This window comes from Neoarius graeffei, chromosome 4 (genome assembly GCF_027579695.1).
Source record: "Neoarius graeffei isolate fNeoGra1 chromosome 4, fNeoGra1.pri, whole genome shotgun sequence".
NCBI classification, from domain to species: Eukaryota; Metazoa; Chordata; class Actinopteri; order Siluriformes; family Ariidae; genus Neoarius; species Neoarius graeffei.
In genome coordinates this window covers 48,055,325-48,343,682 of record NC_083572.1, presented here as the reverse complement: position 1 = coordinate 48,343,682, position 288,358 = coordinate 48,055,325, and the positions used below count along the sequence as shown (strand labels likewise).

At 43.4% G+C, this 288,358-nt stretch overlaps 2 protein-coding genes and 1 long non-coding RNA gene across 6 annotated transcripts; 2 read left to right on the top strand and 1 right to left on the bottom strand.

Moving 5' to 3' along the window:
• The first annotated feature begins 11,714 nt into the window (after positions 1 to 11,714).
• On the top strand, positions 11,715 to 39,695 carry rbm5 (RNA binding motif protein 5). 3 transcript variants are annotated; one of them, XM_060919297.1, is made up of 25 exons: positions 11,715 to 11,837; positions 20,663 to 20,702; positions 20,798 to 20,987; positions 25,360 to 25,515; positions 25,619 to 25,688; positions 26,327 to 26,400; positions 27,109 to 27,192; positions 27,299 to 27,359; positions 27,607 to 27,672; positions 31,180 to 31,340; positions 31,477 to 31,574; positions 31,657 to 31,744; positions 31,839 to 31,907; positions 31,992 to 32,061; positions 33,666 to 33,766; positions 33,849 to 33,972; positions 34,079 to 34,170; positions 34,271 to 34,432; positions 34,554 to 34,694; positions 34,798 to 34,866; positions 34,957 to 35,130; positions 35,222 to 35,296; positions 36,961 to 37,061; positions 39,044 to 39,173; positions 39,308 to 39,695. In XM_060919297.1, exons 2-25 carry the CDS (start codon positions 20,686 to 20,688, stop codon positions 39,431 to 39,433), a joined length of 2,499 nt encoding a protein of 832 aa, XP_060775280.1. In that variant the 5' UTR covers positions 11,715 to 11,837; positions 20,663 to 20,685; the 3' UTR covers positions 39,434 to 39,695. The 3 variants fall into 3 exon arrangements, with proteins under 3 accessions (XP_060775280.1, XP_060775278.1, XP_060775279.1); XM_060919295.1 differs by having other exon boundaries at positions 34,795 to 34,866; XM_060919296.1 differs by having other exon boundaries at positions 11,741 to 11,804; positions 34,795 to 34,866.
• Positions 39,696 to 106,866: 67,171 nt separating this feature from the next.
• slc38a3b (solute carrier family 38 member 3b) lies at positions 106,867 to 252,248 on the top strand. 2 transcript variants are annotated; one of them, XM_060919293.1, is made up of 17 exons: positions 106,867 to 107,013; positions 162,172 to 162,332; positions 163,969 to 163,986; positions 164,141 to 164,222; positions 164,414 to 164,529; positions 174,063 to 174,136; positions 174,245 to 174,337; positions 192,077 to 192,158; positions 229,955 to 230,037; positions 236,769 to 236,827; positions 237,501 to 237,668; positions 237,788 to 237,867; positions 243,123 to 243,223; positions 246,019 to 246,143; positions 246,335 to 246,479; positions 251,378 to 251,481; positions 251,730 to 252,248. In XM_060919293.1, exons 2-17 carry the CDS (start codon positions 162,229 to 162,231, stop codon positions 251,832 to 251,834), a joined length of 1,539 nt encoding a protein of 512 aa, XP_060775276.1. In that variant the 5' UTR covers positions 106,867 to 107,013; positions 162,172 to 162,228; the 3' UTR covers positions 251,835 to 252,248. The 2 variants fall into 2 exon arrangements, with proteins under 2 accessions (XP_060775276.1, XP_060775277.1); XM_060919294.1 differs by lacking the exon at positions 163,969 to 163,986.
• Positions 252,249 to 264,796: 12,548 nt separating this feature from the next.
• On the bottom strand, positions 264,797 to 265,418 carry LOC132884384 (uncharacterized). Its single transcript, XR_009654451.1, has 2 exons — positions 265,138 to 265,418; positions 264,797 to 265,023 (listed from the first exon to the last, which is right to left on the bottom strand). It is a non-coding gene; the product is annotated as an uncharacterized LOC132884384 (long non-coding RNA).
• Positions 265,419 to 288,358: the final 22,940 nt, after the last annotated feature.

Here is a 288,358-nt window from a genome sequence, read left to right as displayed (position 1 = left end):
GACCCTGTAGAACAGGATAAAGCGGCTACAGATAATGAGATGAGAGATGAGATAATGTGACTCTCTTCATGCAATAATTTATAATGTGCAATACTTTATAATGTGACTCTCTCTGTGCAATAATTTATAATGTGCAATACCTCACTCCATAATGTGAAACACAACACATACACCTCAGGACTGTGCACCTTACCTTACACCCTCTTTTTTTTTTCTTTCTACACACTGTTTGCACTGTTATTGGAGTTGCTTTTAATCTCATTGTACATGTGTATAGTGACAATAAAGGCATTCTATTCTATTCTAATTTTGAAGATTAAGTGTGCTCCTTGTTATACTTCTTCTTTAAGGTTTTATGGCGGTTGGCAAACCAACTTAAAGGTGCATTAATTCCTGCCACCGACTGGGCTGGAGTGTGGAAAAGGAGATATAAGGCAGGAAAAAATAATAAATAATAATTTTAAAAAACCCTTACATTCTTTTAGCTAATTCTGAATCTTTCAGAAATTTAATAACATAATAATATTAAGTCTTGGCCCCATTTCTCTTCACACTTTACACTGTGGACTTTACATACAATACAACTACCTGCCATCTACAGAAGTTCTCTGATGACTCTGGTATTGTGGGCTATATCTTAGATGGCGATGATGGCGAGTACAGAGAACTGACAAGGAACTTTGTGGACTGGTGCCAATGGAGCTCCCTTCAGATCAATACAAGTAAAACTAAGGAACTGGTGGTGGATTTCTGCAGGACGAGGTTCTCTTCACCTACCCCAGTGAACATTCAGGGAAAGGACATTGAGATCGTTAGGAGCTACAAGTACCTGGGTGTTCATCTGAACAATTAACTGGACTGGACTGATCACACACACGTCCTGTACAAGAAAGGCCAGAGCAGACTCCACCTGCTGAGGAGGCTCAGGGCCTTTGGAGTTCAGGGTCCACTTCTGAACTCTTTTTATGATTCTGTGGTGGCATCAGCCATATTCTATGGAGTTGTCTGTTGGGGAAGCAGTATCACAACAGCAGAGAGGGAAAAACTTAACAAGCTGATTAGGAAGGCAGGATCTGTCCTGGGCTGTGCACTAGACTCAGTGGACGTAGTAGGGGAGAGGAGGATGTTGGCCAAGTTGTCATCCTTAATGGCGAACACCTCCCATCCACTGCAGGAGACAGTAGTAGCGGTGTGTAAAGGAGAGATACAGCAGCTCCTTCCGCCCTACTGCTGTGAGACTGTACAACCGGCACCTCACCAAGCACAGCACCAGACGCTCCTCACAATAATGAACATACTGTCCAGATCACTTCTACATCCATAGAAACCCCTCTGCTGACTATCAGCATCAGTACTTTACAGCGAACTGCTAGCTACACATGGTTAAAATGGCTCTTGCGCAATATACCGACTTACTTGTGCAATAATACCTGTGCAATGCTTACACGTGCAATTCCACCTTTGTAATACACTTATGTTAACTGTTTATCTGCAAACCTGTTAATTTATGCAAATTTGTTCATTTTTTATCTCTAAATTTGTAGTTTATTTCTACTTCACTATATATTTTGCTGCTGTAACAATGTTAAATTTCCCCTTTTGGGATAATAAAAGGCTATCTTATCTTATACATCTGACTTGATGCTCTCCCTAATAAACCTCCTTGTTATACCTGGAAATAGAGTGTTAAAGTAAAGTAGTGTCCGAAAGTGGGGTGTTTTTTTTTTTCCATTTTACCAATGAGCTCACTATATAGACCTCTATATAGAATTCCCTAGATAGGGAGTAGTGAATGAGTGAGTGATTTCAGACACCTCCAAGATTCTGATTCTGATTCTGAAATTCGTCAACTTCCTGAATTGTGGGAGGTAAAAGAGAGCAACTGGACTTGCTTGAAGATTCTTGAAGACGTTTCACCTCTCATCCAAAAGACTTCTTCAGTTCTGTCTGACTAATAGGAGTATCAGGTATTTATCCTCTCATGGATGAAAAGCAATCCTAAGGTGTCGTTGAGTCATCCTGCTGGTGTGGGTCACTGGGGGCTGGGTGTGAACGGCCTAGAGAGTCGTTGTGGTGATCAATGGGTTGTTGATTCTCTCTGTCCTCCTATGAGTCACTCAGTGCGTTTACATGCACATCCAAATCGAGCTACTGTCGGTAATCGAGCTGAGTCCCAGCAGGGGTGCCAGAGAAATCCAATCCTACATGCACACAAGGAAATCGAGCTATTGTGTGAGGTACATTGTGCACCTGAGCCACAGGTGGCGCTACACGCCCCATCATGTTGGTACACTTCCGGTTGTCATCATGAAGAAGAGGAGTGATTTCCACTTTACATTCACACCACATGTCATTGCCACCTGTTGGCTACAAACTGTCCTGCGCAGACCACTGTTTTGTAAGACAACTTATTTTGCACAATTGTATATTTTTCTAAAGTCATTTTTTGCTTACAATTTAACTTATGTCTTAATAAACACACAAAAAGTTCAATTGTTTTTGTTTTTTGTTTCCTTGTTCCTCCTGACCTCTTCTGCTGCTCGCTACTACTACTGTTGTCATGGCGACCGAGGCTGTTGTGTTTCCCGCTTGTGGTCTCGTCACTCGTCACTTCCGGAAGGGAAGTAAGTAGCTCGACTACGTAGCTCGATAGGGTTTACATGCACTAAGTAGCTCGGCTACAATCGCATAATCTAGGTCGCATAGCTAGATTATGAGAAATCCAGTTCGTTTCGATTTCAGCCGAGCTAAGGTGTATCCATGGCATTTAGAACTTCGATTTCAGTCGAGCTACGGCAGAAATTCGATTTTCTCTATGTGCATGTAAACACACTGACTGAAAACAGCTGGGTTTTGGTGTGCATTCAGTTGTCTGGGAAGTGTGCCAAGGACTGCATTGTAGGTGGCTGATAAATGGTGTCTTAGACCACCACCTTTGTTCAGTGATTGCCGTTCCAGGTTGACAAAAATGGCTTCTTTAACTCCTCGCTCATACCAACGATCCTCTCTGGCTAAAATGCGTACGTTGCAATCCTGAAATGAGTGTCCTTTGTTGTTAAGATGAAGATAGACAGCAGAGTCCTGGCCTGAGGTACTGGCTCTCCTGTGTTGAGCCATGCGCCTGTGAAGCGGTTGTTTTGTTTCTCCAATATACACTTATGTGCAAAATAATAGCAGTGTGTTTAAAACAACTGAGAAAAAGCTCAATCCTCATAATAGCATTTATTTCCATATACACAAAGGCACTGGGAGCACTGCACATTCAATTCCAAATGAAAACATGAACAAAATATCAATTTTAAACTGAAACTGAAGAAAAAAGAATAATAGGCTGTTCAAAAAAAATAGCAGTGTCTGCATTTTCATTTACAAACTTGAATATTTACAGTATAAACTGAAATTTGTTTACAGATTTAGCTTTTCTGATAATCACTGAACTAATATTTAGTTGTATAACCTTCATTTCTGATAACTGCTTTACATCTGTGTGGCATGGCGTCAACTAACGTCTGACACCTGCAAAGAGATATTCCAGCCCAAGGTGACTGGACTACATTCCACAGTTCTTCTGCATTCTTGGGTTTTGCATCAAAAACAGCATTTTTGATGTCACTCCACAAATTCTCAATCGGATTGAGGTCTGGAGATTGGGCTGGCCACTTCATAACATCAATCTTGTTGGTCTGGAACCAGGATGTTGCCCGCTTGCTGGTGTGTTTGGGGTTGTTGTCCTGCTGAAACACCCATTTCAAGGGCATTTCTTCTTCAGTATGTTCACACATGCTCTTTATTTTCTGCTTTTCAGCTTCACACGCTCACACTCTCCCAGTCGCTCGCACGCACGCATGCAGACAGACAGATGTGTTCTGGTCGGGAGAGCGACCTTCTCTCTGCTCTCTCCCTCCTTTTCTATCCTCTGTCACTGCAACACAGACACACAACCTTAATTAGGCACAGGTGCATCGACTTTGCCACTCACCTTCCCTGGCCCCACCCTCCATTCACAAACTGACGCTAGGCCATGCCCCCGCTGCCACATACCCCCACCGCCTGACTCAGGCCGGGGACCCATCCGGCTTGCAGCAGACTCCCCCCCTCCCCCCGATGGGACAGGAAGTCTGCCACTACCATCTGCACCCCCGGCCTGTGGACTATCTCAAATTTAAATGGCTGGAGGTCTAGAGACCAACGGGTGATCTGCACACTGGAGGGGCGCGTGGTCTGAACAGAAGGTGAAAGGGTGCCCCAGCAGGTAGTATTGGAGGGTGAGGACCACCCACTTGATGGCCAAGCACTTTTTCTCGATGGTCAAGTCAAGTTTATTTGTATAGCACTTTTAACAATAAACATTGTTGCAAAGCAGCTTTACAGAATTTGAACGACTTAAAATATGAGCTAATTTTATCCCTAATCTATCCCCAATGAGCACGCCTGTGGCAGTGGTGGCAAGGAAAAACTCCTTCAGACAACATGAGGAAGAAACCTCGAGAGGAACCAGACTCAAAAGGGAACCCATCCTCATTTGGGCAACAACAGACACCATGACTATAACATTAACAGTCCTAACATAAAGTCAGCTTCGTTGATGCTATAAACCCCCCACCGACGGAAACCTGAGCGCAAAACCGTTCACGACAACCGCAGTCCCCAACCACAAAAGCACCACTGCAAGAGTCCAGAGCGTCCTCCAGGCGCGACCCCCAACTGTCCACATGGGGCCGCCCTCCACAGGAGCGATGCGATGAGACTCCAACCAGACACAGGGCACCAGGATGGATCAGGCAGGTCCGAGGAGCAGAAGAGGTCAGCATCTCAATCCCAGTAACTCATGCCCCTTTTCCACCAAAGCAGTTCCAGGGCTGGTTCGGGGCCAGTGCTTAGTTTGGAACCGGGTTTTCTGTTTCCACTGACAAAGAACTGGCTCTGGGGCCAGAAAAAACGGTTCCAGGCTAGCACCAACTCTTTGCTGGGCCAGAGGAAAGAACCGCTTACGTCAGCGGGGGGGAGCGGAGTTGTTAAGACTGACAACAATAGCAAGACCGCGAAAGGTCACCATTTTTAAGCGACGAGAAGCAGCAGCTGTACAAACGCGAAGTCATCCATTATTATTGTTGTTGCTGCTGCTGCTTCTCCGTGTTGTTGTTGCTTCGATGTTCGCGCCAAGGTTTATGCAAACGCAGCGATGTAACTGACGTATACAGCGACGTAATGACGTGGCTCCCCTTAGCACCCTGAGCTATGGAAAAGCAAACTGGTTCTCAGCTGGCTCGCAAGTTGAACGAGTTGTGAACCAGCACCAGCACTGGCCCCGAACCAGCCCTGGAACTGATTTGGTGGAAAAGGGGTACCAGAGGGACAGATTTGGGGGGGGAGAGGGAGAGAGAAAAAAAAACCTCTGGAGGTCTCGTGGGCCTAAAGCAATGAAACATCAAGGAAGAAGAGTGCCCACCTGATGACCCCAATGAAGTTTTACTGCTCTCCCACTCAAGACAGCAGGCAAGAAGCAGTGCTGATTATTCAAGTGATTGTACCATCAAGTCCTACAAGCTCTACTGAGAATCTTATGGCGTATTCACACCTACGTTGTTTGGTCTGGACCAAACAAACCAAATTTCCCTTGGTCCGGACCTTTTGGGTTGGTCTGAATACAAACCACCGAACTCTGGTCCGGACCAAACAAGCGGACCGAGACCGAGCTGCAAGGTCGGACTCGGTCCGGACCAAAGGAACCCTGGTGCGGATCTTTTGGAGGTGTGAAAGCAGACCGGACCTAATCCAACAGTTTTGCTTTTTTGTACCTCGGGAGCATCCGTTGTTTGTCGAGCATTATGGGAAACAGAGTCTTGACACTCCACCGCAAAGTGCAAACACTGTTTCGGTTGTCAAGGGAACCTTACAACAGTCGTTCAGTCATTCAGACCAGTGGTAGGCTAGACTACAGAGTACAAAAAATGAGTAGGGGGCAAACGTGGGCCGAGGAAGAAACGCGTACCCTTGTGGATATATGGGCAGATGTCCACATATCTGAGCTTTTGGAGAGAACACACAAAAATGCTGACGTGTTTGCTGTATTCAGTGAGAAAATGAAGGAGAAGGGGTTCACGCGCTCCCCAGAACAATGTCGGCTAAAAGTGAAGAAACTCCGTCAGACCTACATTAAAATCAGGGACATTCTTTCAAAAAGTGGCGGTACTAGCGACGCAAAAAAGAAATTCATCTATTGCGTGAAGAGCCAGAACTGTCACAACATGATGTGCACTCATCAGCGCTATCTTCCGTAGCCGCCTTGCCCTTTGTCGTCGTCGTTGATAAATGACTTGTACAACAGCATAGTAATCGCACAATTGTGAAAACAGTAAAAACTGGAAAAAACATATAGCTTTGATGACATTAAAAAGAATAACAGCATGGAAAGCCTCCATGACTACTTTTGAACTTAACGCTTTGTGCACGTGTCGTCTCTGACCAATAGCTGAACGACCTCAGGGCGCGTGGCTTTGCTGACAGATTTTGGTCCGCTTACTAAAATGTACAGTGTGAAAGCGAACCGCACCAAAATGAAAAAAACAAAACAAACATTTGGTTCGGACCAAAGCAAGTGAACTATCGAAGTATCCTAGTCTGGTTAACACCAGACCATATCACAAGTGAAATATGGTCTGGAATCCGCCTATTGAATTTCTCATAGGGGAGGTGTGGTGTACGATTGTCAACGGCCGTTTATTGGACGTTGCGAATGTCTCTCATTTGGCGTATATGTAGCCCATGGCCAATCATGGCAGTTGTACCCGGTGACGTAGTTAGAGTGACGAAGAAGACGAAGAGGCAACTCTTGATAGCATTTTCCTGCTCTGGACCAAGCTGTGCCGCAGAAATCCTGAGATCGCCTGCCTCCTTTACCTGGTCTTCCACCAAGGCAGTCAGTGGCGAGACTACCGCAACGACCGGGGTTTGGCTAAACCCCATCTGCTTAGCCACTAAGGGGGCTAGTTGGTAAATGAGACTTTTACCAAACCCTGTCGGGAGCAAGGCAAAGGCATCTGTCTTCGTGTCAACGAAAGACTGTAACGCCAAACGGTGTTCTTTTTTTAAAACAAACTTTCGCTCTAAACTATTCAGAACAGTGTCTAAAGCTTGATCGAAAGTTTGGTTCGTATTGCTCGCCACCATGTTAAATGTGATCCGTAAACAGTCCCAAATAAACTACAAGCTTCCGTTTGTCGAGTAGTACGCGTCACCGTCTTTCCACCCCTCCCCACTCTCTGATTGGCTCCCTAACTCAGGCGAGCCTTTAGACCATAGTTTCCATGCTGTCTTTTCAGATCGGAACGATTGTGCAAAGCAGCATGGGATTTCCCAGGCTAGAACTATCCTGGTCTGAATACACCCTTAGACCAGAGATTCTCAAACTGTGGTACGCGTACCACTAGTGGTACGTGGGCTCCATTCTAGTGGTACGCCAAAGAATCACTTAATTAAATATAAATTTAAAAAAAAAAGTGAAATACTATCCATAATATCCGAATGGATGAAAATATCTTATCAACCAATGACAAGAAAATGAAAGGAAATACAAATTAAGTTAATAATTTAAAGTTTGCAAGTGCTTCTGGGTAGCCATACGTAGCGTACGTACGCATTCCCGCCGGTTCCGCTGACAGATGGTTATCCGCCATTGGTAGACTAGGCTGTGATGGGAAAAGGTGGAAAAGGCTTTGCTAATTATGACGAGTACGACAAAATTACTGTCGTGGCTTAAATCCGCGAATGGGAGCGTGGATCAGGAGAGAGGGAGAACTGAAGAGGACGTGTGTGAGCCGAGCACGGATGCTAACAACAGTGGCAAAACCAGCCCCAGAACTGCTAGCAAACGGCAGAAACCAGTGAGGAGGAAGTATGACGAAAAATACATAAAACTGGGATTCATTTGGAGCGGGACAGAGGAGCTGCCCAGGCCGCAGTGTGTTGTATGCGGCGACGTTCTGAGCAATGAGTCCATGAAACCGTCGCATCTCAAACGGCATCTTACAACCAAACACACAGCACTAAAGGACAAACCAATGGATTTTTTTTACGAAAACGTGATGAACTGAAGCAGTCCAAGTCCACCATTCTGTCCTATGGTACACCCGTAGCCAAAGCACAGGAAGCTTCATATTGTGCCAGCCTCCTGATCGCCAGAGCCGGTAAGCCCCACACAATCAGGGAACTGCTGTGTTTGCCATTAGCCAAAGAGATGACACGTATCATGTGTGGAGAGAAAGCTGCCAGAGAGTTAAACTTGGTGCCGCTTTCAAATGACACCGTGTCAAGGAGAATAAACGACATGGCTGAAGATGTTAAAAAGACACTGATTGAGCGCATTAAGAACAGTAGATATTTTGCCATACAGCTTGATTTATTTTAGTACAATGTTTATTTCACTTTTATGTGCAATTAATTTTATTTGATTCATTATTTAAGGACAGTGTTTCATTTTCCTATATTTAAACACAGTGTTACTGTTCAAAGTACTGTGTGTAATGTTACAGTGGCCAACAATATTAAATATACTTGTTAAATAAAACCTCCACCTTGTTTTTAATGAATACTTAGACCTACTATGCTACTGTATTTTAATGTTGGTCATTATGGTGGTACTTGGAGAGCCAAGTATTTTCTGAGGTGGTACTTGGTGAAAAAAGTTTGAGAACCACTGTAGTCCGGGAGCCATGGGGTCGGACCCGGAATTTTTGGTTAAAGTTTTTTTTTTTGCTTTATCTTATAGATTTGAGGTAGCTCTTCAAGATTTAAGAGGGTGCCCGGTGATATCCCTTGGGCAATTTAATATATTAACCCTTTAATGCCCTATATGCCCAAATAATGGAAGAAAATACAAAAAAAAATATCAGTGTAAATACTGATATTAAATGCACAAAGAACTATATACAGCATGCACACACACACACTAATGACCAATAACTATGTAAAAGAACTATATACAGCATGCATACACTCACACCAATGATCCACTATGTAAACGAACTATATACAGCATGTATACACTCACACCAGTGATCCACTATGTAAAAGAACTACAGCATGCAATAGAACTATATACAGCATGCATACACTCACACCAGTGATCCACTATGTAAAAGAACTACTGTATATACAGCATGAAATAGAAATATATACAGCATGCATATACATTCACACCAGTGATCCACTATGTAAAAGAACTATATACAGCATGCAATATAACTATATACAGCATGCATATACACTCACACCAGTGATCCACTATGTAAAACTACAGTATGCAATATATCAAGCATGCAAAATGGCATTTACAGCATGCGCACACACACACAAGAATAGCAAAAGATACTGATTTTCAATTAACCAAATTGGCTGTACAGTATTCACGCTTTACTGTCATTCAAATTAGTCAAATGTGTAATTGACCCTTTCATAAATTTGCAAAATTAACAATTTTGATACAAGAACTACAGTACATAAAGCATGTACGTGCATGCATGCATGCACACGCACACACATACACATGCACACACACTAATGAGCAATAATTATGTAAAATAATTACATACAGTATGCAAACACACACACAAAACACAAAAACTATTTAAGGAAAGAACTAAGAGTTCAGATGAAAAAAAAAAACCCTCTAAACCCTTTGCCATTGCTTAGTGTCTGTAAAAATATGCTTATGTACTGGATGCCAGCTAGTACAGAGGAGAATGTTAAGTAAACCTTACTCCCCAACGTTTTAAAAGTCGTGCTAGTCAGTGGAAGAGCAGTGTGGTTTGGAGTGGGGGTGAATCGGGGACAATGCCCTGAATTTTACTAGGGAACCAGGAACATTACTATTTCAACAGTCAATATCGTAAAAATAAGCAATCTATTAGCTTAATTTATTAGCTTAAGGAAACCTTACTGCCCAACGTTTTAAAAGTCGTGCTAGTCAGTGGACTGGCTAGTGCACATGACTCAGTCCACAAGCAGTGTGGTTTGGAGTGGGGGTGAGGGTAAGGTTAACAGACTTTTGAGATGATAATCGGGGACAATGCCCTGAATTTTACTAGGGAACCAGGGACATTACTATTTCAACAGTCAATATCGTTAAAATAAGCAATCTATTAGCTTAATGTATTAGCTTAAAAAAATCAGTGACTAGCATTTACTAGGTGAGAGTTGGGTGTGCTAGCCAGTGTTGTGAAACTATGGGTCTAGTTCACTGGTGAGCAGTGAGTACATGTCACTGCTCTTTCATGATTACAGTCAAATAGTTTCTCTGCTTAGCTTATGCGTGCTGTGATCTTTTGGGGGCAGTGTGATTGACAGAGTTAGCAAGATAGCTACACAAGTTGGCTTGAATTAGCTAATTGTGTCCCTCATATGCCCCTGCAGAAGTAAACACAAGGATGACAATGGAGTGTATGCCTAATAATTTAAGGCTCGCATTAACAACCGAAGTAATAGAGTAATAAAGGGCTTTTTGGTATAAGCCCCGCCCCCAACCATGGCTGGAACCCCACCCCCAGGCCTTAAACTCATCCTATTATGTTAACAAACACAAAAATAAGTATGATATATAGACTTTGGTGAACATAAAGTGAAGAATGTCAAAATGTCAGAATTTAGGCTATGACTGCAGCACATCCAACAATAAAGGGCCAATATCCGGAATTGCCCAAGGGATATCACTGGGCACCCTCTCTTATCTTAATGAGTAGACCTTGGACAACAACAAACAGCAAAAAAAAAAACTTTAACCGACGAAGCCAGGTTCAGCCAAATTTAGGCCTTTGGCTCCCAGACTACTGCCTTAGGGCCCTGTCACACTATAGCGTTTTGTTCGACGTTTGGTTGCGTTTTTAAAAATTTGAGAAACGCCGGGGAACGTCGACGTTCTTCAAATTAAGTTTCTAGGTCAACGATGTTGTAACGTTCTTGTAACGCTTGGGTAACGCTCAGCCAACGTTCCCTCAGTGTCAGGCGACGTTTGTGGTCCAAAATAGCAGCAAAACCTAGCGTTCTCATAGCGTCCACAGCGCTTTGATAGCGTTATCATAGCATTTGGGTAGCGTCTGCCTTGCGTCCAGGTAATGTTCTGGACGTTACACAGACGCTGGAAAAATTCAGAACGCTGACAGACGTTAGAAAGATGTTGAAAGAGCGTTACATGAGCGTTAAGAACGCTCGGCGAACGCTGATGAACGCTGAAAAACGTTGGCGACACGCTGGACAGACGTTCGATGGACGTTACACAGGCGTTAGGCAAGCGTTACCCAAGCGCTAGGCACGCGCTGGACACTCGACCCTGATGGGCCGGCGTCCGCCTAGCGTCCAGGGAACGTCCTGACTTTCGAGTAACGTTCGAGTAACGCCCGCAAACTTTCGTGTAACGTTCCTCTAACGTGTAAGTAGCGTTTTGATAGAACGTCCTGAATTTTTGTGCATACCCAAAACTATTTTTCACCCTCAGCGTTCGCCGACGTCCCTCGACGTTCCCCAACGTTTGCCGACGCTCGTCTAACTTTCTTGTAACTTTTTTCTAACGTTCTCGACGTTCCTCTGCGTTTCGCAACACGTTACTCGAACGCTGGTGAGAACGTCGTAGTGTGACAGGGCCCTTAGACAACTTCCTTAAGATTTATCAACTACATTACCCATAATGCGTCTCTGAATACGTAATTCGCCGAGCATTCTGGGAAAGAGAAAGCTGCAGTAGACCATTTTAGGTGCTGATGTGGTGGACGGAAGGAAGGAAGACGCGATTAATTTCTCGAGCGCACTTTTAGGTTCGAATTAACCTTTAGCTTACACTGTAGCTGGTAAGTTAATGTTGTCTGGTACACGCTTTTGTGCATTTTAAGGGTGCTTTTGCAACATTTCCGTGTCTCCGGACCGCTTCGTCGTGAGGCTCCATTTTGGTGACACAGTATAGAGCGGAGTTTAGCCGCCATGCTACATACAGAGCTCGCGCTGCTAGCTAGCTAACCTAGCAACCGTTTACACTCACAGTGGGACATATATTTTATTATTTTATATATAAAATTAATGATAAACAGCAAACAAAATCGTGAGTTTGTTAGTACTGAGAACCGCGACTTGCTCAGCTATTTGTGCTATTTTCATTTCAGTCAATACAACCTCCACAGCCACTGGGCGGTGAGGGAGCGCTTTTTAAAAACACCGTCCACAGCGGTTATTATGTAAATGGGTTGTTTTACAATCGGCGTACGCAAGCTAAAAATCACATTTAACACTTATTATCTTCAATATCAAAAGGCTTGACTAAATAAACTTGGTTGTTTATTGTAGCCCTGTGATAACTCTATTTACCATGCAAAAAAAAAAAAATAGGTAATAACGTTATTTTTGGTGAATGTATGGCAATATGTCATTTTTAGCAAAATTACTCGTGTCATTGAGAAAAAGTGCTTTTTTGACCACAGGTAGCTCCAAAAGGGATGCACTTACATCATTCTTTATACCATAAAACAAATATTTGGTTCCATATCATTGGAAACATAGTTAAGTTTTAATGTTGAATGCCAGTAAGTTTTCAGACTATTTTGATCAAATTAGTATGTAATTGTGTCAAAAAAAAAAGTCCTCTCCGAGACAGCTAATTTTTCAATATAAAATAACATATCTAAAATGATTTTCATCCTAAAATGTGGTCAAGATATTGGGACATAAATATTATAGGGTGTTCACACGGCACATATTTGCATCGATGCTGCACCGATGTATTTTGTTGCGATATATCTTACACCGGTGTAAATTTTGCGCAGCGTTCACACGTCACAACCCTGCTTACTAGAGAGAAGCGTGTTAGCACCGGTGCAGCCCCACTTGCGGTCACACGGCAGTTTCTGCGACCGTGTTATAGTAGCAAAAACTTTATTACTATCATTTCCTTTGATAGTAATAAAGTTTTGATATTTCCTTTTATTACTATCATTTCCTATCATCATTATCATTTCCGATAGTAATAATGCGGAAATGAAATATGCGCATGCGTGAAAATGTACTTCTTTTTCCCGGTTGTCATGGCATCACCAAGCGCTGGGAAAACAACGTGGATGAAGACACCAGTGTTGCCAGATATTGCTGACGTTTTCCATCCCAAAATATGTTCAAATCCGTCAAAATGCACTTAAAACTGCCAAATCTGGCAACACTGGAAGACACGCAGTTCTGTTGTTGTTGATATTCGCCATTTTGGAAGCGCAAAATACCAGGATGCAAGTTATGCAATGCCCGTATGTAATCAACTCTCCTCACGCGTAGCGAGTCTACCCCTGTAGCGTTCAGACGTCCCATTTTATATCGGTGCTGCCCCGCAAACTAGCATTTACTCCGGAGTAAATTTCTTAAACCACCTCCCGAGCAGGGTTAGATTTGCACCGGTTTAAGCAGCTTTCAGGGGCTACACCGGTATAACTTTGTACCGTGTGAACGCTCTACCGGGGCAGCCCCGGTGCTACACCGGAGTAAAAGTTGCCGTGTGAACACCCCTTTAGAGACAACTAAAGGCCAATTTATGCTGACAACCCAGTCCTCGCAGACAGTGTCTGCGTAGCCCCCCCCCTTCGCAGACGCTCTGCGCGCACTTCACAAAAATTGTGACCACTGCAGAAGCCTCGCAGACAAGAGGGCTCTGATTGGTCCACACTACATCCGCTGTACACGCACTTCCGCTTCCCTACTTTGCCGGTTTGGTTTGTTTTCACGACCGCCATTTTTAAAAACACGAGCGAAGATGGAGCAGCACAAAGAGCGGTTGATCGAGGAAGTACGGACATCTATACGACTCCAGTTCTAGTCATTATAAGTAACCGGAGGATAAACACTCCACTAACCACACCCACCAACTACTCCTAGCGACTTCGCGCCCCCTTGCGTTGTGGCAGTGAATAACATCGCGCATGCCTATTACTCCCCGCTCAACGATAAATTACAACTGTCTGCGAAAAGCTATCTGCGAAAGCCTTGTCGCAAGAGCATGCAGAGGCAAAGCTTACAGCCTATAGAGGGCTGCCGCGTGACGTCACTGTACCGCGTGATTTTGTTAGGGTGCCATATTGGACGACCAAGTACATACATACTCACAATACAAAACAAACTACGAGCGAGAGTGAAGTGATATTACAGCTGTGGTGAAGTGACACGATGAGTGAAGTGACACGATGGCTGATAATTCTGGTTATGTGAGTACATTACCAGCTGCAGAAAGGGCACGGTATGTGGAGAAACTGGCTGTGATAGATGGGTTTGACCCATATGATAAGACTCGGGGCAAGGGAGAATGGAAACACAAGGATCTTTGAATTATTTGGACATGGGGAAAACTATATTTAAAATCCAAAGAGGGATGGAGGGAGGAAAATTAAAACAAAAGAAAGAAATGAAATGTATAACAAATGTGATAAAATTAAGGATGTTTTTATTCAGTAAACATTTAAAAAAATGTTCAACACTCTAGCCTAGTGACTTACCAGTAACAAAATGGTCTGAACATATTCTGTACTGTTGTAGACTTGAAGTATTCAGATCCACTCTGCATAAAGCAGCTAAATCCTCTCTCTGTCTCCCGGCAGAAAGCTCCTTGGTTTGCTCCCCTTGTGTCTCAATCACAGCTGGTATTCTGAAGAAAGACTTCTTTTCACCTTTCCCATCAGCTTTGTTAGAACCCTAACACCGCACAAAAGTTTACCACTGTAGGTTTTTGATGAACCAAGTGCCTCGTGGGTTCACATACCGTGCGCTGCTGTTATTTTCCCCCTAATCACAAGTTTGTTGGTCTTCCAATATGGCGCAGGGTTTGTTTACTTCCAGTTTCGGGTGATGTCAGTGCAAGGGGTCTATATTTAAAAGCACTATAGAAGTAGTGGATTCTGAATTGTCAACAAAAAAAAGTCCTCTCCGAGAATCACTTCATTTGTTTCTCCCAGCCCTGCTTAAAGCTACACTTAATCTTCTTTATCTTATAGCAGATTACACAAAACTACCATACACATATGTCAAATTACCTGAAATCTGTTCTTTAACTTGTCCTTCACTTAAAAACTGGTACAAGAACCAGTTTGAATCAATTTGAATTTTGGACCCCTGTGACACAAACTTTGTACCCTGATTGTAAAACAACCCATATTTAAAAAAAAAAAACCCAAAGTTGACTTTCAGCCCTAAAACACCATTCATTACATACAGGCCACTAAATAGCCGGAATCAGAAATATACCCAGCTGCCTTTTTCTCTGTACAGTGGTGCTTGAAAGTTTGTGAACCCTTTTAGAATGTTCTATATTTCTGCATAAATATGACCTAAAACATCATAAGATTTTCACACAAGTCTTAAAAGGAGATAAACAGACCCCAGTTATACTTTGTCATCCCATTGATTGAAAACACCTGACTTTGATTTCACCTTCAAATTAACTGCTAATCCAGCCCTCTCAATATATTTCTGAGAAAGGGGCAAGTAAGAGAGAGTAGTAGGCAGAGGTTAAGCGTAAGCTGAGCGGAGGCTACGTTAGCCACTGCCGCAATGTATAAAAAAAGAGGGGGTTCCGGGGGTCCTCCCCCGGAAAATTTTGAAAATGTAGATGTTAAATGGTGAATTCTGAGTGATCCTGAATGCAAAATTTGGATACAAAAATTATATTCATGATCTGAAGATCATTGTGTGTTAATATGTACAAATATAATGTTTAAAAATAAAAAAGACTGACACAAGAATACAATCAGTTATTCATTAGAACTTAGAAAAAGTGGCAAATACTGTACATTTGTATTTCAAACTATTATAAACAAGTCAATTGTATTGAAATGTTCTAACAGAACTTTAGTAAATATCATATTCACAGTCACACAGCTTATAGCATTCATAAAAATATGAACTTGAAAATTGACTTTAATATATCGGCCTTCGGCTAGTATTTGCGGTCACCGGAAAATTAAAAACTTAAAACTAACAAGGATTCATTTCTAAACATTTTCCAACATGATAAAAGGCATCTTTATACATATACAAGCAGACATTAGATCTACCTGATACAGGCTATAAATCATTATAAACTGCATTAAGAAGCCAAAACAACATGCTAAGATGCTTAGGGACCTCATAAACAATAAAAACATTCACAAAATTATCAAGTTTTATTTATTTTGAAGAGTGACAAAAGACGATCACATTAATCCCGGTTGTAACAGGTTTCCGAAACTGGATTTGATATCATCATATGCTTGTTCCGGGGGCCGCATACAAATAAATGACACTTAATGATGGCCCACGACAAAGCATACATAATTAGGCCTGCTTACCACAGTTAATAGCTAGCAGTTCACCACTAACTTGAGTTAATCATTGTCCAAGCATGTAATGTTAGGCCTAACAAAATGACCGACATACATCATTTTAATACAGCAAAGAACGTTTTTAACCCTGATACGCACACACAATGGACTATATATGTGTGGAATGGCTAACTATCCATATGCTATATTAATTTGCAAAAACGTGCAGGGCCAGATACTATAGGCCCTACAGCAAAGCGCTGCATGTAACCTAGATCTGTTATCGCTCCAATATTTCTCCCAGAAGCTGGAGAAAATAAAAAAGAAATAGTCACTTTCCAAGCATGGTTTGTTACATGTTTACAGCAAACACTGGAGGACCTGTCGGTCTTATTACCTTATGTTTTCGACCTTTTTGCAGCAAAAAAAAGTCACTGGTGTTTGCCTGGCGCTTCCCCGATATTTTTCGGCTTTTTGTAAGCCTAACATAGTGTTGAACAGCCCCGGGTGAACACCACAGTTACACATAACGTACGTGCACGCATAGTGCAATATATCTGTCAAGTCTAGGCTGTCCGCATACCCAAACAGAATTCTTAGGCCTACTGTCTAAAACAACCGATTTTTGAGTAAATAAAAGAATGTCTTATAAAAATAGATGGGGGAAATTTTATTTTTATGAAGTATAAATTATGAAGTAAAAACTTATGAATTTCAATTCCACTGTGAGTAGCCGGCAGTGGAGCGTTTGTAGGCGGCAAAATCGCCGGTTGCCTGCAGTTATTGAGAGGACTGCTAATCCTAGAGGTTAACATATTTTTGCCACTCTCAGATCTGTAATATTGGATCATTTTTTCCCTCAATAAATAAATGACCATCAGGTGTGACTGGGCACCCTGTTTTATTTAAAGAGCAGGCATCTATCGAAGTCTGATCTTCACAACACATGTTTGTGGAAGTGTCATATGACATGACCAAAGGAGATTTCTGAGGACCTCAGAAAAAGCGTTGATGCTCATCAGGCTGGAAAAGGTTACAAAACCATCTCTAAAGAGTTTGGACTCCACCAATCCACAGTCAGACAGATTGTGTACAAATGGAGGAAATTCAAGACCATTGTTACCCTCCCCAGGAGTGGTCGACCAACAAAGATCACTCCAAGAGCAAGGCCTGTAATAGTCTGCGAGGTCACAAAGGACCCCAGGGTAACTTCTAAGCAACTGAAGGCCTCTCTCACATTGGCTGATGTTAATGTTCATGAGTCCACCATCAGGAGAACACTGAACAACAATGGTGTGCATGGCAGGGTTGCAAGGAGAAAGCCACTGCTCTCCAAAAAGAACATTGCTGCTCGTCTGCAGTTTGCTAAAGATCACGTGGACAAGCCAAAAGGTTATTGGAAAAATGTTTTGTGGATGGATGAGACCAAAGTAGAACTTTTTGGTTTAAATGAGAAGCGTTATGTTTGGAGAAAGGAAAACACTGCATTCCAGCATAAGAACCTTATCCCATCTGTGAAACATGGTGGTGGGAGTATCATGGTTTGGGCCTGTTTTGCTGCATCTGGGCCAGGATGGCTTGCCATCATTGATGGAACAATGAATTCTGAATTTTACCAGTGAATTCTAAAGGAAAATATCAGGACATCTGTCCATGAACTGAATCTCAAGAGAAGGTGGGTCATGCAGCAAGACAACGACCCTAAGCACACAAGTCGTTCTACCAAAGAATGGTTAAAGAAGAATAAAGTTAATGTTTTGGAATGGCCAAGTCAAAGTCCTGACCTTAATCCAATCAAAATGTTGTGGAAGGACCTGAAGTGAGCAGTTCATGTGAGGAAACCCACCAACATCCCAGAGTTGAAACTGTTCTGTACGGAGGAATGGGCTAAAATTCCTCCAAGCCGGTGTGCAGGACTGATCAGCAGTTACCAGAAATGTTTAGTTGCAGTTATTGCTGCACGAGGGGGTCACACCAGATACTGAAAGCAAAGGTTCACATACTTTTGCCACTCACAGATATGTAATATTGGATCATTTTCCTCAATAAATAAATGACCAAGTATAATATTTTTGTCTCATTTGTTTAACTGGGTTCTCTTTATCTACTTTTAGGACTTGTGTGAAAATCTGATGATGTTTTAGGTCATATTTATACAGAAATATAGAAAATTCTAAAGGGCTTGCAAACTTTCAACTACCACTGTATGCTGACATTAATGTACCTTTTAAGCAGATAAGCGCTGAGAGCTTTAGAAACAGTCACTGTTTATAACTGTGCTTGTCTTCGCAGCCTAAATACCAGTGATGGCAATGTAAATATTACTTGTAAATTTTGTCGAATGTCTTTGGTGGCACATTAAAACCTTGTGATTAGAGTTATGACCACCAAATCTGCCACTTTTGGGCTTTTTAACCTTCATCTGCTCAGCTCTGTTAAATTTGCTCTCGACTATTGCATCTCCTCAGTGAGCTGACTGTATTACTGATTTAAAGATCTGGACATCTGTAGCATGTTTCTTTGCTTGACTGATTCTTATTAGAGCTCAGGGATGTGATGTGTCCATGGCATATCCTCAAACTAGTGAACATAAACACCCAAGTGTTGGAAGTTTATTAGAGACCGTGTGCACTTGCCATGATGCTCTCAGATTTTGTTGTGTCCGCCATCTTTGTGGGATAGCATCCATGGCGACCGAGGAGAGTACATTGGCAAACTGTATTTTTTTGCAAATGTACCATGATTTGGGTAATAGTGAACAGGTCAGATACAGGGAAAAGATGAAAGAATGTTCAGAGGTGGATCTGTACAGTAATGAAGATGATGTACGGATGTGGCCGAGTGCGAATTACACAGACATCGTGAATTACCTGGCGTTAACTACGAGCTTCGTCACTGGGAAGCAGATGAAAGCATACAAAAGTTTAGCGCAAGTTTACTGTAAGGTTCCTGATGTGGGTAAATGTTACACAAACCAAAAAAACCCAACCTAATTATTGATGTTTTCTAAGGCAACAATTTACCGAGCTCAACTACCTACGTTTTAAGGCCAATTTATGCTGACAACCCAGTCCTCGCAGATGGCGTCTGCGTAAACCCCCCCCCCCCCCCCCCCCCCCCTTCGCAGACACTGCGCGCACCTCCCAAAAATTGTGACCACCGCAGAAGCCTCGCAGACAAGAGGGCTCTGATTGGTCCACTCTGCATCCGCTGTACACGCACTTCCGCTTCCCTACTTTCCTGGTTTGGTTTGTTTTCACTACTGCCATTTTTAAAAACACGAGCGAAGATGACTCCAGTTCTAGTCATTGTAAGTAACCGGAGGATAAACACTCCACTAACCACACCCACCAACTACTCCTAGCGACTTCGCGCCCCCTTGCGTTGTGGCGGTGAATAACATCGCGCACGCCTATTACTCCCCGCTCAACGATAAATTACAACTGTCTGCCAAAAGCTATCTGCGAAAGCCTTGTCACAAGAGCATGCAGAGGCCCTTACTGGGGCTTTGTGCGATGCATTTGTAACTGCAATATAAATCGGATTAGCGCTTACATGTACCATATATCACTTACAGTATGTCGCATCTTTATTTTGTCTATGGTTCACATAAATGGTAGAAATATAAACTTGCCCTTTACGAAATGATCTGCACGTACTCGTACATACTGTATTTGTAGCTGGTCTCTTTTATGTCCGATCTGTTGAGATTTGCAAGTCCCTGTCTCTGTCGTCTACGGGTTAGAGCTTCCATTTGGGGTCTTTCTCGCATTTTAACGGCGGGTAAACAAACCAATCTGACTCCAGCCTTAGCAGAATAGTTTGAGCCGATAACTGCGCAAGTTTGCAGCATTTCGTATTAAGGTACTTGTTGCTATGCGTGTGATATTCCACAAAGATGGTAGACACGGCTAAATCAGAGAGGGTCATGGGAGATGTGACGTCATGTGCAAACAATCTATAGTGGGATGCTACTGTTAAAGCTGCCACAGCGGTACACATGACGGCCGATGTTATTTTGATCTTTAAAACAAACAAAAAAAAAACTACGAGGTGTAAAAACTAGGGAAAATAAAGTTTCAGAGGTAAAGCATGTGAGCAGTGTTCCCTACACTATGTTGGCATTTTCAGCCTTTCAGTTGGTATTATGGGAAATACATTAATAGTACACACATTTAGAAGCTTCTTAATATAAACTGTGGTATGTGGAAGGAGGGTCTTTTAAGAAAAGTATACAGTATTTGAGTATTGCATGTCACAAACTACCCTTCTGCTAGTTTTGACAGCTTGAGTGCGAACTTGTCCTAATGTTTTGCTCACTTTTTTTTTTTTTTTTCCCCTGCTCTCTGCAGGCCTCTCATTTCGTGTCACAGGGATGGGTGCAGATAAACGGTAAGTGAGTCTTCATATCAGTTGCCATGAACTCTCTGCATAAAAACATAACTCGTAATTTTTGTTAATACTGCTGCGATACGATGGTTATTTAGGGTTAGCCGCACAGAGCGTAGTGGCAGGTACGGTTCAGAGCAGTCCCGTGATGATGACAGGCGAGACCGGAGAGATCGTGACGATCGTGGCTACGACTCTCACCGCTGGAGCGATGATCGGCGGAGTGACCGCTACGATGGAGACAGAGGGGATCGTAGTGATCGCTACTGGAGCCGAGACAGTCCTGAGGTTTGTGCCAAGTTGTGCTTGTTTTATGAGGCTTGAGTTAGGAATATCCGACGCTCGCTGGCCGTGCTGTGAAAACTGTGCGTGCAGAAGCTCCTCCAAGTTTCCAAATCTCATTGCTTAATTCTTTAATATTTTCCGTTGTGAATACTGTCATTAAAAAGCGCATAATTTCTGCTTTCTAAAGAAATGTATCTTAAGATCTGTTCAGTACTTTGGGAGTAACAGCAGGTTGAAGTTTGTACAATCGAGTACACACTCTGCCCGCATGACATCGGGAAACTGGCGGTGCTTTTTGAGTCACGAGAAAGCGGTCAGGCTCGCTCTCTCTTCTGATTGGTTTCTGACCAGATTACTCATGAATATCAGTCAGATAACTTTTATAGGGATGTTCTCCCGCTCTCACTGTTTCTGATGAAGTATTCAGTAAAATTTTCCATCAGCTGGTTTTGATGTTCTGATTCACAGGAGACTTTGAAGTGAGTTTTCATAGCTGTTCAAATCAAACTGATTCATGTAAATAAATGACTATTGTAGAATATAGCTGTAGTTGTTTTGGTGAAAAATATTGAGATCTTAGTGGTCAGAATGAGATTTTAAAAAACCAGAAGTCAGAAATGTGAGTGTCAATTTCAGTTCAGTTAATTGGAATTGTTTATTGGATGTGGCTCTCAGTTTTTTCAAGGTTTGCCTTAAAAGCTGTGAATATTATCATTTATATTCTTTAATATAAACACTAGTGGACCCTGCTTTTGAGAAAGGCCTGCAGAGCACAAAGAGGGTATTAGAAATAATCTTTTTATTTTGAGTGTACTGATTAAACGTTTTTACCTAATTAGCTTAAATACTAATTAATTGATTTGGTTTTTACTAATTTTTCGAACTTTGTATTCGGTATACAACCATCTATGTGCCTGCCAATTTCCATGTAAATATCTTGAAAAATAAAGTTAAGAAAAAAACATTTTTTCTCATTCGTTAAAGGTGGGGTATGAGATTTTTTTTTCAGGAGTGTTTTTTACCATATTGCTTGAAAAGCTCCTCACACCCATGTTGCAAGCAGTACAATAGAAGGTTTGACCCAAAAAACGAAGTATTTTAATCCAGTCTACAGTGTAAAATAAAGGAAAAACGCCATCCAATCCTATCGAGGTACCACCTCAAAATGATTGGATACTGACACGTCAATCAGACTGAAGCCCGTGAGCAGCCCGGCCCTTCTGTGTGTCTGTGTGAGAGAGAGAGCGAGCAGCCCCTCCCCAACCCGCGTGCTGAGCAGGGAGAGACAGAAATGCATAGAAAAAGGTCCCTCCAAACAACGGGGATTTACACGAAAACGGAAGGAGATATTCACAAAATTCTTTCGCAGTGAGCGCCACAAGGCTCCCCTGAACACACTGATGTAATTCTTTTGTCTGTAGTGTAAAAAATGAGGTCACTAGAGCGAGTTAAAAACGAGTGACTTTTCTGCCAAGTTTATACAGGGAGTGCAGAATTATTAGGCAAGTTGTATTTTTGAGGATTAGTTTTATTATTGAAAAACAACTATGTTCTTGATGAACCCAAAAGACTCATAAATATCAAAGCTGAGTATTTTTGGAAGTTGGAGTAGGGCTTTCTTAGTTTTAGCTATCTTAGGAGGATATCTGTGTGTGCAGGTGACTATAACTGTGCATAATTATTAGGCAACTTAACAAAAAACAAACATATACCCATTTCACTCATTTATTTTCACCAGGGAAACCAATATAACAACTCAACATTCACTAATATACATTGCTGGCATTCAAAAAAAAAAAAAACAAATCAGTGACTAATATAGCCGCCTTTCTTTACAAGGACACTCAAAAGCCTGCCATCCATGGATTCGGTCAGTGTTTTGATCTGTTTGCGATCAACATTGCGTGCAGCAGCAACCACAGCCTCCCAGACACTGTTCAGAGATGTGTACTGTTTCCCCTCCTTGTAGATCTCACATTTGATGAGGGACCACAGGTTTTCTATGGGGTTCAGATCAGGTGAACAAGGAGGCCACGTCATTAATCTTTCTTCCTTTAGACCCTTTCTGGCCAGCCATGCTGTGGAGTACTTGGATGCGTGTGATGGAGCATTGTCCTGCATGAAAATCATGTTTTTCTTGAAGGATGCTGACTTCTTCCTGTACCACTGCTTGAAGAAGGTGTCTTCCAAAAACTGACAATAGGACTGGGAGTTGAGCTTGATGCCATCCTCAACCCGAAAAGGTCCCACAAGCTCATCTTTGATGATACCAGCCCATACCAGTAGCCCACCTCCACCTTGCTGGCGTCTGAGTCGGACTGGAGCTCTCTGCCCTTTGCTGATCCAGCCACGAGCCCATCCATCTGGCCCATCAAGACTCACTCTCATTTCATCTGTCCATAAACCTTAGAAAAATCAGTCTTGTGATACTTCTTGGCCCAGTCTTGACATTTCATCTTGTGTGTCTTGTTCAGTGGTGGTCGTTTTTCAGCCTTTGTTACCTTGGCCGTGTCCCTGAGTATTGCACACCTTGTGCTTTTTGACACTCCAGTGATGTTGCAGCTCTGAAATATGGCAAAACTGGTGGCGAGTGACATCTTGGCAGCTTCACGCTTGACTTTCCTCAGTTCACGGGCAGTTAGTTTGCGCCTTTTTTTTTTTCAACGCGCTTCTTGTGACCCTGTTGACTATTTTGAATGAAGCGCTTGATTGTTCGATGGTCACGCTTCAAAAGCTGGGCAATTTTAAGAGTGCTCCATCCCTTTGCAATATATGTCACTATTTTTGACTTTTCTGAGTCCGTCAAATCCCTCTTCTGACCCATTTTGCCAAAGGAAAGGAAGTTGCCTAATAATTTTGCACACCTGATATAGGGTGTTGATGTCATTAGACCACACCCCTTTTCATTACAGAGATGCACATCACCTGGTATGCTTAATTGGTAGGAGGCTTTCAAGCCTATGCAGCTTGGAGTAGGCCAACATGCATAGAGAGGGTAATGTGGTCAACATACTCATTTGCCTAATAATTCTGCACTCCCTGTAATGGCAGTCTATGGGGTTGTGCGCCTGTCCTCTCCTCACTTTCAGGCTTCTCATTCAAAAACTGCAAGTCCTATCGTGTAGGTAGACACATTGTGTGAATCAGGACAAGTGTGGCTACAACTTTTGAGAAAATTATGTGTGTGGAGTGAAAATTGGGGCTGAAAACACAGTTTAAATGAGAAATTTTGAGCTATTTTTCCAAGCTCTCTACACTCTAACTTAACGAGACGCGGGGGGTGGGAGCATGGCGAGGGCGGGCTTGTTTCTTTTCAAAATATGGCTTGCGGGAACCGTTATTCCAAAATCTCCTACCGCACCTTTAATGAGGCCCATTTTGGACCATGTGATCCTCATACAGAATATTAGGGCAGTTTTCTAAAAATTAAGCCGCTTTTTCATATCTCAAGAATGGATAAACATTTTAATTCTGTAGAAAGTATGTTCTGCATTCAGTTCTGAATTCAGTGAGAGCAGTTTCAAATTCAATCCAAATTGCTTGAATTTTCACCTGCTATGCCTACTTGTATGTGTGATATAAAATTTCAGCTCGCATTTAAATGTCTTTTAATATAGCTTTAAAGTGCGTATTCTGGACCATTTTTGTTTTTTTTTATATGAAAGTATGTCCCTTTACACACTCATCCAGAAGGGTAATTTTGCACAAGGCCGTCTGTTTACAGCAGAAAAAAATAAAATAAAACGCGTCTGGAAAAATCCCAAGGGAGTCTGGAGCCAGATTCGTGACGTCACCTGCGGAAGCGCCAGCAGGCTGCGAGAGCTTTGCGCAGTTTCAGTGCACAGCCTGTGTAGACCAAGCGCTCCCATTTCTCTCTCATTGTCCTATCTTTTGGAAAACGCTGAGTGCTAATCCCATCAAGATTGGTGTTGCTACACCCTCCTATGATGCATCTGTTAACCATTTTAATAATTACGCGATAACATTGAAGAAATTTGCAGAAAACCACCAGGTCGTTTTCTCATAAACAAACCAGCGCTGATGTAGGATTCAGAAGGAGGCGTCCCGCATGTGACGTCACGAAAATCAATATTTGCCGGGAAATCCAAACGCCAAGTTTTTTCAGAGGCGGACCAATTCGCCTCAAATGGCTTGATTTCAACTGAATTTTTCTGGTGTTGTGCAAGGTAAAAAAAATTGCACAAAATGTGACAGATATTTGACCAAAGTTTAATATAAAATAGGAAAATTACATTGATCTTGCTCCTGAATTTACCCATGATATGCACTTTGAAACAGTTATTTGAAATTTAGTTTGGGAGGGTTTGTATGTAGAATGATTTTATATTCCTTTTATTCGTATCTATACTTGTAGCGAAGTAGGAAGCGGCGTAGCAGCGGCTGTTCTGATGATGGCCACCACTCGGACGGTGATTACTCTGAGCATGACTACAGGGGAGACCCAACCGATGAAAAGGAAAGCAAGACTATCATGCTTCGTGGTCTTCCTGTCAACATCACAGAGACAGATGTAAATACTGAAATCTGAAAAATGTTTAACTGTGGCTATTTGTATTGTATTTAACCATGCGTTTATTGTATTTAACTGTGGGTGTTCTGTCCCCCCCACTCAGATTCGAGCAGCCATAGACCAGTTGGAGGGGCCGCAGCCAATGGATGTGCGGTTGATGAAAAAGAGAACAGGTGAGGCTGGTGTACCATGGATTTTTCCTCTGCCAAACCTGTGACCGCTGGGCCAATCTGCTTCTACTCAAATGTCTTTTGCCATAGCAATTTTTTTTTTTTTTTTTTTTAATCTGAGCATTCTCAGAGCTCTGTTTCACAGTAATTCAAATTATTCAGACATACCTTTAGCCTGGTATAAAGAAGCACTGAGGTAAGTTGACAGTGTGTGTTGTGCTGTTCCCTCAAAATTTGCATAGTCCAAGTCGGGTGTCATAGCATGTTTAAGCTGAGTTCATCTGATGAGGTAAACGGTAATATTTTATTTGGAATAAAGCCACACGTAAGACTATCTTTAAGTTGTGTGCATCGAATGATGAGGTTAATGCAACTGTGTGTTAGTCAGTGTTCAGTTGTACACATTTGTTGCAGTCAGTTCCAGAGTGTAACTTGACTGTCTAGTGCAATGTGATTTTCGGATTATCTTGCTATGGCAAAAGTTTTTTTTTTTTTTTTTTTTTTCTGGCACACTCCCATCCATTTGACCTCTCTGGGTCGCTGGGGGGTCATGAAGCAGTTTGTGACAGAGTGTGAATGTTATACGACTGAACCATTAAGACTAACACGCCTCCCGTCTGTATATCTGAATGCCTCTCTAGGTATAAGCCGAGGTTTCGCCTTCGTGGAGTTTTATCACTTGCAAGATGCTACCCGATGGATGGAGACCAATCAGGTTGCTTCCTAATCACAAAGTCTAGCTTTTATCCTGGGGAATGATTCTATGAGTTGAAAAAAAAAAAAAAAGTGCTACCCCAGAAAACAAAATGGACACTGGACCATTCCCCCTCCTTTTTCGAAGGCATGGTGTGACTTAAAGAGGGGCATTATATGGACTTTTTAAGCGAGGTGACAAATGGCTTTGATATGCTTATAGCCATGCAGTAATACAGCAACTCAAGACATAATATATTTTAGATATGTTAATTTCTAAGTGCATTCACTGTGTGTGTAAATATATACTTGGAACATTGCTAATCTTAAAGATAAACAGACAAAAAGGAAATTTCTTTCTTTTTCTGATTATAGAAGGCACTTTATTTTACCAACCTTTGTTTTGAAGGAAGTGTTTTACCATATGACTAGTGATTGAGGAGAAAGTCTTAAGTTTCCTTATGATGAAAGATTTTGAGTATTTACAATGCGTTGTGTGGAGTCTGTACGTCGTCCCAAGGTTCTCTACCTTTTACACTGTGCTCCGGCCCCATCCGGACACTCGGGTCCCAAACAGCATGAACACAAGCACCCACTGTTACACTCGTACACTGAGTCTTCCTGGGCGATCCTCCCTTAAACCCTTGTGGCTGCTTTAGTGCTTGTTCATGGGCTGACATCAGGAACGATTTGAAGATGTACTAACCTCTGTTTTGTATTCCTTTTGCAGAAATTGCTGACCATACAGGGCAAGACTGTTGCTATGCACTACAGTAACACACGGCACAAGTTTGAAGATTGGCTCTGCAACTCGGTAAGTTTTAAAGTGTGTTCGGCAAACCCCTGTAGTCTACTTACCACCTCTTGCGCTACAGCAGAGGTAAAAAAAAATTTTAAATGCTGTGACTGGTTGCTTACAGTGCGGCCTGTACAATTTTCGGAGGAGGCTCAAGTGTTTCAGGTGTGGTGCTGCTAAATCAGGTAAGTAGCTTCTTCACGTAGGAAGCTGTGGCCTGTGCCACTTTTGGATCCTGTGTTCACCAGGAGCAGGGACCAAAGTTTCTATGGATATCCAGATATAGTTCAGTTTATCAGATATATATATTTTTGGAATTAATGTAGACCCTTTAGGTTGTGATTAATGAGTAATGTGGAACTTTTTTGGGTAAGGGATTTCTTCTTGTGCTTCAAGAAGCTGATGAGATGCCATTTTGTGTGTTCTCGACAGACTCCGAAAGCAGCGTAACTGCTGGAACCACAGAAACCCAACCCAGCGGCGATTACTATGGAGACAGTAAGGATTCTTATTTTTATGATGGATGAGTCCGTATATCAGGGCTGTGAAAGATCCGCGGAATTCCGCGAATTTGGCCGCCAAAAATATCATTTTAGTAAATCATCTAATTTTGCAATAAAAATGGGGGGGGGGGGTAGGTTTCTTTTGCGACAATGACAGACCGGTTTACGGCATTTGCGCCATGCTTACAAACCACGGCACAAATCTTGTGCTCTTTAAACACGCTTTCGATATCAACGGGTTTGAAAAGGAGAATTTCGCGGTACGTCTGTGTCACGGAGGGACATCGTTCAGAGGGAGGACGGTGAGACCGACGATGTCAAAAACATTTGCCAAGGAAAACAGCATCAAAAATCCATGGAATTGGCGATGGTTGGAGTTTAAAGTCGGCAGTGAATGAGCACATACGGAAGATAAAAGAACCGGGAAAAGCTTACTGCATCTTGTGCCATCAGGATGTGAAGTACGGTTCTGGTGGAAGAACGTGTTTGGTTGACTGTTAAAGGAAAAAAAACATGCGTAATTGGTGAAATTGAAGCTGTTGAACTATAGATTACCAGGTAGACCATCTTGTAAACTAGACCCACCCGCCTAGCGGCCAAAAATATTTTTGCCTAGCGAGTGGGTCTAGCCTCGCACCATATAAACAAAACACCCCGGGCATCAAATCGTGCCCGCCAATCACAACGCAAGGTTTTTGTTTGGATTCTTTGGGCGGGCTTTTGCAGGAGTGACGACAAAGCTGCGCGACGCTGGAGAAAGCACAACAGGAAAGATGGCTACGGCTAGTGAACAGCGCGCGTTTGACTCCGCTTTGGAATCAGTTTTAGAAGAATTAGACTTGGAGTTTTTGTTGAAACATGAGCAGGAAGAGGCTCTCCGCTCATTCCTTTTCAAGAAGGACGTTTCCGCTGTTTTGCCGACCGGCTATGGCAAAAGTCTGATGTACCAGCTGGCTCCGCTCATAGCCAAAAGGATGGGGCTAGTTTGTGCAGTACGAAGAATTAATAAACAGCTTTGAAACATTACTTTTTGATTGTTTCTTATTTTCCCGTTATTTTAAATTTAAGGGAAATTATTTCACCAAACACCACTAAATAAAAACTCTCAAAAACAGTTTAAGCAAACCCTTGAAAAACAGTTGAAAAAAATAAGTGTATGTTAAGTATGTGGTACAGACTCCAAACTTGTGGTCATTATCTCCAAACTTCTTAATATCTAGAACCAGTGCTCGAAACTAACGGTGTCCCGATGTCCCGGGGACCATAAAAAATGTCATCGGGACACAAAATTATCATATCTGGGACAATCCCGGGACAATGGAAAAAAAACAGATCTAGAAAAAAGTTCTACATTAATATTATTTACAAAGCCGTAACACATACGTAGACATTCACCTAATTTGTCAATTTTAATTTTAAAACGTTAACAGCGAAAAATACATAGTAGCTACACTTTCGATGCACCTGCATCCGTAGGCTACAGAGCAGCGCATTCTGTTCTAGAATCTTCGGCCGGAGTCCGCATTATATGGACTTGGAATGGAATTGCTACCGCACACGCTGCGCCGACTCTTGCCAGAACAAAAATGCTGAAGTGGTTGAAGCGGACCGACCGCGGGGAAGAAACTGAAAGCCCAGACATAACGTCTCCGGGACCTTCAGGATCCAAAGTGTCATCGCCTGGTCTGCAGGCAACGCTATATAACGTGTCTAACACTGTTAGACACGTTATAAAATACAACAGGAATGATGTGGATGATATTGACGGAAGATACCGTTCAACAGAATAAGTGAGTTTTCTTGGTGTCTTTCTAGTTCAGAAAGTTTAGTCAGTCAGCAGCACAACTAGGCTCGGACCTGGCACTATGTTGATGTTGCTAACATTTGCACCCACGCTTCGGCAGCGAAAGTTCATAAAATGGATAACGGAAAGTTCATAAAAATGGATAACGGAAAGTTCATAAAAATGGATAACGGAAAGTTCATAAAAATGGATAAAGGAAAGTTCATAAAAATGGATAACGGAAAGTTCATAAAAATGGATAACAGTAATGGATAACGGAAAGTTCATAAAAATGGATAACGGTAATGGATAACGGAAAGTTCATAAAAATGGATAACGGTAATGGTGAAAATTATAAGTTGGCCTTATAAGTACCAACAGATATTCAAGGTATAAGTAGATGAAATGAACATAAAAGGGGTCTTATTTTCAACTAAAGTGTACTGCAGATGTAGGGAGTTGAAACATTTTCTGAATGAGCTAGTTGGCCCCTTTAAATAAACGGGTATCTATTCATACAGTGAGATCGCCAAAGTTTAATAAACTGAAAATGCAATAACTGTAATTTTGAAGTAGATGATGTATAGGACATGTGTCGCTTGTGTCTTGTGACTTATTGTAAAAATGATATAAGGGGTTCAAAATCGCATAGTTACAAATATAATAGTAACTTCATATGATGGGCGGCACGGTGGTGTAGTGGTTAGCACTGTCGCCTCACAGCAAGAAGGTCCTGGGTTCGAGCCCCGGGGCCGGCGAGGGCCTTTCTGTGTGGAGTTTGCATGTTCTCCCCGTGTCCGCGTGGGTTTCCCCCACAGTCCAAAGACATGCAGGTTAGGTTAACTGGTGACTCTAAATTGACCGTAGGTGTGAATGTGAGTGTGAATGGTTGTCTGTGTCTATGTGTCAGCCCTGTGATGACCTGGCGACTTGTCCAGGGTGTACCCCGCCTTTCGCCCGTGGTCAGCTGGGATGGGCTCCGGCTTGCCTGCGACCCTGTAGGGCAGGATAAAGCGGCTAGAGATAATGAGATGAGATGAGACTTCATATGATAATATTAACCACTGGTTATTTCAGAGAGGAAAAAAATGGGGACACTATTGCTTCCATTCGGGACAATACAACACAGAATTCGGGACCACTGGGGGACACAAAGAAAAAAAGTTAATTTCGAGCCCTGTCTAGAACCTGTTTATTAATTAATGCGCATTTTGAAAAATTATTTATTTCAAGGCCTCCCCCACTGCTTTCTGTCGCTCTGACTACGTCACAGTCACTGTTGCGCTGATTGGTCAGAGCGTTGGCCTATACGCACAGAGACAGTTTGAAAGACAGCGGGTTGTTCCTCCCACATCCTTCAGAAATGTCTACGGATCGAGGCCAGACTAAATATTCACATTTAGTCTGGCTTGCCAGGCTACTTGTTCACATTTATATATTCAGTTTATTATAATAATAATAAACAGTTCAAATTAAATGGCATGGTTGAGAAAATGTTTGCTTTCAGGAGATGCTTCAAATCTATCAATATACACAATCTGTTCAGCTTCTGGGGCCCTGCGGGCTCCTGGGGGACTGCTCCCCCCAGACCCCCTGCTAAAATTGTTTCCTCGGATTTTGTCATTTCTATTTCACAGCCCTGATATATATTGGAACACTGTATGTAAATACATAGACGTGTACAAGTCGTCAGGCAGCCAATTTGTTAATCTGTTACAGCAATCATCCTGAGGAACATTGCGCCGCTCTCTACTGTCGAGGGCATTATGGCAGCCCTGGCACCGTATGCTAATCTGTCACCCAGCAACATCCGCCTTATCAAAGACAAGCAGACCGGACAGAATAGAGGCTTTGCCTTTGTCCAGCTGTCTTCCCCGCTGGTATGTGGTCATTCCATCACCACACAGAGTTTCACTTAAAGGAAACTTTCTGGAGTCATATGTTTGCTTTGTGTAGAGGATTGCATTTATGTTGATTTTGTCTCATCCATGCATTAACATCTGTTTCTTTTCGTAGGAGGCGTCACAACTGCTCACCATCCTGCAGGGCCTGCAGCCTCCACTCAAACTGGATGGGAAGACCATCGGAGTTGACTATGCCAAGAGTGCTCGGAAGTATGTGCTTCAAACAGCCAATGTTTATTGTTGATTGAATGCCGATTGATTTTGTTTAAAAAGTGTTTCCTGCTCTCTCTAGGGACTTGCTATTGCCCGATGGGAACCGCATCAGTGCTTTCTCTGTAGCCAGCACAGCTATTGCTGCTGCCCAGTGGTCCTCTAGCCAGGTTAATGCAACTTTTAAACTCGTCTCACCTGTAACGTTGTGTTTTCCAACTGCTGCTTCACCATGAACCTGTTCTGCCCCACTTTATCTAACAGCCACAGCAAAGTGTGGAACCAGCATCAGAGTACACCTACCTGCAGGAAGGCTATGTCCCCTATTCACAGGTTAGATTACACTTCAGTTTATAATTATGATTTTCATTACTAAAGATTATTAGACAACTTTTGTTTGTTTTTGCCCTGGTATAGGAATATCAGGCCCAATATCAACAGCAGGCAGGAGCAACAGACCCATCTCAGGCTAATGGCATACTTGGAGGTCAGACATTTTATATTTTACTATGGCCTGGAAATAGTATTTAAATGGGGGAGAAGTAGATTTAAACATTCCTAATAATAATTTTTTTTATATATATATATATATATATATATATATATATATACACACACACACACAAGTGCTGTCAAAAATGTCGCGTTATCGCGTTAACTTGACTCAATTTTAACGGCGATAATTTTTTTTATTGTGAGATTAACGCTCTGTGACATGATGTAGGTTTTTCATAAGCTTTTGAAACTGCCAGGAACTTGGAACAGAGACTTTGCTTAGAAAAACGATAGCAGCTAGACTGTAATGCCACGCCCCGCACAGCCAGAGTCCTCTGCCCTCCCCCCAAAGAACCAGCGCGGGCAGGGCGCGCTAGCCCCGCGCCTCAGGATGAAGAGCCCCGGTGCTCAGCTTAGGTTTCGTTTTCCCATAGGCGGCTCCAGCCCGACTTTGCAGTGGCTGTGACAAGACGTGTTATGCTCTGCAATAAAAAAAAAAAAAACATTTGTACAAAGCAAGCCCATTCACTTTTTTATGCTGATAAGAGAATTACAATGGTTTTTCATGTGACACAAATGTGCGATTAAATTGTGATTAATCGCGAGTTAACTATGACAGTCGCGACATTAATCGTGATTAAATATTTTAATCGCTTGACAGCACTAATATATATATGACAGAGCGGGCTGCAAAGCTAGGTATACAGTAATGAAAAACAAAACATTATTTTATTGATTATACTAACATATCAAACATATGAATCCCTCAAATGTTCAAATTGTTTGCCCCCGGCATTCACACACTCCACTAGTCGAGTGTGGACACCCATATACACTCTGGCACAAAGGTCTTTATCAGCATCAATTTCCTGGCAAGCCTCCTGTATGAACTGAATCATGGCATCAACAGAACGTGGCTTGCATGCGAAAACCCTGTCCTTTAATGAATTCTAGTATTAAATGAAACCTAACACCACTATTATAATACTGGAATATTTTATATATCATCTCTAGCTGCTTTATCCTGTTCTACAGGGTCGCAGGCAAGCTGGAGCCTATCCCAGCTGACTACAGGCGAAAGGCGGGGTACACCCTGGACAAGTCGCCAGGTCATCACAGGGCTGACACATAGACACAGACAACCATTCACACTCACATTCACACCTACGGTCAATTTAGAGTCACCAGTTAACCTAACCTGCATGTCTTTGGACTGTGGAGGAAACCGGAGCACCCGGAGGAAACCCACGCGGACACGGGGAGAACATGCAAACTCCACACAGAAAGGCCCTCGCCGGCCACGGGGCTCGAACCCGGACCTTCTTGCTGTGAGGCGACAGCGCTAACCACTACACCACTGTGCAAATAAAAAAAATAAAAAAAAGTGCGTCTAGGCTAAATAAATAAAAATAGGGTGAACTATGTGAACACTGTAAGGTCAGGCTAGGGAATCTAGAAACGAGTACTGCTGATCCAAAATTCTTTGAATACATGTTTGGTGTAGCTATTCGAGGATTTTAGGGAGCTGTTCCAGCATTAAACCTGACACTGTGTGTGTGTGTGTGTGTGTGTGTGTGTGTGTGTGTGTGTGTGTAGCCGCTCCAGGAATTAAAGTTCTGTCTACAGCTGGAGCAGTGGTCATCTCTCAGGGTGCTCAGGTTTATCAGCCCCATATCATCAGCCAGCCAGCCACGCAGGTAAGACTGCCCCACCTTCCCATGGCTTCTTTTTCCATGCACTGTATCCCTGATGTTGACAGCGGGTGTGTACTTGTACAAGACTTTGCAGACGGTGCAGTCCGCAACCATCTCAGCCCCAGCAACCTCTGCAGTAGCCATATCTGCCACAACTACAGCAACTCCCGCAGCTACCTCTACAACTCCCAATTCGGATGCTAAAACTTGTAAGGCTAAATAAATGCACACTAAAGCCAGTATGAAGGCTGTACAGATTTGTCATTTTGTAAAACACAATGTGGCTTTTCCCCTACTCATTCACTCTTTTTCCAGCTGCTCCTGATATTTCCACCTACCAGTTTGATGAGTCGTCTGGCTACTACTATGACCCGCAAACAGGTCTCTATTATGATCCCAGCACACATGTAGGTTGCCTTGCATACTTTTATTTTAAAATAACCTTTTTGCAATAGAGAGACTCGGAATATTTGCAGTGGATTTAATGAAGGAACTGTTGTTTTGCAGTACTACTATAACTCGTACACACAACAGTACCTATACTGGGACAGTGAGAAGCAGGCATACGTCCCTGCAACTGATTACAGCAGCGCTGCTTCTGGCTCCTCCACCCCTGCTAAAGAGGGCAAGGAGAAGAAGGAGAAGCCCAAAAGCAAAACTGCTCAACAGGTTGCTTTCATGTTCTTTTTTTTTTTTTTCGCTCCAGAATGGAAGGTATATTTGATGAGCAAGTTGTCATGGGGTGTTTGTATGCATAGCTAAGCCTGCAATGTAACTCTTTGTATGTTAGATTGCAAAGGATATGGAGCGTTGGGCTAAGAGTCTGAACAAGCAGAAGGAGAACTTCAAGAGCAGCTTCCAGCCTATCAGCCAGGAAGAGAGGAAAGAGGCAGCAGCAGCAGATGCTGGCTTCACACTGTTCGAGAAGAAGGTATCCCTTTCAATCATAAACCCCATCAGGAGATTCGCAGGTGGGTTTAACCATGTGCATGAAAACTAAAACGATGTGTGGGTTTTTCTTTTTTGTGTAGCAGGCTAGTGGTCTGGAGAGGCTTGTATCGGAGGCAGTGAAGACTGCAGAAGAGGAATGTTCATCCTCAAAGGCTAGTTGTTTTTGCATCTGTGTATGCACAAAATGTGTTTAAATTCCATCTGTCTTTCAGTTTTGTAACTCCGTGTGTTTAATTTTGTAGGTGGGACTTGTGGCAGCCTATAGTGGAGACAGTGAGCCGGAAGATGCACCAGAAGGTGAGGAAAAGGAGGACAAATTGACAGACTGGAAAAAATTGGCCTGTCTGCTGTGTAGGAGACAGTTCCCTAGTAAGGAAGCCCTGATCCGTCATCAACAGCTCTCAGACCTGCACAAGGTACTTGGTCACTTTGGTTTTGGCATGGAGTGCTAAAGCAAGAAATGCACAAGCAGTCTTATGGTGATGGCTTTTATTCTTTCCCCCTTAGCAAAATCTGGAGGTTCACAGAAGATCCAAGTTGAGTGAAGCAGAGCTGGAGGAGTTGGAGAGGAAAGAGACGGAGGTTTTTGAGCTTCATTGTGTATATATACGCATGGATTAGGGTGCATCAGTTGCCCCCTAAAAATGAAAAGTTCCTCCGATCATGATGCATTTTTGTTATGTTCCTTTTGGTAAGAAAACACACTGGGTGAAATATTTTGACAAAATTCAAAAGTTTAATGGTGGCACCAGGAGCTCAAAGTTATGGAAAAAGCTGCTATTTTATGACAAAATTTCGATCACTTTTCATGAAACATTATGGCACCTTATAGAGTATACCAAATATCTTAGATACACATTTTTAGTCCATATTCTAAATATATTATCAACCACAGTTTGAGTTTCAGCTGTTCATTGAATCATTGTTCAACTACTTTTAAACAATACAAATGTATTATGAATCACATTAATGCTTCTCAATCCCTTGCAAAGGTTCTTAAAGGGATAGTTCGGGATTTTTGACATGAATCTGTATGGCATCCCCATCAATAGTGTCGTGCAAACACACTGACTTACCCCTGACAGCATCCTGTGAGTCCAGTTCTTGTCCAGTTTTGGTCCAGACGAAAGTAGTCTGGCAAGTTTGTTGGGGTCACGAAAGTAAAACGTTTTTCGTCTCAAAACAGTATGTGTTCAAAAGAGTGATATATTTGCATCACAAAACCGTTGCCAAATAAAAAGTCAGACCTCGAAATCGCTTGGCACTATTTTCTCTCCCTTCTTATCACTGCGCGCTGCCGCCAGGTGACAGCCACGGCTGTTTCATTCATTGTTTACTGCTAGCAAAGTTAGCGACAACATGTCTGACTACGACAGCGACGTTGAAAACATTGACTTCATCTCACAGCCAAAGGGATATCTTTATGAACCCGAATATACAGCTGAAGAAATTCGCCAGATGGAGTTAGAACGGGCAGAGAGAGAAAGGGTGGACAGAGAAGTGGAAGAAGGTGAAGCTGGAGCCGCAGCTTGTTAGCGCCGCTGATCTGAACTCCTAATCACTGCCAAACAATGGGAAAGGTGTTGATTCCTGCGCAGATGTCAACATGACAGCACGCAGTGATACCGAGGTAGACAAAATATAGCGCCAAATAATTGCGAGGTCTGACTTTTTATTTGGCAATGGTTTTGTGATGCAAATATATCACTCTTTTGAACACATACTGTTTTGAGAAGAAAAACGTTTTACTTTCGTGACCCCAACAAACTTGCCGGACTACTTTCGTCTGGACCAAAACTGGACAAGAACTGGACTCTCAGGATGCTGTCGGGGGTAAGTCAGTGTATTTGTACAACACTGTTGACGGGGATGCCATACAGATTCATGTCAAAAATCCCAAACTATTGCTTTAACATGATCTCTGGGTCACAAGAAATCAATAAATGGAGTCCAACATTGTGATTCAAACCTTACGCGAAAACATAAAATAAGCGTTTTTTGGCAAAAAATGAACCTCATGGTGCCACCATTAGACTTTTGAATATGGTCAAAAAATTTTACAGGATGTCTTTATTGGTGAAAAGGAACACCCAAACAAACATGCATCAGATTTTACGAAAGTGAGGGCACTGATGCACCCTAGCATGGATCACTGTTCCTTCTCTCTGGAGTGGAGATTTTTCTGTAATAAACACAAGTTTCCTTTTTAACGTTCAATATGAATGAATATTGCTTCCTGTATGCAGATGAAGTACAGAGACAGGGCAGCTGAGAGGCGAGAGAAGTATGGCATTCCTGAGCCTCCAGCACCAAAGAAGAGGAAGTTCACGCAGCCTGCACCAGTAGTGTAAGTTAATATCGCTGGTCACAATTACTGGAGATCGCTGGATTACACTTTCCTTTGTATCCCCCGCCCAAACGAAGTTTCCATCCGTCTGTTTATCCGTCCAGTCACGTTTTCGTTTCCGGGCCACATCTTTAAAACTACTGAAGATATCTTCATGAAATTTTGTATGCATATCAAGCAACATGTAAACTGGTGCCTTTTTGTGATTTTTGGATTTTTGAAAAGTATTTTTTCAAGTTTTTACATAATAGATTTTGACTTGGTTTCTTAGAGCAGTGTTTTTTGTTTCTTGAGCATGTATCCAAAACTATTCATGATACGGATTTGAAACTTGGTATGCATGTTAACAAGGTGATGTAGATGTGCCTTTTCATCCTGAGAAATTTAAGTTTATCATGTTTCCATGGAAACGCTTTCAGACTTAGTCTCTCGGGTTAGTCTTGGGGTAGGTTTTGTTTCCGGAGCAAAACTTGAAAACTGAGTGGTATGGTCTTGAAAGTTGGTACATGTGTTGGTTAAGTAATGTATATGTGCCTTTTGATACTAAGAAATGAGATTTTAATTTTTAGCTCACCTGGACCAAAGGTCCTGTGGGCTTATGCCATGGGCAGTGTAAAGAGGTAGGGCTGGTTTCCTGCATCAGAACTTGAAAAATGTGACACGTAATATCTTGAAACTTGGTATATAGCGCGGGGGATATAGATGAGACTAGGGCTGTGCGATATGGGAAAAAATTAATATCTTGATATATTTAAATCTCCTCTAAAGGACCCCATGAAATCTAACTTTTATTCTTTACTGTTTTCACTACAATCCCTGCAGATTAAATAACATTCTTGGTTAACTTTACAGGTGGTTTTCAGCAACACATTTTAAATTTTCATGTTCGTGATTAATCGCGATTGAATTGAAATAAGACTATTTTTATTCAACAAAGATGTGGCACAAACTGCAAAAACAATCTTGAAAATTGCAACAGAGGGGCAACACAATACAGAGCTGCTCAGAGCTCAAACCAATAAAGTGCAAGCTCAACACTGAGAAAGACATTTAGCCTAAATAAGAAAAGTGCTCTTTCATTAAATTATTTTTAAAAAATAGATCTCCAAGCTATTAACCTGACTACTGAGAACCACTGGAACATTCACAATAGAGAGAGAGATTGAGGGAGAGAAGAGAGAGATCTGCAAAACATTATTTTTCTCTTTGCACACTTTTGAACTGAATGTTTTCTGGCTCTGCCTCTCAGATGTGTATAATTCCGGCTGCTGCCTTTCGTGATGACAGGTTTTTTTTTTTTGCACACTTTACAAATTGGCATTTGCTGTTCCACGTCCTCCTCGTGATATCCAAAAAAATGCCAGATGACTGACCCCTTACTAGTTCTTTTAGGAACCAATTCGTCTGCTTCCATTTTAAATTTGTCGCTGAAATTGCCAGAGCTTACACGGTAGCCTATGCAACACCAGCGATTGCACGAACTGAGTCAGCGCTGTAAACCGGAACCAGGAAATCTTCCCGCCGGCAGTGTTGCCAGATACTGCTGACGTTTTCCAGCCCAAAATATGTTCAAAACCCGCCAAAACTCACTTAAAACCGCCCAATCTGGCAACACAACTAGAAAATCTTCTCGGAAGTTCCTTTCAGCACCGAGATGTCGCCCGGGATTGGTTGGCGAGTGCGTGACGTTATTGTTTTCTTTACCCTTAGGCAGCCTCTCACGTTACTGCCTGAGAGACAGAGAGAAAACCACCGGAAAATGTTTTAAACACAGCAAACACGAAACGAACGCGAGTCGGAAGATGACCATAAAATACTCGATAGTTACGATATAATAATTTTATGTATCGCACACAGAATTTTCGGCGATATATTGAGTATATTTGATATATCGCACAGCCCTAGATGAGACTGTCTTCTTGTTAATTATAGATGTCGGTGTAAAGCATAATTTTAGAAATAAACCCACCTTCTCTCAACAGGAATTATGAGCAGCCCACAAAGGATGGACTGAACAGTGACAACATTGGCAATAAGATGTTGCAGGCTATGGGCTGGAAGGAGGGAAAAGGCCTTGGCAAAAATCAGCAAGGCATCACAGCACCTATTGAGGTCAGCCAGCATGTTCTTATCTTTCTTCTGCTCGGAGTTTTATTTTATTTTCTCAGACTTGTTTGAGAGATTTGTAGCTTGGAAAAGCTTTACTTCAAATTCACATGATTGATTTAATCCCCCCCAAACTGCAGGCCCAGATGAGAACGAAGGGCGCAGGGTTGGGTACCAAAGGCAGTAATTACACCCTCTCAGCCTCGGATACCTACAAGGATGCCGTGAGGAAAGCCATGTTTGCACGCTTCACAGAAATTGAATAAGCTGTTGTACTATAATATCCTTGCATTAGTTTCGTTGCATTGTCTGCATTGCGATGGAATGGTCTTTGTGTTGGTGGGGGAGCTGTGGTGATGACAGACAAGCGTGTGTATATATGTATAGTGTATCTTGAGAGAATGTGAATAATTATTTTTTTTTTCCCCCTCCCCTGGAGGGGATGTTGTACTTAATTAAACTGAAGACTGTAAAGTTTGTACACTGTTCTTGGATTTGTACATAGAAGATTAAATCTGTTCAATTATGTTTGATATTGTTTTATTTAATCAATAGTCATTATTCTTTAAAACTTTTTTGTACTTTGTGTCATTTTGCCTAAAAAAAAAAAAATTTGAGATTGCTTTGGCCAAATTACAATGTGTCCAATTTGTGTAGCATAAATAATCTTATGTCCTTTAGAGTTGGTGTCCTTAATCGTTGGTAAAGCTCTGAATAGTAAATAAAAGCTGCACTAGTAGCAAATTTGCAACTAATGTAAAAGCTCTTACTGGGCTCTCGTGCTGTCCACAGTTATTGGCACACCTTGTAAAGCTTTGAAAAAATCCACTTTTTGGTGAAGTAGCTTCATCTCGCACTGAAAAAATTAAACATCCATGCTTGAATTGACATTTCATGCAGAGAAAAGTACATCCTTCAACAAAAACACGTACCACTATTATTGGCACCACTGGAAATTATAGTGAACGTGATGTAACAAATATGTTTCCCATAACTTCCTGATTAAGTGGGGTAAAAATATAAGGTGAAACAGAGGGCTGACTGCTTTAGTCATGCATCAACATGGGGGGGGGGGGGGGGAATAAGAACACAAACCACATGAAGTACACTATATTGCCAAAAGTATTCGCTCACCTGCCTTGACTCACATATGAGCTTAAGTGACATCCCATTCCTAATCCATAGGGTTCAATATGACGTCGGTCCACCCTTTGCAGCTAGAACAGCTTCAGCTCTTCTGGGAAGGCTGTCCACAAGGTTTAGGAGTGTGTTTATGGGAATTTTTGACCATTCTTCCAGAAGCGCATTTGTGAGGTCAGACACTGATGTTGGACGAGAAGGCCTGGCTCTCAGTCTTCGCTCTAATTCATCCCAAAGGTGTTCTATCGGGTTGAGGTCAGGACTCTGTGCAGGCCAGTCAAGTTCATCCACACCAGACTCTGTCATCCATGTCTTTATGGACCTTGCTTTGTGCACTGGTGCACAGTCATGTTGGAAGAGGAAGGGGCCAGCCCCAAACTGTAAAAACAGTCTGCATGCCGAGGTGCTTGATTTTATACACCTGTGGCCATGGAAGTGATTGGAGCACCTGATTCCGATAATTTGGATGGGTGAGCAAATACTTTTGGCAATATAGTGTATGTCGATCATAAGTCAGGGAGTGGCTATTTAAAAAATGGATACTTGGCTGAAAATGCTCATTTCTACTGTGGAAGGGCAATTTAAAAAAAAAAAGTGGGCACCAACTGGAGCTGTTAAACTTAACTGGAAGAGGACCCAAATTTTTTTTACCCCCACATACAGTGAGGAGGAGGGTAAGGCCCAAAAAAAAATACTGGGTTCCGGAGTCTCCAAAACCACCATCAGGCTCCACTTCCATGTCAACAGATAAGCCTTTTATATCAGTTAAACACAAATCTAAGCGCCTGGAGTTTGCGAAATGTTACTAAGACTGGAACTGTATTCTCTGGCCTGATGAAACAAAAATGGAGCTTTTTGCCAATAAACACTCAAGGTGGGGGCAGCACGGTGGTGTTGTGGTTAGCGTTGTCGCCTCCTAGCAAGAAGGTCCGGGTTCGAGCCCCGTGGCCGACGAGGGCCTTTCTGTGCGGAGTTTGCATGTTGTCCACGTGGGTTTCCTTTCCTCCGGGTGCTCCGGTTTCCCCCACAGTCCAAAGACATGCAGGTTAGGTTAACTGGTGACTAAATTGACCGTAGGTGTGAATGGTTGTCTGTGTCTATGTGTCAGCCCTGTGATGACCTGGCGACTTGTCCAGGGTGTACCCCGCCTTTCGCCCGTAGTCAGCTGGGATAGGCTCCAGCTTGCCTGCGACCCTGTAGAACAGGATAAAGTGGCTAGAGATAATGAGATGAGATGAGACACTCAAGGTGGGTTTGGTGTAAAAAGGATGGTTGTAATGAAAAGAACCAGATCCCAACTGTGAATATGGTGGAAGTTCTGTGATGTTTTGGGGCTGTTTTTCCTCCAAAGGCCCTGGAAACTTTGTTAGTGTATGTGGTATCACGGACTCCATGAAATACCAGGACATTTTAATTCAAAATCTGGCTGTCTCTGCTACGAAACTAGAACTGGGTCGTCACTGGATCTTCCTGCAGGACAATGATCCAAAGCATTTGTCCAAATCAACACAAGAATGTTGAGCTGGCCACAGAATCAAGCTTCAGCCATGAACATCTCAGTCCCCTGACCTGAACCCCAGTGAAAACCTGTGGGGTGAGCTCAAGAGGAGAGAGCACCAGAGAGGGCCTCGGACCCTGGATGATGTGGAGAGATTGTGTAAAGCGGAATGGTGTCAGATTCTTATAAAATGTTCAAGGAAAGACTCAGTGGAGCATCCCAATCTTTTCCAGCAGAGACCTATGGCTTTGTTCTTGCAAGCAATTTCTACATTCTGCGACAAATTGTTCAAGTCAGGGTTCTGCTTTGAATGCTGCTAAAGAATACACCTACAAATAACAATGATGTTACCTCGAGCCCTCCATACTAGATACATCATCTTTGACTGTTGATATTTTGTCCATGAAAATCACAAATATGAGTGAAAACAAAGCTATTACAACCCCGATTCCAAAAAAGTTGGGACAAAGTACAAATTGTAAATAAAAACGGAATGCAATGATGTGGAAGTTTCAAAATTCCATATTTTATTCAGAATAGAACATAGATGACATATCAAATGTTTAAACTGAAAAAAATGTATCATTTAAAGAGAAAAATTAGGTGATTTTAAATTTCATGACAACACATCTCAAAAAAGTTGGGACAAGGCCATGTTTACCACTGTGAGACATCCCCTTTTCTCTTTACAACAGTCTGTAAACGTCTGGGGACTGAGGAGACAAGTTGCTCGTTTAGGGATAGGAATGTTAACCCATTCTTGTCTAATGTAGGATTCTAGTTGCTCAACTGTCTGAGGTCTTTTTTGTCGTATCTTCCGTTTTATGATGCGCCAAATATTTTCTATGGGTGAAAGATCTGGACTGCAGGCTGGCCAGTTCAGTACCCGGACCCTTCTTCTACGCAGCCATGATGCTGTAATTGATGCAGTATCAAATCAAGTCAAATCAAGTTTATTTGTATAGTGCTTTTAACAATAAACATTGTCGCAAAGCAGCTTTACAGAATTTGAACGATTTAAAACATGAGCTAATTTTATCCCTAATCTATCCCCAATGAGCGAGCCTGTGGCGACGGTGGCAAGGAAAAACTCCCTCAGACAACATGAGGAAGAAACCTCGAGAGGAACCAGACTCAAAAGGGAACCCATCCTCATTTGGGCAACAACAGACAGCCTGACTATAATATTAACAGTTTTAACAGGTATAACCCTCAACTGTCCTCATGGGGCCGTCCTTCACAGGAGCGGTGCGATAAAACTCCGACCAGACACAGGGCACCAGGATGGATCAAGCAGGTCTGAGGGGCAGAAGAGGCCAGCATCTCAATCCCAGGATCAACATGTAACTCAGAGGGACAGATTGGGGGGGGGGGAGAGAAAGAAAACACGTTGTTAGGTATGCCCTAAAAATGACAAGTATTAAATCTGTGTGGTAGGCTCGCAGAGATGAGAGTCTTTACATCAGGCATAACACACAACAATGGCATGTTAATATGGTAAAATACATCATGACCTGCTCTGGCTGGATGCTTGATGGGAGCACACTCCTCAGCAATGATGAGATGCAGATGGGACCCTTAGGGCTGGCCAAGACAATTCAGTTACATTTCACCAGGTCTGGGACATGTGACAGAATGTCTGACGGCCGATTCCCTGCAGGCTACGATAGCCAGTCGAGGTCTCCACCCTCTCCACCAAAAGATTTTCTGTTGACTCCATGTAACTCAGAGGGACAGATTTGGGGTGGGGGGGAGGGAAAGAAAACACAGGTGGTTAGGTATGCCCAATGTCACCTGAATAAGTAGGTATATAGTATGTGGTTTGGCATTGTCATGTTGGAAAATGCAAGGTCTTCCCTGAAAGAGATGTCGTCTGGATGGGAGCATATGTTGCTCTAGAACCTGGATATACCTTTCAGCATAGATGGTGTCTTTCCAGATGTGTAAGCTGCCCATGCCACACGCACTAATGCAGCCCCATACCATCAGAGATGCAGGCTTCTGAACTGAGCGCTGACAACAACTTGGGTCGTCCTTCTCCTCTTTAGTCCGAATGACATGGCGTCTCTGATTTCCATAAAGAACTTCAAATTTTGATTCGTCTGACCACAGAACAGTTTTCCACTTTGCCACAGTCCATTTTAAATGAGCCTTGGCCCAGAGAAGACGTCTGCGCTTCTGGATCATGTTTAGATACGGCTGCTGCTTTGAACTATAGAGTTTTAGCTGGCAACGGCGGATGGCACGGTGAATTGTGTTCACAGATAATGTTCTCTGGAAATATTCCTGAGCCCATTTTGTGATTTCCAATACAGAAGCATGCCTGTATGTGATGCAGTGCCATCTAAGGGCCCGAAGATCACGGGCACCCAGTATGGTTTTCCGGCCTTGACCCTTACGCACAGAGATTCTTCCAGATTCTCTGGATCTTTTGATGATATTATGCACTGTAGATGATGATATGTTCAAACTCTTTGCAATTTTACACTGTCGAACTCCTTTCTGATATTGCTCCACTATTTGTCGGCGCAGAATTAGGGGGATCGGTGATCCTCTTCCCATCTTTACTTCTGAGAGCCGCTGCCACTCCAAGATGCTCTTTTTATACCCAGTCATGTTAATGACCTATTGCCAGTTGACCTAATGAGTTGCAATTTGGTCCTCCAGCTGTTCGTTTTTTGTACCTTTAACTTTTCCAGCCTCTTATTGCCCCTGTCCCAACTTTTTTGAGAGGTGTTGCTGTCATGAAATTTCAAATGAGCCAATATTTGGCATGAAATTTCAAAATGTCTCACTTTCGACATTTGATATGTTGTCTATGTTCTATTGTGAATACAATATCAGTTTTTGAGATTTGTAAATTATTGCATTCTGTTTTTATTTACAATTTGTACTTTGTCCCAACTTTTTTGGAATCGGGGTTATACATGCTAAACCATTATTTTAATATTAAATGTATATTTTAAGAACGTTATCTTCTTTATTGGCTCTTTTTGTTTCTTAATATGGCAACTTTTCAAAGTTCGTGAAGAAACAGGTGATTGACACCCCACTCCTGGAAAAACGTAACAGTATTACTCTGTGATGGTCTGGGCCCTTTAGATTTGTATAGGATTCCCTTATCTACACTTCCTGTGTCTACAAACAAAATAAGGTGAAAGCTTTTTTTTCCCTTCCTCTTCCCCATATCTTATTCTTATTCTTTTTAGTGTGCTTGCTCAAGCACACTATTGTTCTTAAGTTTACTTATTCTGCCTTATTCCGACATGTTTTTTGGATCCACTACTCCTCCTAGGGCGTTCGAGATAGAGACACCGTTCCAACTCTGAGACGTCTGGCCCGAAGTGGTGTAGTGTACTTGTATACAGCTTTTGGATCAACGTGCCCGTTCTCTTGTTCTTGTCGTTTTTCTTTTGTTTTTTTCCCATAAAGAATGAATAGGGCTCATGAATCGAATCATCCTACTCGGACACGCTCCAGCAGATGCACCAAACCTCATGTGATACTTCAGGCCAACTCCCCCGACACATACATGCAATCGGTTCTGACCTGCACTCATATTTTTCCTTTCTTTTTGCTCATCCCTTTTTCCTCCATAGGCTTGCATTGATTTTTGGCCCCATTGAAAATGAATGGTGTTTCAGGAGAAAAACTTTCACTCTCCATCAGTTTTTTTAACCAAGTGACCAAACTTCAAGAAACTTCACTTGATGCCTCAGGCCAAGTCCCCGCACAGATCCATCCCCTCATCTGAGACCTGCACTCGTCTTTTCCTTGGTTTTCACGCATCTCTTTTTACCTCCATAGGCTTCCATTGATTTTTGGCCCCATTCAAATGAATGGAGTTTTGCTCAGTAACACTTCACCACACAAACTCCACCAAACTTCATACGGCACCTCAGGCCAAATCACCCATCACACACACGATATCGGTTCTGACCCGCACTCGTCTTTGTCTTGCCTTTCATCTGTCCATTTTTTCTCCATTTTGCCGCTAATCAATGGAAGCTTGACTGAGTCATTCCTCCCTTCCCCATGGGTGATGATGCATTTGGCAAGGATCTGCTCATCTGAGACTTTGACAGCAAATCAACTTCAACTCAATGGCCACTTTATTAGGAATACTTACATGCACACACAATAGCAATTAGCATATAAGCATTCACGTGTTACCATGCTAGCTGTTAGCATGTTACCCATTACGATATCATGCCTGCTGTTAGCTCGCGAGTTTTTAGCATGTTCACCATTAGCATGTTATCATGAGAGCTGTTAACATGTTAGGATTAGCATGGTAGCATGCAGAGTTCTCATGTTTGCTGTTAGCGAGTTTGCCTGAGCATGTTAGCATGCTAACTGTTAGCATGTTAGCTGTTAGCATGTCACCCTCAGCATGTTAGCATGCTAAAAGTTAACATACTAGCCATTAGCATGTTAGCCTGTTAGCTGTTAGCATGATAGCTGTCAGCATATTAGCCTTAAAGTGTTAGAATTTTAACAAATATCATGTTAATCATTAGCATGTTAGAATGCTAGCTGTTAGCATGTTATCTATTAACATGTTAGCATTAACATGTTAACATGCTAGCTTTTAGCATGTTAGTATGCTGTTAGCATGTTAGTATGCTAACTGTTAACATGCTAGTTGTTAGCATGTTGACATGCTAGCTTTTAGCATGCTAGCATGATAGCTGTTCTGATACAGCTCAGCAAGCACACTTTGCATTTTCTCTGCGGAAATGCCGTCTAGTTTATATTTATATATGTAAATACCTAATTTAATTTAATTTATCTAGAAGTTTTTCTCTATTTATATTCTCTGTTTATCCTGTAATGATGCTAATGGAATTTTAATTTCCCTGAGGGAACCCACCAAAAGCGATCAACAAAGTTCTATCTAATCTAATCTACTTTTAATATCATCCATCCATCCATTATCTGTAGCCACTTATCTTGTTCTACAGGGTTGCAGGCAAGCTGGAGCCTATCCCAGCTGACTATGTGCGAGAGGCGGGGTACACCCTGGACAAGTCGCCAGGTCATCACAGGGCTGACACATAGAAACAAACAACCATTCACATCTACAGTCAGTTTAGAGCCACCAATTAACCTGGGCTTTGTTCTTGCAAGCAATTTCTACATTCTGCGACAAATTGTTCAAGTCAGGGTTCTGCTTTGAACGCTGCTAAAGAACACACCTACAAATAACAATGATGTTACCTCAAGCCGTCCATACTAGACACTGCACGTCTTTGGACTGTGGGGGAAACCGGAGGACCCAGAGGAAACCCACGCAGACATGGGGAGAACATGCAAACTCCACACAGAAAGGCCCTCGCCAGCCGCTGGGCTCAAACCCAGGACCTTCTTGCTGTGAGGCGACAGTGCTAACCACTACACCACTGTGCCGCCCTTTTTATAGCATGACTCTTATAAAACAGAAAGGACTGTGACTGCAGTGAGATAATGTCTTACATCACCACCAGAGGGCAGCAGCATTTTGAAGTATTGTTAATACAAAAGGATTCATCAGCACAGTGTGATTTTTCCATACAAACATTTACAGTTCAGTATTTTGTATGTTTAGCATATGGCATGTAGAAATATAGGTGACTAGTTCTCAACTTGTCAGTTTTCACACCTCAAAGACTGCTTTACAAATTAAACTTTACATTGAAAACATATATGAATATGTGAATAGAACTTATCACACATACAGAAAGTAACCAGTCATTTTACAGCATTAAGGCAAATAAACTACTTTTGTGATAGATTATATTCTTTTACAGTATGCATTGTGAGTGAACAAGAACATAACTGCAATGAGTTGTGCGTCACCATCACTTGTTGGCTCATCGGCTGGTACCGTCAGGGAGATCATGTTTGAAATCTGCTGGAAGCTTGCCTTTGAAGTTGTGCAGTGAGCAAAATCGATCACGCTTGATGCCCTGTTAATGAGGGCTATCACTGGGCCACAAGTGCACTTTTCCACCAGAGTCACTGCTGTTGGTTTTGGCTCCGAGTTCCCTTGAGCAATTCACTCTGACCGCTGGTTGAACAAAGATGTCTGTTGGATTATATTTGCTTTTCATATGTGTGTTTGAAGTTTGGGGCATTACAATGGTCCTCATTTATCAACATTTTAGAGTAAATGTTTGTATAAGCCACATTTTAGCCATATTTACAAATGTTTCAGAAATGCAGATTTTTTTCATACTTGCATATATATATATATATATATATATATATATATATATATATATATATACACACTCACCGGCCACTTTATTAGGTACACCATGCTAGTAATGGGTTGGACCCCCTTTTGCCTTCAGAACTGCCTCAATTCTTCGTGGCATAGATTCAACAAGGTGCTGGAAGCATTCCTCAGAGAGTTTGGTCCATATTGACATGATGGCATCACACAGTTGGCGCAGATTTGTCGGCTGCACATCCATGATGCGAATCTCCCGTTCCACCACATCCCAAAGATGCTCTATTGGATTGAGATCTGGTGACTGTGGAGGCCATTTGAGTACAGTGAACTCATTGTCATGTTCAAGAAACCAGTCTGAGATGATTCCAGCTTTATGACATGGCGCATTATCCTGCTGAAAGTAGCCATCAGAAGTTGGGTACATTGTGGTCATAAAGGGATGGACATGGTCAGCAACAATACTCAGGTAGGTTGTGGCGTTGCAACGATGCTCAATTGGTACCAAGGGGCCCAAAGAGTGCCAAGAAAATATTCCCCACACCATTACACCACCACCACCAGCCTGAACCGTTGATACAAGGCAGGATGGATCCATGCTTTCATGTTGTTGACGCCAAATTCTGACCCTACCATTCGAATGTCGCAGCAGAAATCGAGACTCATCAGACCAGGCAACGTTTTTCCAATCTTCTATTGTCCAATTTCGATGAGCTTGTGCAAATTGTAGCCTCAGTTTCCTGTTCTTAGCTGAAAGGAGTGGCACCCGGCGTGGTCTTCTGCTGCTGTAGCCCATCTGCCTCAAAGTTCGACGTACTGTGCGTTCAGAGATGCTCTTCTGCCTACCTTGGTTGTAACGGGTGGTTATTTGAGTCACTGTTGCCTTTCTATCAGCTCGAACCAGTCTGGCCATTCTCCTCTGACCTCTGGCATCAACAAGGCATTTCTGCCCACAGAACTGCCGCTCACTGGATATTTTTTCTTTTTCGGACCATTCTCTGTAAACCCTAGAGATGGTTGTGCGTGAAAATCCCAGTAGATCAGCAGTTTCTGAAATACTCAGACCAGCCCTTCTGGCACCAACAACCATGCCACGTTCAAAGTCACTCAAATCACCTTTCTTCCCCATACTGATGCTCGGTTTGAACTGCAGGAGATTGTCTTGACCATGTCTACATGCCTAAATGCACTGAGTTGCCGCCATGTGATTGGCTGATTAGAAATTAAGTGTTAACGAGCAGTTGGACAGGTGTACCTAATAAAGTGGCCGGTGAGTATATATATATATATATATATATATATATATATATATATATATATATATATATTTTTTTTTTTTTTTTTTTTAATTGTGTACAATTGTGAACAATAGCAAGGTAGAATACAATTCCACTTGGCCAATCATCTGGTTCACTGTTAGACTGGTACCAAAATTCAAAAAAGTGCTTATTTAAGGAGTTAAAGGCATTTTTGAGACAAAGTCGGCAAACAGTCTTATTTTGTCAATTTGGGTGTGCCGAATTCAAATCTGCAATATGCCGAGCTCTATCTGACCTCTGTTGACCTCTAGAGGTCATTGAACTTTGGGCCTGTAAACGTCTCAGCTGAACCCAGTTTCTCAGCTTTCTAAGGAATGAAATGTACTAAAATGATTCATGAAGTTAGCAAATGGCCTTGTTTGTTAAATGTTTGGGTGTTGAATTCATTTTTCATTTGTAAAACGACATATGGGGCGGCACGGTGGTGTAGTGGTTAGCGCTGTCGCCTCACAGCAAGAAGGTCCTGGGTTCGAGCCCCGGGGCCGGCGAGGGCCTTTCTGTGTGGAGTTTGCATGTTCTCCCCGTGTCCGCGTGGGTTTCCTCCGGGTGCTCCGGTTTCCCCCACAGTCCAAAGACATGCAGGTTAGGTTAACTGGTGACTCTAAATTGACCGTAGGTGTGAATGTGAGTGTGAATGGTTGTCTGTGTCTATGTGTCAGCCCTGTGATGACCTGGCGACTTGTCCAGGGTGTACCCCGCCTTTCGCCTGTAGTCAGCTGGGATAGGCTCCAGCTTGCCTGCGACCCTGTAGAAGGATAAAGCGGCTAGAGATAATGAGATGAGATGAGAAAACGACATATGACCTCTGATAACCTCAAGGTCATTAAACTTGGCCTATAGGCCTATGCATTTAACGGCATTTTTAAACTGACTTTACTCCCCCAAAAAGAATATGAACAGACAAAAAACAAATAGAAAGGAACAAATACAACATTAAATGCCAGTCCATGTACATGTGACTTACTTTTCACAATGAGAATGCCTAGGCGATCACCTTACATAACATTGCATTATATTTAGCGGTTATTGTTTATACAAAGCTACTGAAAAAAGGACAGATTCAGCAGCATACAAAATGTGGGGGCATACAGGGTATACAGGTTAATCAGGGTTAGTATATATGAGTTTTTTTCTTTGTTGTTTGTTTTTTGTTTTGTTTTGTTTTAAACGGGGTAAAGTCTTTACAAAAAACAAACAAGGGAAAAAAACTCTCATATATACTAACCCTGATTAACCTGTATACCCTGTATGCCGGGCGGCACGGTGGTGTAGTGGTTAGCGCTGTCGCCTCACAGCAAGAAGGCCCGGGTTCGAGCCCCGTGGCCGGCAAGGGCCTTTCTGTGCGGAGTTTGCATGTTCTCCCCGTGTCCGCGTGGGTTTCCTCCGGGTGCTCCGGTTTCCCCCACAGTCCAAAGACATGCAGGTTAGGTTAACTGGTGACTCTAAATTGACCATAGGTGTGAATGTGAGTGTGAATGGTTGTCTGTGTCTATGTGTCAGCCCTGTGATGACCTGGCGACTTGTCCAGGGTGTACCCCGCCTTTCGCCCGTAGTCAGCTGGGATAGGCTCCAGCTTGCCTGCGACCCTGTAGAAGGATAAAGCGGCTAGAGATAATGAGATGAGATGAGATGAGATGATACCCTGTATGCCCCCACATTTTGTATGCTGCTGAATCTGTCCTTTTTTCAGTAGCTTTGTATAAACAATAACCGCTAAATGTAATGCAATGTTATGTAAGGTGATCACCTAGGCATTCTCATTGTGAAAAGTAAGTCACATGTACATGGACTGGCATTTAATGTTGTATTTGTTCCTTTCTATTTGTTTTTTGTCTGTTCATATTCTTTTTGGGGGAGTAAAGTCAGTTTAAAAATGCCGTTAAATGCATAGGCCTATAGGCCAAGTTTAATGACCTTGAAGTTATCAGAGGTCATATGTCGTTTTACAAATGAAAAATGAATTCAGCACCCAAACATTTAACAAACAAGGCCATTTGCTAACTTCATGAATCATTTTAGTACATTTCATTCCTTAGAAAGCTGAGAAACTGGGTTCAGCTGAGACGTTTACAGGCCCAAAGTTCAATGACCTCTAGAGGTCAACAGAGGTCAGATAGAGCTCGGCATATTGCAGATTTGAATTCGGCACACCCAAATTGACAAAATAAGACTGTTTGCCGACTTTGTCTCAAAAATGCTTTTGGGTGTCACAATTCTGGATTTTGGTACCAGTCTATGTAGCTCTTCTGGTAGTGGAAGGAGTGGTCAGAAGATGTCTGTGGACCCTGCATTTAAAGGCCTGGGGGCCAGTGTCTACAGGTCGAGCTACATGTTCTGGAAGGCTATTCCATACCTGGACAGCAGTGTGGAGGAAGGTTCTGTCCAGGGTGTGAGTATTAGAGGCTGGGAGGTCCAGGGCATGATCTGGCATAGCTGTGCGTAGGTGGGTGGTTTGCCATCTAGGGTATGGCGGGGGGAGCATATCCCGGAGATCTGTAGGGCAGTGGTGGGTGTGCATTTTGAACAGGACTGTAGCAGCAGCAACCTGTCTCCTGTGGCCAAGGCTGGGGATGGAGAGTTTTGTGCTGGCAGTGTCCTGGTCCACTCCTATAATCTTTAGGGCCTTCTTCTGGATGTTGTTGAGTAGGCCAAGATATGTTGGTGAGGCACTCATCCAGCTGAGTGAGGTGTATTCCATGACGCTGCGTACCTGTAGCTTGTAGACAGTTGCTCGGCTCTCCTTGGTGAGTTTACTGGCCACTCTCCTCAGCGCTGCCAGTTTCTGACCTGCCCGTATGGAGATTTTGGTCAGATGTTTTGACCAGGACAGCTTCTTGTCTATTGTGACTTCTGTATGTTGATGAATGCCAATTGCCCATAAATTACCAGGCATATGCACAGTACAGCTGATTTGCCTTTAGTGATGCCCACAAATCTCCAGAAAAGGTCAAGCTTATACAGCTGAAATGCAAAAATAGACCTTCTCAGAGGTTGAAGTGAAAGCTATTTTGACTCACATCTATGCCAGTAAAAGAAAACCAAATTATAGGAAATGTGAATTAGATATAATTAAGTGAAGTAAAATGTAAATTGATTGACATGAAAACATATATGTCCCAATCCCAGTCAAATTTCACATGGATTATAAAATACTACTATCGACCTACAAAGCACAGAATGGTTTTGTGCCACAGTACCTGGGTAAACTTCTGGTCTTTTATGATCTGCCATGCCTACTTCAATAAAAGGGTGCAAACTACAGTATTTGTTGGTACCTCGAATAGTGAAGGCTATAGCAGGGAGCAGAGCTTTCTGTTACAAAGCCCCACAGTTATGGAACAGTCTTCCAGTTAGTGTTTGGGACTCAGACACAGTCTCAGTGTTTAAGTCTAGGCTGAAAATATATTTGTGTAGTCAAGACTTTTGTTAATAGCTTTTTACGAGTTAAAGGAGCAGATACATATGAAGGGTTCATGGACACAGAATGTTTGGGTGAACTGGGATGTATGGATGCTGTCATCCCCCCGTTCTCACGCATTCACTCAGGTTTGTTGATGGTGGACTGGCTGGGTGCTTTATGTCCCAGAGTGCCCTCATGTCTGTGTTACCTGCTCCTTTACCTATATAGGAAACAGGCAGCAATTTGTACAAATATTTGATTATAAATCAACATTCAAGGTTATTACTTGTGGAGTCCTAAAGGGGTTAGTATTACATTTGAATTTTGGACATAAATTACATAAGTATGGTATCAAAGATACTGAAACTTGTTTTATTGGCAGATGAAACAATTTTTTGGGGTGGGGTGGGGTTGAATTTGCAGCAACATTTGGACGTAGTCATGTCTGAAAGGAGTAAATTAAATCAGTGTTTTGATTAAAACAATGTATCATTACATTTGAAAAAAACAAGCTTATGCTATTTGGGAAACATAAAATAAACATTTATATGCAAGTGATGATAGACAGGGCGGCACGGTGGTGTAGTGGTTAGCGCTGTCGCCTCACAGCAAGAAGGTCCGGGTTCGAGCCCCGTGGCCGGCGAGGGCCTTTCTGTGCGGAGTTTGCATGTTCTCCCCGTGTCCGCGTGGGTTTCCTCCGGGTGCTCCGGTTTCCCCCACAGTCCAAAGACATGCAGGTTAGGTTAACTGGTGACTAAATTGACCGTAGGTGTGAATGAGTGTGAATGGTTGTCTGTGTCTATGTGTCAGCCCTGTGATGACCTGGCGACTTGTCCAGGGTGTAGCCCGCCTTTCGCCCGTAGTCAGCTGGGATAGGCTCCAGCTTGCCTGCGACCCTGTAGAACAGGATAAAGCGGCTAGAGATAATGAGATGAGATGAGATGAGATGAGATGAGATTTCTGTGGGCAATATTAGACCAGAGACTCTGCTGGAAACCACATATAACATGTGTGAGCAAAGTTGGCAAGGAGTCTTGCAGTTTTGGTTAAAACACAGGCACATTTTGAATCATAAAGCATTGAACACTCTGTATTGTTCACTTGCATTACTGTATTTAAATTTTTGTGTGGAAGTGTGGGGTAACACTTGCAAAAGCACCTTAAAACCATTAAGCGTACTCCAAGAAGAGCTATAAGAATAGTAAACGATGTAGGATTTCGTAAACACACTAACGTGGATTTTAAAGATAACATGCTTTGAAATTCATGAATCTGGTGGAATTTAACACTGCACAAATAATGTACAAAGCAAGAAATAATTTAAATATTGCTTTCCTGGACATATTCAAAAATGGGGTGACTTTGTGGAATGGTCTTGATATATCAAGCAGAGTAAAAATATTAAACAGTTTAAGAAGATGTACAAAATACTGTATATAATCAAAATTTATATCATTCGAAGCCGATCAGTCAGGATTTACATTTGTTGGTGTTCTTATACATAAATTTAAACACACTCAGAAGCACAAGTAGGATATGAACTTCTTTTCAAATATTATGGGATTTTCATGAATACACAAATTTCTTGTGTAAATGCTCTGGTGAATCATTTAGGAAAAAAACTGTTTGTTTTCCACCTTGATAAATGAAGCCCAATGTTACTAAATGTAGAAGGTAGTAGAAGTGTACTGTCAACCTTTATTGTGCAATATATTTAATATATATTTAACATATGTAGCATAGCTAGTCTATTTTATTCAAGGTTTTTTTATTATTATTATTTAAAGTATCTAATTGTAAAATTTGATATTTTGTTTACTGGACTATGTGCAACAGTTACAGTGGATATAAAAAGTGTACACACCCTGTTAAAATGATGTGTTTTTCTGATGTAAAAAAAAAAAAAAGAGACCACGATAAATAATTTTAAAACTTTTCCTACCTTTAATGTGACCTATAACCTGTACTATTCAATTGAAAAACAAACAAATCAGTTAGGGGGAAAACATAAAAAATAAAAAACATACAATAGGCTGGTTGCATAAGTGTACACACCCTTAAACTAGTACTTTGTTGAAGCACCTTTTGATTTAATTACAGCATTCAGTCTGTTTGGGTTCACATCTGCCATCAATTAAAATGACTCTGATTAACCCCAAATAAAGTTCAGACATTTACTCAGTTGCATCCTCCAGCAAAAGCCAGGGTTCGCAGAGAGCTAACAAAGCATCAAAGGGATCTCATTGTTGAAAGGTATCAGTCAGGAGAAGGGTACAAAAACATTTTCACGGCATTAAATATACCATGGAGCACAGTGAAGACAGTCATCAAGAAGTGGAGAAAATATGGGACAACAGTGACATTACTGAAAACCGGACGTCCCTCCAAAACTGATGAAAAGACGAAAACTGGTCAGGGAGGCTGCCGAGAGGCCGACAGCAACACTGAAGGAGCTGCAGGAATTTCTGGCAAGTACTGGTTGTGTACTACATGTGACAACAATCTCCTGTATTCTCCATATGTCTGGACTATGAAGCAGGGTTGCAAGATGGAAGCCTTTTCTTACAAAGAAAAACATCCAGGCCCGGCTAAATTTTGCTAAAAAAAATACATCAACTCTCCCAAAAGCATGTGGGAAAATGTGTTATGGTCTGATGAAACCAAGGTTGAACTTTTTGGACACAATTCCAAAAGGTATGTTTGGTGCAAAAACAACACTGCACATCACCAAAAGAACACCATACCCACGGTGAAGCATGGTGGTGGCAGCATCATGTTTTGGGGTTGCTTTTCTTCAGCTGGAACAGGGGCTTTAGTCAAGGTGGAGGGAATTATGAACAGTTCTAAATACCAGTAAATTTTGGCCCAAAACCTTCAGGTGTCTGCTAGAAAGCTGAAGATGAAGAAGAATTTCATCTTTCAGCATGACAATGACCCCAAGCATACATTGAAATCAACAAAAGAATGGTTTCATCAGAAGAAAATGAAAGTTTTGGAATGGCCCAGCCAGAGCCCAGACCTAAATCCAATTGAAAATCTGTGGGGTGACCTGAAGAGGGCTGTGCACAAGAGATGCCCTCGCAATCTGACAGATTTGGAGCGCTTTTGCAAGGAAGAGTGGGCAAATATCGCCAAGTCTAGATGTGGCAGGCTGATAGACTCCGACCCAAAAAGACTGAATGCTGTAATTAAATCAAAAGGTGCTTCAACAAAGTATTAGTTTAAGAGTGTGCACACTTATGCAACCAGCTTATTGTATGTTTTTAAATTTCTTTTCCCCCCCAACAGAGTTGTCTCATCTCTCATTATCTGTAGCCGCTTTATCCTGTTCTACAGGGTCGCAGGCAAGCTGGTGTCTATCCCAGCTGACTACGGGCGAAAGGCGGGGTACACCCTGGATAAGTTGCCAGGTCATCACAGGGCTGATACATAGACACAGACAACCATTCACACTCACATTCACACCTACGGTCAATTTAGAGTCACCAGTTAACCTAACCTGCATGTCTTTGGACTGTGGGGGAAACCGGAGCACCCGGAGGAAACCCACCCGGACACGGGGAGAACATGCAAACTCTGCACAGAAAGGCCCTCGCCGGCCACGGGGCTCGAACCCGGACCTTCTTGCTGTGAGGTGACAGCGCTAACCACTACACCACCGTGCCGCCCCCAACAGAGTTGTTTGTTTTTCAATTGAATTGTACAGGTTATAGTTCACATTAAAGGTGGGAAAAGTTTTTAAATTATTTATTGTGGTCTCATTTTTTTTACATCAGAAAAACCTATTATTTTAACAGGGTGTGTACACTTTTTATATCCACTGTATATGCAGCAGTTATATTGACATAAGCCAGTGGAATGAAATTTCATTCAAATGTGCATTCTGAATGTACAAGTGAATGACAATCAATCAATCAATCAATCTGTCTATCTATCTATCTATGGACAAATCCCATCTGACATCATTTCTCCAGCACTGAAGACAGATCAGTATTTGTGCACCTTGCCTCTGGATAATGTACCACACAGCATGCTATGGCTTTTCCTGTTCCCTTCTCTGATCTTCATACATTTGTCTGTTGGCATTCACTGTGATTGATAAAATCAGACCATGCTTTTACATTCCCACCACAGAGATCATTTGTTCCTGTAACTACTGCATGTTAAGATTACATGGTACTTTGAGTGGCAAGGTTGTTTAGGGCTAACAATGTATAATAAAGTTTAATAATAAAATAAAACCAATGATAATCCACCAGAAATCTCATCTCATTATCTCTAGCCGCTTTATCCTTCTACAGGGTCACAGGCAAGCTGGAGCCTATCCCAGCTGACTACGGGCGAAAGGCAGGGTACACCCTGGACAAGTCGCCAGGTCATCACAGGGCTGACACATAGACACAGACAACCATTCACACTCACATTCACACCTACGGTCAATTTAGAGTCACCAGTTAACCTAACCTGCATGTCTTTGGACTGTGGGGGAAACCGGAGCACCCGGAGGAAACCCACGCGGACAACATGCAAACTCCACACAGAAAGGCCCTCGCCGGCCCCGGGGCTCGAACCCAGGACCTTCTTGCTGTGAGGCGACAGCGCTAACCACTACACCACCGTGCCACCCTCCACCAGAAATGTTCTATAATATGATTACATTAGGAGCTCTGGCACACCTAAACCATTCATATTACAATAAAGCTGTTAGCATTCTTTATATTAACTCATGTATCAACATTCTTAACCATCTAAACAACTCTTATCTGTGTATCGGTTAATGCAGTGCAGGAGGCACAACAAAATAATGTAATTCTTGTCTTTTGTATTAAACCTTTTTACATCTTATCAATTACTGCATGGTGATTGTACAAGTCTATTGAGGTATTTCACCTGACGTCACAGGGTCACGTGACGCCCCGGTGTCCGCCATTTTGAACGTCAATCTACATACTAACGCTGCAGACAGAGAGGGAGAACCGGCTTGAAAAAAAAAACGTGTTACAGACACCTAGAATAGATTAATTTGTCAGTAAGCACTCTATAAATAACCATGGTGTTTGCTTGTTGTGCTGTGGGCTGCCACAACAGACAGGGACAGCGTGCAGGACGCTCCTTTTACCGGTTTCTAGTGATGGGAATTTCGGCTCTTTTTCGGGAGCCGGCTCTTTTGGCTCTTCTTACTATAAGGAGCCGGCTCTTTCGGCTCCCAAACGGCTCCTGAGATTTTATTTTTGATTTAATTGCTGCAATTAACTAGTTAATTAATTACATTATTTATATTTTATCAATAGGATGTTTTCCATTTTATTTTTTATTTTTTGTAGCCATTGTAAAGCTTTGTAAAGTATAGCAGTGTAACAATGTTCTAGCTATAGAAATAAAACTTACCAATTAATAAATTATTTTCTCACAAACATAATGCAAAACTGTGTTATATTACCAATATAAAATACACAGCTGATTTTCCCCTCCTCAGGTGCCTCACAGACTCCTCTCCCCTGCGCTCCACAGCTTTAAGCATTACACCAATTTTCGTATTTTCGCAGCTGTGAATGACATCAACCCCCCCAACCAAAAAAAGTAGGCGTAGACCATGCTACTTTTTTTCCTTTGAATGGTAATAGACAACACAAAGACGCAATCGGACAGCAACTGTTTTTGTGAAAGTCTCTCTCTCTGAGGCACCTAAGGACAAAAAAATAATTCGGCTCCCCAACTCGGCTCCCACCGAAGAGCCGGCTCCCGTCGTTCACTTCAAAGAGCCGGCTCTTTGAACCGGATCGTTCGCGACCGACACATCACTACCAGTTTCCTACTGACCCAGACAAGAGGGATTACAGCTGTGGAGAGACAGGATTGGGAGCCAACAGAGTACTCCAGACTTTGCAGTGATCATTTCATTTCAGGTTAGTTTATCAGTTAACGCAATTTTGATAAAATATATAGCAAAAAGTAAATGGGTCAGTGTTTGTTAACCCATCTGAGCAGTGAAACAAGGCAGTGTTAATTTGTCTAGGGTTGCATGTAGCAGACATCAGACATAAAACGCAATAACAGAGGCTAGAAAGAAACGGGACACAGAAATAAACAGGGAAATTAAGTAAAAAGAAAGAAAGAAAGAAAGAAAGAAAGAAAGAAAGAAAGAAAGAAAGAAAGAAAGAGGAAAAGAAAAAAGAAAAAAAAAGAGCGCGGATCTCCAAACACATGAGAAGCCTATCTTACGCACATATCACGCGGACTCCACACCTCCACACACGCATCGCGTCTGAAGTCATAACTCATCAGGGGAAATCGTGTCCGCATTGGCATGTTCAAAAAACAACCTCGCGTCAACAATGATACCACACACAAGAAAAAAAAAAAACAGTCAGGCTACTCAACAACCAACCTGGCAGCAGCAGTCGTTGTCATGTAAACACAACACTTCGGATATGCAAATGCTTCCCATTACGCACGATTGCTATGTCAATAAACATCATTTTGCCAATATTTTAGAGACCCCCCAACATTTCCCAAATCATGTTTTCAAAGGATCTCATGTCTGTTTCAGGGGATCTCGGATCCCCCGAGTAACAAGACAGTGTTGTGGACATAGCCTACCTTGTACCATTTCAAACTGCTGGGGTCATCCTTCATCAAACTGTTGACTTCTGTCGACAACCTTGGCTCCATACCAAGGCTGGGTACAGTGTTTGTGATAAAAGACAGATCCAATTTAACACGAATCACAGCTTACTTTCTTGTTAAAATGTGCAAAGGTCTCCACCATCTCATACCGCCTTGCACTGAAGGACTTAAGCGTGCCGTCCAAAATGGCTGCATCACGTGACTTGGTCACGTGGGTGAAATACCTCAATAGTACCTGAGTTTATTCGTAGTACATATTTATATGTGTATGGGAAGTTTTTAGACCTTTTTAAGTTTTCTGTATTTTGGTATCTTATCATCTTAAAATGGATTCATGTATTTTTTCCCTGTCAACTGACACACAATATTCCACAATGACAAAGCAAAAACAGTTTTTTGGAATAAAAGACTGAAATTCTCATTTACATAAGTATTTAGACCCTTCAATTAGTATTTGATTAAAGCACCTTTGGCAGCAATGACAGCCTCAAGTCTTCTTTGGAATGATCCTAAGCTTGGCAGACCATTCTTTTGGAAGTTTTTCCTGCTCTTTTTCTGAGAATCATTCAAACTCAGACAGGTTGGATGGGGATCATTGGTATACAGACATTTTTTAGGTCTTCCCAGAGATGCTCTGTTGGGTTCAGGTCCTGAATCTGTCTGGACTACTCCAAGAATTTCAGTTTTCCTGAAGCCACTTCTGTGTTTTCTTGGTGGTTTGTTAATGTAAATCTTTGCCCCAGCCTGAGATCTTTGGCACTTTGGAAGAGGTTTTCACCCAGGATTGTTCTGTGTTTTTCTGCATCTATGAGCATGATGCTACCACCATCATGTTTGACTGTAGGGATGGTATTAATGAGGTGATGAACAGTGTATCACTTCCTCCATACATGGCACTGGAAATTGTGGCCAAATTCAAGCTTCATTTCATCAGAAGAGAGGATCTTGCTTCTCATGGTCTGATTGTCATTCAGGTGCCTTTTGGCAAACTCCAAGTAGACTTTAATGTGCCTTTTAGTGAGGAATGGCTTCTGTCTGACCACTCTACCATAAAGGCTTGATTACTGCAGTGCTACACTAATGGTTGTCCTTCTGTAAGATTCTAGCATTTCCACAGAGGCTCTCACTGATAGTGGATATTGGGTTCTAGGTTACTTGTCTGACCAAGCCCTGATTATCCAGTTTAGCTGAGCAGCCCGATCTAGAAATACTGTTGGTGGTTCCAAACTTCTTCTATTTGACAATGATAGAGGCTACCATGCTTTTGGGCACATCCAATGTTGCAGAAATTTTCATGTATCCTTCCTCAGATGTGTGTCTTGACACAATCCTGTCTTTCAGGTCTATGGAGAATCAGTCGACAGACTCTCAAGCTCATGACTTGGTTTTCATCCTGACATACACCATTAACTGTGAGACCTTATATAGACAGTTGTGTGCCTTTCCTAATTATGACCAATCAATTCAATTAGGCACAAGTGAACTCCTTTGAGGTGAGCTTTATTGAGGTGAGTGGACAAAGGTGGGGTTTACATTAGACAGTATCAGCGGATCATCAGATTAACGTTTTTAAAACGATTAGCGTGCACACAGCAATGCCAATACACGATTCGCGTGCACACAGCAACGCCAATACACGGATACGCTCGGCTCCGCAGGCATCCTGCGCTCCAAATCACTCCGCCCAGAACAGCGAGTGCCCTCTGGAGGGTGCGCACTCCGGCCCTGCGCAGCTCACAGAGCGCGAGAGTGAAGCGCACGAGCAGTGATTCGGGACTGAGCCGCTGTGTGTGTGATCCCAGTGCATATCGGGCATGCGCGTCACTTACCACTTGCAAGTGGAAGGATGGCAAGCCTAAAGACAATCATAACTACACAATGGGCAGTATTTGCATCAGTATTTGCAGTATTTTCATACTTTTATACTCTTTAATGAAAGGTGATACAAGGTGGAAGTCCGCGCCATTTTTCAGCAGTCGCGTCACATGACCAATGCCAGCGAATCAGGAAGGTGGATGTCACAGTGACGTTGTCCAATGACGACGCCAGCTAGAGCTCAGCACAGCGTATCCGCGTATCCGCGTATTCTCAATGTTTACACAGCACCGGACCAGACACGATCTGGATTGAATACGTGGACCCTGGCGGATTCCCGTTTCCTGGCGTTTCCAGGCGTTTTAATATAAACGGACAGTGCATCCGCGAAGAAAACGAGACAGATATGGTCTAATGTAAACTTGGTCAAAGGGTCATAACAAAGGGTCTGAATACTTATGCATGTTAAAAAAGATATTTAGTGTTTTATTTTTTAGTAAATTTACAAAACATTCCAAAAACCTGTTTTTGCTTTTTCATTGTGTAGTACTATGTGTAGATTGATGAGAAATAAATTAGTTGAATTGATTTTAAGATGAGTCTGAAGTTTTCCACATTTTGGTAGACTTACTGCTAGTAATGCACTGCCTGGTCAAAAAAAAAGTCATGATTTGGATTAAGTAATAGAATAATTAAGATCCTTTAATTGGATAATCACTGCAGTGATTAATATGTTTCAACTGGCAACACTTCTTTTAACCCTAACTGGTGCAGTGAGTAGCTTCTCATTTCTTTAACAGCCATGCTGGAAGACGTATCACATGCTTGTGAAAAAGATGTTACTGTGTTTCAGAAGGGTCACATTATTTGCCTGCACCAAGCAAAGAAATCAACTAAGGAAATTGCTGAAATTACTGGAATTGGGTTAAGAACTGTCCAATGTCTTATTAAAACCTGGAAGGATAGTGATGAACCATCAACTTTGTGGAAGAAGTGTGGTCAGGAAAAAAAACCTTGACTGACCATGATCAGAGATCACCTAATGGCTGTGGACTAAACAGCTTGGGACTGGCCATAAGAAAACCATTTGTTAGTGAGACTAATCAGGTGAAAAGGCTTCAGTTTGCTAGAGAGCATGAAGATTGGACTCTGGAGCAATGGGAAAAGGTCATGTAGTCTGATGAGTTCAGATTTACCCTATTCCTGAGTGATGGGTGTGTCAGGGTAAGAAGGGAAGCACATGAAGCGATGCATTGATCATGCAAAGTGGCCACTGTACAAGCCTCTGGAGGCGGCGTTATGATCTGTGGTTGCTTCAGGTGGTCAGGTTGAGGCTTAGCAATGTTATGTGGCAATAAAATGAAGTCAAAGCAAGCAAGCACAACTTTATTCATTACACACTTGTGAAATTTCCTCTCTGCATTTAACCCATCTGAAGCTGTGAACACACACATGCACACACGTGAGCAATGAGCACACACACACACACACCCAGAGCAGTGGGCAACCATGCAAACAGTGCCCGGGGAGCAGTTGGGAGTTAGGTGCCTCGCTTAAGGGCACCTCAGCCCAAGGCCATCCCATATTAACCTAACCGCATGTCTTTGGACTGTGGGGGAAATCCACGCAGACAAGGGGAGAACATGCAAACTCCACACAAAAAGGCCCCCACCGGCTGCTGGGCTCGAACCCAGAACCTTCTTGCTGTGAGGCGACCGTGCTAACCACTACACCACCGTGCCACCCACAAGTCAGCTGATGACCTGAATGTACTGAATGACCAGGTTATCATATCAATGGAATTTGTTTCTTCCTTGATGGCATGTGCATAAAATTAAAGCTCAAATTGTGAAAGAGTGGTTCAGGGGAAACATGAGGAATCATTTTCACACATGAATTGGCCACCACAGATTCCTGACCTTAACACCATTCAAAGTCTATTGGATGTGCTGGAGAAAACTTTACAGAGTGGATTAACTCTCCTGTCATCAAGACAAGATCTCAGTGAAAAATTAATACAACTCTGGATGGAAATAATCGTTGTGACTTTGCATAAGGTTCTTGAAGCAATGCCACAATGAATGCATGCCGTAATTCAACGAAATGATGGTTCAGTGAATGCAACCTTTTGGGGGCCTAGGCAGCAGGGCCGCGTTAACCCTTGCCGAGGCCCTGGGCAGACACACCCCCGAGGCCCTGGGCAGACACACCCCTGAGGCCCCACCCCCGCCTGTTGTCAACTGCGCTCAGCAAATTCACCACCTCAGACATGCCTGTCTAACTAGACACAGAAACTTAAATAATGACAGTGGCACAATTAGAAATACTATTGAACGATAAAACTTTATATCCATCAACACCTATTTAATCGAGAAAAAGCAATGGTGAAATAGGCAATTGCATGGTGAAAAAATCCATCAGACATCACGGTTAACAAGTCTGGTTAACTAAAGTTTAGCTTCAAGAAGCCTTTGAATGAGTGAGTCAATGGACAACATGTCAAGAACATAACCTAGGCCTACAACAGTTTCTTTAGTATTCAGAACAAGAACATTAATTTGGTATATAACCGTTCGTTTTCATTTTGGAATCCAGGCGACTTTTAACTTGTGAAAACAAAGAGCGATAACAAAGAAAGAAAAATATCTTGCTTCTCAGAAATAAATCTCAAAATGTTAGGCTATGTGAAACATTTCATCCTTTCACACACGTAATGTCCCAAACAGCAGTGGCACACAGCTTTGCGCATTCAGTTTGACAGCCATGGGTCAACTTACAAGGGCACTTTCCTACTTTTCTGGAAAGCGAAGTCATTAATTAAATCATTGAACTCAAGCTGGCGTAGCGTGTGAAGACATGGTAGACAGTGATCATATTGACAATGACGGGTGATTTATGCGACAGGACAAGGTGGGCTTTCTTACGGGTGGCGAAATGCATCAAAAATGTTATCAATATGATCAAAACTTCTGAAAATATCGTTTCATATTTTCCGATCTCGCTACCTCTGAGGCCTCCTAGTGGCCGAGGCCCTGGGCAGCTGCCCATGAAGCCCATTAGGATAACGCGTCCTTGCTAGGCAGTGTCTCATCTCATCTCATTATCTCTAGCCGCTTTATCCTTCTACAGGGTCGCAGGCAAGCTGGAGCCTATCCCAGCTGACTATGGGCGAAAGGCGGGGTACACCCTGGACAAGTCGCCAGGTCATCACAGGGCTGACACATAGACACAGACAACCATTCACACTCACCATTCACACCTACGGTCAATTTAGAGTCACCAGTTAACCTAACCTGCATGTCTTTGGACTGTGGGGGAAACCGGAGCACCCGGAGGAAACCCACGAGGACACGGGGAGAACATGCAAACTCCACACAGAAAGGCCCTCGCCGGCCACGGGGCTCGAACCCGGACCTTCTTGCTGTGAGGTGACAGCGCTAACCACTACACCACCGTGCCGCCCTGCTAAGCAGTGTATATTCACCCATTTCAGAATATGAATAAATAGTCTTCTTTGACGTGTGTGTGTGTATGTGTGTGTGTGTGTGTGTGTGTGTGTGTGTGTGTGTGTGTGTGTGTGTGTGTGTGAGCGAGCGAGCGAGCGAGAGAGAGAGAACTAAATTTTAGTGTAACTGGTATTGTAGAGCTTGATGATCAGTCTTTTATGTACATTTCTAAAAGAAAAAGTTGTGTAATTTGTTTACATTTGTTTTACATTCTCTCTCTCTCTCTCTCTTAGAATATCTTCCCACCCTCTGGATACTTTACAAAGTCAATCTGTCAATAAATTGAAGTGGTATCACACAGGATGTGCAACAAGTCTTGTTTTTCAGTGATGTCGTGTGCTTTTTGGAAAATGTTTAAAATGAACATTGCTCTATGGACCACTGTGGTCAAGGTCTGTATAGTGTGCATTCCACAGACAGAGTTTATGAAATATGAATTGGGTGTCTTTTCAAGAAGTGAAAGCTGTTAGAGTGATGGCAATATGTGGAGATTATATTGCTGCACTTATTATTGCTGTATTCTGTAATGTATTCAAGCATGATCAAAATATTTTATACCGCAGTATCATTGAATTTATATCATATATATCATTTATATCATGTACTGTGTATCATTCTATCATAATAACTAATTCACAGGGACTTGTATGTATGACAGATACTCCATATAAGACTCATAATAAGTGGATTAAAAGAATGTGCTATTACTTGACAAAATGTGTATTTGCTGTATAAGTAGACATTTATTTCACATTTATGGAAAGCGTCTCAAATGTCAATGCTTTGTAACAGTCAGAAAGTTTTTCACAACAGGAAAATCTTCAGCACAAATTACTTTATGCTTTTGCGGTTTCTAAATAAACATGACAAACCACATTTTTCTTCAGTCAGGAGAGAGGAAAAAGAGAGGCGGATGAGGGAATGACTGTTTATAGCTGCCATTATGCAGGTGGTAGCAGGAACTAATTTGTTGTAAAACATTAGATGTAACTATAAATGGATAAATTCATTCACAAATTACTAATTAAATTTGCTGGCAAATTGCAGTCATAAAAGAGGAATAAAATGCAGCAGGATGTGCTGCGATAAGAAAATAATCCACTCTGCTACACATCAGGCCTTATCACACCACGATGTTGTGGATTATTTTCCTATAACAGCAGATCCCTAAAGTTTTTATTCCTTACTTTAAAATTAGACTGATTTGCTTGTGCTTTGCACTATATTTTGTTAACTTTCAACTTTCACTTTTCTTAATTGTAGTGTCTCTTTGCCAACACAGTTGTTTGCTTAAAACTTGCCAGTAAACTGCTTTCAAAGTCCACTCTTACATTATCATAATTCATTGCTGTCATCAAACGAGCTGCCTTTTTTTGTGATGACAGGCCTTCCTTAAAACAAATAGTGGAAAGTGATAGCAGATTAAAAAGAAGAAACTGAATGTCCCCAAGTTTAGACAAGGAAACACCTTTACATTTTAATGAAATAAGAGGATGATGCTTCTGAGATTGAATCCTCCAATTTGCCATTTCTTCTTTATGACATCATTAGCGCTCAGAAACTTCACGAGGCTTGATGCTCTCTTGATGTAATGCAAAGGATTCATGAAGAGCCTTTCTTTATCTCCACACAATTAGGTACTAACCTTACAAAAAGAGCTAACATAACTAACATTGCCAGAACAACACTCAGGTGGCTCAGCATTTGTCACACACAATGCTGGAAAGTTGCCAAACAATGCTAATAGAGGGCTTTAATTTCTTCTGCTGTGTAAAATTACTAGTCTTGCTGTTATTCACTGTTGCAATTAATTAATTAATTAATTCGTAAACTAATCACTTATTGCACAGTTTCATCTGGCAAAGTATCACTTTTGATTGTGAAGTCATGGTTCTGTTTTAGATGATTTGATAATGAACAGAAAAATATGTTATTACATCATGATTTTATTGGATAACGTAAATAGGTTGTGTTGGACTAATGGGTTATAGTATACCATGGGCGTAGCCATGGGTGTGCTAGGGTGTGCCAGTGCCGCCCAAAGACGCAGTTGGCACACCCACTCATCACCTGGCAACCGATAGTAAGCAAGCACCGGGGCACGATACAAGCTAGACAGTGCTGCGATGAAACAGAGTTCTCTCAAACATTATTTTAAAAAGCCTCGACTTGAGGGCCAGCAAGACTCAAGTTTGAGAACTGAGGAAGACGTTTTACCCTCAACAAGCCGGCCCACGACACCACCAAGTGAGCCTACCATAGCAGCTAGCGCTACAGATGACCCCAATATACAAGTAGCTAGCGCGGGGATCCCTGATCTCTCTGCCGTGGACGAGCCTGCATGCCAGCCCAAGCTGCAAGCTTTCCCACCCAACCACTGAAGCTGTCAGTGGAAAGAGGAGGAGTTTTTCTTCTAAATGGTATGCCCGATACAGCTGGTTGGAGTACAGTTGTAAATTGGACGTGGTGTTTTGTCAGTCATGTCGTCACTTCAGCACAGACGTCAGGGAGGACAGATTCATAAAAACAGGAATGAGAGACTGGGGGCATCTAGGTCAGAGTTGTGTTAAGCACGAATCAAGTAAAGCTCATGCTTCTGCAGTGGCCCGACACAAAGGTTACATTGAGATAAAACAAGCTGGAAACAGTGACATCATACATCAAGTGACAAAGGACAAACACAAGCGTTTAATAGACTCTATTGAAAGAAACCGGGCACACGTGAAAGTTATCATTGATATTTTGCTGTTTTGCGCGAAACAAGGCATTGCACTGCGTGGTCACAAGGAGGACGCAGAAAGCCTGAACGAGCTGTTCGAACTGATTTGTAATTATGACCCTGAAATTAAAAAGCGCTTTGATGAGCTTCCAAATAACGCTAAAATGATGAGCCCAGACATTCAGAACGATCTCCTTGAAACTGCAGCATCACTACTCCTTCGAAAAATCAAAGCTGAGCTGCATGCAGAGACAGACACGTATTATGCCATTTTAGCTGATGAATATAAGGACCTGTCAAAAAAAGAGCTCATTGCTGTCTGCTTAAGGTATGTGCATAAGGGTAACCTGAGAGAGAGAGCTGTCGGATTTCTTGCGACAGATGACATGACATCATCTGGCATCACCAAAAAGATTTTGGAAGTACTTGAACCACAGCTGGATCCTGAATTGTGTGTGGGTTTCAGTTTTGACGGAGCAGCAGTTATGTCCGGTGAGAAATCAGGGGTGCAGGTGCAGCTCAAAAAAACTTTTCCTCATGCAGTGTATGTACACTGCCACTCCCACCGCCTGAACTTGGTGCTTTCGACAGCCTCAAAAGTGTCCCCTACTGTGGCCACTTTTTTTGATGTTGTGAATTCACTCCATCATTTCATGACCGGAGCCAACAGACATGCACGATTTTTACAAATCCAACAAGAACTTCACCCAGGCGCACCGAGTCTGGAGCTTGCGCATGCCACAGACATAAGGTGGAGTTCAAAATCAGAGTCTGTGGGCCGTGTTTTGAAGTTGTATGATGTGATATTGGAGACACTGAGTGAGTTTGCGGAGGGGTCAGGGCAGACTAAAATAGACGCCGAGTCTCTCCTGCAACAACTACAGACAAAAAGATTCATATTTCTTCTCGTTGCATTTTCTAAGTTGTTCAGTGTAGAGCCCTGCACTCCTGCAGGAGTCCCGCGGGACCCGCGGGACCCGACGCAAAGCAGTGCGGCGCGGGACAAATTTTGAAAGCTCATTGCGGGCGCGGGCGGGAGCGGGAGTGCACAATGCGGGCACAGGCGGGAGCGGTGATAAGCTGCAGTCCCACTAACTAAAAACGTGTTTAAAATAAAATGTATAAATTATTAATTTATGTCTATCATATATAATTTGTGCTGGATATTTTATTTGGCATTAATAAAAACATTTTAAGATGCCTAAATTTGCAGAGAGAGTCAGATTGCCATTGATCACCCTAACGGGCAATCCTTTGATCACTCTAATGACTCGTCGTTCACACCCAGCCTCCAGTGACCCACACTAACATGATGCCTCGATGACACCTTAGATGAGCTGGTCATCAGAATTCTGATTCTGATCCAGGAGAGGATAAATATCTCTCGTACGTTTCCGATTCCTTTCCTCTTCCGTGTTTGAGATCTCCGATCATGGCAGAAGAGCAGAGCTCCTCTACTGAAGCTCACAGTGCTTCAAAAGTAAGTGCTGCTTTAAAAAGAGGTACATTTACTGTTAAAAAGTCAAGAGTCCTGAAATCGGACATTTGGAAATCATTCTCACTCGTGTACGACGTGGAGGGAAATCAGCTGCCCTTTGCTTGCTGTGATAAGTGCCAAAAGGTTCTGACATACTAGGATATTCTAGTTAGAAATGCTTTACAAATATAAACTGGGTTAGCCTAATGTTTTGTATGGCTGAACAATAAATATACCAAATTTCCACTCGGAATTACGTGCTTGCCTATCTTTTTTTATTGTTTATTATTATTATTATTATTATTATTATTATTATTATTATTATAGACACTGACGAAGGCAACAGCCGAAACGTTTGTCTCCTTCTGCTGCTAAAAACAACTGAAAAGAAATGTAACTAAAAGAATAAGTTCAAGAGTGCGATCCATCTCTCCTTTCACACTAATTATTCATAGGAGACGCACCACGGGAGAGCGCATACTTAAATGATTAGCCTACTTAAATAATTATTATTATTAGGTCTACATGTTGCCATTTCAACATTCCGAATTCAGAAACAAGGTAAATAATAACAAATGTGAACGTGAGCTGTAGATATTTATGCTCAAATCCACTCAAAGTAGGGGGCGGGGCACCATCACGCTGTGTCAAGACAAGAACTTTCGTGAGAAATAACGCGAATGTCTGCATCATGCGGGATTTGCGGGCGGGAGCGGGACAAAATATGGCAGGCGCGGGCGGGAGCGGGACTGAAAATCATAATTCTTTGCGGGAGCGGGCGGGAGCGGGACTGCACAATGCACAGTTGGGATCTTGTTCTTTTCATTACAACCATCCTTCTTTTTACACCAAACCCACCTTGAGTGTCTCATCTCATCTCATTATCTCTAGCCACTTTATCCTGTTCTACAGGGTCGCAGGCAAGCTGGAGCCTATCCCAGCTGACTACGGGCGAAAGGCGGGGTACACCCTGGACAAGTCGCCAGGTCATCACAGGGCTGACACATAGACACAGACAACCATTCACACTCACATTCACACCTACGGTCAATTTAGAGTCACCAGTTAACCTAACCTGCATGTCTTTGGACTGTGGGGGAAACCGGAGCACCCAGAGGAAACCCACGCAGACACGGGGAGAACATGCAAACTCCGCACAGAAAGGCCCTCGCTGGCCACAGGGCTCGAATCCGGACCTTCTTGCTGTGAGGCGACAGCGCTAACCACTACACCATCGTGCCGCCCTATGGATGATATTATGACCGAAAATGATATTCAGAACTGGGATGTAGCAGGCCAGGTGCACGGAACAGAAAGCTGCCTGCCAGGTTTGCCGACTCGCATGTGACCTCCACAGTGGGCAGGTGCGCGCCCATCAGGAATGATTCGGACCTGCAGTCCTTGTGGAATGTGATCCTTGACAGACAGCTGATGGAACTTAACAACCATTTCCAAAGTGACTCGTATGGAATAATCAAGGCTGCTGCCTCCCTTATGTCTGCGCCAGACGCATGTTACCAGCTCGACGCATTGCGCGAGGCAAGCAGACATTATGGAATTGAGTTGGAGGCATTCGAGCTGAACGTGTTTGGGCAATAGAGTGCTCCGAGATGATGCTAAAAATAGTAGCACTGCGGTCTGCGAGGCCATCTTGGAAGTCACTCGTTCCAGAGCGCTCATAGAGTACACATCAGCTATTTACAGTCACCGATTCATTTCCGCGTTAGAGGGCTTAGAAGCTTGGATTTTTTAAGAATATGGAGCACTACTGTGATAGTTTAGATAAGCAGGCATGGGAGCGTTATGCTGAGAAGTTACGTTTCATTGGGAATGTAGATCCATGCACTGTTAGTGAGAAGGAATGGAAAGCTGACCCCAGCTTGTTGCCACATGTGACACACATCGATCTTGTGAACTATCTAGTGTTTCACCCAAGTCCATTTTGTGAATTAAAGCATGTGTACATAAACATTACTAGGCCTAGATCTTAAATGCCATTTAATGCAACAATGCACTGCAGTAGACATAAGCTACCTAATGTGGCAAATATATCCATTAATCATTGCTGAAAGTACATAGAAAAGATAATAGTTTGTATCACATTTATTTTAGTAACTATGAAATTCAAGACAATATTAACCTACCTGTCACAAAGTGATCAGAACAAATCCGGATACAGTCAAGTTGTTCTAAATTTGATCGGTTAATGGCAGCCAGCCACTGTCGTCTCCTCCGTTCGCTTTTCTCCTGTGCTGCAATTCCCTGGTTAGTCACGACTTTAGGGAGTCTGTAGAAGCTTTTGCCACCCTTTTCCCCCCGGCTACTACAGCCAACAATGACACACATATTCGACATTGTCACCCCTTTTTGCTTGGCTGAACAACAATGCACTGACACAGCCTGACCCAGGCAACCTTTGACTTCCAATATGGCCGCCGCTGGGTTCGTGCTGACCTCGAAGCACTCTATTGCTTGAAAGGAAAACGGACGGAGGACATAAATTCTCGTCCCTTATTGAAGTGTTGGATTCATGTTGTAAAGATGTGTTTCCGTCAATTAACAGTTTACTGCGTGTATTGGTAACACTGCCAGTCACAAGTTGCTCTGTTGAGCGACTATTTTCGGTTGTTAACAGAGTAAAGTCAAAGATCCGAAGCACGATGCTCACAGACAGACTTAATAGCATCTCACTGCTCATGTTCGAAAAAGAGCTCGCCAAGAAATTAGACTGTGATGACATAATAAATGCATTCAAGGACAAGCCACGTCGCCTTGCCCTATAAATTCAGTTGCGCAGCGCAGGTGTAGCAGCAGTGTTATGTTCTTCACTCATCTGCTAAGGCCAATTTGTTCAGATGCTATATTCAGGTGTTATACTTATGTTCATCTCAGTGTCTGTGTGTTGTTTTGCGGTGGTTGCATGTTGTTTGAGAGAGATACATGCTGAATGTATGTAGAGGTGTATACATTTCATAATAAATTTGGCACACCCAGTATTTGCTGTTGCACACTCAATGTTTTATTTCTGGCTACGCCACTACACTGTAAACCCGAATAAGTTGAGTTTACTTAAAAAAATTGAGGAAAGTGGTTGCCTTAAAAAAAATAAGTAATTATTAATGATTGAATTGAGTACCTTAAACTTACAATCTTCTGGTAAGTTTAAGGTACTCAATTCAATCATTAATAATTACTTATTTTTTTTAAGGCAACCACTTTCCTCAATTTTTTTAAGTAAACTCAACTTATTCAGGTTTACAGTGCACAGAGCTCCTTTAATTAGATGTTAGGCACATTAATGTTTTAGGATTTCAGACTAGATTCATAATCTGTTATTCACAAAGAAGACCTAAGCTATTTACTTTATTTTTAAGAATATTATTTGTTAAAAAAAAGTAGCAGCACAAAAACATTAGAAATAGCAATAAAGGGTTAATAATAAAGTAATAAAGTTGTGGGTGTATGTCTCATTTTCTATAACAGATAGCTTCAACCACACAATTTGATTAGGTGAAATGCATTGCTGTTATCTTAGATTATCTAACAATCTGTATCTTTCCACTGACCACAATAACAGCAACAGTTTAGTGCAAGCTGTTTGAATAGTTAACAAATGTTAAATAAATAAATAAATAAATAAATAAAGGATGGATGGATGAATGGATGGATGGATCACAGATACATCTTGTGGGCCATACAGTGGTGCTTGAAAGTTTGTGAACCCTTTAGAATTTTCTATATTTCTGCATAAATATGACCTAAAACATCATCAGATTTTCACACAAGTCCTAAAAATAGATAAAGAGAACCCAGTTAAACAAATGAGACAAAAATATTATACTTGGTCATTTATTTATTGAGGAAAATGATCCAATATTGCATATCTGTGAGTGGCAAAAGTATGTGAACCTTTGCTTTCAGTATCTGGTGTGACCCCCTTGTGCAGCAATAACTGCAACTAAACGTTTGCGGTAACTGTTGATCAGTCCTGCACACAGGCTTGGAGGAATTTTAGCCCGTTTCTCCGTACAGAACAGCTTCAACTCTGGGATGTTGGTGTGTTTCCTCACATGAACTGCTCGCTTCAGGTCCTTCCACAACATTTTGATTGGATTAAGGCCAGGACTTTGACTTGGCCATTCCAAAACATTAACTTCATTCTTCTTTAACCATTCTTTGGTAGAATGACTTGTGTGCTTAGGGTCGTTGTCTTGCTGCATGACCCACCTTCTCTTGAGATTCAGTTCATGGACAGATGTCCCGACATATTCCTTTAGAATTCGCTGGTATAATTCAGAATTCATTGTTCCATCAATGATGGCAAGCTGTCCTGGCCCAGATGCAGCAAAACAGGCCCAAACCATGATACTACCACCACCATGTTTCACAGATGGGATAAGGTTCTTATGCTGAAATGCAGTGTTTTCCTTTCTCCAAACATAACGCTTCTTATTTAAACCAAAAAGTTCTATTTTGGTCTCATCCGTCCACAAAACATTTTTCCAATAGCCTTCTGGCTTGTCCATGTGATCTTTAACAAAATGCAGACGAGCAGCAATGTTCTTTTTGGAGAGCAGTGGCATTCTCCTTGCAACCCTGCCATGCCATTGTTGTTCAGTGTTCTCCTGATGGTGGATTCCATCAAGAAATCTCCAAAGAAATCTCCTTTGTTCATGCCATGATACACTTCCACAAACATGTGTTGTGAAGATCAGACTTTGATAGATCCCTGTTCTTTAAATAAAACAGGGTGCCCACTCACACCTGATTGTCATCCCATTGATTGAAAACACCTGACTCTAATTTCACCTTCAAATTAACTGCTCATCCTAGAGGTTCACATACTTTTGCCACTCACAGATATGTAATATTGGATCATTTTCCTCAATAAATAAATGACCAAGTATAATTTTGTCTCATTTGTTTAACTGGGTTCTCTTTATCTACTTTTAGGACTTGTGTGAAAATCTGATGATGTTTTAGGTCATATTTATGCAGAAATATAGAAAATTCTAAAGGGTTCACAAACTTTCAAGTACCACTGTAACTGAACTGAAATTTTAAAAAAGAGCTTGTATGCATAAGGGTCAGAATAGAGCAATAAACTCAAGGGTATAAGCTCAGATAAGCCAAGTGATAAAATGTGCTCATGATATATAATCCTTCATTAGCAAGCTGTAATCTTGTCTCTTTCCAAAAGAAGAAAATTGGACAAACAGTCTTCCAAGAAAAACAACTGTCATTTTCACAGGAAAAATACGCACCAACTTTTTCCTACTAAGTGGAAAGCTGATGTGTAACTGGTCCAAATGTCACAGAAATACCCAAAAGAATATAATATTCAATGCCATGATCAGACTCATTGTGCTGAAAAATACAGTGATTCACAAGGACAAAGGAGAATGGATAAAACAGAAGAAACAGTAATGAGTTGTGTTGTCGTCAAGACCACCTAAACTGAGACCAAGTCAAGACCATGACCAAAGTGTATCAAGACCAAGACAAGCCCAAGACTTTGAGGGGTTGAGATCAAGTCAAGACCAAGACCAAGGCAGGGCGAGACTGAGTCAAGACCAGGACCAGACCATTGTGTGTGAAGGGGGGTGGGGAGGATGACAGTCATTAACAGGAAGAAAAATTTCAAATTAGCAATGAGTCATGTTATTGATTGCATTGGAAGCAGGAAACTTTACATCCAGAGTAACAATGTTAACAAATAAATCAAACAATGCATAGGCAATTTTGTGAAATCCCCGCAGTTGTGGTCTTGAAATAAAATCCCAAGTTCTCTATATCTGAGACCAAGACAAGACCGAGTCAAAATGTGGTCGATTTCAAGATGAGACCCTGACCATCAAAAAGTGGTCTTGAGATTAGTCTCGAATCCAAGACCAGTCTCAAGTACTACAATCCTAGTAACCAGTTTTTAATCATAGCTGGTACATTAGTGATGCATCTGATTGCTGAAGTAGCAAAAGCGTCAAAACCAAACTGATGGTAAATATGTGAAGTTGTACATACAGCTCTGGAAAAAATTAAGAGACCGCTTCAATTTTTTCTTAAATCAGCATCTCTATGGATGGCAACCATTTCATTCCAGTGTCTGTGCTGGAATTCCAACACAAGCTCACCTCATTTTACTTAATGAGGTACTGATTAAGTAATCACCTGAACCAAATGTTATTTAACAAGGAAAAGTATAAAAACCACTGCTGTGGTCATCACTATACTCTTGCAATAGGACCAATTTGGATGGCAAAAACAGTGCTAGTAGTACTTTAAATTTAACTGAAATACAAAATTATCGATTCATCATGCTAAAAGAGTTAAAAAAAGAAAAGGTTTGAGTGAGAAAAAGAAGGGTTCAATTCTGGCTTTACTGGCAGAGGTACACAGTGAGCGTCAGGTTGCTTCCATCCTCAAAATGTCAAAAACAGCCAGCCATAAGAACAAGGTCAAGCAGCAGACATTGTGGACAACAAAGTTACAGACTGAAAAGGGTGAAAACGACTTCCCACTGACTGGGATGATCATCAACTCCTTTGTTGATGTCACTCAACAGCCGTAGGATGACATCAAATGATCTACAAAAATAATGGCAACTGGCAGCTGGAGTTAAGTGCACAGCAAGGACGGTTCAAAACAGGCTCCACCGGGCGGGATTGAAGTCATGCAAAGCTAGAAAAAAGCCCTTCATCAATGAGAAGCAAAGAAGAACCAGGCTGAGGTTTGCCAAAGACCATAAGGATTGGACTGTAGAGAACTGGATTAAGGTCGTCTTCTCTGATGACTCCAATTTTCAGCTTTTCCCATCACCTGGTCACCTAATGGTTAGACAAAGATCTGGAGAGGCCTACAAGCCAGAGTGTCTTGCACCCATTGTGAAATTTGGTGGAGTATCAGTGATCTGGGGGTGCTTCAGCAAGACTGGAATGAGGCAGATTTTTGTTTGTGAAGGACCCATGAATCAAGCCATGTACAAGGCAATGCTCCATGCCACACAGCCAGGTTAATCAAGGTGTGGATGGAGGACCACAAGATCAAGACAGGAGCATAGCTAGGATTTTTCAAAGGGGGGGGGGGGGGGGGGGTCACACACTGACTGGCAGCTTGAGTACATACCCGCAGGTTTGTAAATGAAAAAATACATTGAATACATTTGAGAAAATAACGCGGTCTTTGCATCATTCTTTCATCTCATGTTGCGAGCTGTTGAGATGTCGGACAATGATTAGGCCAAATTAGCTTTATCCGGCAGTGTATGGATAGCAGCTTGAAATCTTACCCTAGTCAACTGATGCAGATCTCTCTATTCTTGTTGTCTTGTTGTTCCATATAACCATGGCTCGTGTCAAAAGCAAATGTTTGACATGCATGTTAAGTTTGGACAACCCTACTGCCCACTCCACTTGTTTAGCATAGTCTTAGTTCCTCAAACATGTTTTCTAAGGAAGTTCATTCTTGTAAAGAATGGCGATCTAAATTTGGCGTCATGCAAATCTCGAACAGTGACAACCGCAGAGAGTTCAAAATAGCCAAAGCTGATACAATATCAACATTGGCACAGCTGTCTATCTTGTAAATATGAAGACTTGAGTAGCTTAATGCAGTAGCAATCAGCTGTTCTGAATCAAACTGTCTACACATTCGTAAACTAAGTGTTTCCAGATCTTGTAAATAACTATGGTTGCTCAGAATGTTTGTAGCAATTACATCATTTACGTTATGGCAATACTCTAAATACAACTCTTTCAAATGCACTAAATGTATTACAAAAGAAATGTCTTCTGAGAAAGTTTGTTGACAAATCCTAAAATAACAAGGTTTGAGCAATTTCCCAATATTTGTGTAAGACTGAATTTACTAAACTGAAAGGTGAAATGTTGTTCAAAATTCCCGTTAAAATAAAGATGGTGAAAATGAGTACAATGCCTCTCAAAAATGCTCTTAAAACCATGGATGGTGTAGAAAGGAGGACGTCCTGTATCATCTAACGTGAAACGTTTCCATAACATGGCTGTGTGAGATAGCTGCAGCAGCCTTTTACAGGTACTCAACAAGCTATGGAACACTGCTGAGAGCGGTAGGTGCTTCATAATCTTTAAGATTATTTCATCTGACAAATCAAGAAAACCTACATCGACCAAAAAGAATGGTTGAGCTTACTGACCGTACTAATGTTTCAGGCTAATTCTATCAAACCAAACAGTGACCATAGCATAAGCAAACCAAGCTCACTCACTGGCAACTGCCGCTTGGGCCGGTGTTTCTTGGTCTGCCGAAGGCGATGATGCATCTTGTTTTGAGTCTGTTTTATCTTAAAACTTGACTTAGTACTAGAATAGAACTATGAAAAATATGTAACAAAAAATAATTACCATTGCTAGTTTTAGGTAGGGCGGCACGGTGGTGTAGTGGTTAGCGCTGTCGCCTCACAGCAAGAAGGTCCGGGTTCGAGCCCCGTGGCCGGCGAGGGCCTTTCTGTGTGGAGTTTGCATGTTGTCTGCATGGGTTTCCTCCGGGTGCTCCGGTTTCCCCCACAGTCCAAAGACATACAGGTTAGGTTAACTGGTGACTCTAAATTGACCGTAGGTGTGAATGTGAATGTGAATGGTTGTCTGTGTCTATGTGTCAGCCCTGTGATGACCTGGTGACTTGTCCAGGGTGTACCCTGCCTTTCGCCCGTAGTCAGCTGGGATAGGCTCCAGCTTGCCTGCGACCCTGTAGAAGGATAAAGCGGCTAGAGATAATGAGATGAGATATATATATATATATATATGTGTGTGTGTGTGTGTGTCTCAGTCCACCAGATTTTCATACCAGATGCTCAGATTATGGATTTTGAGTTATACCTTTATACCTGCTGTATTGCACTACCAAGCCTCTATATGCAGGAAATACAAACCAAAGTGAAATTGGGCCAAGGAAAGTTACTGTAAATCTGACATAAAATCATGTGTGCACAACCCAAAATGGTCCATTTCCCAGGCAGAAAACCTTCAAAATGTTCATGATGTAAATGATGTTTCAGCTAGGTCGAAAGTGTGTTTTTAGACCAGAATGACACTAGTTTTACTATGGATTTGCAAAACAGCTATTGGTAATTTAATTTAATACCTAACTGATTGCTTGGCACCATGCCAATTTCATTTTTGGCAATGTGCCAATTATGTCAGAATATTAGTTGCCAATACTCTGTTTCTAGCATGGGACCAAATTAAACCTGTACAAAATGTTACCAACAAAACTAGAACTGTTGTTGATCCAAGAGAGTCAGTCATAAAATGTGTTTTTATTCTTTCTAGCCTCTGAACATGCAGTGTTGAAGACATGGAGACCAGGACCCAGAATCAGTCAGTACATGTACAAAGAATGGACGCTGTTGAGTGTTGACTCATTTCTGGGTCTGGACAGGAACTACATGGTAGTCATTTAAAATGAGTCCCTGTCTCAAGTCCTCTTGAACCAGCCTCAGTCCAACACAGTTGATGGAGACTTTTGGTCCTACACATGCAAATTCTACGGGTCTTGCGACAAATCAAGAATGCATACACTATGTACGGGACCCGTATTCCTTTTGTATGCCTGAATCAAGTCAGCAGCACAGCTAGTAGGGGCTTTTTGCGATGACAGTAAGACTCATGAGTGACGCACGGTCATTGTATGAGTGACGTGCCTCAGAAATACTACACAAGCATTCCACACTTGCTATTTGTGTGGTGCGTAAGACCGAAGTACATCTCACTTTCTACCCCTATGTGTGGTGTGCACGCAGTGCACGCGACCTTCACGCGACACGAGGGGGAAGACTCTGGGTATATATATTGGGGAGGAACCAAGGAACTGATCGTGTAGCATGTAGCATTGTAGAAAGGAAGAAGACCACCTCATTTGCTGTTTTTATTTGAGTATATGTTTAATTTACCATGCAAACGTCAAATAATTAAACATGAGTATAAGGGAATAATGCATTTTATTACATTGTATCAAAAATCCCAACTAAATAGCCCAACAGTTTGGGCACTGAAACACACTTTGACTCCGAGCTGCTGTCCTGCTCCTACTGCTGAGTGGTGGGACGGGGTGTCAGGATGTCCTTATCCTTATCGCTGAGCATGGCACAATGGCCTGACAGCGATGATGGGATTGCAATGTCCCCGCTTCTGGGCGTTGTTAGCTGAAACATACATGAAAATTAGCATATATAATATTAATTACATAAGCATATAGATACTGAAATGAATGTTTAAAGCATGTGTATTTACCTGTGAAAATCCCTCTGGCGGGGTGCTGTGCCTTCTGCCGGCTTGAAGGCATACTTCTCTCTGTCTGTGCAGGGCTCGCTGGTGCTGCTACCATCATCGTCAAATTCTTCCTCCTCCTCCTCCTCTGCTGTTTCAGGCTGGGTTACTTCACTTTTGCTCGCTTCTTCTTGGGTCCCATTTTCTAAACTTTAAACTGAACATTTTTCCCACAAAATATCCAATGTTCTTCAGTCGAAAGACAGATGCAGAATGCTGCAGACACACTGGTTTTATACCCACTCCTGGCTTGCATCACACACAAGTTATGAGTGATTGTAATGTGCTAATCACATGCATCACACATGCTTCACAAGTGTGGCCCGTACTCGTAGCTCAGGAAACTGGTAAAATGCAAGTCTCACACACTCCACACTCACTGAACACACACTGATCACATGCGTCAGATACACTCAAAAAAATAAAACATTGGATTTACTTAACCGAGTTATGGCAACCGGTCCCACGAAACTGTGTTAATTTAGATGTATTGAATACAGTTATGTTGAGTTATTCAACACATAACTGTATTCAATACATCTAAATTAACACAGTTTCGTGGGACCGGTTGCCATAACTCGGTTAAGTAAATCCAATGTTTTATTTTTTTGAGTGTATACGCTTTCCACGGGCTAATGGTGTAATTTTTCCCATGCCTCGAGGAAGTCAGATGTGCAACCTGTACTTGACAAGTACTTTGCCCGTACTCCTCCCCCAAACTTTCCCCTGGGTTCACCGTGACCCTGCGGCACAGCTGCGAGCTACCAAACCGTGCGACCCGTGTGTGTCCAAAACACTTACGGCGGGTTGTGAGTGAGGCTATATATTGATAAATTCCAATCACTCATAAATTACCCAGCATGTTCATGGCATAGCTGATTTACATTTGGTGATACCCACAGAACTCCATAAAAGGCACTGCTCAGAGAACTGAAAATAAAAAAATATTTCTAATTAGTAAAAGAATGCCTCCTCAACACAGCATAAATTAGTGTTCCAATCTCTGACATCCGTTTGTCTCTGGAGACAGTGGTGTAGCACGTTAGGTGCTGTAGCATTTCCTAGAGTGGCTGAAGAGGCCTACTCTAGAATGACAATCTCTCACACAGTGGCTGTAGATTAATGATGATGGATCTCTTGAAGATATTGCCTTTGCTTTTGTCTTAGCTCTTTTCGCTGAGAGCTGTCATTTCTGTCTCATTCGGTCTTCTGCATACCGTTTCCAACTGCAGCCCTCCAAGCTTCACGCGAGTCTGCTGTGTTTTCCCAATTGCTTGGATTATTGCCTGCCAGCTTTAAGTCTCTCTTACACACATCTTTACAAAGGACATGCGACCTTCCAACTGGACGTGACCCTTCACACAGTTCGCCATACAGCATATCCTTTGGAATGTGCCCTGAGTCCATGTGACGCATGTGGCCTAGTCACCTTGGGTTCCAGCACATTGAAGGACCTCTGTGTTAGTTGGTCTGTCCTGACACAGAATGTTGTGGGTATGCCTAAGGCAGTGGAGGTGGAAACTGTTAAGTCTTTTTTCCTGCCTCGCATACATTGTCCAGGACTCCAGTGCTGAGTACACAGGCTTGGTACACATGCAGTTTAGTATTTGCAGTCAGCTGAATATTTGACCACACTCTCTTGTTTAGTCTTGCTATAAACCCTGTGGCTTTAGCAATTCTTGTGTTGACTTTGGTGTCCAGGAAGCCAGAGCTACATATATTTGACACCAGACAGGTGAAGTTGTCCATTACCTCAATATGACTGTCATCAGTGGTAATGACAAGACGAGAGTCAGCATCCTAGGCCAGGATGTTGGTCTTCTTGACGCTTATTGTCAGCCCAAACTACTTGCAGGCGTGGGAGAAGCAATCTGCTAGTTGTTGGAGCCCAGCCTCAGTGTGTGACAGTACAGCATCATCACCAAACAGCAGCTCATGAACGAGAACCTCCTTGACTTTTGTTTTGGCACACAGACTGGTGATGTTGAAGAGCTTTCCATTGGCTCTAGTACAAAGGTAGATGCCCTTGTCACAATCTGCAAATGCATAATGGAGAAGCATGGAAAAAATATCAGAAGAAAGTTGGCACCAGGATGCAGCCTTGCTTTACTCCACTGCTCACTGGAAAAGGATCTGAAGTGGCACCATTGAAGTGGACTGTGCTGTGCATGTCATCATGGAAGGAAATAATCATGTTGTACAGTTTCGGGGGACAATCAATCTTCTTATGGAGAATGAAGAGCTCACTTCTACTGACTAAGTCAAATGCCTTTGTAAGATCAATGAAGGTGATGTACAGGGGTTTCTGCTGCTCTCTGCACTTGTTCTGTAGCTGGCGTAGTGAGAAGATCATTTCCACAGTAGATCTGCCTCTTCTGAATCCACACTGTGGCTCTGGATAGATACATGCAGCCAGAACCTGCAAGCAAACCAACAAGACCCGAGCGAAGACATTTTAAATGATAACAAGGAGTGATATGCCATGGAAGTTGTTGCCATTGCTACAATCATTCCAAGAATGTCAAGTCATTAATATCAAATGGCTAAATTTGACAAAAGTTTGTTAAATGTCATGCGTGCAGGTGAAATTTTTTTTTTTACTTACCAATGTAATCTGGGGGTGGCACAGTGGTGTAGTGGTTAGCGCTGTCGCCTCACAGCAAGAAGGTCCTGGGTTCGAGCCCCGGGGCCGGCGAGGGCCTTTCTGTGTGGAGTTTGCATGTTCTCCCTGTGTCCGCATGGGTTTCCTCTGGGTGCTCCGGTTTCCCCCACAGTCCAAAGACATGCAGGTTAGGTTAACTGGTGACTCTAAATTGACCATAGGTGTGAATGTGAGTGTGAATGGTTGTCTGTGTCTATGTGTCAGCCCTGTGATGACCTGGCGACTTGTCCAGGGTGTACCCCGCCTTTTGCCCATAGTCAGCTGGGATAGGCTCCAGCTTGCCTGCGACCCTGTAGAAGGACTCTTTCTTTGATGCATTATTTGCCATATGCATCCAGTCTCCTTTTGCTTAGGTGTTAAATGACACTAAGGAAAAATGACCTGCACTCTCATTACTCTCCCTCGAAGAATCGCCCCCTTAACATGGTGGAAGGGTTTGTGTGTCCCAGTGATCCTGGGAGCTGTGTTGTCAGGGGCATTAGCCCCTGGTAGGGTCTCCCAAGGTAAACTGGTTTCAGGGGAGGGGCCAGACTAAGAACGATTCATAAACCCTGATGAAATGGCAAAAAAGGAGCTGCAGCATCTCACCCGGGAGCAGGAAATCAGGGCCTCCTCCTAGAGCCAGACCTGGGAGGGGAGCTCACTGGTGAGCGTCTGGTGGCCTGGCTGGGCACAGCCTAAAGAAATTACATGGAGCCGCTGCCATGTGGGCTCACCACCTGCAAGGACAGGCACCGGGGTCAGGTGCATTGTGAGCCAGGTGGTAGGCAAAGGCAGGAGCCTGGGTGTGCTGATCCTCAGCAGTGCAGACTAGTTCTTGGTACATGGAACATCAACTTTCTGGCAGGGAAGGAACTGGAGCTGGTGCGGGAGGTGAAGCGGTACCAACTAGATATAGTTGGGCTCGCCTCCACGCATAGCACCGGTTCTGGAACCAAACTCCTGAAGAGGGGTTGGACTCTCTACTTTTCTGGAGTTGCCCAGGGTGAGAGGCACCGGGTGCGTGTGATACTCACGAGCCCCTGGCTGAGTGCCACTGTGTTGGAGTTCTCCCCAGAGAACAAGAAGGTCGCCTCTATGCGACTGCTAGTCACTGAGAGGAAAACTTTGACTGTTGTTTGTGCTTATGCACCAAACAGCAGTGCAGTGTATTCGGCCTGCTTGGAGTCACTGGGTGGTGTCCTGGAAGAGGTGTTGCCTGGGGACTCCATAGTTCTCCTGGGGGACTTCAACGCTCACATGGGCAATGATGGAGAAACCTGGAGGGGGGTGATTGGGAGGAACAGCCTGCCTGTTTTGTTGGACTTCTCTGCTCATCTTGGATTGGCCATAACAAGCACCATGTTTGAGCATAAGGTGGTTCATAAGTGCACCTGGTACCAGAACACCTTAGGCTAAAGATCGATGATCGACTTTGTGGTCATATCATCAGATCTGCAGCTGTATGTCTTGGACACTCAGGTGAAGAGAGGATCAGAGCTGTCAACTGATCACCACCTGGTGGTGAGTTACATCAGATGGCGGGGGAGGCTGCCGGACAGATCTGGCAAACCCAAGTGTGTAGTGTGGGTGAACTGGGAACATCTGGCAGAGTCCTCTGTTCAAGAGGTCTTCAATTCCCACCTCTGGAAGAGTTTTTTGTGCATCCTGGGGGAGATTGGGAACATGGAATCTGAATGGACCATGTTCAAAGCCTCCATTGTAGAGGCAGCTGGTAGGAGTTGTGGCCAAAAGGTCATTGGTGCCTGTCCTGGTGGTAACCTAAGAACCTGCTAGTGGACACTGGTGGTGAAGGAAGCCATCAAGCTGAAGAAAGAGGCCTTTCAGGCTTGGTTGGCTCAGGGGTCCCTTGAGGCAGTAAGCAGGTACCGGGAGGCCAGAAGGACTGCAGCTTCAGCAGTTGTTGAACCAAAAACCCGGGTGTGGGAGGAGTTTGGGGAGGCCATGGAGAAGGACTTTCAGTTGGCCTCAAGCAAGTTCTGGCAAATCATTTGGTGACTCAGGAAGGGGAAGCAGGGCTTGCCTCAGGAAGGAGCACTTTGAGGAACTCCTGAACCCATCCTACATGTCCTCCATGGAGGAGGTGGAGTCTAAGGACTTGGGGGAAGCTTCACCCATATCTCTGGCAGAGGTCACTGAGGTAGTCAAGAAGATCCTTGGTGGCAAGGCACCCAGGATGGATGAGATTCTGAAATCTGAAAGCTCTGGACATTGTTGGGCTGTCTTGGCTGACACAGCTCTTCAATGTTGCGTGGAGGTCGGGTACAGTGCCTGTGGAGTGGCAAACTGGGGTGGCTGTTCCTCTTTTTAAAAAGGGGGATCAGAGAGTGTGCTCCAATTACAGGGGTATCACACTACTCAGCCTCCCTGGGAAAGTTTATTCCAGGGTGCTGGAAAGGAGGCTCCAACAGATTGTCAAACCTCAGATTCAGAAGGAGCAATGCGGATTCCATCCTGGCTGCGCAACGGTGGACCAGTTCGTTACCCTGGCAGGGTTATTGGGGGATTCATGGGAGTATGACCAGCCAGTCTACATGTGTTTTGTAGATTTGGAAAAGGCTTATGACCGTGTCCCCCGGGGGCTCTTGTGGGGGGCACTGCAGGACTATGGGGTATCGTGATCATTGCTACGAGCCATCCGGTCCTTGTACAACCAAAATGTGAGCTGTGTCCATATTCTCGGCACAAAGTCAAACACATTTTCAGTGGGCGCTGGACTTCGCCAAGGCTGTCCCTTGTTGCCAATCCTGTTTGTGAGATTCATGGATGGGATCTCAAGGCACAGCCGGGGAGATGATGTGGTTCTGTTGCCTTCATCAGAGCATGACCTTCAGCATGCACTGGGATGGCTTGGAGCTGAGAGTGAAGCGGCTGGGATGAGAGTCAGCACCTCCAAGTCTGAGGCCATAGTTCTCTGCCGGAAAATGGTGGAGTGCTCCCTTTGGGTTGGGAGTGAGTTGCTGCCCCAAGTGAAGGAGTTCAAGTATCTCAGGGTCTTGTGCACAAGTGATGGTAAAATGGAGTGGGAGATAGACAGGCAGATTGGGACAGCATCAGCAGTAATGCAGGCATTGTACCAGACCGTCGTGGTGAAGAGGGAGCAAAGCTTTTGATTTACCAGTCAATCAACGTTCCAGCCCTCACCTATGGTCATGAGCTTGGGTAGTGACTGAAAGGATGAGATTGTGGATACAGTGCCTTGAAAAAGTATTCATACCCCTTGAACTTTTTCACATTTTTCCACCTTACAACCACAAACTTAAAAGTTTTTTATTGAGATTTTATGTATAGACCAACACAGAGTAGCACATAATTGTGAAGTGAAATGAAAATGATAAATGGTCTTCAAAATTTTAAACAAATAAAAATCTGAAAAATATGGTGTGCATTAGTATTCAGCTCCCTGTACTCTGATACCTCTAAATACAATCCTGTGCAATCAATTGCCTTCAGAAGTCATCTAATTAGTTAATAGAGTCCTAGTGTGTGTAATTTACTCTCAGCATAAATACACTTGTTCTGTGAAGGCCTCAGTGGTTTGTTAGAGAACACTGAAGAACAAACAGCATCATGAAGACCAAAGAACTCACCAGACAGGTCAGGGATAAAGTTCTGGAGAAGTTTAAAGCAGGGTTAGGTTATAAAAAAATATCCCAAGCTCTGAACATCTCAAGAAGCACTGTTCAATCCATCATTCAAAAATGGAAAAAGTATGGCACAACTGCAAACCTACCAAGACATGGCTGTCCACCTAAACTGACGGAGCAAGCAAGGAGAGCACTGGTCAGAGAAGCAGCCAAGAGGCCCATGATCACTCTGGAGGAGCTGCAGAAATCCACAGCTCAGGTGGGAGAATCTGTGCACAGGACAACTATAAGTCGTACACTCCGCAAATCTGGCCTTTGTTTGAAGAAAGCCATTGTTGAAAGACAGGCACAAGAAGTCCCGTTTGCTAGAAGTCATGTAGGGGACACAGCAAACATGTGGAAGAAGGTGCTTTGGTCAGATGAGACCAAAGTTGAACTTTTTGGCCTAAATGCAAAGCGCTATGTGTGGTGGAAAACTAACACTGCTCATCACCCTGCACACACCATCCCCACTGTGAAACATGGTGGTGGCAGCATCATGCTATGGGGATGCTTTTCTTCAGCAGGGACAGGGAAGCTGGTCAGAGTTGATGGGAAGCTGGATGGAGCTAAATACAGGGCAATCCTGGAAGAAAACCTGTTGGAGGCTGCAAAAGACTTGAGACTGGGAAGGAGATTCACCTTCCAGCAAGACAATGACCCTAAACATACAGCCAGAGCTACAGTGGAATGGTTTAGATCAAAGAATATTCATGTGTTAGAATGGCCCAGTCAAAGTCCAGACCTAAATCCCATTGAGCATCTGTGGCAAGACTTGAAAATTGCTGTTCACAGACACTCTCCATCCAATCTGGCTGAGCTTGAGCTATTTTGCAAAGAAGAATGGGCAAAAATTTCAGTGTCTAGATGTGCAAAGCTGGTAGAGACATACCACAAAAGACTTGCAGCTGTAATTGCAGCAAAAGGTGGCTCTACAAAGTATTGACGCAGGGGAGCTGAATACTAATGCACATCACATTTTTCAGATTTTTATTTGCTTAAAATTTTGAAGACCATTTATCATTTTCGTTTCACTTCACAATTATGTGCTACTCTGTGTTGGTCTATCACATAAAATCTCAATAAAAAACTTTTAAGTGTTAGGACTTGGACTGTTTTGGCCTCTAGAGGCCGCTGTTATTTCCTTTTCGTGTCATATTTATTTTGGCCTCTAGAGGCCGCCACTGTTCCTGTGTTTTGTGTTTTTTTTTGTTAATTGCCTGTTAGTCCTAATTATCTTCACCTGTGTCCTTAATTAGTTTGTGTATTTATACCCCTGAGTTCAGTCCTCTTGTCACGGAGTCTTTGTGCTGTTATGTTTATCTCCAGTTTCCTTTGTACTGTGTTTTGTGGATCTTCTGAGCTTTTGCATTTTTGCCTTTTTCTTTTTGAATTATACTCTTTGTTTTTGTTTTTTTTGTTTTGCCCTGGATTGTATATAGTGTACATAGTATAAATAAACCTTTTGTTACTTTTTCTACTTCCGCCTCACGCCTCTGCATTTGAGTCATTCCCCTGGTGGCCTAGTGGGGGTTTGCTGGATCATCACACCAACGAACCAGGCTCGAATCCCAGCAAAACCCTAACAGAAAGACTACGTCATGACCGACTCAGCAGAGGCTGCTTCAACTGTCTACCCGGCCAACCTTCAGGGAATTATGGCAGCTTTGACACGCTTCGGAGCGACCATGGACGCTCATGGACGTACGCTCACCAGCCAACGTGAGGCCCTTGCTCGCCACGAGGAACTGCTTCAGCAAATTGGGAAAACCCTGGCACAGCTGACATCTCTGCCTGCATCTCCTGCTCCTGATCCAGTTCCTGCTCCTGATCCAGCTCCCACTCCTGCTCCAGTGCCTCCTGCCATGCTGCCTTCTTCACCTCGCGAACCCAGCCTTCCTGCACCACAGAGGTATGACGGCAAGCACAGTGAGTGCCGGGAGTTCCTTACCCAGTGTCAACTCACCTTTGAGCTTCAGCCTACCACCTACACTACGGATCGCCGCAAGATTGCCTTTGTGATCACCTTATTAGCTGGTAAGGCGCGAGCCTGGGCTACTGCTATCTGGCAAAGACAGGGACCTGAGTGCTTTGATTTCCAGCTGTTTTCTGAAGAGATGCTTCGGGTCTTCGATCAGGCAGACATCAGTACCGACGCAGCCCGAAAGCTCATGTCCATCCGGCAAGGAGGAAGCGTCGCAGATTACGCCATCTCGTTCCGAACACTCGCAGCAGTAAGTGGATGGAACGAGACTGCCCTGGTGTCAGCCTTCCACCATGGTCTGTCTGACCCCATCAAGGACGGTCTGGCCTCTATTGGATGCCCAAGTGACCTCGAAACCCTCATCTCACATGCTATTCGTCTGGACAACAGGATGAGAGAACGCCACCAAGCCTTGAGCCCCCCCAGCCTCCCTACCTCTACCTGGAGACCGTCTACCTCCTTCAGTGACTGTCCAGAACCCATGCAAGTGGGTCGTACTCGCCTCTCCGCATCTGAGAGGGAGCGCAGAAGGAGGGACAAGTGCTGCAGCTACTGTGGCAAGCCTGGTCACTTCCGAGCATCATGTCCCGAACTCTTGGGAAAAGGACCGCCCCGTCCAGCCGAGGGAGGGTTGTGACGGGGCCTACCCTCTCTCCCGGACTCCCTGGCCAAGGAATCTACATCCCGGTCTCCATCTCCTGGGGTGAGTCTGTCCACTCTTGTCAAGCTTTGATAGACTCAGGGGCGGCTGGGAACTTTATGGATATTCACTTCTCCCAAAGCATCAATATACCTACTGCACCTCTTGAAGTCCCTCTGTCTGTGTCTGCCCTCGATGGCCAAGCGTTAGGTGATGGTAGAGTCACTCAAGTTACTTCTCCAGTCTTCCTCCAGTCTCAAGGTCACAAGGAAGAAATATCCCTGCACCTGATTCCTTCACCTGAGTTCCCAGTTATTCTAGGCCTTCCTTGGCTTACTCGCCACAACCCTCGCATAGACTGGGTAACAAGCCAGGTTGTGGAATGGGGCCTTGCATGCCATGCCTCTTGTCTGCTCTCTAGCTCTCCTGTGTCTCCTGCCGAGCCCCCTGATCTCACCGAGTTATCTCAAGTTCCCACAGAGTACTGGGATCTCAAGGAGGTATTCAGCAAGAGCAGGGCCGCCATTCTTCCTCCGCACCGGGCCTACGACTGTGCCATCGACTTGCTCCCTGGGACTACCCCTCCTCGTGGCAGACTGTTTTCCCTCTCTCAGCCAGAACGCAAGGCCATGGAGGAATACCTCAAAGACGCCCTGGTCTCTGGGTTCATTCGACCCTCCACCTCACCTGCTGGTGCCGGCTTCTTCTTTGTCGGCAAGAAGGATGGGGGGCTTCGACCATGTATTGACTACAGGGGCCTGAACAAGATCACTGTGCGCAACCGATATCCCCTTCCGCTGATGTCCACTGCTTTCGATCTGCTCCAAGGCGCCACCGTCTTCACCAAGTTGGACCTACGGAACGCATACCACCTCATCCGTATCCGACAGGGAGACGAGTGGAAGACTGCCTTTAACACCCCGTCTGGGCACTACGAATACCAGGTGATGCCCTTCGGACTCACCAACGCACCAGCTGTTTTTCAGGCCCTAATCAACGACGTCTTAAGGGACATGATTAACCTGTACGTCTTTGTCTACCTCGATGACATCCTTATCTTTTCCAAGACCGTGCAGGAGCACCGCCACCATGTCCGCCAGGTTCTCCAGAGGCTGCTGCAGAACAATCTGTTCGCCAAGGCCCAGAAATGCGAATTTCATGTTCCCGAGGTCTCCTTTCTGGGATTTATTGTACGGACAGGCCAACTCCAAATGGACCCTGCCAAGACCCTGGCCGTCCGGGACTGGCCTACTCCCAAGTCCGTTAAGGAGGTTCAGCGGTTCTTAGGATTCGCTAACTTCTACCGCAAGTTCATCAGGAACTTCAGTTCTGTGGCAGCACCCATGTCAGACCTCACCAAAGGGACAGGTGGATCTTATGGCTGGTCTCCTCAGGCAGAAAAGGCGTTCAAAGACCTCAAGGCCCGCTTCTGCACGGCACCCATTCTGGTCCTCCCGGACACCTCCCAACCATTCATCGTGGAGGTGGACGCCTCGGACAGTGGTGTCGGCGCGGTACTCTCTCAACATTCGGAAGGAAAGCTGCACCCCTGCGCTTACTTCTCCCACCGCCTGAGTCCTGCGGAGTCCCGGTACGATGTGGGGGATCGAGAACTGCTAGCGGTCAAACTGGCCCTTGAGGAGTGGAGGCACTGGCTGGAGGGAGCGCAACATCCATTCCTGGTTTGGACTGACCACAAGAACCTGGAGTACCTCCAGCAAGCCAAGAGACTGAACCCTCGACAGGCTAGGTGGGCCCTGTTTTTCAGTCGGTTTGACTTCACCCTCTCGTACCGTCCCGGTTCCAAGAACACCAAACCTGACGCACTGTCCAGGCTGTTCTCTGCCACTAACAGGGAGAATGAAGTCGGGCCTATTATCCCGGTGTCTCGGATTGTGGCCCCTGTCTGCTGGGGTATTGAGGAGGCTGTTCGACGAGCCCAACGCCAGGACCCCGGTCCTGGGACGGGGCCACCGGGCCTCTTGTACGTCCCACATCAAGCCCGGGCCAAGGTTCTCCAGTGGGGTCACTCTTCCCCTCTCACCGCCCACCCGGGAGCTCGGAGGACCCTGGACTTCCTGAAAAGACGCTTCTGGTGGCCTAACATGGAGCAGGAAGTAAGGTCATTTGTCCTGTCCTGTGAGGTTTGCACCAGAACCAAGAACCCACGACAGCGTCCCCAGGGTCTCCTGCATCCTCTGACCATTCCCCGGCGTCCCTGGTCCCACGTGGCAGTCCACTTCATCACGGGTCTCCCTGAGTCACAAGGTAACATGGTCATTTTGGTCATTGTTGACAGATTCTCCAAGGCCTGCCGCTTCATACCTCTGTGCAAACTCCCCTCTGCTCTTGAAACAGTGAAACTTATATTTAATCATGTCTTCCAAGTCTTTGGTCTTCCACAGGACATCGTCTCAGACCGAGGGCCCCAGTTCTCCTCCCGAGTGTGGCACGGGTTCTGCAAGGTCATCGGAGCCACTGCCAGCCTCTCCTCTGGGTTTCACCCACAGTCCAATGGTCAGACGGAGAGGCTCAACCAGGACCTGGAAACCACCCTGCGTGGCCTGGCTATGGATAACCCGACATCGTGGAGCACCTGGCTGCCATGGGCAGAGTACGCCCACAACACCCTGCAGTCATCGGCCACCAAGCTGTCGCCATTCCAGTGCCAATTCGGGTTCCAGCCACCTCTGTTCCCGGACCAGGAGGAGGACGCGGGGGTGCCCTCGGTCAACCAATATGTGAGACGGTGTCACAAGACCTGGAGCAAGGTCAGGAAGACCCTCATACAGACCTCCAGAACCAACCAGACTCAGGCCAACCGCCACAGAAGACCTGCACACACTTTCCGCCCTGGGCAGCGGGTTTGGCTGTCCACTAAGGACCTTCCGCTGCGGGTGGAGAACCGCAAGCTTGCTCCTCGCTACATTGGCCCCTTCAAGGTGGTGCGCAGGGTGAACCCTGTCTCCTACCGGCTCCAGTTGCCCCGGACTCTGAGGATCAACCCCACTTTCCATGTTTCCCTGTTGCGGCCTGTACTGACGTCTACGTATGCCCCTGCCCCTAGGAACCCCCCACCCCCCCGCATCTTCCAGGGGCAGACTGTGTTCACTGTGCATCGCCTGCTTGACTCCCGCCGGGTCCGCAGCGGGTTGCAATATCTGGTGGACTGGGAGGGCTATGGTCCTGAGGAGCGCTGCTGGGTTCCTGCTCGGGATGTCCTGGATAAAGAACTGTGTCGGGACTTCCATTCGGCCCATCCGGATCACCCTGGGAACGTCAGGAGACGCTCCTAGAGGGGGGGGTCCTGTTAGGACTTGGACTGTTTTGGCCTCTAGAGGCCGCTGTTATTTCCTTTTCGTGTCATATTTATTTTGGCCTCTAGAGGCCGCCACTGTTCCTGTGTTTTGTGTTTTTTTTTGTTAATTGCCTGTTAGTCCTAATTATCTTCACCTGTGTCCTTAATTAGTTTGTGTATTTATACCCCTGAGTTCAGTCCTCTTGTCACGGAGTCTTTGTGCTGTTATGTTTATCTCCAGTTTCCTTTGTACTGTGTTTTGTGGATCTTCTGAGCTTTTGCATTTTTGCCTTTTTCTTTTTGAATTATACTCTTTGTTTTTGTTTTTTTTGTTTTGCCCTGGATTGTATATAGTATAAATAAACCTTTTGTTACTTTTTCTACTTCCGCCTCACGCCTCTGCATGTGAGTCATTCCCCTGGTGGCCTAGTGGGGGTTTGCTGGATCATCACACCAACGAACCAGGTTAGAATCCCAGCAAAACCCTAACATTAAGTTTGTGGTTGTAAGGTGGAAAAATGTGAAAAAGTTCAAGGGGTATGAATACTTTTTCAAGGCACTGTACAAGTGGCTGAAATGAGCTTTCTCCATAGGGTGGCTGGGCTCACCCTTAGAGATAGGGTGAGGAGCTCAGACATCTGAAGGGATCTCAGAGTAGAGCCACTGCTCCTTCATGTCGAAAGGAGTCAGCTGAGGTGGTTGAGGCATCTGATTAGAATGCCTCCTTGCCGCCTTCCTTTGGAGGTTTTCTGGGCACATCCAACTAGGAGGAGACCTCAGGGTAGACCCAAAACATGCTGGAGAGATTATATATCTCATCTGGCTTGGGAGCACCTTGTGATCCCCCAGGAGGAACTGGAAAGCATTGCTGATGACAGGGATGCCTGGAATACCCTGCTTAGCCTGCTGCCACCGCAACCCAACTTCAGATAAGCGGAAGAAAATAGATGGATAGACTCTCATTACTGAATTAAGGTGCCACATGCATTACTATGGATTGCTGATAATCAGTTTTTGAAAATAAAAGAGCCAACTAAATCAGGTATCAGCCTGAGATTTTCTTTCATCTTCCATTGCCTTAGGTGTTTAAATAGCCAACATTTCAACTGCCTTAACATTTAGATCTACAATACAGTACACACTTCCATCTATCTATTTCCATCAGGGTCACAGGAGCCAATCTAAGATGACTTCAGCCAAGAGACAAGGCTCACCCAGGGCAGGTCACCAATCTATCACAGAGACAAACAACCATTCACACTCACAGGCGATTTAGAGTAGCCACCTGACCTAATCCACATGTCTTGGACTGTGGATTAGGTAACCCACACAGGGGCTTCACCCACACATGAGGAGAGCATCCAAACTCCATACAGAAAGGCATCAGTCAACCTTGAGGTTCAAACCCAGAACCTTCTTGCTGTAAGGTGACAGAGCTAACCACTATACCACATGCAAGACTTGTAGTATTAAAATCCTATACTTGAAGCCTCTGTCTTTATTTCAGATATCAATTCAATTCAGTTTTATTTTATGTCTTCAGGTCTTCAAATTATGCCATTATTTAACTGGAGTACAGCTGTTTGAAATTCACTCAATCATGAATCTGGCTATTTTTATTGTAATAGACCTGGCTAGTCTCAGTTTCCTAAAACATAGATGGCACTAAAGGTCAGATAATGGGCCTCTCACTGGAACTCAAATTGTGATGGTTAACTCCATCACACCATCAATTATGTTGAGAGTTAATAGGATGCACAAGGCCTTCTGTCCAACTCAAGATATTCAGTTCTTTGTTGTATCTACTAGGCTTGGATTTAAAAAAAAAAAATCTAATTAAGTCACTTTACCTTTCATTTTCAACAAAAATCGGACCTCTGTGAGGATTCCCTACTGCTAAATCATGTGTGCCTGTGAGAAATCTCATCTCATTATCTTTAGCCGCTTTATCCTGTTCTGCAGGGTTGCAGGCAAGCTGGAGCCTATCCCAGCCGACTACGGGCGAAAGGCGGGGTACACCCTGGACAAGTCGCCAGGTCATCACAGGGCTGACACATAGACACAGACAACCATTCACACTCACATTCACACCTACGGTCAATTTAGAGTCACCAGTTAACCTAACCTGCATGTCTTTGGACTGTGGGGGAAACCGGAGCACCCGGAGGAAACCCATGCAGACAACATGCAAACTCCACACAGAAAGGCCCTCGCCGGCCACGGGGCTCAAACCCAGACCTTCTTGCTGTGAGGTGACAGCGCTAACCACTACACCACCGTGCCACCCCCTGTGAGAAATGTCTTAAAAAATAATAACAAGAGTCTTCTACTTGTTTTGCTATGCATTTTTAATTCTTCATTTCCTTGAATTGTTAAAATTATAATTAGAACAAGGCACTCAACATATAATAAACATTTGAATTTGCTGAAGCTACAGTCTGAATGAGTAATGGTCTGAGTATGAACTTAATTCAGCAGTCTGCATATGTAAGAGACTAATAATTACTATCCTGTAACAGTCTCACCTATTTCATGACTTACAGTACACATCATTTGACTTACAGTACATATCATTATATATATATATATATATATATATATATATATATGAGAGAGAGAGAGAGAGAGAGAGAGAGAGAGAGAGAGAGAGCCCTGAGCAAAAATTAAGAATTAAGAGGCCACTTCATTTTTTTCTTAAATCAGCATCTCTATATATGGCAGCCATTTCATTCCAGTGTCTGTGCTGGCTGGAATCCCAACACAAGCACATCTCATTTTACTTAATGAGGTTCTGATTAGGTGATCACCTGAACCAAATCTTATTTAATGAAGACAAGTATAAAAACCACTGCTGTGGTCTGAAGATGCAAGTGCAATAAATGCAAGTTAAAACCATATATAAACAATATCCAGAAACACTGCCACCTTTTCTGAGCACGAGCTCCTTTATGATGACTGAGGCGAAATGGAAAATTGTCCCGAGGTCTGACATATCAAAAGTAAAAATTATTTTTAGAAATCATGGACACCACGTCCTCCAGGCTAAAGAGGAAAGGGACCATCCGGCTTGTTATCAGTACACAGTTCAAAAGCCAGCATCTGTGATTGTATGAGGGTGCATTAGTGCACATGACACGGGGAGCTTGTACATCTGGGAAGGCATCATTAATGCTGAATGATATATACACATTTCAGAGCAATATGCTGCCATCCAGACAAAATCTTTTTCAGGGAAGGCCTTCCTTCTTTCAGCAAGATAATGCCAAACCGCCTTCTACACATATTGAAACTGCATGACTCCATAGTAAAAGAGTTCTGGTGCTAAACTGGCCTGCTTGTAATCCAGACCTGTTTCCCATTTAAAACATTTGGCGCATTATGAAGTGCAAAATACGACAAAGGAGACCCCGAACTGTTGAGCAACTGAAATTGTATATCAGGCAAGAATGGGACAACTTTTCTCTTTCAAAACTACAGCAATTGTTCTCCTCAGTTCCAAAATATTTACAGTGTTGTTAAAAGTAAAGGTGATGCAACAGAGTGGTAAACATGCCCCGTTCCAACTTTTTTGAATGTGTTGCTGACATCAAATTCAAAATGAGCATATATTTTTCAAAAAAACAATAAAATTTCAGTATTTAATATGCTATCTTTGTACTATTTTCAATGAAATATAGGGCTTCCATGATTTGCAAATTATCACATATTAACATAAAAAGCAATGTGGAATGCACCATGCATATGCCTGAATGAAATATCTGTATTTTTATTCCTCCACCACCGTAAGGTGCAGGAGGCATTATGTTTTTGGGTTGTCCGTCTGTCCCTGCGTCCGTGCGTGCGTGCGTCCGTGCGTGCGTCCGTGCGTCTGTCCCGAAACCTTGTGAACGCAATATCTCAAAGGCTAATGAAAGGAATTTCACCAAACTTTCACCATTTGTGCGCTTTGGGACAAACATGAACTGATTAGATTTTCAGATCAAAATGTCTAAGGTCAAGGTCACTGTGAGGTCATATGTCTGTCCGAAAACCTTGTGAACGCAATATCTCCAAGGCAGATGAAAGGAATTTCACCAAACTTTCACCATTTGTGCGCTTGGGGACAAACATGAACTGATTAGATTTTCAGATCAAAATGTCTAAGGTCAAGGTCACTGTGAGGTCAAATGTCTGTCCGAAAACCTTGTGAGCGCAATATCTCCAAGGCAGATGAAAGGAATTTCACCAAACATTCACCATTTGTGCATTTGGGACAAACATCAACTGATTAGATTTTGAGATCAAAAGGTCTAAGGTCAAGGTCACTGTGAGGTCAAATGTCTGTCCGAGAACCTTGTGAGCGCAATATCTCCAAGGCAGATGAAAGGAATTTCACCAAACATTCACCATTTGTGCATTTGGGGACAAACATCGACTGATTAGATTTTGAGATCAAAAGGTCTAAGGTCAAGGTCACTGTGAGGTCAAATGTCTGTCCGAAAACCTTGTGAGCGCAATATCTCCAAGGCAGATGAAAGGAATTTCACCAAACATTCACCATTTGTGCATTTGGGGACAAACATCGACTGATTATATTTTGAGATCAAAAGGTCTAAGGTCAAGGTCACTGTGAGGTCAAATGTCTGTCCGAGAACCTTGTGAACACAATATCTCCAAGGCAAATCAAAGGAATTTCACCAAACTTTCACCCTTTGTGAATTTGGGGACAAAGATAAAATGATTAGATTTTCAGATCAAAAGGTCTAAGGTCAAGGTCACTGTGAGGTCAAATGTCTGTCCGAAAACCTTGTGACCACAATATCTCCAAGGCTAATACAAGTAATTTCACCAGGTCAAGATTACTGTGAGGCCAAATGTCCATCCCCAAATCACAACTTAATAAGGCGTGTAGTCTACTGGGCAGAGGCATCCCCATCGACGCCGTTGGCGTCGAGTTCTATCTAGTTTATACAGGTTCATGTGTAGTGGGTAACCCATGTCTTCTCGCTCTCCAGCACAAGTAGAATGAAGACAGCTGCACTGAGGAGAGCAAAACCTGAAGTAACAGTTACACACACACACGCACACAAACACACACACTGCACTTGTGCTAGGCTGATATACTCTATACTATATCTATTTAAAACAGGTAGAATGCAGAGAGAATGCTTTGAGTCTTGGCTAAGTACCTCTTGTACTAAACACATGTACAAATACATGCTGGGGATGCTGGGAGACATTTTTTTTAAATACCTGATTATGTACTCACCACTTGTTAATAACTGTTGGTTGTTTTGTATAGTAGCTCATGGTAGAAACCTGACCAAACACATTCTTAAAACCTCTCTGTGCAAAAAACATGTTATGGGATACACTGTGCCTCAGCATTAAATTAACATAAATTAATAAAATCAACACATGACACTAGTGGCTTGGCAGTGCACTGACAAACACAGTTCTGTTGTTGGGTAATGGAGGTAGTACCTAAACAGTGAGCTGTTTTTTGGCCAGACTTGAGTGCAGTGAGTGCTAAATGATTACAGGCTATTAAGACAAATGTAACATGGGATAGTTTTTTTTGTTTTTTGAAGCAACATAAATAATTGTCTGGTGCAGGGTGTTGTATAGTATGTTTTACACAGTTAATTATACATTTAGGAGGAACTGGGGTAAGAATAAAATATTATCCATCCATCCATTATCTGTAGCCGCTTATCCTGTCCAACAGGGTTGCAGGCAAGCTGGAGCCCATCCCCTGGACAAGTCACCAGATCATCGCAGGGCTAACACACAGAGACAAACAACCATTCACGCTCACACCTACGGTCAACTTAGAGCCACCACTTAGCCTAACCTGCATGTCTTTGGAGTGTGGGGGAAACTGGAGCACCCGGAGGAAACCCACACATGCCCCTTTTCCACCAAAGCAGTTCCAGGGCTGGTTCGGGGCCAGTGCTTAGTTTGGAACCGGGTTTTCTGTTTCCACTGACAAAGAACTGGCTCTGGGGCCAGAAAAACCGGTTCTAGGCTAACACCAGCTCTTTGCTGGGCCAAAGGAAAGAACCACTTACGTCAGCGGGGGGTGGGGGTGGGGTGGAGTTGTTAAGACCAACAACAATAGCAAGACTGCGAAAGGTCGCCATTTTTAAGCGACGAGATATTCAGTGTAAGTAAGAGTCAAAATGTTATTAGGTTATTACCTGTCTCCTAGAACGTAATCGCCGTCCACTCAAAACCTGTTGATCAACACAAACATATTGGATCTGCCGTTTTCTGATCCCAATGAAGCACTGTAAAGCCAGAAGCAGCAGCTGTATAAATGCAAAGTCATCCATTATTGTTGTTGTTGCTGCTTCTTCTTCTCCGTGTTGTTGTTGCTTCGATGTTCGTGCCAAGGTTTATGCAAACGCAGCGACGTAACTGATGTATACAGTGACGTAATGACGTGGCTCCCCTCAGCACCCCGAGCTATGGAAAAGCAAACTGGTTCTCAGCTGGCTCGCAAGTTGAACGAGTTGTGAACCAGCACCAGCCCCGAACCAGCCCTGGAACTGATTTGGTGGAAAAGGGGTAACAGACATGGGGAGAACATGCAAACTCCACACAGAAAGGCCCTCACGGAAAGGCCACTGAGCTCGAACCCAAGACCTTCTTGCTGTGAGGCGACAATGCTAACCAGTACACCACTGTGCCGCCCTATTAAAATCAGAGCATTCATGATACAGTATTTGTAAAAATGAGTATGGGTACATAGATTAAATAATCTGTATAATATAGCCAAGTCTTTTAATACTAAAAACAAAGAGACAAATGTGTGAGTCATGGAATTCTTCGTTTAAGGGTTTTCCCATTCCTCTTCTTCTTCTTCTTCTTCTTCTTCTTCCAGCTGTTCCCGTAAGGGGTCGCCACAGCAGATAATGCCCTTTCATCTCCTCATGTCCTCCATATCTTCTTCTGTCACACCAACTGTCCTCATGTCCTCCTTCACCACATCCATAAATCTTATCGTGGCAGTGGGGGCATGGCCGAGCGTTGGCGGTGAATGGCGAGGAGTCAGGTTGAACCAATAGGTAACATGTGACAAGGTGCGCCTGTGGCCAAGTGGCGATTTGTGAATGGAGGCCAGGGAAGGTGAGTGGCAAAGTCAGTACACCTGTTGTCAATTAATGTGGTGTGTATGTGTTTTTGCAGTGACAATGGAGGATAGAGAGGAGGGAGAGAACAAAGAAAGGGGATCTCTCCCGACCAGAGCACGTGTGTGTGTACGTGCATGCGTGAGAGAGAGAGAGAAGTAAGCTGAAAAGCAAGCATGATATTAACAAAATAAAGTCTCTGTTAACATCAGTCCCTGTCTGCTGTGCTTCAGTATTCCACCCACATCGAGAACATACTACACCTGTGTCTCTGTGTCTTTCAGACAGTCAGGAACGAGAGAGAGAGAGAGAGAGAGAGAGAGAGAGAGAGAGCTGTGACACCCCGTTGCGCGTGTGTGTAGTGTGTCCATGCAAACTCCACACAGAAAGGCCCTCACGGAAAGGCCACTGAGCTCGAAACCAAGACCTTCTTGCTGTGAGGCGACAGTGCTAACCAGTACACCACTGTGCCGCCCTATTAAAATCAGAGCATTCATGATACAGTATTTGTAAAAATGAGTATGGGTACATAGATTAAATAATCTGTATAATATAGCCAAGTCTTTTAATACTAAAAACAAAGAGACAAATGTGTGAGTCATGGAATTCTCACAAATGTGTGAGTCATGGAATTCACATGTGTGTCCATGTTTGCATGGACACACATGTGTAGTGTGTCCATGCAAACTCCACACAGAAAGGCCCTCACGGAAAGGCCACTGAGCTCGAACCCAAGACCTTCTTGCTGTGAGGCGACAGTGCTAACCAGTACACCACTGTGCCGCCCTATTAAAATCAGAGCATTCATGATACAGTATTTGTAAAATAAAGTCTCTGTTAACATCAGTCCCTGTCTGCTGTGCTTCAGTATTCCACCCACATCGAGAACATACTACACCTGTGTCTCTGTGTCTTTCAGACAGTCAGGAACGAGAGAGAGAGAGAGGGAGAGAGAGTACAGGTCCTTTTCTCCATCCTTACTGGCTAACCTTTCATATAGTTCATCATATGCATTTTCCTTCACCTTTGCCAGTGCTCTCTTTGCTTTCTCTCACATCTCTGTGTATTCTTGTCTGCTCTCTTGATCTCTCCTTTTTTCCCCAAGTGGAAGTGTAGTGCAGTTAAAGTCACTGAAAAGTGTGGTGAAAAATAAATAAAATAAACACACCTGTTCTAAAGCCTGCTCCCAGTTCCTCTGTTTCCCAAAAGTCAGTGTGTTGTTACACTTATCTTTGGTTTTCCTCTTTTCCTTCTACAACTACCTGGCAACTCCGTCTCCATCATTCTTTTCCCAATATGCCCTGGATCTCTCCTCTGTACATGTCCAAATCATCTCAATCTCACCTCTCTCACTTTGTCTCCAAGCCATCTTACATGTGCTGTTCTTCTAATATACTAACTTCTCATCCGGTCCAACTTTGTCACTCCTAATGAAAAACTCAACATCTTCAACTTCCAGTTCAGCCTCCTGTCTTTTTGTCAGTGCTACTGTCTCCAAACCATACAACGTTTCTTTTACTACTGTCTTATACACTTCTCAGCCAACCTTCTTTATCTTTCATTTTCTTCCTTCAGCCACCTTCTCAACACACACTCTTCACTTGTCAGCACATTTCCATCTGCATCCTTTATCAACTTAACCTGCTACACATCCTTCCCAGCTTGATCTAGTTGTCTTGCTAATTGGTACAGGTCCTTTTCTCCATCCTTACTGGCTAACCTTTCATATAGTTCATCATATGCATTTTCCTTCACCTTTGCCAATGCTCTCTTTGCTTTCTCTCACATCTCTGTGTATTCTTGTCTGCTCTCTTGATCTCTCCTTTTTTCCCAGTTTTGCTTTGCCAACTTCTTCCTCCTTATACTCTCCTGGACTTCCTCATTCCACCACTAAGTCTCCTTGTCTTCCTTTCTTTGTCCTGATGTCACTCTCAGTACCTTCCTAGCTGTCTCTCTCACCAATTCTGCCATAGTTGTCCAATCATCTAATACCGCTTTATCCAATTTCTGTCTCACCACATTCCTAAATTCTGACTTACAATCTTCCTCCTTCAACTTCCACCATCTAATTTTTGATTTAGCTTTCTCTTTCTTCCTCTTCTTTCACTCTAAGGTCATCCTCCCAACCATCATCCGAAGCTGCTGCACTCTCCCCTGCTATTACTTTGCAGTCTCCAATCTCAGGGCATAGGTATATACCACATTTAACAATAGATATTGTCACAAAGCAGCTTTACAGAGCTCAGTATGTAGATTTCAATCTTTAAGAAATAAATGAGAGGTGAGAGTGGCAAGGAAAAACACACTGAGATGGAAAACCACCACCATTAACAAACAAACCCTTGAGAGAAACCAGACTCAAAATGAAACCCATCATCTTTTAGGTGACTCTAAGAGGATTACCGTAGGATTATAAATGATGTGTGTTCAAATGCTGCCGTAATTTTTTCCAGGACTGTGGATCCAGGAAAGGAATGGAGGTTAAAGAAATCTAGCCCAGTCCCAAATTTCAAAGTGTTTTTTGAGTTGTTTAAGCCAATAGCAGGCTACATGTTATAGGATTTAATGAGTACACTCCTTGTGGTATTATCAAGAGTAATGTACATATTTTATATCTTTAGTATTTATCTTGGACATGGTGTACTGTTAAAATACTTTAAGGATATTTAAATAATATTGACTGGCACTGAGTGGTATATCAGATATATTCCATTCAGCTATCATGATATTGAACGAGTCGAAGATGAGTTCACTTTCATGCTAGTTGAATGGAATATATCTGATATACCATGAAAAAAGCCATTATTATTATTATTATTATTATTATAATACATTCCTTTTGGGGGCGGCACGATGGTGTAGTGGTTAGCGCTGTCGCCTCACAGCAAGAAGGCCCGGGTTCGAGCCCCGTGGCCGGCGAGGGCCTTTCTGTGCGGAGTTTGCATGTTCTCCCTGTGTCCGCGTGGGTTTCCTCCGGGTGCTCCGGTTTCCCCCACAGTCCAAAGACATGCGGGTTAGGTTAACTGGTGACTCTAAATTGACCGTAGGTGTGAATGTGAGTGTGAATGGTTGTCTGTGTCTATGTGTCAGCCCTGTGATGACCTGGCGACTTGTCCAGGGTGTACCCTGCCTTTCGTCCGTAGTCAGCTGGAATAGGCTCCAGCTTGCCTGCGACCCTGTAGAACAGGATAAAGCGGCTAGAGATAATGAGATGAGATATTTAAATAATATTGACTGGCACTGAGTGGTATATCAGATATATTCCATTCAGCTATCATGATATTGAACGAGTCGAAGATGAGTTCACTTCATGCTAGTTGAATGGAATATATCTGATATACCATGAAAAAAAGCCATTATTATTATTATTATTATACATTCCTTTCGGGGGCAGCATGATGGTGTAGTGGTTAGCGCTGTCGCCTCACAGCAAGAAGGTCCGGGTTCAAGCCCCGTGGCCGGCAAGGGCCTTTCTGTGCGGAGTTTGCATGCTCTCCCCATGTCCGTGTTTCCTCCGGGTGCTCCGGTTTCCCCCACAGTCCAAAGACATGCAGGTTAGGTTAACTGGTGACTCTAAATTGAGCGTAGGTGTGAATGTGAGTGTGAATGGTTGTCTGTGTCTATGTGTCAGCCCTGTGATGACCTGGCGACTTGTCCAGGGTGTACCCCGCCTTTCGCCCGTAGTCAGCTGGGATAGGCTCCAGCTTGCCTGCGACCCTGTAGAACAGGATAAAGCGGCTAGAGATAATGAGATGAGATGAGATGAGATTCCTTTCAGGGGCAGCATGGTGGTGTAGTGGTCAGCACTGTCGCCTCACAGCAAGAAGGTCCTGGGTTTGAGCCTAGCGGCTGACGAGGGCCTTTCTGTGTGGAGTTTGCATGTTCTCCCCATGTCTGTGTGGGTTTCCTCCAGGTGCTCTGGTTTCCCCCACAGTCCAAAGACATGCAGGTTAGGCTAATTGGTGGCTCTAAATTGACCGTAGGTGTGAATGTGAGTGTGAATGGTCGTTTGTCTCTATGTGTCAGCCCTGTGATGACCTGGCGACTTGTCCAGGGTGTACCCCGCCTCTTGCCCATAGTCAGCTGGGATAGGCTCCAGCTTGCCTGCGACCCTGTATAGGATAAGCAGCTACAGATAATGGATGGATGCATTCCTTTCGGGTATTCAACGCGTCTTTCTCTTTCAAAATTCTCTCAACTTCCGTATTTAACGAAGCAAACCTGGCAGCCATGTTTGTTTACAAATTGTCACAGTCGCTCGCTAGCATGGAAGTTTTACGTGTAATACGTATCACATCAGCGCCGATGTGTGACGTGACGTTGTCTTGACAACCATGCAATATCGTAAACCATATTCAATGCACATTCTCCATTGGGTAGAGTGATGAAATACACATAGGAAAAGCGATATGCTAACAATATTGCATGCTATCAAACCAAATGAATGAATCTGCTAGAAGGGAATAGAATGCATGTTTTTATTCAATCAAAAAAGTGTCCTGTGTGTATAATAACTAACAGTTATTCCATGAAATCGAGTCATACATGAGCTGATAGCCACGCTGGCTATAAGCCATTTACGACTAGATTGAGTGAAATAATTGTTTTATTCTATCCATATTCACTGGATTTTGAGAAACAGAGCATTTTTATTTTTATTTTTTGCAAATTCAATAAATAAAAACTTTATACAAAACGTCCGACAAAATAATTTCTGCTTAGAATGCAAACAAACCAGTGACATGACAATAGCAATTTGTGAAAAATGCTATAAAAATCATTCTTGAAAAAATAAAAAAGGATACGTTCTTACCATCAAATACTTTCATTCCATATTTTGTTGCTTTTTTGTATTTTTGGGGTTTTTATTTTTGAGCAGAGTTTTTATTTCATCCTCAGTTGGTTCAGCAAAACATTCTGCCATTTTGTTTTTCTCTACTCCTGGTATATGAGCTGATAGCATAGAAGTAGAGTAGCCAATCAGAGTGTGTGATTGCTCATATCCAGTGATGTGGATAGAATAATAAAGGATATCGAAGAGTCAGGGGTTCAAGCCCCAGAACAGAATAGAATGCCTTTATTGTCACTGCACAATGAAATTTAGTTCATCACTGGAGAGCATTGCCACTGTGTACATGCACACCGCCACTCTTGGACACTTCCGCCCAAGGCCATCCTATGTTAATCTAACTGCGTGTCTTTGGGGGAAACCAGAGCACCCAGAGGAAACCCACACAGACAACATGCAAACTCCACACAGAAAGGCCCCCATCCAACCCAGAACCTTCTTGCTGTGAGGCAACAGTGCCACCCACAGTGCTGACAATATTGGGCCCTTGGGCAAGGCCCTTAAACCTATTGGTGGACTCTACATAAAAGTGGAAAAAAGATGTCAGAAAAAGATCTGGACTTTTAAGGACCTAAAAATGAATTTAAACGCTAATCAAAGGTACACCACATGTACATTACCAAATGTAAAACAAACGAAAACAAGCACTACTGAGCTTAGTACCTTTGTTTCTGAGAGTGTACACAAGAAACTCATGGATCAAGTGATACATCATATTAAACTAAGCAGTATGTTAGATAAGTATACCATTGTTTGTACTAGCCTACTCTTTAGTACAGTAGCACGCTTTGTGACCTGCCTGTCAACGCACATAGTGGTGCTTGAAAGTTTGTGAACCCTTTATAATTTTCTATATTTCTGCATAAATATAACTGAAAACATAATCAGATTTTCACACAAGTCCTAAAAGTAGATAAAGAGAACCCAGTTAAACAAATGAGACAAAAATATTATACTTGATCGTTTATTTATTGAGGAAAATGATCCAATATTACATATCTGTGAGTGGCAAAAGTATGTGAACCTCTAGGATTCGCAGTTAATTTGAAGGTGAAATTAGAGTCAGGTAATTTCACTCAATGGGATGACAATCAGGCATGAGTGGGCACCCTGTTTTATTTAAAGAACAGGGATCTATCAAAGTCTGATCTTCACAACACATGTTTGTGGAAGTGTATCATGGCACCAACAAGGGACATTTCTGAGGACCTCAGAAAAAGCGTTGTTGATGCTCATCAGGCTGGAAAAGGTTACAAAACCATCTCTAAAGAGTTTGGACTCCACCAATCCACAGTCAGACAGATTGTCTACAAATGGAGGAAATTCAAGACCATTGTTACCCTCCCCAGGAGTGGTCGACCAACAAAGATCATTCCAAGAGCAAGGCGTGTAATAGTCGGTGCACAGCAAATTCAGAAGTGTTAAATTTTGGGTGTTAGTGAAATTTGAGCAAAAGTAGAGTTAATTTTACTTTGATAGAGTTAAATCCATTATATTTGACTTCAGTTGATAAGTAGTTGGTGTCAAAATTGGGTGTAAAAACAAAGCGTCACTAAATCAAACCTGTCAGTGTAATTGTATAAATATTAACTCTGCACTTCTAACTCTCAATTCCGATCCTGGGTTTTACACTTGAAGTGTTCATGTCACCCTGCCCACTGCATAGACACACATCGATTGGCTGAAGCCAGAAGATCTATGCGCGCTTGGAAGGTGGAGAATTACTCTGTCAAACATTACATTTAGATCCATTTTCAAATGTTTCAACTGCAAGATGGGTCAGAAATTATGCCACTGAGTATCAGATTGATTTGTTTGTATGCACTGGAACATCCAATGACCTACCTGTATTCAACAAAATCTGTAACATAATATTACATGAACAGCATGCTTTAATAATAGCCTCTACTGTTGATACACTTTATTTTGATGAACACTTTCATGCATACTGTATACAGGAACAAAGTAATGAACATGCTTTGATTTTTGTTGACCAGTTGACTTACTGTACTTTAAACCATTTCAGAAGCAATATTCTAATGAGAGTAAAAGGACATATATTGTTCCATATTGTTACATTTTTTAATGTGAATTCATTTTTTTGGGGTGCAAATGTTTAAAATAAATGTTTAATTGTAAAACACAAAATATGCCCACCTTTATTTCAGCAAACTTTAATTTGAAAATCATTTCGAGGAAGAGCTGTATTTACACCTTTTAAGTGTTATGGGGCTAACACTTTTATAGTCAACAAATGATCCTCTGAGAGAGTTAATGTCTAACACTACATATCAGTGTTGAGAAAAACTAACACTGGATGTTGTTAATAAGTGTTAACTTTTAACTCCAAAAAGAGTGAAAAATGACACCAAATTAGTGTTAAGGTACCAACACTGCAAAAAGAGTTAAATTAACACTCATGGGGTGGACCCATATAGACACTTTAAAAGTGTTGAAATTAAATCTGACAGTGTTAATTTGGGTATGCGGATTTTACTGTGTGAAGTCACAAAGGACCCCAGGGTAACTTCTAAGCAACTGAAGGTCTCTCTCACATTGGCAAATGTTAATGTTCATGAGTCCACCATCAGGAAAACACTGAACAACAATGGTGTGCATGGCAGGGTTTCAAGGAGAAAGCCACTGCTCTCCAAAAAGAACATTGCTGCTCGTCTGCAGTTTGCTAAAGATCACGTGGACAAGACAGAAGGCTATTGGAAAAATGTTTTGTGGACAGACGAGACCAAAATAGAACTTTTTGGTTTAAATGAGAAGCGTTATGTTTGGAGAAAGGAAAACACTGCATTCCAGCACAAGAACCTTATTCCATCTGTGAAACGTGGTGGTGGTAGTATCATGGTTTGGGCCTGTTTTGCTGTATCTGGGCCAGGACGGCTTGCCATCATTGATGGAACAATGAATTCTGAATTATACCAGCGAATTCTAAAGGAAAATGTCAGGACATCTGTCCATGAACTGATGAACAAGAGAAGGTGGGTCATGCAGCAAGACAACGACCCTAAGCACACAAGTTGTTCTACCAAAGAATGGTTAATGTTTTGGAATGGCCAAGTCAAAGTCCTGACCTTAATCCAATCGAAATGTTGTGGAAGGACCTGAAGCGAGCAGTTCATGTGAGGAAACCCACCAACATCCCAGAGTTGAAGCTGTTCTGTACGGATGAATTTTAGCCCCAATACAGCTTCAACTCTGAGATGTTGGTGGGTTCGTAATATTGGATCATTTTCTTCAGTAAATAAATGACCAAGTATAATATTTGTTTAACTGGGTTCTCTTTATCTACTTGTAGAACTTGTGTGAAAACCTGATCATGTTTTTGGTCATTTATGCAGAAACATAGAAAATTCTAAAGGGTTCACAAACTTTCAAGCACCACTGTAAGTGATCCTGATTGGATGGTTTAAGAAGGGCGGGACCTACATGGCCCCGCCTATATTTCTAACTTAAGAGCGACTCTGAAATGAATTAATTTCCAAAACGGCGTCTGTGTGACACAAGAAGAAGGAGTTCTGAGTCCATCCCTGTGCAAAGACAAAACCACATTTTATGTAAATAAATAATAATAATCATTAAAAAAAAAACTCGTTAACGGAGGAAATAAGTGGAAGTCAGTGCTGTATTTGTGTTTTCATCGACTGGTGAGTTATTTTATCGTTTTAAAAAGTTTGTTGCTTGCGAGGAATAAAATGAAAACAGCAGTGTTATTCGGGATATTTTGTAATATTGAATACATGTTGTTTCTGCAGGAATGAGTGTTTGAGTAGAGGAACAGGCTGTACAGAGAGAGAGAGAGAGAGAGAGGGAGAGAGAGAGAGAGGATTCCTGCTGGTGTGTCATGTCTATGTGTTTAACGGTTAAATCGGTGTCTCACGGTATCCATAACAAAATATCGACCCACACGTTATTCAGTCGCTGAACTCAATTTAAGGCAATACAAACTGCTTGTCCGACTATTATTGAGTGAATATTCAGTCCACAGAGGACTGTGCGCATCTCCTGGTATTTGTATTGTCTCTAGAGTGCTTAAACACAAGGATTTGTTTTTAAATAAGAATTGAAATGCTCGGCAGAATGACCGCATGTTGTTTATTATGAACATGTTTAAAGGTCTGTGACCTTTTATTCGAGGTTTCCACGCGGTGAGTTTGCGCATGCGCCTCAATTCATTCTGGAACGGGATCCTCCGCGTGCAGACGCTCAGGAAGCCAACCGGCACTTCCGCTTCAGGAGCCATGTACAGCTCCAGGAGGAGAAATCAGGATTACATTTTCTTGATGAATGAGAGATGATAGAAACGAGCACGTCTGCTCTTTCGGTTAACTGGAAACCAATAAAGTGGATTAAGTTTTTAACGTGAAAGAAAAGTTTCCTGACATTTCCAGTCCGAAATGTTAATAAAAACACAGTATCTTCCTTCATGTTGACACTCTATGGAGCACTTGCATGTGACGTCACAGCCGAGCCAGATTGTGACAGACGCCATCTTGTCGGTCAAACGCCATATTTCCGCCTTCTACTTCTACCTTTTCTTCTGGAAAACCCTACTATATACAATTCTACTACAACGGCTGCGGCTACAAGCTCTCCCTACCTGTGCACATTTTTTATGTGTGTATTTTTGCGTGTTGTTCGTCTGTACCGGATAGACCCCGAAGCCGTTTGTTTTCAGGATAATGGCTGGCTGATGAAATTATTGGCTGGCTAGCTGACTCAGCCAAAACCTTAATGGCTGCTGCAGCCACCAAAATGTTTATGGCTACAAATGGCTGATACTGGACGTCACTGTGTGGCATATATCCGGGCGAACGGATCAAACAAATGGGGGGAATAAATAGCAAATTACCACAGGTCCCCTGGTCTCTTACTTCATTGTAAATATAAATCTAGCAAGATTGTAGTTCAATGCTAATAATAAGCTAATCTGGATTGTTCGAGGAAGGCATCTAGCTATCTACTCTCACTAGCAATGACCAGTGAAGGACTGGCAGCTATCTTACTATGATGAAAGTAGAGTGGTGGAGTACTTTTTTTTTAATCAATCTTGAAGTATGTGAAACAAACAAAAAAATACCTTTACACTTTCCCTCAGCAGCGGCAAAGAATGCAGCCATCTCGTCAATATCGGAGTCGATTGATGCTCTGGGTGGGTTCCCGGGTTCCCCAGTGTATCGTGGTAACGGTGTGAGGGGCGGGAAGCCAGACAGGTAGTCACAACGGCAAGCTTGTGGTGGCTCTCTGTGCTGTGATATCAGTTCTAAATCTCTACAGTGTATGCCTATACGTCTCTATTGTGTTACTACTAGTGTGTACAGTTGATCATGTTTGTGTCACTTTTCTTGTAGCTCATGATGTGGATAAACCCATTATTTGATGTACACAATTCTTAGTGGCTCAGCCAAATTTTATTAGATAGCGGCTCAAATTGGCTTACAAAATTATTGGCTGGAGGCAGCTCAAATTCTAAATGGTGGTTTTAGCGGCGCCTGGCAGCGGCTTCGGGGTCTAGTACCGGACTTCAATATCCACTACAACCGTATGGACTTACTGGACATTGGTTTCCATCAGAAAATGACGGTTTGTAGCGATTTCCATCGCATGCACAACATTCCGGACAAGAAAAAAAAAAAAAAACATTCCGGACGAGATAGCGAGACCAGCGGGGTCCCTGTGGATTGTTATCGGAAGCAAAGCGAAGGAGGCGGCGCCGGGAGCGGAAGCAAAAGCGAGGCTGCAGAGCCGGCCTGTTGACTAAGCTCAGAAAACAGCTACTCAAACCTCCACTGCTAAAGGCCAATTTATGCTGACAACCCAGTCCTCACAGACGGTGTCGCAGATAGTGTCTGCGTAGCCCCCCCACCTTCGCAGACACTCTGCGCGCACCTCTCAAAAATTGTGACCACCGGAGAAGCCTCGCAGACAGCGTCGCAGACAAGAGAGCTCTGATTGGTCCACTCTACATCTGCTGTACACGCACTTCCGCTTCCCTACTTTCCCGGTTTGGTTTGTTTTCACGACCGGCATTTTTAAAAACACGAGCGAAGATGGAGCAGCATGAAGAGCGGTTGATTGAGGAAGTACGTACATCTATACGACTCCAGTTCTAGTCATGATAAAAAAAAAAAGTTCTAGTCATTATAAGTAACCGGAGGATAAACACTCCACTAACCACACCCACAAACTACTCCTAGCGACTTCGCGCCCCCTTGCGTTGTGCCGGTGAATAACATCGCGCACGCCTATTATCCCCGCTCAACAATAAATTACAACTGTCTGCAAAAAGCTATCTGCGAAAGCCTTGTCGCAAGAGCATGCAGAGGCCTTAAGCCTCTACCTCTCCAACGCCAGATCCGTGGTAAACAAAACGGACGATTTGGAATTACAGCTGGAATTACCTTATTCTATTCTATTCTATAATCGGCTGGTCAGTGCAGTACTAGTAATACTTAAGTGACTTACCCATCCAGTGAGGATTATTTTCTTGTTTACAAGATGCCACATCTGAGTCGCTGACAAATCCTGAATTTCTGTAAAGATAACTGTGCAGAGATTTATAAGCACGCAGTGCTTCACCACTGAACAGCGAGGGAAAGTTGATGAGGTAATTATACATGTCTGGGTATTCCGCTGGCAGTTCAACATCCACTGACACGGTCGTGAAAACTCCGTCCGGAAAGCCATAAGGGTCACTAATCTGTAGATCGTTTATTTTAGACATATATCTAGTTATCTGTTCATTAGAAAAATGAGCCGTGTAGTCCGTCGGTTGAAATTGATCCATTCTGTACACGAGTGCAGCAGTATTCAGCTGTGTTGTTGCCAGACAAGATGGCGTCTGTGTACTTTCCGGTCACGTGACTGCAAGGTCTCTATAGCTCCAGTTCTCCTGACATTGAAAGTTTGTGACCCCTTTAGAATTTTCTATATTTCTGCATAAATGACCTAAAACGTGTCAGATTTTCACACAAGTCCGAAAAGTAGATATCTCTAGCCGCGTTATCCTGTTCTACAGAGTCATAGGAGCCTATCCCAGCTGACTACGGGCGAAAGGCGGGGTACACCCTGGACAAGTCACCAGGTCATCACAGGGCTGACACTAGGGTGACCATTTCCATAACACCAAAAAGGAGGACATTATTTGGACGGGGGGTCTGGGGGCCCTCCCCCAGAAAACTTTGTATTTCTTAGATGCAATTTCCTGCATTCTAATCAATTTTAGGGTGAATAATGGCAAATCCCATCTGATTCATAGCCCTCAAATTTTTATGTAAACCACAGTGGCAAGATTGAGAATGGATTATTTTTATGCAAGTCACTCAAGTTTGGTGAAATCAACATCGCAATTTTGTAGGGTTAAAGATTATGATTGTGGGGAAAAAAGAGTAAGGTCAAAGCATTCATAGTATTTATTATAATTGATGTATTAGCTCTTAATTGGCTAGAACACACAGTATTTATATTTATTAAAAACATTGTGGAGGGCGGCACGGTGGTGTAGTGGTTAGCGCTGTCGCCTCACAGCAAGAAGGTCTGGGTTCGAGCCCAGCGGCCGGCGAGGGCCTTTCTGTGCGGAGTTTGCATGTTCTCCCCGTGTCCGCATGGGTTTCCTCCGGGTGCTCCGGTTTCCCCCACAGTCCAAAGACATGCAGGTTAGGTTAACTGGTGACTCTAAATTGACCGTAGGTGTGAATGTGAGTGTGAATGGTTGTCTGTGTCTATGTGTCAGCCCTGTGATGACCTGGCGACTTGTCCAGGGTGTACCCCACCTCTCGCCCGTAGTCAGCTGGGATAGGCTCCAGCTTGCCTGCGACCCTGTAGAAGGATAAAGCGGCTAGAGATAATGAGATGAGATGAAAAACATTGTGGAGTTAACAAACCACTGAAATTAAACTTAAGGTGCTGAGTACCAAAAAGCACAACATTTGTAGATTCTCAAAGAACAAATAGGCAACATAACCAGCAACATTATAAAATGTTTTAAAGCATTCATAGTATTTATTATAATTCATGTATTAGCTCTTAATTGGCTAGAACACCATATTTGTATTTATTAAAAACATTGTGGAGTAACAAACCACTGAAATTAAACTTAAGGTAGATATAGTAGATGTGCATTTGCACTGTCATCCATATCCTAACAAGTTAAGTTGTGAGCAGCTGGTCTACCGGACAGACTCATGTTTCCAAGTCTCAGCCAGGGCCAGGGGGGCAGGGCACTAGCCACTCGCCAGGAAGATCATTAAAGGATAGAGCGCAACGCGTTCTAGAATGCAATGCCTCGCGGTGCGGAGTTCGCATTGCATGCCAAAAAACATTGAGCCATAGACTCTTTATTGTAGATTACTAGTGTGCAGCACAGATCTGCAGTTTCCCTACAAAACGTTATTCTAGAACTCTGCTCTTCCAGTCTGGCAAGTCGATATTATATAATTCCGCTCATCGTCTCTAAAAGGAGGACAAATGCGCGTCCGGCTTGATGCTGCGCCGGACGCCGGACAAGACATTGAAAAGACGGACGGTCCGGCCTAAAGCCGGACGTCTGGCCACCCTAGCTGACACATAGACAACCATTCACACTCAGTCAATTTAGAGTCGCCAGTTAACCTAACCTGCATGTCTTTGGACTGTGGTGAAAACCGGAGCACCCAGAGGAAAGGCCCTCGCCGGCCACAGAGCTCGAACCCGGACCTTCTTGCTGTGAGGCAACAGCGCTAACCACTACACCACCATGCCACCCCATGTTTATACATCTAATCTCATTATCTCTAGCCACTTTATCCTGTTCTACAGGGTCGCAGGCAAGCTGGAGCCTATCCCAGCTGACTACGGGCGAAAGGCAGGGTACACCCAGGTCAGCACAGGGCTGACACATAGACACAGACAACCATTCACACCTACGGTCAATTTAGAGTCACCAGTTAACCTAACCGCATATCTTTGGACTGTGGGGGGAAACCGGAACAAACCCACGCGGACAACATGCAAACTCCGCACAGAAAGACCCTCACCGGCCACGGAGCTCAAACCCGGACCTTCTTGCTGTGAGGCGACAGCGCTAACCACTACACCACTGTGCCGCGTGTTTATACATATTAAACATAATATTATCCTTTTTGTATACAAAAAGGGCCAGAGCCGTCTTTATTTTCTGAGACGCCTGAGGTCCTTCAACATCTGCCGAACAATGCTGCGTATGTTCTATGAGTCTGTGGTGGCCAGCGCCATCCTGTATGCTGTCGTCTGCTGGGGCAGCAGCTTGAGGGTGAAGGACACTAACAGACTCAATAAGATCATCAGGAAGGCTGGCCATGTTGTAGGCGTGGAACTGGACTCTCTGACAGTGGTGTTGGAGAAGAGGACACTGTCCAAAATAAAAACAATCTTAGACTGTCCTTCCCACCCTCTACATGAGGAGCTGATCAGTCACAGGAGCACATTCAGTAAACGGCTGATTCTTCCACACTGCACAACTGAGAGACGCAGGAAATCATTCCTACCTGTTGCTGTCAAGCTGTACAATGCCACTGTATAACTGTGGTACGCTGTCTCACCATGTATCCTTAACTCAGGTGCAATATATGTATATAGGAATCATTGTATATAAAATCACTTCATTTTGCTTTTACTTAAGTTATTGAACTTATTTAAATTTATTTTATTTTTATTTATTTATTTTTTAAAGACTATTTTATCTTCTATTTTTAGACATGTTTACTACTTCTTTCATTCAGGAGCTTGGTTGCAAATTTGAATTTCCCTCCGGGGATTAATAAAGTAATTCCAATTCTGATTCTGATACTTGGCCATTTATTTATTGAGGAAAATTATCAAATATTACATATCTGTGAGTAGCAAAAGTATATGAACCTTTGCTTTCAGTATCTGGTGTGATCCGCTTGTGCAGCAATAACTGCAACTAAACGTTTCCGGTAACTGTTGATCAGTCCTGCACACTGGCTTGGAGGAATTTTAGCCCATTCCTCCATACAGAACAGCTTCAACTCTGGGATGTTGGTGGGTTTCCTCACATGAACTGCTCACTTCAGGTCCTTCCACAACATTTCGATTGGATTAAGGTCAGGACTTTGACCTGGCCATTCCAAAACATTAACCATTCTTTGGTAGAACGACTTGTGTGCTTAGGGTCGTTGTCTTGCTGCATGACCCACCTTCTCTTGAGATTCAGTTCATGGACAGATGTCCTGACATTTTCCTTTAGAATTCGCTGGTATAATTCAGAATTTATTGTTTCATCAATGATGGCAAGCCGTTCTGGCCCAGATGCAGCAAAACAGGCCCAAACCGTGATACTACCACCACCATGTTTCACAGATGGGATAAGGTTCTTATGCTGGAATGCAGTGTTTTCCTTTCTCCAAACATAACGCTTCTCATTTAAACCAAAAAGTTCTATTTTGGTCTCATCTGTCCACAAAACATTTTTCCAATAGCCTTTTGGCTTGTCCACGTGATCTTTAGCAAACTGCAGACGAGCAGCAATGTTCTTTTTGGAGAGCAGTGGCTTCCTCCTTGCAACCCTGCCATGCACACCATTGTTGTTCGGTGTTCTCCTGATGGTGGACTCATGAACGTTGTGAGAGAGAGTTAATGTGAGAGAGGCCTTCAGTTGCTTAGAAGTTACCCTGGGGTCCTTTGTGACCTCGCTGACTATTACACGCCTTGCTCTTGGAGTGATCTTTGTTGGTTGACCACTCCTGGGGAGGGTAACAATGGTCTTGAATTTCCTCCATTTGTACACAATCTGTCTGACTGTGGATCGGTGGAGTCCAAACTCTGTCGAGATGGTTTTGTGACCTTTTCCAGCCTGATGAGCATCAACAACGCTTTTTCTGAGGTCCTCAGAAATCTCCTTTGTTCGTACCATGATACACTTCCACAGACAAAATCAGACTTTTGTGAAGATCAGACTTTGATAGATCCCTGTTCTTTAAATAAAACAGGGTGCCTACTCACACCTGATTGTCATCCCATTGATTGAAAACACCTGACTCTAATTTCACCTTCAAATTAACTGCTAATCCTAGAGGCTGCACGGTGGTGTAGTGGTTAGCACTGTAAAGGCCAATTTATGCTGACAACGCAGTCCTCGCAGATGGCGTCGCAGATGGCGTCTGCGTAGCCCCCCCCCACCTTCGCAGACGCTCTGCGCGCACCTCCCAAAAATTGTGACCACCGCAGAAGCCTCGCAGACAAGAGGGCTCTGATTGGTCCACTCTACATCCGCTATACACGCACTTCTGCTTCCCTACTTTCCCGGTTTGTTTTGTTTTCACTACCGCCATTTTTAAAAACATGAACGAAGATGGAGCAGCACGAAGAGCGGTTGATCGAGGAAGTGAGGAAGTACGTACATCTATACGACTCCAGTTCTAGTCATTATAAGTAACCGGAGGATAAACACTCCACTAACCACACCCACCAACTACTAGCGATTTCGCGACTTCGCACCCCCTTGCATTGTGGTGGTGAATAACATCGCACACGCCTATTACTCCCCGCTCAACGATAAATTACAACTGTCTGCGAAAAGCTGTCTGCGAAAGCCTTGTCGCAAGAGCATGCAGAGGCCCTTACCTCACAGCAAGAAGGTTCCAGGTTCGAACCTCACGGCCGACAGGGGCTTTTCTGTGTGGAGTTTGCATGGTCTGCGTGGGTTTCTTCCGGATGTTCCAGTTTCCCCCACAGTTCAAAGACATGCAGATTCAGTACAATGGGGCCACTGTAATTGGCGCAAGCTGTAGTGGTTTCCCAGCCATAATGTATGTACATATATAGATCTTGCTATGGCAAAGCTAATAAATCAGGTTTGCATACTTTTGCCACTCACAGATATGTAGTATTGGATCATTTTCCTCAGTAAATAAATGACCAAGTATGATATTTTCGTCTCATTTGTTTAACTGGGTTCTCTTTATCTACTTTTAGGACTTGTGTGAAAATCTGATGATGTTTTAGGTCATATTTATGCAGAAATATAGAAAATTCTAAAGGGTTCACAAACTTTCCAGCACCACTGTACACGCTGCTGAGTAATGTTTTGGTTTGCTACTTTTAGTCTAGTAAGGATTGAGATGTGACAAGTTTAATTGACTGTGTGAAAGAGATTTAAAGAGAAACTACACTCTTCTCTTCTTCTTCCTTGTCCAGCAGTGTTGCCAAGTTGGGGTCCATGTAGACTCTATTGATCCACATGTCATATTAAAGTTAGGCTGCCTTTCAGATTGTTCAAGCGTAGGTCATAAAAATAATGTTCCCTGACACCCAATTATTTTTGTTTAGCTACTGAATTTGAATAACAGATTTCCAGTTTTATTAGTTTTTTTAATAGGACAATTAATGAATTTAGGGCCACATGGCCTTAAATTCTCTGCTATTTTTTCCTGCTTCACCATGACCCAATTCAAGATACTACATCATGCATCTCGTGGTGGGCTTTCCTAGTTTGTGCAAGGTATTGTGGGATACAAATTTGAAACAGGTGAGACAAATGGAGGACATGAGTGTGCGAATGAAATGTGAAAGGCCGACTACAGTAACGGAAAGCGAGAAGGAAAGATGTTATTTTGCGAAGGAAAGGAAACGCAGGACCAAACCATAGGTCGCGTTAACCGACAATTGTCCATCATTGACGGATTTTTTTAGCTATGACGGAAAAATCTGAAGGCTGTCGGTCATTTTGACGGATGTTTACCGTTACCATTACCAATAACAATAATAGCCTAATAATAACAATAATAAAACATAATGAAACACACAATTGAAATGATTGGCAAGTTGTGGCAGAGTTTTCTTACATACAGTATACATTAGAGGTCTGCGCGGGTCGGATTTTTCAGTCCCGCTCCCGCCCGTGCCCGCATTGTGCAGTCCCACTCCCGCCCGCGCGCAAAGAATTACGATTTTCAGTCCCGCTCCCGCCCGCGCCCATAAAAAAATTATGATTTTCAGTCCTGCTCCCGCCCGCAAATCCCGCATGATGCAGACGTTCGCGTTATTTCTCAGGAAAGTTCTTGTCTTGACACAGCGTGATGGTGCCCCGCCCCCTACTTTGAGTGGATTTGAGCATAAATATCTACAGCTCACGTTTGTTATTGTTTAACTTGTTTCTGAATTCAGCATGTAGTATCTCTAATAATGATAATTACTGCTGTTAAACGATTAAAATATTTAATTGCAAATCACACATTTTTAACACATGAGAAACCATTGCAATTCCTTGATCAGCATAAAAAAAGTGAATGGGCTTGCTTTGTACCAGTGTGTTTTTTTTTTTTTTTTTTAAATTTTTTTTTTTATTATTACAAAGCAGAGCTAGTAAAAGAAGTAAATTGATTTACTGCTTGCGTTAGTCTACAACTTTAATCAGAGAGACATGTTACACAGTGATGGTAGGCTTGACTCAATGCTATCCCAGAAATCCTTCCTGTAATATGCAAATTTGGCCTCCTCTGATTGGACAGCCAAATTTGCATATTACAGGAAGGATTTCTGGGATAGCATTGAGTCAAGCCTACCGTCACTGTGTAACCTGTCTCTCTGATTAAAGTTGTAGACTAACGCAACAAGTAAATCAACTTACTTATGGTTTTCTTGCTAGCTGGGTGTGAACTGCGAGTCATTAAAGTGATCAAGGGCAAGTTTAAGATGCTATTTCTCACTCAATCTGGCAATCTGACTTTCTCTGCAAATTTAGGCATCTTAAAATGTTTTTATTAATGCCAAATAAAATATCCAGCACAAATTATATATGATAGACATAAGAATTAATAATTTATAAATTTTATTTCAAGCACGTTTTTAGTTAGCGGGACTGCAGCTTATCACCGCTCCCACCCGCGCCGCATATGTGCACTCCCGCCCGCGCGTGCATATGTGCACTTCCGGTCCCGCCCGCGCCCGCAATGAGCTTTCAAAATTTGTCCCGTGCCGCACTGCTTTGCGGCGGGTCCCGCGGGACTCCCGCGGGAGTGCAGGGCTCTAGTATACATAGTCTTCACTGCTGTCACTTTCAATCTGAGCCGACGTTGCGGCAGTCTTGATGTTCAGTGCATAGGCTACTCACATTGTAGCCACTGCGCAAAGCTGTTCCCCCCTATCGCGCTCCTGACCACGCTCTGACTTTTCTAACCACTAGCACAGTGAGATGTATTAATGTTTCCCTTCTCTGCAGAAGACACGTCATTTTTGCTATTAAAAAAAAGAGATGCATTGGGTTGTTTGTGTCATTTCCCTGCCTGTACGTCTTAATGCAATAGCGCTCATTTAGGCTACTTGTTTTCTTGTTTTTAAAATGAAACAAATGCCGATTTATTGTATTCTTCCCCAGCAAGCTTAGGAAGCTTAGGACCATCACTGCTCAAATATCTGCTAAACTATCATTTTAATGAGAGCACGGGTAGACAAACTAACATTTAAACATAACTTCGTTTTATTTAAGACCTTCCGTGTCAGGTTCCAGGCTCCGCTGAGCCGAGCCGAGCCGACCCCCACTATGACAAATTTAAGTAGCCTACGGAAGAATCTGAAGGCCGTGCGTGATTTTGACAGATGATGATCAATTTAAGTAGCCGGTAGTTCATGGAAGAGGCATGGACTGGACGCGTTGGAACGCGTCTGTGACCCGGGTTACCGCGGGGTGCAGCTGCACCACTGGTGCAGAAAGACCGCATGCTGCAGGATTTCCTCCCTATGAAGAGAGTACTAGCAGGGTCGGGAAATCCAACTTTCAGAGGCTCTTGCCGGCTTCTGATCACTTCCCTGGGAGAAATGTTTCCCAACTTCAGAACTTTGGCTGAAGTGGCGCTGGTTATTCCAGTCTCCAGTGTCGCAGCAGAGCGCGGGTTCAGCCTTCAGAATAAAATTAAAACATCAATGAGAAGTCGTCTGTCCGAGGCAAAGACGCAAAATTTAATGACAATTACCTCGGCAGCAATCTCCATTGACGACTTTGATTATGCACAAGCGAGCTCCCAATTTAAATCCATGCGGGCCAGAAGGAAGGTTTGAGCTCACGCAAACAGGTCAAATTAGATTGTCACTTAAATCGTTGTAGTGGACTGTTCATATTTTAACTGCAATTGTCTTGCTACGTTGTAAAATAACATTGTTCATATGCCTGTTAAGGCACAACAGCCGCAATGTTTTTAGCGGAGGGAAAATGGGTTCACAAGTGACCGAATGTCAGAATCTCTGTTCATCTTTTTGCATCATAAATACATAAATAAATGATTAAATAATACAAGCTTGTTCTGTGAATTAATTTTTAAATGAAAATGAGTCCATGAAAACACAAGTTATTAAATATATAGCATTTATAGCCTATATACATTGTCATTTAAAAGTTAAAATAAAATGACAGATAATAATGGACAATGACGGAATTTTTACGACCCTGTCCGTCAAAATGACGGACAATGAAAAAGTCTAACACAACCACTGGACCAAACTAATAAATATTGGCGGTCAGTGAGCACCTCGGTGTGATCAGCTGATCATTTAGTGACAGAATGATGTAACTGTCAGTGCACGGTCAAGGTAAACCTGTAGATGGCAATCATGCAATACTGTGGATGCCAGCTGCCGTAAAACCCAAAAGAAGCAGCAGGTAAACTTGCACATGTGCACGTGGACTTCCTCTGTCTGCTTGACTGCACAAAATGAGTGATTTCATGCACATTATTTGCTAGGGAATCCCCTCAAATTAAATAACTTCCCAGCCACAGAATGGCCTGTTGTGTGTGTGTGTGTGTGTGTGTGTGTGTGTGTGTGTGTGTGTGTGTGTGTGTGTGTTTTTTGAGATATTACATAAATAAACATATCACAATGACCAAATTTCAGAGGGAACTAAATTTCACCAAATTTATGAAATCAAAAGGCTGTCTATCTTTAATTGAAGCATGGTTTTACACTAGATGCCCTTCCTACCACAACCCTCCCATTTCTGGTCTTGGGAAACAACCCTTCACACTTACGGGCAATTTAGAGTCACCAGTTAACCTAACTGCATGTCTTTGGACTGTGGGGGAAACTGGAGCACCCAGAGGAAACCCACGCAGACACGGGGCAAACATACAAACTCTGCACAGAAAGGCCCCTGTCAGCCACTGGGCTCAAACTCAGAACCTTCTTGCTGTGAGGCAACAGTGCTAACCACTACACCACCATGCTGCCCTGAAACACCACCCTAAAACATATTTTATATGTTTATATTGGCATATGAGTGATGTACATAACGTTTCTGGTGCTAATTTATGACTTTGTTCCTGCCAGAGGTGAGCTGTCATGTCACAGGGGGCACAGTGCAGTTAAAATAGTATGTAGTAAGAGACAGAGATGACTTCAGACATAAGGCATATTGATCAGGTTTCACTCTTAACTCCTAAAAACAAAGGAGTAAGTGAGTCTTTTCTCAGTTACTATTTTTAAGCAATATTCAGTCAGTGCGTTTACATGCACATAGAGAAAATCGAATTTCTGCCGTTGCTCGACTGAAATCGAAGTTCAAAATGCCATGTATACACCTTAATTCGGCTGAAATTGAACCGAACTTGATTTCTCGGAATCGAGCTACACGACCTAGATTATGCGATTTCTGCCGAGCTACTTAGTGCATGTATACCCTATCGAGCTACGTATTCGAGCTACTTACTTCAGCACTGCCCCTTCCGGAAGTGACAAGACCACAAGCGGGAAACACAACAGCCTCGGTCGGCATGACAACGGCATGAATCGTTTTCTTTTTGTGGCATTGTTTGCACTGTTAAAATTTAGCTCACTTACTGTATCACCAAATACATCTGTACAGTTGTTGCATAGCTGTGAATTGTGTACATAAACAAGTCACTGTATTTGTGTGTGTGTGTGTGTGTGTGTGTGTGTGTATAGATGTCCAACATCTGAAGAATGCCAATAAAAACAAAACAATTTAACTTTTTGTGTGTTTATTAAGACAAGTTAAATTGTAAGCAAAAAATGGACTTTAGAAAAATATACAATTGTGCAAAATAAGTTGTCTTACAAAACAGTGGTCTGCGCAGGACAGTTTGTAGCCATACAGTCTGTTAGAGCAAGCCTAACAGCTTGAACACGGAACTGCCAATGTTGCCAGATTGGGGGGTTTTAAGTGCTTTTTGGCGGATTTGAACATGTTTTGGGCTGGAATACGTCAGCAGTATCTGGCAACAGTATAGCTCTTCTTCATGACGACAACCGGAAGTGTACCAACACGATGGGGCGTGTAGCGCCACGTGTGGCTCGGGTGCACAATGCACCTTGCACAATAGCCCGATTTCACTTGTGCATGTAGGATTGGATTTCTCTGGCACCCCTGCTGGGACCCTTTGCTCGATTACCAACAGTAGCTCGATTTGGATGTGCATGTAAACGTACTGACTGTGATCTCAATGAGCAATGGAACACAGTCATGTTCCATTGCTCAACAAAGTTTCTGAACCTGACTATCATGCAAATGTGAGTCGTCCCCCAGACTGTTGACACACAGTTGTAAGCACAGGATTAGCTAGAATGTCTTTGTATGCAGCAGAATTAAAGTGCATATCACGGGTAAATTCAGGAGCAAGATCAATGTAATTCTATTTTATATTAAACTTTGGTCAAATATCTGTCACATTTTGCATTTTGTGCAATTTTTTTACCTTGCGCAATACCAGAAAAATTCAGTTGAAATTAAGCCATTTGAGGCGAAATTAAGCCATTTTCGTGACGTCACGTGCGGGACGCCTCCTTCTGAATCCTACGTCAGTGCTGGTTTGTTTATGAGAAAACGACCTGGTGGTTTTCTGCAAATTTCTTCAACGTTATCACATAATTATTAAAATGGTTAACAGATGTATTGTAGGAGGGTGTAGCAGCTATCTTGATGGGATTAGTACTCATCGTTTCCCAAAAGACCGGACAATGAGAGAGAAATGGGAGCACTTCAAAGCCGAAGACCAAAGCAGAGCCGAGAAAAAGACCAAGAAAATCGGCGATTCACAAGTTGACTGTTGCCAGGGTAAGAAATAAGAGAAACTATACTCTAAATTAGGTGTTCCTGTGTTTGTGTGGTACAACATGAAAGCGCTGGGCAATAATACACTTACTTCACATGTATCAAGGGATATGCGTGTCAGGGCTTGAGATCTTGGGACCTGTCAAACACATTAAATGTATATGCAACCCTGCTTAGCCGATTCCATGCGTGCAGCTTATGAAATCTTTCTCCTACAGTAGCCAGTACTCTTCTAAATGAAGAAATACATAAATACATAATAGCGATTAGAAAAAATATGATTTATGTAGCAGTAGATAGATGAGCATTGATACATGAATCCATGGGTTTAGAAGCTCAGGCGACAATTCCATATTTCAATGCAAAATCGCTAGCTGCTAAACTTGGTCTACACAGGCTGTGCACTGAATCCATGCAGGGTCTCTCAGCCTGCTGGCACTTCCGCAGGTGACGTCACGAATCTGGCTCCAGACTCCCTTGGGATTTTTCCAGACATGTTTTGTTATTTTATTTTTTTCTGCTGTAGACAGATGGCCTTGTGCAAAATTACCCTTCCGGATGAGTGCGTAAAGGGACATACTTTCATATAAAAAGACACAAAATTGGTCCAGGATATGCACTTTAAGATTTTCCTTCACTGCGATGCTGTTTAATCATGTCACAATAACTTACAAAGACATAGATTACTAAGGTTGATGTGGAAGAACTTGGGTGGCCCAAGTCCTGACCTCTACCCCATTGCTGACTGCGTGCCAGGCCTTCTCACTTGACATCAGTGCCTGATCTCACTAATGTTCTTGTTGCTGAATGAGCAAAAATCCACACAGCCACGCTCCAAAATCAAGTGGAAAGCCTTCCCAGAAGAGGCCACAAGCAAATGCAGGAACAAATTACATGTGAATGTCCATGGTTTTGGAATGGACGTACAGTACTGTGCAAAAGTCTGAGGCAACCTATTTTTTTTTCATACAACCCTGATTCCAAAAAAGTTGGGACAAAGTACACATTGTAAATAAAAACGGAGTGCAATAATTTACAAATCTCAAAAACTGATATTGTATTCACAATAGAACATAGACAACATATCAAATGTCGAAAGTGAGACATTTTGAAATTTCATGCCAAATATTGGCTCATTTGAAATTTCATGACAGCAACACATCTCAAAAAAGTTGGGACGGGGCAATAAGAGGCTGGAAAAGTTAAAGGTACGAAAAAGGAACAGCTGGAGGACCAAATTGCAACTCATAAGGTCAATTGGCAATAGGTCATTAACATGACTGGGTATAAAAAGAGCATCTTGGAGTGGCAGCGGCTCTCAGAAGTAAAGATGGGAAGAGGATCACCAATCCCCCTAATTCTGCACCAACAAATAGTGGAGCAATATCAGAAAGGAGTTCGACAGTGTAAAATTGCAAAGAGTTTGAACATATCATCTACAGTGCATAATATCATCAAAAGATTCAGAGAATCTGGAAGAATCTCTGTGCGTAAGGGTCAAGGCCGGAAAACCATACTGGGTGCCCGTGATCTTCGGGCCCTTAGACGGCACTGCATCACATACAGGCATGCTTCTATAATGGAAATCACAAAATGGGCTCAGGAATATTTCCAGAGAACATTATCTGTGAACACAATTCACCGTGCCATCCGCCGTTGCCAGCTAAAACTCTATAGTTCAAAGAAGAAGCCGTATGTAAACATGATCCAGAAGCGCAGACGTCTTCTCTGGGCCAAGGCTCATTTAAAATGGACTGTGGCAAAGTGGAAAACTGTTCTGTGGTCAGACGAATCAAAATTTGAAGTTCTTTATGGAAATCAGGGACGCCGTGTCATTCGGACTAAAGAGGAGAAGGACGACCCAAGTTGTTATCAGTGCTCAGTTCAGAAGCCTGCATCTCTGACGGTATGGGGTTGCATTAGTGCGTCTGGCATGGGCAGCTTACACATCTGGAAAGACGCCATCAATGCTGAAAGGTATATCCAGATTCTAGAGCAACATATGCTCCCATCCAGACGACGTCTCTTTCAGGGAAGACCTTGCATTTTCCAACATGACAATGCCAAACCACATACTGCATCAATTACAGCATCATGGCTGTGTAGAAGAAGGGTCCGGGTACTGAACTGGCCAGCCTGCAGTCCAGATCTTTCACCCATAGAAAACATTTGGCGCATCATAAAACGGAAGATACGACAAAAAAGACCTAAGAGAGTTGAGCAACTGGAATCCTACATTAGACAAGAATGGGTTAACATTCCTATTCCTAAACTTGAGCAACTTGTCTCCTCAGTCCCCAGACGTTTACAGACTGTTGTAAAGAGAAAAGGGGATGTCTCACAGTGGTAAACATGGCCTTGTCCCAACTTTTTTGAGATGTGTTGTTGTCATGAAATTTAAAATCGCCTAATTTTTCTCTTTAAATGATACATTTTCTCAGTTTAAACATTTGATATGTCATCTATGTTCTATTCTGAATAAAATATGGAATTTTGAAACTTCCACATCATTACATTCCATTTTTATTTACAATTTGTACTTTGTCCCAACTTTTTTGGAATCGGGGTTGTACAAACTGTTATCGATTTCTATTTGATGACTTCTACGTTATCAAGTCGGTACAAAAACATTTTAGAGTCCAAACATTCATTTTCCAGCACAAAATTAAATGTTGCAAAAAAATGTTTGTATCTGAGCAGCATATTCCATAAGAGAGCACTTTTCAGATGAAAAAAGAAAACATAATGAAGGCTGCTGGGTTTTGTTGCAAAATTAAGAAGTGAGTGTGACAGTCAAAGTGTCCAGAAGAACTGAGGCTGGTTCTGTAAGATGCTCAGTAAAACCTCCAGCTCATTTCCTTATAAAACTGCACTTATTGTACCTGAGACTATTTTTTTTTTTTTAAAGCAAAGGGTCGTCTTACACCAAATATTGACTGTTTCATTTATTATGGGTTACTGCTCTTCATATTATTTTTTTTAATGTTGAATCATTTCATTTCATCATTTTTAAGCCATTTGTGGTCGACAGCATTTCTTGACATGCGCTTAAGACTTTTACACACTTCTGTATGTTGGTGTGATGGTCAAGTTTGGACATACTTTTGGCAGTATTGTGCATGAAGCAGTTACAAAAACTGAGCTACAAAAATGTAGACGAGTGCTGAGTTACAAAAACATATTCAAGATGACTAGTGCAATGCTGCTGATTGAGGATGGTGGTATTAAGATGGAAACTGAAGCCTTGGAACCCTTTGTAGGTATATCAGAGGCTCGTTGGCTGTGCTGTGAAAACTGTGCATGCAGATGCTCATCTGAGTTTCCAAATCTGTCATTACTTAACTCTTGAATAATTTCTATATTGAATACTATAATTAAAAAGGGCGGCACGGTGGTGTAGTGGTTAGCGCTGTCGCCTCACAGCAAGAAGGTCCTGGGTTCGAGCCCCGGGGCTGGCGAGGGCCTTTCTGTGTGGAGTTTGCATGTTCTCCCCGTGTCCGCGTGGGTTTCCTCCGGGTGCTCCGGTTTCCCCCACAGTCCAAAGACATGCAGGTTAGGTTAACTGGTGACTCTAAATTGACCGTAGGTGTGAATGTGAGTGTGAATGGTTGCCTGTGTCTATGTGTCAGCCCTGTGATGACCTGGCGACTTGTCCAGGGTGTACCCCGCCTTTCGCCCGTAGTCAGCTGGGATAGGCTCCAGCTTGCCTGCGACCCTGTAGAAGGATAAAGCGGCTAGAGATAATGAGATGAGATGAGATAATTAAAAAGCTTATCTCTGCTTTCCAAAGAAATTTCTCTCATTAAGATCTGTTCAGTACTTTGGGAGTAACAGCAGGTTGAAGTTGGTACAACAGAGTAAAAACTCTGCTCATGTGACGTTGGGAAACTGCCGGTGCTTTTTGAGTCACGGGAAAGCGGTCAGGCTTTCTCTCTCTCTCTCTCTCTCTTTTCTGATCGGTTTCTTACTGGATTACTCATGAATATCAATCAGATAACTTTTATAGGGATCTTCTCTAGTTCTCACTGTTTCTGATGAATTATTCAGCAAAATTTTCCATCAGCTAGTTTTGATGTTATGATTCATGGGAGACTTTGAAGTGAGTTTTCATAGCTTTACCTACTTATTTTTACAAATCAAACTGATTCATGTAAATTAATGACTATTTTAGAATATAACTGCAGTTGTTTTGATGAAAAATAATGAGCTCTTAGTGGTCGGAATGAGATTAAAAAAAAACGAAAGTCAGAAACATGAGTGTCAATTTCAGTTCAGTTAATTGGAATTGTTTATTGGATGTGGCTCAGTTTTTTCGAGGTTCACCTTGAAAGCTGTGAATATTAATCGAAATAATTTATATTCTTTAATATAAACACTATTAAGGCCCTACTTTGGAGAAATACAAAGGCCTACAGAGCGCAAAGAGGGTATTAGAAATAATCTTTTATTACTTTTTTTATTTTGATAGAGAATGGTAGATGTGAATGACATTCAATGCTTATTTGTGCATATTTTATAATTAACATCTTCTTTGTGATGTATAATTGAGAATTAAGATCAGCTTTATATTGCACAAATAAAGACATTTGGTGAAACTTTGAAGAGAGTGTACTGATTAAATGTATTTTTGGCATAATTAGCATAATTAATACTAATTAAAAAATAATTTGCATAATTGGTTTTTACTAATTTTTCAAACTTTGTATTCAGTATACAACCATCTATGTACCTGCCAATTTCCGTGTCGATATTCTGAAAAATAAAAAAAGTTATGAAGAAAAAAACATTTGATCTCATTCATTAATGAGGCCCATTTTTGACCATGTTATCCTCATACAGAATATTGGGGCAGATTTCTAAAAATGAAGCCGTTTTTTCAGTTTTTGATTGGTAATATCTCAAGAGCGGATCAACATTTTAATTCTGTAAAAAGTATGTTGTTTAGCATTCAATTCTGAATTCAGTGACAGCAATTTCAAGCAGAGGGAAATCTAGGCTGCTCTGCTTAGGCTGCTACCCCCGTGACCCGGATCCAGATAAGCGGTAGAAGATGGATGGATGGATGGATGGATGGATGAATGAATGGACAGACAGTTTCAAGCAATTTGGATTAAATTTGAATTTTCACCTGATATGCCTACCACTTTTTTTTTTTTTTGAGCAGAGTGAACAGATAAGGAGCTGAGAGAGCTGGACAGAGTAAAGGATTAAAGCACTGCTAGATCAGTCTCTTGAGATAGAATTGAACTCCCACTGGCGTCACTGTTAGTTGGCAGGCGAACAACATTGTTGATAATATGCTGTTGAAAAGCAGAAGTGGACCAAATTGTTGTTTAAACCAAAAAAGTCAACTCAGAATTTAAAGAATTTTATCGTAAAATAAATATTTTGCACAACTAAGGATTACATTGATGATAAACAATTATATTCAGGGTGCTTATTATTATTTTTTCTTGAAATTTAGTTGACTTCAGGCCTGCCATGTATATTGACTGGACCCAGGCCAGTTTGGTTTTATGAATATATTTTGACGAATAGGCTACTCCACTAATCAGTGGATCCCATAGACCCCCCCACCCAGCTTGGGCCAAGGACACCTTTACCCAGTTTTATCCTCCTGACAGCAGGGCTGTTGGACATTAAGATTTGTAATGAAATTATACACTGTCAGAAATTGGGGTACAGTAGGAGTCCATTTCTGTCCCCCAAGGTATAATCTACACGAATGTACCTCCTAGGGCTCATTATTGGACCTCAGGGTAACTATGTGTACCTTTTTCGGGCCAAAAAGGTACATTTATGTTCCCAAGTAGTATATAAAGGGTATAAATAAATACTTTAGAGGGTACTGCCCCAGTGATGAACCGTTGTACCCCTAAAGGCACAATGATGTACTTTATGTTCTGAGAATGTAGCAGATGACCTATGTATGTCAGTCTGAGACCTTTTCTGTTGACTGTGACCTATATAAAGAGACAGGCCACTGCTTGGATACTGTTCAAGACATTGGACACCATGTGGTTTATCTCCACACAGGAACTGGAATTACTTTAATAAATAACAAAGCCAAAAGTCTAAAAGTTGAAGAATTAGTGAAGACAGTGTATCTTCACTAATTCTTCAACTTTTCTAATTTGGCGCATAATAGTGTATGCACCAAGCTGGTACTATGAATAAATAAATGAATAGATAAATATTTATAGTTGATGCATGAGTGCTATGCTGATGGTGGCACTGCAACTGTGTTTGACAAAAAGGATGTTGCTTTCCTGAGGGTCAATGTTCAGAGTGTGTCAACAAACAAGAACTACTTCTGATAGGTAAGGGCAGTGGCCATATCTGGTTTTATGTGAACCAGTCTGTGACAGTGTGGTTGTGCAAACATCACTAAAGCATATACATGTATGTACTATGATCCCAACCCCTTGTTTGCTTGCTTCAGAGTGATGACATGAACCAGGGTTGATGTTATTCTTTAATATTTCTGTTATTTGTACTGCATATTGCTTGATTTTTGGGAACACTGGGGTGAGATCTTAATGTATACAGTACATTAAGATGCACAACATGCCAAAACACATTCTGTTTTATAGGACTAATCTTAGTCATGTTTCTTCTGGAGAAAGAGTCAATATTGTCTTACCTTGTTTATGGGAGGCCAAACCCTGGGTTATATTTTTTAACGCTGTTAGGTTTTGATCTGTCTGTACCAAAAGGAGGTTGAATTGACAAAGTATGATCTAGGAATGCAGACCTCTGACACCTAATGGCTTGGTCCCACAACACCAATAACTATACCTATAACTATGACTATACCTGTGCCTGAATTTAGTTCCAGTCTGGAGCAGTCACACCACAGCTATAATAATCACAACTATAATCTCGGTTGGTCCTGCCACACAGGTAAATAAATGCATGCAATTTAGGAATAGTCATGGAAGTTTTTTTCCAAGTAATATCACATTATTCTGGGTCATACTGTACAGCTCGGACTTCAGAACAACCCATGCACATACTCTGGTGGTTGACAAAATACAGATAGGTCATGGACTACAGAAATATATAAAAAAAGGATACAAAATACAGAGTGGTTATGGATTTTAATACGGATGCATCACAGATGCTAATAATTTACAGATTGGTCATGGACGTTTCAGCACATTACAGATTGGTTATGGATTTCATACGGATGATGCATCATGGATAAAAAATGAAGACATCTAAAACAATTAAATGTTTTGACTGCCAAAGTTCATAATTAAAATATCTTACCTTCATTTATATGTTTGCTTTATTAATTTACGATTGATATTTCATGGAAAATCACATATCCGTGAGTTAAAGATCTGTGCTTTGGATTATATTTTTTATTTTCTGTGAATCCGAATTCCGTGACTTCAGGATGCAACAAGGCTGTACAAAGATGCCCGGGAAAAATAGCACGTGCTCAGACAATGTCCCATGTAAACAATTACCTGATTGGTCAGGTGTTTTATCAGATCAGGTCCAGGCCTGGAAAAATCGCTGCAGAAGCAATCTCACTGATACCAATAAACCCAGGCCTTGTTAAAACTGACTAGTTAAAACCAGTGACTAGTTGCTCCAGATCGACCTGAGAGGCAGAATCTCCTGGATGTCCGTGAGGCAGAATTTCTTAGGTGTCAGAGGTCTACATTCCTAGATCATACTTTGTCAGTTCAATCTCCTTCGGTACAGACAGATCAAAACCTAACAAATGCTCATTAAATAGTTTTGCCTGACATTTGCCTGATATGTTGCTCATTTTGTTGATAACAAAAACATAGTACAAGTCTGTTGCCAGTGAGGATTGTCCTCTGGAAGGAAAAAAAAGGCTAAGTTACTGTAGTTTCCAGAACCAGACCCAATGTGGACATCCTGAGGTAGGGATCGACCGATATGTTTTTTTTCAGGGCCGATACCGATTATTATGGAATTGGGATGCCGATAACCGATATGTGCAACCGATAAATGTAAACATTATAATTCACATGAAATTAAACATAGCACACACTGACACAGACCTTCATATCCATGAAATGTATGTTTAATTGTAAAATTGAACATGAAATTTTGTGCAGGGAGATGCCAGCAGCATTTGTACAATAAAGTCAAACATTAGTTAGAATAAAATGAGAAATAAAGCACCATATCACACCTGGCTTGTTTAAATGTTCAAATAGCGCTTTATAAAGTTACCTAACATATACAAGTGCAATGCGCTTTTTGAGCATGTGTCACGTCATGAAGTTTACTCATCACCATAACAAATAGCCAGTAGGCTTGCGCTAGCCTACAGAACACAAATGATGCGTTTTATTTCGTCTTCCCTTGACCACCTCTCTGTATGGCTGTCATTCTACTGTTCGAGTAGAACTACTGACACATTCACAACGTTTCCAGACGGGGATTTAAAAATGACTTCAGCCTACGTTATGCTGGGGACTGCTTACTATGGACAACATTACATGTAGTTTCAGCGAGACTAGTTGGTTGTAGGCTAATTCAAGTGCTTCCTTCCGTAAGCTAAGTTTGCCTGGCTACACAGATGCAAATGGACAATTTTAACGAGTAGTAGATGAAGAATGTAAACATATAATGATGTGCTTTTGCAACTTGTGTGTTTGTGACTTATTGCGGCAAAAGCAGCGTGTCCTTACCTTGAAGTGGGATCTGCTTCTGCCCGAGTGCCCATACGGCCGCCTTGAAACAGTTCACAGCGTTTAGCTACGCATGTTGATTGGCTGTATCCCTTGTGCCGCTTCTGCCCGAGTGCCCGTACGGCCACCTTGAAACAATTCACAGCGTTTAGCTACACGTGTCGATTGGCTATATCTCTTGTGCCAAACAAATCAGATGTTGTGGTGGTCGGGACCGTGTTCTTGAACTCAGAGAGGCGAGTGCAGGAAAGGACGTGCAGTGACAGTCGCGTTAGGAACGAAATGGCTGCAAAAAGGCATGTTATCGGCATATCGGTGGAAATTATGGCCGATACCGATAACCCTAAAAATGCAGAATATCGGCCCGATATATCAGCCAGGCCGATTATCGGTCGACCCCTATCCTGAGGTTGTGTTGGTAGGGTGTCACCCGTTCTTTGGTACTAAAGGATAAATCAATATACAGTGGAACACTGTTATAACACGGTAGTTGGGAACCAAAGAATCTGACCATGTTATGAGTGAATCCGTGTTATAACGGTATGGAAAATCTGCCATGGCTCGAGTAGAAAACATTCGTTGAGCTTTATTTTTGAGATAAACCAGTTCCCTGAAGATATCCGACAAAGAAACTGCAAGGACTACAATCATTTTTACCATGCCAATAATTCATTTTTCTTTTAATCGTTGACTGTCAATGTAACAAATAATATGTAATAAAATATTTTGCTGCCTGTTACATCCGCGTGAGCTCGCGCTTGGCGCACTTCGAACTCTCACTCACACGCTTCCGCACTCTAAGCAGCGTGCACCTCAAAGACTGATAACATGCACCTGTCCTGGATTAGAGCAATGGATGCTTATGTATGTTATTTAAATAAATATTATTTAAATGTATATGCATATATTAAAATACATTATTTACAAAACTTGTTTTTTTTCTATCGCGACATCCTATGTTTGCATTGCAAGATATTAAAAATACAAGTTTTGGCCTGCTCTAAACAATTGTAAGCATCATTCTATACAGCACAGTAGCACGGCCGAGTCAATTATAAGTCATTATAAAATTACAGTAGCAGTGAGAAGAGTATGGACAATCATGGAATAATTAACTGCATGTAATAACAAGTAAACGAGAAGTGTTCAAAGAATAGAACAATGATTATCGCGCAACAAGCACAGTTCAGGCATAGCGCATAATGCAGCACATTTTAGTCCTTGGTTTTACTGAAAAAGTCTGCAACATTCGTTTGTTGAAATCTCGTGCGAGCCTGTAGTCGGGCGAAATGAAGCATTTTTCGTAGATGCGTGTCATTTGCCGCAGAAGTACTGTTGCGTTCAAACCGTCTTAACGCGTTTTCAAGTAACACTTCTTCCGAGTCTGAGATTGTTGAGTTCTCGAATGCAACTGCATAAAGATAAATTTAAATTTTGAGAGCCATGAGCTGACCGTGTCACAACGGTTTTCATGTAATAGCGATCCATATTATAACGGCACTCCACTGTATTGAAACCATGATGGAACCCATTGTTTATAATGTACGGTATTATATAAAAATAATTCTTATAAAATTGCAAGATACATGTAAATGAAGTGGATAACAACAGGACTGCATAGGTTTGATAAAGGGATTCAGAAGTGCCTATGATTAGTTATGGCCATCAGGACTACCTGGGTGTACGTAATTGCAATGTCCCAGCATGAAACAGCATTATAATTAGCTCTGTAGTACTGGAGTGATAATGCTCAATATTTACACAGCAGGTGTGGTCCTATTGCAATCTTTCAGACTAGTGGTCATCAAGCCTCCATAGATAGCTCTGTGTATCGATTAAGTTCAACAACGTGTAACTACTCAATACCCAAGGAGTAGTGAATAATTACATATTTAATATTTATTATGGGCGGCACGGTGGTGTAGTGGTTAGCGCTGTCGCCTCACAGCAAGAAGGTCCGGGTTTGAGCCCCGTGGCCGGCGAGGGCCTTTCTGTGTGGAGTTTGCATGTTCTCCCAGTGTCCGCGTGGGTTTCCTCCGGGTGCTCCGGTTTCCCCCACAGCCCAAAGACATGCAGGTTAGGTTAACTGGTGGCTCTAAATTGACCGTAGGTGTGAATGTGAGTGTGAATGGTTGTCTGTGTCTATGTGTCAGCCCTGTGATGACCTGGTGACTTGTCCAGGGTGTACCCCGCCTTTCGCCCGTAGTCAGCTGGGATAGGCTCCAGCTTGCCTGCGACCCTGTAGAAGGATAAAGCGGCTAGAGATAATGAGATGAGATATTTATTATGGATGTAGTAATAGCATATATTCAACGACATAGTAATATCAATAACATGTAAGGTAAAATACCAACAATTACATGTGTAAGAACTAATCAGGGGCACTGAAAAGAACTGCAGGATAAATTAGCCTAGCGGTAAAGGTGACAAATGAATGACATGTTGAGCAATTAAAATAATTGTGAACTCTGACTTTTATGGCAGTTCTCTGAAACACTGAGAGACAAATAGATTCGTAAAGGTCCTCCTATTGTGCTTTTCTAACGACAGTCTTATCTGAAACCTGTTCTGTGCTTTTCCACTGCAATACCAGAATTGCTTTAGATCCAGCACTAAAATTATACTGATATGGGACCAGCAGTGAGTAATGGATTGTTTTACAAATACGTTTTCTCTGGTTCCAAGAATGTGTGCCAGCTCCTATGCTTGCATGAAACCTCATCTGTGGAAAATGAGAATCTACAATATTGTTTATTAATATAAATACGCAGGTGATTATAGAAAATCATGCACGCTGATTGGTCAAGAAATTCCGCTTATTTCTTGATAATCACCTTGAGCGACATAGCAAAATGGTGGCCAACCACTTCGTCACTGTAAGTGAGAAAATAATTACAAGGTCAACAAGATGGTACTGCAGATGGCAGCCTCGGCACTGCGCTCTCTAGCATTTTGTTTGTTTCTGTTTATTCTCTGTATGTCCGGCAATTCAAACCCAATCACTTACACCAGAGAAGAACTGCTTAACATCAGGCAGTACACTCCAGATAACTTTTCACCTAATTTCACAAACACTGGAAGTTTTCTTAAGGAAATTTTAGTTGGAGGAGCGGCGCTCTATGGGACATGGAGGAGATGCAGAAGGGGTAAATGGGCCAGTGCGCTTGTGAAACTCTGCATGCAGGGTTTTAGAACTCCGCTTTCATCAATCCACCTGGTGAAGCTTTGCTCCCTGCCCAACAAAATGGATGAGCTGTTTCTTCTGAACAGAATGAACAAGGACTTTGTACGTCCTGCTGCCCTCTGTTTCATTGACACCTGACTTGGTGATTCAGTCCCCGACAGTGGCCAATTGCTCACGGGTTTTGACTTATGCCAAGGGGATTGCATAGCAGAGCTATCGAGGACAAAGAGAGGCAGCAGAATTTGCTTCTACATACAGTTAGGTCCATAAATATTTGGACAGAGACAACATTTTTCTAATTTTGGTTCTGTACATTACCACAATGGATTTTGAACAAAACAATTCAGATGCAGTTGAAGTTCAGACTTTCAGCTTTAATTCAGTGGGTTGAACAAAATGATTGCATAAAAATGTGAGGATCTAAAGCATTTTTTAAACACAATCCCTTCATTTCAGGGGCTCAAAAGTAATTGGACAAATTAAATAATTGTAAATAAAATGTTCATTTCTAATACTTGGCTGAAAACCCTTTGTTGGCAATGACTGCCTGAAGCCTTGAACTCATGGACATCACCAGATGCTGTGTTTCCTCCTTTTTAATGCTCTGCCAGGCCTTTACTGCAGCAGTTTTCAGTTGCTGTTTGTTTGTGGGCCTTTCTGTCTGAAGTGTAGTCTTTAACAAGTGAAATTCATGCTCAATTGGGTTGAGATCAGGTGACTGACTTGGCCATTCAAGAATATTCCACTTCTTTGCTTTAATAAACTCCTGGGTTGCTTTGACTTTATGTTTTGGGTCATTGTCCATCTGTATTATGAAACGCCGACCAATCAGTTTGGCTGCATTTGGCTGGATTTGAGCACACAGTATGTCTCTGAATACCTCAGAATTCATCCGGCTGCTTTTGTCCTGCGTCACATAATCAATAAACACTAGTGACCCAGTGCCACTGGCAGCCATGCATGCCCAAGCCATCACACTGCCTCCGCCGTGTTTTACAGATGATGTGGTATGCTTTGGATCATGAGCTGTACCACACCTTCGCCATACTCTTTTCTTTCCATCATTCTGGTAGAGGTTGATCTTGGTTTCATCTGTCCAAAGAATGTTCTTCCAGAACTGTGCTGGCTTTTTTAGATGTTTTTTAGCAAAGTCCAATCTAGCCTTTTTATTCTTGAGGCTTATGAGTGGCTCGCACCGTGCAGTGATCCCTCTGTATTTACTTTCATGCAGTCTTCTCTTTATGGTAGATTTGGATATTGATACGCCTACCTCCTGGAGAGTGTTGTTCACTTGGTTGGCTGTTGTGAAGGGGTTTCTCTTCACCATGGAAATCATTCTGCGATCCTCCACCACTGTTGTCTTCTGTGGGTGTCCAGGTCTTTTTGCATTGATGAGTTCACCAGTGCTTTCTTTCTTTCTCAGGATGTACCAAACTGTAGATTTTGCCACTCCTAATATTGTAGCAATTTCTCGGATGGGTTTTTTCTGTTTTCGCAGCTTGAGGATGGCTTGTTTCACCTGCATGGAGAGCTCCTTTGACTGCATGTTTTCTTCACAGCAAAATCTTCCAAATGCAAGCACCACACCTCAAATCAACTCCAGGCCTTTTATCTGCTTAATTGAGAATGACATAACGAAGGAATTGCCCACACCTGTCCATGAAATAGCCTTTGAGTCAATTGTCCAATTACTTTTGGTCCCTTTAAAAACAGGGTGGCACATGTTAAGAATGCTTGAAAACTTGAATATGTTTCAGTAAACAGGTAAAAAAACAAAATTTGTGTCAGTGTCCAAATATATATGGACCTAACTGTAAATGATGGTTGGTGTACAGATGTCACAGTGCTTAGTAAATACTGCAGCCTGAATTTGGAGTTATTGTTCCTTAATTGCAAGCCATTTTATTCATTATCCTTCATCCTGGTTGGTGTTTACATCCCACCCCAGGCTAGTGCAGATGATGAGCAAACTCTGGCTAATCAGCTAGCCAGCTGGGAACAAAAACACACAGATGCACTTTTCATATTTCCTGGGGACTTTAACAGGCCAAAGTTAAACCTGGATCTACCAAAATATATACAGCATATTAATTGTCCCACCAGAGATAATAACATCCTGAATCACTGCTACACGACTCTAAAGAATGCATATCGCTCTTCCCCAGGCAGCTTTGGGGCTCTCTGATTGCTGCTTAGTCCATCTCATCCCAACCTACAGGCAGAAATTAAACTCTGCAAAACCTGTGGTGAAAACTGTGAAGAAATGGATCAGTGAGGCAAAACACAAACCGCAAGACTGTTTTGACTGTACTGATTGGAGTGTCTATGAAGATTCTCAGTCATCCAGGTCATAGTAAACTGTGGGTGGTAAAAGAGAGCAACTGGACTTGCTTGAAGATTCTTGAAGACGTTTCACCTCTCATCCGAAAGGCTTCTTCAGTTCTGTCTGACTAATAGGGAGTATCAGGTATTTATCCTCTCATGGATGAAAAGCAATCCTAAGGCCCTGTTTACATTATTTCGAATCAGCGGATCATCAGATTAACGTTTTTAAAACGATTCGCGTACACACACAAAATTTCTGTGCCCGCAACAAAACCGTTCCCCGTGCACACAGCAACGCCAATACACGGATACGCTAATCACATGACTAATTAGACGGCACGTCACATGATCCCAGTGCATATCGGGCATGCGCAAGTCACTCACCACTTGCAAGCACATAAAGTGCGTGAGAGATTGAGTGAGCGAGTGAGAGAGAGAGAGAGTGAGCAAGAGAGTGTGAGAGAGAGAGAGAAAGAGAGAGCAAGCGAGCGAGAGAGTGTGAGAGAGCATAAGAATCAAAATTTGAAGTTCTTTATGGAAATCAGGGACGCCGTGTCATTGGGACTAAAGAGGAGAAGGTTTTTCAGCAGTCGCGTCACATGACCAACGTGGCATGACCAACGCCAGCGAATCAGGAAGGTGGATGTCACAGTGACGTTGTCCAATGACAACGTCAGCTAGAGCTCAGCACTGCGTATCCTCATTCCTCAATGTTTACACAGCACCGGATCAGATACGTACTGGGTTGAATACGTGGGCCCTGGCGGATTCAAACTGTTCCGCCTGTGGAGTCGTTTCCTGGCGTTTTAATGTGCACGGACAGTGCATCCGCAACGACAACGATACGGATACAGTCTAATGTAAACACCACCTAAGGTGTTGTTGAGTCATCCTGTTGGTGTGGGTCACTGGGGGCTGGGTGTGAACGGCCTAGAGAGTTGTTGGGGTGATCAATAGGTTGTTGGTTCTCTCTGTCCTCCTGTGAGTCACTGAAACAGCTGGGGTTTGGTGTGCATTCAGTTGTCTGGGAAGTGTGCCAAGGACTGCATTATAGGTGGCTGATAAATGGTGTCTTAGCTCTTTAAACCTCTTTTTTTCCACCTTTTTACTTTTCTGCTGTTCTTATGAAGACATAGTGTGTTTTTCTTCATATCCTATGGATATTTTTAACTTTAACACGCAACCAGGAGCCAGTTTTCTCACTTATTCGAGAGAGGAGCTGCTGGCCCTGAAAACAGTGGGACGAGCCGGGATACAACACCCCAATCCCGGCTGAGCTGAGGAGGAAACCCAGGGGCTGCAAAGCTGGGGCTAAGCTAAAGGCTAAGCTAGTGGCGCTACAAACCATCCATTCCCTCCATAATCATGGGGAATTTGAACTCGCTGCCGAATAAGGTCGATGAGCTATCTGCACTGAACAACCAGCTGATTTACCGGGAGAGCAGCTTATTTATTTTTACGGAGACATGGCTAACACACCTTGTACCAGATGCTAACGTGGACTGCTAGCTGCTAGCATCACCATCTGTGTTTACATCCCTCCGAGGGCAAATGCAGCCACTGCATGTGAGGGGATTCACTCTGTCACAGCAAGGCTACTTAGATACTTTGGCTGCTTTTTACCAGGCTGTGGATGGTATCTTTTTAATTTCCCTGAGGGAACCCTCCCAAAGGGATCAATAAAGTTCTATCTAATCTAATCTAATCTAATCTAATCTAATCTAATCTAATCTAATCTAAGTAAGTGTATTATCACCCAGCGCTTTCGTGTTGTTTACTTTTGTGTGTGTCAATAAATAACATTATCTGTGTACCACACAAACACAGGAACACCTAATTTAGAGTATAGTCTCTCTTATTTCTTACCCTGGCAACAGTCAACTTGTGAATCGCTGATTTTGTTGGTCCTTGGCTCTGTTGGTCATCGGCTGCTTCTGGGTGCCTTGCACGAAGCGCTCCCATTTCTCTTTCATTGTCCGGTCTTTTGGAAAATGATGAGTACTAATCCCATCATGACTGGTGTTGTTACACCCTCCTACAATACATCTGTTAACCATTTTAATAATTACGTGATAACATTGAAGAAATTTGCAGAAAACCACCAGGTCGTTTCCTCATAAACAAACCAGTGCTGACGTAGGATTCGGAGGGAGGCGCCCCGCACGTGACGTCACGAAAATCAACGTTTGCCAGGAAATCCAAATGCCAAGTTTTTTTCAGAGGAGGACCAATTTGCCTCAAATGGTTTGATTTCAACTGAATATTTCTGGTATTGCGCAAGGTAAAAAAATTGCACAAAATGCAAAATGTGACAGATATTTGACCAAAGTTTAATATAAAATAGGAGAATTACATTGATCTTGCTCCTGAATTTACCTGTGATATGCACTTTAAGGACTCCTTACATCTTGGTGGCAACCTTTTCCAACTCCTCCTTTCCAGCAGGCGCTATAGAGCACTGCAAACTAGAACCACCAGATATAAGAGCAGCTTCTTTTCCCATGCCATCAGCATCACCAGTCTGCTGCATCCTGGCAGGTCAGGGTGCAGCAGACTCACCAGAACCTCGGTAAACTTGGGTCCGCTTTTGCAGGTCAAAGTGACCACAGCTGTCTGCAGATGCTGTGCAGTACTGCCACCACCAAAGCACCGGTACAGTCTTCACCAAAGCCCCGTTGGTCACCATGAAACACTGCTGACCAACGGGGCTTTGGTGAAGACAGTACCAGTGCTTTTGGGGTGGCAGTACTGCACAGCATCTGCAGACAGCTGTGGTCACTTTGACCTGCAAAAGCGGACCCAAGTTTACAGAGGTTCTGGTGAGTCTGCTGCACCCTGACCTGCCAGGATGCATGTTATGGTCCCCATACCTGCTTCCACAGTAAGGCCATGGGAAGAGAGTGTGGGTCAGGACATGCACAAGCCTGTCTCACATTAATCTAGTCTTTCGTGCTGGTACATGGACGTGGACTGACCAACTAAAACTGATTAACTGGTGTGATATAAGTCCTGTGGCGATGGGGGAGGGGTGACGGGGGTAAGTGGGGACACTGGAAGCCTCCAGCCCCAAAACCACACACATGGCGGTCTGAATGTGATGGCCATTTTTTGCTGCACGGGCAACAGCAAAGTTCATATCCTACCTGGATGTCAGAGCAGCCCTATTTAGGGATGGCACTGCTGTCTGCACTTGGAGAAGGAGATAGAAAAGGTTCTCTAAACAAAGGTTGCCCATTATGACCTACCTGCTAGCCACGGCAGGATGGTCATCCATTCTGTGGTAGAAATAGAAAGATTAAGTTTAGATGGAAAAATCTTGTTTTTGGCTCCTGGAACATCAGGACATTGCCAGATAATGGTCAGACCTTGGCACGCAGGACAGCTATTATCACACATGAATTAGCAAGAAATAAAATTGATATTGCTGCCCTAAGTGAAATTCACTTTACTGGAGAATCCCACTTGGTAGAGGCTGGTTCTGGCTACACACTCTACTGAAGTGGTAGGCCTGACGGTGAAAAGCATGAAGCTGGAGTCAGATTTGCTATTAAGATGTCTCTCACAGACCATCTTGAGGAACTACCCACTGGCTTGAGTGATAAACTGATGAAGCTCTCCCTAACATTATCAAACAGCCAGTGTGCCACCATCATCAGTGCTTATGCTCCAACTCTGACTCATTCAGACGAGGCCAAAGAGAAGTTCTACAAAGACCAAGTCAGAGTCATCCAGTTAACTCCAAAGAAGGACAAACTTATTGTACTTGGTGATTTCAATGCGAGAGTTAGGTGCAACTATGCAGTTTGACCCAAAGTGATAGGCCACCATGGTGTAGGAAACGAGAATTCAAACGGCACTCTTCTACTAACAGTGTGCTCAGCAAATGAACTGGTGATCATGAACACCATTTTGCAGCAGGCCAATAACTGGAAGACTACTTTGATGCATTCGAGATCAAAGCACTGGCATTTGTTGGACTGTGTCATCATATGGTAGTGTGACTGGCATGACATGGCCCACACCAAGGCCATCAGAAGTTCTATCCAGTGGTCAGACCACAGACTGGTTAGAAGCAAGATGAAGCTCCAGCTGAAGAATCGCATACATTGGATACAAGCAGTCATTCATAAGAAGGTGGATGTTGGCAAACTGAAAGATCCTATCATACAAACAACCCTAGTAGACCATATGGACAACATGCTCCTTATTGATTCACCTGCCCCTATAAATGAAGAATCTGCATGGACATCTTTCCACAACTTGGTGTACAACGCTGCGGTTGATGTACTGGGATATGCAAAATGGAAGCACAGAGACTGGTTTGATGAGAATGACCCACAGATTAAACCTTTGTTGTACGACCTTCACTCAGCACACTCAGCTTGGCTTAAGAACAAAAACAGCTCCCCTATGAAAGATAAATATACGAGGCTCAGGAGAGAGGCACAATGCAAAGTCAGATGAAAAAATTTATGGTGGGAAGCTCAAGCTGCAGAGATGCAGCAGGCAGCTGATGCTCACCATGCAAATAAATTCTACAGCAGACTTAAAGCTATCTATGGTCCACAGTCTCACGGATTTACACCACTGCATAGTGCAGATAATGCCAAACTGATTACCTAGCCTGATGGAATATTTAACCAGCTCGCCAAGCATTTTGACAGTGTCCCCAATCGTCCTTCCACCATTTCTGATGAAACTATTGATGCCCTACCTCAGTACCATACACACCATGAACTAGACATTCTACCATCACGAACAGAAACAACTAAAGTTATCTCATGGGAATGTCTATGGGAAAGTCCCCTGGGAATGATGGCATTGCCCCTGAGGTCTTCCGGTATGGAGGAGAAAAGCTGAAACAACTTCTAACATGCACATTCCAAATCATATGGGATGAGGGACAAGTCCCACAGGACTTCAAAGATCCCATAATAGTGCCGCTGTACAAATGGAAAGGCAACCGTGCTCAGTGTGACTATTATAGAGGAATATCCTTGTTGTCAATTGCCGGGAAGATACTGTCATGCATTACCCTGAACAGGCTGATGTCCAGTATCGCCAAGGACATAATCCCTGAAAGCCAGTGTGGTTTTCGACCAGGGAGAGGTACTGTGGACATGATAGTTTCTGTACGGCAACTACAGGAAAAATGCCGAGAACAGAACATGGATCTGTTCATGGCTTTTGTTGACCTAACAAAGGCATTCGACTCAGTCAGCAGAGATGGCCTATAGAAAATTCTATGCAAGACCGGTTGTCCAGCAAAGATTATCAGCATCATATGCTCTTTTCATGAGGGAATGAAGGCTTGAGTATGAGGAAACTCTGGAATATCAGAACCATTTCCAGTCACTAACGGCACAAAACAGGGTTGTGTTATGGCTTCACTGTTATTTGCCATCGTCTTTTCATTGATGCTGTACAACACATTCCACAACTGTATTCAGGGTGTCTTCATCCGCTTCCGGACGGGTAACCTGTTCAGTCTTCAGGGTCTAAAGGCTGTCACACGGGTGTCTGAACTCCTTGTGCGAGAACTACTCTTAGCTGACAATTGTGTGCTCATTGCCCACACAGAAGCCAACATCCAGAGTATCACAGACAGATTTGCAACTGCCGCCAGATGCTTCAGCTTAACTATTAGTCTAAAAAAGACAGAAGTCATGCTGCAGCCAAGACCTGGCACGACCTACACCCCACCTACTGTGACCATTGAGGGGACAGCTCTGAAAGTGGTTGATAAATTTTGCTACTTCATTGGCATATTGTCACAGAATGCAACGACTGATGACAAGATCTCCGCTAGATTGGGTAAGGCGAGCGCTGCCTTCAGCAAACTGACAGTGACACATGGAAGACACGCGAATCACAAAACTTCTCCTTTTTGGTGACTTGAAGGAGGGCCATTGAAACAGAGGCAGACAAAGGAAAAACTATAAAGACGTTTTAGAAGCAAGTTTGAAATCTTGTACCATAAACCCAGACACATGGGAGGCTTCAGCTGGAAACAGAACTATTCTGTGTGCTAAGGGACTACCTGCCTTCGAGGAAAACCACATCCAACAGAACAAGGATAAACATCCATGCCAAAAGAATTTCATCCAGTCACAACCTACTGGAGCCATAGTGGCACAATGGAAATGCGGTAACTGTCGGGCGTCTTTGTCTGTCTCGCATTGTTCTGGTCGGCCACCGAAAAACACATAAGTAGCCAGTGACTCTTCCAATGGTGAGATCTGCCTTCAGACACAGCTCAATCCACCACCATATAACAGTTATACTAGTTATTGTAGATTGCATATTTATTATATTGTGTAATGTCTATATTGTCCATAGTGTACATTACATATACATATATACATTTTTCTTATATTACATATACATAACTTACATATATTCACACTTTTTTTTCCCGTCTTCTGTATCACTAGAGAGACACCAACTGTGGGCACCCCAGTCCATAGGGAATATTTCTAAGATAGAAAGTGTATAGATAAAATAAAGTGAATTTATTAAATCAAAGGTTCCACTTTGTACTACTTGTAACAGCTCTGCCTTAGACTTGCTAATTCTTCTACACCGTACTAAACTTTTTCAGACTAGCTATTTTAATCGACTGCCTAAGCTCTGGAATAATCTTCCTGTTTCTTTATACTCTTGTAGGTCTGTTAAGCAATTTAAATCTCAGCTAACTGCTCATTATACCAATGCTCTTAACAGTGTCTTTGATATTAATACCTTTAACATCATGGAAATCCACGGCATGGTGGTGTAGTGGTTAGTACTGTCGCCTCACAGCAAGAAGGTCCTGGGTTCGCGGCCGGCAAGGGCCTTTTTTTGTGGAGTTTGCATGTTCTGCGTGGGTTTCCTCCGGGTGCTCCGGTTTCCCCCACAGTCTAAAGGCATGCAGGTTAGGCTAATTGGTGGCTCTAAATTGATCGTAAATGTGAGTGTGAATGGTTGTCTGTGTCTATGTGTTAGCCCTGCAATGACCTGGCGACTTGTCCAGGGTGTACCCCGCCTCTCGCCCATAGTCAGCTGGGATAGGCTCCAGCTTGCCTGCGACCCTGTAGGACAGGATAAGCGGCTACAGATGATGGATGGATGGATGGATGGGGGGGGACTGTATTCTTTTAGCCATTTCTATTTCTTTTAAATACTTGATAAAGTGATATACTGTATCTGACTTGATGCACTCCGCCATTTTGTTTTTCTCTACTCACGGTATTTTAGCGGATAGCCTAGTAGTAGAGTAGCCAATCAATGTGCGATTGCTCATATCCAGTGAATGTGGTTAGAATATAAGTTATATTAATTTAATTATTTTATGTTGTGTTTTCTATATAGAGCTCACTTTAATTGAGGCCCAGTTCTATTGTGTGACCGCCACCATAATTTTCTTTTCTTTTCTATTTATTACAGGGTTGGGTTTTTTTTGTTTTTTGTATTTAGATTTTGGTGAAAGTTTAATAAACAAACTGCTGGAGCCAAATTCCTTGTGTGTGTCAACATACTTGGCCAATAAACATGATTCCGATTATTTTATTATGAAAGAAAATGCTGTTCCTAAAAGCACTAAAGATGCTATGAAGTTTGATTTAAAACTATTCAAAGGTAACGTGGCATTGTGATTTGTTTTCTCGATTTCAAAACAAAGTATTTTTTATGAGTCAGCATAGATAAGTGACACAAGTCTGTGCTGTGCTGTTATTACATTTGCATGCCACTTTTGAAGTTTGAAATAAACGATTTTTTATGCGATTTAAAAAAAATCCCCTGGGTATTTGTAGAAGTACAAATTTGTCACATGCACACTCAAGCACAGTGAAATTCGTCCTCTGCATTTAACCCATCTGAAGCAGTGAACACACGCATGCACACAAAAGTGAGCAATGAGCGTGCGCACACACACACACATATATATCCAGAGCAGTGGGCAGCTATGTTACAGCACCTGGGGAGTAGTTGGGGGTTAGGTGCCTTGCTCAAGTTCAGCCTGAGGTTGCTCTATGTTAACCTAACCGCATGTCTTTGGACTGTGGGGGAAACTGGAGCACCCAGAGGAAACCCACACAGACACGGGGAGAACATGCAAACTCCACACAGAAAGGCCCTCGCCGGCCACTGGGCTCGAACCCAGAACCTTGTTGTCAGGCAAGTACACCACCATGCTGCCCAATTGTACTAAAACAATTATCCTCCTCAGGCTCAGTGAATATCAATGCACAATAATAATCTTGACTTCATCTTGGCTATTATTCACCGAGATTCACTTTGCCTTTAGCAAGTAATTGTTAATTGGGAACAAATACAAGGTCCTGATGCATGACTTTTCTTACCAGAGCAAGAATGAACACACAGCCCAGGGAGCCTGAATGCTCTAACCAAACTTACAGCCATGTTGTTTACTTCTAGAGGAAAATAAGCAGGTGGCGGTCTTTTATTTACGGTTATTATATGGCACAAGCTACTTCCGGTAAAACTGTGCGCTCTGATTGGTTGCTTGGCAGGCAGAATTTTTCCGTAATGCCTGTGGGCAATTACTGACTTTCTTTCCAAGGCACCAGCTTTCAATGTTGCAAAAAACAATCAGAAACAAAATGACAAAAAAAATTAATTGGAAATCAAAACGGAATAAAACATTGCCAAAAGACAAACAAGAGTCACAGGGTTATTCAAGAAACGAGCAACGAAGAGCATTCAGAAACCACTAACCGCTAACAGAAATTCAGTTTCAAAACCCCTAGCCATTTATTCTGCATGTGTGACTCAACTACATTACAAATATGATATGACTGAAAGCAGCATCATGCCTCATTATAATGACCGTCTATTTTAATCTTAGAAATAAAAAAAGCCATATAATAAACTCCTTATTAACCTCACTTGCTCGGTCTTTACGGGAAAATATCAGACCTCAGTCTTTTTGTCCTGTCGTACTATCAAGAACTCGGTCTGATATTTTCCCGTAAAGACCGAGCAAGTGAGGTTAATAAGTGGTTATTATTTTTGCTGGTCTGCATGTGTGGAATATGTGCACACCATGCCTGCCCTAATAGACAAGGATTTCGATGGATGAAAGTCTAGCAACATATCAGAACCTGGATTTGTCAAAAAACAAACAAAAATGGAGCTAAATTGGTAGACTGAGTGACAGAATGATGGCAAGTTAGGACAACTTCACTTTTAAAGTGCATATCACAGGTAAATTCAGGAGCAAGATCAATGTAATTCTCCTATTTTATATTAAACTTTGGTCAAATATCTGTAATATTCTGCATTCTCTGCAATTTGTTTTTACCTTGCATAAGACCAGACAAATTCAGTTGAAATCAAGCCATTTGAGGCGAATTGGTCCGCCTCTGAAAAAACTTGGCGTTTGGATTTCCCAGCAAACATTGATTTTCGTGACGTCACGTGCGGGACACCTCCTTCTGAATCCTACGTCAGCGCTGGTTTGTTTATGAGAAAACGACCTGGTGGTTTTCTGCAAATGTCTTCAACGTTATCACGTAATTATTAAAATGGTTAACAGATGTATCGTAGGAGGGTGTAGCAACACCAATCTTGATGGGATTAGTACTCATCGTTTTCCAAAAGACCGGACAATGAGAGAGAAATGGGAGTGCTTGGTCTACACAGGCTGTGCACTGAAACTGCGCAAGCTTTCGCAGCCTGCTCGCGCTTCCGCAGATAACGTCACCAATCTGGCTCCAGACTCCCTTGGGATTTTTCCAGACGCGTTTTGTTATTTTATTTTTTTCTGCTGTAGACAGATGGCTTGTGCAAAATTACCCTTCTGGATGAGTGTGTAAAGGGACATACTTTCATATAAAAAAAAAAAAAAACGAAATTGGTCCCAAATATGCCTCAGGCCTCAGGTCCCTGTCTCATTCTATTGACAAAACCATGAGCAACCTTTTGGCACATGTTGATATCAAATGTACTTGTTGACAGAAATTTTCTAGAACTGGGTTATCTCAGACACTTTCTGAACTACAGATTATACACTTCTTTCACAATGAAATGTGCATTGTGATTTGCCAGTTAGGTATCTAAGAGAAATCACAATTAGATTTTTTTGGTTGGTGTTCTTTATAGAATGTATATAGTATTATTTATAGTCTTGATAAATTCTTCAAAAGATGAAGGGGTGACCATTCGAGGTGATGTGGTGTTTCAGAAATGTAAATAATGTGTTAAAAAATATATATTTTTTTATTTCATGCTCCAGCTTGCCTGCGACCCTGTAGAACAGGATAAAGCGGCTAGAGATAATGAGATGAGATGAGATGAGTTTAAGAATGTCAATGAAGTAATTTTCTTTTGCCTTACCATTTTACTGAAACTGGACCAAAGAAAATGTTTTGAGAGAGTCTAGTCTGGTGAATGTTTTGGAACCTCATGGGTTATTTAAGTACCAGCATGCAAACATGATTTCAAAACGGTCTTGTTAGAGTGGTACTTTATGAGGTGGTTTTGGCTCGAGTCTCTTATTCTAGGCACAGTCTCTTTTAAACTGATGAGGTACATGTTCTGGTATGAGAACCCTTTACTTCAAGCACACTATACAGACCTGCCTGTGACTCTGTTTGTTTGGGTGTGCTTCAAACATTAATTTTATCCATAAGTAGCACTGACGTGTTCTGTACAAACTATGGCTGGAATCTGAACAATGAAAAATGACTCCAGTTTGAAAAAGTACAAATAATTAAAAAATACAACATTTAAGGGGAAAAGTACTTCCAAGGCCGACAGTATTGTTTTGATAACTGGAAAATAATCATTGGCCCTTGAGTAAAGGAGCAATAACCAGTTTTACAACCATTTGTATTATTACTCCCAGTTTAACACATCTTCCTGTCAGAAAACAAGCAAGCTGATCTGGGATATTTTGTCATAACTTGGTAATGTAGATATCTTGGTTATTGATAGCATTTAGAAAAAAAAAAGCTTTAGAGTAAACCATTGTAGGACTTTGAGCGGGTGGGTGGAGCACAGAAGTACGGCAGGCCAGAACTGAGTTTCAAAAAGCTCTTTATTTTCAGCTTTTCAGCTTTTTCAATCTCCCAGTCACACAGACACGCGCACACACATCAGTCGTCTGGTTGGGGAGAGAGCTCCCTTCCTCTGCTCTCTCTCTCGTTATATAGGGCGCGGTCACTGGGGAAGACACACAAACACAGGTTAACTGACATCAGGTGTAGTGATTCTGCCACTTACCTTCCCTGACTCCGCCCTCCGGTCACAGACCAACGCTTGACCATGCCTCCGCTGCCACATACCCCCACCGCCCGACTCAGGCTGGGCAGCCGACTCCCCCCCCCCTTTGACGGGAGAGGAAGTCCACCACGACCAGCTGCGCCCCCGGCCTGTGGATCACCTTGAAGTTAAAGGGCTGGAGTGCCAGATACCAATGGGTGATTTGCGCGTTGGCATCCTTCGTGCGGTGGAGCCACTGGAGGGGCGTGTGGTCCGAACAGAGGGTGAAAGGGCATCCCAGCAGGTAGTAGCGTAGGGCGAGGACCGCCCACTTGATGGTGAGGCACTCCTTCTCTATCGTGCTGTAGCAGCCCTCACGCACCAACAGCTTTCTGCTGATGTAAAGCATGGGGCGATCCTCCCCCTCCACCTCCTGGGACAGAACAGCCCCCAGCCCTCTGTCCGATGCGTCCGTCTGCAACATAAAGGGGAGAGAAAAGTCAGGGGAGTGTAACAGTGGCCCCGACACAGTGCAGCCTTCACCTCAGAGAAAGCCCGCTGGCATTGCTCCATCCACTGGACTGGATCTGGTGCCCCCTTTTTAGTGAGATCAGTCAGCGGGTTGGTGACGTCTGAATAATTAGGTATAAACCTACGATAGTAGCCAGCCAGCCCCAGGAACTGTCTCACCCCCTTTTTGGTCTTGGGCCTCGGGCAGGCCGCAGTCGCTGCTGTCTTATTAATTTGGGGACGCACCTATCCATTGCCCAAGTGGAAGCCCAGATACCGTACTTCCACCCGCCCAATCGCACACTTCTTTGGGTTGGCTGTGAGACCCGCTCGCCTCAGCGACCTAAGGACAGCCCTCAGGTGTTGCAGATGCCGCGGCCAGTCATTACTATAGATTATAATGTCATCTAAGTATGCGGCCGCATAGGTGGCGTGGGGGCAGAGAACCCTGTCCATAAGCTGCTGGAACGTGGCGGGTGCCCCAAACAGCCCAAAAGGAAGTGTGACAAATTGGTGTAAGCCAAACGGTGTGGAAAAGGCCGTTTTTTCTCGGGATAGTGGAGTCAAGGGAATCTGCCAATAACCCTTTGTCAAATCCAGTGTCGAATAAAAGCAAGCCGTGCCTAGTCGATCCAGCAACTCGTCAATACGAGGCATTGGGTATGCATCGAATTTAGACATCATGTTGACTTTTCTATAGTCCACACAGAACCGGACCGACCCGTCGGCCTTGGGAACCAAGACCACCGGGCTGCTCCAATCACTGTGGGACTCCTTGACGATGCCCATGTCAAGCATGGCCTCAAGTTCTTCCCGAACCACCTTTTTCTTGTGTTCGGGTAGCCTGTAAGAGCGGCTGCGCACTATCACCCCCGGGGGCATCTCAATGTGGTGCTCTTTGAGGCGGGTGCGGCCGGGCAGGGGCGAGAACACGTCCGAAAATTCTGTCTGCAACTGGGCAACCTCCGTGAGTTGGGTCGGGGAGAGATGGTCTCCACAGGGAACCAGAGAGGTAAGCGATGTCAGTGTTCCCTTTTGAACCTCCGGCCTCAGCTCCTTCTCTGGAACCAACGACACCAACACCACGGGGTTCCAGAGTTTGAGCAGATTGAGGTGGTAAATCTGTAGCACCCCACACCTGTCTGTTCACCTCACCTCATAGTCAATGTCCCCGACTCGCCGTGTGACCTCAAAGGGTCCTTGCCACTTGGCAATCAATTTGGAGCTCGACATGGACAAGAGTACAAGTACTTTATCTCCCCGTGCGAACTCCCTAAGGCGTGTGCCCCTATTTTTACAGGCGGATTTGCCGTTCTTGGGCCAGCCGCAAATTCTCCTGGGTTAGGTGTGTGAGTGTGTGGAGTTTTGCACTCAGGTCGATAACATATTGAATTTCATTTTTGCTCGGTGAAGGTCCCTCCTTCCAATTTTCCTGCAGTACATCTAGGATGCCGCACGGCTTACGCCCATATAATAATTCGAACGGGGAGAACCCTGTGGAGGTTTGTGGGACCTCTCGCACTGCGAATAACAGGGGTTAGAGCCATTTATCCCAATTGCGTGCGTCCTCGCGTACAAACTTTTTAATTATATTCTTGAGGGTGTGATTGAACCGTTCGACTAAACCGTCCGTTTGTGGGTGATAAACGGTGGTGTGGATCGGCTTAATTCCCAGTAACCCATACAGTTCGCACAGTGTGCGTGACATAAACGAAGTGCCTTGATCAGACAGAATCTCTTTGGGGATTCCGACTCAGGAGATGACGTGGAAGAGTGCTTCCGCAATACTACGTGCTGAGATATTGTGAAGAGGCACTGCTTCCGAGTATCGCGTTGCACAGTCCACCAGAACTAAAATAAAGCGATACGCTCGTGTTGACCGATCTAATGGCCCGACGAGATCCATCCCAATTCTTTCGAACAGGGTCTCGATTAATGGTAGAGGGCGCAAAGGCGCTTTTGGGATGGCCGCTGGATTTACTAACTGGCATTCGCGGCATGCCGTACACCACCTACGGACATCGCCGCGAATCCCTGGCCACTAGAACCGGGCCATTATTCGGGCTAGTGTCTTATCCTGCCCCAAGTGTCCAGCCATGGGATTAAAGTGAGCCACCTGGAATATCAATTCCCGGTGGCTCTTTGGGATCAAAAGTTGTGTGATCGGCTCCTTAGTCTGAGTGTCCTGCGTCACTCGGTATAATCTATCTTTCATAATGGAGAAATAGGGGAAGGATGGGGTGGCGTTTGGCTGGAGCATTTGACCATCAATTACTCTCACTTGGTCAAATGCATGCCGCAGAGTCTCATCTCACGACTGCTCTGACAGGAAATCCATGAGGGATTCCCCAAGAGAGGGAGGAGAAGCCTGCTGCTCCTCACTCTGATGCGGAGATGATGTAGACGGCTCTGTGACAGCTGCTCCCGCCAATGCTACACTGGGACCTCCCCCTGCTGAACTACGGCAGGACCCATTCTTCACTAAATGAGTCATTAACTCCCGAAATCCCGGCCAATCAGTCCCCAAAATTATCGAGTGGGTAAGGCGAGGATTAACCACTGCCTTTACACTAAATTTTCCCCTCGAAATAGAATGTGGATGACACTAAAGGGTAGTTGTGAACATCCCCGTGCACACACAACACCTTCACCATTTGTGCTCCCCCCAATGCCTCGTCTTGCACCAGGCTTTGGTGGATTGAGGTCTGATTACAGCCGGAGTCCACCAAAGCCTGATACGTATCCCCTCGGACACTCACCAGTATGCGATACGCTCTGGGCCGATCGAGGGCGGTCCCTGGCATGTCAGGGATCCGGGCCACCGCGCCCACCTCCATTGCTGAGCACTGATGATGGAGGTGCCCCGGCTCCCCGCAGCACCAGCAAACTGGTCCGGGCTCTCTCTCTGCTCTGGGGCTCACTCATCGGGGTGGGGAGACAGACATGGAGGCGGGAAACAGGAGGGCACTGCGTTTCAAAAAGCTCTTTATTTTCAGCTTTTTCAGTCTCCCAGTCACACAGACACGCGCACACACACATCAGTCATCTGGTTGGGGAGAGAGCTCCCTTCCTCTGCTCTCTCTCTCGTTATATAGGGTGCGGTCACTGGGGAAGACACACAAACACAGGTTAACTGACATCAGGTGTAGTGATTCTGCCACTTACCTTCCCTGACTCCGCCCTCCGGTCACAGACCGACGCTTGGCCACGCCCCCACTGCCACACCCATGTTATTTTATCTTAGTTAGCAGAAGTACGTTACATGTATGGATGCAGTGTAGAATAGTTTTCATGTTCAGTTGAATGGTTTGCTCAAACATGCAACATGTTCATGCAGCTGTCTATGGCTTAGCTGTCTAACAAACAGCTCGAGCAGTCTAAAAATTGCAACGGCATATTAGGGCCATTGTAGATTTTATATATATATATATATATATATATATATATATATATATATATATATATATATATCTGTGTGTCTGAGGGAGGGGGTAATATTTCGAAAAAACAACAGCTGCAGAATTTCTGAGATTAAAGTTAGAAATTTATGAGAAAAAAATCGGATATTCTTTGAGATCGTAAAATCATAAATTTGCGAGAAAAAAAACTCAGAAATTCTGAGATTAGAAATCACAAATATCTAAGATAAAAATTGGAAAAGTTGTGTGGCTCAAGACTTGTATAAAGCCGAGACTTATAGGAAATGCAGTCTTTCCTTATGGATCATGATATATATAAAATGTGTGTGTGTGTGTACACAGTGGTGCTTGAAAGTTTATGAACAGTTTAGAATTTTTTATATTTCTGCATAAATATGATCTAAAACATCATCAGATTTTCACACAAGTCCTAAAAGTAGATAAAGAGAACCCAGTTAAACAAATGAGACAAAAATATTATACTTGGTCATTTATTTATTGAGGAAAATGATCCAATATTACATCTCTGTGAATGGCAAAAGTATGTGAACCTTTGCTTTCAGTATCTGGTGTGACCCCCTTGTGCAGCAATAACTGCAACTATTCATTTCTGGTAACTGTTGATCAGTCCTGCACACCAGCTTGGAGGAATTTTAGCCCATTCCTCCGTACAGAACAGCTTCAACTCTGGGATGTTGGTGGGTTTCCTCACATGAACTGCTCGCTTCAGATCCTTCCACAACATTTCAATTGGATTAAAGTCAGGACTTTCATTTGGCCATTCCAAAACATTAACTTTATTCTTCTTTAACCATTCTTTGGTAGAACGACTTGTGTGCTTAGGGTCGTTGTCTTGCTGCATGACCCACCTTCTCTTGAGATTCAGTTCATGGACAGATGTCCTGACATTTTCCTTTAGAATTCGCTGGTATAATTCAGAATTTATTGTTCCATCAATGATTGCAAGCTGTCCTGGCCCAGATGCAGCAAAACAGGCCCAAACCATGATTCTACCACTACCATATCTCACAGATGGGATAAGGTTCTTATGCTGGAATGCATTGTTTTCTTTTCTCCAAACATAACGCTTCTCATTTAAACCAAAACGTTCTATTTTGGTCTCATCCATCCACAAAACATTTTTCCAATAGCCTTCTGGCTTGTCCACGTGATCTTTAGCAAACTGCAGACGAGCAGCAATGTTCTTTTTGGAGAGCAGTGGCTTTCTCCTTGCAACCCTGCCATGCACACCATTGTTGTTCAGTGTTCTCCTGATGGTGGACTCATGAACATTGTGAGAGAGAGTTAATGTGTTAATGTGAGAGAGGCCTTCAGTTGCTTAGAAGTTACCCTGGGGTCCTTTGTGGCCTCGCCGACTATTGCACGCCTTGCTCTTGGAGTGATCTTTGTTGGTTGACCACTCCTGGGGAGGGTAACAATGGTCTTGAATTTCCTCCATTTGTACACAATCTGTCTGACTGTGGATTGGTGGAGTCCAAACTCTTTAGAGATGGTTTTGTAACCTTTTCCAGCCTGATGAGCATCAACAACGCTTTTTCTGAGGTCCTCAAAATGTCCTTTGTTCGTGCCATGATGCACTTCCATAAACATGTGTTGTGAAGATCAGACTTTGATAGATCCCTGTTCTTTAAATAAAACAGGGCGCCCACTCACACCTGATTGTCATCCCATTGATTGAAAACACCTGACTCTAATTTCACCTTCAAATTAACTGCTAATCCTAGAGGTTCACATACTTTTGCCACTCACAGATATGTAATACTGGATCATTTTCCTCAATAAATAAATGACCAAGTATAATATTTTTGTCTCATTTGTTTAACTGGGTTCTCTTTATCTACTTTTAGGACTTGCGTGAAAATCTGATGATGTTTTAGGTCATATTTATGCAGAAATATAGAAAATTCTAAAGGGTTCACAAACTTTCAAGGACCACTGTGTGTGTGTGTGTGTGTGTGTGTGTGTGTATATATATATATATATATATATAGCATTTCCCAGAATATATTGCAGTGGGGAAGCCAGGGTTATTGCTTAATTGTTGCGCTTCCTGGATGCAATGGGAGATGAATGTATAAAGTGCACAGCTTTGTTTATCTGAGTCCTTTTTTGTCTTGGCTGTTTTTGTATAATTATTGTGTAAGAGCAGTTTCCTGTTACTTTCAGTGCGTGGATGGTTCTCATCTGCCCAAATCTCTGTTACTTTGAAACGGCTGATCTGAGAGTTATAGGAAACACAATCTTTCCTAAAGAATGAAGCATTTAGAGATTTTCTACTACATTTCCTAGAATGCACTGCAGCCAGGAAGCCGGGACGCTTAAGAGGTTTTGTTTTTTTTTTTCCTTGTAAAATTGTGATTTCTTAATCTTGGAATCTCTGACTTCTCACAAAATTCTGACTTTATAATCTTGAAGAATATCTGATTTTTTTCTTGTAAATGTATGACTTTATTCTCTGAAAGTTTTTTTTTTTCTTTCTGAATATTACCTTGCTTGATCTGTTTGTTTAATTAATTTATTTATTTTAACCTACAATGGCTCTAATACACCACTGTAATAACTGAACTGTTAATCATGATATTTAATATGCTTGTATGCCCATGTTTAGGAAAATAATTTTTTTTATACCCAGCCCATCACATATTACTTTTGCATGCAGTAAAATGATGGACGTCTCCAGCTCAGACAGCATAAACTCAAACAGGACTCACTCAACTCATTGTCTCAACTAATCCACAGATTGAGATGGATCATTCCTGAAAGGTTCCAGTAATTCAAGGGATGAAGAAAAAAAAACACTATATGGTCAAAGTATGAAGATACCTGACCATCATCCCTTTATGTAGTTCTTCCCTAAACTGTTGCCACGAAGTTAGAAGCACACAATTGTTTAGAATGCCTAGGTATGCTGTAATATTACAACTTCCATTCACTGGAACTAAAAAGCCCAAACCTGTTCCAGTATGACAGTACCCCTGGGCACAAAGCAAGATCCATGAAGGCATGGTTTGCTAAGGTTGGAATGGAAGAACTTGAGTGGCCTGCACAGAGCCCTGACCTCAACCTGCTGAACACCTTTGGGATGAACTGGAACGCTGACTGTTCACCAGGCCTTCTGGGAACAATTTCACAGAAGAATGCAGGTTGTTATCATAGCAGTGGGGAGAATAAATCTGGAATGGGATGTTCAGAAAGCACATTGTGTTGGTCAGGCGTCCACAAACTCTTGGCCATATAGTGTATGTTTGCCAGGCATGCAATTGAAAACATATTGAGTGATAAAAATACAATGGAAACCTATGTAAAACTCTAGGTTTGATTAAAATCAAACCTATCAAACAAAATCATCTGGCCCGTCAATTGAACAAAAGGAATGACTCAGTTTTTGGCAGTATCCAATACTGGTGTGTTTATCTTGGTGACTTATTCAGAAAGATTGAATCATTTGTGAAATAATTTGTGATGCCATCATTGATATCATTAGCTGAGTAATTGCTTGCCATTTTTAAAACCATCCTATGTTGCTTGATATGGGTATTAGGGCATACTTCACATTTCCATTATCCCATTAATTCAGTAGACTTGCTTGTCTATAAAAAGAGTTATGGGAAATTCAAGATAAAATATGAGCCAGTGTTTAGTGATTGTTGAACCTTTTCTGCGAGTAGGACAGCTTGAGGAACACTGAGGAAAAGAAATAAGAGCAGTGGTCCAGTTCACGGAAATAAGGCATTTATTGTTATACAAAAAGTGATATATTTTGGATTATTCAGGGAAGCTGCTAATAATTGACTGCCTTCACATTTGTATTCTCCATTTTGCTCTTCATCCTGACATCTCCCTCCCCCCCAAAAAAACCCTTATGCTAAGGTCGCACATAGCCGGTTGACCTGTGAGAACCGTGGCTGGGGCTAATGTGGCCATTCTGGCAGATTTTGGAGGTGATCTGTTGCATAAATTTGGGCGGAGTAAATACGCAAATGAAGCCATGGTAGCTGCGACGGTAGCCGCGGAAGACGTAGGTAAAACCTATGGCGGCAATGACGCATAGCGACGTATAACCTTATGGCAGTATGTACGGTTTTCACAGCTGCAGCAGCAAGACAAAATAAGCCACGCCCCCTCAGCAAACTTTTCACTTTCTGCAGAATGTTGTTCCATGAACATTTTGAGCTTGATGGTTGCAACGAAATGCTACAGTAACCCACGTGTGCCTCAAGGATGCTCACGGATGCCTTCACGGATGTGATGGATGAATTCATTAGGCGCTTGACCCATGGCTATTTTCAACACAACGAAACTTTTCAGGGATGGACACCATGCCCTCCCGGTTATCAAGGTAGCTCCCCGGCTCTCACGTGTTCTGATGGAAGGGCCCGGAACGTGTGCCAGTTAATCCCTACAGGGCTCAAAATTGTCTACCAGCATCTACCATGAAGTGATTCCAGCTATGTGAGAAATTAGTATTACGAAGATACACTTCAATAACAAGCATTCAGTCATTTATGGAATTTTTAGGACCCAAAAAGATTGACCTGAAGGGCATTCTACTCAGTAAGTGTACATGGACATGGATGTATAGCTATCAAACACAGTGTGTGCATATAAAGAAAAAAAAATGTTTTTATGAAAGATTTTATGATTATTAAAAGCTTGATCTCATTAAACAGATGTATAATCTCAGGTGCAGATGTGTAAACTGCAACCTTGTCTAATCCTCAGACTGTTTCGACACACAAGCATAAAATTCACCCACTGCATGTCCTGAAACTAAGAAGATTGAACGTCCTGGAGCTCCGAACCTAAAGATTTCCATATGAGAAACAGCACTGATTCTCTTGAAATGCACTGTTAATCCTTGCGTCTGCAGATTTATTTCTGCCACTGAATTGACTCTTACGCTCTGAATGCTTTTTGGTACACATGAGCAGTGAATGCTCAGCATTTGGCTGCTCTTCATTGGCAGTCCTCTGTTAAACTCGCTGTCCCAGGATTGACCTTCTGTCTATGCCAACTGAATGGCCTATGACTCTGTCATGCAACTTTGAATTTCAGAGGCTCACAGTGCAGCACTAAATTTACCAGCATATTACTATGTGTAAAATATACGCTCTGTGATCTTTAATAATATGTGAATGAGCTTGTTGGGTTTCATTATTTAGCAGCATAACGTAGGAAATGGTGGATGTCAGTAGTAGTAGATAGGGGTTTTTCAATGGCTGATGCTGATGACCGATATGTAATATCGATATAATGTTGTTTTTGCATCTGATGAAATTAAGGATTGAGATAAATTTGTTTTTTGTATTTCTGGGCCGATACCAATTATTAGTAATCAAGGACACTAAGGGCCATCTCATCTCATCTCATCTCATCTCATCTCATCTCATCTCATCTCATCTCATTATCTCTAGCCGCTTTATCCTGTTCTACAGGGTCACAGGCAAGCTGGAGCCTATCCCAGCTGACTACGGGTGAAAGGCGGGGTACACCCTGGACAAGTCGCCAGGTCATCACAGGGCTGACACATAGACACAGACAACCATTCACACTCACATTCACACCTACGGTCAATTTAGAGTCACCAGTTAACCTAACCTGCATGTCTTTGGACTGTGGGGGAAACCGGAGCACCCGGAGGAAACCCACGCGGACACGGGGAGAACATGCAAACTCCACACAGAAAGGCCCTCGCCAGCCACGGGGCTCGAACCCGGACCTTCTTGCTGTGAGGCGACAGCGCTAACCACTACACCACCGTGCCGCCCCACTGTAAGGGCCAGTTAAGCAATAATTATTTAAGTTAAAAATGAACGATGATAATTTCATTTTTATTCATACAGGCTTAGAGTATGTTAGTTTAAAATACATAATTATTAACAAAAAAAAGGAACGTAGAAAAGAGTTTTAGAACATAGAAAAAAGAACAGGGCGGTGGTGTAGTGGTTAGCGCTGTCGCCTCACAGCAAGAAGGTCTGGGTTCGAGCCCCGTGGCCGGCGAGGGCCTTTCTGTTCGGAGTTTGCATGTTCTCCCCGTGTCCGCGTGGGTTTCCTCCGGGTGCTCCGGTTTCCCCCACAGTCCAAAGACATGCAGGTTAGGTTAACTGGTGACTCTAAATTGACCATAGGTGTGAATGGTTGTCTGTGTCTATGTGTCAGCCCTGTGATGACCTGGCGACTTGTCCAGGGTGTACCCCGCCTTTCACCCGTAGTCAGCTGGGATAGGCTCCAGCTTGCCTGCGACCCTGTAGAACAGGATAAAGCGGCTAGAGATAATGAGATGAGATGAGATCTCTTGTGTGACGTGTAATTCACCCCTCTCATTCATTTTCTGAACACATTCTGCATGCTTTGGAATTGATCAATAAACAGAAAATAAAATGACGTGTTTGTCTCCTCCACTACTAAATAGATGAATACGTTTGTCAGCTGGAGCTGCTTTTCTCTCTGAAGTCTGTTCCTTGGAATCAGTTTTCATATTCAGTATTTTTTTTCATATTCAGTGAACAAGAGAAGAGTAAGGCAAGAATTATTAAATCACTTTCAATGCGTTCACATACTTGTTTCACGTTTCTTTTGTAATTGTGCCTAACTTCTTCAGCTGAAGCTCTAGCAAAAGCAGCAACATTCTCATATCAGTCAGAGTCGCCATTTTATTTGGCATGACAGCTGTTAAATGTGTACACTCTAAATGCTCAGGGCTTTCTGACATTCATTCTGTACTCTTCACTGAAGTGGTTCTGACAAAGACGAAACGGTTACATATTCGAAGTAGCTGTTTAACCAACACCAGATAACACCAGACAGGTCCACAGGCCAAAGCAAGAACCATTTCATGGCATCCACCAAGGCCTCAGCATGAAAGAAAAGAATGAAAGCACAACTTTATTCATCACATATTTGTGAAATTCCTCTCTGCATTTAACCCATCTGAAGCAGTGAACATACACACACACACACACACGTGAGCAATGAGCACACACACATACCCAGAGCAGTGGGCAGCCGTGCTAACAGCGCCCGGGGAGCAGTTGGGAGTTAGGTGCCTCGCTCAAGGGCACCTCAGCCCAAGGCCGTCCCATATTAACCTAACTGCATGTCTTTGGACTGTGGGGGAAACCCACGCAGACACGGGGAGAACATGCAAACTCCACACAGAATGGCCCTCGCCGGCCACGAACCCAGAACCTCCTTGCTGTGAGGTGACCATGCTAACCACTTACACCATGAAAGGTTTTCTTCACCTCTGGCCCTCACCATCTTGAGATCAGTCCTCCCGTGTCACCCAGACGTCTGGGGGTGAGTCGCTAAAGAAAGACAGGAACCCCATGAGTTTGCAATCTTTATTCACAAGTCCCCCCTGAGACGAGAGTATACAAGGGGTTTTATATGTGTGTGTGAGTGAAACCTTGGATCAATCATGTCACAATGCTCCGTGTACACCTCACACCAGCAGATGTTCTAACAGATATCAACATTTACGCACAACCTTAGGTCAGAGATAGCACAGTTCTGATAGAATGTTCCAAAAGATATCAATATTACGTCTCGAGCAATGTGTCTAGCTAAGGCCCTGTCCACACGGCAACGGATTCAGGTGAATCTGATAAAATTGTTTATCGTTTCGGCCTGGCGTCCACACGGCACCGGCGTTTTGGGTGCCCCACAATGATATTTTTTGAGAACGGGTTCCAGAGTGGAAAAATCTGGCAACGGCGCCGTTGCGAAGTCGTCTGGATGAGTAGAACGGATTTGTTTACGATGATGTCACAACCACATGACTAGAACAAGCAGCACTCTCGCTGTTTTGTATGAACCACTGCATTGCATTCACTTTTGTATACAGCTTTTCTTTTAAATAAACAAGTAACTGAACCATTTCTTGAATTTCTTTTTTTTATTGGATAAGACTGCTTTTCAAAATGTTCACACACAATAAGAAAATTAAGTTATATAAAACTATGCACACTAATAAAACTAATTTGTACACACAGAAGGCATGATTTCCTCGCGTAGTCGCAGCCATCATCATCTTCTTGTTGTGTGTTTGTTCCTGACAGTGCTTCACACCGGGTAGAAGAAGGGGTTTATGCGCATGCGTCTACTTCTTCTATTGTTCTGGTGTCTCCGATGGGACCGTCTTACAGCGCACGTAGAGGTGTGGCATGTGTATTGCATCGTTTTCAGCAAGCGTTGCGTTGCCATATGGACCTGATATTTTACTGATCCATTGCCCATGTGGACGCGATATTTTTTTAATAAAATCTCATTGCCGTTGTCGTGTGGATGTAGCCTTAGACAGAAGGTCACACAGTAACTTGGTACACAGTTACACAGGAAACAAGGTCACAGAAGAATTCAGTGCCTTCTAGCTGAAATAGTAAAATAGAACAGAACAGAACAATATTAAGAATAAATCCTTACAATTTTGTCACAAAATAAATTACTGCCTTCTTGGTCAAGAATAAATACTTACAATTATTTATCCTTACAAAGGAATAAAACCTTACACACCACCAACTGAATAACGAAATACAATGCAAATCTAAATACAGAAAATAAAAATGAAATAAATGTAAAATGTTAAACAAGCAAATAATTATGTTGAATGATATATGTTGTATTTAACGTTGTAATTGAATTAATTACTAATGCTAACTAATGGGATCAGAAAGTTGTTTTAGCCGTGTTGAAGACAGGACTAGGTTAAATATGGTCCAACAGCTGGGTGATTCCCCGTCAATGGCTGGACTGTTCTCTGCTTCTTACAAGGTTTCACTGGGGCTCGAGTTCTCTCAGCCAAATTCTATTAAAGGTCTCGTAACAGGGCCAGTTACAAATGTAGCTGTAGCAATGCAGAATATCATGTCCTTGTAAATAATTTACCTAACTGTTTGAGAACCAGCAAAATCTGCAACTGATCAGGTGACCTAAATGCAATTAACATTTTTAGGAGAGGACTAGTGCGGAGATTCATGTCTGTTTTACATTAATAACCTTGATTTTTAACCAGGGCCTCTCAAATCCACTCCAACTGGAGACTCACTACCCTGCATAGTTTCAGGTTTATGATCCAGCCAGTGGAAAACTTGATAATTAGCTCATGAGCTGGATCAGGTTTGGTGCAATTCAGGGTGGGCAAAATGACAAAAATATTGTCATGGTACTTGAAGACATTTTCTATGATGCACAATATGTGTAATTATATGTACAGTACCAATCAAAAGTTTGGACACACCTACTCATTCATATGTGCTTTTTGTATTTTGACTGTTTTCTACGTTGTAGAACAATGCTGAAGACAAAACTATGCAATAACTTATGGAACATGTATGGAATTACAGTATGTGATAAACAAAAAAAAGTGTTAAAAAAAACCCCAGAATATGTTTCATATTGGGCAGCACGGTGGTGTAGTGGTTAGCGCTGTCGCCTCACAGCAAGAAGGTCCGGGTTCGAGCCCCGTGGCCAGCGAGGGCATTTCTGTGTGGAGTTTGCATGTTCTCCCCGTGTCCGCGTGGGTTTCCTCCGGGTGCTCCGGTTTCCCCCACAGTCCAAAGACATGCAGGTTAGGTTAACTGGTGACTCTAAATTGACCGTAGGTGTGAATGTGAGTGTGAATGGTTGTATGTGTCTATGTGTCAGCCCTGTGATGACCTGGCGACTTGTCCAGGGTGTACCCCGCCTCTCGCCCGTAGTCAGCTGGGATAGGCTCCAGCTTGCCTGCGACCCTGTAGAACAGGATAAAGTGGCTACAGATAATGAGATGAGATGTTTCATATTTTCGATTCTTCAGAGTAGCCAGCGTTTACCTTGATGATGCTTTGCACACTATTAAAGTTAATTAGTGCAATTCTGTGCCTTCTTAATGTGTTTTGAGATCAAACAGTAAATAGTAAATAATATAGAGTAAATAGCCCTATTCCACAACTGTAGTAATCAATACTATGCAGAGGTGGACAGTAATGAAGTACATTTACTTGAGTACTGTACTTAAGTACACTTTTTGAGTATCTTTACTTTAAGTGAGTATTATTTTTTTATTTTTTTTGGAAACTTCTGACTTTAACTTCACTAGATTTGAAAGACAAATATCGTACTTTTCACTCCACTACATTTCTATCAAGGTCCTCGTTACTCGTTACTATGAAGCAGCTTTGAAAGTGGATGTTTTTTCTTTTCTTTTCTAAAACGTGATTGGTATTTTCGCAGGTGACACGGAGAGCCGATCAGTAATCACTAGGGTCACATCACGTTCATAGACTATAAAATCAAGTTCAATGATTTCTCAGCAGCGTTATTTAACACGATCAGTTGATGGCAGAACGGAAGGAGGCGGGTCTTCTGGGGAACGCACGCACTCATGGCTTTACCTACAACCCATGTTTCAGTTTTCTGAAAGGATTAAAGATCCATTTTGTTTTAAACGTTTGCTTTGTTTGCTGAAAATGAACCACATCACGGCCTTCAGAAACTCACTGTCCAACCTGCGGAAGCATATTGAGATATAGAAACGTTTTATTCCAAGAGAAAGCTTGCAACGAAGTTGTCTGTGCTTTTAGAGCTAGCGATAACGTTGCAGTCTGGTTAGTCAAATGACTTTCTGTGGATTTGCCCGCCAAGTTGCCATTGCTTTATCCACAGCTAACATTAACACATAGCTAGTGAACTTGGACACTGTTAGTTAGCATGTAAAAACAGAGTTACGCTAACATGAAGAATGTTAACTTATCTGAATTCCTTTCAGAAATATGTTTTAGCATCATCTTGCCAAATAAACAATGTAGAAATCTTTCTTTTCTAGTAACGTTAGCTACGCAATATGATTTTGAGTTTGAAAAGAGTTTGCTAGCGTCAGGTGGAGCTTCACTGACTAGCTAGCTTAACGTTAAACCACCATGATGGCACAGCATGCGTTCATTTTGTGAATTCACATTTCTGTCCTTGGTAATGGCATTAGGTTTTGTAAGCGTTGTGGCAATAATACAACGATGTGTTGGCAGAAAATGTACTTTTAATACTTAAGTATTTTTAAAAGCAAGTACTTCAGTACTCTAACTTAAGTAAAAATTTGACTGGACAACTTTCACTTGTATCAGAGTAACATTTGACCAGCGGGATCTGTACTTTGACTTAAGTAATGAACTTGGGCACTTTGTCCACCTCTGATACTATGTCAAGAACCGCTCAAGTAAAGAGAAACGATATTGATCATTACTTTAAGATATGAAGTGTCCTTTAATTCATAAAAATAATGAAAAACCATTGAATTAGAAAGTTTGTCCAAACTTTTGACTAGTACTGTATATCATATTGTCATATTGCCCAGCCCTAGTTACAAGTAGACAAGATATGGAACTCATAGCTGACTACTGTGTAAAGACTGTACATTGTTTATGCTAAGAAACTTAATCTTTGCTTTGCAGAGGTCGGAGACGTATTGAACACCCTCACATACAGAAGCAGTACCTATTATTTCTTCCATGGAGCCTGTGCAATCAGAGATGAGCGTCCTGGTTAATGGGAAAGGTCATGACCTTGGGGATGATATGAGCGTGTCGATGAAGACGATGATAGAGGAAGAAACGTAAGCATGCGTTTTAATCACTGTAATGATCATGTTTTTTTTTTCTTTTGACATATTTTATTTCGTGAACATGCTGACTGTCTATATATAAAACACTCTGATCTTATGGGTCATACTGAGGTGCCAGTCTACCAGCATGGACAAAACTGGCCATTTCATATCACTCTTGCATGTTATATATCTATATGAGGAGTTTCTGTTTTGTCAGTGTTGTAAATGTTGTGTTGTAAATACACTCACCGGCCACTTTAATAGGAACTTGATCCTAAGATTCCTGTTCTTGGCTGGCAGGAGTGGAAACCAGTGTGGTCTTCTGCTGTTGCATGCTGAGATGCTTTTCTGCTCACTACGGTTGTAGGGAGTTGCTACACGATGCTATATCCTTCCTGGCAGCTCGAACCAATCTGGCCATTTTCCCAACACGGTGTTTCCACCCACAGAACTGTCGCTCATTCAGGGTTTTTTTTTGTTTGTTTGTTTTTCGCACCATTCGGTGTAAACCCTAGAGACTGTTGTGTGTGAAAACCCCAGGAGATCAGCAGTTTCTGAAATACTCAAGCCAGTCCATCTGGCTCAAACCAACACCTATGCCACAGCGAAAATCACAGCGATCACAATTTTTCCCATTCTGATGTTTGACGTGAACATTCACTGAATCTCTTGATTTGTATCTGCATGATTTTATGCATTGTGCTGCTGTCAAAGGATTGGCTGATTAGAGAACTGCATAAAACAGCAGGTGTAGGGGTATACCTAATGCAGTGGCCGGTGAGTGTAAGTCCAAAATGCACTTCTGCTTATAGCTTTACGCCTTCTTAGCTGACAGTTTAAGATGTTGATGGCACCGACATGTTTTTCTGTTTTCAGTATTATGACCACTTTCTGAGTGTATAATTTAAGACTGACAAGGTTTTTTTTTTTTATCAGTCTGGATTTATTTCTTTAACAGATGTTTAGGTTTCTTGGTAGTGATGCTCTTTGTTATTCTTGGCTTGGTCTCTGCAAAACCAGAATGTGTTGGCATCAGAATTAAGCTTTTTACATTTTCCAAAGTTTTTATCTGGAACCCCACAAGCACAAAGTGCATGACTATACTAACATTCACTATCTGAATTTCAGTGAATGTTCAAACGTATTATTTCCCAGCAGGGGGTTGTGTATATTTAAGATCTTGTCTATTTTCCGGCAAGCACTTTACTTTCATTTATATTTTGGTAAAGATTTTGGTTAAGGTAATGATTAGAGTAAATAAAAAATCAATCTCCAATTTTTCATCTGATTAAGCTATCTAATCTAAAGTCCTTCCCGTGCCATATGGCGCATCGGGCGGCGCCGATCTCCGTTTCTGCAGCCCTCGGCCTCTCGCCTATTACATAGCAAGACTATATAAATGTATGAGCAGAACTGCATCATCGTCGTTGTTGTTGTTGTTGTTTTTTTTTCCACAGATTATAAGCGTTTGTATTTTTGATTGTCTGCTCTGTGTATGAATGTTTGTTTATTCACAGCATGTTAAATCGTGCTGGAATGGAGTGTTTTCATACATGATTTCATGTATTTTCTAAGTGCATTGCATGTTTGCCTTGTTTTTGTGCTTATGTTGGACAATGGATCATGTCTCGCTGCCAACCCTAAGAAATGGCACTCAAAACAGGTATGTTATTAAAGTGCTTAAAATGCTTGAAGGTTTCTTTGAACTTCTAGACTCACTTAACCTAAAGTTGCTGCGACTGTGATGAATTTTAATAACATTTCATCTTAAATTAGAATTACAGACCTAATACATGTTCCGTGCTGCCGTCTTATAGATTTGATGATCCTGATGGAACCCTGGCTGAAAATGTGGAGTTTCTGCCTGGCGGAGAGGGCAAAAAGCCACGTTTCACTGATGTAAGTGCAGTAAACAAACACTGAGGCTAATGTCTGCTTACATAAATTAGACTTATTGCCAAGGTGGTGCTAAGCCTGTATGTACTATCAAGTGTATCAAGTATATCAAGTGTATATCTGAGTAATATATACCAGTATGTTGGATTTTTTGGACTCCTAACTATACTTCACACTTTTTTTTTTCCCATCAGTTTGAAGGGAAGACCTCTTTCGGCATGTCTGTCTTCAATCTTGGCAATGCCATTATGGGAAGTGGGATTCTGGGTTTGGCATACGCCATGTCCAACACCGGCATCGCCCTCTTTTTGTACGTCTGAACCTTGTTTCTCTATTTCACAAACACTGAAATGGTACATAGTCGTAAGCAACATCAAGGCATAAATTACTTCTTTTTGAATTTCCTAAACCATAAAAAAATAGAATAGATATTTAAATGAAATCAGTTGCACAATTGCTTGTATTTATGGATCCATTTACTTGCACATTACTTGTAATGGATTTTGTTTACCACAATCATTATCACAAAGCAGAGACCAAAAGAATGCAGAGTAGTGTATCATGGTTTTAATAGATTCTTTTCAGTAAACAGCTATTTGCCCCTAACTGTTTGAAGAATGCCACCTGCATCTATATATTAGTGACATCACTAGTAACATGAGGTTAGTGATATCATCTCTTGTTCCACTTCTCTCTGTTATGGAACAGAGCTTGCTTGCCGTTTCTTGACATGTTGATCTTGATAATTTATGATATAAAAATATTATCTCTAAACCACTATGTACCCAAACCCTGCTTGCTTTATTATACAACCTCAATTCCAAAAAAAGTTGGAATGCTGTGTAAACTGTAGATAAAAACAGAATCGATGATTTGCAAATCATGGAAACCCTATATTTCATTGAAAATAGTACAAATACAACATATCAAATGTTGAAACTGAGAAATGTTATTGTTTTTCAAAAAATATATGCTCATTTTTAATTTGATGTCAACAACACATTTTTGAAAAGTTGGGACAGGGGCATGTTTACCACTGTGTTGCATCACCTGTACTTTTAACAACACTGTGAATGTTTGGGAACTGAGGAGAACAATTGCTGTAGTTTTGAAAGGGAAATGTTGTCCCATTCTTGCCTGAGATAAAATTTAATTTGTTCGACAGTTCGGGGTCTCCTTTGTCGTATTTTGCGCTTCATAATGTGCCAAATGTTTTAAACGGGAGGCAGGTCTGGACTGCAGGCAGGCCAGTTTAGCACCTGGACTCTTTTACTATGGAGCCATGCAGTTTTAATATGTGCAGAAAGCGGTTTGGCATTGTCTTGCTGAAAGAAGGAAGGCCTGCCCTGAGAAAGATATTGTCTGGATGGCAGCATATTGCTCTGAAACGTGTATCTCATTCAGCATTAATGATGCCTTCCCACATGTACAAGCTACCAATGTCATGTCCACTAATGCACCCTCATACCGTCATAGATGCTGGCTTTTGAAGTGTGCACTGATAGCAAGCCGGATGGTCCCTCTCCTCTTTAGCCTGGAGGACGTGGTGTCCATGATTTCTAAAAAGAATTTCTATTTTTGATTCGTCAGACCTCAGGACAATTTTCTACTTCACCTCAGTTCATGGTAAAAGAGCTCGGGGCCAGAGAAGGTGGCAGTGTTTCTGGATATTGTTTATATCTGGTTTTAACTTGCATTTGTGGTTGCAGTAATGAACTGTTTTCACAGACGATGGTTTTCTGAAGTGTTCCTGAGCCCATACAGTGAGTTCCACTACAGACACATGTCTGCTTTTAATGCAGTGTCGCCTGAGAGCCTGAAGATCACAGGCATCCAATGTCAGTTTTCAGCCTTGTCTCTTGCGTACAGAGATTTCTCCAGATTCTCTGAATCTTTTAATGATATTATGTAGCATAGATGATGCAATCCCCAAATTCTTTGCAACTTTGAGTAATGTTATTCTTAAACTGTTGCACTGTTTGCTCACGCAGTCTTTCACAGAGCGATGAACCCCTCTCGATCTTTACTTCTGAGAAACTCAGCCTCTCTGGGATGCTCTTGTTATACCCAATCATGTTACTGACTTGTTGCCAATTAACCAAATTAGTTTTTTTTTTTTAACATTACACAACTTCTTTTTCAGTTTTTTGTTGCTCCTGTCTCAATGTTTCTGAAACGTATTGCTGCTATAATATTTTAAATGAGCATATATTTTTCAAAAAACAATAAAATTTCTCAGTTTCAACATTTGATATGTTGTCTTTGTTATACACAGTTTTACACAGTGTCCCAGCTTTTTTGGAATTGGCATTGTAGTATACATACTAAAGTATAATTGTATTTTAAACACCTTCTGTGTTTAGCTGCGAGTGATGGCAGAAGGAGTTGATAAATTGGTTTGACATGCTTCTTACACACACTCACCCTGACCTTCAGTAATGTCATTTATCATGCGCAGCGACCTTGTTTCCTAAAGAGGAGAGGAAAAGGCATGTCCTTCAGGATGTGAAGCGACTCTCTGCCCCTCCCACTCCAGTTTTCCATCATTCAGCCCTGCTCTACCTGCTAGCACAAGCCCTTCCCTCTGAAAAGTTTCCATGACTCAGTCTCTGTCCTGCCTGTAGGGTTAAGCTCCTACCCCTGAAAACTTTCCGTCTGTTGCTCTTGCCCCTTCTGTGCCTGGAAAGGCCAAGTCTGAAATAGTCCTTGTGCTCCTCTCCTGAGCCCCTCCTTCCCTTCAGAAAAGTCTCGCCCCTCCCCATATACGGCCATCAGATCTCATTCGCTCATCTGACTGGATTCACTGTCTGACCTGTCTTGGTCTGGTTTAGACAGCAGAGCTGAAATCAAGCTTAGGTGTCTTCTGTATCACACGTGCTACTGGACACCGTGGCTCCGATTACCTGGAAGGCTGATCCTTCTACTAAGAACACAGTCTGCAGTCACATAAACTATACATTTATTAGTTGTGTTAAACTATTAGTCATTCATGCTCTCACGTGCTTGACATGGAAAGGAAAAGTTTGCTCATTCCCCCTGGCATTAACTATGGCAGGACAGAAAAGAAAAATGGCAAGCACATCAGAATATAAAGATTATGGATTTAAAATATTGTAGACTTCTGTATAAAGCAATTGATTACATAGGTTCTCTATCTATCCATCGATCGAGCTATCTTTGTTTCTATACCAATTTTACTATGCAGGAAGAGGTGAGTTTGTTCATTCAAGTTTGCGTTAGTGATCATGGCTGAAAGCATAAAACAGATAACTGATTGGAAATTTGATTTGATTTTTCACCCTAAATCTGTCCGTTTTGATAGCTGACATTGCCACAATGCAGTATTACAGAAATTTGGGTCCAGATGAATAAGGCCCAAGTTGACATCAGTATACAGAACCTCGGAAATTATATGAAATTTTGAGTAGTACTGGGATAATTACTATCTGGAAAAGATAACATTAGCTTAAGTTCAACTTTGTGCTTAGCCCAATCCCACATGCCTTTTGTGGTTATATGTAGAGTGAGAATTTGTTTCAACGTGGAAGGCAAATAAGATATGACTTCAGTTAGGCATGCAGACTGCTACCATATGTGCCAACAGTGGAACACTGAATTGCTTTTACTGAAATTCTCAGCTCGACCAAGCTGAGGCCAGTAGTTCAATCATACCACAACTGTCATGGGACTTATGTAAGTTTAATAGAGCTTTTCAGATGCCTGCTACAATATTCCACAGCAGTACAAATCAATCAGTAATCAAATATTAATCCAGCTGTGGCGTTCCCATAGTCATCAGGAAACTTGACTTCTCACGATTGCTAATGATTTATAAATGGAAATTCATTTATCAGCCTGTGTGTCTGGTGTTAACGTCACAAGCATTTGCCTAAGCATGCATTCCAGTAAAGAACACGAGGGCATCAGTGGGCTAACTCGCTTGTCTGGGAAAGGTATTGACGCTAACATTTTGAGGACTGCTGAGTGATGAACTTTTCCCCCAAAGCTAATGGGTCATTGCAGGCAACCCATTGCTCCATCCAAACCTTGGCACTGGCTTGTGAACACAAAGGGTCATGGGAAATACTCTCTATCCAAAAGTGGGCCTGCAGTCCATAGTGTATCTCAATAGAGTATCCACTGCAGAATTTCTCACAGAATTCTTGTGCCTTCTGAACACCTACTCGTTTCAGTTCGATTAAACTAGTTTCTATTGTCCATACACAAATGCGACATTGAAAAGAATAAAACGTTTTTCCACCATTCGCTGATGTGTTTTATAGAAAATGCTGATTGCAGAGAGTTTCCCATTGGTCAGGCAGGCATGCAGTGTGTTTGCTTCCAAGATTTACTCACAAGCGATCACAGAAACTAAACAATTACACATTAATCAACTAAATTCAGAGCGGCTTTCTTGAATTTTGAGACATGCTCTAATATAACAATTAGAGAAATGTCTCATGTGTAGCTGGTAGCAGTAAAGTGTGTGTTGGCCAGTGAGGCCTTACAGGGGTTAAAAGAGAAGTGAGTGTTTGTGTTGCATATTCACTCTTTACATAAGTCGTCTGTGTCTCTGGTTAACAAAAACGACCTAACTTGGCTGAACTCTCGGTGATGATTTATAAAGTCTCTGGCTCAAAATGTGGAGCGTAATTATTACAGCTTCCTGTAAAAAACCCTATGATCTCCCATTTATATTGCTAAAACCTGAATACTACCACTCTATACTTAAAGCATTAAACACATCTGCTTACAGTAGTAGTCAAACGTTTGTACACCCCTACTCATTCATAGGTGTTTCTGTATTTTGACTATTTTCTACATTGTAGAACAATACTGAAGACATCAAAACTATGAAATAACATATGGAACATATATGGAATTATGTGGTAAACAAAAAAGTGTTAAAAAACAAAATATGTTTCCTGTTTTAGATTCTTCAAAGTAGCCAGCGTTTACCTTAATGATGCTTTGCACACTATTGGCATTATCTTAACCAGCTTCATGAGGAAGTCACCTGGAACGCTTTTCAATTAACAGGTGCCTCGTCAAAAGTTAATTAGTGCAATTTATTTCCTTCTTAGAGGCTGTCCACACGGCAACGGATTCAGGTGAATCTGATAAAATTGTTTATCGTTTCAGCCTGGCGTCCACACGGCACCGGCGTTTTGGGTGCCCCAAAACGATATTTTTTGAGAACGGGTTCCAGAGTGGAAAAGTCTGGCAACGGCGCCGTTGCGAAGTCGTCTGGATGAGTAGAACGGATTTGTTTACGATGACGTCACAACCACATGACTAGAACAAGCAGCACTCTCGCTGTTTTGTATGAACCACTGCATTGCATTCACTTTTGTATACAGCTTTTCTTTTAAATAAACAAGTAACTGAACATTTCTTGAATTTCTTTTTTTATTGGATAAGACTGCTTTTCAAAATGTTCACACACAATATAAAAAGTTATATAAATTATATAAAAATGCTTTTCAAAATGTTCACACACAATAAGAAAATTAAGTTATATAAAACTATGCACACTAATAAAACTAATTTGTACACATAGAAGGCACGATTTCCTCGCGTAGTCACAGCCATCTTCTTCTTGTTGTTGTGTGTTTGTTCCTGTGAGTGCTTCACGCTGGGTAGAGGAAGGGGTTTATGCGCATGCGTCCTACTTCTTCTATTGTTCTGGTGTCTCCGATGGGACCGTCTTACAGCACACGTAGAGGTGTGGCATGTGCATTGCATCGTTTTCAGCAAACGTTGCGTTGCCATATGTACCTGATATTTTACTGATCCGTTGCCCATGTGGACGCGATATTTTTTTTAATAAAATCTCGTTGCCGTTGTCGTGTGGATGTAGCCTTAATGCGACTGAGATCAAACAGTAAATAGTAAATAATAAAAACAGCAGTAAAGTGTGTGTTGGCCAGTGAGGACTTACAGGGGTTAAAAGAGAAGTGAGTGTTTGTTTTGCATATTCACTCTTTACACTAAGTCGTCTGTGTCTCTGGTTAACAAAAACAAAAAAGTGTTAAAAAACAAAATATGTTTCCTGTTTTAGATTCTTCAAAGTAGCCAGCGTTTACCTTGATGATGCTTTGCACACTATTGGCATTATCTTAACCAGCTTCATGAGGAAGTCACCTGGAACGCTTTTCAATTAACAGGTGCCTTGTCAAAAGTTAATTAGTGCAATTTATTTCCTTCTTAATGGGACTGAGATCAAACAGTAAATAGTAAATAATAAAAACACAGTAAATAGCCCTATTCCACAACTGTAGTAATACATATTATGTTAAGAAGTGCCCAACTAAGTAAAGAGGAACAACATCCATCATTACTTTAAGACATGAAGTAGGTATATCAGACGCTCACTGGCTGTGCTGTGAAAATTGTGCATGCAGACGCTCATCTAAGTTTCCAAATCTGTCATTGCTTAACTCTTGAATATTTTCTATCGTGAATACTATCATTAAAAAGTACACAATTTCTGCTTTCTAAAGAAATTTATCTCATTAAGATCTGTTCAGTACTTTGGGAGTAACAGCAGGGTGAAGTTGGTACAACAGAGTCCACTCTCTGCTCACGCGACGTCAGGAAACTGCCGGCGCTTTTAGAGTCACAGGAAAGTGGTCAGACTCTCTCTCTCTCTCTCTCCTGATCGGTTTCCAACTGGATTACTCATGAATATCAATCAGAGAATTTTTATACGGATGTTCTCTAGTTCTCAGCGTTTCTGATGAAGTATTCAGCAAAATTTTCCGTCAGCTAGTTTTGATGTTATGATTCACGAGAGACTTTGAAGTAAGTTTTCATAGCTTTACCTACTTATTTTTTTTTTCAAATAAAACTGATTCATGTAAATAAATAACTATTTTATAATATAACTGCAGTAGTTTTGATGAAAAATATTGAGATCTTTGTGGTTGGAATGAGATTTAAAAAAAAAACGAAGTCAGAAACGCATGTGTCAATTTCAGTTCAATTAATTGGAATTGTTCACTGGATGTGGATCACACAGTTTTTTTGAGGTTCGCCTTGAAAGCTGTGAATATTATTGTAGGGAGAATCGCGTGTGGGTGGAGCACAGAGGACGGCAGGACAGAGATCAGGTTTGTCTAATCGGCTTTATTGCCACACTTTTCAGGTTTGCAATAATGTTTCGAAAATAGCGAGAGAGCCACACACACACACACAGCGTCTCGTCCGGGGCTGAACTCCTCTGCTCTCGCTCTCCCTCCTTAAATAGGGCGGTTTACTGGGGAGAACACACAAAACACAGGTTAATGACACTCAGGTGAAGCGATTCTGCCACTTACCTTCCCCAACTCCACCCTCCTGTCACAGACCGGTGCTTGACCACGCCCCCGCTGCCACAATTATCATTTATATTCATATAAATGCTAGTAGGCCCTACTTTTGAGAAATACAAAGGCCTCCAGAGCGCAAAGAGGCTATTAGAAATAATATTTTATTACTTTTTTATTGAGTGTACAGATTTAACATTTTTACCTAATTAGCATAATTTATATTTAGTTAGTATTAATTAACTCATTATGTTAATGTCAAGTACAAGGAATCCGTCGATAAGCACTGGAGCAACAACCCCAAGTACTCTCCTGGCAATCGGGTATGGGTGTCCACCAGAGACCTTAGGGAACCCAACACATGCCGAAAATTACAGGCACGCTACATCGGCCCGTACAGGGTGCTCCGACACATCAACGAGGTTTCCTATAGACTTGAGCTCCCACCTCACAGTCGTCTGTCACCCACCTTCCATGTCGCCTGCCTCAAATCCTCCATCCAGGGTCCCCTGTCTGAGAACATGCCCACCCCCGACCCCCCGTCTCCTGGCCCAGAAGGAGAACCCATCTACCAGGTAAATCGGATCCTAGACTTTAGACGTAGAAGAGGCCAGCTAGAGTACCTGGCAGATTGGGAGGGCTATGGACCAGAGGAACGAAGCTGGGTGGGAGCTAAGGACATCCTAGACCCTCTCTTTGCTCAAGAATTTCACAACCAACACCCCAACAAACCTGCATCCAGAAGGAGGAGGCGTCTTAGGGAGAATGTAGCTCCTGGAGGGAGCTCCTCGGGGGGGGGTCAACACCCAAGAACCACAGCGCTCTCTATCACCTGTCTATTAATTACACCTGTCACTCATTTCCTGGTTAATCAGCCCATGCTAATATAAACACCTCTCCCACAATCACTTGATGTGAAGTATTGTTCAGTGTCTTACCTGTCATACCAAGCCTTATTCTGCCTGCCTTATCGTGTTCTCGACCCTCGCTATTGTCTCATTCTCATTACTCTTTAGTCTGGCCCTTATTACTCTGTCTGCCGATCGATCGACCCCTGCCTGTCCCTCGACTTCAATTTTATCTAGCGTTTTGGATTTGTTTGCCAGTCTGCGTTCCCCGCTCTCCCCTGCACATACATCCGTAAGTGCCTGCATCCTGACACAGTGAGAACAGTTTCAAGCAATTTGGATTGAATTTGAATTTTCACCTGATATGCCTACATGAAGTGTCTTTTAATTAATAAAAATAAAGAAAAAACATTGAATTAGAAGATGTGTCCAAACTTTTGACAGGTACTGTATGTTATAACTTATGAACCCATGTATCAGTGTCCACATTAGTAGATTCAGCTAAACATTAAAGCAGTGCCCTAAAGAAATAAGCACTAAGATGCATTATAGTTTACAACTGTACAATTTATCCATCCATTCATTATCTCTGGCCGCTTTATCCTGTCCTACAGGGTCGTAGGCAAGCTGGAGCCTATCCCAGATGGCTATGGGTGAGAGGCGGGGTACACCCTGGACAAGTCGCCAGGTCATCGCAGGGCTGACACATAGACAAAGACAACCATTCACACTCACATTCACACCTACGGTTAATTTAGAGCTACCAGTTAGCCTAATCTGCATGCCTTTGGGGGAAACCGGAGCACCCAGAGGAAACCCATGGAGACACGGGGAAAACATGCAAACTCCACACAGAAAGGCCCTTTTCAGCCACTGGGCTTGAACCCAGGACCTTCTTGCTGTGAGGCGACAGTGGTAACCACTACACCATCGTGCCGCCTGTACAATTTATAGTTGTAACTTTTTTCACATGTGCACCATTAACTGATACGTTTCAGAAGGTAGTTATAGTCTACACTCCATAGCTACATATAACATTAGGCAAATTTGTTCTGTGTATTTGCACCAAGCAATGATTTCTGCCCTTCCTAAGAAGACCAGGGTATGGATTAACATGAGTAAAATATAAATAAAATAAAATCTTTTAATGATTACTGAATGCTTATTGATGTTGCCCACTTCAAGCATAAAGTTTGTGGTTTTCACAACATATGATTAGACTTTCATTGTTTCTGAAACAACTCCTCTTCTCTGCTAAAACAGTCAGGCCTGCAAGCCACTTTGTAACACAGTACTATAATGTAAATATTTTCAAAATGCATGTAGTTGTTACCCTGTAAATTCTTTAGGCTACTGAGAATACAGAGACTTTCCGTGTTTTGAAAATGCCTGTACTGTACCACATTACCATGCGGCTTGCAAACCTGATTGTGTTTGCAGAAAAGAGGAGAAGTTTCCTGAGCCTCGTAAGTCTCTTATCAAAGTAAAAAGCATAAAGAACAAACTTTACGCATGAAATGAGCAACACTGAATATATATTTAAAAGAGAAGCTCAAATTATTTATTGCATATCAATCTTATTCAAATTTCATAGTTGTATACGTAGGTATAAAAGATATTGATAAGATAAGAGGCATGCAAAGGGTTTTTTTTTTGAAACTGGGTTGTCATAAGTGTTTTCTGGTCAGGTTCCTCCTCACGGCAGTTGCTGTTCTTTCAGCTTACTCCATTCACCTCTTGCTAAAAGCCTCCGGTGTTGTGGGTAAGTCCACAACTCTTTCTGTGGCTGTAATCGTTTAATTCTGTAATTACTCACATACTGAATATTAAATATTCAGAGTTTATTTTCATATTCTGACAATGCTTCCAGGAATCAGAGCCTATGAGCAGCTGGGCTTCCGGGCTTTTGGGACACCTGGCAAAATGGCAGCTGGAATTGCTATAACAATGCAGAACATTGGCGGTAAGAACAGCCTCATATATGGGTTTATTCTGCCTACCAAAATCTGTGCCCTGCATTTGGGATTTCTTTCTTTCCCCCTCCATATTATGTATATATGTAGACTGTATAAAGAAACATGGAATGGTTAATTTCTTTAAGATGTTCAGGATTTTTCTTCTATGTTACACTAAACTCATGTTACCCTAAACATTGTATCTTTAGTCAAGAGCTGTGATTACAGTGGTATTTGCATGCAGTACTTAATAACCTGCAAAAAATGTGCAAGCTGATTTAACTAAAAGGGTCGACAGTGCACTGTGTTTTCCAAATGAGGAAAATGTCAAGTCAGTTTTTAGTGTTAGCCTTAATGAATACAGCTGTGGTCAGAAGTTTACATACACTCATGTGTGCATGAATATCATGGCAATATTGGGCTTTCAGTAACTTCTTCAAACTGTTCTTTTTCTGTGGAAGAATGATTGTACAACATGGACATCTTGAATAGAAAAACTAGATAGAACTCGAAGTCAACGGCGTCGATGGGGATGCCTCCGCCCGGTAGACTACACGCCTTATTAAGTTGTGATTTGGGGATGGACATTTGACCTCACAGTAATCTTGACCTGGTGAAATTACTTGTATTAGCCTTGGAGATACTGTGTTCACAAGGATTTTGGACAGACATTTGACCTCACAGTGACCTTGACCTTAGACCTTTTGATCTGAAAATCTAATCAGTTTATCTTTGTCCCCAAATGCACAAATGGTGAAAGCTTGGTGAAATTCCTTTCATCTGCCTTGGAGATATTGTGTTCACAAGGTTTTCGGACAGGCATTTGACCTCACAGTGACCTTGGCCTTAGACCTTTTGATCTCAAAATCTAATCAGTTCATGTTTGTCCCAAAGCACACAAATGGTGAAAGTTTGGTAAAATTCCTTTCATTAGCCTTTGAGATATCGCATTCACAAGATTTCGGGACGGACGCATGCACGCATGGACGGACGCATGGACAGACGGACAACCCGAAAACATAATGCCTCCTGCACCTTACAGTGGCGGAGGCATAAAAAAACAATAATTTGGTGCACAAGTTTTAATTTATTTTAACTTTTCTGAAATCAACACAGTCAAAATTATACATACAGTGTTAAAAATATACATAGACCCACTTAGATTATTAATTCAGTGGTGCCGAAAGTTCAAAAGTGTCTTTTAACCTGCCAAAGCCAAGGCCTCTTAACTTCATGTTAGTGATCATGGTTGACTACAGCCGGTAGCGGCTCTGTGCAAACATAAAAAGGGTTTGTTTGACAAGTACAAGTTATTGGGAAGCGTAGCCACTTTGCCAAGGTCTGGAAGAAGATCCAAACTGTCACCTTCAGCTGAGAGAAAATTGGTCAGAAACAACCCAGGAACCACAAAGGCACAGGCCTGCTATAAACTGGAAGCTGCTGGAACACTGTCTACATTCAAACGCCATGGACTGAGAAGCTGCCCTCCAAGAAAGAAGCCCCTGCTACAAAATCGGCACATTCAAGCTTGACTAAAGTTTGCAGCTGACCACATGGACAAAGAAAAAGCTTTTTGGAGGAAAATTTTATGGTCAGATGAGACAAAGATTGAGTTGTTTGGCTATAATGGCCAGAGGTATGTTTGGAGGAGTAAAGGTGAGGCATTCAACCCCAAGAACAATGTACCAACTGTTAAGCATGGTTAAACAAGGGGATGGAATAATGAACAAGGAGGACTACCACAGAATTCTTCAGTATAACCTCAAATCATCAGCTAGATGGTTGAAACCTGGACATAACTGGGTGTTGCAACAGGACATCGATCCCAAACATATCAAAGCTGGTTGTGGAATTGGCTTTTGGAATAGGTTTCCCAAAGTCCTGATTTCAACCATGTGTGGATTTAAACAAATTGAATTGAATTCTACTAATTTTGACAAGAAGAGTGGTGAAATATCCCACCAGAATTCTGCCGTAAGTTTGTTGATGGCTACCAAGAGTATCTGGTCAAGGTGAAGCTTCCTAAGGGACCTTTAACCAAATATTAGGTGTGCTGTATGCATCTTTTTAAACCTGTATGCATAATTTCAACTGGGTGTTGATTTCAGAAAACCTAAAATAAATTAAAACTCATCTCATTATCTCTAGCCGCTTTATCCTTCTACAGGGTCGCAGGCAAGCTGGAGCCTATCCCAGCTGACTACGGGCGAAAGGCGGGGTACACCCTGGACAAGTCGCCAGGTCATCACAGGGCTTGACACATAGACACAGACAACCATTCACACTCACATTCACACCTACGGTCAATTTAGAGTCACCAGTTAACCTAACCTGCATGTCTTTGGACTGTGGGGGAAACCGGAGCACCCGGAGGAAACCCACGCGGACACGGGGAGAACATGCAAACTCCGCACAGAAAGGCCCTCGCCGGCCCCGGGGCTCGAACCCAGGACCTTCTTGCTGTGAGGCGACAGCGCTAACCACTACACCACCGTGCCGCCCCTAAATTAAAACTTGTGCACCAAATTCTTTTTTTTTTTTGTTAAAGATACATGTTGTACAATTATTCTCTCATCTCATCACATTATCTCTAGCCACTTTATCCTGTTTTACAGGGTCGCAGGTAAGCTGGAGCGTATGCCAGCTGACTACGGGCAAAAGGCGGGGTACACCCTGGACAAGTCGCCAGGTCATAACAGGGCTGACACATAGACACAGACAACCATTCACACTCACATTCACACCTACGGTCAATTTAGAGTCACCAGTTAACCTAACCTGCATGTCTTTGGACTGTGGGGGAAACCGGAGCACCCGGAGGAAACCCACGCGGACACGGGGAGAACATGGAAACTCTGCACAGAAAGGCCCTCACCGGCCACGGGGCTCGAACCCGGATCTTTTTGCTGTGAGGCGACAGCGCTAACTACCACACCACCATGCCACCCTGCACTCAACATCATTTTTGCAATTCTTTGTAAATTCCCCACAAAATTTCCACTACCTGCACACAAAATTTACCAGACTGCACATGCAAGTTACTACTACTTGTTTAGGGCCTGTGTCCATTAATATTGAAAAAGGGAGCAGAAAATACAAATAAATGATTTTATTGTTAGTAGTATAAGGGGAGGCGGCATGGTGGTGTAGTGGTTAGCACTGTTCGAGCCCTATGGCCGGCGAGGGCCTTTCTGTGTGGAGTTTGCATGTTCTCCCCGTGTCCGCGTGGGTTTCCTCCGGGTGCTCCGGTTTCCCCCACAGTCCAAAGACATGCAGGTTAGGTTAACTGGTGACTCTAAATTGACCGTAGGTGTGAGTGTGAGTGTGAATGGTTGTCTGTGTCTATGTGTCAGCCCTGTGATGACCTGGCGACTTGTCCAGGGTGTACCCCGCCTCTCTCCCGTAGTCAGCTGGGATAGGCTCCAGCTTGCCTGCGACCATGTAGAACAGGATAAAGCGGCTAGAGATGATGAGATGAGATAAGGGGATTTGCTACCACTTGGGAGAAATCACCATCTGAACAATTTCTTTTTGCAAGTATCACAGAGACTGTCAGGGAGACAGTCACCACAGGGACAGTCATGGAGACACTCACAAAGACCTCACCAAAGAACCAATCTCATTCTCACTCTTCTGACTTTGTTGTACCATCTCCGTCTCCCCCCTGCATGGATTTCCCTAAAAGTATGCAGAGACTGCTGCCAATGGCTGCACTCTATTTTTCCAGCTCAAATCATTCACGACAAGCAGTGTACCCAGTTCATCGAAAATCAACCAACAGACTGAATTGTGTTCGCCCAGGACTTTCAGTTGGCTACCAATCTTTTTCACCATCTAAAAAATACATGACACCTCCAATCCTTCCCCCTCCCAACCTCATGGAACATACAGTGAGTCTTGTATGATGTGCTGTGGGTCCCTGCATTGGGTGTAGTTTTGAAAACAAGCTGGGACCCAGTATACCTATGCCATTCTCTATTCCTGTGTTGATAAGAAATAGAAAGCATAGAGCATATTTAACCCAGGGGGCAAACCAGTCTAGTCTCCTTCCTGTTTCAAAACAACATCAGAGTGCCCAAGCGGATATTACTTCTAGACTTTCTGTAAAGCTAGCTCTTCTGAACGTTAGATCACTTTCAAACAAGTCATTTTTAATTAATGATCTTATTTGCAAACACAATCTTGATTTTTTGCTTCTAACTGAAACATGGCTGGATCAAGCAAAGAGTGCTACCACCCTTATTGAAGCAGCCCCCCCCCAAATTTTAATTTCATGAGTGCTACCCGACAAGGGAAAGGTGGAGGGATCGCAAATATATCCAAAGCCTCTTTTCAATGTAAACAGTCCTCACTTGGTGATTTTACATCCTTTGAACACTTATGTGCACTTGTTACATGCTCTCCTAACATATTGTTATTAACTATTTACAGGCCTCCGAGACATTCAGCCAAAGTTTTTCTGGAAGAGTTTGGTGAACTGTTGTCAGTCATTTGCTTAGAGTTTGACTGTCTTATTATATCTGGGGATTTTAACTTGCATGTAGATAATCCTGAAAACACTTATGCCAGAGAACTACTTGCACTTATTGACAACTTCAACCTAGTACAACATGTACAGGGGTCGACCCACTCTCGTGGTCATACCCTTGACCTCGTTATCACAAAGGGTCTTACTGTTTCTACTACTGTTGTTGACCTGGCCTTATCTGGGCCCTGTACCACGAAGCGGGTTTCCTGGCTTACCAGGGTAACTTCGAGAGTAACTTGATCACGTGCAGCGTAACTTCCCGATTAACCCATACTACGAAAGTTGGCTATGTTCAAACCGAGGTATGCTGCCATGGCAACTTACGCTGCATCTCAAACCTGCTCGTCTCAGGTTATGTTCTTGGTTAACCTGAGATTTCTGATTAACCACACCCTTTTTAAACACCACCTCTCCACCGACATTCCCTCTAGAGACAATGCCAGCGTACCTGGATGACCCGTGCGATATCGGAGCGCAGATTAGAGATGGGATTTATGGCTCTTTGATGGGATCCGCATCTTTGTGATCCGTTCTTTGAAAAGAGCCGTTCAAAAGACTGGCTCATTTGGCTCTTTTTAAATATTTATTCAGTTTTAAGAAGACAGCGTCTAAAGAAGCCAGATCCCTCTGTTTAGACAGTGACATCAATATTTCTGGACATACCTTTTATATAAAGCAACCTAGACTTACATTATTGTAACCCCTAAACGCTCATAAATAATCATTAAAAAACAATGAGGGCTTCAATGAATGTCCATGCAGAACGGCTTTTCTGTAAAAAAAAAAAAAAAGAACCCACTCAAGAACATAGTTACCAAGAACGCAAGAATATTTTATAGAAAAACACTTGTTTTACAAAAATATTTAAGTCTGAGATACAAAATAGATACAACTACAATAAATATAACACAAGAACTAGTTATCACACAAGAACATTTTAATAGAAAAAAACAAACTTTCTATATTAAAAATATTGAAATTGTAATAAAAATAGATACAACTAAACAGTCAGATAAATAGATAGTTATAACAACACAAGATTATTTTAATAGGAAAAAACAAACTATTAATGCAAAAAATATATTATTAGAAAAATAGATACAACTAGACAAACAGACAAATAAATAAAATACACAAAAATAGAACAAACAAAATGACGATAGAATAAATTAAATGAACGTCCGTGCAAAGTAGTTTTCCCACAATATTATCATTAATATCACACAACAACATTATAAACTATATACAAAACAATTTGAACTATTAAAAAGGCAAATGAATGCTTGCTTGCATGCGCACACACACACCATTATGAATGATGTTTTTATATTTCATTTTCGCCTGTTGCCAGGTGCGTTTGGCACTGCTGTTGCCTCTGAAATGTTCACAGGACATACACCAACTTAGTCAAAGGGACTGAACAGTCAGTCATCCTAATTCATGTGACTCTGTGCACATATCAGCTTAAGTAGGCTACTCCATGAATTTACCATACCAAATTTTATTCAGGATTTTTCGGACATTAAACAAGCTATATATGACTGGGGCCACATCGAAGGACCATTTTCTGTGACTTGTGATTGATCATGAAGCTTTCTCTCATCCTATACTTCTGTTCTGGAACATGTAGAAGGGAGAATGTACTTACGCATTTACCCGATCGGCAATTCGTTGCCAACGTGCTTGCCGCTCCTTATTGGCAGCCGCTGTGTTAGATTTTTCTCTTAATGTTGTTTTGAACTCCTCGTAGCTTTGCATTATGACAGTGCATTCTTCCTCCGTGAAGTACGGCGACCGTGCCATTGTGAACAGTGGTGATTTGCGCTGATAACCTCCCCTTTAACGTGAACGCGCATTAACGCTGATTAGGTTAAACCAGGTTCAACAAATCAACTTCATAACTGGCGTCGTAGTACCATTTAACCCCAAACAAGATAACCAGGTTTTGTCAACCCCGGTTTAGCAGGGGAACCCTGGGTTACTTCTGGGTAGGTTAACCTCCGTTTGTAGTACAGGGCCCTGATCATTTCTGTTTTCTCTCTGATGTTTCTATGTCCCCTCACATTCAGAACAGCTCAACGACTATGGGTAGGAGAGTCATAAACGACAACACGTGTTCTCTTTGAGCAAGCTCTCTCTCGGATCTCAACCAAAATGTCAGACTCTGTAGACGACTTACTGGAAATTTTTAATTTAAATATGACCCAAATTATGGATGATATTGCTCCATTCAAAATCAAAAGAGTCAATGACAAGCAGAAAGCACCATGGAAGCAATACCCAGCTGTTAAATTGCTAAAGAGAGAATGTAGGAAGACTGAAAGAAAATGGTGCAAGTCTAAACTTCACATCCATTATCAAATCCATAAAGAGATGCTTTGTAAATATAATTATGAAATTGGTAAAGCATGACAGTCTTTCTTCTCCAACATCATCAACAGGAATATGAACAATGCCCATGTGCTATTTTCAACAGTAGAGAAGCTAACTAATCCCCCACCACAATTAGCACCTGAACTTCTCTCAGTTAATAAATGCAATGAGTTTGCATCCTTCTTCAAAGGTAAAATTGATAAAATACGGCAGAATATTGCTCATAATATATCTCAGTTGCAAATAACTGAAAAGCTGCAATCACCAGTGACACAGACAGACAATTTCAACACAATGTCAGAATTTTGTTTGATTGATTACGAGACTCTTGAAAAAACTGTACAAAATCTCAGTTCCTCAACATCTGAATTGGACATTCTGCCCACCAACTTTTTTAAGTCTGTTCTTCACCTCATAATTAAGATGTGCTTCAGATCATAAATACATCCCTAGAGACTGGCATTGGTCCTGTGTCCCTGAAAAAAGCCGTTGTAAAGCCCCTACTTAAAAAGAGTAATCTGGATGCTTCAGTATTAAATAACTACAGGCCAATATCAAATCTACCATTCATCGGGAAAATCCTTGAAAAAATTGTCTTCAATCAATTAACTGCCTTCTTGATATCAAACAGCTGTTTTGATCACTTTCAGTCAGGATTTCGTGCCAATCATAGCACTGAAACAGCGCTGATTAAAGTTATAAATGACATACGTCTTAATACTGATGCAGGCAAAACATCGGTCCTGGTGTTACTGGACCTCAGTGCAGCTTTGGTACTGTTGATCACAACATACTGCTATATCGACTTGAACACTTGGTTGGGTTGACTGGTAAAGTTATCAATTGGTTAAAATCATACTTAAAAGATAGAAGCTTCTTTGTAACCATGGGAAATTGTACCTCAACATCAATGTCCTTGACCTGTGGTGTCCCCCAGGGGTCGATCCTTGGACCATTACTATTCAACCTTTATATGCTCCCACTTGGACAAATTATCAAGAACAACTCAATTTTGTTTCACTGCTATGCAGATGACACCCAAATTTATTTTGCTCTATCACCTAATGATTATGCCCCCCTTGAATGTCTCTACCAGTGTATCGACCAAATCAACAACTGGATGTCACAACATTTTCTTCAGCTGAACACAGATAAAACAGAAGTAATTCTATTTGGGGAAAAAAGATGAAAGACTGAGATTACCACTATTCTTGACACAAAGGGGATTAAAACAAAAGATATGGTTAAAAATCTTGGTGTTTTCATTGACAGCGAGCTAAACTTTGACAGTCACATGAAAGCAATCACTAAATCAGCATTTTATCACCTAAAAAACATTTCCAAACTAAGAGGACTTATGTCAAAAAATGATCTGGAAAAACTTATACATGCCTTCATCTCTAGTAGGGTTGATTACTGCAATGGCCTTTTCACAGGCCTGCCAAAAAAGACCATCAAACGACTTCAGCTGGTTCAAAATGCAGCGGCTAGGGTTCTCACACGAACAAAAAGAACAGAGCACATTACTCCAATTCTAAGGTCCCTTCACTGGCTTCCAGTAAGCTACAGAATTGACTTTAAAGCATTGCTGCTGGTGTACAAATCTCTAAATGGTACAGGGCCCAATCACCTCTCTGATATGTTGCAGCAGCCTAACCCAATCAGATCTACCAGATCGCAGCAGCAAAATTTACTGGTAAAACCTGTTGTTAAAACAGTGTGGTGAAGCAGCTTTTAGCTACTATGCAGTACAGCTATGGAACCAACTGCCAGAGGACATCAAAAATGCTCCTGCTGTTGGCAGCTTCAAATCTAGACTAAAGACCAAGCTGTTTTCAGATGCTTTCTGCTAACTGATAAATATCGTCATCTTTACATGTTTTAAACTTTACTTAACTTTTACAGTCTCTGCCTGTTTTAAACTTTACTTAACTTTTATTCTATTTTATTCTGCTGTTTTTACTGAACTTTTACTTCATTTTATTATTTTATTTCTACTATTGTTTAATTCTTATTTTTTTCTCTCTTCTTCCCCATTTATTTTATGTAATTTTATTTTCTATTGTTTACTGTTTGCTTTTACCTCTGTAAAGCACATTGAACTGCCACTGTGTATGAAATGCGCTATATAAATAAACTTGCCTTGCCCTGCCTTTTAAATAAGCAGTCAGTACAATTAGCTGATTATTCATCCGCATAAATTTTTTTGACGTTTGTCCTTCATTTTCTGATCTTTAATCGTTCTCTTTTCCCTTTTGCATACCCTTTTTGGGTTTTTGCATTCTCATTTCCCTCTCTCTCCCAGCCAAAAATTTGTAATCCTCCCAGAGGCTTTGTGTTAACTTAATCATGCCTGCTGTTGAGGGTCAATACAAATGAGGTGCTTGTGGCATAATTCATTTAAGAGCATATATGCCTCTTTACGAAGCCAGTGCATCCATTCAGGAAATCACCCATTAAAACTAGTTCGTTATGGCAGTATCATAGAAAAGAGGGATGGGTGCAGTTTTGAAGCTGCAGGCCTCAGCGTTAACTTTTGACACCTTAAATGGCCTCAAAAAAATTTTGCCCCCTTGAATTTCCTTTTGCCCTAAAATTTTGCGGTATTTCGTCAAGTTTTCAAGCACACAGTTCAAGGCAATAGTGATATGTTTTCTAGGGATATAACTGAGTTATTTACACAAAAGTACATGTTTATAAAAAACATTTATTTTTAAAAACATTTATTTCTGCAACAGAAGAACAAGACAAGTCCTGAAAACATGAAACATAAATCAATATCATACAGTGAGGTCCATAAATATTTGGACAGAGACAACATTTATCTAATTTTGGTTCTGTACATTACCACAATGAATTTTGAACAAAACAATTCAGATGCAGTTGAAGTTCAGACTTTCAGCTTTAATTCAGTGGGTTGAACAAAATGATTGCATAAAAATGTGAGGAACTAAAGCATTTTTTAAACACAATCCCTTCATTTCAGGGGCTCAAAAGTAATTGGACAAATTAAATAATTGTAAATAAAATGTTCATTTCTAATACTTGGTTGAAAACCCTTTGTTGGCAATGACTGCCTGAAGTCTTGAACTCATGGGCATCACCAGACACTGTGTTTCCTCCTTTTTAATGCTCTGCCAGGCCTTTACTGCAGCAGTTTTCAGTTGTTGTTTGTTTGTGGGCCTTTCTGTCTGAAGTTTAGTCTTTAACAAGTGAAATGCATGCTCAATTGGGTTGAGATCAGGTGACTGACTTGACCATTCAAGAATATTCCACTTCTTTGCTTGAATAAACTCCTGGGTTGCTTTGGCTTTATGTTTTAGGTCACTGCCCATCTGTATTATGAAACGCCGACCAATCAGTTTGGCTGCATTTGGCTGGATTTGAGCACACAGTATGTCTCTGAATACCTCAGAATTCATCCGGCTGCTTTTGTCCTGCGTCACATCATCAATAAACACTAGTGACCCAGTGCCACTGGCAGCCATGCATGCCCAAGCCATCACACTGCCTCCGCCGTGTTTTACAGATGATGTGGTATGCTTTGGATCATGAGCTGTACCACACCTTCGCCATACTCTTTTCTTTCCATCATTCTGGTAGAGGTTGATCTTGGTTTCATCTGTCCAAAGAATGTTCTTCCAGAACTGTGCTGGCTTTTTTAGATGTTTTTTAGCAAAGTCCAATCTAGCCTTTTTATTCTTGAGGCTTATGAGTGTCTTGCGCCATGCAGTGAACCCTCTGTATTTATTTTCATGCAGTCTTCTCTTTATGGTAGATTTGGATATTGATACGCCTACCTCCTGGAGAGTGTTGTTCACTTGGTTGGCTGTTGTGAAGGGGTTTCTCTTCACCATGGAAATTATTCTGCGATCATCCACCACTGTTGTCTTCTGTGGGCGTCCAGGTCTTTTTGCATTGATGAGTTCACCAGTGCTTTCTTTCTCTCTCAGGATGTACCAAACTGTAGATTTTGCCACTCCTAATATTGTAGCAATTTCTCGGTTGGGTTTTTTTCTGTTTTCACAGCTTAAGGATGGCTTGTTTCACCTGCATGGAGAGCTCCTTTGACCGCATGTTTTCTTCACAGCAAAATCTTCCAAATGCAAGCACCACACCTCAAATCAACTCCAGGCCTTTTATCTGCTTAATTGAGAATGACATAACAAAGGAATTGCCCACACCTGCCCATGAAATAGCCTTTTGAGTCAATTGTCCAATTACTTTTGGTCCCTTTAAAAACAGGGTGGCACATGTTAAGGAGCTGAAACTCCTAAACCCTTCATCCAATTTTAATGTGGATACCCTCAAATGAAAGCTGAAAGTCTGGACTTTATGTCCATGTCCATTATATAACTATAACTTGAATATGTTTCAGTAAACAGGTAAAAAAAAACAAAATTTGTGTCAGTGTCCAAATATATATGGACCTAACTGTATACGTAAGACTTACGTACAGTACTAGTACATAATATGTCTTTTTATATGGAGTTTAGGACACAAAACACACTTTGTTTTGCCTAGAGCAATGACTAGCAATATTGCAAAGATGAATTATAAAACTAAAAACATTATAAAACAGGAGTCTGTACTGCAGTACAGACTCATCATTCAGTTTGCCATTGCATTTAGGAGGAAATTAAACAACCTTTATAGTGTGGTTTACTATTTGAGACACAAAAGCATGTCTTCCCATTCCTTGAATGTACACTGAACAAAAATATAAACGCAGCACCTAAAGATTTTATTTATTTTGTACATCCGATACTGATTTTTTTTTTCTGCCCACATCAAATGATAGTATAGCATACCAGTAAACATTTTTTGAAAAAAAAAAAAGTCCCTCTACTCAAGTTCTGAGCAGTGCCCAGACTTGAGATAATCCATGATCCAGTCGGGTGTGACCATTGCAGACAAAAATTTCACTGAGTAATGCATGTCATGACCATCCTTTATGTGGGGCCAATAAAAGGCCACCCTAAAATGACAAAAATGTTCAAATGCCAAGATATCACTGTGGCAGCGGGGGCGTGGTCAAGCACCGGTCTGTGACAGGAGGGCGGAGTCGGGGAAGGTAAGTGGCAGATTCACTTCACCTGAGAGCAATTAACCTGTTTGTGTGTCTTCCCAGGGACCGCGCCCTATTTAGGGAGGGAGAGCGAGAGCAGAGGAGATCTCTCCCGAACCAGACACCTGATGTGTGTGTGTGCGTGTGTCTGGGTAAAACCTCTTGTGTCCCCTGAAAAGTGGAAACAATTAAACTGTTTGTTGAACCTGATCTCTGTCCTGCCGTCCTCTGTGCTCCACCCACACCTAGGGAAGTCTACAGTGGTGCCGAAACCCGGGAAATGGAGCACCAACCCAGCAGCCCCATGGAATCCTCCCCGTTCACCGACCTGGTCCACGCCCTCGCCACGGCTCAGCAAAGCCAGCACCAGGCGCTCATCACACTCCGAAAGGAACAAGAGCGGCGCTTCGATGCCCTGGTGCTGGCCCAGCAAGAAGATCGCAAGGCGTTCCGGCGTCTCCTCGCGTCGGCGGGGCCCACCAGCGCTCCGGCCGCGGGCCCGTCTCCCCTCACCTTAACTAAGATGGGCCCGCAGGATGACCCCGAGGCTTTCTTCACGTTATTCGAACAGGTCGCTGAAGCCTCGGGGTGGCCGATGGAGCAGCGCGCGGCGCGCCTCCTCCCCCTCCTGACGGGAGAGGCGCAGCTGGCTGCACTACAGCTCCCCGCCGATCGCCGGCTGGCCTACGCCGACCTTCGCCGGGCTGTCCTTCAGCGCGTGGGGCGCACGCCGGAGCAGCGGCGCCAGCGCTTCCGCGCGCTGCGGATGGAGGAAGTCGGCAGCCCGTTCGCGTTCGGCCAGCAGCTCCGGGACGCCTGCTGGCGGTGGCTGAGGGCCGAAGATCGCGACGCCGAGGGAATCGTCGATCAGGTGGTACTGGAACAGTTCATCGCCCGCTTACCAGCAGGAGCCGCGGAGTGGGTCCAGTGCCACCGCCCGGCGTCGCTGGATCAGGCAGTCGAGCTGGCGGAGGATCATCTGGCGGCTGTCTCGGCGGCAGGACAGCGGATGTCGACATCTCTTCTCTCCTCTTCTCTTTCTCTCTCTCTCTCCCCTCCTTCTGTGTCCCGTCCTCGCCCCATTCCCCCACCGCGGAGGCGGGGGCCGGCACCACCCCTGCCGGCCCGCCGCACCCGCGGTGCCCTCCCGTGTCTCCCTTCTGTGTCTGTCTCTCCCCCACCTCAGGTGAGTGAGCCCCAGAGCACCGGTGCAGAGGGGAAGCCCGGGCCGGTTTGCTGGCGCTGCGGGGAACCGGACCACCTTCAACAGCAGTGCACAGCAATGGAAGTGGGCGCGGTGGTTCGGATCCCCGACGCGCCAGAGGCCGCCCTCGATCGGGCCGGAGCGTATCGCATACCGGTGAGTATCCAAGGGGCTACATATCAGGCATTGGTGGATTCTGGTTGTAATCAGACCTCAATTCGCCAAAGCCTGGTTCAAAACGAGGCATTGGGGGGAGCACAAGGGGTGAAGGTTTTGTGTGTGCACGGGGATGTTCACAGCTACCCTTTGGTGTCGGTCCACATTATTTTCAGAGGGGAAAAATTTATAGTGAAGGCGGCGGTTAATCCTCGCCTTACCCACTCGTTAATTTTGGGGACTGATTGGCCGGGATTTCGGGGTTTAATGACGCGCCTAGTAGAGAGTGGGTCCTGCCAGTTGACAGGGGGAGGTCCCGGTGTCGTTTTGGCGGGAGCAGCTGTCGCGGAGCCGTCTACGTCATCTCCGCGTCAGGGTGAGGAGCCACCGGCTCCTCCTCTCTCTATTGGGGAATCCCTCGCGGATTTCCCATTGGAGCAGTCGCGAGACGAGACTCTGCGGCATGCGTTTGACCAAGTGAGAGTAATCGATGGTCAAACGCTCCAGCCGAACGCCACCCCGTCCTTCCCCTACTTCGCGATTATGAAGGATAGATTATACCGAGTGACGCAGGACACTCAAACTAAAGAGCGAGTCACGCAGCTTTTGATTCCAAAGAGCCGCCGGGAATTAGTATTCCAGGCGGCTCACTTTAATCCCATGGCTGGACACTTAGGGCAGGATAAAACACTAGCCCGAATAATGGCCCGATTCTATTGGCCGGGGATTCGCGGCGATGTCCGTAGGTGGTGTACGGCATGCCGCGAATGCCAGTTAGTAAATCCAGCGGCCATTCCAAAAGCGCCGTTGCGCCCTCTACCGTTAATCGAGACCCCGTTTGAAAGAATTGGGATGGATCTCGTCGGGCCATTAGATCGGTCAGCACGAGGGTACCGCTTTATATTAGTTCTAGTGGACTATGCAACGCGATACCCGGAAGCAGTGCCTCTGCGCAATATCTCAGCACGCAGTATTGCAGAGGCACTCTTCCGCGTCATCTCCCGAGTTGGAATCCCGAAAGAGATTCTGACTGATCAAGGCACTACGTTTATGTCACGAACACTACGCGAACTGTATGGGTTATTGGGGATTAAGCCGATCCGCACCAGTGTATATCACCCACAAACGGACGGTTTAGTAGAACGGTTCAACCGCACCCTCAAAAATATCATTAAAAAATTCGTAAGTGAGGACGCACGTAATTGGGATAAGTGGCTCGAACCCTTGCTGTTCTCAGTGCGAGAGGTCCCTCAAGCCTCCACGGGGTTCTCCCCGTTCGAATTATTATATGGGCGTAAGCCGCGCGGCATCCTAGACGTGCTGCGGGAAAATTGGGAGGAGGGACCTTCACAGAGTAAGAATGAAATTCAGTACGTTATGGACCTGCGCGCAAAACTCCACACGCTCACCCACCTAACTCAGGAGAATTTGCGGCAGGCCCAGGAACGGCAAGCCCGCCTGTACAACAAGGGTACGCGCCTTAGAGAGTTCACACCGGGAGATAAAGTACTCGTACTCTTGCCCACGTCGAGCTCCAAATTAATCGCCAAGTGGCAAGGACCCTTTGAGGTCACACGGCGAGTCGGGGATGTCGACTATGAGGTGAGGCGAACAGACAGGGGTGGGGCGCTACAGATTTACCACCTCAATCTGCTCAAACTCTGGAACGAGGAGGTCCCCGTGGCGTTGGTGTCGGTAGTTCCGGAGAAGGCGGAGCTGGGGCCGGAGGTTCAAAAAGGGAATTTGGCATCATGTACCTCTCCGGTCCCCTGTGGAGACCACCTCTCCCCGACCCAACTCACGGAGGTCGCCCAGTTGCAGGCCGAGTTTTCGGATGTGTTCTCGCCCCTGCCCGGTCGCACTAACCTCATAGAACACCACATAGAGACACCCCCGGGGGTGGTAGTGCGTAGCCGCCCTTATAGACTACCCGAACACAAAAAAAAGGTGGTTCGGGAAGAACTTCAGGCCATGCTCGAAATGGGCATCGTCGAGGAGTCCCACAGCGACTGGAGCAGCCCGGTGGTCTTGGTTCCCAAGGCCGACGGCTCGGTCCGGTTCTGTGTGGACTATAGAAAAGTCAACGCGGTGTCTAAATTCGACGCGTACCCAATGCCTCGCATTGATGAGCTGCTCGATCGACTAGGCACGGCTCGCTTTTACTCGACACTGGATTTAACGAAGGGATATTGGCAGATCCCCTTGACTCCATTATCCCGGGAGAAAACGGCCTTTTCCACACCATTCGGCTTACACCAGTTCGTCACACTTCCGTTTGGGCTGTTTGGGGCGCCCGCTACGTTTCAGCGGCTGATGGACCGGGTCCTCCGGCCCCACGCCACCTATGCGGCCGCCTACCTGGACGACATTATCGTTTATAGTAACGACTGGCAGCGGCACCTGCAACACCTGAGGGCCGTCCTTAGGTCGCTGAGACGGGCGGGACTCACGGCCAACCCAAAGAAGTGTGCGATTGGGCGGGTGGAAGTACGGTATCTGGGCTTCCACTTGGGCAACGGGCAGGTGCGTCCCCAGATTAATAAGACGGCAGCGATTGCGGCCTGCCCGAGGCCCAAGACCAAAAAGGGGGTGAGACAGTTCCTGGGGCTGGCTGGCTACTATCGTAGGTTTATACCTAATTATTCGGACGTCACCAGCCCGCTGACTGACCTCACTAAAAAGGGGGCGCCAGATCCGGTCCAGTGGACGGAGCAGTGCCAGCGGGCTTTCTCTGAGGTAAAGGCTGCACTGTGTGGGGGGCCACTTTTACACTCCCCTGACTTCTCTCTCCCTTTTATGTTACAGACGGATGCGTCGGACAGAGGGCTGGGGGCCGTTTTGTCCCAGCAGGTGGAGGGGGAGGATCGCCCGGTCCTATACATCAGCCGGAAGCTGTCAGTGCGTGAGGGGCGCTACAGCACGATTGAGAAGGAGTGCCTGGCGATCAAATGGGCGGTCCTCGCCCTCCGGTACTACCTGCTGGGGCGCTCTTTCACCCTCTGTTCGGACCACGCGCCCCTCCAGTGGCTCCACCGCATGAAAGATGCCAACGCGCGGATCACCCGTTGGTATCTGGCGCTCCAACCCTTTAATTTCAAGGTGGTCCACAGGCCGGGGGCGCAGATGGTCGTGGCGGACTTCCTCTCCCGTCAAGGGGGGGGGGAGTCGGCTGCGGGCCGGACGGCTGCCCGGCCTGAGTCGGGCGGTGGGGGTATGTGGCAGCGGGGGCGTGGTCAAGCACCGGTCTGTGACAGGAGGGCGGAGTCGGGGAAGGTAAGTGGCAGATTCACTTCACCTGAGAGCAATTAACCTGTTTGTGTGTCTTCCCAGGGACCGCGCCCTATTTAGGGAGGGAGAGCGAGAGCAGAGGAGATCTCTCCCGAACCAGACACCTGATGTGTGTGTGTGCGTGTGTCTGGGTAAAACCTCTTGTGTCCCCTGAAAAGTGGAAACAATTAAACTGTTTGTTGAACCTGATCTCTGTCCTGCCGTCCTCTGTGCTCCACCCACACCTAGGGAAGTCTACAATCACAGATGACCAGAATTAACCGGGAACGAGCCATTGGCATGCTGCAGGCTGGAATGTCCATCAGAGCTGTAGGGTGTCTATTGGGGGTGCATAATTCCCCGATAGTCCGCCTCCGACGACGATTTCAGCAGCATGGCACCACAGACAACATGCCACATGCATGCAGGCCACGTGTCACCACTCCAGCACAAGACCGGCATATCCGTCTGACCCACCTGCGTGATCGGTGCCGGACTGCAACACGGACCGCAGATGAGACCATGGGGAGACACAATCGCAGGGTCAGCAGTCAAACTGTGAGAAACCGACTCAGAGAAGCTGGCCTCCATGCACGTAGACCTCATCGAGGATTGGACCTGACTGCTGGGCGACGACGTTCTCGTCTGGACTGGGCTCGGGCACATAGAAAATAAAAATGAAAATGAATTTCTATCTGAACATTTGTATTTCATAAAATATGGACCGCTGTGTTTATATTTTTGTTCAGTGTACTTACCATTAGCTTTCTTACATACACATTATGTACGTCCTGAAATCAACCCAGGAAAACGTCGAGGGCACCAGTGACCGCTCATAGTGATGAAAAGCACAAATGCGCACGCAAGTCAATCAGAATTGCCGTTACAAATCAGGAAGAAAAAAACAAAACGGTGATCTCAGGGGAGGCGAGGATGCTGGTTAATGCGTCTTGTTTTTTGTAATGTGCTCGCTCGAAAATAATTTTTGTGCTTAAAGAAACCGACCATAGGTATGCCCGAATGGGCCTAACTCACTAAAATATTAATGCCTGAGTGTCTTGGTCGGGCAAATCAGGCATTCGGGCAATACCTGGTGTTGAGGCTTGAGCTGCATATTCCAAACTCTGACCTGTTTATTTTATACTTCACAGCTATGTCCAGCTACCTGTTCATTGTCAAGTCTGAGTTTCCTCTCGTCATCCAGGCCTTCTTAAGAGTAGAGGCCGACTCTGGGTAAGTGATTGTCAAGCCTTGATTGAGGCTTGGTTAAAGAAATATGTCTGTGAACACTTAGTAGTAAGTCAAGGTGACTGGAGCTTGTGGTGTAATGGTGGAGCATGCTTAAGGTGCGTTGATGAATTTAAAAAATTAAAACGACAGCATACACCTGGTGTATATATGGCATGGTTGTCCAGTTCTGCTCCAAGCTGGGTGATTTACCGCTCTATAGAATCGACAACCACATTTCCAAAAAAGTTGGGACACTGTGCAAGCTGTAAATAAAAACAGAATGCTATGGTTTGCATGTTGCAGTGCTATGAAACATGTTGCTGACACCAAATTTAAAACGAGCATATATTTTTCAAAAACTAATAAAATTTACTATGTTGTCTTTGTACTATTTTAATTGAAATAAAGGGTTTCCGAGATTTGCAGATCTTCACATTCTGTTTTTATTTGTTTGACACAGTGCCCCAACTTTTTTGGAATTGGGGTTGTAAATCTAATCCCAATGTAGTCTGACATGCTCTTCTCGAACTTGGTAAACTAGATCATATGATTTAGCTTACATTAGTGTTTCAGTCTCATCTATCATAAGCATTTGTTTCTAATTTACACAGATATGCCAATACTAAGCCCTGTGATGACCTGGCGACTTGTCCAGGGTGTACCCCGCCTTTCGCCCGTAGTCAGCTGGGATAGGCTCCAGCTTGCCTGCGACCCTGTAGAACAGGATAAAGCGGCTAGAGATAATGAGATGAGATGAGAGGTCAATACTAAACACTGCTCAGATTAGGAGCTAGGACACCTTTATGCACTGTGTGGGAACAGTTTGAGGAAGGCCCACATATGGGTGTAATGGTCAGGTGTCATATAAACTGTATATCAGTCCCCTAAAGTCTGTTAATACGCTATGTCAAGTAATGAGTAATGAGTAAATTCCCAGTTCTGAGAGTTATCTAGTAAGTTGTTCTGACCTTAAGTGCTTGTTATGTGAGGTGTGAATTTTTATTTTTATTCAGTAAGGCATTAACTTTCTTTTTGCCCTTGGTACTGCTAAGGGTACACGCCTGTGATCTGTCATGGTTCACACTCAAAAATCTTTAACAAGTAGGAACAGGAGGTGTGGCAAGAATATGGAACTGGAATTGGACAGTTATTTGAAGCTCAGCACCTGATTGGCACGTTCTCACCACTCCTCTGACACACTCCTGATGACAGCAACCATAACAACAGTTGCTGTCATAACAGTAACATGACTAAGAAGTGTGACCATTTCCTAACCCCTTCTCTTTTTTCAAAGCTAAAATCGCATGCTGTCCTGGAGCTGTAGTCAGCTGATTTCCCTCTGTAGACATCCATGTTTTTGACATATTCACCAAGCATGCTAGCAAAGGTCATATGAGGACAAAATATGTCCCTCAAAAACATAATGAAATTGATGAAGTTTGGATTTTCTTTGACGTTTGATATGACAGCATGAGTGTGGCGTTTCCTTATCTAGCATATCCTTATCTAGTCTGTCCTTCATGTTACCTTTGTTTTAATTTTTAGAACTGTATGCGCCTAATAACACTTTTGTCTAAAATATACATATTTAAATACAATAAACAATTAGGCATCACATTTATTTTTATGAGACACCACTAAGCAGACTACAGTGCCTTGCAAAAGTATTCATCTCCCTTGGTGTTTGTCCTGTTTTGTTGCATTTCAAGCTGGAGTTAAAATGGATTTTTGGAGGGTTAGCACCATTTGATTTACACAACATGCCGACCACTGTAAAGGTGCACATTGTTTTTTATTGTGACACAAACAATAATTAAGATGAACAAACAGAAATCTGGAGTATGCACCCCCCCAAAGTCAATACTTTATAGAGCCACCTTTTGCTACAATTACAGCTGTACGTCTCTTGGGATATGTCTCTATTAGCTTAGCACATCTAGCCACTGGGATTTTTGCCCATTCCTCAAGGCAAAACTGCTCCAACTCCTTCAAGTTAGATGGGTTGTGTTGGTGGACAGCAATCTTCAAGTTATGCCACAGATTCTCAATTGGATTGAGGTCTGGGCTTTGATGAGGCCATTCCAAGACATTTAAATGTTTCCCTTTAAACCACTCCAGTGTAGCTTTAGCAGTATGTTTAGGGTCATTGTCCTGCTGGACCGTGAACCTTCGTCCCAATCTGAAACCTCTGGCTGACTCAAACAGGTTTTCCTCCAGAATTGCCCTGTATTTAGTGCCATCCATCTTTCCTTCAGTCCTGACCAGCTTTCCTCTCCCTGTAGATCAGGGGTGTCCAAACTGATCCATAAAGGGCCGTGTGGCTGCAGGTTTTCATTCCAGCCATGCAGCAGCACACCTGATTTGGCTTGTTCAATCAACTGACACACCCACCCTTTAATCAAGGATGGGTGTGGCTGCAAGTATTTGACTGTGTGAAGACAGTTCAGTTGATTGAATGAGCCAAGTCAGGTGTGCTGCTGCATGGCTGGAATGAAAACCTGCAGCCACACGGCCCTTTATGGATCAGTTTGGACACCCCTGCTGTAGATGAAAAACATCCCCACAGCATGATGCTGCCACCACCATGCTTCGTTGTAGGAATGGTGTTCTCAGCGTGTTGGGTTTGCGCCACACATGGCATTTCCCATGATGGCCAAAAAGATCAATTTTTGTCTCATTTGACCAAAGAATCTTCTTCTATGTGTTTGGGAAGTCTGCCGCATGCTGTTGGGCAAACTCCAAACATGATTTCTTTAGCAATGGCTTTTTTCTGGCCACTCTTCCATAAAGCCCCACTCTGTGGGGTGTATAGCTTAAAGTGGTCCTATGGACAGATTCTCTCATATCTGCTGTGGATCTTTGCAGCTTCTTCAGTGTTATCTTTGGTGTCTTTGTTGCATCTCTGATTAATGCCCTCCTTGCCCGGTCTGTGTGTTTTGGTGAGCGGCCTTCTCTCATCAGGTTTGTAGTGGTGCCATATTCTTTCCATTTTGCTATAATGGATTTAATGGTGCTCCCTGGGATATTCAAAGTTTGGGATATTTTTTATAACCCAACCCTGATCTATACGGTACTTCTCCACAACTTTGTCTCTGACCTGTTTGGAGGCTCCTTGGATTTCATGTTGCTTGCTTGGTAGTGTTGCAGAGTCAGGGTCCTTCCAGAACAGGTTGATTTATACAGACATCATGTGACAGGTCATGTGACACTTTGATTGCACACAGGTGGATCTTAATCAACTAATTATGTGACTTATGAAGTGAATTGGTTGGACCAGCTCTTATTTAGGGGTTTCATACAAAAGGGAGTGAATACTTATACACACTCCAGATTTCTGTTTGTTCATCTTAATTATTGTTTGTGTCACAATAAAAAAACAATGTGCACCTTTCAAGTGGTAGGCATGTTGTGTAAATCAGCGGCCCCCAACCCCCGGGCCGCGGACCGATACCGGTCCGTGGGTCATTTGGTACCGGGCCACACAGAAAGAATAAATAACCTGCACTATTTCCGTTTCATTCATTATCTGAGTCTGAACGATGTTTGATTTTGAAAAATGACCGGATTCTCTCCGTTACATCCGTCTATAACTCACGCTTGACTAGAGCATGTGAGCGGAGTGGAGCGGCGAGAATTTCGGTCCTCGCTCACGGAGGTGGTCGCTCCGCTCGCTCTCCGCTCAACGTCGCACCATGCCGCTTCACCCGTTACCGCTCAGCGCTCCACCAAGATTGCATCCCGCTCCACTCCACGCTTGCTCAAAAAATATGTGCACGCATGCGCGTAGCGGACGCGGAGCACTTCCCGTATCTCTGCCCTCTGTCCCCTGCACTTTTTACAGCCATTACAACCACTTAATTAATTTTTAACACGTGGAAACGCGTTTTTCCGAGCCGCCTCTAAATGCATCATGAGCAGGCGGAGCACAGGTGGCAAACAAACACCGCTGTCGTTCATTCTGAGCCACGTTGGGCATGCTTCAGACTCGTGATGTGAGCGGTAATGGGGCGAAACTGGAGCGGGCCATTGCCTCGTTCCATCCTTCCCATCCTTGAAAAAAAAAAAATCCCGCTCCGCGCTCTTTTCAAAATTCGTCCGCTCCGCTCACATGCTCTGCTCTTGACGCATGTCAAGACGCTTATCTCAGCGACCAAGAATGTTGGAGAGAGGACATTACTCATGTTATGTTGCTGACGTGATGTTACGAGGATGCTGCTAATAAAGTTGCATACGAGTACACAGTGGATTCACATTTATTACTATATTTAGAAAATACCACAGTTTATCCACCACACCTTAAAGGCTGGTCCATGAAAATACTGTCTGACATCAAACTGGTCCGTGCTGCAAAAAAGGTTGGGGACCGCTGGTGTAAATCAAATGGTGCTTACTTACTTAGACTTAGATCCTCCTGTGCCTATTGGCACATTGGGCAGCAAGTTTCCGCCACTTGAATTTGTCAGCTGCAGCTTCATCAGCCTTCTCCCAGGGGATGTTCATTCTCTTTAGGTCCTCCTGGAAAATCCTTCTCCATGTGATCTTTGGCCTTCCCTTCCTTCTCTTTCTGACTGGTGGTGTCCATGTTATGGCTGTTTTTGCATGGCGGTGGTCTGGCAGGAGTAAGATATGGCCTGCGAGCCGTAGTCTTCTTTCAGCAACAGTTTCACTCAAAGGTCGTGATCTGGCCCTCCGCTATATTTCCTCATTTGTAACATGGTCCTGCCATCTCACTTTTAGGACCTTCCTCAGGCTTCTTTGGTGAAAGACATCCAGCTTTTTGCTTACACAGGCTGTATGTTTCCAGGTCTCACTGGCATAGATAGCTGTGGAGATAACTATGCTGTTGTAGAGTCTGAGTTTTGTGTCCCAGTCTATGGTGTTTGCTGTCCAAATGGTGTTCATTCGTTTAAATACTGTAGCTACTTTACCAATTCTGCAGTTGACATCAGGCTCTACTTTGCCATCGTTGGCTACCGTGCTGCTGAGATAGGTCAACGGTTTTGATGCAGCTATTGTTGACACTAATACTGACTGGGGCTTGGCTGTTGTTGTTGTTGTCCACCCTCATTGCCTTTGTCAAATGGTGCTAACCCTCCAAAAATCCATTTTAATTCAGCTTGTAATGAAACAAAACAGGACTAACACCAAGGGGGATGAATACTTTTGCAAGGCACCGCATACAAAATTATTTACCTCCTGAACATCTGACTTTAAAGCAGATACGCAGAACCATGGCCTCACTTTCGTTTATAAATGCCTTGAGACCTCAAGAATGGCACAGGAATAGTTTTAAGCATTAACAATAAATCTAATATAGTAATTTTTACGATTAAAATGATTCATATAAGTAGCGGTCTGAGTGAATGACCTTGGCATCTGTGACGTCACAGTAGGAAGGCTATCGGTCTCATCGCCATTTCCACTATGCTAAAACACAGAGCTAACTGCAACTCCGATCCTCCATTTTAAGCTAATTTATCGCCATGCCATGTACATGTGTTGCTGGCAGGTGCAGCAACACGACAGAAGGTAGATTTATGTTGCATTTCTGGCCCAAGAATGTTCAAACTGCAAAGATTTGGACACGTTTTGCGAGAAATTCACTGGCACGTTTTACTGAAGACTCGTACGAGACCTCTGATCTGTTGAGAAGCGTTGGCTATAAGCCCATATGGAAAGAGGGTGCAGTATCAACAATTAAAGGAAAAGAAAACTACAAGAAACAGAAAGTAAGCTCAGTTGCACCAGTTCTCCCAGATTGTGAGCCGAGCAGTAATGGTGGAGTACTCAGTATGGAGAAAATGGAGAATGAGTGGACCAGTCGTCTGATTTCTCTGCTGGATATGCTTCCCCCCCCCGCTGTATATGTTTGCCTTGGCAGCAATATCTCACCCTTATGTGGAAGAAGCGAATGAATGAAGAACTGAACGAAGAACTGAAAGTCAGATTGTTTCAACACAATTGGCCACAAGATTGGCCTTCAAGAAGCGAGAACACAGACAGGTAAGATGCGACTCTCATTTGGTTACATCATAACAACAACAACACTCGTTGTTTACCTGCATTTAGATTAATACATGTAACTTGTATTGTGTGTTTAAGTTACCGGTATAAAATTATTTAATTTGCTTCAGAATGTGATTGTCTCAGTTCATCTGATTATTTAATTAGCCTTTTATGTACTATCAGTGAAAATGTATGCATGTACATGTATGTTGCATAAGTTATAACACCTATCCTGTTTTAATGAGAGTCACATGAGATTGTCAACTCAATTCCATCCAATTCTCTAGACAGCTTTGTTCTCTGGCTTTATTTCGTAAAGTGGGGGCCTCCGTGGCCAACGTGTTACTATCAGATTCACTTTCCGATGGTTCGAACTGATAGGTTCTATGTGTATAGCAGTAGCATGTACACATGCTCCAATTTCAGGACTATCACAGTCAGATGTATTACTATCTGAGGAATCCGAAGAATCTCCAATAAATCCGAACAAAGAGACCATTGCAACCACTCTCGCCTGCCGAGTCTGGCTTTGGTCTATAGCTTTCAAAGGCCTCAGCCTTAAAACCGGTTACCGCTGTGATGTCACACACTCAGGGCTGGCTGGCTCAGTGGGGCAGCTCGAATGCCAACTTTGCAGTCGATTTGAACTCTCAAATATATATATGTAGGTATCATGCCGCCATTTTGTCTCTTTAAGAAACTACATTTCCCATCAGCCTACTTCCGCGTTGACCTACGTCACGCCGGGGCGGGATCATCTACGTCATCATACAAGGAAGCATAAAACAATGGGACAACGCTTCCATCTTTGTCTCTCGCGTCCGGTTTTCAAGGAAGCTAGACGCACAAAAGAGATGGTCTCCACCCAAAAAGACGTCTTCTTTCTTGCAAGATCCATCACTCAGCGCAATTTTCTTTCTTACCCTTGGCAAAGGTAAACTCTAGAGTCGCGCGATCTTTAAACTCAACCTGAGTTACAACCGGTTTACTTGTATTAGAAGTGACGTCACGACTGCAGCCCAGGCAGTTAAAAGTTAAGAAGCGATTGAATCCTTTTTAACTCAAAAGCTCTGTGCATCTTATTCTGATCAGAGACTTTTCCTCACGAAAGCTGAGGTTCGGACCAAGAATCCTCTGCTTTCCACGGGAACCACCCAAGTGCTCTGCTGAACCCGAAAGTTTTCTACGCCTCCATCACGAGCGGCTCACGTGCTCCCACGGCGAGGCCCGAAACTACACCGGCGAATAGTTCTTCATATCTTGCTAAAGGCAGAATTAAGTAAGATTTTGGCATTTGGGCATAATTAGGATAGTCTTAGGAATTTGCTTTTATTTGAAATAGTGTGAATTTAAACCCAGGTTTATCTGTTACACTGTTAGACACGCAGCGTGTTGATTTATTTTGGTTCTATGTTCTCTCAATTGTTTAATAGATAGGCTGCACATGCTCCTCTCTGACTAACACTTTAATTTCCTTATCATATATTTTGACCTTATCAAGGTTTCAGTGAGTTTGGTAATGTTATGAGTGTGGAATCTTTTGTTACTGAGAACACGTGCTCAACAGGCCTGACCAGGCCTGATACACTTTAGATAGCTTCCCTTTGGCTACGTTCACACTGCAGGCTGAAGTGACTCAAATCCGATCTTTTCGCCCATATGTGACCTGTATCCGATCTTTTATTGACAATATGAACGACACAGATCCGATTTTTTCAAATCCGACCCAGGCCGTTTGGATATGTGGTGCTAATTCCGATTCCTATCTGCTCTTTTCATATGCGACTTCAGTCTGAACCGCCAGGTCGCATTCATCCGACTTACACGTCATCAACAAGCCACAAACATCACTATTCTGCGCTGAAGTAGGCGGCGGGTCTCTCAAAAAAGTTACAACAACATGGCGCATAATCACGGGCGCAGATAGAGGGTGGGACGAGTCATATTTAAATTCACCTCGTTCGGTCCCCCCTACTTATAGGGAGGAAAAAACGTCTATGCTGTCTTTCTTTGCATAAGGCAAACCTCACGGAAAAATCAAAAGACTAATTACCATTCGGTTTATTGAGGTGCACGGCAGTGTATACATAGTTGCAACAACTCACATAAAACAAAACAAAGACTGATATTCAGTTGGTGGAGCTGCGCAGACTGCACAGGTTGCGAGCTCGAGCTTGGTTGCTATGGTTACTAACAACAAGTTTGACAGGCATATCGGGGTTGGGGTTGGTTTGCTGGCAGCTTTGTCCCCCCCCAGTTCAAAAAACGTATCTGCGCCCCTGCGCATGACATCAATGCGAGGGACGCTTCGGGCTGTGAAGGTTCTGAATCTTCTCAATGGAAGGACGCAGAGGTTAGGGAGCTGATTTCCATTTGGGGGGATGCAGCTATTCAAGCTAGATTGGATGAGTCATACCGCAACCGGGCGGTTTTACTTCCGTAAACACTGGCCATGCTCACTGCGTGTGACGTCGTCGTATCCTGCAGTGCGCATGCGGAACACTTTTAGGTCGCTTTTCGTTCATACTGAGGATCACATACAAGTCGCATATATTTGTTAATGTGAACGACCTCACAAAAAAATCGGATTTCACAAAAAAATCGGAATTGAGCATTAAGCCTTGCAGTGTGAACGTAGCGTTTGTCTTTAGCAACACGTGCTCAGTAGGCCTCACCAGGCCTAACAAACACACTTTAGCTAGGCCATAGGGCCTTTCACAAACACACTAGCAACACAAGGCTAATCTAGGCCTCCACCACGTGTAGTTAGCTACACGAGGCTAAACACATGGTCAAGTCCTTCCCCCACACACACACGCGCACACACACACACACACACAAGCACACATTAGCAACAGAGCTAATCCTTTGTTCTATTTAGATAACATTCTTTTGTTTTAGCTAGCAACAAGCTAGGCCATACACACACACACCACACATGTATATACACACACCTCACTGCTTGTATATATTGATTTATTATTTTTCTTTGTTATGATAAATTCATTTATTAAACAAACTGTGTTTATTTGTGTGAACAATATATGAAGTCCCCAATCTCCCTCGAATTCAAAAGGGTGCATATAAAAGTTATGGAATGTGGTAAGTGATTGTAATAATTTGGAAATATACCATAATCTAGCTGTTTGGTAATTTATTATTAAGCACCAGGATTAATGGTGTGATTCACTAAATGATTCACTAAATGATTCATTGGTATGATTCACTAAATGATTCATTGAACGATTCACTAAACGATTCACTAAATGAGACTGATTCTATGGTATGATTCAATTCAAATGAGTCAAAGTAAACGATTCAATGGGATTGATTCATTTTAATTATTAACCTTCAAATTTAATGAGACTGATTTAATGAGATTGATCACTTAATTTCAATAATTAACTGATTGCACCCACATATATATATATGTATGTATATTTTTTTATTCCCATTTATACAGCATACGAGAGTCAGGGGTGGAGATCCTATCCACTCAGAAATGTATTTAAAAATAAAGGTTCTACGTATCTTCTTTAATATCTACACAAAGCTAAACACAAACCACCATTAAACCAGCATTAACACAAATGAAATGCCTTTCGAAAGACTAGTCCTAAATTTATAGTGGTATAGTGGATAATATAGGGATTCAGTATGTGTGAGACATGAAGTGACTCAGTGTTCTTAAAAAAATCCTCGTCCTGAACTGAGATAAATAGTCATGTATTTTTCAAATAAAGCTTTCTAACGTAATTTATTATGTATCCTAGCCTAAGTGTACAGTGTATTTGATTAGAGTGAAAAAAACAAACATCGCCAGTGGATTTTCCATTGATTCATCTTCCAGGAAGAGTATATTGTCACAGTTATAGTCAGTGACCACATATCCTGTGTGTAGTTAAAGATTCATTGCATGTGATGGAGCTGTGATGGAATATTTATAACCCCAAATCAGGAAAAAAAAAAAGTATGATCGATATTTGTTAGAACCTGTGTCTGTCTCAGTTCAGATGCGTTGACGTAAGAGCGCTCTGGAGCAGGGAGAAAACAAACCACACGAATGAAATCAATCTGGTTTATTCAGGCACTGCTCAGTGATACACAAAAAGAGCAGGGTTTATATACATCAGAAGCTTTCGTGACAAGATAGGTAAGGGGCCCGGGGGCACAAGGTGAACTCGCCAGATAAGGAGTCGTTTTTATTATACATGAAAGAGCAGAATGTACACCCCCTAGAACAGGAGGGTCCAGGAATGTGGTTTCAGCGAAACTAGAAGGTACAGAGAAGAGCAGAAGAGTATGTTCTCGCGGCTATGCACGTTTACCAGGATGTGAACAGGTCATAAGTTCAGTACAGCTATGCACGAGAACACACATACAATCTTACAATCCCCTCTTTTATACTTTGTTTACAGAGTATAACTACAGTTTAGACTCTAATGTATTGGCAGACATAGGGGTGTAACCAGAGTGCGCAACCATCATATTGTAGATCCTATCCATACAGCAACGAAACAGAAAAGGGCCACATATGCAAACGAGAAGACCAATCACCAGTACAGGAATAATCATAGAGATGTATGGGGCCAGTCCAGTTGGCAAATTGCCAAAAAACGTTGTCCTCGTGGCTGGCTTGAGCGGGATTCCCTGCTCCAAGCACTAAGACCAATACCAGAAGGAAAGTCATACTGGTCACTGACTTTGTTCTTTCTGTGTCCACAGGATGTAGATAGTTGAAGGTAGCCCAGGCTCACGTGTCTTTCAGATTCTTTAGCCCAGAAGTCTGCAGGACTCACCGACCATCCCCTCTTTGTAGATCAGCCGAAACCGGATTATTCCAGATGCTGGGGAGAGGATCCCTGAAAAGGCCGTCAGCTGTTGTCACAACAACCTTCTGTAACACAAAAACCTATTAGACATCATCATCATAGATTCAATTTACTATTGGAGCCTTCTTGATTCGGCTGGCGTGGATCCACTGTGGAAAAAGGTCAGTTAGTACAGCCGTTCGAGTTACAGCGAGCACATCCGTGGGTTCACTGTAGGGCGGTTCCTCCAAAGGAGCGCCTAATTTCGCAAATTTCTTTACCAACACTTTATCCCCTACCTCAAAGGGGTGAGTGGGTGCCTCAGGAATGGGAGGCTTTTTGGAATTTAGTCTCGTCCAGTACTCATCCAACACCCGCATGAGACCCACGGCGTACTCACTGAGATGTACATCAAGATCACTCGTTCCTATAGCCTGCACACCTCTGCGCCAGGGTGTAGGAAAAGGCCGGCCCATCACGAGCTCGTACGGAGACAGGTTGTCGAGGGCCACTTGAGCGGTCATTCGCATGTCAGCGAGAACTAAAGGCAAAACTTGTACCCAATTTTTAGTACCAGCTTCTTGCATGGCTTTACGCAGCTTACCCTTGATTGTTCTGTTTGCGCGCTCCACAATGCCGGAGGACTGCGGATGGTACGGGATGTGGAAACGCCAATGGATCTTTAAGTCTTTACACAGTTCTTGTGTCACCTTAGAGGTGAACGGCGTACCTTTGTCAGAGTCTATCCCTACCGGGAGACCATAACGCGGAATGATTTCTTGCGTCAATTTGTTTACCGCCGTGCGAGCGTCTTCTTTCCCGCAAGGGAAAGCCTCCACCCATCGTGAAAATTTGTCGACCATGACCAAGAGATACTTAAAGGGGCCCTGTTTTGGCATGTGAGTAAAGTCAATCTGCCATTCCTGGAACGGCGTGTCAGGTATGGGAAGGTGCTGATGTACCGCGCCTGGTTTAGATGGATTATTCTGGGCGCACGTTAAACATCTGTCTAGAATGTGATGTACATCGGTGTGTATTTTGTCGATGCAAAATATTTTGGATAAATCCTCCACTACCCCCCTTCGTCCGCGGTGAGTGGGACCATGAAACTCGCGGACGAGAAATGGAGTGCAATGTCTAGGCAAACAAAGGCGGCCCTGAGCATCGATCCGAACGCCGTCAGACGGCTGCGCGCCGCATGAGTCCCAGAAATGGTTGTCTGAGGCCGAAGCGGAGGCCTGGAGGGAGATCAAGTCAATGTCCGGAAGAACGGCACTAATCATACGGCTGGATGAGACCAGGGAGAGAGTAAGCGAAGGCGGAAAAACACCGGAGGCAGCCGCGGCTTTGGCAATGCGATCGGCGAGAGAGTTTCCCCTGATCTCAAAAGAGTCCCCAATACAATGAGCACGAGTCTTAACAATGGCTAAAGAGCGCGGGAGAAGACACGCTGTAATAAGATCAGTAACAAGCGAAGAATGAGAAATGGGCTTACCGTCTGCAGTGGTGAACCCACGCGAAGCCCAAATCCGACCAAAGTCGTGAGCAACGCCGAAAGCGTAACGTGAGTCAGTGTAGATAGTGACGTCTGTGTCCTGAGCAATAACACATGCACGGGTTAGAGCGTATAGTTCGGCAGCCTGAGCCGAGGAGAAAGGAAGAGAAAAAGCTTCAACAGTTTCATCAGGAAGGCGGCACACAGAATAACCACACACGAAAACGCCGTCAGAGGGGCGTGAGCACGAGCCGTCCACAAACAGCGAATCACCTGAAAGTAACGGGGTGGAGCGTAAGTCGGGGCGGATACTTGTCTCGAAAAGAATGCTAGAAATGCAGTCGTGTGTTTCAGAAGGAAGAAAATCATCCTGTGAATTGAGGAGGCGCTGAAGCGCGTGCGCGAGAGAATCAAAGGAGGAGGAGGGCTTAACAGTAAGGTTTTCGGTGGCCAAAAGAATAGACTCGTATCCAGAGCGACGCTGCGCAGATACATGCTGGGTACTGAGGTTCTTTAAAACGTGCACTACATCATGTGAGGTGTGGAGAACGAGCGGGTGAGACAAAACCAGCCGTTCAGCGTCCGTGACCATGACAGCACATGCAGCCACCGCCCTGAGGCAAGCAGGGAGACCCTGTGCCACAGAATCAAGAGTTTTAGAGAGGAACGCACAAGGCCGCATACCCCCCCCGTGCTCCTGCGCCAAAACCCCAGACGCAGTTCCCTGCTGGTTGCACACATATAAATGAAACGGCAAACGGTAATTCGGAAGTCCGAGAGCAGGGGCCGAGCATAAAGCCTGTTTCAAGGCCCTGAAGGCCGTCAGCATCTCATCAGACCACACCAGGGGCTGAGTCAAAGGGTCCGAGTGCAGAATTGCAGAGCGCAGACACTTGTCATAGGTGGAACAGTCAGGAATCCACTGGCGGCAGTAATTGATAAGTCCCAGAAAAGCCATGAGGGCGTGTTTGGTGGCAGGCACCTGAGTGTCTAGGATGACCTGCACACGCTCGGGGCTGAGCCTGCGGGAGCCCTGGGAGAGATCGTGACCCAGATATCGAACAGTGGGGAGGCAGAACTGAAGCTTAGTTCGTGAGACCTTGAAACCTTCTTGCGCCAGAAGAGAGAGGAGAGCGAGTGTGGCTTTAGCGCAAAGGTCCTCGTCCTCCGCCGTTACCAGAAGATCATCCGCGTATTGGAGCACGGAGGAGCCCGAGGGGAGGCACAAATCGGCCAAGGCGTCCCTAACCACGGCTGTGAAGACCGCAGGAGAATCAACATACCCTTGAGGTAACCTGGTCCAGGTGTACTGCTTACCCCTATGCGTAAAAGCAAACAGGGGCTGTGTCTCACAGCCCACAGGGACGCTGAAAAAGGCAGAACAGAGGTCAATCACAGAGAAAAACGCATGTTCACACGGAATCGAGGCCATAAGAGAGGGAACGTCTGGAACTAATGGGGCGACTGGGATAATTAACTCATTAATCTTACGCAAGTCCTGGGTGAAACGCCACGTGCCGTTGGGCTTCTGCACCGGGTTCACTGGGGTGTTATAAGGGCTGACACAGGGAACAACCACACCTTGCTCTAGGAGAGAACACAGAACATCATCAATGCCAGACAGTTTAGCTGGGGAAAGGGGGTACTGTTTTACATATACTGGCGAAGAGTGTTTAATGACCGCCTCGTAAGGGGTACAGTTAACAAAGCCCACCTCGTCCTTATGTTCCGCCCAAAGAGAAGCTGGAAGGTCAGAAAGAGAGGGTGTGAGGTGGGTAACGGCACAAGCAGCATTGAGAAGGTTATGGGGAAGAGAAAGGGAGGTGAGGGCAAGAGCAGCCGACGAAGTGTCGTCTGGTATGTCAACAACCATGTGTGAGCCACTAAAAGAAATAGAGAGCCCTAGGAGGCTCATGAGGTCCCGTCCAAGCAGGTTAAAAGGGCAATCAGGCATGCAAACAAAGGAGTGAGAAAACTTCAGTAAAGGATCAAGGGCACAAGTAACAGAAAGGGGGGGCGTGCAACTGGAATGGAAAGGAACCCCTTCTATTCCCACAGAGCTTACAGACCGTGTAGATAAAGGACCCGCATATTCCCTCCCCACTGAGGACATGGTAGCCCCGGTGTCGAGTAAAAAAAGATATTCAGTCCCTGCCAGGCATAAAACAATAGTGGGAAGATCTTCGTTAAGAGGGGAGCTGAATAAAAGATTTAACATAGCAACGGTCGGGGTTTCATCGCTCTGAGGGCAGCCCTATGGGCGGGCAGGATCTCTCTGCCCTGTGGGGCTTGAACCGGCGCGCATGACGGGTTTCTCGCGTTCCTGCTCATCTCGCTGTTTCGCATGACATTCTCTTATCCAGTGTCCCTCTTTTCCACAATAGTGGCACTTTCCATTTCTCCTCCCTCCCCCGCCGCGCGGTCCCGTTCGGCGACCCCTCTCCTGTCGTCCCTCCGCTCGTCCGCCCGGCACGACGGATAAACATGCTTTATTCGTTTTACAGTCTAAAAGACCATCGCTCTCCAACGTGCGCACCCGCTCCCCGGCCTGACGGAGGACCAGATTATTCCGGTCACTCCAGTGATGTTTTAATACGCTCTGTATTTCGGGGCGACAATTAGACAGAAAGGTGGACAAGAACATTGGGTTCGGGTTTGCCAAATCAAGTTCAAGACCTCCCAAATGTTGCCAAACTTCCCCAAAGCGCTTCCAGAAAGCCGACGTCAGCTCAGAACGCTCCTGTTTGCAATTAGTGACCTGTGACAGGTCTCTATTTGCTTGTTTTAAGGCGAGCAGGTATCGCGTCAACTGCTCGCGAAGCTGCTGCAGCGCGTCCGGCGTGTCTTTCCAAAAGAAGGTAGACACGGTGCGCTGGCGAGGGCGACCGTTTTCCCCTACCGGAGGCAATTCCTCCTTAACATTAACAGCAATATCGTTGACGGGGCGGAGGACCTGTACGTTTTCTAACAGGGCCGTCTCATCGTATGCGCCTCCTAATTTATTCTGCAGAATAAACCGGTAGTCGGCTCCCGTTAGCTGACAGTTACGAGAAACATTAATTAACTGATCAACGAAGAGCAGAGGCTTGTCGGGTGACGGAAGAAGTGAGATGATGTCCTTAAGAGCCGACGGGGACGGAGGAGTTATATCAATACCACTGCGCTTTGCAACCCATACACAAGCAGCGTTTTGTGGCGGATAAGGACGCGAGCCGGCGTCTGGACCCACACCATCGGGATTATCCCAATCATCATCATCAGTGTCATCATCGGTGTCGTCACTGCTTTCTTCGTCTTTGCCGGTCTTGGCTGATGCAGGCGCACCTTTTATCCCTCCAGGGCGCTGCCCTCTGTCAACCGTGGGGGGGGGGGGCACGCAGACACAGCAGCCAGGGACGGATAAATTTTAGGAATCGTTTTTACAGATGACGACGATTTACCAGTAGCTTTTCCGGTCTTACTGTAAGGCGGAGGTTTACTGTCTAACGAGGCTGGAGGAGCAGAAGGAGATTTAGATTTTCCCAACGCCGCCTCCACCGTTTCTGTAGTAACGGGCGCAGATCGAGGCTTCGGGATGGACTTCAAGACTGAACGGGGAGTATAGGCCTGTTTAAAATTATCCCATACCTTTTTCATGTCATACCACTTAGCGTAACCCTCCCGCATATACGGGCGATCCCAACCGGGGTCCCCTAATCCCTCATAAATCATGCGATAGGCTGATGCAAGATAACCAGGATCGAATGTACCTTGACGAGGATAGGAAGGAATTTGAGGGTTGGCCTCAGTCCAACCTGCCAAATTATCGAGCCAGGGAGAAACATAATAAGCAAAACCGCACCTAGTCATCCATTCGGCCGGGGTTTCCCCTGGCGCAGGCTTAGGGAACGAGCTTCCCATCGTACAATGACAACAAACGGATCTGAAGAGGAACAGACAACAAATATAGTACAAATTTGTATAGCGCGCTCTTCCTGGACTCGAACCAGGGAAAACTGTCCTCCGTAGGACACTACGAAACTACTGCCAACCAGGTAGTCAATCAAACATGTCTTACCTGATTGAGAGTATCACGTCGGGGTCACCAAATTGTTAGAACCTGTGTCTGTCTCAGTTCAGATGCGTTGACGTAAGAGCGCTCTGGAGCAGGGAGAAAACAAACCACACGAATGAAATCAATCTGGTTTATTCAGGCACTGCTCAGTGATACACAAAAAGAGCAGGGTTTATATACATCAGAAGCTTTCGTGACAAGATAGGTAAGGGGCCCGGGGGCACAAGGTGAACTCGCCAGATAAGGAGTCGTTTTTATTATACATGAAAGAGCAGAATGTACACCCCCTAGAACAGGAGGGTCCAGGAATGTGGTTTCAGCGAAACTAGAAGGTACAGAGAAGAGCAGAAGAGTATGTTCTCGCGGCTATGCACGTTTACCAGGATGTGAACAGGTCATAAGTTCAGTACAGCTATGCACGAGAACACACATACAATCTTACAATATTGATATTAAAACTGAAAACTATAAGGGCACTCGGTAGAGTGCATACCTCTGGCAAGCCACATGTTATCAACATCAAAATCCAGGCATGAAAACGGGTCGGGGTGAAAAAGGTGAGAAGGGTGCGCGAGTGGTGACGTGGCCTCTGGTGTTGTTTTATTTTGTTTGGGGGGTCTTCCCCCAGAATAAATATTATAGCCTCCTTACTAAGTATACTGTATTGACATTTGCACAAGGACATACAGTACAAATACATGTAGTTATAGTGAAATTATACCCTGGAAAAAAATGTGAATAATAGAACGAAGAAAGTGGAACACAAGGAATAGTGATCATTTTTTCCTTTTATTTGCCTGGACCACCAGTATCTCCATGGCCCGCTTTCGCCGAGTTGCCACATGTTTCAGCCTTGCCCGCTTCTCTCCTTCAGCAGTCTGTTTCTTGGCCTGCTGAGCACTGCAAGTTGCTTAAGAGCTATACTTGCTCTGCTGCTGCTGCTTTTCCTCCTTGTTCACCCTCTGCTGGTGTTTGTATGTGGCTGCTGCAGAGTTAATGTTCTTGCACAATGTTCTGTCCACTTCCCCAAACTTCACGTCCTCCCTTCTAAAGAGCTGCATAGCTGTCTTCCCCCTGGACATCAGCGTGTACTTGACCGTCTGTATTGCATTAAATGTTTCCACATTCATGTTGCCACTCTTTTGATCAATTACATCATTCATCAGACTAAATGAGGACTCGACTCTAGGTCCATGAAAGATGGAGAGGCAACACTTAACCAGTGCACCCAGGGAGGGGTACTTGTCTGGTTTGTCGAAGACATGACCCCACCACTCCACGATGCTCTCTCCCTCCTTGAAGCTGGGGATGGTCAGGTCAACACTGAACCGCACAAGTTCCCTCTGGATATCCTGGTCTGCTGGCAAGAGGTGCCCCAGCATACCACTCAGCCTGCCAAGATATGGAAGTACCTGCAGCTTTCAGCTCTTTTTAAATCAAGGCTGAATACTTTCTTCTTTGCTGCTGTCTTTTATTAAATCAAATTTGAGACTTTTAATTTGATTTCTTTCAGCACGGACAGCACTACAAAATGGCGTCTCCAAGAGGGCTACCGCATGACGTCACCGCGCCGCGAGATTTTGTTAGGCACCATATTGGAAGACCAAGTACATGCACTCACAATATAAAACAAAGTACGAGCGAGAGTGAAGTGACACGATGGATGATAATTCGGGTTATGTGAGTACATTACCAGCTGCAGAAAGGGCACGGTATGTGGAGAAACTGGCTGTGATTGATGGGTTTGACCCATATGATAAGACTCGGGGCAAGGGAGAATGGAAACATAAGGAGGACCTGACACCAATTCTGCCATCTGTTTGCTACCCAGACATTGTAAACTATTTGTTGTTTACACCCAGTGCCTACACTGCTGATGACTTGAAAGCCTACAAAGGGCTACAGGCTTACAATTATGTTGTTAGTGGCTTGGGTCGTGATGTTACAGCTGTTATGAAGAATAACCTACACATAGTTATGGCCAAGGTAATCTTGTTGATATTTATCTTTTAATAATATAGCTTTTGAGTTGAAAAATTAATACTTTGTTACTATTAAGGTATCCATAATTTAGGTTAATTTATCCAAATTATACATATGTATTTATGATATATGCCTACACAATAACTATGCTTTATTTATATAATAGGAGGGAGAGCAAGCCCCAAACCATCCTAAATTATTATTATTATTATTATTAAATTGTAGAAGTCTGGGAGGCTTGCTCCTCATACAGTTATCAACTTGGGGCCAATTTAGCATGTTTTAAATCTGAATTTCTTGCGTTTGCTTACCTCAAAGTGTCCGCAGATTGTGCACAGACTTATCCATTATATCCACAGTTTTTTGCCAAGTCTCACACAGGTTTCTTTCAAGTCTACTGTTGGGCCAATAAATCATAAATAAAACAGCTCAGATTTGTTTAAGTCGTTTGCCACTCCACTTTATTCTCGTGGGTTCACATACCGCTGCCGTTATTTCCCCCTAATCACAGGTTTGTTGGCCTTCCAAAATGGCGCAGGGTCTGTTTACTTCCGGTTTCGGGTGACGTCAGTGAAATCCCTCTATACAGTGCCCTCTATAGTGAGTAGCGAGCAATTTCGGACACAGGGATTGTCAAAAGACGCGCACGCCCTCTTTAGAATGCTGACGTAATCAAGCCGGAAGTTTTGTTTGTTTTGATGGCAAATCAGGAAAGTTTGAAAAAAGTAGGAAATTCAGTCCGATGACTCAATCCAGCTTCCGGTGGTCTGGTCTGCACTCCAACTCATGTGTGCACGCTCTGGCCAGCAGGAGAAGAGGCGCGAAATGATGCTGCTTGCCCTTCGCAGCGAGATGTACTCGTCGCTATGGCGTCAATATCAAAGCAGGAGGAGGAGGCGCAAACCGGCATGAACTGTCTATGGGTGCGAAGCGACCTCCTTGCCCTTTGGGTCAATATCAAACACCCCCCCCCAATTTATTTTTCTCATCGGATCTACACGATTCACGTAGGTCACCCATTTTGGTTTCAAAACGGCGAATTTCGCCGAAAGGTGAGGGATTTTCATGCATGAAAATCAAATCACTTGAACCTAGGATACTACTAAAGCTACACACCAAAGTTTATCAAAATCCGTTCACTACTTTTTGAGTTACATTGGGAACAGACAAAACCAGAAGGGCACTCGATAGAGTGCATACCTCCACCAAGCCACATCTTCAGATTTGCGTTAAAATCTAATCAATTGTTTTTTAGCCCATGGCCCACATTTCCTCAAAATTTCATCAAAATCCATTCACTGCTTTTTGAGTTACATTGGGAACAAACAAACAAACGGAGGTGAAAACATAACCTCCTGCAACAAAGTTGATGGACATGACAATGATTTGTAAATAATTTTTGACCTGTATTGTACTCAAAGCAATGCAACAGCACATTATTTGATGTGTTACTTATGAATTGTATAGGTGTTTTTTTGTTGTTGTTTTTGTTTTGTTTTTTTCCAAAATAAACCTTTATTTCAATTCGGATTCTTGCAACAGATTTAAAAAAAAGTTGGTTCAGTAAAGCATTTACAACTTTGTAATGTTGCCATTTCTTCTCACAGCACTTAAAAGATGTTTAGGGACTAAAGACATCAATTGATGAAGCATTCCAGCTGTTATTTTGTCCCATTCTTCCTGAAAACAGGTCTTAAAAGGAGATATGCAGAGCCTTTATTTTAAAATAAATTTCTGAGTGGATAGTATCTCCATCCTTGACTCTTGTATGCTGCATAAATGGGAATAAAAAAAATATATTTTCGAGAGTTGAAATCGACCGCAAAGTTGTCATTCGAGCTGCCCCGCTGAGCCAGCCAGCCCTGAGTGCGTGACGTCACAGCGGTAACCGGTTTTAAGGCCGAGGCCTTTTACAGCTATAGACCAAAGTCATATAAATAAACATTTATGGTGAAAGTAAGAAATACCGTTACCGACTTGCTCAACTAAGACTGATTTGACTTCATTGATTGTGGGTTGACTCTCATTAAAACAGGATAGGTGTTATAACTTATGCAGCATACATGTACATGCATGCATTTTCACTGATTAAAATGTAAAAGGCTAATTAAATAATCAGATGAACTGAGACAATCACATTCTGAAGCAAATTAAATAATCTTATGCCGGTAACTTAAACACACAATACAAGTTACATGTACTAATCTAAATGCAGGTAAACAACGTCGTGTTGTTTTTTTTATCCAAATGAGTCAGAGCTTACCCATCTGTGTTCTTGCTTCTTGAAGGCAGGTTGTTCTGAAACAATCTGACTTTCAGTTGTTTGTTCAGTTCTCCGTTTATTCACTTCTTCCACGTAAGGGCGAGACGGCAGCAATATCCAGTTTAGAAATAAGACGGCTGCTCCACTCATTCACTTTTCTTCATACTGTGTATTCCACCATTAGTGCTGGGCTCAGGCAATTACTAAAACCCGGGACGGAACGGGATGTCACCGGTTTTAGCAACAACCGCAGGGAGGTCACTGCCCGAGCGATATGTCACGTCCCGTTCCGTCCCAGGTTTTAGCAACAACCCTCGGCTCACTCTGGGAGGACTGGTGCAACTGAACTCACTTTCCTTTTAAAATAAATAAATAAATGAAATAAATACTTTCCTTTTCTTGTAGTTTTCTTTTTCTTTAATTGTTGGTACTGCAACCTCTTTCAATACGGTCTTATAGCCAACGCTCCTCAACAGATCAGAGGTCTCGTACGAATCTTTAGTAAAACGTGCAGAGCAGAGGAGAGACCACTTCATAGGCGCCCAATGTGCCCGTGAACTTCTCGCAAAACACGTCCAAATCTTTGCAGTTTGAACATTCTTGGGCCATGAATGCAACGTAAATCCAGCTTTTGTCATATTGCTGCACCGGCCAAACCACATCTACGTGGCATGGCGATAAATTAGCTCAAAATCGAGGATTGGAGTTGCAGTCAGCTCTGTGTTTTAGTATAGCGGAAATGGCTATGAGACCGATAGACTTCCTGCTGTGATGTCACGGACATCAAGGTCATTCACTCAGACCGCTACCTATATGAATCACTTTAATCATAAAAATTACTATATTAGATTTATTGTTAACGCTTAAAACTATTCCTGTGCTATTCTTGAGGTCTCAAGGCATTTATAAACGAAAGTGAGGCCATGGTTCTGCGTATATGCTTTAAGGTGTGCAATAGTACGGGGTTATCATTGTTATATTTTCATTTCGAAATTCACCACACATTCTCTAGTGGGGACAGAGGGGACAGGCACCCTCTCCTTCCACAGCCATGCCTTTGTAATGTGTGCAGAATGCGTTTTTGCATTGTCTTGTTGAAATATCCCTGGAAAAGCCCATACGAAAAAGAACAGTAAAGAACTTATAAGAATTTACCACTGTCTTAGTAGTAAATCCTTATAAATATAAGGATAAATCCTTATAAGGATTTATAAATAAATATATATGCCATGTATGATTTACTCCTGAAAGTGGCCCATTTTGCATTTTCCTCATACAAATTTATGAAAATCTAGTATGTATGAAGTGAACATTGTGCATGGTTTTTACAGATAATGTGTATGATGAATTACACCGTCTTTGTATGCTTCATGTAATGTTTGTAGTTTTAAATTATATTTTACAGTTTAAAATGTATATGCCTTTTATATGTAAATCCACATATGTTTGTGTGGATTTACATATAAAAGGCATATACATTTTAAACTGTAAAATATAATTTAAAACTACAAACATTACATGAAGCATACAAAGACGGTGTAATTCATCATACACATTATCTGTAAAAACCATGCACAATGTTCACTTCATACATACTAGATTTTCATAAATTTGTATGAGGAAAATGCAAAATGGGCCACTTTCAGGAGTAAATCATACATGGCATATATATTTATTTATAAATCCTTATAAGGATTTATCCTTATATTTATAAGGCTTTACTACTAAGACAGTGGTAAATTCTTATAAGTTCTTTACTGTTCTTTTTCGTATGGGAGATGTCGTTTTGAAGGCAGCATATGTTGCTTCAAAATCTCAATGTACTTTTCTGCATTAATGCTGCCATCATAGAAGTGTAAGGTACCTTTCCCAAGGACACTGACACAACCCCATACCATGACAGACCCTGGCTTTTGGACTTGTTGCTGGTAACAGTCTGGATGGTCCTTTTTATCTTTGGTCCGGTACAGACGGCGTCCATTTCTTCCAAAAAAAAAACTGGAATACCGATTCGTCTAACAATACCCATTTCTACTGTGTGATGATCCCTCAGCTCCCAGATGCCTCAAAGCCCCTAGAAGTTGATGGTGCTTCTGGACACAGTTAACATAAGGCTTCCTTTTTGCACAGTAAAGTTTTAACTGGCATTTGTGGATGTAACTCCATATTGTAGTGCTTGACAAAGGTTTGCCAAAGTAATTATTTTGTGCGTGGTAATTCCTCCATATTTCTTGAATTGTTTAATGATATTATGCACCATAGAGGGTGAAATATCCAGATTTCTTTGTGTCTTTCTTTGAGGAACATTATTTTTAAACATTTCAATACTTCTCACATATCTGTTGACAAACTGGAGATCCTCTGCCCAACTTTGCTCCTCAAAGACTAGGCCTTTCCTGGATACTGATTTTGTACCAAATTCTGAATACAGTCACCTGTTTCAAATCACATATTATTTAATTTTTTTAATCTCATTACTCGCCCTAAATTGCACCCGTCCCAAGTTTTTGGGAATGTGTTGCAGGCCTGAAATGCAGGAATGGATGTATATTCAGAAATGAAATGAAGTTGCCCAGACAAAATGTGAAATATCTTGGGTTCATACGGTCTGCAGTCACATACAAGTCAAAGTAAGGTCCATTATGTAGGATTCAACAAGCTGAATGCCCCTCCCTTACTCTTCCCTTTTCAAGCATGTATTAGAACGTACATTGGCTGTCAGGTGCCTGTAGCATACTTCCAGTACTTACATTCACGCTCTCTTGCTTTTTCTCATGTTATGTAATAAGTATAATCCTCTATTTTTTTTATTTGGATTCTCAGACTTGTTAGCCAGCACAAGCTAACACTGATTCCTCTCCTTTCTTCTCCATCTTTCTTCTGGTGCTTCCTTCCATATTCACACTGCCGCTTGTAAAAACGTGAAAAACAGAAGGCACTCTGTAGAGGTTTGTCTGGTCTGGGCTACGTGTAGCACAACATAGAAGGCTCCATGGAAGTGGACCTGCACCCTGTGTAGGTATAAAGGGCTCATGCTAAGCATACGAAAACAACAATTCGTAGTTACAGATGCATGAATTAAAACATACTTATGAATATTATGTTCTATTTCTGGGCGGCACGGTGGTGTAGTGGTTAGCACTGTCGCCTCACAGCAAGAAGGTCTGGGTTCAAGCCCCGTGGCCGGCAAGGGCCTTTCTGTGCGGAGTTTGCATGTTCTCCCCGTGTCCACGTGGGTTTCCTCCGGGTGCTCCGGTTTCCCACACAGTCCAAAGACATGCAGGTTAGGTTAACTGGTGACTCTAAATTGACCGTAGGTGTGAATGTGAGTGTGAATGGTTGTCTGTGTCTATGTGTCAGCCCTGTGACGACCTGGCGACTTGTCCAGGGTGTACCCCGCCTTTCGCCCGTAGTCAGCTGGGATAGGCTCCAGCTTGCCTGCGACCCTGTAAAACAGGATAAAACAGCGAGAGATAATGAGATGAGATCCCTGATCACAAAATTCCAAACTAAAAGAGGTAAGATTGAATCTCGGCATAAACTCGCTGGAGGCAGCCATGTTTGTTGTTTACGTCAGAGCGACCTTCGACCTGCACATATGCAATGTACGGTACTACACTATCATAAAATAATCAAATATACCATGCACTGAGAGGCTCATCTCCTCTAGCCGCTTTATCCTGTTCTACAGGGTTGCAGGCAAGCTGGAGCCTATCCCAGCTGACTATGGGCGAGAGGTGGGGTACACCCTGGACAAGTTGCCAGGTCATCACAGGGCTGACACAGACAACCATTCACACTCAATTTAGAGTCACCAGTTAACCTAACCTGCATGTCTTTGGACTGTGGGGGAAACCCACGCGGACACAGGGAGAACATGCAAACTCCGCACAGAAAGGCCCTCGCCGGCCACGGGGCTCGAACCCGGGCCTTCTTGCTGTGAGGCGACGGCGCTAACCATTACACCATCAACAACCATCAACTGAACTCGTTTGCTACCATAGGCCATCTGCTCAAACACAGGGGAGGGCTTCAAAATGGATTTCATTTCAACATCTGCGGGGATACTTTTTTTCTACTACAAGTTATAAAGAACACTATAGTAGAAGTCCACAAAAAAGATTTTCTGCAGTTTGAGATATAGGACTTAAGTTGACAAAAATGGATATTTTAGCATCTGAGCACTATTTTGACCAGAAATAACTAAGAATACTTAACATACATGGATAATATTCACCACAATGAAATGTCTCCAAATATATAGTTTACAAAATTTGAGATATAATATCTGAAGTTACAGAATAAACATGATTGCAAAATATGAAAAATTTGATATGACAAGGGTCACCATATCCCGATACTGAAAATCATTATTTCAGGGAATTACTGAAGATAAGCCTGATCTCATAAGTTCCTTAGTATTAATAAACAAAGTATTTAAAACAGTTTTTCCATAAATCTTTGGGAATTTAGTCATAAATTATACTATAGCCAGGACTACACATGTATATAGATTGAATAACACAAAAGTCAACATATTACTTTTTATTCTATCCAGTGTCACCGGATATGAGCAATCATGCACTTTGATTGGCTACTCTACCATTAGGCTATCAGCTCATATATCGTGAGTAGAGAAAAACAATGGCAGGGTGTGTTGCTGAACCAACCAAGGATAAAATAAATAAACAAAAACATTCTACTCAAAAACACCCCCAAAAATACAAAAAAAATAAATAAAAAATAATAATAATAATAATAAGTCTTTATTTTCCAAGAATTATTATAGCATTTTCCACAAATTGCTAATGTCATCTTGCCAGTTTGTTTACATTCTAAGCAGAAATGATTGTCATTTTATATCAAAGTTATCAAATTTGCAAAAAAAATAAGTGTTCCATTTCTCAAAATCCAGTGAATGTGGATAGAATAAAAATTTTCACTCAGTCTCGTCATACATTGCTTATAGCCCACTCGGCCCTACACGCTTCGTCGGCTATCAGTTCATGTACGACTCAATTTCATGGAATAACTTAATTATAATCGCACAAATATCTGCCAAGATATTTTCTTCAGATTAATTGCAATATTGATATACTGCCTGAGAATTCACAATAATTGATATAAGTAGCCTGAGAAACAACAATGTTGGCATCCCATACCAAGAGGAAAGAGAATTCCATGTCAATATAAATCACTGTCTGAATCAGACTCAATCATCAGCACACATATCTGACTGATTTGTACACTTATTGCATTGACAGAGACCAGTAAAGGGAAGTTCTGATGACCTGCAAGAACAACGATTAGTAGAGCACTACCCAGATTTACACCCACAGTGAATGAGCTGAAGGACATCTTTAGGTGCTGGATCATTTGTCATCCAGCAAATGGAGATCTCATTGTTTGAGACATTCCAACCTCTTCCTGCAGGAGTTGGTGCTGAAATCCACTGGTTGAGAGCTCTATTGTCACAAATGACGAGCTGAGGTGAAGTGAGGACCCAAAAGTAGACTCAAAACAGGCAGTGTAACGAGAACTTCTTTAATGAAGTAGATGGCAGAAAGGCAAAGGTACAGTAGGGCTCAGGCAAAAATGGGTAGTCAAAAACACAGAGGAGCAGGTAGACACGATCAGGAACAAAAAACAAGACGGAAAAATCTTCACAAAATCCGACGAACACAGGGACAAGGGAAATCCAGGCAGAGGTAGCAAAAGACACAATCCAAAAGAAAAGGCAGGCAAAAATGGGGACAAAAAACTGGACAGAAAAAGAAGGAAAAATTCAGGCAGGGGAAATCAAGACGACACAATACCAATGAGCTGTAGCAAGGCAAGGAAAGTCTACAAGATACAGTCTAGAGACTGGAGTAGCTCCAAACAGTTCTTAAAAAGCCCTGGCTGATGGGAGAGGAGTGGTAGCAGGTGTGGGAGTGCCGCTTCAGGAAATGGCCTTCAGCAAGGCAGGACTGAATTCCTGTCCTGGATCCGGCATGGAAGTCCCACAATCTAAGGCATGGATGGACTGGACTGGACTGTGACACTTATATATGGCAGAATGTATAAATTGGCATCAATGTCTTGTAGATATGAGAGGAGAATTATGTTTCAATGCCCATCAGCAACAGCATACTTTGTATGTAACACTAGCCTGGTATCAGCTTGTTTATGATCCCAGTGTCACTGTGGCACGTCATTTGTTGTAGAATTACCAGTGTCAAGCAGTGGCGGCTCCTGAATTTTTTTTCAGGGGGGGCAATTTTCCCCCGTTATGTCTACACGGACCGTAAATGTCCACAGGACTGAAGTAAATTGACCTAGGTAGCAAATCAATTGGCCGAACTTGTTTTTGCCTGGTAAATTCAGATATCAATATAGACAATATCTCTTCTCTCCACTAGGTGGCAACACTAAACAAGTTAAAGGTGGCAAACTAAGGTAGCCTAGTAAACTAGACCCACCCGCCTAGCAGCCAAAAATATTTTTGCCTACGAGTGGCAAATATTCACATTTAGTCTGGCTTGCCAGGCTAAAACTAAGGAAGATTCATTGTGAAGCCTTCAAAGCAAAACATTTGTTTTGAAGGCTTCAAAGCAAAACAATCAATTAATATTACATTACTCATTTATTTTCTCATATTATTCCAGTATTCTATAATAAGTAGACACAAATTCTTAATTATAAACATATTCTAATTTCTTCAATTCTAAAGAATGCAATTAAAGTGGCAGGATATAAATCCAGAACAAGTGTTTATTTAAGTTTTGAAAAAGATGAAGAAAAGCATAACCATCAAACAAACATGTGCAGCTTAATTATGTGTTTTTTTTATATGGAATTGCACCATTTTAACAACAAATAATAATTCTAAATAAATTCTGCAGTTTTTTTTCCCAAGAATTCCTCCAGAAAGCCATGCCTTAAAAGGAAATTTAAAGTATTACAAGCATGTCAATGAACACAAAAGGCTTTAGTTATTTAGCTATATACACACACAAGGTTACACAAGGTTTTGTAGTCAGTGCAACTTGGCTTAACAAGTTGGAAAAAAGGTAAGGTGCTGCTGGCTCCAATGAACACATATACTGTACAATATATAAAAACTAAAAATATGCTTAATTTACACCAAGTCAGAGAGAACTTGAGGCTACTGAAATATTCCAAGCATGGCAATGTTAAACTGCCATTGGTAAAACAAAAACATGGCAATGTTAAACTGCCATTGGTAACACACACACAAAACCTTTTGCCTAGTAAATTCAAATATCAGATATCACTGTACCGTCTGCTGTGCTACTTCCAGGGTGGAAGAGAACGCAAGGGTAGCAAAAAAGAGCATTGACTACATCACAGCCAGCTAGCCAAGTTTTCCGGTGGCACCAGTTCTTGTTAAAACCTCTTGAGTAGGTCTTCTCCCCCTTCGTAGACACTTGCTTGATGTTTAAATTCGGTCTAGGAGGTCCTAGCTGTTTGATTGCCGTTTTCTCCTCATTGGTACGACGACTAAAGGGAACTTCTTTCAGAGACGCTATCGTATTGTTGCACTCAATACTCGCCGCCATCTTCATAGAATGTTCACACATTTCCCGCGCAAGTTGCGTTTTCCAGCCCAAAATTATGTTCAAAACCCGCCAAAATGCACTTAAAACCAATCTGGCAACACTTGCGCGGCGCAACAGGCGTATGACGTAAGCACGCTGCCTGTGCGAGCACATAAAACCTAATAGAAAATGCATTGGGAGCAGGATTTTCGAAAAAAACGTATGTACCATTAGTGTCAATGGGAGATTTTGGGGCAAATCTGAACCTGACAGAAATCGCCCCAAAAGGGCGTGGCTAGACCAGGCGCGACCTTAGCCTGATTGGTCAATGACATTACTGTTGGTAGTAGGAGTAGATAAAAAAAAAAATCTCCCTCCCTGTTTGGGAGTGCGTCGCCCAAGTCGCCCCTATTAACGAGCCGCCAGTGGTGTCAATCACTATTACTTGGCATGTTCTAGCATGTGCCATGAAGAGACTGAAATTCATGGCAACTGAGTTGTAGCTAGCATTACTCCAACATTTGAATAGGAAACTCAGCAAAGCTTCTTTGATTTTTGCCATCCGCAAGGAATTTCTTCCATTGCTTTGGAATCCTTTGATCTTTCCCATAAACCTGGATTACCTGAGAACCTGTGGCAGCCCTTCTTCCTCTCTCAGTATTTTTTATGCTAATATCTGGATAGGTGTCAGTCAGGAAGTCTATTCTAGTGCTCCCATACTTCCGAGCCAGTGATGTGATGCTAACTAGGACTTGATCAGCAAGTTCACCAGATGTATGTGGTAGAGGTGATATGGCCTGGATAGCTGCCATTCCATCAATCATGAGCGCACCACCTCCTGGTACCGATGGGACAATACATGCTTCACTACATTCCTCAAGTAGATGAAGCAAAGCAGACTTGGCTGTCTTTGCTAAAGAGCCATCAACACTTACCCAAAGGTAAAGAAACTGTCCCCAGGGAATAAGACAAGCTCTCTCAGAGTTTTATTTCTACTCTGGCTGATAATAAGAAGCCTTCCAAACAGACTTCGATCATTTTTGAGAATCACCTTGTAGATCTTCGAGCGAGTGGGTGGATCACAGAAGTACGGCAGGCCAGAACTGAGTTTCCCAAAACTCTTTATTTTTGCACTTTTCAGTGATTTCACAATCTCCCAGCCACACATATACGCACACACACATAAGTCGTCTGGTTGGGGAGAGAGCTCCCTTCCTCTGCTCTCGCTCTCCTTTTATAAGGTGCGGTCACTGGGGAAGACACACAAACACAGGTTAACTGACATCAGGTGCAGTGATTCTGCCACTTACCTTCCCTGACTCCGCCCTCCATTCACAGACCGACGCTTGACCACGCCCCCACTGCCACATACCCCCACCGCCCGACTCAGGCCAGGCAGCCGTCCGGCCTGCAGCCAACTCCCCCCCGGATGGGAGAGGAAGTCCACCACAACCATCTGCGCCCCCGGCCTGTGGACCACCTTGAAGTTAAAGGGCTGGAGTGCCAGATACCAACAGGTGATCCGTGTGTTGGCATCCTTCATGCGGTGAAGCCACTGGAGGGGCGTGTGGTCAGAACAGAGGGTGAAAGGGCGTCCCAGCAGGTAGTAGCAGAGGGCAAGGACCGCCCATTTGATGGCTAGGCACTCCTTCTCTATCGTGCTGTAGCGTCCCTCACGCACCGACAACTTTCTGCTGATATACAGCACTGGGCGATTCTCCCCCTCCACCTCCTGGGACAGAATAGCCCCCAGCCCTCTGTCCGACGTGTCCGTCTGCAACATAAAGGGGAGAGAAAAGTCAGGGGAGTGTAACAGTGGCCCCCCACACAGTGCAGCCTTCATTTTAGAGAAAGCCCGCTGGCATTGCTCCGTCCACTGGACCGGATCTGGAGCCCCCTTTTTAGTGAGATCAGTCAGCGGGCTGGTGACGTCCAAATAATTAGGTATAAAGGCCTCTGCATGCTCTTGCGACAAGGCTTTCGCAGATAGCTTTTCGAAGACAGTTGTAGTTTATCGTTGAGCGGGGAGTAATGGGCGTGCGCGATGTGATTCACCGCCACAACGCAAGGGGGTGCGAAGTTGCGAAATCGCTAGGAGTAGTTGGTGGGTGTGGTTAGTGGAGTGTTTATCCTCCGGTTACTTATAATGACTAGAACTGGAGTCGTATAGATGTACGCATAGACATCCTATGTCTATGGATGTACGTACTTCCTCGATCAACCGCTCTTCGTGCTGCTCCATCTTCGCTCGTGTTTTTAAAAATGGCGGTCGTGAAAACAAAACAAACCGGGAAAGTAGGGAAGCGGAAGTGCGTGTACAGCGGATGTAGAGTGGACCAATCAGAGCCCTCTTGTCTGCGACGCTGTCTGCGAGGCTTCTGCGGTGGTCACAATTTTTGGGAGGTGCGCGCAGAGCGTCTGCGAAGGTGGGGGGGCTATGCAGACGCTATCTGCGACGCCGTCTGCGAGGACTGGGTTGTCAGCATAAATTGGCCTTAAACCTACGATAGTAGCCAACCAGCCCCAGGAACCGTCTCACCCCCTTTTTCGTCTTGGGCCTCGGGCAGGCCGCAATCGCTGCTGTCTTGTTAATTTGGGGATGCACCTGCCCATTGCCCAAGTGGAAGCCCAGATACCATACTTCCACCCGCCCAATCGCACACTTCTTCGGGTTGGCGGTGAGACCCGCTCGCCTCAGTGACCCAAGGACGGCCCTCAGGTGTTGCAGATGCCGCGGCCAGTCATTACTATAGATTATAATGTCGTCTAAGTATGCGGCCGCATAGGTGGCGTGGGGGCGGAGGACCCTGTCCATAAGCTGCTGGAACGTAGCGGGCGCCCCAAACAGCCCAAAAGGAAGTGTGACAAATTGGTGTAAGCCAAATGGTGTGGAAAAGACCGTTTTTTCTTGGGATAATGGAGTCAAGGGGATATGCCAATAACCCTTTGTCAAATCCAGTGTCGAATAAAAGCGAGCCGTGCCTAGTCGATTCAGCAACTCGTCAATATGAGGCATTGGGTACGCATCAAATTTAGACACCACGTTGACTTTTCTATAGTCCACACAGAACCGGACCGACTCGTTGGCCTTGGGAACCAAGACCACCGGGCTGCTCCAGTCACTGTGGGACTCCTCAACGATGCCTATGTCGAGCATGGCCTCGAGTTCTTCCCGAACCACCTTTTTCTTGTGTTCAGGCAGCCTGTAAGGGCGGCTGCACACTACCACCCCCGGGGGCGTCTCAATGTGGTGTTCTATGAGGCGGGTGTGGCCGGGCAGGGGCGAGAACATGTCCGAAAATTCCGTCTGCAACTGGGCAACCTCCGTGAGTTGGGTCGGGGAGAGATGGTCTCCACAGAGTACCGGAGAGGTAAACGCTGTCAATGTTCCCTTTTGAACCTCCGGCCCCAGCTCTGCCTTCTCCGGAACCAACGACACCAACGCCACGGGGACCTCCTCGTTCCAAAGTTTGAACAGATTGAGGTGGTAAATCTGTAGCGCCCCACCCCTGTCCGTTCGCCTCACCTCATAGTTGACGTCCCTGACTTGCCGTGTGACCTCAAAGGGTCCTTGCCACTTGGCGATCAATTTGGAGCTCAACGTAGGCAACAGCACGAGTACTTTATCTCCCGGTGCGAACTCCTTAAGGCGCGTACCCCTGTCGTACAGGCGGATTTGCCATTCTTGGGCCTGCCGCAAATTCTACTGGGTTAGGTGTGTGAGTGTGTGGAGTTTTGCGTGCAGGTTGATAATGTATTGAATTTCATTTTTGCTCGTTGAAGGTCCCTCCTCCCAATTTTCCTGCAGTACATCTAGGATGCCACGCGGCTTACGCCCATATAATAATTTGAACTGGGAGAACCCCGTGGAGGCTTGTGGGACCTCTCACACTGCGAATAACAGGGGTTCAAGCCATTTATCCCAATTGCATGCGTCCTTGCTTACAAACTTTTTAATTATATTCTTGAGGGTGCGATTGAACTGTTCGACTAAACCGTCCATTTGTGGGTGATAAACACTGGTGCAGATCGGCTTAATTCCCAGTAACCCATACAGTTCGCGCAGTGTGCGTGACATAAACGAAGTGCCTTGATCAGTCAGAATCTCTTTGGGGATTCCGACTCAGGAGATGACGTGGAAGAGTGCTTCCGCAATACTACGTGCTGAGATATTGCGAAGAGGCACTGCTTCCGGGTATCGCGTTGCATAGTCCACCAGAACTAAAATAAAGCGATACCCTCGTGTTGACCGACCTAATGGCCCAACGAGATCCATCCCAATTCTTTCGAACGGGGTCTCAATTAATGGCAGAGGGCGCAAAGGCGCTTTTGGGATGGCCGCTGGATTCACTAACTGGCATTCGCGGCATGCCGTACACCACCTACGGACATCGCCGCAAATTCCTGGCCAATAGAACCGGGCCATTATTCAGGCTAGTGTCTTATCCTGCCCCAAGTGTCCAGCCATGGGATTAAAGTGAGCCACCTGGAATACCAATTCCCGGCGGCTCTTTGGGATTAAAAGTTGTGTGATCAGCTCTTTAGTCTGAGTGTCCTGCATCACTCAGTATAATCTATCCTTCATAATGGAAAAATAGGGGAAGGACGGGGTGGCATTTGGCTGGAGCGTTTGACCATCGATTACTCTCACTTGGTCAAACGCATGCCGCAGAGTCTCATCTCGTGACTGTTCTAACGGGAAATCCGCAAGGGATTCCCCGAGAGAAGGAGGAGGAGCCTGCGGCTCCTCACTCTGACGCGGTGATGACGTAGACAGCTCTGTGACAGCTGCTCCCGCCAATGCCACACCGGGACCTCCCCCTGCTGAACTATGGCAGGCCCCACTCTTCACTAAATGAGTCATTAATTCCCGAAATCCCGGCCAATCAGTCCCCAAAATTATCGAGTGGCTAAGGTGAGGATTAACCGCCGCCTTTACACTAAATTTCTCCCCTCGAAATAGAATGTGGACCGACACTAAAGGGTAGTTGTGAACATCCCCGTGCACACACAACACCTTCACCAATTGTGCTGTCCCCAATGCCTCATCTTGCACCAAGCTTTGGTGGATTGAGGTCTGATTACAGCCGGAATCCACCAAAGCCTGATACGTATCCCCTTGGATACTCACTGGTATGCGATACGCTCCGGCCCGATCGAGGGCGGTCCCTGGCGCATTGGGGATCCACACCACCGTGCCCACCTCCATTACTGAGCACTGATTCTGGAGGTGCCCCGGCTCCCCACAGCGCTAGCAAACTGGCCCAGGCTCTCTCTCTGCACCAGCGTTCTGGGGCTCACTCACCTGAGGGGGGGGGGAGACAGACACGGAAGTGGGAAATGGGAGGACACCACTGGTGTGGCGGGCCGGCTGGGGTGGAGCCGGCCCCCACCTCTGCGGTGGGGGAGTGGGGCGAGGATGAGGAGCAGAAGGGGAGGGGGAGACAGGAGAAGAGATCTGCTGTCCTGCTGTTGGAACAGCCGCCAAATGGTCCCTCTCCAGCTCGATGGCCTGATCCAGCGATGCCGGGCAATGGCACTGGACCCACTCCGTGGTCCCTTCGGGTAGTCGGGCGATGAACTGCTCCAGTACCACCAGATCGACGATTCCCTCAGCGTCGTGGTTGTCAGCCCTCAGTCACTGCCGGCAGGCATCCCAGAGTTGCTGGCCAAACATGAACTGCCGACCGACCTCCTCTAGGCGCAGAGCGCGGAAGCGCTGGCATTGTTGTTCTGGAGTGCGCCCCACACGCTGGAGGACGGCCCGGCGCAGGTCTGCGTAGACCAGCCGGCTGTCGGTGGGGAGCTGTAGCGTGGCCAGCTGCACCTCGCCTGTTAGCAGGGGGAGGAGGCGCGCCGCGCGCTGTTCCACCGGTCAGCCCCAGGCCTCTGCTGCTTGCTCGAAGAGCGCAAGGAAGGCCTCGGGGTTGTCGTGCGGGCCCATCTTCGTTAGGGTGGGGTGGGGAGGGCCCGTGGAGGTGATGGACCCCGCCGACGTGAGGAAGTACCGGAACACGTGACGATCTTCCTGTTGCGCCAGCACCAGGGCCTCAAACCTTTGCTCTTGCTCCTTTTGGAGGGCAACCAGTGCCTGGTGCTGGCTCTGTTGGGCCGTGGCAAGGGCGTGGATCAGGTCTGCGAAGGGGGAGGACTCCATGGGGCTGTTCTCCTCTGTGCTCCGATACCGGGTTTCAGCACCACTGTTGATCTTCGAGCAAGTGGGTGGAGCACAGAAGTACGGCAGGCCAGAACTGACTTTCCCAAAACTCTTTATTTTTGCACTTTTCAGTGATTTCACAATCTCCCAGCCACACATACACGCACACACACATAAGTTGTCTGGTTGGGGAAAGAGCTCCGTTCCTCTGCTCTCTCTCTCTCTCCTTTTATAGGGCACGGTCACTGGGGAAGACACACAGGTTAACTGACATCAGGTGCAGTGATTCTGCCACTTACCTTCCCTGACTCCGCCCTCCGTTCGCAGACCGACGCTTGACCACGCCCCCGCTGCCACACACCTCCTTCCCAGACTAAAATAGCATTTCTTCATACCGTCACCAGATGGTTTGGACAATTTCGGCTTCCCTATACATTTTTAAGCATAGAATAGTTGCCTTTTGTCAGTATATCTTTTGTAGCAGGCCTTTTGGTGACTTGGAATCGACACTAGTTCATCAAATTGAACATCCGGGTTGATGACTGTTGCCTCTTTTCCACCAATTTTCAACCATTATTTTGCTATTTTCCTTTGTCAAGATTGTTGTTGGTTCATTTCAGCTATCTAGAATGTGCATACAGCAAGTAGATATTGGATTATTTCGTCTTTCAACTGACGAATGAATTCTCCGGTCAGCGACCATGCTTTTCCACGTGTGTGTAGTGAACAGACTGGCTTACACCATCCATCCATCCATTATCTGTAGCCGCTTATCCTGTCCTACAAGGTCGCAGGCAAGCTGGAGCCTATCCCAGCTGACTATGGGCGAGAGGCAGGGTACACCCTGGACAAGTCGCCAGGTTATCGCAGGGCTGACACATAGACACAAGCAACCATTCACACTCACATTCACACCTACAGTCAATTTAGAGCCACCAGTTAACCTAACCTGCATGTCTTTGGACTGGAGCACCCAGAGGAAACCCACGCAGACACGGGGAGAACATGCAAACTCCACACAGAATGGCCCTTGCCAGCCGTTGGGCTCGAACCCAGAACCTTCTTGCTGTGAGGCAACAGTGCTAACCACTACACCACTGTGCCGCCCCAGCTTACACCATGCTGTGCAAGAATTCACCGATGCTGATTGGCTGGAAATGATGTCATCAGCCCATAACGCTTTCTCTTAGTGCTTTTACGCTACAAAAAAGGATCGTGTTATAAATATTCACAATGACAAAACTGCAGTGTATAATTTTGTGGACACTTGGATTTAGCTTTATTTAGTTTCACAGTGTATGATGTGTTAAGAATTTTTGTCCCCTTGATGACTGGAACGAAAGTTAATGATAGGATTCTTGTCAGACGACCTACCAGCTGTTATCATATGTTAAACATCAAGCGAACTGATAGAATCACCAACGAATATGTCCTGGCTACCACAAAAAGGAGAAACCTTGCAGAAATACTCATAAGAAGACAGTTACGCACCCTTGGACATTGGCTTAGAAGACCAACTGAATCAATCATAAATCGCTATGCTTTATACACAGCAGTGCACGGCCGTAATAGGAGAGGAAGACCTTGACTAACCTATGTCAAAAACATGCAAGAAATCACCGGCCTTAGCATAGATGAGCTGTATTGTTGTGTGATGGACAGAGATGACGAGAGAAGCAGTGTAGTTGGGAGATTTGACCCACAAGCTCCCGACTAGGAAGGACAGGAGGAAGGCCAGTCACCTCAGAGAATCCATAATTTTAAATGGAGCCTCTCAGTGCATGGTATATTTGATTACTGGCAAATAGCATGCATTTTCATTGGTTGATAAATTCATATAGACTTTATATTATATGATTTTTGCATGTGGACATATTGTTCTTTGGAATGCTTATGTGTCACTTTCCTGCCCTGGGAGCACAAAGTTAGTGGGAAGCCCAGCTATAGTAATGGCTGAAAATAGAACCATATCCTAAAACGTCTGCACTGAACGCCTGGTGCAACTCCAAATCCCCTTGCAGAGTGATTGTGTATCTCTATGGTGGAGGTTACTCAAGGTCTCGGGTGGACATGATAGCCACGTTTTAGCCACCAGCAAGCCGTACTTGTCCTGCACCTGTCTTTTACAATGACATAATTTAACTGGCACAGCGTAAATGAGACATTCTATCATCTGATCCAGTTTTGCTCCAGTTAAACAGTTGTTGGTACATGGTCATGTGCTTGACTGGGGAATCTGTGTGATTTATTTATTTTTTGTACAGCATTCCTATAAGCATGAAAATTGATCACATTTCTATTGTACATTGACAAGACAATCAATACCAATCAAAAATAGAAAATAAAACAGACACGCGATCATGATATTCCAGCACTTAAGGTTCTCTATTAGTGATGTGCAATTTACATTACATTACATGGCATTTAGTAGATGAACTTATCCAGAGCGATATACGAGTGTAATTTGTAAGTTCAAACCCCATCACTCCCAAAGAGCCATAGTTGAGTCCTTAAAGGAGATACGCAGAACCTTTATTTTTAAATACATTTCTGAGTGGATAGTATCTCCATCCTTGACTTGTATGCTGCATAAATGGGAATAAAAATATATATATATTTTCGAGAGTTAAAATCGACCACAAAGTTGGCATTCAAGCTGCCCCGCTGAGCCAGCCAGCCCTGAGTGCGTGACGTCACAGCGGTAACCGGTTTTAAGGCCGAGGGCTTTGACAGCTATAGACTAAAGTTATATAAATAAAAATTTATGGTGAAAGTAAGAAATACCGTTACCGACTTGCTCAACTAAGACTGATTTGACTTCATTGATTGTGGGTTGACTGTCATTAAAACAGGATAGGTGTTATAACTTATGCAGCATACATGTACATGCATGCATTTTCACTGATAAAACGTAAAAGGCTAATTAAATAATCAGATGAACTGAGACAATCACATTCTGAAGCAAATTAAATAATCTTATACCGGTAACTTAAACACACAAGTTACATGTAAAATCTAAATGCAGGTAAACAACGAGTGTTGTTGTTTTTGTTGTTTTGTATCCAAATGAGAGTTGCATCTTACCCGTCTGTGTTCTCGCTTCTTGAAGGCCGACCTTGTTGCTGATTGTTTTGAAACAATCTGACTTTCAATTGTTCGTTCAGTTCTCTGTTCATTCGCTTCTTCCACATAAGGGTGAGATATTGCTACTGAGGCAAGCATATCCAGCTTTCTGAGGCAAGCATATCCATATTTATAAGCAAAAAGTGAGGCCATGGTTCTGTGTATCTCCTTTAAAAAAAAAAAGACCTCTAATTCTCAAATGCATGGATTGTATTGTCTTACTTGTAAGCACTTTGGAGGAAATTATCTGCCAAATGAATAAATATAAACAAGTGAATAAGCATACACAATACACAACATAAGATGAGATCAAACTGAAAATGTATACCTTTTGTCATTCTTATTCTTTCTCTCTGTCTTCTTTAGAGAGTGGTATCTGAATGGCAACTACCTGGTGATTCTGGTCTCGGTAACTGTGATTCTGCCTTTGGCTTTAATGAAGCAGCTCGGTGAGTGAAGCCTTTTATCGTCTGTGCTGTTCACTTTTTTCTCTCCTACAGTCACAGGCAATCTAAACTCACCGGCCACTTTATTAGGAACACCCATCCACCTGCTGTTTTATGCAGTTCTCTAATCAGCCAATCCCTTGACAGCAGCACAATGCATACAATCACACAGATAGAAATCAAGAGCTTCAGTTAATGTTCACTTCAAACATCAGAACGGGAAAAATTGTGATTTCTGTGACTTTCACTGTGCCATGGGTGTTGGTGCCAGATGGACTGGTCTGAGTATTTCAGAAACTGCTGATCTCCTGGAGTTTTCACACACAGCAGTCTCTAGAGTTTACACAGAATGTTGCAAACAAAAAAAACAAAAAACACTGAGTGAGCGACAGTTCTGTGGGTGGAAACACCTTGTTGATAAGAGAGATCACAGGAAAATGGCCAGATTGGTTCGAGCTGCCAGGAAGGATATAGTAACTCATATAATCACTCTTTACATCCACGGTGAGCAGAAAAGCATTTTCTGTAACAGCAGAAGACCACATTGGGTTCCACTCCTGCCAGCCAAGAACAGGAATCTTAGAATCGAGTTCCTATTAAAGTGGCCGGTGAGCACACATCATTTGAGCTCTTAAAATTATTTTCTCTAAAATGTGAACAGAAAAAACTATTGGCATACTAGCACTCAGTGTGGGAAATAAGGAATTTTAAGCAGACTGTCACAGGACAGAAGAGTCTGAAATGTTGTCTGTCTGTCCAAATTTCAGCCTGTCCGAATGATGGGCCAAAGGCCCGGAACAATGTGGCCAGGGGTCCGGGGCCCGCCTTAGGGCCCGAAAGCTGAAGAGCTTTAGATGCCTGGAGATGGCTTCTCAGCTATTTCCAGGCACATTTTTGTGATCTTCAAAGGTCAAATTACACGAGACATTAATTGCTAATTACACTACAAACTGAATATAATTTACAGTTGCTTAAAGTCATACCCAAGAAAACAGTAGTACACACAGGTCAGTTCCATGTTTAGAAAAAAGTATGGGGGGCACAACTTACTGTTACTCATATATAGGTACTATAATAACACTCATGAAACTATGTCAACAATGAATTTTTTTTTATAGTATGTTTATAATAGGCGGCACGGTGGTGTAGTGGTTAGCGCTGTCGCCTCACAGTAAGAAGGTCCGGGTTCGAGCCCCGTGGCCGGCGAGGGCCTTTCTGTGCGGAGTTTGCATGTTCTCCCCGTGTCCGCGTGGGTTTCCTCCGGGTGCTCCGGTTTCCCCCACAGTCCAAAGACATGCAGGTTAGGTTAACTGGTGACTCTAAATTGACCGTAGGTGTGAATGTGAGTGTGAATGGTTGTCTGTGTCTATGTGTCAGCCCTGTGATGACCTGGCGACTTGTCCAGGGTGTACCCCGCCTTTCGCCCGTAGTCAGCTGGGATAGGCTCCAGCTTGCCTGCGACCCTGTAGAACAGGATAAAGCGGCTAGAGATAATGAGATGAGATGTTTATAATAAGTCTCATCTCATTATCTCTAGCCGCTTTATCCTGTTCTACAGGGTCGCAGGCAAGCTGGCGCCTATCCCAGCTGACTACGGGCGAAAGGCGGGGTACACCCTGGACAAGTCGCCAGGTCATCACAGGGCTGACACATAGACACAGACAACCATTCACACTCACATTCACACCTACGGTCAATTTAGAGTCACCAGTTAACCTAACCTGCATGTCTTTGGACTGTGGGGGAAACCGGAGCACCCGGAGGAAACCCACGCGGACACGGGGAGAACATGCAAACTCCGCACAGAAAGGCCCTCGCCGGCCCCGGGGCTCGAACCCGGACCTTCTTGCTGTGAGGCGACAGTGCTAACCACTACACCACCGTGCCGCCCCTGTTTATAATAAGTCTATAAGAAATTTAGTAATTAACAATACAACTATTCTTACATAATAGAGTTAAAATGTTGAGTACGAGATTCCAAGTAACTTTGTAACAAAATGCCATTTAAAATGACTCAAAACTAGACATGGTCATATCATTTGGCATTCAGACTCAAATCTGCTGGACTAGAATTTATAAAATAGAAGAAAATAAAAACTATTAAAATGTAAATCTACATCCTACAAAGCATGTGACTGTCATTCTTATTATGAATAAAAAATGCACATAATGATAACAACATAACCATTGATTGGCAGCTCAGCACTTAACATAATACTTTACTGCAAAGTTTCATGTAAACTGAGCTCTTAATCAACCGACTGGATCAATCAGATATTGTCAACCCTAAAACACTAGTTCAGCTGCATTGTGCAATAAAAAACAACAGTGAATACTGAGTGTATTATTCTTGTCTTTTAGTGTGCCACTCGGGGAATGGGATGTGCCTGAAAAGTTTGGCAGGGCAAGGACCTTTGGTGGCAGAGTTATGAATTTTTAAATCCCCACACGCACAAGCAGCTGGAGCTAGGGCTTGTGCTAAATCTTTATGCAATCCACGCTCACTCCTGATGGCAGATCGGACCGAGCCTGGGCTGGTTCGAAAGGTCTCTGGGAGAGGGATGTGCTTGTAGATTTTGGTGGGGCTAGGACCATCAGTGGCCGAGTTATGAATTTTTAAAGGCTGGCTCGAGCCAGGGCTCATATTAAAGATTTCGGCGAGCAGCGCTTGCGTGGGGGTTTTGGGTACGAATAATGGGTGAAGGCGGGCTCGTAGTGGGCTGTTCCTGTTCTGGTTCAAAAGGGCTCAAAGAGAGGGAGGTGCCTGTAAATTTTGACGGGGTTAGGACCATCGGTGGCTGAGTTATGAATTTTTAAAGTCCTGCCCGCGGGGGCCCCCGTTTCATAGGCCATGTTATGACATAATGTATTCGCCCACTGTAACATTTGGAAGAAAATTAAAAGTAGATTAGACCCAGGGCGGCACGGTGGTGTAGTGGTTAGCGCTGTCGCCTCACAGCAAGAAGGTCCAGGTTCGAGCCCCGGAGCCTGCGAGGGCCTTTCTGCGTGGAGTTTGCATGTTCTCCCCGTGTCCGCGTGGGTTTCCTCCGGGTGCTCCGGTTTCCCCCACAGTCCAAAGACATGCAGGTTAGGTTAACTGGTGACTCTAAATTGTCCGTAGGTGTGAATGTGAGTGTGAATGGTTGTCTGTGTCTACGTGTCAGCCCTGTGATGACCTGGCGACTTGTCCAGGGTGTACCCCGCCTTTCGCCCGTAGTCAGCTGGGATAGGCTCCAGCTTGCCTGCGACCCTGTAGAACAGGATAAAGTGGCTAGAGATAATGAGATGAGATGAGATTAGACCCATATCTTTACAATTTTTTTCATGGGCCATCCGGTTTGATGCTTTTGACGGACACATTCAAATTATTTTTTTATTGGCCACCCGGTCTGATGCTTTTGAAATACAGACAGACAAATGCGAAAATTACCAGTCAATGTCCGCCGGTCCGGCCCTGTTTCCCACACTGAGCACTGTTCAGTTGAATTGTCCCTACTAGTTTGTATTATTTGATATGAACTTTTTGGGCAATATATTTAATGGAATACACTTTCTAGTTAAGATCCTAAATGATATTGTTCAATCTAAAAAGATGCCTGATGAATGGAGAAGGAGTACATTGATTTGCCATCTACAAAAGTAAGGGAAATATACAGGACTGCGGTACCTACCGCGGTATTAAACTCACCTCCCACACCATGAAAATATGGGAACGCATAATTGAAACCAGGCTAAGAAAAAAGGTTAACATCTGCAACATACAGTTTGGTTTCATGCCTGGAAGAAGCACAGCTGATGCCATTTTTGCCCTGCGCCAATTAATGGAAAAGTACCAGGAAGGCCAGCAGAATTTACACTGTGTATTCATAGACTTGGAAAAGGCTTTTGACAGGGTCCCAAGAGAAGAACTGTAGAACTGTCTGAGATTAAAAGGAATCTCTTAAAGCTACATCAAAATCATACAAGATATATATGCCAATAGTGTAACGCAAGTAAGATCTGCGAATGGTGATAGTGAGCCCTTTGAAGTTAGAGTTGGAGTACACCAGGGCTCAGCCCTGAGTCCATTTCTTTTTGCCATCATCATGGACTGTCTAACAGAAGGTTTCAGACGGCAAGCGCCATGGGATATGATGTTTGCTGATGATATAGTGAAATGCACTGAAACAAAAGAAGAAGCAGAGAGCAGATTGGGGACATGACAAAAGGCACTAGAGAACAAAGGACTGAAAGTCAGCAGGAAAAAGACAGAATACGTATGTATAAATTGTGGAGAGAAGACAGAAGGAACAATAAAAATCCAAGATGAACCAATCCCAAAAAAGGAAATATTTTAAGTGCCTTGGGTCCACAGTACATGAAGATGAAAGTTCAGATGAGGAAGTTCTCATCTCATCATCTCTAGCCGCTTTATCCTGTTCTACAGGGTCGCAGGCAAGCTGGAGCCTATCCCAGCTGACTACGGGCGAAAGGCGGGGTACACCCTGGACAAGTCGCCAGGTCATCACAGGGCCAACACATAGACACAGACAACCATTCACACTTACAGTCAATTTAGGGTCATCAGTTAACCTAACCTGCATGTCTTTGGAGGAAACCGGAGCACCCGGAGGAAACCCACGTGGACAACGTGCAAACTCCGCACAGAAAGGCCCTCGCCGGCCACGGGGCTCGAACCCGGACCTTCTTGCTGTGAGGCAACAGCGCTAACCACTACACCACTGTGCTGCCTCAGATGAGGAGGTTGTGTGACAAAAATGTACCAGTGCGAGTAAAGGGGAAGATGTATAAAATGATTGTAAGACCAGCAATGCTTTACGGCACTGAAACCCTACCACTGACAAAAATGCAAGAAAGAAAAATGGAAACAGCTGAGATGAAAATGCTAAAATTCTCTCTGGGAATTACGAGAATGGACCACATAAAGAATGAAGTGATTAGAGAAAAGCTAAAAGTAAGACGACTGTCTGAAAAGTTGAGGGGATATAGGCTGAGATGGTTAGGTCATGTGTACTGGAGGGATGAGGACTACCATATGTCAGAAAACAAGTACAGGAACTGAAAGTTGGTAGTAGGAAAAGAGGAAGACCAAAGAGGAGGTGGAAAGATTGTATAAAAGAAGATATGGCTTCTGATGGTGCAAAAGTGAAGGATGCCATGGACAGGAAAGAGTGGAAGAGAAAAATCCACACTGACGACCCCACATAGTGGGAATAAAGCCAGAACAAGAAGAAGATATTTAATTAATTCAGACTGTACAATGTTGTGGTTTTCTTTTTTTGGTCTTTTAACTGTTAATAGTTACATTTAATGCTGTGGAACAACTACAAAACAAGTTAGTTATTTTCTGTTATCACATGCGTCATAGCAACGAAAAACAGTCAGCAGCTTGTCACAGCATGTAAAGTTCTCTGTCCTGAAGACTTAATAGCCCTGTGATGGAAAACGTACTGACTGTTACAAAGCCCAGACATTCGAGACTTCTTCCATAAATGTTGCATAAATGTCCTTACAGAAAGCATCACCATGGCAGTGGTGATGCATGTGCCATTTGTTTTGTTAAAATACATTTTTAATCAGCTTATTGTTAGCCTTAGAGGACGTGAAGCGTCCGCCATCCAAATCCCTGTGAATGATCTGTTACTATAGAAATGATAACAAGAGACCCCAGAAGAAGTGCAATTCTCATCTCAGTTCTCATCTCATTATCTCTAGCCGCTTTATCCTGTCCTACAGGGTCGCAGGCAAGCTGGAGCCTATCCCAGCTGACTACGGGCGAAAGGCGGGGTACACCCTGGACAAGTCGCCAGGTCATCACAGGGCTGACACATAGACACAGACAACCATTCACACTCACATTCACACCTACGGTCAATTTAGAGTCACCAGTTAACCTAACCTGCATGTCTTTGGACTGTGGGGGAAACCGGAGCACCTGGAGGAAACCCACGCGGACACGGGGAGAACATGCAAACTCCACACAGAAAGGCCCTCGCCAGCCACGGGGCTCGAACCCGGACCTTCTTGCTGTGAGGCGACAGTGCTAACCACTACACCACCGTGCCGCCCCAAGTGCAATTTCAACCCGTTATTTTGAAATATAGCTGGTACTACTCTCAGAGCTGCTGGTGTAGAAAATTAATCAACACCTTCAGACTAATGAGATTTGAGAATTCAGTAGTCCAGTGGTATGACTAAGAATAATATTGCTTCGGTTAAGTTAGAAAAAGTGTTGGCATAACAATGTTTGAAAATGTCCAAACAAAACACAGAACACACAGAATTTTGCATGTGTTTATAGCCACCGCTTTAGCTGTGGCGGCACGGTGGTGTAGTGGTTAGCGCTGTCGCCTCACAGCAAGAAGGTTCTGGGTTTGAGCCCAGTAGCTAATGGGGGCCTTTCTGTGTGGAGTTTGCATGTTCTCCCCGTGTCTGCGTGGGCTTCCTCCGTGTGCTCTGGTATCCCCCACAGTTCAAAGACATGCAGTTAGGTTAACATGGGACGACCTTGGGCTGAAGTGTTCAAGAGTGGCAGCGCGCACGTACGCAGTGGCTTTGCTCTCTTATGATGAACTAAATTTTGTTGTACATTTGTGCAGTGACAATAAAGGCATTCTTCTAATTTGATATAGCTAATATGTACAGTATGTCGCATGGTCTTGGATTCACATAAATGAAGTGCTTAGTCTATGCTGGTGCTATACTGACATGCCTCCATGTTTTTTACCCAACAGGTTACCTTGGTTACACCAGTGGCTTCTCTCTCAGTTGCATGGTCTTCTTCCTCATTTCAGTATGTACATGCACAGTGGCTATCAGCATTAACGTATAAGCTTGTCACCTGTATCGTGTCTCTTAATATGGGTTTGGTTAAACTACACAATTGCTCGATTGTTAAAATATAACAATATTTTCAATTATTGCGGGACACCGAAGTTTTTGGTTTTTTTTTAGTTGTGTAATATTGCAAGCATTTTTAAGCAGCACTGTTTTTTTTTAAACCTCATTTTACTCCTCTGATGTCTTTTAATGCCTGCTAACTTCAGTTGCTTTTAGTGATTTTTAGAGAAACTATAAATGAATTTGATTTGGCATGCCATTAGTGAGTAATAAAACCATTTAGAAATCTGGATAGGTTTTATAATTTATGCATGCGAGAGTTAAAAATCCACCAACACACAGAGCAGCATCATATACAAAAATTAAGAGGCTGTTTTTAATGGTCACCGCCGTGAAAAATATTCTCTTATTTTTTCCATAGCTGTATGTAATGCTGCTCTGTGTGTTGGTGGATTTTTAACCCATGTCATTAAGTCAGTGTCACTGCTGTGGTAAGAATGGTCCATCATCCAGATAATATCTGGTCCACACTGGTCTTTCGGTGGTCCATTTAAGAACTTCTGGAACGTGACAAAATCATGTCTAAACATTAAAATGCAAAGCATCTTGCTTCTCTCTCATTTCAGGTCATCTATAAGAAATTCCACATCCTTTGCCCATTCGATGAGTTCTCAGCTAATAACACAGCCATCCACCTGCTCTCAACTGATTTGCCATTGACTGACAGTCACCATGGTGATCATGTGGTGGACGATGTACATTGCTCTCCCCGTATGTTCACAGTCAACTCTCAGGTACTGTTTGCTGCTGTGTAGTGGTGCTTTAATGGCAGGAAAGCATGACTGACTCTTATAAGTAGAGTATAGACAAAACAAACAAGATATTGTGTAAAATTGTTTTACCCTTGTCCTAGACGGCATACACCATCCCTATTCTTGCCTTTGCCTTTGTGTGTCACCCTGAAGTGCTGCCCATCTACACTGAGCTGCGCAAGTGAGTTCTATATCTATCCAGCAATCAGAGTAAAGTGGGGATTGAACTCTCAACCTTCTGATCAGTAGCCCAAAGCCTTAACCACTGACTCCCTACTGCACAACTGTTATATAAACTACAACCCCAATTCCAAAAAAGTTGGGACAAAGTACAAATTGTAAATAAAAACGGAATGCAATGATGTGGAAGTTTCAAAATTCCATATTTTATTCAGAATAGAACATAGATGACATATCAAATGTTTAAACTGAGAAAATGTATCATTTAAAGAGAAAAATTAGGTGATTTTAAATTTCATGACAACACCACATCTCAAAAAAGTTGGGACAAGGCCATGTTTACCACTGTGAGACATCCCCTTTTCTCTTTACAACAGTCTGTAAACGTCTGGGGACTGAGGAGACAAGTTGGTCAAGTTTAGGGATAGGAATGTTAACCCATTCTTGTCTAATGTAGGATTCTAGTTGCTCAACTGTCTTAGGTCTTTTTTGTTGTATCTTCTGTTTTATGATGTGCCAAATGTTTTCTATGGGTGAAAGATCTGGACTGCAGGCTGGCCAGTTCAGTACCCGGACCCTTCTTCTACGCAGCCATGATGCTGTAATTGATGCAGTATGTGGTTTGGCATTGTCATGTTGGAAAATGCAAGGTCTTCCCTGAAAGAGACGTCATCTGGATGAGAGCATATGTTGCTCTAGAACCTGGATATACCTTTCAGCATTGATGGTGTCTTTCCAGATGTGTAAGCTGCCCATGCCACACGCACTAATGCAAGCCCATACCATCAGAGATGCAGGCTTCTGAACTGAGCGCTGATAACAACTTGGGTCGTCCTTCTCCTCTTTAGTCTGAGTGACACTGCGTCCCTGATTTCCATAAAGAACTTCAAATTTTGATTCGTCTGACCACAGAACAGTTTTCCACTTTGCCACAGTCCATTTTAAAGGCGTCACGCAGTGGCGATAAAAGTCGCATTATTCTGCACCAGAATGCTTTCGAGATTTGAAATAAATTGACCGTCGATTTTTCAAAAGCTTCCCGCAGTTGTAATCGGTCCTTATTTGGTCATGCCCATCACTTGAAATTTCCCGCGTTCGCAGCGCCCCCTCTCGGTCAATGGAACAGCTGCGTGACGTCATACCAGTAACCACTTGGTGCAGTTGCACTGGCGGACACACCAGAAAATAGGAGCGATGCTGAGGAAATTAGCTTTGATTTTACCGATACAGAAGAAGAAAATGGCCCACAAGTAGAGATTTTGACAGCTGAATGTCCTGGTGGTATCCAGCCTTACAGATTTGAACCTGAGCGCTCATCTTCAGAAGAAAATGAGGACAGTTCTGACGACGAAATGCAGTGGGCGTTCTGATACAGTAGACCCCTTGATATTCCAGTTTTCATCATTTTCCTTTTATTGCAGTTGAGTTTAACTTGATATTCAGTATGTTATAGGCTGGGAGTATTGAGCTTTGTATTGTATTGTTTAGTAAACGTACAATCGTCAGTAATAAGTGATAATTATTAGTTAAAGGCAGCTCTGTGGCATAAATCTTTCAATTAATCTTCTGTCATCCATTTGCTAAAATTATGTGCCACATGTGTTATCAAGACAACACTTCATGTGACAAAGATATGACAAATACATAAATGTATGAAAATCATTTTGTACAATTAATGATTGATACATAGAAACACTTAAAACATGTTTTTAAAAAAATAATTTTTTTCTATCAATACCTAGCCATGACCTTGAAATCAGATCCATTGATAACAGTCACAAATAGTGTTCAGTGTTCGTTGTTACAGCCAAACACAATACACCGATTAGGCATTTTGTATCACAGAATATTAATACATCATTTCATAGTGTTTTGAGTGTTCAAAACTATCCACAAACTGAATAAATCCGCAATGTAAACAACTCGGGTAAACGCACGCTATAGAGAAAACATGGCGACAGGCCAGCATCACCCAAGGGAGGTTACTGGTATGACGTCACACACAAGTTGACCTAGTTAACGGCTGGCTGCCTAAATTTGGCTGTGCGTGTCAACTTTAAATGCTTGTAGCGGGCGCATCGTGACACTGAGATCGCGGGAAACCGAGGGGCTTGAATAACCCACCAAACCCGACATTTTGACACATGATATAGCCTGATTGCTGAAATTACCGCACGACGCCTTTAAATGAGCCTTGGCCCAGAGAAGACGTCTGCACTTCTGGATCATGTTTAGATACGGCTTCTTCTTTAAACTATAGAGTTTTAGCTGGCAACGGCGGATGGCACGGTGAATTGTGCTCACAGATAATGTTCTCTGGAAATATTCCTGAACCCATTTTGTGATTTCCAATACAGAAGCATGCCTGTATGTGATGCAGTGCCGTCTAAGGGCCCGAAGATCATGGGCACCCAGTATGGTTTTCCAGCCTTGACCCTTACGCACAGAGATTCTTCCAGATTCTCCGAATCTTTTGATGATATTATGCACTGTAGATGATGATATGTTCAAACTCTTTGCAATTTTACACTGTCGAAATCCTTTCTGATATTGCTCCACTATTTGTCGGTGCAGAATTAGGGGGATTGGTGATCCTCTTCCCATCTTTACTTCTGAGAGCCGCTGCCACTCCAAGATGCTCTTTTTATACCCAGTCATGTTAATGACCTATTGCCAATTGACCTAATGAGTTGCAATTTGGTCCTCCAGCTGTTCCTTTTTTGTACCTTTTAACTTTTCCAGCCTCTTATTGCCCCTGTCCCAACTTTTTTGAGATGTGTTGCTGTCATGAAATTTCAAATGAGCCAATATTTGGCATGAAATTTCAAAATGTCTCACTTTCGACATTTGATATGTTGTCTATGTTCTATTGTGAATACAATATCAGTTTTTGAGATTTGTAAATTATTGCATTCTGTTTTTATTTACAATTTGTACTTTGTCCCAACTTTTTTGGAATCGGGGTTGTATAAGTCATATGCACTAGTGTAAATGCAATTGGACTTTCATATGTCTTGTCTGTGAAGATTCTCAATCATCCAGGTCATAGTAAACTGTGGGTGGTAGAAATGGGCAACTGGACCTGCTTGAAAATTCTTGAAAACGTTTCACCTCTCGTCCAAAAGGCTTCCTCAGTTCTGTCTGACTAATAGGGAGTATCAGATATTTATCTTCTCCTGGATCAGAATCAGAATTCTGATGACCAGCTCATCTAATGTGTCATTGAGGCATCATGTTGGTGTGGGTCACTGGAGGCTGGGTGTGAACGGCGCCCAGCCTCCAGTGACCCACACCAACATGATGCCTCAATGACACCTTAGATGAGCTGGTCATCAGAATTCTGATTCTGATTCTGATCCAGGAGAAGATAAATATCTGATACTCCCTATTAGTCAGACAGAACTGAGGAAGCCTTTTGGACGAGAGGTGAAACGTTTTCAAGAATTTTCAAGCAGGTCCAGTTGCCCATTTCTACTTTCATATGTCACAAGTTTGCTGACATATTCACCTTTACTGCTTTATCCTATTTTATCTGTACAGTTAACATAGCCTTCTCTCTCTGATAATACAGTGGTGCTTGAAAGTTTGTGAACCCTTTAGAATTTTCTATATTTCTGCATAAATATTACCTAAAACATCATCGGATTTTCACACAAGTCCTAAAAGTAGATCAAGAGAACCTAGTTAAACAAATGAGACAAAAATATTATACCTGGTCATTTATTTATTGAGGAAAATGATCCAATATTACATATCTGTGAGTGGCAGAAGTATGTGAACCTTTGCTTTCAGTATCTGGTGCGACCCCCTCATGCAGTAATAACTGCAACTAAACATTTCTGGTAACTGTTGATCAGTCCTGCACACTGGCTTGGAGGAATTTTAGCCCATTCCTCCGTACAGAACAGCTTCAACTCTGGGATGTTGGTGGGTTTCCTCACATGAACTGCTCGCTTCAGATCCTTCCACAACATTTTGATTGGAGTAAGGTCAGGACTTTGACTTGGCCATTCCAAAACATTAACTTTATTCTTCTTTAACCATTCTTTGGTAGAACGACTTGTGTGCTTAGGGTCGTTGTCTTGCTGCATGACCCACTTTCTCTTGAGATTCAGTTCATGGACAGATGTCCTGACATTTTCCTTTAGAATGCGCTGGTATAATTCAGAATTCATTGTTCCATCAATGATGGCAAGCCGTCCTGGCCCAGATGCAGCAAAACAGGCTCAAACCATGATACTACCACCACCATGTTTCACAGATGGGATAAGGTTCTTCTGCTGGAATGCAGTCTTTTTTCCAAACATAACGCTTCTTATTTAAACCAAAAAGTTCTATTTTGGTCTCATCCATCCACAAAACATTTTTCCAGTAGCCTTCTGGCTTGTCCACGTGATCTTTAGCAAACTGCAGATGAGCAGCAATGTTCTTTTTGGAGAGCAGTGGCTTTCTCCTTGCAACCCTGCCATGCACACCATTGTTGTTCAGTGTTCTCCTGATGGTGGACTCATGAACATTAGCCAATGTGAGAGAGGCCTTCAGTTGTTTAGAAGTTACCCTGGGGTCCTTTGTGACCTCGCAGACTATTACACGCCTTGCTCTTGGAGTGATCTTTGTTGGTCGACCACTCCTGGGGAGGGTAACAATGGTCTTGAATTTCCTCCATTTGTACACAATCTGTCTGACTGTGGATTGGTGGAGTCCAAACTCTTTAGAGATGGATTTGTAACCTTTTCCAGCCTGATGAGCATCAACAACGCTTTTTCTGCGGTCCTTAGAAATTTCCTTTGTTCGTCCCATGATACACTTCCACAAACATGTGTTGTGAAGATCAGACTTTGATAGATCCCTGTTCTTTAAATAAAACAGGGTGCCCACTCACACCTGATTGTCATCCCATTGATTGAAAACACCTGACTCTAATTTCACCTTCAAATTAACTGCTAATCCTAGAGGTTCACATACTTTTGCCACTCACAGATATGGAATATTGGATAATTTTCCTCAATAAATGACCAAGTATAATATTTTTGTCTCATTTGTTTAACTGGGTTCTCTTTATCTACTTTTAGCACTTGTATGAAAATCTGATGATGTTTTAGGTCATATTTATGCAGAAATATAGAAAATTCTAAAGGGTTCACAAACTTTCAAGCACCACTGTAGTTAACAAAGACAAGTTGATCATGCACGTTTTTAAGTGGTTGTAATCTAAATAATCTAATCTTATCTGTCTGTCTGTCTGTCTGATTTCAGCCCATCTAAAAAGAAAATGCAGCATGTATCCAACATCGCCATCTTCATTATGTATGTCATGTACTTCCTCGCTGCCCTGTTTGGCTATCTGACCTTTTACGGTGAGGCACATTTGATCTTTGTTCCTTTCAGATTTTAACGCACCATAGACAACTGCTACATTTTTAATCTAACAATCTTACCCTCAAGCTGAACACATGAACTGAATTGAACGAATGTACATGAACGAATTGCGAATAATAGAATAGAGTTAGCAAGTAATATAATTCTAGTCTGATCTAGTTAGCCCTCACTGTGTAAGAAATAACACTTGATGGGGCATGCTGTCAATAATGAATAATCAACGATGGGGTGGTGTGATGTGTCGTGAAGTCCGAAAGTGTTTTATTCCACAGCGATTTGCCAAAGATTTTAACAATTTCTATTTATTCTGAAATGACATGCTGTGCTCTTAATCTATTTATAGTTGCATTTAATTTTGTCAGCCAACTGCAAAACAAGCTCGTTCCTATTTAGTTATCATTATATCAAGTAGCTATAAACAGTCGATCACTCACCAACCTACATTTTTATCATGAAGTACAATGCCCTCTCACCTGACCGCTATAAAGCACTGACACGGAAGACTCATTCTATGTACAGTACTGTGCAAAAGTCTTAGGCACATGTAAAGAAATGCTATAGACCAAAAATGGCTTAAAAATAATGAAATGTTACAACATGAAAAAAATACTATAAACAACAGTAAGCCATAATAAATTAAACAAATTCAATATTTGGTGTGAGACGACCCTTTGCTTAATGCAAACATTTTTTCTGTAACATTTAATTTTGTGCTGGAAAACGAACGTTTGGACTCTAAAATGTTTTTGTACTGACTTGATAATGTAGAAGTCCATCCATCCATACATCCATCCATTATCTGTAGCTGCTTATCCTGTCCTACAGGGTCACAGGCAAGCTGGAGCCTATCCCAGCTGACTATGGTCAAGAGACGGGGTACACCCTGGACAAGTCGCCAGGTCATCACAGGGCTTAATGTAGAAGTCATAAAATAGAAATCTATAACAATGTTTGTATGAAAAAAAAGGGTGCCTAAGACTTTTGCACAGTACTGTATGTCACATAAACCATAAATGTTTGTTTGTTTTTCATATCATCTATTAATAGCCTTAGATTACGTGGAGCATCCACCATACAAGTCCCTGTGTGGCAGCGGGGGCGTGGTCAAGCACCGGTCTGTGACAGGAGGGCGGAGTCAGGGAAGGTAAGTGGCAGAATCACTACACCTGATGTCAATTAACCTGTGTTTGTGTGTGTCTTCCCAGTGACCGCGCCCTATTTAAGGAGGGAGAGCATAGAGCAGGGGAGCTCATCCCCGAACCAGACGCCAGTCGTGTGTGTGTGTCTGTCTAGTTAAGAGTTGTTCACTGAAAAGTGTGGCAATAAAACCCCTATTTCAGAACCTGATCTCTGTCCTGCCGTCCTCTGTGCTCCACCCACCCATACAAACTGTTACAGTGGTGCTGAAACCTGGGGGTTTTATTGCCACACTTTTCAGTGAACAACTCTTAACTAGACAGACACACACACACGACTGGCGTCTGGTTCGGGGATGAGCTCCCCTGCTCTACGCTCTCCCTCCTTAAATAGGGCGCGGTCACTGGGAAGACACACACAAACACAGGTTAATTGACATCAGGTGTAGTGATTCTGCCACTTACCTTCCCTGACTCTGCCCTCCTGTCACAGACCGGCGCTTGACCACGCCCCCGCTGCCACATACCTTTCAGCATTGATGGTGTCTTTCCAGATGTGTAAGCTGCCCATACCACACGCACTAATGCAACCCCATACCATCAGAGATGCAGGCTTCTGAACTGAGCGCTGACGCTGCTACTCAGGGGTGCGCCCCACACGCTGGAGGACGGCCCGGCAGAGGTCCGCGTAGGCCAGCCGGTGGTCGGCGCTGTAGCGCGGCCAGCTGCGCCTCTCCCGTTAGCAGGGGGAGGAGGCGCGCCGCGCGCTGCTCCATCGGCCACCCCGAGGTCTCCGCGACTTGCTCGAAGAGCATGATAAATGCCTCGGGGTCATCCTGCGGGCCCATCTTGGTTAGGGTGAGGGGGGACGGGCCCGTGGTGGGAGCGCTGGTGGACCCCGCCGACGCGAGGAGGTGCCGGAACGCCTCACGATCTTCTTGCTGGGCCAGCACCAGGGCCTCGAACCGCTGTTCCTGTTCCTTTCGGAGGGAGACTAGCGCCTGGTGCTGGCTTTGCTGGGCCGTGGCGAGGGCGTGGACCAGTTTGGCGAACGGGGAGGACTCCATGGGGCTGATCGGTTGCTGCGCTCCACGTCCCGGGTTTCGGCACCACTGTAACAGTTTGTATGGGTGGGTGGAGCGCAGAGGACGGCAGGACAGAGATCAGGTTCTGAAATAGGGGTTTTATTGCCACACTTTTCAGTGAACAACTCTTAACTAGACAGACACACACACACGACTGGCATCTGGTTCGGGGATGAGCTCCCCTGCTCTACGCTCTCCCTCCTTAAATAGGGCGCGGTCACTAGGAAGACACACACAAACACAGGTTAATTGACATCAGGTGTAGTGATTCTGCCACTTACCTTCCCTGACTCCGCCCTCCTGTCACAGACCAGCGCTTGACCATGCCCCCGCTGCCACACCCTGTAAATGAGCCATTACTAAAGAAACAATGTATTAGAGGACATTAATAGTGTATAAACCTGTGATTTGAATTGTCGTCCGAGCCGTGCTGTTGTAGAAAATTAATCAACATCTGACTAATCAGAATTAAGGTGCCTTTCAAGACTGAACCTGAAACAGCTGCTTGTGGCAAAAATAAGCATTTTTCCACGTTGTGCACTCTTCTTGCAGAAAACGTGGAGGCAGAGCTGCTACACACCTACAGCAGGATTGAACCCTATGACACTCTGATCCTCTGCGTGCGATTGGCTGTGCTCACAGCTGTCATGCTGACTGTACCAATCGTGCTGTTCCCTGTGAGTATACACACAGCATCTCCTGAACACACTCATGTCATTTCGCTTCATCTGCACCCAAAATCTATCTCATGCTCAGATCATACTTTCTTTTGGAAATGAGTGAAAATGCTGGTGCATGTTGTATAACATTCACAGTCTTTATTTTATCTGAATCTTGTTTTCTTCCTTTGTGATTGTGCACACAAAAGGTGCGCAGGGCCATTCAACAAATGGTCTTCCCCAATAAGGCATTCAGTTGGCTCCGTCATATCATCATCGCCATCACCCTCCTCACCTTCATCAATATGCTTGTCATATTTGCACCGAACATCCTCGGCATTTTCGGAATTCTTGGTGAGTCTTTCAGTCACAACAGAAAGCGAACGTCTCATCCACATAGATCGCCAAGGTCCAGTTAGAGCACGCTGCTAATGAAATGATACAACCCCAATTCCAAAAAAGTTGAGATGCTGTGTAAACTGTAGATAAAAACAGAATCGATGATTGATTTGCAAATCATGGAAACCCTATATTTCATTGAAAAGAGTGCAAAGACAACATATCAGATGTTGAAACTGAGAAATGTTATTGTTTTTTAAAAAATATATGCTCATTTTTAATTTGATGTCAGCAACACATTTTTTAAAAGTTGGGACGGGGTATGTTTACCACTGTGTTGCATCACCTGTACTTTTAACAACACTCTGTAAACATTTGGGAACTGAGGAGAACAATTACTGTAGTTTTGAAGGGAAATGTTGTCCCATTCTTGCTTGATATAAAATTTCATTTGCTCGACAGTTCGGGGTCTCCTTTGTCGTATTTTGCGCTTCATAATGTGCCAAATGTTTTAAATGGGAGACAGGTCTGGACTGCAGGCAGGCCAGTTTAGCACCCAGACTCTTTTACTACAGAACCATGCAGTTTTAATATGTGCAGAAAACGGTTTGGCATTGTCTTGCTGAAAGAAGGAAGGCCTTCCCTGAAAAAGATTTTGTCTGGATGGCAGCATCTCATCTCATCTCATCATCTCTAGCCGCTTTATCCTGTTCTACAGGGTTGCAGGCAAGCTGGAGCCTATCCCAGCTGACTACGGGCGAAAGGCGGGGTACACCCTGGACAAGTCGCCAGGTCATCACAGGGCTGACACATAGACACAGACAACCATTCACACTCACATTCACACCTACGCTCAATTTAGAGTCACCAGTTAACCTAACCTGCATGTCTTTGGACTGTGGGGGAAACCAGAGCACCCGGAGGAAACCCATGCGGACACGGGGAAAGCATGCAAACTCCGCACAGAAAGGCCCTTGCTGGCCACGGGGCTCGAACCCGGACCTTCTTGCTGTGAGGCGAGAGCGCTACCCACTACACCACCGTGCCGGGATGGCAGCATATTGCTCTGAAACATGTACAGTGGGGCAAAAAAGTATTTAGTCAGCCACCAATTGTGCAAGTTCTCCCACTTAAAAAGATGAAAGAGGCCTGTAATTTTCATCATAGGTACACTTCAACTATGAGAGACAGAATGGGGGGAAAGAATCCAGGAAATCACACTGTAGGATTTTTAATGAATTAATTGGTAAATTCCTCGGTAAAATAAGTATTTGGTCACCTACAAACAAGCAAGATTTCTGGCTCTCACAGACCTGTAACAACTTCTTTAAGAGGCTCCTCTGTCCTCCACTCATTACTCTTATTAATGGCACCTGTTTGAACTCGTTATCAGTATAAAAGACACCTGTCCACAACCTCAAACAGTCACACTCCAAACTCCACTATGGCCAAGACCAAAGAGCTGTCAAAGGACACCAGAAACAAAATTGTAGACCTGCACCAGGCTGGGAAGACTGAATCTCCAATAGGTAAGCAGCTTGGTGTGAAGAAATCAACTGTGGGAGCAATTATGAGAAAATGGAAGACATACAAGACCACTGATAATCTCCCTCAATCTGGGGCTCCATGCAAGATCTCACCCCGTGGGGTCAAAATGATCACAAGAACGGTGAGCAAAAATCCCAGAACCACATGGGGCAACCTAGTGAATGACCTGCAGAGAGCTGGGACCAAAGTAACAAAGGCTACCATCAGTAACACACTACGCCACCAGGGACTCAAATCCTGCAGTGCCAGACGTGTCCCTCTGCTTAAGCCAGTACATGTCCAGGCCCGTCTGAAGTTTGCTAGAGAGCATTTGGATGATCCAGAAGAGGATTGGGAGAATGTCATATGGTCAGATGAAACCAAAATAGAACTTTTTGGTAAAAACTCAACTTGTCATGTTTGGAGGAGAAAGAATGCTGAGTTGCATCCAAAGAACACCATACCTACTGTGAAGCATGGGGGTGGAAACATCATGCTTTGGGGCTGTTTTTCTGCAAAGGGACCAGGACGACTGATCCGTGTAAAGGAAAGAATGAATGGGGCCATGTATCGTGAGATTTTGAGTGAAAGCCTCCTTCCATCAGCAAGGGCATTGAAGATGAAACATGGCTGGGTCTTTCAGCATGACAATGATCCCAAAGACACCGCCCGGGCAACGAAGGAGTGGCTTCATAAGAAGCATTTCAAGGTCCTGGAGTGGCCTAGCCAGTCTCCAGATCTCAACCCCATAGAAAATCTTTGGAGGGAGTTGAAAGTCCGTGTTGCCCAGCGACAGCCCCAAAACATCTAGAGGAGATCTGCATAGAGGAATGGGCCAAAATACCAGCAACGGTGTGTGAAAACCTTGTGAAGACTTACAGAAAATGTTTGACCTCTGTCATTGCCAACAAAGGGTATATAGCAAAGTATTGAGATGAACTTTTGTTATTGACCAAATACTTATTTTCCACCATAATTTGCAAATAAATTCTTTAAAAATCAGACAATGTGATTTTCTGGATTTTTTTTTTCTCATTTTGTCTCTCATAGTTGAGGTATACCTATGATGAAAATTACAGGCCTCTCTCATCTTTTTAAGTGGGAGAACTTGCACAATTGGTGACTGACTAAATACTTTTTTGCCCCACTGTATATATCATTCAGCATTAATGATGCCTTCCCAGATGTAAAAGCTACCAATGTCATACTCACTAATGCACCCTCATACCATTACAGATGCTGGCTTTTGAACTGTGCACTGATAACAAGCTGGATGGTCCCTCTCTTCTTTAGCCTGGAGGACGTGGTGTCCATAATTTCTAAAAACAATTTCTACTTTTGATTCGTTAGACCTCGGGACAATTTTCCACTTTGCCTCAGTCCATCGTAAAAGAGCTCGGGCCCAGAGAAGGTGGCCGTGTTTCTGGATATTGTTTATATCTGGTTTTAACTTGGATTTGTGGATGCAGTAATGAACTGTTTTCACAGACGATGGTTTTCTGAAGTGTTCCGGAGCCCATACAATGATTTCCACTACAGAGACATGTCTGTTTTTAATGCAGTGTCACCTGAGGGCCTGAAGATCACAGGCATCCAATGTCAGTTTTCAGCCTTGTCTCTTGCATACAGAGATTTCTCCAGATTCTCTGAATCTTTTCATGATATTATGTACCATAGATGATGTGATCCCCAAATTCTTTGCAATTTTACATTGAGGAACGTTATTCTTAAATTGTTACACTGTTTGCCTACCCAGTCTTTCACAGAGCGGTGAACCCCTCCCCATCTTTACTTCTGAGAGACTCCACCTCTCTGGGATGCTCTCTTTATACTCAATCATGTTGCTGACCTGTTGCCAATTAACAAAATTAGTTTCTTTTTAGCATTACACAACTTTTTCAGTCTTTTGTTGCCCCGTCCCAACTTTTCTGAAATGTGTTGCTGACATCAATTTCAAAATGAGCATATATTTTTCAAAAAACACTAAACTTTCTCACTTTTGACATTTGATATGTTGTCTTTATACTATTTTCACGGAAATATAAGGTTTCCATGATTTGCAAATCTTCGCATTCTGTTTTTATTTGTTTTATACTGTGTCTCAATTTTTTGGGGAATTGGGGTTGTATGAGTTCTAGATTTATACTTTATGCAGCCACACAAAACGTGGATTTTTTTTCCCTGTACGGCACTGTATGCTTTTTAAACTTCACTCTGTGTATTCATATTTGCTGTTGATGGTGAAATTGGTTCTGTTGGACCTCTTACTGGTTTTGAGGATGAAAGAGACATTAAGTCAATATTTTCTCCGTCACTCCCTATAAAAATGAGCTGTGCGTCAGGGCACAAAGGATTGCATTCAGGAAGTGTTCCTGATTTTGTACCAGAAAGGACAACTGGGAACAGCCCTTGAATATGCAGGCTGAACGTATTTCTATAATAGTTAAGCTTGGTGTTGTCTACAATACAGTTTTTCTGATATCAAAGTAAAAGTGAACTTCATTGTCATTCAGACTATACAAGTAGCACACAGCAGAATATATAACGGATATAACTATTCAAATTAAAACCTAGTAAATATTGCACATAGACATAAATAGACAAACAGACCTAATAAATAACTATCACACCTTTTATTCCAGTACCGGAGTTATTGCACAATGTGATAATAAATAATGTAAACATTGACACTGATATGTATTAATAAAGTGCTCTTAAGAAATGTAAACAGTTGAATATTCATAAAAATGGCTTGAGATGAGGTGTGTGTGTGTGCACGCGCCCATGTTTTTATTTTTAAAGGGAAATGAGGAGTCTGATGGCCTGTGGGGAGAAGCTCCTGCTTGGCCAGGAAGTTTTACACCTCATTTTGCGGTAGTGTTTGCCAGACAGTAGAAAGGTAAACAGTCCGTGACCGGAGTGGGTGGAATCTCTGGTTATTTTGGTGGCTTGGTTCAGGCAGCGTTTCAGGTACAGCTTGTGTATAGGTGGGAGAAACGTCCCAATGATTTTCTGAGCTGTCCTTACCACTCTCTGGAGTGCTGCTGCATTCGGGAGTTATTGCACAATATGATAATAAATGTGTTTTGAGACACTGCTGGTCAAAACACTTTCTATAGCACCTCTGTAGAACGTAGTGAGGACATGGTTGTTTGTTCTTCTCAGTCAATAAGTTGTTTTTGATTCCGATATATTACTAAAATTCTTTATACAATTACATTTTTTTCTTTCTTCGTCCTTGTTGGTTATGAGTGTGATTATAATTTGTATTTTTATTTGCATTTAAAGCTGATGTATCATAATTGTGTTCTCCATGTGTTCATGTTTTAAAAAAAAAGAAAAGAAACACATTCTGCTTATCATCTGTCATCCTCTTTGTCTTTCAGGTGCTACTTTTGCTCCCTGCCTCATCTTCATCTTCCCTGCTGTCTTTTATATCCGCATTGTCCCCAAAGATGATGAGCCTATGTGCTCGACACCCAAAATCCTGGTGAGCTGCTTTTCAGTGACCGGTTTGAAGAGCATGTGTTTTGAAAGAAGAGTTACAGTATGATTCACTGTTTCTTAGGAAACCCTGATATTTGCTTTACTCATGTTTCTAAACCCATTTGTAGTTTTCTGGTTATGGAAATAATCAGATTGTGGACATGAAAAGCTTGCAGATTAGACAAATTTTAGCATATCACCAAACAGCAGATGAAAATCTCTCTCTCTCTGTGTGTGTTGTATGTCTTTCAGGCTGCATGTTTTGCTGGTTTGGGTGTGCTGTTTATGACTATGAGTTTGACCTTTATCATCATCGACTGGACTACAGGAAGCAGCAATTCTGCTGGTGGCCACTAGAGGACAGTTCACGTGTGTGTGTGTGTGTGTGTGTGTGTGTGTCCATGCGTGTGGGAATGTATCGAAAAAATTACTGTTATATAGCAGGTTGAGCGAGGCTCAGTTGAAGCACATTTTAATTTTAATTTTTTATTTTTATTTCTTTTAGTGTAGCTCTCTTTTCCAGCACCAAACACACCTGAACCAGGTAATCAGCACAGTTAAAATAAAATAAAAAATAAATCAGGGAAGCTAAAATAGAAATGAAATTTTAGTGGATGAAGGGAAGGCTCTTAAGGACAGACTTGGGAATGTTTGAGGAGAAACTGCAACTTGCCGTGGGGGGGGTAAAACTTCAGGCTTCAGACTCAGATGATTCAATATCTTTTTTTAATCCTCACTTGCCTTTCAGAATGCGCTACTCTTCTTTTACTTCACACGCTCTCAGTTCAAAGCACTTCATTTTATTCTCGCAGATCTACAGCTAACTCTGTATAAAACAAAATTATGTAATACTTACAGTAGCAAAGATAATAATAATAATACAGATTTTTTTTTTTACTTTTTTGATTAGGCCATCCTTAAAAAAAATCCGTTTCCTGTCCACCGGGTGAGCAAAAAAATTTTCAGTCGGGAGGGAGGGATTTTTTTTTTACTATATGGATGGATAAGAAATCACAATGCTGCGTTTGCTTTTTCTTTCAGTACTTTTTTATTACAAAAGCAGACACATTTAATAAAATATGACAGTTTAATCAACTGAAACTTGTACAAAAACTTTAAGTTAGCATTTTAAATGCTGACTGCAACATTTGCAAAACTTTTACAAAGGTACTTAAAATGTCCGACACACGGACTTTTTGTAGTTCTAAATCGACCGTTAGGCCTAGTTCGGATGAAATTACACTATTAAAATCACTGATCACTGAATGATTTGTTTTTCTGAATCTTTACTATTTTGTTGTTCGCTAGAATACCATTTTGCGATTTCACACTTAAGCAAATGTTTGAAAACTCCGGATCTCCTTCCTTCATGGTGGCTGCCATTTTTTTTTTGTGCCCCACGGTGCATGCGCAGAGCTGAAGTTCAGAGTGCGCGGGCACTCGGCGGAGGCAGTAGTGTGTCGGAGGGAACAGAAGCAGAGATGACGCTTATTTTGTCTCCGGTAAACCAGTCTTCTCTCGTTCAATTACGTGCTGGCATCAAAAGACACCGTTGGCTGTAAATGAAACCAAACTGAGTGGTTGGAGTGTATTTTCATACACAAATGGAGAAATGTTCGCTGAGTGTTTGTGCAGCCGCCACTGCAGACCGTTGTCGTTGTTAATTCATAGCATGCTCAGCTGCGTGAATGTGTCATGCATCGAAAATAAGAGATTTACAAGCCAGGAACGCCTCATGATGCAATACGCAAGAAAAGAAAGCAGATTTACTGCCATTTTACTTTGTATTTGAGTAAAGTGAATAAATAAATGGTCTGTGGAAAATACATTTAATCCTGGGAACTGCATGCACAGGAGTTTATTTTGTGTTTACTCCCCCCGGCTGGCTACTTATTTGTCATGGCTGGCTAGTATGAGCCTTAGTGGAAAGCCCTGGGAATGTGTAAATGTCAAGTTCGATTTTAGATTTACGAACCCGAAAAAAATGTCGAAAAACCGGCGTTAAAAAAAAAAATTTCAACCGCACAAACGGCACTCACCCAGCCGGTGGACTGGAAACAGAACATTTTTTAATAATGGCCTTAAGTCAGCTGCAGGAGTGACATGTTAGGTTAGTTGCAGTTACGCATTGGAAGTAGCTTCTCCAAAAGACAGAATATTCATTTGTAGAGCTTTCTGAGCATTCCTTTCCTTCATGCTCTGAATTGTTAACACTGAATATAAGAAGTGTATGCATGTGTGTTTATATATAGAAGATATTATATGGTGGTGTAATTGTATGTTCGCGACAATCATTTGTGAAATATGTTCACTACTTGAAGATAAACTTCATATCTTTGCGCCACCGTGTAATGTTCTTTATATTATGTGGACACATTAAAAAAAAAAAACCGCAAGTTAATCAAAAATTTTTTAATTTTGACATTCATCATTTTGACAATATGCATCTAGTTAGCGAGAAAACACTGGAAATTATGTCACTGGAGTGAAATATCGAAAAATATGTCGCTCAGATCTGCGATGTATTTCGTATGCAAAATATGAGTTTTTCAACATGAGAAGATAAAACTTCACATCTTCAAGCCAACATGTGATTTTCTTTTTATTATATAGACACATTCACAAACAAAAAGTACCCAAATTTATCAGAACAATTCATCAATTTCCTCACGAATGAAGATATTGGAAAATATGTTACTTAATGTCCCAGATATAGTTCATATGAAAAACACGAGTGTGTTTGTAAAGCTACGGTCACACTACAGCCCACGATGCTTTACGATGGCTTGTCGATGAAAGTGAGGCGTTTTGTTGGCGATGCATGGCAATATACAGGCAAGCTAAAAGTTGTGGTCACACGGCAGGCGAATACTTGATTGTCACACCTTTGCGTACTTGAGTCTGGCACAGCTCGAGCGGCCGCACTCGCTCACAGAGCACGTTGTGTGCGCTCTTGGGACCCAGTCGTTATGGGAAACATCTGATGCTGATTTGAGCACAGTCAGCACATGCATATAAGGACGCTGTTTTCACAGAGACTTTGCAAAGTATTATCATTATCACTGTCATGTTTGTTTCTAGCCATGTTTACGATTCCGGTTAAATACTCTGCTTTATGACACTGCATTCTGTTTTGCTTTTGGTTTCGTTTGTGTTTTGTTTTTGTTCCATCCCAATTCCAAAAAAGTTGGGACAAAGTACAAATTGTAAATAAAAACGGACTGCAATGATGTGGAAGTTTCAAAATTCCATATTTTATTCAGAATAGAACATAGATGACATATAAAATGTTTAAGCTGAGAAAATGTATCATTTAAAGAGAAAAATTAGGTGATTTTAAATTTCATGACAACAACACATCTCAAAAAAGTTGGGACAATGCCATGTTTACCACTGTGAGACATCCCCTTTTCTCTTTACAACAGTCTGTAAACGTCTGGGGACTGAGGAGACAAGTTGCTCAAGTTTAGGGATAGGAATGTTAACCCATTCTTGTCTAATGTAGGATTCTAGTTGCTCAACTGTCTTAGGTCTTTTTTGTCGTATCTTCCGTTTTATGATGCGCCAAATGTTTTCTATGGGTGAAAGATCTGGACTGCAGGCTGGCCAGTTCAGTACCCGGACCCTTCTTCTACGCAGCCATGATGCTGTAATTGATGCAGTATGTGGTTTGGCATTGTCTCTCATCTCATCTCATTATCTCTAGCCGCTTTATCCTGTTCTACAGGGTCGCAGGCAAGCTGGAGCCTATCCCAGCTGACTACGGGTGAAAGGGCGGGTACACCCTGGACAAGTCGCCAGGTCATCACAGGGCTGGTTTGGCATTGTCATGTTGGAAAATGCAAGGTCTTCCTTGAAAGAGACGTCGTCTGGATGGGAGCATATGTTGCTCTAGAACCTGGATATACCTTTCAGCATTGATGGTGTCTTTCCAGATGTGTAAGCTGCCCATGCCACACGCACTAATGCAGCCCCATACCATCAGAGATGCAGCCTTCTGAACTGAGCGCTGATAACAACTTGGGTCGTCCTTCTCCTCTTTAGTCCGAATGACACGGCATCCCTGATTTCCATAAAGAACTTCAAACTTTGATTCGTCTGACCACAGAACAGTTTTCCACTTTGCCACAGTCCATTTTAAATGAGCCTTGGCCCTCATTTAAAATGGAGTTTAATAGAGTTTTAGCTGGCAATGGCGGATGGCACGGTGAATTGTGTTCACAGATAATGTTCTCTGGAAATATTCCTGAGCCCATTTTGTGATTTCCAATACAGAAGCATGCCTGTATGTGATGCAGTGCCGTCTAAGGGCCCGAAGATCACGGGCACCCAGTATGGTTTTCCGGCCTTGACCCTTACACACAGAGATTCTTCCAGATTCTCTGAATCTTTTGATGATATTATGCACTGTAGATGATGATATGTTCAAACTCTTTGCAATTTTACACTGTCGAACTCCTTTCTGATATTGCTCCACTATTTGCCGGCGCAGAATTAGGGGGATTGGTGATCCTCTTCCCATCTTTACTTCTGAGAGCCGCTGCCACTCCAAGATGCTCTTTTTATACCCAGTCATGTTAATGACCTATTGCCAATTGACCTAATGAGTTGCAATTTGGTCCTCCAGCTGTTCCTTTTTTGTACCTTTAACTTTTCCAGCCTCTTATTGCCCCTGTCCCAACTTTTTTGAGATGTGTTGCTGTCATGAAATTTCAAATGAGCCAATATTTGGCATGAAATTTCAAAATGTCTCACTTTCGACATTTGATGTGTTGTCTATGTTCTATTGTGAATACAATATCAGTTTTTGAGATTTGTAAATTATTGCATTCCGTTTTTATTTACAATTTGTACTTTGTCCCAACTTTTTTGGAATCAGGGTTGTAAATATCATGCCTGATAATAAACAGTCTTCCTGCACCTACATGTGTCTACCGCCGCATACCTGACAGAATAATTTATAAAGTTTCTGTGAAAATGGTGTGATGATTGCACTCAAATCAGCATCACGTGTTTCCCATAATGACTTGGTCCCAACGTGCTCCGAAGGATCCCCGAATGTAAATGCACTTTTCAAGTCTCGGCGATGGTTAGGCTCTGACGAGCTGCTGTGTTCGAGACAAATACATGTCAAGAGGCTTGACGAAGGTTCCCTGAGCTTCAGGAAATATTCCCAAACCCATCTGCAAGCATTCACTGCTTAGTTTGTCGACAAAACATCGCCACCAAATTTCAATGCATGCATTGAAATTTTTCGTGACGTTTTTGGCCACTCACGAGACAGAGACACACCAAAAAACAACTCGCGAAGCTCGGAGAACATTCACCATGCATCACACGATTGGTGGTGATGCTACCAATTTTTCATCGCCGAGTATTCGCAAACCCATCACAAGCTGTAGTGTGACCAGGGCCTAATAAAGACCAATATCAGCTGCTGTTAAAAACAGGTCTGTGGTGCTGAAGTCACCTTAAATCTATCACATTGGGAACTGTACTATTCCTCATGAAGATTAAAAGTTCCTTTTGTATCTGCGAAGTGCACAATATGGGACGACAGATTGGAGATTCCCACATTCATAACCAGTAAGTTAGGAAATATTTATTCTGATGTATGAAATATTTTTTAAGTCTTTAGGTAAGTTTTTGAACCACAAAAGTGTGTAGATTGTATTTAACCATATAATCATTTTCAGTATTCAAATGAAATAAGTGATTTATGCAGAAGGTTTAAGAAGAAGTATCTTGTAAATATTGATGGCTCAATGTGTGAAGATCGTTAATGAATCTATACTCATGAATTCTGACAGAATAAGAGTTATGTTTGACTAACTTGTGTGTGTATTTTATATGGATTAAACAAAACCTCACCTCCACTGTACTTCCTGTACCTGTGCAGTTTTGAGCTGTTTAATGTGACTTGTGCCTTATTGACATTCTCAGTAAAGTCTTTGAATGTTATATGATTAGTGGTAGTTGTGTAACCGTATCTGAAATATATTTGATGTCAACTGGCCTTTCTGTGCTGGGGCAGCAGCAAGTCCTTGATGATGAGAATGGCTAACGAGTTTTAATTTTTATTATTGTCCATATTATGACTTGAAACCTTTAGGTTGTTTCACCGAAACCAGCATATTGAAAGTTTTAGTGCAAGATATTTAAAGTCGCACAAACAGTGTGATCAAGACTATGCTATAAAAATAAACTAATGGCTATAGCTCTTTCCATACAAATGCTTTCACGCAAAGTGGTATATTGCAAAATTGGGTTGAATGGTATTTTATAATGTTGAAGAAGAATTTAGATAAGTTGTGGATAAGATAATGATGAATGACCCAATATAATTTAGTCAGTTAATGTTCTATTTTTAAAATCCAATACTAAATATACAAACCTTAATTTGTTTTTTAGTGTAACATAGGTCACTGGTTCCCAACACAGCCCTTGAGTATTAGCATTATGCTCTGTTCTGCTAGCTTGTTCTCAGCCTGTACTTTATGTAGTAAAAGTGACTTACAGACATGACATAATTAAGGAGTCTGTCTGTTTACTTGCCTGAACAGAGTTTATGGAAAGAGTTATTTGATTAATTTACTATGCCACTTAGTTTTCATGTAATATTGAAAGACAGTGTGGCTATTGTTATTTTATTTGGCCTATTTTATCTTTTCCTGGGGTCGTTTGTCTATAGACTGCAAATCTGTTTTGTTGTTCATCTAACCAAAAACTGCTAATGCCCATCAGGAAGCCTGAGCTCATACCAAAGCTTTAACATTATAAGTTTTCAGTGTCTCAGACAGCCACTCAGTTATCCCATACAATTACCCCATTGTTAGTTATGATTATGTTAAATGCCATGAACCCATGATTATTGTCTTTTTTGTGGCTATGTGGTGGTAAAACACTGCTTGTGTTTATGCCTGTCAAGCTTGTACAGTGTAAATAGCAGAACTGGTTTTAGTTTAGCAATAAAAACAATTTAGTTGTTCCTAACTCATGGTTGTTGTTGTTGTCTTTTTTTTTTTTTTTTTTGGAAATACCACAGAGGGGGGCGGCACGGTGGTGTAGTGGTTAGCGCTGTTGCTTCACAGCAAGAAGGTCCGGGTTCGAGCCCCATGGCTGGCGAGGGCCTTTCTGTGCAGAGTTTGCATGTTCTCCCCGTGTCCGCGTGGGTTTCCTCCGGGTGCTCCGGTTTCCCCCACAGTCCAAAGACATGCAGGTTAGGTTAACTGGTGACTCTAAATTGACCGTAGGTGTGAATGTGAGTGTGAATGGTTGTCTGTGTCTATGTGTCAGCCCTGTGATGACCTGGCGACTTGTCCAGGGTGTACCCCGCCTTTCACCCGTAGTCAGCTGGGATAGGCTCCAGCTTGCCTGCGACCCTGTAGAACAGGATAAAGCGGCTAGAGATAATGAGATGATGAGATGAATACCACAGAGGGGCATTTAAAATGTTTGATCCTTTTCTATGGTGATATGAGATACCTGAAAATGCTTGTTTCGTATGCAAAAACCTTGCACCATGAACAGTGCATACCCGGCGGTGGTAGTGGTGGTGGGGGTGCTGAAATTTGACCTGGATACTTTCTTATACATGTGCACACAAACGCCAAGACCTTCAACAAAGTCACAAAGTGAGTGTATGATGTAGTATTTAATTTTAAAAAATATGATGATCAATGGTCATCATTTCTCTGAAATCTTCTTGCCAAGTTCCTGGCGAATGTGCACGGTCTTGAATGACAGGACCTTGGTGGTTATCCAGTATTTATAGAAACAGTTACATATGTAAGTTGAGTTCTGTTTCACCCAGCAGCTGTGCATGATCATATAATTTGGTGGGGCAGGATCATATAACCTCAAACAAAATTAAGTCAAGAGGCAATCTCACTTATGATGTAGTGAATTATTAGAATTATTCTGCATTAGGCAGAGTTGGAAGTTGGTTGAAAGTTGGCAACATAAAATTGTTCAGCATACTGTCTAGTAGCACATTTTGAGTAGTTTTAGATATACCTTTGTTCAACTGTGTTTTCCATTACCAGCAAGGTTCATGCAGAAGAGCTAATATCATTAACCAGGGTTTCCAGGTTACAGTACAATTTCCAGCCCAATTACATCACAAAAAAACCCACACAAGGGCCTGAAACTAGCCCATAAATTTAGCCATTGGCAAAGACAAACACATAGATGTGCTGTATGCACTTAGGCTTTGTGAAAATGTATTGTATTTAAAACAAGCCCAGTCTGGCTTCCCCATTAACGGTTCAATCAGCTCCTCCTCCGACACTGAAAAAATGTTAATTGAGCAAACATGGGGCAGTGTAGTCCCTGCCTCAGTGCAATAATAACTTTATGGAAACTAAATGGAGCAGTGAGTATGCCAACATGTGATTTTGCACCATCTAAGAAGGCAAATCAAAGGAACATTTTATATTTGTCAAATAGCAACATTTTTTAAATAACTTGTCACTCAAAAGAGGTAAGTAGTATGTCAGCATATTTAAAAATGAATGGAGTTGGGAACAAGGACTTTTGCTGAATGACTGATATATAGTAAAATATACCCACTTGCTCCTGTGGATGAGCTGCCACTAGTTTCACCCCTCCTAACTGCCAGAGGCAATGAATATCACCGGAATAACATTACAATCTCATGAGAAACACATTCCATTGCCTGTAAAGGTGTTTAGAGATGACTGCCTCTCCCAATGTCATAAGTGTGGCAATGTTAACCTTACAGAATCTAGAGAAGTTGCATGGTGATACCAAGATAGCAGCAGTGCAGACTTTCTGGAGTGCTATGCCACTAAGTAATGCTCATAAGGTGGAGATGCTCCCCCTAGGGTGACATAGTGGTGCAGTGTTGGTATCTAGTTCTTGTAGGCTAAGGTAATTATGTGAATTACCCAGTAGACCAACTTTTGTTTAGACTGGGGAGCTTGGGCCTTCCCTCTGTGGCAGATTAGTAGCTGGTTAAATCACTGACATCTGATTCAAATAGTACCATATGGCACATATTGGGGCATAACAAGAAATGCTCAGCAGGTCCTCCACCTTGTAGCCAAATGATTGGTCAACAAAAGCAGGTGCTGCAACTTTGGACAAAAACATCAGGTTCAATACAAGGTCACTTATCAGGCCACCAATACAAGCAAGATGAGCCTATTGATGGGGTATGCACTTCTACTCCTTTTGTCAAAGACCCATTTCAGCTCATCATTCTACATGGGCTCATGGGAAAGGCTTTAATGGACTCCAGTACAAGTGTGGGATCCTACATCATCTCAACTGTGAGTCATAGTGTACAAAGGTATGTAGCAATGTTTATTAGCCCTCAGTGAGAGTCTAACAGTGGTTCTGTGATGCACTGCAATGTCCATTATGAACGTCTTCAATACAGATGGGTTTCACCAACAATTCACAGCAACACTGCACACCAACAGTTCCTATCTTAGAGCATGCCAGGCCCATGTACTAGGTTCTCATTCTCTTATGTTCAGGAGTGTCTCAGCGTGCACTCCAGGAGGCCCAACCCAATGGTGCAGGCAAACCTGTCTGAGGATGCCAAATCTTTCAATCCATTACGGATAGATAACAGATCTAATCAGGCAGTAAGCCTCCAAGGTGTTTTGACCACTAGGGAGAGCAGCAGCAGGAACCAGGTCTCAGCAGGAAGCAGGACTCAGTGGGCTGATTGCTGAATTCTGTATAATGTGTGTAGAATCACTGGTAGAGGTGGAAATGTGTACAGTAGACAGTGAGATGAGTAATGGGCCATCACATCCTCAACCAGAAGACTCTCCAACTCCACCAAGAAGAACCACATCCAACAATAAGTGAATTTGGCATTGGCAAAGAAATCTGCCTGTGCCCTGCCAAACTTTTCCCAAATCTGGGACACCATTTCTGGGTGCAGACACCACTTGTCCAGGCATCGTGACAGTATGTCCAACACACCATTGTACTGTTACAGCAAGTGAAATACTCTTTGTGAAACTGTAGCGGGTAGGCCCATCTGATGATCTTTTGTACAAAGTGGTGAGGGCCATGTGACCTCATGCTGCCATGGTGATTAATGTATTTGAGGATCATTACATTGTCTGAACAGGCCATTTGAGAGGTAGATAGACTGCCCACACTTCCAGCTGATTGATATGTACTACTCTCACACCAGGCCTCTGTGGCACCACACTGCCCCCTAGTCCATATGCCCATAGTGACAATCTCCCTCCAATAAGCACTCTGCCAGATTGACCACATTCATGAGAAAAACCTTGTGTCTCCTGTGAGCTAGAGTTTGTGCCATTGTCAGTGAGACAAGTCCATATCTCTGTCTGTAGTATTTTGAGTTTATCTGCAGGCTGATGACCCACCAACCAAATTCATTTCTGAAATTTCTAGTCTCAGTAACTTATGCCCATTTTTCCAGGGCTTCTTTTGTCACAGACCCAAAGGGCAACCCTGATACACAGAGTAGGTTTCACAGTGTTTACATGTTTTACACATCTCCAGCAGCACAGACTGTTGCCAACCATACTTGGCACAGTCAGACTGGCAGAGAGCCAACTTGTGTCCTGGCCTAGGTGTCCCACTGAGCAAGGTTTTGATCAGCTCCATCACAGAGGGGTCAATAGCTGCAGTCAAATTCAAGCAACAAAATGGCTAATGCATTGTCTACCCACACCACATATGGAAGACCACACTTTTGACAGTAGTCAGTGTGTCTGTATTTGGTCCTTGGGCAGTGTATCTCGGAATGTAGTGCTCTATCCAGTGAATTGTGGCAAACGTTGATAACAGGTGTGTGGCCAAGGCCAATCTGCTCATGATCCATCATGTTAGCTAAGACACAGGCCAACCATGGAGACCAGACATGGCATATGACATGGTCCAAAACTTCATATAAAGGCCCCTACAGAGTATTTACATTGCGGCACAATGAACGCTTATTGTTTTAATTGTAAATAAAACAATAAAATATGATGCTGAAGATGGCCTGCTCATAATTTTGGGCAACCTTAATGCTTATGTGGGTAAAGACTGGAAATCATGGACAAACGTCATCCACAAACATGGGGTTGGAAACATGAACTCCAATGCTCTTATGCTTTTAGAGTTCTGTAGCAGGTCTCAGCTAAGTACAGTATAATGGGCAGAATATTTAAACTGAAAGATACTTTAAAGAACATATGGCAGCACCAACATTCTAAGTGCTGGCATGAGCTTGACCATGTATTGGTTAACCAAGTTGCAAAACAGCATATCGCAGTGACAAAGGTCAACTAATCAGCAAACTGTTTCACTGATCATAAGCTGCTAGTGTCTAATGCCGCTTTTCCACTACAAACGCGGCTGAGCCGTGCCGTGCTGAGTCGAGCTGAGTCGGGCTGAGCGGGGCTGTTGGAGTTGCATTTCGACTACAACCGCGCTGAACCGTGCTGGCTGGAAGTGGGTGGACACATTGGGTGGAGTTAGCGAAAGTGGGTGGACGTCACGTGATGTCGTTAAGCAGCGCAAACAGTGACATCAGTGACAGTGGCGGAACAAGTCAGAGCCGGGCCGGGGGCGGGGCAAATGACCGGGCCCTTTATTAAAGCTTATCATAACATCATTTTAGGCTACAAAATGTCCGCAACTGCGGTGTTTACCAATTTCAACACTACCGGGTGCAACTATGTTATTTAGTAGTACATCAAGTCCTTCAAACGAACATGTAACTCAGAAACAAAAAACATTAGGATACTATACATGGCTCATAATAAAACATCAATAGCCTATACTGCGCACATTATTTGAAGGGCATACGAATGAGCGCTCAGAGGTTGCAACGGTGACAGGAAGAGTCAGAAATAAAAGGAGGGCGGTGCAAACCTCACTGAATGCACTGTGTTTACCAATTTCAACACTACGGGGTGCAACTATGTTATTTTGTACATTAAGTCCTTCAAACGAACATGTAACTCAGAAACAAAAAAACAGGTGACATACTGTACATGGCTCATAATAAAACATCAATAGCCTACTGCGCGCATTATTTGAAGGGCATACGACGAGCCTTGCGCTCCGCGAACTCGTCCACGATGCTCTGTATGTCACTGATTCAGTGATCTTTTAAGCGGTAGTCTCACGACCCGGATAGTAAACAATAAACATGGAGGACATGGAGTCGTTAGTGTTGCTGGTCTTGGTGCTGTGGCTTGTTGTCACCGACAATGCCAACAGATACTGGCAAGAGCGTATAGATGAGGCGAGGCGCATAAGGCTTCAGAAATTCTCGTAATTCTTCTTCTTCCGGGTTTGCGGTGTTTACAGATCCCAGCGCGCTCGCGGGGCGTGTGTGGGCATGTGAGGACACTCCTCCTCACCAATCAGTGCACAGGGGAGTGTCTGCTCACGCCCCCAGCCTCACTCGGCACGGCTTGGCTCGCTTCAGCCTCACTCCAAAACGGTGCGAGTTTTAGGGGCTAAGCAGGGCTGAAACGAGCTGAGTCGTGCTGGTTTTTGGTAGTCGAAACGTGAGCCGTGTCGGGCTGAAGTGAGCTGAAGCGAGCTGAAGTGAGCTGAAAAAGGGTAGTGGAAAAGGGCCATAAGTATCTCTTCTCTATAAAGCGGAAGAGGAAAGGTACGAGACCTTCAAGGAAGCTAGAGACATGCTTGGATGATGACGGGAAAGCAAGGCTAGAGTAGTTTCTAGATGAGAAGCTGTCTGTTTGTAGTGCTGATGTTGATAAAGGCTCACTCACAACCCTCTGTACGTGCTACTATGGGTGGTCTATGGTAAAAAATTTGGCAAAACCATGCTTGAGACTTGTGCAACACTTGCGTGTGTTCAGCGCTGTAGAAGGTCACAGACTGGCTGTGGACACTTTTGGTCCTGCACATGCAAATTCTACGGGTCTTGCGAAAAATCAAGAATGCATACACTACGTATGGGACCCGTACTCCTTTTGTACGCCTGAATCAAGTCAGCAGCACAGCTAGTAGGGGCTTTTTACGATGACAGTAAGACGCACAAGTGACACATGGTCATTGTACGAGTGACATGCCTCAGAAGTACTACTCAAGTATCCACACTTGCTATTTGTGCAGCCCCCAAGACAGAAGTACATCTCACTTTCTACCCTTATGTGTGGCGTGCACGCGACCTGCACGCGACATGACGGGCAAGACTCTGAGTATATATGTATTGGGGGAGGAGCCAAGGAGCAGATCATGTAGCATGTAGCATTGTAGAAGGGAAGAAGACCACCTCATTTGCTGTTTTTATTTGAGTATATGTTAATTTACCATGCAAACGTCAAATAATAAAACATGAGTAAAAGGGAATAACGCATTTTATTACATTGTAAAAAAAAATCCCAACTAAATAGCCCAACAGTTTGGGCACTGAAACACACTCTGACTCCGAGCTACTGTCCTGCTCCTACTCCTGCTTAATGGTGGGACAGGGTGTCGAGATGTCCTTGTCCTCATCACTGAGCATGGCACAATGGCCTGACAGTGATGATGGGTATGCAATGTCCTCACTTCTGGGCGTCATTAGCTGAAACATACATGAAAATCAGCATTTATAATATTAATTACATAAGCATATAGATACCAAAATTAATGTTTAAACCACGTGTATTATAGTGCAAGAGGTTTAATTAGTATTTACCTGTGAAAATACCTCTGGCAGGGTGCTGTGCCTTCTGCCGGCTTGAAGGCACAGCATACTTCTCCCTGTCCGTGCAGGGCTCGCCGGTGCTGCGACCATCATCATCAAATACTTCCTCCTCCTCCCCCTCTGCTTTTTCAGGCTGCATTACTTCACTTTTGTTCACTTCTTCTTGGGTCCCATTTCCTAAACTTTAAACTGAAAATTTTCAAAATTTTCCCACAAAATATCCAATGTTCTTCAGTCAAAAGACAGATGCAGAATGCTGCAGACACGCTGGTTTTATACCCACTTCTGGCTTGCATCACATGCAAGTTATGAGTGGTTGTCATGTGCTAATCACGTGCGTCACACATGCTTCACAAGTGCGGCCCATACTCCTAGCACAGGAAACTGGTAAAATGCAAGTCACACGCACTCCACACTCACTGAACACACACTGATCACGTGCATCAGATATACGCTTTCCATGGGCTAACGGTGCAATTTTTCCCACAGCTTGAGGAAGTCAGGCGTGCAACCTGTACTTGACAAGTACTTTGCCTGTACTCCTCCCCCAAACTTTCCCCCGGGTTCACCGCAACCCTGCGGCACGGCTGCAAGCTACCAAACCCTGTGGCCTGTGCATGTCCAAAACACTTACGGTGGGTTGCAAGTGTGGCTTAAACTCAAAGAAGTTCTTCAGAATGCCAAAATGCAGCTACCCATGTGTTTGGGCAGAAGAAAAGGGTGCAGAATTATTGATTTGATAACCAAGATAAAATTATTCAGAATTTGCTTAAAGATAAGAATTTGGTTAGGCACACTTTGAGGAGGCACATGAGAGAGTTCAAGAATAACTGGTTCCAACAAAGAGGTGAAGAAGCAAAGCAATACTCTCAGGAAAAGAATCATAGAGACTTCTCTGCCACTTTGAATGCCGTACAGGGTCCTAGATCTAGAAGCTCTCATCCAGTAAGATCCAAAAAAGGTGAGCTCCTGACTGCCCCTGATAACATCATGAACTGATGGGTTGAACACTTCAGTGAATTATTTAATCAATCATCTGACATCGACTTCAGCGTAGTTGGTGATATAGAGCAGCTCCCGATAATCAAACCAATAGACCATCCAATTGAAGAACAATAACTGGATCAAGCTCTTATTAACACCAGATTAGAAAAGAGTCCAGGCTTTGATGGTATCATCCCTGAAGTATTCATGTATGGCGGAAGTCACTTGAGATCCTTCCTACTTGTCCTTTTCAACATCTTCTGGGCCACAGAGATAATTCCTTTGGATTGGGTTGATGCAATGATCACCATGCTGTTCAAAATGGGTGACAGAAGTCAGTGTGGAAACTAGAGGCATATCACTACTGAGCATTGTTGGAACAGTTTTTGCAGACATCATCCTGCAGAGGCTACAATTGCTGGCAGAACAATGGTGTCAGCAATTGTTGTCACAATTGTAGTCACCCCCAGTCACAGTCAGGGTATCGTAATGGTAGAAGCACCATAGATAAAATATTTACACTTTGAGAGCTGATGGAAAAAAACAGGGAGCAACGCAATAGTCTATACATAGCCTTTGTGGACTTTGCCAAGGCATTTGACACTGTCAGTAGTGAGCTGCTTTTCATTATCCTTGGCAAGCTAGGCTGTTTGCCAAACTGCATAAGAATGATCAAGAAACTATATACAGATTGATAGTGAACTAACCCAGTCTTTTGAGTATAATAGTGGCATCAAGCAAGGTTGTAAACTAGTACCAACATTCTTTGGTATATAGGTGTAGTAAGTCTCTGCTGTGGATGGAATACTGTAGCACAGCAGGCAGGAGATGATGTTTACACACAACTTTATTTTTTGGATTTTGCTGCTTTTCAGCTTCACTAAGCTTGTTTACACACACACACACACACACACACACACACACACACACACACGTTCTGATCAGGAAAGATCCTCTCTCATTGCTCTCTCCCTCCTTTTCTACCTTCCATCCTCACTGCAAAACACACAGATGCAACATTAATTGACAACAGGTGTACTGACTTTGCCACTCACCTTTCCTGACCCCCCCCCATTCACAAACTGACACTTGGCCACACCCCCGCCGCCACATACCCCCACCACCCGACTCAGGCCAGGGAGCCGTCCGGCCTGCAGCAGACTCCCCACCCACCCAACAGGATAGAAAGTCCACCACCACCATCTACACCTCCAATTTAAACGGCTGGAGGGCAAGATACCAACAGGTGATCTGTGCATTGGCATCCTTCATGTGGTGGAGCCACTGGAGGGGCGCGTGGTCCGAACAGAGGGTGACAGGGCACTCCAGCAGGTAGTATTGGTCAGTGAGGATCACCCACTTGATGGCCAGGCAGTCCTTCTCGATGGTGCTGTACTTACTTTCATGCATCGAGAGCTTGGAACTTATGTACAGCACCGAACGTTCCTCACCCTCCACCTTCTGGGACAAAACGGCCCCCAGCCCTCTGTCTGATGCATCTGTCTGTAAAACAAAAGAGAGAGAGAAGTCAGGGGAGTGTAAGAGTGCCCCCACCTCCCACCCCTCCGTGCAGCTTTTACCTTAGTGAAGGCCTGTTGGCACTGCTCCGTCCACTGGACCGGATCTGGTGCTCTCTTTTTAGCAAGATCAGTCAGTGGGCTGGTGACATCCGAATAATTAGGTATGAACCTGCGATAGTAGCCAGCCAGCCCCTGGAACTGTCTCACCCCCTTTTTGGTCTTGGGCCTCAGGCAGGCCGCAATCGCTGCTGTCTTGTCAATTTGGAGACGCACCTGCCCATGACCCAAGTGGAAAGCCAGGTACAATACTTCCACCCACCTAATCGCACACTTTTTCATGTTAGCTGTGAGACCCGCATGCCTCAGCGACTCTATGACAGCCCTAAGGTGTTCTAGGTGCCGTGGCCAATCATTGCTATTTATGATGATGTCATCAAGGTAGGCCACCGTAGGGGCGGAGGATCTTATCTATGAGTCGCTGGAAGGTGACGGGAGCCCGAAATAACCCAAAAGGAAGTGTGGCAAATTGGTGTAATCTGAACGATGTGGAAAAGGCCATTTTCTCTCAAGATAGAGGAGTCAAGGGGATCTGCCAATATCCCTTTGTCAAATCCAGTATCGAATAAAAGTGAGCAGCACCTAATCAATCGAGCAACTCATCAATGTGAGGCATTGGGTATGCATCAAATTTAGACACCATGTTGACTCTTCTGTAGTCCACACAGAACCGGACCAACCTGTCGGTCTTGGGAACCGGGACCACTGGGCTGCTCCAGTTACTGTGGGACTCCTCAATTATGCCCATTTTGAGCATGGCCTTGAGTTCATCCTGAACCACCTTTTTCTTGTGTTCGAGTAAGCAGTAGGGATGGCTATACACCACCACCCCTGGGAGCATTTCAATGTGGTGTTCTATGAGGTCGGTGCGACCGGGAAGGGGGGAGAACACATCAGAAAATTCCTTTTGCAACCTGTCCACCTCTGTGAGTTAGGCAGGTGAGAGGTGGTCTCCACAGGGGAATGGAGCGGTTTGAGTAGTTTATTTATTTATTTATTTATTTATTTATTACCTCCAGCCCCAGCACCGCCTTCTCTGGAACTACCAACACCAATGCCACAGGGACCCCTTCGTTCCAATATTTTAGCAGGTTGAGGTGGTATATTTGCAGTGCCCCTCCCTTATCCGTTTGCCTCACCTCATAGTTGACGTTCTTGATTTGTTGTGTGACCTCAAAGGACCCTTGCCACTTCGCGACTAATTTGGAGCTCGAAGTGGGCAATAATACGAGCACTTTGTCTCTCAGGGTGAACTCTCTAAGGTGCGTGCCCCTGTTGTACAGCCGGGATTGACGTTCTTGTGCCTGCCATAAATTCTCCTGGGTTAAGTGCGTGAGGATGTGGAGCTTTGCATGCAGGTCGAGAATGACCTGTTTGTGGCTGGTAAATGCTGGTGCAGATGGATTTAATTCCTAATAGCCCATACAGCTCGTGAAGTGTTCGTGACAAACGTAGTGCCTTGGTCAGTCAGGATTTCTTTAGGAATCCTGACTCGAGAGATAACATGGAAGAGCGCCTCTGCAATACTGTGTGCTGAAATATTGCGGAGAGGCACTGCTTCCAGATATCGCGTTGCATAGTTCACCAGAACTAAAACAAAGCAATATCCCCGTGCTGACTGATCTAATGGCCCAATGAGATCCATGCCAATTCCTTCGAAGGGGGGGCTTGATTAGAGGGAGAGGGCACAAAGGCGCTTTTGGGGTGGCCACAGGATTTACTAGTTGGCATTCGCGGCATGCCACACACCCCCAACGGACATCCCTGCAAATCCCTGGCCAATAGAACCAGGCCATTATTCAGGCTAGTGTTTTATCTTGTCCTAAATGTCCGGCCATTGGATTAAAGTGAGCCGCATGGAATAGGAGTTCCCTATGGCTCTTTGGGATTGACAATTGGGTTAACTGTTCACCAGTTTGAGTGTCCTGTGTCACTCAATACAGCCCATCCTTAATAATTGCGAAGTATGGGAAGGAGGGTGTCACATTTGGCTGAAGAGATTGACCATCGATTACGCTCACTTGGTCAAACGCATGATGCAGAGTATTGTTTCGTGACTGCTCTAACATGAAATCCTCGAGGGAATCCCTGAGAGAGGGAGGAGGGCCAAGCTGCTCCTCACTCCTTGTATCGTGCTGGCATGGTGCTGACGTAGACGGCTCTGTGACAGCTTCCCCAGTCAATGCCACACCGGGATCCCCCCATGACATATTATCGCAGGACCAAACCCCTACTATATGCTCCATTAAGCCTCTAAAGCCCTGCCAATCAGTCCCCAGAAACAGTGGATGGGTGAGACACGGGGTAACTGCCGCCTTTACGCTATGCTTTTCTCCCTGAAATAGAATGTGGACGGACACTAATGGATAATCGTGAACATCCATGTGCACACACACAACCTTCATCACTTGTCCTCTCCCCAGTGCCTCACCTTGCACCAGTGGATTGAGGTCTGATTACAGCTGGACTCCACCAATGCGTGATATGTATCCCCTTGAGCACTCACCGGTATACGATACGCTCCAGCCCAATTGAGAGTGGTCTCTGGTGCCTCGGGGATCCAGACCACAGCTCCCACCTCCATCACAGAACACTGACTCTGGAGATGCCTGGGCTCCCTGCAGCACCAGTATACCAGCCCAGGCTTCACTTCTGTACCAGCATTATGGGCGTCACTCACCTGGGGAGAGAAGACACAGACACAGAAGGGTAAGATAGGAGGACACGACGGGTGTGGAGGGCTGGCTGGGGGGGAGCCGGTGAGAGGAAGAGAGAAGAGGCAGCATGTCTGCCTGCCGCCGAAACTGCCGCCAAATGGTCCTCTGCCAACTCGATGGCTTGATTCAGCGATGCTGGGCGGTGACACCGGACCCACTCCACCATTCCTTCTGGAAGTCACACGATGAACTGCTCCAGTGTCACCAGGTTGATGATCCTCTCAGCCACCGCCGGCAGGCATCCCGGAGCTATTGGCCGAATGCAAACGGCCAGCCGGCCGATCTCCTCCAATATCAGTGTCTGGAAGTGCTGGCAATGTTGTTCTGGTGAGTGGCCAACACTTTGCAGGATGGCTCACTTCAGGTCTGTGCAGACAAGCCGGCTGTCGATGGGGAGCTGCTGTGCAGCGAGCTGTGTCCCTCCAGTCAGTAGCAGTAGTAGGCACGGCACACACTGCTCAACTGGCCACCCCCACGCTTCGGATGCTTGCTCAAAGAGCGTTATAAAGGCTTCTGGACTGTCGTGCGGCCCCATCTTGGTGAAGGTGATGTGGAGAGGATCTGCTGTTGTGGCAGTTGAGGAACCTGCTGATGTGAGCAGGTGCCGGAATGTCTGGCGATCTTCCTGCTGGGCCAGCAGCAAGGCTTCGAAATGTTGTTCCTGCTCCTTTTGGAGGGCGATCAGCACTTGGTGCTGGTTCTGTTGGGCAGTAGCAAGGGCATGGATCAGGTCCTTAAATGGGGAGGACTCCATGTGTGGTTCCCTTCAGTATCCTGGCTTTTGGCACCACTGTTGTAAGTCCCTGCTGTTAGTGGAATACTGAAGCACAGCAGGCAGGAGATGATGTTTACACACAACTTTATTTTTTGGATTTTGCTGCTTTTCAGCTGCACTAAGCTTGTTTACACACACAAACGCGCACACACACACGTACGTTCTGGTTGGGAGAGATCCTCTCTCGTTGCTCTCTCCTTTTTCTTGTTAGGACTAGGACTGTTTTGGCCTCTAGAGGCCGCTGTTATTTCCTTTTCATGTCATGTTTATTTTGGCCTCTAGAGGCCGCCACTGTTCCTGTGTTTTGTGTTTGTGTTAATTGCCTGTTTAGTCCTGATTATCTTCACCTGTGTTCAATTTAGGGCCCGTTTACACGAGGACGCTGTCGGGTAAAAACGACTAAATATTTTATCAGAAGTGCCTTTCGTTTACACGAGGACGGCGTTTCTGAGGCTGAAAAACGGATAAAATTGAAAACGCCTTCCAGAGTGGATAAGTTAAAAATGGCCCCCATTGCATATACGTCTAAACTACCCAATACGCAAAACTCTGCTCGGATCTGCTCACGTCGGGTACGTGTTTACGTCATACATATGTCATATACTGCACATGCCAGCCCGGTTAATAAGAAAGTAAGTAAAAAAGTAAGAGCATGTCTGATTACATCGATCTAACGGACCTTCAAGCTGCTCTGTGTTTTAATGCAGTAGATGTGTTTTCCTGCTCACCCGCCCAGCTGGAGCTCCTCAGTTTGGTGTCGCCAAGTTACACACACACGCACGCGCGCGCCGCCTATTCAAGCCGCTCGTGAAACCATAAACCCGAGACTGAAAACAAAACTAGCAGCCGAACGGGTTTATTTTGCTGAGATGGACACTGCCTTTTCTCTTCTTCACCGAAACAAGAGTGAGTGTTACTTAATAAAGGCAGATTAAAAGAGTTTCGGTTTGCTCCTGCTCCTCCCTCGAGCACTACAGTACCTCAGCCGGACCGGTGTTCTGTAAAGTTATCCTAGCAAGTTCTCATACAGACCGTTTTATTATTCAAAACAAGTCATTACAAATTATTTGACTCGGCCAAAGACTCGACCAATACGCACAAAACATAAAAATCGGCAAATGCGTGAAATTCTCACCGATTTTCTATCAGCCCAGCTGATCGGTGGGACAAAACTACTGTTGAATTTTCCTACCCTCCTGGATTTCACGCATGCGTAGTAGGCTTGGTAGGATAACTTGACAGAACAGCAGCGCAGATGTGCAGATCAGACAAGACAGAAGACGTTGCGCATGCGTGCAGACATAGCGGAGACATTTATGCGTCACCGTATAGACGCAGATTTCCTCCTTGAAAACGGTCGTGTAGATGCGGAAAAAAGTGAGAACGAAAACGGACTTTTGCGTTTTTGTTTTATACCGTCCCCGTGTAAAGTGGGCCTTAGTTTGTGTATTTATACCCCCTGAGTTCAGTCCTCTTGTCACGGAGTCTTTGTGCTGTTATGTTTATCTCCAGTTTCCTCTGTACTGTGTTCTTTGTTTTGCACTTTGCTTTTCTTTTGGATTTAGTAGTGACTGTGTTTTTGGATCTTCTGAGCTTTTGCATTTTTGCCTTTTCCTTTTTGGACTTTGAACTTTTGGATATTTTATTTTTCCCTTTGTCTTCCCAGTTTTGGATTATACTCTTTGTTTTTTTTTTGTTTTTTGTTTTGCCCTGGATTGTATGTAGTGTATATAGTATAAATAAACCTTTTGATACTTTTTCTACTTCCGCCTCACGCCTCTGCATTTGAGTCATCTCCCTGGTGGCCTAGTGGGGGTTTGCTGGATTATCACACCAACGAACCAGGTTCGAATCCCAGCAAAACCCTAACAGAAAGACTCCGTCATGACCGACTCAGCAGAGGCTGCTTCAACTGTCTACCCGGCCAACCTTCAGGGAATTACGGCAGCTTTGACACGCTTCGGAGTGACCATGGACGCTCATGGACGTACGCTCACCAGCCAACGTGAGGCCCTTGCTCACCACGAGGAACTGCTTCAGCAAATCGGGAAAACCCTGGCACAGCTGACATCTCTGCCTGCATATCTTGCTCCTGTGACTCCTGCCATGCTGCCTTCTTCACCTTGCAAACCAAGCCTTCCTGCACCACAGAGGTACGACGGCAAGCACAGTGAGTGCCGAGAGTTCCTTACCCAGTGTCAACTCACCTTTGAGCTTCAGCCTACCACCTACACTACGGATTGCCATAAGATTGCCTTTGTGATCACCTTATTAGCTGGTAAGGCGCGAGCCTGGGCTACTGCTATCTGGCAAAGACAGGGACCTGAGTGCCTTGATTTCCAGCTGTTTTCTGAAGAGATGCTTCGGGTCTTCGATCAAGCGGGCATCAGTACCGACGCAGCCCGAAAGCTCATGTCCATCCGGCAAGGAGGAAGCGTCGCAGATTACGCCATCTCGTTCCGAACGCTCGCAGCAGTAAGTGGATGGAACGAGACTGCCCTGGTGTCAGCCTTCCACCATGGTCTGTCTGACCCCATCAAGGACGGTCTGGCCTCTATTGGATGCCCAAGTGACCTCGAAACCCTCATCTCACATGCTATTCGTCTGGACAACAGGATGAGAGAACGCCACCAAGCCTTGAGCCCCCCCAGCCTCCCTACCTCTACCTGGAAACCGTCTACCTCCTTCAGTGACTGTCCAGAACCCATGCAAGTGGGTCGTACTCGCCTCTCTGCATCTGAGAGGGAGTGCAGAAGGAGGGACAAGTGCTGCATCTACTGTGGCAAGCCTGGTCACTTCCGAGCATCATGTCCCGAACTCTCGGGAAAAGGACCGCCCCGTCCAGCCGAGGGAGATTTGTGACGGGGCCTACCCTCTCTCCCGGACTCCCTGGCCAAGGAATCTACATCTCGGTCTCCATCTCCTGGGGTGAGTCTGTCCACTCTTGTCAAGCTTTGTTAGACTCAGGGGCGGCTGGGAGCTTTATGGATATTCACTTCGCCCAAAGCATCAATATTCTGACTGCACCTCTTGAAGTCCCACTGTCTGTGTCTGCCCTCGATGGCCAAGCGTTAGGTGATGGAAGAGTCACCCAAGTTACTTCTCCAGTCTTCCTCCAGTCTCAAGGTCACAAGGAAGAAATATCCCTGCACCTGATTCCTTCACCTGAGTTCCCAGTTATTCTAGGCCTTCCTTGGCTTACTCGCCACAACCCTCGCATAGACTGGGTAACAAGACAGGTTGTGGAATGGGGCCCTGCATGCCATGCCTCTTGTCTGCTCTCTAGCTCTCCTGTGTCTCCTGCCGAGCCCCCTGATCTCACCGAGTTATCTCAAGTTCCCACAGAGTACTGGGATCTCAAGGAGGTATTCAGCAAGAGCAGGGCCGCCGTTCTTCCTCCGCACCGGGCCTACGACTGTGCCATCGACTTGCTCCCTGGGACTACCCCTCCTCGTGGCAGACTGTTTTCCCTCTCTCAGCCAGAACGCAAGGCCATGGAGGAATACCTCAAAGACGCCCTGGTCTCTGGGTTCATTCGACCCTCCACCTCACCTGCTGGTGCCGGCTTCTTCTTTGTCGGCAAGAAGGATGGGGGCCTCCGACCATGTATTGACTACAGGGGCCTGAACAAGATCACTGTGCGCAACCGATATCCCCTTCCGCTGATGTCCACTGCTTTCGACCTGCTCCAAGGCGCCACCGTCTTCACCAAGTTGGACCTACGGAACGCATACCACCTCATCCGTATCCGACAGGGAGACGAGTGGAAGACTGCCTTTAACACCCCGTCTGGGCACTACGAATACCAGGTGATGCCCTTCGGACTCACCAACGCACCAGCTGTTTTTCAGGCCCTAATCAACGACGTCTTAAGGGACATGATTAACCTGTACGTTTTTGTCTACCTCGACGACATCCTTATCTTTTCCAAGACCGTGCAGGAGCACCGCCACCATGTCCGCCAGGTTCTCCAGAGGCTGCTACAGAACAATCTGTTCGCCAAGGCCCAGAAATACGAATTTCATGTTCCCGAGGTCTCCTTTCTGGGATTTATTGTACGGACAGGCCAACTCCAAATGGACCCTGCCAAGACCCTGGCCGTCCGGGACTGGCCTACTCCCAAGTCCGTTAAGGAGGTTCAGCGGTTCTTAGGATTTGCTAACTTCTACCGCAAGTTCATCAGGAACTTCAGTTCTGTAGCAGCACCCATGTCAGACCTCACCAAAGGGACAGGTGGATCTTATGGCTGGTCTCCTCAGGCGGAAAAGGCGTTCAAAGACCTCAAGGACCGCTTCTGCACGGCACCCATTCTGGTCCTCCCGGACACCTCCCAACCATCTGCCAGCCTCTCCTCTGGGTTTCACCCACAGTCCAATGGTCAGACGGAGATGCTCAACCAGGACCTGGAAACCACCCTGCGAGGCCTGGCTATGGATAACCCGACATCGTGGAGCACCTGGCTGCCATGGGCGGAGTACGCCCACAACACCCTGCAGTCATCGGCCACCAAGCTGTCGCCATTCCAGTGCCAATTCGGGTTCCAGCCACCTCTGTTCCCGGACCAGGAGGAGGACGCGGGGGTGCCCTCGGTCAACCAATATGTGAGACGGTGTCACAAGACCTGGAGCAAGGTCAGGAAGATCCTCATATAGACCTCCAGAACCAACCAGACTCAGGCCAACCACCATAGAAGACCTGCACACGCTTTCCGCCCTGGGCAGTGGGTTTGGCTGTCCACTAAGGACCTTCCGCTGCAGGTGGAGAACCGCAAGCTTGCTCCTCGCTACATTGGCCCCTTCAAGGTGGTGCGCAGGGTGAACCCTGTCTCCTACCGGCTCCAGTTGCCCCGGACTCTGAGGATCAACCCCACTTTCCACGTTTCCCTGTTGCAGCCCGTACTGACGTCTATGTATGCCCCTGCCCCTAGGGACCCCCCACCCCCCGCATCTTCCAGGGGCAGACTGTGTTCACTGTGCATCGCCTGCTTGACTCCCGCCGGGTCCGCGGCGGGTTGCAATATCTGGTGGACTGGGAGGGCTATGGTCCTGAGGAGCACTGCTGGGTTCCTGCTCGGGATGTCCTAGATAAAGAACTGTGTCGGGACTTCCATTCGGCCCATCCGGATCGCCCTGGGAACGTCAGGAGACACTCCTGGGGGGGGGGTCCTGTTAGGACTAGGACTGTTTTGGCCTCTAGAGGCCGCTGTTATTTCCTTTTCGTGTCATGTTTATTTTGGCCTCTAGAGGCCGCCACTGTTCCTGTGTTTTGTGTTTTTGTTAATTGCCTGTTTAGTCCTGATTATCTTCACCTGTGTTCAATTTAGTTTGTGTATTTATACCCCCTGAGTTCAGTCCTCTTGTCACGGAGTCTTTGTGCTGTTATGTTTATCTCCAGTTTCCTCTGTACTGTGTCCTTTGTTTTGCACTTTGCTTTTCTTTTGGATTTAGTAGTGACTGTGTTTTTGGATCTTCTGAGCTTTTGCATTTTTGCCTTTTCCTTTTTGGACTTTGAACTTTTGGATATTTTATTTTTCCCTTTGTCTTCCCAGTTTTGGATTATACTCTTTGGGTTTTTTTTGTTTTGTTTTTTGTTTTGCCCTGGATTGTATATAGTGTATATAGTATAAATAAACCTTTTGATACTTTTTCTACTTCTGCCTCACGCCTCTGCATTTGAGTTATCTCCCTGGTGGCCTAGTGGGGGGTTGCTGGATTATCACACCAACGAACCAGGTTCGAATCCCAGTAAAACCCTAATATTTCTACCTTCCATTCTCATTGCAAAACACACAGACACAACGTTAATTGACAACAGGTGTACTGACTTTGCCACTCTACTTCCCTGACCCCACCTTCCATTCACAAACCAACACTTGGCCACGCCCCTGCTGCCACAATAGGCAACAGTTTTACTTTGGCTAGCTTTCAACAAAATCAAGCACATGCGCAGTGTATGGATCAGATTCTGTTACCATGGTGATCTTTTTGCTCTGCACAGACTTAAGGCAAAGACTAAAGTCCTCACAGATTTTATCAGAAAGGCTCAGTATGCTGATGACATCACAATCTTTACTGACACATCAAAGGGCTTGCAGCTGCTTTTGACATCCTACAATGACCTTGGAAATTGTATGGGTCTGCGAATCAATACGGTTAAAACAGAAGCTGTGTGTATTAGCAATACATCTAGTTTTCTTTATAGATAGTGCTAAATTAGCGACTGGCATCTGCTTTAAGTAACTCAACAGTTTCGTCAGCAGTGACTGTTCCATGAAAGATGAACTCACATCTTGTATACAGGCAGCATCATGTGCTTTTGGATGCTTGCAAAAAAGGGTGTCTAACTCACATGACTTTACAACCTTGACCAAGATAAAAGTGTACAACCAATGCTTCATGCCTCTCCTGATGTATGGCAGTGAAATATGGACTTTATATCAGCAGGAAATTATGCAGCTCTGAACAAATCTGCAGCAACATCTGTGCCTTATATAAAACATAAAATGGGATCATTTTGTCAGTAATGAAGAGGTGTTAAGATGGGCTAGTGTGCAGGACATCGGGCTCAGGCTAGTGTGGAACTGTCTGCATTGGTTTGGTCATGTGCGTCACATGGATGATAACAGGCCAGTGAAGAAACTCCTGTACAGGGAATTCTCATAGGTCTTGCCAAGTGGGACGACCCAAGCTTAGGTTTAAAGACACTCTAAAGAATGAATGATAGTGTTTTAGAGCATTGGTGTTCCACTGTAGAAAACAGGCAGGAGTGGAGAAGACTAACGAGTGTTGCAGTGGCGGCTCCTGAATTTTTTTTCAGGGGGGGCAATTTTCCCCCGTTATGTCTTCACGGACCATAAATGTCCACAGGACTGAAGTAAATTGACCTAGGTAGCAAATCAATTGGCCGAACTTGTTTTTGCCTGGTAAATTTAGATATCAATATAGACAATATCTCTTCTCTCCACTAGGTGGAAACACTGAACAAGTTAAAGGTGGTAAACTAAGGTAGCCCAGTAAACTAGACCCACCCGCCTAGCAGCCAAAAATATTTTTGCCTATGAGTGGCAAATATTCACATTTAGTCTGGCTTGCCAGGCTAAAACTAAGGAAGATTCATTGTGAAGCCTTCAAAGCAAAACATTTGGCATCACAATCAATTAATTTTACATTACTCATTTATTTTCTCATATTTTTCCAGTATTCTATAATAAGTAGACACAAATTCTTAATTATAAACATATTCTAATTTCTTCATTCTAAAGAATGCAATTAACGTGGCAGGATATAAATCCAAAACAAGTGTTTATTTAAGTTTTGAAAAAGATGAAGAAAAGCATAACCATCAAACAAACATGTGCAGCTTAATTATGTGGTTTTTTTTTATATGGAATTGCACCATTTTAACAACAAATAATAATTCTAAATAAATTCTGCAGTTTTTTTTCCCCAAGAATTCCTCCAGAAAGCCATGCCTTAAAAGGCAATTTAAAGTATTACAAGCATGTCAATGAACACAAAAGGCTTTAGTTATTTAGCTATATACATACAAGGTTACACAAGGTTTTGTAGTCAGTGCAACTTGGCTTAACAAGTTGGAAAAAAGGTAAGGTGCTGCTGGCTCCAATGAACACATACTGTACAATATATAAAAACTGAAAATATGCTTAATTTACACCAAGTCAGAGAGAACTTGAGGCTACTGAAATATTCCAAGCATGGCAATGTTAAACTGCCATTGGTAAAACAAAAACATGGCAATGTTAAACTGCCATTGGTAACACACACACACACACACACACACACCTTTTGCCTAGTAAATTCAAATATCAGATATCACTGTACCGTCTGCTGTGCTACTTCCAGGGTGGAAGAGAACGCAAGGGTAGTAAAAAAGAGCATTGACTACGTCACAGCCAGCTAGCCAAGTTTTCCGGTGGTACCAGTTCTTGTTAAAACCTCTTGAGTAGGTCTTCTCCCCCTTCGTAGACACTTGCTTGATGTTTAAATTCAGTCTAGGAGGTCCTAGCTGTTTGATTGCCGTTTTCTCCTCATTGGTACGACGACTAAAGGGAACTTCTTTCAGAGACGCTATCGTATTGTTGCACTCAACACTCGCCATCTTCTTCATAGAATGTTCACACATTTCCCGCGCAAGTTGTGTTTTCCAGTCCAAAATTATGTTCAAAACCCGCCAAAATGCACTTAAAAGCGCCCAATCTGGCAACACTTGCGTGGCGCAACAGGCGTATGACGTAAGCACGCTGCTTGTGCGAGCACATAAAACCTAATAGAAAATGCATTGGGAGCATGATTTTCGAAAAAAACGTACGTACCATTACTGTCAATGGGAGATTTTGGGGCAAATCTGAACCTTACAGAAATCGCCCCAAAAGGGCGTGGCTACACCAGGCGCGACCTTAGCCTGATTGGACAATGACATTACTGTTGCCGTGGTAGTAGGAGTGATAAAAAAAATCTCCCTCCCTGTTTGGGAGTGCGTCGCCCAAATCGCCCCTATTAACGAGCCACCAGTGGAGTGTTGTATGTGAGAAGTATAACAAGAAGAGAGTAGAAGAGTACAAGAGGCAAAGGGAGAAGTATCAGGAGAAATGCAAATGAGGAACAAACTGTCCCCGTTTTGCAGGCTTTGAGGTGCAAATAGTTATAATCATAACTAGCTAATTGTTAATAGTTATAATCGTAAATAGTTAATCGTAAATAGTTAATGAATTTGTGAAATACTGAAGATTTTTAAATATGGTTATTTTTATCTTATTGCTGTAATAACTCAATTATAAATACTATTTAGGCTAATTATATATTTTTAATATATCGCAATTTTTACTTAGTGTACTCTGTTCACATAATATTGGAATAGGTTGATAAACTTGGAGAAGGAATGAATTTATTGATGCTATAAATAATTATTCTACAAATAAATAATGTTTTAAACATGTAATTGTAGAAAATAAATACTTAAACTAATGAAGGTATTGTCACCGAGACAAAGTATTCTGTCAGAAGGATGCAGGTAGATTGGAGGCGGATGTATTTGCAGAAGAGTGTCTTTACAATAAGAGAAACAATCAACAAGCATACAATCCAAAACAGCAGGCTGCAATCATAAATGAAGAACAGGCAAAGGGTCGGACGAGGCACAAGCAGGCTAAACAGGGCTAGACAAGATCAGAAACAAAACGCAGAACAGGAATCAGGAAACCAGGAGGACAACATGATAACAAGGCTCAGTAATGGTGACTAGCAATGCAATATTTTGCGAAGTGAATGAGTGCTCAGCGTCCTTATGTGAGTAGTGATTGTGCATTAATCTGAGGCAGGTGTTAGTCATTAGAGGTGTGTGTTGTTCCGAGTGCGTGTGAGAGAAAGTCTGTTGCACATGCCAATGCGTGCAGGTGTGACAGAACCCCCCAAAGAGCTCCCACTGGGTGCTTAAACCCATCTTCAATGGTTCTGGGGATGAGGGCCTGACGCTGGACACCGTGCCATTGGTGCTCTGCTCTGGACAGATGTTGCACCAGATTCTCAGCTCAGGTGGGGGCTTGGGCTCTGGACAGGACCTGGATATGGACTTGGGCCACGGAACCAGCATAGGTTTAGTCTGAGCACTACTCTCGTCTTCGTTGAAGCTGGGCAGCGGGGCAGTGATATCTTCGTTGAAGCGGGGCAGCAGGATGGCAGCTCATCTGCGCTCAAATCTGGGGCAGAAGCCACCTTGTCAGTCTCTGGTGCAGGCTCTGGAACTGGCTGTGGAGCAGAGGCCACCCTTTCGGCCTCTGGTGCTGCTCTGGAACTGGGAGTGGCGCAGAGGCTTCCCTGCCAGTCTCTGGTGTTGGCTCTGAAACTGGCAGTGGAACAGAGGCCACCCTGTCAGCCTCTGGCACTGGAGCAGAGGCTGCCCTGTCGGCCTCTGGAGCTGGAAGTGAAAAAGTTAATTGTTTTTATAATTTAATTCAAAAAGGTAAACTTTCACATATTCTATATTCATTACCCATAAAGTGAAATATTTCAAGCCTTTTTTACAACCCCAATTCCAAAAAAGTTGGGACAAAGTACAAATTGTAAATAAAAACGGAATGCAATGATGTGGAAGTTTCAAAATTCCATATTTTATTCAGAATAGAACATAGATGACATATCAAATGTTTAAACTGAGAAAATGTATCATTTAAAGAGAAAAATTAGGTGATTTTAAATTTCATGACAACAACACATCTCAAAAAAGTTGGGACAAGGCCATGTTTACCACTGTGAGACATCCCCTTTTCTCTTTACAACAGTCTGTAAACGTCTGGGGACTGAGGAGACAAGTTGCTCAAGTTTAGGGATAGGAATGTTAACCCATTCTTGTCTAATGTAGGATTCTAGTTGCTCAACTGTCTTAGGTCTTTTTTGTCGTATCTTCCGTTTTATGATGCGCCAAATGTTTTCTATGGGTGAAAGATCTGGACTGCAGGCTGGCCAGTTCAGTACCCGGACCCTTCTTCTACACAGCCATGATACTGTAACTGAAGTGTGTGGTTTGGCATTGTCATGTTGGAAAATGCAAGGTCTTCCCTGAAAGAGACGTCGTCTGGATGGGAGCATATGTTGCTCTAGAACCTGGATATACCTTTCAGCATTGATGGTGTCTTTCCAGATGTGTAAGCTGCCCATGCCACACGCACTAATGCAACCCCATACCATCAGAGATGCAGGCTTCTGAACTGAGCGCTGATAACAACTTGGGTCGTCCTTCTCCTCTTTAGTCCGAATGACACGGCGTCTTTGATTTCCATAAAGAACTTCAAATTTTGATTCGTCTGACCACAGAACAGTTTTCCACTTTGCCACAGTCCATTTTAAATGAGCCTTGGCCCAGAGAAGACGTCTGCGCTTCTGGATCATGTTTAGATACGGCTTCTTCTTTGAACTATAGAGTTTTAGCTGGCAACGGCGGATGGCACGGTGAATTGTGTTCACAGATAATGTTCTCTGGAAATATTCCTGAGCCCATTTTGTGATTTCCAATGCAGAAGCATGCCTGTATGTGATGCAGTGCCATCTAAGGGCCCGAAGATCACGGGCACCCAGTATGGTTTTCCAGCCTTGACCCTTACGCACAGAGATTCTTCCAGATTCTCTGAATCTTTTGATGATATTATGCACTGTAGATGATGATATGTTCAAACTCTTTGCAATTTTACACTGTCGAACTCCTTTCTGATATTGCTCCACTATTTGTCGGCGCAGAATTAGGGGGATTGGTGATCCTCTTCCCATCTTTACTTCTGAGAGCCGCTGCCACTCCAAGATGCTCTTTTTATACCCAGTCATGTTAATGACCTATTGCCAATTGACCTAATGAGTTGCAATTTGGTCCTCCAGCTGTTCTTTTTTTGTACCTTTAACTTTTCCAGCCTCTTATTGCCCCTGTCCCAGCTTTTTTTTAGATGTGTTGCTGTCATGAAATTTCAAATGAGCCAATATTTGGCATGAAATTTCAAAATGTCTGACTTTCGACATTTGATATGTTGTCTATGTTCTATTGTGAATACAATATCAGTTTTTGAGATTTGTAAATTACTGCATTCCGTTTTTATTTACAATTGTACTTTGTCCCAACTTTTTTGGAATCGGGGTTGTAGTTTTAATTTTAATGATTATGGCTTATAGCTCATGAAAATCAGAAATCCAGTATTTCAAATTATTAGAATATTTCCTAAGATCAATCAAGAAAGGATTTACAATACAGAAATGTCCAACTTCTGAAAAAAAAATCTTCATTTATACACTCAATACTTGGTTTCGGCTCCTTTACTATGAATTACTGCATCAATGTGGCGTGGCATGGAGGCAATCATCCTGTGGCACTGCTCAGGTGTTATTGAAGCCCAAGTTGCTTTGATAGCGGCCTTCAGCTGGCCAATCAAGCACAGTAACATCATGGTCAGCAAATCATTTGGTAGTAGTTTGGTAGTAGTTTTGGCACTGTGGGCAGGTGCTGAGTCCTGCTGGAAAAGGAAATCAGCATCTCCATAAAGCTTGTCAGCAGATGGAAGCATGAAGTGCTCTAAAATCTCCTGGTAGATGGCTACATTGACTTTGGACTTGATAAAACACAGTGGGCCAACAGATGACATGGCACCCCAAATCATCACGGCACCCCAAATCATCACAGACTGTGAAAACTTTACACTGGACTTCAAACACCTTGGATTCTGTGCCTCTCCACTCCTCCTCCAGACTCTAGGAGCTTGATTTCCAAATAAAATGCAAAATTTACTTTCATCTGAAAAGTGGACTTTGGACCACTGGGCAACAGTCCAGTTCTTTATCTCCTTAGTCCAGGTAAGATGCTTCTGATGTTGTCTCTGGTTCAGGAGTGACCTGATATTAGGAATGTGACAGTTGTAGCTCCTTTCCTGAAAACGTCTGTGCGTGGTGGCTCTTGATGCACTGACACCAGCCTCAGTCCACTCCTTGTGAAGCTCTCCCAAGTTCTAGAATCGACTTTTCTTGATAATCCCTTCAAGGCTGCAGTCATACCTGTTGCTTGTGCACCTTTTCAGCAATGACTTTCTGTGGCTTACCTTGTGGAGGGTGTCGATGATCATCTTCTGGACAAGTCAAGTCAGCAGTCTTCCCCATGACTGTGGTTGCGTGTACTGAACTAGACCGAGAGAGACATGGTATTTATACTGTTTTACTCAAACTCGAAATGAAACAGTCTAAGAATTTAAGATACTGAATTTCTGATTTTCATGAGCTATAAGCCATAATCATCAAAATTAAAACAAAAAAGGTTTGAAATATTTCACTTTTTATGTGTAATGATATAGATTATATACAAGTTTACCTTTTTGAGTTAAATTATGAAAAAAATTAAATTTGTGATATTTGAATTTTTTTAGATACACTAGTATGTCCATTTAGCTTATTCTAGGAATAGGTTCCAGTGCATAATTTTCCAGCACACTGATGAATAGTTGTACAGGGTGATCACTGAGGGAAAGAATGACCTCTGTTCCATTCCTTGCTACAACAGAGCTGAATGTCTTTTTCTGAATGTGTTCTGATGTTTGACCAATGGGTCATGGAGGGATCCGATACATGGTCCAGGATGGATAACAGTTTGTTTACTGCCCTCCTTTACACAACCACTTCAAAACTGTCCAGGGGCATCCCAGGACAAAGCCAGACTTCTTTATCAGTTTGTTGAGCTTCCTGGCTTCCTCCTTGACCAGATCTGATTTATACCAAAAGTCAGTGGTGTAAAGAGTGACAAAAAATGGGGATAGCATAGTTCCCTGTGGTGCTCCGCTGTTGCTCAATGGCCACTCAGACAGGCCACATGAGCTAAAGTCTGTCTGACAGTATCTGACTCAGAAGATTATGGAGGTGCTGACCTGCATTCTAACCATCTTTTCACTTCGTAGGAGGGGTTTGATGGTATTGTAATAATAATAATACCAGGCTAGAGGATATGGAAAAGAAAGCAATATATATTGTGGATATGGCATGTCTGAACAAATCCAACAAGAACGGAAAACAAAATGAAAAGATAGAAAAATACCAACAGCTGTTTTTCAAATTAAGAGAAAGACGAAAACAATTTAAAGTAATCCTGGTGATGATAGGGTGTTTAGGAGGAGGAATAAAACAACTGAAAAATGATATTAAAGAACTGTTTGATGACAAAAATGTAATAGTAAAACTTTGCAACAAAATACAAAAGACAGTAATATGGGAAAGTGAAATGATAATTAGAAAGATGATATCCGGTCTGATGGAGTGAAAATATTTGAATTTTGCACATGGCTACCAAATCTTGTTAGCCATTGGCCTTTCCCTAAATTTCCAGCTTATTCTCCCCCCCTTTAGCATTGGCCTAATGAACAATTGTACACCTAGATTGTATTTTTATCTTTGTTATTACTTCTTCTTTCGGCTGTTCCCATTCGTTAGGGGTCGCCACAGCGGATCTGTTCCACATATTTGATTTGGCATAGGTTTTACACTGGATGCCCTTCCTGACCCAACCCTCCCCAACCTATTTGGGTTTGGGACTGGCACTAAGTGTGCACTGTCCAATCCCAGTGGCTGGGTATTTTACCTAATCTGCACATCTTTATACTGCAGGGGAAACTGGAGCACCCGGAGGAAACCCATGCAGACATGAGGAGAACATGCAAACTCCACACAGAAAGGCCCCCGTTGACTGTGAGATTTGAACCCAGAACCTTCTTGCTGTGAGCCATGAAGCCTTTTGTCACACGTACACTCAAGCACAGACTTAAGCACACAGTGAAATTCCTTATCAGATGGGTTAAATTGCATTTAACCCATCTGAAACAGTGAACACACACATGCACAGACAAGTGAGCAATGAGCACACACACATGCACTCACCCAGAGCAGTGGGCAGCTGTGCTACAGCGCCCGAGGAGCAGTTGTGGGTTAGGTGCCTTGCTCAAGGGCACATCAGTACAACCTCAGAACATGGACGCCCTATGTTAACCTAACATGGGCAATAGTGTTAACCACTACACTGATAGTGTAACCACTGATTGTGGTTAACTTAACATGGGCCATAGCACTATGGCCCATGTTAGGTTAACATGTAGTGGTTAGCACTACACCAGTGTGCCGTCCAGCATTACTTACTATTGTACAGTTGGTTAATTCAAACAACAACAACAACAACAATAATAATAATAATAAGGGGGCAACACAGTGGTGTAGAGGTTAGCACTGTCACCTCACAGCAAGAAGGTCCGGGTTCGAGCCCAGCAGCCGGCGAGGGCCTTTCTGTGCGGAGTTTGCACGTTCTCCCCGTGTCTGCATGGGTTTCCTCTGGGTGCTCCGGTTTCCCCCACAGTCCAAAGACATGCAGGTTAGGCTAATTAGTAGCTCTAATAAGGACCTATACAGTTTAACACAGGGTGGCATGGTGGTGTAGTGGTTAGCGTTGTCGCCTCACAGCAAGAAGGTCCGGGTTCGAGCCCCGTGGCCGGCGAGGGCTTTTCTATGTGGAGTTTGCATGTTCTCCCCGTGTCCGTGTGGGTTTCCTCCGGGTGTTCCGGTTTCCCCCACAGTCCAAAGACATGCAGGTTAGGTTAACTGGTGACTCTAAATTGACCGTAGGTGTGAATGTGAGTGTGAATGGTTGTCTGTGTCTATGTGTCAGCCCTGTGATGACCTGGCGACTTGTCCAGGGTGTACCCCGCCTTTCGTTCGTAGTCAGCTGGGATAGGCTCCAGCTTGCCTGCGACCCTGTAGAGCAGGATAAAGCGGCTAGAGATAATGAGATGAGATGAAATGAGACAGTTTAACACATACAGTATGTGCATGGTAAATCTCACGTACATATTTTTATCCACGCGAGGGCGCCAAAAGCTCATTTTAGTTTCACATCAGCATGTTTTCTTGGACTGAATTCTTTGGATTTCTTGTTTGAGCCTCTTTGGCACATTTGAATCCTCTGAAGTGCATCTTTGTGACATCGTGTCTCATAACTGTGTGCATTCAGTGTCACCAACATTCGTGTTTAGACACGCGTTCACGTTAATTATATATATCCATCCATCCGTGATCTGTAGCCGCTTATCCTGTTCTACAGGGTCGCAGGCAAGCTGGAGCCTATCCCAACTGACTACGGGCGAGAGGCAGGGTACACCCTGGACAAGTTGCCAGGTCATCACAGGGCTGACAGAGACACAGACAACCATTCACACTCACATTCACACCTACGGTCAATTTAGAGTCACCAGTTAACCTAACCTGCATGTCTTTGGACTGTGGAGAAAACCAATGTAGACTCCACACAGAAAGGCCGTCGCTGGCTCGAACCCAGGACCTTCTTGCTCCGAGGCAACAGTGGTAACCACTACACCACTATGCCGCCTATCTATCCATCCATCCATCCATCCATCCATCCATTATCTGGAGCTGCTAATCCTGTTCTACAGGGTTGCAGGCAAGCTGGAGTCTATCCCAGCTGACTATGGGCGAGAGGTGGGGTACATCTTGGACAAGTCACCAGGTCATCACAGGGCTGACACATAGACACAGACAACCATTCACACTCACATCCACACCTACGGTCAATTTAGAGTCACCAGTTAACCTAACCTGCATGTCTTTGGATTGTGGAGGAAACCAATGTAGACTCCACACAGAAAGGCTGTCGCTGGCACAAACCCAGGACCTTCTTGCTCCGAGGCAACAGTGGTAACCACTACACCACCATGCCACCTGTCTATCTATCCATCCATCCATCCATCTACCCATTATCTGGAGCTGCTAATCCTGTTCTACAGGGTCGCAGGCAAACTGGAGTCTATCCCAGCTGACTATGGGTGAGAGGCGGGGTACACCCTGGACAAGTTGCCAGGTCATCACAGGGCTGACAGAGACACAGACAACCATTCACACTCACATTCACACCTACAGTCAATTTAGAGTCACCAGTTAACCTAACCTGCATGTCTTTGGACTGTGGAGAAAACCAATGGAGACTCCACACAGAAAGGCCGTCGCTGGCTCGAACCTAGGACCTTCTTGCTCCGAGGCAACAGTGGTAACCACTACACCACTATGCCGCCTATCTATCTATCCATCCATCCATCCATCCGTCCATTATCTGGAGCTGCTAATCCTGTTCTACAGGGTTGCAGGCAAGCTGGAGTCTATCCCAGCTGACTATGGGCGAGAGGCGGGGTACATCTTGGACAAGTCACCAGGTCATCACAGGGCTGACACATAGACACAGACAACCATTCACACTCACATCCACACCTACGGTCAATTTAGAGTCACCAGTTAACCTAACCTGCATGTCTTTGGATTGTGGAGGAAACCAATGTAGACTCCACACAGAAAGGCTGTCGCTGGCACAAACCCAGGACCTTCTTGCTCCGAGGCAACAGTGGTAACCACTACACCACCATGCCACCTGTCTATCTATCCATCCATCCATCCATCTACCCATTATCTGGAGCTGCTAATCCTGTTCTACAGGGTCGCAGGCAAACTGGAGTCTATCCCAGCTGACTATGGGTGAGAGGCGGGGTACACCCTGGACAAGTTGCCAGGTCATCACAGGGCTGACAGAGTCACAGACAACCATTCACACTCACATTCACACCTACGGTCAATTTA

Bases quoted from the DNA above. Each gene is read 5' to 3' on its own strand.
- rbm5 (XM_060919295.1), top strand. The intron at 26,401-27,108 runs GTTGCTTCCTAA...TTCCTTTTGCAG, and splicing joins GATGGATGGAGACCAATCAG to AAATTGCTGACCATACAGGG. The intron at 34,867-34,956 runs GCTAGTTGTTTT...TTAATTTTGTAG, and splicing joins AGGAATGTTCATCCTCAAAG to GTGGGACTTGTGGCAGCCTA.
- slc38a3b (XM_060919293.1), top strand. From the start codon at position 162,229: ATGGAGCCTGTGCAATCAGAGATGAGCGTCCTGGTTAATGGGAAAGGT. The intron at 230,038-236,768 runs GTGAGTGAAGCC...TTTACCCAACAG, and splicing joins GGCTTTAATGAAGCAGCTCG to GTTACCTTGGTTACACCAGT. The intron at 246,480-251,377 runs GTGAGTCTTTCA...TTTGTCTTTCAG, and splicing joins CGGCATTTTCGGAATTCTTG to GTGCTACTTTTGCTCCCTGC.